This window comes from Lissotriton helveticus, chromosome 1_1 (genome assembly GCF_964261635.1).
Source record: "Lissotriton helveticus chromosome 1_1, aLisHel1.1, whole genome shotgun sequence".
Classification (NCBI taxonomy): domain Eukaryota; kingdom Metazoa; phylum Chordata; class Amphibia; order Caudata; family Salamandridae; genus Lissotriton; species Lissotriton helveticus.
Window position 1 is genome coordinate 145872822 of NC_136057.1, and position 287735 is coordinate 146160556.

The 287735-nt window shown below is 47.0% G+C and overlaps 1 protein-coding gene across 1 annotated transcript; it reads left to right on the top strand.

The window, feature by feature from the left end:
- Positions 1–54903: 54903 nt before the first annotated feature.
- TBC1D10C (TBC1 domain family member 10C) lies at positions 54904–240656 on the top strand. Its single transcript, XM_078659202.1, has 10 exons — positions 54904–55101; positions 74118–74340; positions 109397–109496; positions 132921–133028; positions 150528–150634; positions 173562–173676; positions 193079–193144; positions 199472–199661; positions 212113–212267; positions 239884–240656. The coding sequence occupies exons 2-10, from the start codon at positions 74153–74155 to the stop codon at positions 240352–240354; spliced, it is 1500 nt and encodes a 499-aa protein (XP_078515328.1). The 5' UTR covers positions 54904–55101; positions 74118–74152; the 3' UTR covers positions 240355–240656.
- Positions 240657–287735: the final 47079 nt, after the last annotated feature.

Consider the following 287735-nt stretch of genomic DNA (forward strand, 5'->3'; position numbering starts at 1 on the left):
GAGGTGAGTGTTTCTGTCTCTCCAGTGTGAGGTGAGTGTTTCTGTCTCTCCAGTGTGAGGTGAGTTTTTCTGTCTCTCCAGTGTGAGGTGAGTGTTTCTGTCTCACTAGCGTGAGGTGAGTGTTTCTGTCTCTCTAGTGTGAGGTGAGTGTTTCTGTCTCTCCAGTGTGGGGTGAGTGTTGATGTCTCTCCAGTGTGAGGTGAGTGTTGTCTCTAGTGTGTGGTCAGTGCTGCTGTCTCTCTAGCGTAAGGTGAGTGTTGCTGTCTTGTGTGAGGTGAGTGTTGCTGTCTCTCTAGTGTGTGGTGAGCCTTGCTGTCTCTCCAGTGTGAAGTGAGTGTTTCTGTCTCTCCAGTGTAAGGTGAGTGTTTCTGCCTCTCTAGTGTGAAGTGAGTGTTTCTGTCTCTCTAGTGTGAGGTGAGTGTTTCTGTCTCTCTAGTTTGAGGTGAGTGTTTCTGTCTCTCCAGTGTAAGGTGAGTGTTTCTGTCTCTCTAGTGTGAGGTGAGTGTTTCTGTCTCTCTAGTGTGAGGTGAGTGTTTCTGTCTCTCTAGTTTGAGGTGAGTGTTTCTGTCTCTCCAGTGTAAGGTGAGTGTTTCTGTCTCTCTAGTGTGAAGTGAGTGTTTCTGCCTCTCTAGTGTGAGGTGAGTGTTTCTGTCTCACTAGCGTGAGGTGAGTGTTTCTGCCTCTCTAGTGTGAAGTGAGTGTTTCTGCCTCTCTAGCGTGAGGTGAGTGTTTCTGTCTCTCTAGTGTGAAGTGAGTGTTTCTGTCTCTCTAGTGTGAGGTGAGTGTTTCTGTCTCTCTAGTGTGAGGTGAGTGTTTCTGTCTCTCTAGTGTGAGGTGAGTGCTGTCTCTAGTGTGAGGTGAGTGTTTCTGTCTCACTAGCGTGAGGTGAGTGTTTCTGCCTCTCTAGTGTGAAGTGAGTGTTTCTGCCTCTCTAGCGTGAGGTGAGTGTTTCTGTCTCTCTAGTGTGAGGTGAGTGTTTCTGTCTCTCTAGTGTGAGGTGAGTGTTTCTGTCTCTCCAGTGTGGGGTGAGTGTTTCTGTCTCTCTAGTGTGAGGTGAGTGTTTCTGTCTCTCCAGTGTGAGGTGAGTTTTTCTGTCTCTCCAGTGTGAGGTGCGTGTTTCTGTCTCTCCAGTGTGAGGTGAGTGTTGATGTTTCTCCAGTGTGAGGTGAGTGTTGTCTCTAGTGTGTGGTCAGTGCTGCTGTCTCTCTAGCGTAAGGTGAGTGTTGCTGTCTTGTGTGAGGTGAGTGTTGCTGTCTCTCTAGTGTGTGGTGAGCCTTGCTGTCTCTCCAGTGTGAAGTGAGTGTTTCTGTCTCTCTAGTGTGAGGTGAGTGTTTCTGTCTCTAGTGTGAGGTGAGTGTTTCTGTCTCTCTAGTGTGAGGTGAGTGTTTCTGTCTCTAGTGTGAGGTGAGTGTTTCTGTCTCTCTAGTGTGAGGTGAGTGTTTCTGTCTCTAGTGTGAGGTGAGTGTTTCTGTCTCTCCAGTGTGAGGTGAGTGTTTCTGTCTCTCTAGTGTGAGGTGAGTGCTGTCTCTAGCGTGAGGTGAGTGTTTCTGTCTCTCCAGTGTGAGGTGAGTGTTTCTGTCTCTCCAGTGTGAGGTGAGTGTTTCTGTCTCTCTAGTGTGAGGTGAGTGCTGTCTCTAGCGTGAGGTGAGTGTTTCTGTCTCACTAGCGTGAGGTGAGTGTTTCTGCCTCTCTAGTGTGAGGTGAGTGTTTCTGTCTCTCTAGTGTGAGGTGAGTGTTTCTGTCTCTCCAGTGTGAGGTGAGTGTTTCTGTCTCTCCAGTGTGAGGTGAGTGTTTCTGTCTCTCTAGTGTGAGGTGAGTGTTTCTGTCTCTCCAGTGTGAGGTGAGTGTTTCTGTCTACAGTGTGAGGTGAGTGTTTCTGTCTCTCTAGTGTGAGGTGAGTGTTTCTGTCTCTAGTGTGAGGCGAGTGTTTCTGTCTCTCTAGTGTGAGGTGAGTGTTTCTGTCTCTCCAGTGTGAGGTGAGTTTTTCTGTCTCTCCAGTGTGAGGTGCGTGTTTCTGTCTCTCCAGTGTGAGGTGAGTGTTGATGTCTCTCCAGTGTGAGGTGAGTGTTGTCTCTAGTGTGTGGTCAGTGCTGCTGTCTCTCTAGCGTAAGGTGAGTGTTGCTGTCTTGTGTGAGGTGAGTGTTGCTGTCTCTCTAGTGTGTGGTGAGCCTTGCTGTCTCTCCAGTGTGAAGTGAGTGTTTCTGTCTCTCCAGTGTAAGGTGAGTGTTTCTGCCTCTCTAGTGTGAGGTGAGTGTTTCTGTCTCTAGTGTGAGGTGAGTGTTTCTGTCTCTAGTGTGAGGTGAGTGTTTCTGTCTCTCCAGTGTGAGGTGAGTGTTTCTGTCTCTCCAGTGTGAGGTGAGTGTTTCTGTCTCTCCAGTGTGAGGTGAGTGTTTCTGTCTCACTAGTGTGAGGTGAGTGTTTCTGTCTCTCCAGTGTGAGGTGAGTGTTTCTGTCTCTAGTGTGAGGTGAGTGTTTCTGTCTCTCTAGTGTGAGGTGAGTGTTTCTGTCTCTAGTGTGAGGTGAGTGTTTCTGTCTCTCTAGTGTGAGGTGAGTGTTTCTGTCTCTAGTGTGAGGTGAGTGTTTCTGTCTCTCTAGTGTGAGGTGAGTGTTTCTGTCTCTAGTGTGAGGTGAGTGTTTCTGTCTCTCCAGTGTGAGGTGAGTGTTTCTGTCTCTCCAGTATGAGGTGAGTGTGTCTGTCTCTCCAGTGTGAGGTGAGTGTTTCTGTCTCTCTAGTGTGAGGTGAGTGCTGTCTCTAGCATGAGGTGAGTGTTTCTGTCTCTCCAGTGTGAGGTGAGTGTTTCTGTCTCTCCAGTGTGAGGTGAGTGTTTCTGTCTCTCTAGTGTGAGGTGAGTGTTTCTGTCTCTCCAGTGTGAGGTGAGTGTTTCTGTCTCTCCAGTGTGAGGTGAGTGTTTCTGTCTCTCTAGTGTGAGGTGAGTGTTTCTGTCTCTCCAGTGTGAGGTGAGTGTTTCTGTCTCTAGTGTGAGGTGAGTGTTTCTGTCTCTCTAGTGTGAGGTGAGTGTTTCTGTCTCCAGTGTGAGGTGAGTGTTTCTGTCTCTCTAGTGTGAGGTGAGTGTTTCTGTCTCTCCAGTGTGAGGTGAGTTTTTCTGTCTCTCCAGTGTGAGGTGAGTGTTTCTGTCTCTCCAGTGTGAGGTGAGTGTTTCTGTCTCACTAGCGTGAGGTGAGTGTTTCTGTCTCTCTAGTGTGAGGTGAGTGTTTCTGTCTCTCCAGTGTGGGGTGAGTGTTGATGTCTCTCCAGTGTGAGGTGAGTGTTGTCTCTAGTGTGTGGTCAGTGCTGCTGTCTCTCTAGCGTAAGGTGAGTGTTGTTGTCTTGTGTGAGGTGAGTGTTGCTGTCTCTCTAGTGTGTGGTGAGCCTTGCTGTCTCTCCAGTGTGAAGTGAGTGTTTCTGTCTCTCCAGTGTAAGGTGAGTGTTTCTGCCTCTCTAGTGTGAAGTGAGTGTTTCTGCCTCACTAGCGTGAGGTGAGTGTTTCTGTCTCTCTAGTGTGAGGTGAGTGTTTCTGTCTCTCTAGTGTGAGGTGAGTGTTTCTGTCTCTCTAGTTTGAGGTGAGTGTTTCTGTCTCTCCAGTGTAAGGTGAGTGTTTCTGTCTCTCTAGTGTGAGGTGAGTGTTTCTGTCTCTCCAGTGTGAGGTGAGTGTTTCTGTCTCTCTAGTTTGAGGTGAGTGTTTCTGTCTCTCCAGTGTAAGGTGAGTGTTTCTGTCTCTCTAGTGTGAAGTGAGTGTTTCTGCCTCTCTAGTGTGAGGTGAGTGTTTCTGTCTCACTAGCGTGAGGTGAGTGTTTCTGCCTCTCTAGTGTGAAGTGAGTGTTTCTGCCTCTCTAGCGTGAGGTGAGTGTTTCTGTCTCTCTAGTGTGAGGTGAGTGTTTCTGTCTCTCTAGTGTGAGGTGAGTGTTCCTGTCTCTCTAGTGTGAGGTGAGTGTTTCTGTCTCTCTAGTGTGAGGTGAGTGCTGTCTCTAGTGTGAGGTGAGTGTTTCTGTCTCACTAGCGTGAGGTGAGTGTTTCTGCCTCTCTAGTGTGAAGTGAGTGTTTCTGCCTCTCTAGCGTGAGGTGAGTGTTTCTGTCTCTCTAGTGTGAGGTGAGTGTTTCTGTCTCTCTAGTGTGAGGTGAGTGTTTCTGTCTCTCCAGTGTGAGGTGAGTGTTTCGGTCTCTCCAGTGTGAGGTGAGTGTTTCTGTCTCTAGTGTGAGGTGAGTGTTTCTGTCTCTCTAGTGTGAGGTGAGTGTTTCTGTCTCTCTAGTGTGAGGTGAGTGTTTCTGTCTCTCCAGTGTGAGGTGAGTGTTTCTGCCTCTCCAGTGTGAGGTGAGTGTTTCTGTCTCTCCAGTGTGAGGTGAGTGTTTATGTCTCCAGTGTGAGGTGAGTGTTTCTGTCTCTCCAGTGTGAGGTGAGTGTTTCTGTCTCTCCAGTGTGAGGTGAGTGTTGTCTCTAGCGTGAGGTGAGTGTTTCTGTCTCTCTAGTGTGAGGTGAGTGTTTCTGTCTCTCCAGCGTGAGGTGAGTGTTTCTGTCTCTCCAGTGTGAGGTGAGTGTTTCTGCCTCTCTAGTGTGAGGTGAGTGTTTCTGTCTCTAGTGTGAGGTGAGTGTTTCTATCTCTCCAGTGTGAGGTGAGTGTTTCTGTCTCTCTAGTGTGAGGTGAGTGTTTCTGTCTCTAGTGTGAGGTGAGTGTTTCTGTCTCTCTAGTGTGAGGTGAGTGTTTCTGTCTCTAGTGTGAGGTGAGTGTTTCTGTCTCTCTAGTGTGAGGTGAGTGTTTCTGTCTCTCTAGTGTGAGGTGAGTGCTGTCTCTAGTGTGAGGTGAGTGCTGTCTCTAGTGTGAGGTGAGTGTTTCTGTCTCTCCAGTGTGAGGTGAGTGTTTCTGTCTCTAGTGTGAGGTGAGTGTTTCTGTCTCTCTAGTGTGAGGTGAGTGTTTCTGTCTCTCTAGTGTGAGGTGAGTGTTTCTGTCTCTCTAGTGTGAGGTGAGTGTTTCTGTCTCTCTAGTGTGAGGTGAGTGTTTCTGTCTCTCCAGTGTGAGGTGAGTGTTTCTGTCTCTAGTGTGAGGTGAGTGTTTCTGTCTCTCTAGTGTGAGGTGAGTGTTTCTGTCTCTCTAGTGTGAGGTGAGTGTTTCTGTCTCTCTAGTGTGAGGTGAGTGTTTCTGTCTCTCTAGTGTGAGGTGAGTGTTTCTGTCTCCAGTGTGGGGTGAGTGTTTCTGTCTCTCCAGTGTGGGGTGAGTGTTTCTGTCTCTCCAGTGTGGGGTGAGTGTTTCTGTCTCTCTAGTGTGAGGTGAGTGTTTCTGTCTCTCTAGTGTGAGGTGAGTGTTTCTGTCTCTCTAGTGTGAGGTGAGTGTTTCTGTCTCACTAGCGTGAGGTGAGTGTTTCTGTCTCACTAGCGTGAGGTGAGTGTTTCTGTCTCTCCAGTGTGGGGTGAGTGTTTCTGTCTCTCTAGTGTGAGGTGAGTGCTGTCTCTAGTGTGAGGTGAGTGTTTCTGTCTCTCTAGTGTGAGGTGAGTGTTTCTGTCTCTCCAGTGTGAGGTGAGTGTTTCTGTCTCTCCAGTGCGGGGTGAGTGTTTCTGTCTCTCCAGTGTGGGGTGAGTGTTTCTGTCTCTCTAGTGTGAGGTGAGTGTTTCTGTCTCTCCAGTGTGAGGTGAGTGCTTCTGTCTCTCCAGTGTGGGGTGAGTGTTTCTGTCTCTCTAGTGTGAGGTGAGTGCAGTCTCTAGTGTGAGGTGAGTGTTTCTGTCTCTCTAGTGTGAGGTGAGTGTTTCTGTCTCTAGTGTGAGGTGAGTGTTTCTGTCTCTCTAGTGTGAGGTGAGAGTTTCTGTCTCTAGTGTGAGGTGAGTGTTTCTGTCTCTCTAGTGTGAGGTGAGTGTTTCTGTCTCTAGTGTGAGGTGAGTGTTTCTGTCTCTCTAGCGTGAGGTGAGTGTTTCTGCCTCTCTAGCGTGAGGTGAGTGTTTCTGCCTCTCTAGCGTGAGGTGAGTGTTTCTGTCTCTCTAGTGTGAGATGAGTGTTTCTGTCTCACTAGCATGAGGTGAGTGTTTCTGCCTCTCTAGCGTGAGGTGAGTGTTTCTGCCTCTCTAGCGTGAGGTGAGTGTTTCTGTCTCTCTAGTGTGAGGTGAGTGTTTCTGTCTCTCTACTGTGAGGTGAGTGTTTCTGTCTCACTAGCGTGAGGTGAGTGTTTCTGCCTCTCTAGCGTGAGGTGAGTGTTTCTGCCTCTCTAGCGTGAGGTGAGTGTCTCTGTCTCTCTAGTGTGAGGTGAGTGTTTCTGTCTCACTAGCGTGAGGTGAGTGTTTCTGCCTCTCTAGCGTGAGGTGAGTGTTTCTGCCTCTCTAGCGTGAGGTGAGTGTTTCTGTCTCTCTAGTGTGAGGTGAGTGTTTCTGTCTCTCCAGTGTGGGGTGAGTGTTTCTGTCTCTCCAGTGTGGGGTGAGTGTTTCTGTCTCTCTAGTGTGAGGTGAGTGCTGTCTCTAGTGTGAGGTGAGTGTTTCTGTCTCTCTAGTGTGAGGTGAGTGTTTCTGTCTCTCCAGTGTGAGGTGAGTGTTTCTGTCTCTCCAGTGTGAGGTGAGTGTTTCTGTCTCTCCAGTGTGAGGTGAGTGTTTCTGTCTATCCAGTGTGAGGTGAGTGTTTCTGTCTCTCCAGTGTGAGGTGAGTGTTTCTGTCTCTCCAGTGTGAGGTGAGTGTTTCTGTCTCTCCAGTGTGAGGTGAGTTTTTCTGTCTCTCCAGTGTGAGGTGCGTGTTTCTGTCTCTCCAGTGTGAGGTGAGTGTTGATGTCTCTCCAGTGTGAGGTGAGTGTTGTCTCTAGTGTGTGGTCAGTGCTGCTGTCTCTCTAGCGTAAGGTGAGTGTTGCTGTCTTGTGTGAGGTGAGTGTTGCTGTCTCTCTAGTGTGTGGTGAGCCTTGCTGTCTCTCCAGTGTGAAGTAAGTGTTTCTGTCTCTCCAGTGTAAGGTGAGTGTTTCTGTCTCTCCAGTGTGAGGTGAGTGTTTCTGTCTGTCCAGTGTGAGGTGAGTGTTTCTGTCTCTCCAGTGTGAGGTGAGTGTTTCTGTCTCTCCAGTGTGAGGTGAGTATTTCTGTCTCTCCAGTGTGAGGTGAGTGTATCTGTCTCTCCAGTGTGAGGTGAGTGTTGATGTCTCTCCAGTGTGAGATGAGTGTTGTCTCTAGTGTGAAGTGAGTGTTTCTGTCTCTCCAGTGTGAGATGAGTGTTTCTGTCTCTCCAGTGTGAGGTGAGTGTTTCTGTCTCTCCAGTGTGAGGTGAGTGTTTCTGTCTCTCCAGTGTGAGGTGAGTGTTTCTGTCTCACTAGCGTGAGGTGAGTGTTTCTGCTTCTCTAGTGTGAGGTGAGTGTTTCTGTCTCTCTAGTGTGAGGTGAGTGTTTCTGTCTCTCCAGTGTGAGATGAGTGTTTCTGTCTCTCCAGTGTGAGGTGAGTGTTTCTGTCTCTCTAGTGTGAGGGAGTGTTTCTGTCTCACTAGCGTGAGGTGAGTGTTTCTGCCTCTCTAGTGTGAGGTGAGTGTTTCTGTCTCTCTAGTGTGAGGTGAGTGTTTCTGTCTCTCCAGTGTGAGGTGAGTGTTTCTGTCTCTCCAGTGTGAGGTGAGTGTTTCTGTCTCTCCAGTGTGAGGTGAGTGTTTCTGTCTCACTAGCGTGAGGTAAGTGTTTCTGTCTCTCTAGTGTGAGGTGAGTGTTTCTGTCTCTCCAGTGTGAGGTGAGTGTTTCTGTCTCTCCAGTGTGAGGTGAGTGTTTCTGTCTCACTAGCGTGAGGTGAGTGTTTCTGTGTCTCTAGTGTGAGGTGAGTGTTTCTGTCTCTCCAGTGTGAGGTGAGTGTTTCTGTCTCTCCAGTGTGAGGTGAGTGTTTCTGTCTCTCCAGTGTGAGGTGAGTGTTTCTGTCTCTCCAGTGTGAGGTGAGTGTTTCTGTCTCTCCAGTGTGAGGTGAGTGTTTCTGTCTCACTAGCGTGAGGTGAGTGTTTCTGCCTCTCTAGTGTGAGGTGAGTGTTTCTGTCTCTCTAGTGTGAGGTGAGTGTTTCTGTCTCTCCAGTGTGAGGTGAGTGTTTCTGTCTCTCCAGTGTGCGGTGAGTGTTTCTGTCTCTCCAGTGTGAGGTGAGTGTTTCTGTCTCTCCAGTGTGAGGTGAGTGTTTCTGTCTCACTAGCGTGTGAGGTAAGTGTTTCTGTCTCTCTAGTGTGAGGTGAGTGTTTCTGTCTCTCCAGTGTGAGGTGAGTGTTTCTGTCTCTCCAGTGTGAGGTGAGTGTTTCTGTCTCACTAGCGTGAGGTGAGCGTTTCTGTCTCTCTAGTGTGAGGTGAGTGTTTCTGTCTCTCCAGTGTGAGGTGAGTGTTTCTGTCTCACTAGCGTGAGGTGAGTGTTTCTGCCTCTCTAGCGTGAGGTGAGTGTTTCTGCCTCTCTAGCGTGAGGTGAGTGTTTCTGTCTCTCTAGTGTGAGGTGAGTGTTTCTGTCTCTCCAGTGTGGGGTGAGTGTTGATGTCTCTCCAGTGTGAGGTGAGTGTTGTCTCTAGTGTGTGGTCAGTGCTGCTGTCTCTCTAGCTTAAGGTGAGTGTTGCTGTCTTGTGTGAGGTGAGTGTTGCTGTCTCTCTAGTGTGTGGTGAGCCTTGCTGTCTCTCCAGTGTGAAGTGAGTGTTTCTGTCTCTCCAGTGTAAGGTGAGTGTTTCTGTCTCTCCAGTGTGAGGTGAGTGTTTCTGTCTCTCTAGTGTGAGGTGAGTGTTTCTGTCTATCCAGTGTGAGGTGAGTGTTTCTGTCTCTCCGGTGTGAGGTGAGTGTTTCTGCCTCTCTAGCGTGAGGTGAGTGTTTCTGCCTCTCTAGCGTGAGGTGAGTGTTTCTGTCTCTCCAGTGTGAGGTGAGTGTTTCTGTCTCACTAGCGTGAGGTGAGTGTTTCTGCCTCTCTAGCGTGAGGTGAGTGTTTCTGCCTCTCTAGCGTGAGGTGAGTGTTTCTGTCTCTCTAGTGTGAGGTGAGTGTTTCTGTCTCTCCAGTGTGAGGTGAGTGTTTCTGTCTCACTAGCTTGAGGTGAGTGTTTCTGTCTCTCCAGTGTGAGGTGAGTGTTTCTGTCTCTCCAGTGTGAGGTGAGTGTTTCTGTCTCACTAGCGTGAGGTGAGTGTTTCTGCCTCTCCAGTGTGAGGTGCGTGTTTATTTATTTTTATTTATTTATTTATTTAGAGTTTTATATAGCGCGGACAAGACCCGTGGGTATCAGAGCGCCTAACATAGAAAAGATTACAAAATTACCGATTGACATTATAATAGCCATTATAACAACAAACATATATGAGGTAGTAGGCGATATGTTAACAGTGGTGCTTAGATAAGTATCTTCTTAAAGTCTGTAACGTAAGCCTTAAGAGGTGCAAAGATACGGCTAGAGTCATAGTCATATCCTCAGGCTCGGTGAGGTAGGTTACATAGTGTTATCAGTGCAATTCCATGGTTAAATAGCAATAAGAGTTGAATAGGGTTGGCATGTGGTAAGGATTAAATAGATAGCTAAGTAGGGTAGGTAATTATATCATTAAAGGTGTGAAATGTAGTGTAGAGATCACGTATAGTTGAGGTAGTCTTGGAGTGTATAGCCGCTGTTTGAACGGGACTCGGTCATTGTCTAGTTGATCTTCCTGTTATTCAAGATGAGTCCGACCTTCTTTGTCTTGAGTGTTCATACTAATGGTCGGTGGGGATCTCTATGTATGTTATTTACTCATCAAGTGGTTCTTCAGTTCTCGTTTGAATTTTACAAAATTTTGAATCATCCTGATGTTATGGGGGTGGGAATTCCAGACTCTGGGGGCGGCTCCGGAGAATGCACGGTCATAGGTCTTTTTCTTGTGGAAGAAGGCCGGTCGTAGTAGCAGCTCCCTCGCGCTTCTAGTTGGTCTGTTACCTCCTGATAGCTTAATTTTCTTGGCTAGATATATTGGCGTGTTGAGGTGAACCGCTTTGTGGGTAATACATGCCATCTTCATTTTAATTCTCGCTTCGTAAGATAGCCAGTTTAGTGCCTTTAAGTGGGGCGATATGTGATCGAATTTTCTCGTTCCTGTGATGAGTCTTGCCGCAGCGTTGAGGCAGGCTTTTAGTGGTGCAGTGGATGTCTTCGGTAGGCCAGCTAATGTGGTGCATCCGTATTCAATTCTCGAGATCACTAGTGATTGGATAGCCAGTTTTAGATCTGCTTCTGAGATAAAGGGTTTCAATTTTCTTAGATAATTCAGGTGGAAACGGGCGCTCTTGGCCATTGTGTTGATGTGGTCTTTCATGTCGAGGTTCTTATCTAACGTAATTCCTAGTGATTTAGCTGAATTGATTAGGGTCGGGGTACAGTTTAGAGCAGTCACCAGTTTAGTCCATTCTTTTACCTCTGGTTGACTCTTTGCAGGTGATATTAATAGGAATTCGGTTTTGTCGGCATTAAGTTTTAGATGATTGGCTGTTAGCCATTGTAGTGCTCCCTTTAGTGTTTCATTCATTAGGACAATGTCATCCCGACAGGTGATCTTCATATATATTTGCGTGTCGTCTGCGTACATGTGATAGGAGATCTGTGATTTTCCAAGAATCTCCGTGAGGGGTTCTACATACAAGTTGAATAGATCTGGGGATAACGTCGAGCCTTGTGGGACTCCTAATGTGTTAGGGCACGGGGATGAGCTTACTTGGTTGACCAGGAATAGTTGTGTCCTGTTCTGAAGGAAGGAGTTAAACCATTTCAATACGTTTCCGGATAAACCCATCCTGTCTCGTAGCCTGGTCAGCAATATTTCGTGATTTACAGTGTCAAATGCTGATGACAAGTCTAGTAGGATCAATAGGCACTCATGATTTTGGTCTAGGGCTTGTAAGGCATCGTCAACAATATGCAGGATCGCCGTTTCAGTACTATGTCCAGTTCTGAAGCCAGATTGGCAGTCATCTAGTAGTGAGTATTTAGCGATGTGTTGACTCAGTTGGCCCTGCACGCATTTCTCAATAAGCTTGGCAAGTAGAGGGATGTTGGTCACAGGTCGATAATTCTTCGGGTCTGTTGTATCCGCTGTCGGTTTTTTGATGATGGGAACTACCTGTCCAGTTTTTAGGCAGTCAGGGAGAGTTCCTTGAGCAAGTGAAGCATTTATTATCTCAGTCCAGATAGGAGTTAGGGTGTGGCTGATTTCTCTTACACACTTTGCCGGTAGAGGATCTTGATAGTGGTTGTTCGGTCTGAGTTCAGCTAGCGTTTTGGCGATCTTTCCCTGGTCAAATAGTTCAAATGTGTCCCAATTTGCCTTATTTTTTGTTTGAGGACCTTCAGATGCCGTCTTAGCCTCGTTTAGGGTCATGATGTTAGCTGCTGCACTTGTGAGCTCAACTTCTAGTAGTTTGTTTTTTTCTGTGAAAAATTAGGAGAATTCCTCGCAGCTTATGGGAGTTTTCGAGCTCTCTTGAGTCGTTTTGGTTAGTTTATTCGACTGTTGTTTTAAGATCTCGAAGAGTTTTCTTGGTCTATTTGTGGCGTTGTCGAGTTCAGCCCTTATAAATTCTTTTTTGGTGTTGATTATCTTTTTGTTATACTGTTTCCTAGTTTTTCTGAGGTCTTTCAGCTCAGGGGAGGAGGGATGTTGTCTCCATTTCCTTTCTGCCATTCTCAGTTTTCGCCTGTCTTCGTTCAATGCCTCGCTAAACCAAGGATTTTTTGGCTTTTCAGAGACGTTTTTCAGTTTTTGAGGCAGGGTGTCATTGACTATATTACCGATCGAGGCTAAGTAGTGATCCGTCAGCTCATTGACATTGACATTCTGCCTATTGTTACGAGGCTTCAAGTCTTTTTCACATCTTTCTACCAGTAATTCAATATTGGCTTCTTTTGTATCACGAATCAATTTTTTGCACTTGCGGGGTTGCACGGTCCTACCCTTTTTCATTGTGGGTATCGCGAATGTTATGGCGTGATGGTCAGACCAATCACACGGTTCTATAGCAAGGATTGAGATCTCTTTGTTTCTTGCAATAATCCAGTCTAGAGTCGCTCCTTGTGAGTGAGTGGGCTGGGTGCATGCTTGCGTGAGGTTTAGCTCATTTAGGAAGTCTTTAATCGCATTAACCATTTTGTCATTGCCATCGTCCCAATGGAGGTTAAAGTCCCCTAGGAATATGTTGTTGGCATCCGAGTTAGAGTTGGCCGTTATTATCTCTATTAGTTGCTCTGTGAACTTTGTGTTCTCTCCTGGTGGGTGGTAGAACGCGTGTAGGTTATAGCTTTGGTTATTTATTGATCTTATGTTAAGACCAAGATATTCACAGGATTCTATGGGGTCGGATTGGAATTGGTTGACCTTAATCTCGGCCCGGTGAATGCAAGCTATACCTCCTCCCACTTTCCTTGGTCGGTCTAACCTGACAATGTTATAATGAGGTGGTACTAGGAGATCAATGGTAGGAGATGATGATTCACTGAGCCATGTTTCCGTGAGGATGGCCAGGTCAATTCCCTTGTTTATGATGAGGGCAGCTATATCTGACGCATGTTTAGTTGCCGAACGACAGTTAAGAAGTAGACATTTCAGGGCTTTCTGTGAGTTAACGGGGTCTCCATTATCAGTGTCGGTTGTGATCACCTGAATATGTTGTAAGTTGTGGAGAATTGCTTTCCTGTCGTTCTTTCTGGACGCTCTATTAGAGTCAATGGGTACAGTTTCGATATACCCCTCCTTTCCCTGAGCCGGTTTTTCATAAGATCGGAGTAAGGCCAGGGCTTCTTCATTTGTTAAGGGATTAGTTCAGTTTGGTCTGTTGGGTCGGAGTACGAGATTCTGGATTTGTGCGACCTTTGTGTGCGTATTTAACGTAGTCTCCCAGATTTCCTCCATTGTCTTTGCGATATTCATCGATACTTGTGCCAGGTTGCCTATTAGTTTCTTGAGCTTATTGACTTCTTTCAGTGTTCGGGTTGATTTCTTGTGTGAGATTGGCCTGGCTGTCTGCGTTCTACGTATTCCCTCTCTCCGTGCAAGGACTGTCCTCATTCCCACTGATCTTTCCGTTGTATCCTTAGTTTTGTTATGATTCTCGATTTTATTCGGGGTGTCTCCATTGCTTCTTATGTTATTAGGTGCAGAGGGTGTTTTTGCGGGTACAGATCGATGGGACTCCGGACTCGCAGTAGGGGGAGGTTGGGGAAGGTCGATACCCTCTACCCTGTTCTTTTTGTAGTTATCTTCGTAGGCGGTCTCATTCGGAGCTGAGCCATCCTCTCCAGGCGTTGTGGCGTCATGTAGTATCGGTAACGGCATTTCTTTTGGTGCATGGTTCTTCTCATTGTTTCGAGGGTTCGGGGATACAGTTATCCTTTTAATCACCTTCTCCGGTATGGCCATCACAGTTTCAAGTAGATCACCGGCGTTAGGTATAAGATCGTTCTGGCCGCTCGTTTGGTCGGCTTCTCTGGTGACAGAGTTGGTTGTGTCAATTGTGATGTCTGGTGAGGTCATGTTTTGTTGCTGATTGGGTCTTTCTCCTTGGCGTGTTGGTTGAGGTGGATCTTGCAGATTTATGTTTGGTATGCCATCAGTATTGGAAGAACTGTTCTGTACTATATTGGCTACTTGTTGTGTTCGAGGTGTCTGGTGTCTTGAGTTTTCTACTTCTACTTTTAAGAATGAGAATATTTTGTCAAATTTTACTAGTTCTCTGTCAGCTGCTTGGATGAGTACAATTCCATTTTTGTATATAGTTATGTTTAGGATAGCACTGCACCATGCTGAAGGTTTGCTCCTAATTTTAGTGCCGTGTGGGATGTTGGTCGTATTTTCGATATTTAGCCTTTTTGTCACGACATTACGCCAGGTCGCCGTCCTTCTGGTGAAGAATATCAGGTCATTTATGATGATGCCCCTATCTGTGCTAAACGAGGGGTCCAAGAACAGATGTTCCGGATTGTTCTTCAGTAGGTTGTGTTTGGCCTTTTTTGCCGCGTTCTTAGAGATCTTGGGTGGGTATGTTATGACTTGCGCGTTCATGTCTTCCCGCTCTGTGTACCTGACCGCCATAATGGTTCTTAGTTCGTGTAGGTCTGTAAGTGTTTCACGGTTCTGTCCTATCAAATTTCACAAGTTTTCTTTCTTACATTCTAGCTGTCCTTACTTTCCTCTTTCCAGTGTCTTGCCTGACCTCATTCTTTCACTTTGTAAATTGCTACTCTCTTAGTCCTTTTTCTTTTTTCTCACACTTTGTCCTCTTTTTCTTTCCTTATTAACATATGAGTCTTGAGTGAGGGTGTTTTGTTGTTAACGCAAGTTGTTCACTGTTCCAAGATGGCCGTTTGTTTCTCTATCTAAGTGAGAGCTAAAGTCCCTTCTCACTTTCAATTGCTTGAGGCCCTTTCTCAGTTTCCTTTCTTTGTAGTGGTTCCAGTCAGAGTCCTTCTTCAATTTCCTTTCTATGTAGTGGTTGCAGTCAGAGTCCTTCTTCACTTTCCTCTCTGTGCCTTCTTCTGTTTTCCATTATGTCTGCTGTGTTTATTTAGGTGCAGTCATTGCTCCATGACTGAGGATGTCATAAACGGCCGCCATTTTAAGGTCAGGCAAGCCGGATTTATATTTTCCTCCTTTTATCTCATCGAATCCATTTCAACACATCCCTTTATGCGCTGCTAGGCTGGGGTTATCAGCTTCTGGTCCCTCGCGCTAAATCCGTGATTGCGGCCAGTGTGAGGTTTAAGGGTTATTAGTCCGTTTTCACCGCCATTGCTGAATCAGGCGGGACGGATCGGCTCAGACTATTCTCTGTTTTTCTCTGTGTTTCTGTCTCTCTAGTGTGAGGTGAGTGTTTCTGTCTCTCTAGTGTGAGGTGAGTGTTTCTGTCTCACTAGCGTGAGGTGAGTGTTTCTGCCTCTCTAGCGTGAGGTGAGTGTTTCTGCCTCTCTAGCGTGAGGTGAGTGTTTCTGTCTCTCTAGTGTGAGGTGAGTGTTTCTGTCTCTCTAGTGTGAGGTGAGTGTTTCTGTCTCACTAGCGTGAGGTGAGTGTTTCTGCCTCTCTAGCGTGAGGTGAGTGTTTCTGCCTCTCTAGCGTGAGGTGAGTGTTTCTGTCTCTCTAGTGTGAGGTGAGTGTTTCTGTCTCTCCAGTGTGGGGTGAGTGTTTCTGTCTCTCCAGTGTGGGGTGAGTGTTTCTGTCTCTCTAGTGTGAGGTGAGTGCTGTCTCTAGTGTGAGGTGAGTGTTTCTGTCTCTCTAGTGTGAGGTGAGTGTTTCTGTCTCTCCAGTGTGAGGTGAGTGTTTCTGTCTCTCCAGTGTGGGGTGAGTGTTTCTGTCTCTCCAGTGTGGGGTGAGTGTTTCTGTCTCTCTAGTGTGAGGTGAGTGTTTCTGTCTCTCCAGTGTGAGGTGAGTGCTTCTGTCTCTCCAGTGTGGGGTGAGTGTTTCTGTCTCTCTAGTGTGAGGCGAGTGCTGTCTCTAGTGTGAGGTGAGTGTTTCTGTCTCTCTAGTGTGAGGTGAGTGTTTCTGTCTCTAGTGTGAGGTGAGTGTTTCTGTCTCTCTAGTGTGAGGTGAGTGTTTCTGTCTCTAGTGTGAGGTGAGTGTTTCTGTCTCTCTAGTGTGAGGTGAGTGTTTCTGTCTCTAGTGTGAGGTGAGTGTTTCTGTCTCTCTAGTGTGAGGTGAGTGTTTCTGTCTCTAGTGTGAGGTGAGTGTTTCTGTCTCTCTAGTGTGAGGTGAGTGTTTCTGTCTCTAGTGTGAGGTGAGTGTTTCTGTCTCTCTAGTGTGAGGTGAGTGTTTCTGTCTCTCTAGTGTGAGGTGAGTGTTTCTGTCTCACTAGCGTGAGGTGAGTGTTTCTGTCTCACTAGCGTGAGGTGAGTGTTTCTGTCTCTCCAGTGTGGGGTGAGTGTTTCTGTCTCTCTAGTGTGAGGTGAGTGCTGTCTCTAGTGTGAGGTGAGTGTTTCTGTCTCTCTAGTGTGAGGTGAGTGTTTCTGTCTCTCCAGTGTGAGGTGAGTGTTTCTGTCTCTCCAGTGTGGGGTGAGTGTTTCTGTCTCTCCAGTGTGGGGTGAGTGTTTCTGTCTCTCTAGTGTGAGGTGAGTGTTTCTGTCTCTCCAGTGTGAGGTGAGTGGTTCTGTCTCTCCAGTGTGGGGTGAGTGTTTCTGTCTCTCTAGTGTGAGGTGAGTGCTGTCTCTAGTGTGAGGTGAGTGTTTCTGTCTCTCTAGTGTGAGGTGAGTGTTTCTGTCTCTAGTGTGAGGTGAGTGTTTCTGTCTCTCTAGTGTGAGGTGAGTGTTTCTGTCTCTAGTGTGAGGTGAGTGTTTCTGTCTCTCTAGTGTGAGGTGAGTGTTTCTGTCTCTAGTGTGAGGTGAGTGTTTCTGTCTCTCTAGTTTGAGGTGAGTGTTTCTGTCTCTAGTGTGAGGTGAGTGTTTCTGTCTCTCTAGTGTGAGGTGAGTGTTTCTGTCTCTAGTGTGAGGTGAGTGTTTCTGTCTCTCTAGTGTGAGGTGAGTGTTTCTGTCTCTAGTGTGAGGTGAGTGTTTCTGTCTCTCTAGTGTGAGGTGAGTGTTTCTGTCTCTCCAGTGTGAGGTGAGTGTTTCTGTCTCTCTAGTGTGAGGTGAGTGTTTCTGTCTCTCCAGTGTGAGATGAGTGTTTCTGTCTCTCCAGTGTGAGGTGAGTGTTTCTGTCTCTCTAGTGTGAGGTGAGTGTTTCTGTCTCACTAGCGTGAGGTGAGTGTTTCTGCCTCTCTAGTGTGAGGTGAGTGTTTCTGTCTCTCTAGTGTGAGGTGAGTGTTTCTGTCTCTCCAGTGTGAGGTGAGTGTTTCTGTCTCTCCAGTGTGAGGTGAGTGTTTCTGTCTCTCCAGTGTGAGGTGAGTGTTTCTGTCTCACTAGCGTGAGGTAAGTGTTTCTGTCTCTCCAGTGTGAGGTGAGTGTTTCTGTCTCTCCAGTGTGAGGTGAGTGTTTCTGTCTCACTAGCGTGAGGTGAGTGTTTCTGTGTCTCTAGTGTGAGGTGAGTGTTTCTGTCTCTCCAGTGTGAGGTGAGTGTTTCTGTCTCTCCAGTGTGAGGTGAGTGTTTCTGTCTCTCCAGTGTGAGGTGAGTGTTTCTGTCTCTCCAGTGTGAGGTGAGTGTTTCTGTCTCACTAGCGTGAGGTGAGTGTTTCTGCCTCTCTAGTGTGAGGTGAGTGTTTCTGTCTCTCTAGTGTGAGGTGAGTGTTTCTGTCTCTCCAGTGTGAGGTGAGTGTTTCTGTCTCTCTAGTGTGAGGTGAGTGTTTCTGTCTCTCCAGTGTGAGGTGAGTGTTTCTGTCTCACTAGCGTGTGAGGTAAGTGTTTCTGTCTCTCTAGTGTGAGGTGAGTGTTTCTGTCTCTCCAGTGTGAGGTGAGTGTTTCTGTCTCTCCAGTGTGAGGTGAGTGTTTCTGTCTCACTAGCGTGAGGTGAGTGTTTCTGTCTCTCTAGTGTGAGGTGAGTGTTTCTGTCTCTCCAGTGTGAGGTGAGTGTTTCTGTCTCACTAGCGTGAGGTGAGTGTTTCTGCCTCTCTAGCGTGAGGTGAGTGTTTCTGCCTCTCTAGCGTGAGGTGAGTGTTTCTGTCTCTCTAGTGTGAGGTGAGTGTTTCTGTCTCTCCAGTGTGGGGTGAGTGTTGATGTCTCTCCAGTGTGAGGTGAGTGTTGTCTCTAGTGTGTGGTCAGTGCTGCTGTCTCTCTAGCTTAAGGTGAGTGTTGCTGTCTTGTGTGAGGTGAGTGTTGCTGTCTCTCTAGTGTGTGGTGAGCCTTGCTGTCTCTCCAGTGTGAAGTGAGTGTTTCTGTCTCTCCAGTGTAAGGTGAGTGTTTCTGTCTTTCCAGTGTGAGGTGAGTGTTTCTGTCTCTCTAGTGTGAGGTGAGTGTTTCTGTCTATCCAGTGTGAGGTGAGTGTTTCTGTCTCTCCGGTGTGAGGTGAGTGTTTCTGCCTCTCTAGCGCGAGGTGAGGGTTTCTGCCTCTCTAGCGTGAGGTGAGTGTTTCTGTCTCTCCAGTGTGAGGTGAGTGTTTCTGTCTCACTAGCGTGAGGTGAGTGTTTCTGCCTCTCTAGCGTGAGGTGAGTGTTTCTGCCTCTCTAGCGTGAGGTGAGTGTTTCTGTCTCTCTAGTGTGAGGTGAGTGTTTCTGTCTCTCCAGTGTGAGGTGAGTGTTTCTGTCTCACTAGCTTGAGGTGAGTGTTTCTGTCTCTCCAGTGTGAGGTGAGTGTTTCTGTCTCTCCAGTGTGAGGTGAGTGTTTCTGTCTCACTAGCGTGAGGTGAGTGTTTCTGCCTCTCCAGTGTGAGGTGCATGTTTCTGTCTCTCCAGTGTGAGGTGAGTGTATCTGTCTCTCCAGTGTGAGGTGAGTGTTGATGTCTCTCCAGTGTGAGATGAGTGTTGTCTCTAGTGTGAAGTGAGTGTTTCTGTCTCTCCGGTGTGAGGTGAGTGTTTCTGCCTCTCTAGCGTGAGGTGAGTGTTTCTGCCTCTCTAGCGTGAGGTGAGTGTTTCTGTCTCTCTAGTGTGAGGTGAGTGTTTCTGTCTCACTAGCGTGAGGTGAGTGTTTCTGCCTCTCTAGCGTGAGGTGAGTGTTTCTGCCTCTCTAGCGTGAGGTGAGTGTTTCTGTCTCTCTAGTGTGAGGTGAGTGTTTCTGTCTCTCCAGTGTGGGGTGAGTGTTTCTGTCTCTCCAGTGTGGGGTGAGTGTTTCTGTCTCTCTAGTGTGAGGTGAGTGCTGTCTCTAGTGTGAGGTGAGTGTTTCTGTCTCTCCAGTGTGAGGTGAGTGTTTCTGTCTCTCCAGTGTGAGGTGAGTGTTTCTGTCTCTCCAGTGTGAGGTGAGTATTTCTGTCTCACTAGCGTGAGGTAAGTGTTTCTGTCTCTCTAGTGTGAAGTGAGTGTTTCTGTCTCTCCAGTGTGAGATGAGTGTTTCTGTCTCACTAGCGTGAGGTGAGTGTTTCTGCCTCTCTAGCGTGAGGTGAGTGTTTCTGCCTCTCTAGCGTGAGGTGAGTGTTTCTGTCTCTCTAGTGTGAGGTGAGTGTTTCTGTCTCTCTAGTGTGAGGTGAGTGTTTCTGTCTCACTAGCGTGAGGTGAGTGTTTCTGCCTCTCTAGCGTGAGGTGAGTGTTTCTGCCTCTCTAGCGTGAGGTGAGTGTTTCTGTCTCTCTAGTGTGAGGTGAGTGTTTCTGTCTCTCTAGTGTGAGGTGAGTGTTTCTGTCTCACTAGCGTGAGGTGAGTGTTTCTGCCTCTCTAGCGTGAGGTGAGTGTTTCTGCCTCTCTAGCGTGAGGTGAGTGTTTCTGTCTCTCTAGTGTGAGGTGAGTGTTTCTGTCTCTCCAGTGTGGGGTGAGTGTTTCTGTCTCTCCAGTGTGGGGTGAGTGTTTCTGTCTCTCTAGTGTGAGGTGAGTGCTGTCTCTAGTGTGAGGTGAGTGTTTCTGTCTCTCTAGTGTGAAGTGAGTGTTTCTGTCTCTCCAGTGTGAGGTGAGTGTTTCTGTCTCTCCAGTGTGGGGTGAGTGTTTCTGTCTCTCCAGTGTGGGGTGAGTGTTTCTGTCTCTCTAGTGTGAGGTGAGTGTTTCTGTCTCTCCAGTGTGAGGTGAGTGCTTCTGTCTCTCCAGTGTGGGGTGAGTGTTTCTGTCTCTCTAGTGTGAGGCGAGTGCTGTCTCTAGTGTGAGGTGAGTGTTTCTGTCTCTCTAGTGTGAGGTGAGTGTTTCTGTCTCTAGTGTGAGGTGAGTGTTTCTGTCTCTCTAGTGTGAGGTGAGTGTTTCTGTCTCTAGTGTGAGGTGAGTGTTTCTGTCTCTCTAGTGTGAGGTGAGTGTTTCTGTCTCTAGTGTGAGGTGAGTGTTTCTGTCTCTCTAGTGTGAGGTGAGTGTTTCTGTCTCTAGTGTGAGGTGAGTGTTTCTGTCTCTCTAGTGTGAGGTGAGTGTTTCTGTCTCTAGTGTGAGGTGAGTGTTTCTGTCTCTCTAGTGTGAGGTGAGTGTTTCTGTCTCTAGTGTGAGGTGAGTGTTTCTGTCTCTCTAGTGTGAGGTGAGTGTTTCTGTCTCTCTAGTGTGAGGTGAGTGTTTCTGTCTCACTAGCGTGAGGTGAGTGTTTCTGTCTCACTAGCGTGAGGTGAGTGTTTCTGTCTCTCCAGTGTGGGGTGAGTGTTTCTGTCTCTCTAGTGTGAGGTGAGTGCTGTCTCTAGTGTGAGGTGAGTGTTTCTGTCTCTCTAGTGTGAGGTGAGTGTTTCTGTCTCTCCAGTGTGAGGTGAGTGTTTCTGTCTCTCCAGTGTGGGGTGAGTGTTTCTGTCTCTCCAGTGTGGGGTGAGTGTTTCTGTCTCTCTAGTGTGAGGTGAGTGTTTCTGTCTCTCCAGTGTGGGGTGAGTGTTTCTGTCTCTCTAGTGTGAGGTGAGTGTTTCTGTCTCTAGTGTGAGGTGAGTGTTTCTGTCTCTCTAGTGTGAGGTGAGTGTTTCTGTCTCTAGTGTGAGGTGAGTGTTTCTGTCTCTCTAGTGTGAGGTGAGTGTTTCTGTCTCTAGTGTGAGGTGAGTGTTTCTGTCTCTCTAGTGTGAGGTGAGTGTTTCTGTCTCTAGTGTGAGGTGAGTGTTTCTGTCTCTCTAGTGTGAGGTGAGTGTTTCTGTCTCTAGTGTGAGGTGAGTGTTTCTGTCTCTCTAGTGTGAGGTGAGTGTTTCTGTCTCTAGTGTGAGGTGAGTGTTTCTGTCTCTCTAGTGTGAGGTGAGTGTTTCTGTCTCTAGTGTGAGGTGAGTGTTTCTGTCTCTCTAGTTTGAGGTGAGTGTTTCTGTCTCTAGTGTGAGGTGAGTGTTTCTGTCTCTCTAGTGTGAGGTGAGTGTTTCTGTCTCTAGTGTGAGGTGAGTGTTTCTGTCTCTCTAGTGTGAGGTGAGTGTTTCTGTCTCTAGTGTGAGGTGAGTGTTTCTGTCTCTCTAGTGTGAGGTGAGTGTTTCTGTCTCTCCAGTGTGAGGTGAGTGTTTCGGTCTCTCCAGTGTGAGGTGAGTGTTTCTGTCTCTCCAGTGTGAGGTGAGTGTTTCTGTCTCTCTAGTGTGAGGTGAGTGCTGTCTCTAGCGTGAGGTGAGTGTTTCTGTCTCACTAGCGTGAGGTGAGTGTTTCTGCCTCTCTAGTGTGAGGTGAGTGTTTCTGTCTCTCTAGTGTGAGGTGAGTGTTTCTGTCTCTCCAGTGTGAGGTGAGCGTTTCTGTCTCTCCAGTGTGAGGTGAGTGTTTCTGTCTCTCCAGTGTGAGGTGAGTGTTTCTGTCTCTCCAGTGTGAGGTGAGTGTTTCTGTCTCACTAGCGTGAGGTAAGTGTTTCTGTCTCTCCAGTGTGAGGTGAGTGTTTCTGTCTCTCCAGTGTGAGGTGAGTGTTTCTGTCTCACTAGCGTGAGGTGAGTGTTTCTGTGTCTCTAGTGTGAGGTGAGTGTTTCTGTCTCTCCAGTGTGAGGTGAGTGTTTCTGTCTCTCCAGTGTGAGGTGAGTGTTTCTGTCTCTCCAGTGTGAGGTGAGTGTTTCTGTCTCTCCAGTGTGAGGTGAGTGTTTCTGTCTCACTAGCGTGAGGTGAGTGTTTCTGCCTCTCTAGTGTGAGGTGAGTGTTTCTGTCTCTCTAGTGTGAGGTGAGTGTTTCTGTCTCTCCAGTGTGAGGTGAGTGTTTCTGTCTCTCTAGTGTGAGGTGAGTGTTTCTGTCTCTCCAGTGTGAGGTGAGTGTTTCTGTCTCACTAGCGTGTGAGGTAAGTGTTTCTGTCTCTCTAGTGTGAGGTGAGTGTTTCTGTCTCTCCAGTGTGAGGTGAGTGTTTCTGTCTCTCCAGTGTGAGGTGAGTGTTTCTGTCTCACTAGCGTGAGGTGAGTGTTTCTGTCTCTCTAGTGTGAGGTGAGTGTTTCTGTCTCTCCAGTGTGAGGTGAGTGTTTCTGTCTCACTAGCGTGAGGTGAGTGTTTCTGCCTCTCTAGCGTGAGGTGAGTGTTTCTGCCTCTCTAGCGTGAGGTGAGTGTTTCTGTCTCTCTAGTGTGAGGTGAGTGTTTCTGTCTCTCCAGTGTGGGGTGAGTGTTGATGTCTCTCCAGTGTGAGGTGAGTGTTGTCTCTAGTGTGTGGTCAGTGCTGCTGTCTCTCTAGCTTAAGGTGAGTGTTGCTGTCTTGTGTGAGGTGAGTGTTGCTGTCTCTCTAGTGTGTGGTGAGCCTTGCTGTCTCTCCAGTGTGAAGTGAGTGTTTCTGTCTCTCCAGTGTAAGGTGAGTGTTTCTGTCTTTCCAGTGTGAGGTGAGTGTTTCTGTCTCTCTAGTGTGAGGTGAGTGTTTCTGTCTATCCAGTGTGAGGTGAGTGTTTCTGTCTCTCCGGTGTGAGGTGAGTGTTTCTGCCTCTCTAGCGCGAGGTGAGGGTTTCTGCCTCTCTAGCGTGAGGTGAGTGTTTCTGTCTCTCCAGTGTGAGGTGAGTGTTTCTGTCTCACTAGCGTGAGGTGAGTGTTTCTGCCTCTCTAGCGTGAGGTGAGTGTTTCTGCCTCTCTAGCGTGAGGTGAGTGTTTCTGTCTCTCTAGTGTGAGGTGAGTGTTTCTGTCTCTCCAGTGTGAGGTGAGTGTTTCTGTCTCACTAGCTTGAGGTGAGTGTTTCTGTCTCTCCAGTGTGAGGTGAGTGTTTCTGTCTCTCCAGTGTGAGGTGAGTGTTTCTGTCTCACTAGCGTGAGGTGAGTGTTTCTGCCTCTCCAGTGTGAGGTGCATGTTTCTGTCTCTCCAGTGTGAGGTGAGTGTATCTGTCTCTCCAGTGTGAGGTGAGTGTTGATGTCTCTCCAGTGTGAGATGAGTGTTGTCTCTAGTGTGAAGTGAGTGTTTCTGTCTCTCCGGTGTGAGGTGAGTGTTTCTGCCTCTCTAGCGTGAGGTGAGTGTTTCTGCCTCTCTAGCGTGAGGTGAGTGTTTCTGTCTCTCTAGTGTGAGGTGAGTGTTTCTGTCTCACTAGCGTGAGGTGAGTGTTTCTGCCTCTCTAGCGTGAGGTGAGTGTTTCTGCCTCTCTAGCGTGAGGTGAGTGTTTCTGTCTCTCTAGTGTGAGGTGAGTGTTTCTGTCTCTCCAGTGTGGGGTGAGTGTTTCTGTCTCTCCAGTGTGGGGTGAGTGTTTCTGTCTCTCTAGTGTGAGGTGAGTGCTGTCTCTAGTGTGAGGTGAGTGTTTCTGTCTCTCCAGTGTGAGGTGAGTGTTTCTGTCTCTCCAGTGTGAGGTGAGTGTTTCTGTCTCTCCAGTGTGAGGTGAGTATTTCTGTCTCACTAGCGTGAGGTAAGTGTTTCTGTCTCTCTAGTGTGAAGTGAGTGTTTCTGTCTCTCCAGTGTGAGATGAGTGTTTCTGTCTCACTAGCGTGAGGTGAGTGTTTCTGCCTCTCTAGCGTGAGGTGAGTGTTTCTGCCTCTCTAGCGTGAGGTGAGTGTTTCTGTCTCTCTAGTGTGAGGTGAGTGTTTCTGTCTCTCTAGTGTGAGGTGAGTGTTTCTGTCTCACTAGCGTGAGGTGAGTGTTTCTGCCTCTCTAGCGTGAGGTGAGTGTTTCTGCCTCTCTAGCGTGAGGTGAGTGTTTCTGTCTCTCTAGTGTGAGGTGAGTGTTTCTGTCTCTCTAGTGTGAGGTGAGTGTTTCTGTCTCACTAGCGTGAGGTGAGTGTTTCTGCCTCTCTAGCGTGAGGTGAGTGTTTCTGCCTCTCTAGCGTGAGGTGAGTGTTTCTGTCTCTCTAGTGTGAGGTGAGTGTTTCTGTCTCTCCAGTGTGGGGTGAGTGTTTCTGTCTCTCCAGTGTGGGGTGAGTGTTTCTGTCTCTCTAGTGTGAGGTCGGTGCTGTCTCTAGTGTGAGGTGAGTGTTTCTGTCTCTCTAGTGTGAAGTGAGTGTTTCTGTCTCTCCAGTGTGAGGTGAGTGTTTCTGTCTCTCCAGTGTGGGGTGAGTGTTTCTGTCTCTCCAGTGTGGGGTGAGTGTTTCTGTCTCTCTAGTGTGAGGTGAGTGTTTCTGTCTCTCCAGTGTGAGGTGAGTGCTTCTGTCTCTCCAGTGTGGGGTGAGTGTTTCTGTCTCTCTAGTGTGAGGCGAGTGCTGTCTCTAGTGTGAGGTGAGTGTTTCTGTCTCTCTAGTGTGAGGTGAGTGTTTCTGTCTCTAGTGTGAGGTGAGTGTTTCTGTCTCTCTAGTGTGAGGTGAGTGTTTCTGTCTCTAGTGTGAGGTGAGTGTTTCTGTCTCTCTAGTGTGAGGTGAGTGTTTCTGTCTCTAGTGTGAGGTGAGTGTTTCTGTCTCTCTAGTGTGAGGTGAGTGTTTCTGTCTCTAGTGTGAGGTGAGTGTTTCTGTCTCTCTAGTGTGAGGTGAGTGTTTCTGTCTCTAGTGTGAGGTGAGTGTTTCTGTCTCTCTAGTGTGAGGTGAGTGTTTCTGTCTCTAGTGTGAGGTGAGTGTTTCTGTCTCTCTAGTGTGAGGTGAGTGTTTCTGTCTCTCTAGTGTGAGGTGAGTGTTTCTGTCTCACTAGCGTGAGGTGAGTGTTTCTGTCTCACTAGCGTGAGGTGAGTGTTTCTGTCTCTCCAGTGTGGGGTGAGTGTTTCTGTCTCTCTAGTGTGAGGTGAGTGCTGTCTCTAGTGTGAGGTGAGTGTTTCTGTCTCTCTAGTGTGAGGTGAGTGTTTCTGTCTCTCCAGTGTGAGGTGAGTGTTTCTGTCTCTCCAGTGTGGGGTGAGTGTTTCTGTCTCTCCAGTGTGGGGTGAGTGTTTCTGTCTCTCTAGTGTGAGGTGAGTGTTTCTGTCTCTCCAGTGTGGGGTGAGTGTTTCTGTCTCTCTAGTGTGAGGTGAGTGTTTCTGTCTCTAGTGTGAGGTGAGTGTTTCTGTCTCTCTAGTGTGAGGTGAGTGTTTCTGTCTCTAGTGTGAGGTGAGTGTTTCTGTCTCTCTAGTGTGAGGTGAGTGTTTCTGTCTCTAGTGTGAGGTGAGTGTTTCTGTCTCTCTAGTGTGAGGTGAGTGTTTCTGTCTCTAGTGTGAGGTGAGTGTTTCTGTCTCTCTAGTGTGAGGTGAGTGTTTCTGTCTCTAGTGTGAGGTGAGTGTTTCTGTCTCTCTAGTGTGAGGTGAGTGTTTCTGTCTCTAGTGTGAGGTGAGTGTTTCTGTCTCTCTAGTGTGAGGTGAGTGTTTCTGTCTCTAGTGTGAGGTGAGTGTTTCTGTCTCTCTAGTTTGAGGTGAGTGTTTCTGTCTCTAGTGTGAGGTGAGTGTTTCTGTCTCTCTAGTGTGAGGTGAGTGTTTCTGTCTCTAGTGTGAGGTGAGTGTTTCTGTCTCTCTAGTGTGAGGTGAGTGTTTCTGTCTCTAGTGTGAGGTGAGTGTTTCTGTCTCTCTAGTGTGAGGTGAGTGTTTCTGTCTCTCCAGTGTGAGGTGAGTGTTTCTGTCTCTCCAGTGTGAGGTGAGTGTTTCTGTCTCTCCAGTGTGAGGTGAGTGTTTCTGTCTCTCTAGTGTGAGGTGAGTGCTGTCTCTAGCGTGAGGTGAGTGTTTCTGTCTCACTAGCGTGAGGTGAGTGTTTCTGCCTCTCTAGTGTGAGGTGAGTGTTTCTGTCTCTCTAGTGTGAGGTGAGTGTTTCTGTCTCTCCAGTGTGAGGTGAGCGTTTCTGTCTCTCCAGTGTGAGGTGAGTGTTTCTGTCTCTCTAGTGTGAGGTGAGTGTTTCTGTCTCTCCAGTGTGAGGTGAGTGTTTCTGTCTCTAGTGTGAGGTGAGTGTTTCTGTCTCTCTAGTGTGAGGTGAGTGTTTCTGTCTCTAGTGTGAGGTGAGTGTTTCTGTCTCTCTAGTGTGAGGTGAGTGTTTCTGTCTCTCCAGTGTGAGGTGAGTGTTTCTGTCTCTCCAGTGTGAGGTGAGTGTTTCTGTCTCACTAGCGTGAGGTGAGTGTTTCTGTGTCTCTAGTGTGAGGTGAGTGTTTCTGTCTCTCCAGTGTGAGGTGAGTGTTTCTGTCTCTCCAGTGTGAGGTGAGTGTTTCTGTCTCTCCAGTGTGAGGTGAGTGTTTCTGTCTCTCCAGTGTGAGGTGAGTGTTTCTGTCTCTCCAGTGTGAGGTGAGTGTTTCTGTCTCACTAGCGTGAGGTGAGTGTTTCTGCCTCTCTAGTGTGAGGTGAGTGTTTCTGTCTCTCTAGTGTGAGGTGAGTGTTTCTGTCTCTCCAGTGTGAGGTGAGTGTTTCTGTCTCTCCAGTGTGCGGTGAGTGTTTCTGTCTCTCCAGTGTGAGGTGAGTGTTTCTGTCTCTCCAGTGTGAGGTGAGTGTTTCTGTCTCACTAGCGTGTGAGGTAAGTGTTTCTGTCTCTCTAGTGTGAGGTGAGTGTTTCTGTCTCTCCAGTGTGAGGTGAGTGTTTCTGTCTCTCCAGTGTGAGGTGAGTGTTTCTGTCTCACTAGCGTGAGGTGAGTGTTTCTGTCTCTCTAGTGTGAGGTGAGTGTTTCTGTCTCTCCAGTGTGAGGTGAGTGTTTCTGTCTCACTAGCGTGAGGTGAGTGTTTCTGCCTCTCTAGCGTGAGGTGAGTGTTTCTGCCTCTCTAGCGTGAGGTGAGTGTTTCTGTCTCTCTAGTGTGAGGTGAGTGTTTCTGTCTCTCCAGTGTGGGGTGAGTGTTGATGTCTCTCCAGTGTGAGGTGAGTGTTGTCTCTAGTGTGTGGTCAGTGCTGCTGTCTCTCTAGCTTAAGGTGAGTGTTGCTGTCTTGTGTGAGGTGAGTGTTGCTGTCTCTCTAGTGTGTGGTGAGCCTTGCTGTCTCTCCAGTGTGAAGTGAGTGTTTCTGTCTCTCCAGTGTAAGGTGAGTGTTTCTGTCTCTCCAGTGTGAGGTGAGTGTTTCTGTCTCACTAGCGTGAGGTGAGTGTTTCTGCCTCTCTAGCGTGAGGTGAGTGTTTCTGCCTCTCTAGCGTGAGGTGAGTGTTTCTGTCTCTCTAGTGTGAGGTGAGTGTTTCTGTCTCTCCAGTGTGGGGTGAGTGTTTCTGTCTCTCCAGTGTGGGGTGAGTGTTTCTGTCTCTCTAGTGTGAGGTGAGTGCTGTCTCTAGTGTGAGGTGAGTGTTTCTGTCTCTCCAGTGTGAGGTGAGTGTTTCTGTCTCTCCAGTGTGAGGTGAGTGTTTCTGTCTCTCCAGTGTGAGGTGAGTATTTCTGTCTCACTAGCGTGAGGTAAGTGTTTCTGTCTCTCTAGTGTGAAGTGAGTGTTTCTGTCTCTCCAGTGTAAGATGAGTGTTTCTGTCTCACTAGCGTGAGGTGAGTGTTTCTGCCTCTCTAGCGTGAGGTGAGTGTTTCTGCCTCTCTAGCGTGAGGTGAGTGTTTCTGTCTCTCTAGTGTGAGGTGAGTGTTTCTGTCTCTCTAGTGTGAGGTGAGTGTTTCTGTCTCACTAGCGTGAGGTGAGTGTTTCTGCCTCTCTAGCGTGAGGTGAGTGTTTCTGCCTCTCTAGCGTGAGGTGAGTGTTTCTGTCTCTCTAGTGTGAGGTGAGTGTTTCTGTCTCTCTAGTGTGAGGTGAGTGTTTCTGTCTCACTAGCGTGAGGTGAGTGTTTCTGCCTCTCTAGCGTGAGGTGAGTGTTTCTGCCTCTCTAGCGTGAGGTGAGTGTTTCTGTCTCTCTAGTGTGAGGTGAGTGTTTCTGTCTCTCCAGTGTGGGGTGAGTGTTTCTGTCTCTCCAGTGTGGGGTGAGTGTTTCTGTCTCTCTAGTGTGAGGTGAGTGCTGTCTCTAGTGTGAGGTGAGTGTTTCTGTCTCTCTAGTGTGAAGTGAGTGTTTCTGTCTCTCCAGTGTGAGGTGAGTGTTTCTGTCTCTCCAGTGTGGGGTGAGTGTTTCTGTCTCTCCAGTGTGGGGTGAGTGTTTCTGTCTCTCTAGTGTGAGGTGAGTGTTTCTGTCTCTCCAGTGTGAGGTGAGTGCTTCTGTCTCTCCAGTGTGGGGTGAGTGTTTCTGTCTCTCTAGTGTGAGGCGAGTGCTGTCTCTAGTGTGAGGTGAGTGTTTCTGTCTCTCTAGTGTGAGGTGAGTGTTTCTGTCTCTAGTGTGAGGTGAGTGTTTCTGTCTCTCTAGTGTGAGGTGAGTGTTTCTGTCTCTAGTGTGAGGTGAGTGTTTCTGTCTCTCTAGTGTGAGGTGAGTGTTTCTGTCTCTAGTGTGAGGTGAGTGTTTCTGTCTCTCTAGTGTGAGGTGAGTGTTTCTGTCTCTAGTGTGAGGTGAGTGTTTCTGTCTCTCTAGTGTGAGGTGAGTGTTTCTGTCTCTAGTGTGAGGTGAGTGTTTCTGTCTCTCTAGTGTGAGGTGAGTGTTTCTGTCTCTAGTGTGAGGTGAGTGTTTCTGTCTCTCTAGTGTGAGGTGAGTGTTTCTGTCTCTCTAGTGTGAGGTGAGTGTTTCTGTCTCACTAGCGTGAGGTGAGTGTTTCTGTCTCACTAGCGTGAGGTGAGTGTTTCTGTCTCTCCAGTGTGGGGTGAGTGTTTCTGTCTCTCTAGTGTGAGGTGAGTGCTGTCTCTAGTGTGAGGTGAGTGTTTCTGTCTCTCTAGTGTGAGGTGAGTGTTTCTGTCTCTCCAGTGTGAGGTGAGTGTTTCTGTCTCTCCAGTGTGGGGTGAGTGTTTCTGTCTCTCCAGTGTGGGGTGAGTGTTTCTGTCTCTCTAGTGTGAGGTGAGTGTTTCTGTCTCTCCAGTGTGGGGTGAGTGTTTCTGTCTCTCTAGTGTGAGGTGAGTGTTTCTGTCTCTAGTGTGAGGTGAGTGTTTCTGTCTCTCTAGTGTGAGGTGAGTGTTTCTGTCTCTAGTGTGAGGTGAGTGTTTCTGTCTCTCTAGTGTGAGGTGAGTGTTTCTGTCTCTAGTGTGAGGTGAGTGTTTCTGTCTCTCTAGTGTGAGGTGAGTGTTTCTGTCTCTAGTGTGAGGTGAGTGTTTCTGTCTCTCTAGTGTGAGGTGAGTGTTTCTGTCTCTAGTGTGAGGTGAGTGTTTCTGTCTCTCTAGTGTGAGGTGAGTGTTTCTGTCTCTAGTGTGAGGTGAGTGTTTCTGTCTCTCTAGTGTGAGGTGAGTGTTTCTGTCTCTAGTGTGAGGTGAGTGTTTCTGTCTCTCTAGTTTGAGGTGAGTGTTTCTGTCTCTAGTGTGAGGTGAGTGTTTCTGTCTCTCTAGTGTGAGGTGAGTGTTTCTGTCTCTAGTGTGAGGTGAGTGTTTCTGTCTCTCTAGTGTGAGGTGAGTGTTTCTGTCTCTAGTGTGAGGTGAGTGTTTCTGTCTCTCTAGTGTGAGGTGAGTGTTTCTGTCTCTCCAGTGTGAGGTGAGTGTTTCGGTCTCTCCAGTGTGAGGTGAGTGTTTCTGTCTCTCCAGTGTGAGGTGAGTGTTTCTGTCTCTCTAGTGTGAGGTGAGTGCTGTCTCTAGCGTGAGGTGAGTGTTTCTGTCTCACTAGCGTGAGGTGAGTGTTTCTGCCTCTCTAGTGTGAGGTGAGTGTTTCTGTCTCTCTAGTGTGAGGTGAGTGTTTCTGTCTCTCCAGTGTGAGGTGAGCGTTTCTGTCTCTCCAGTGTGAGGTGAGTGTTTCTGTCTCTCCAGTGTGAGGTGAGTGTTTCTGTCTCTCCAGTGTGAGGTGAGTGTTTCTGTCTCACTAGCGTGAGGTAAGTGTTTCTGTCTCTCCAGTGTGAGGTGAGTGTTTCTGTCTCTCCAGTGTGAGGTGAGTGTTTCTGTCTCACTAGCGTGAGGTGAGTGTTTCTGTGTCTCTAGTGTGAGGTGAGTGTTTCTGTCTCTCCAGTGTGAGGTGAGTGTTTCTGTCTCTCCAGTGTGAGGTGAGTGTTTCTGTCTCTCCAGTGTGAGGTGAGTGTTTCTGTCTCTCCAGTGTGAGGTGAGTGTTTCTGTCTCACTAGCGTGAGGTGAGTGTTTCTGCCTCTCTAGTGTGAGGTGAGTGTTTCTGTCTCTCTAGTGTGAGGTGAGTGTTTCTGTCTCTCCAGTGTGAGGTGAGTGTTTCTGTCTCTCTAGTGTGAGGTGAGTGTTTCTGTCTCTCCAGTGTGAGGTGAGTGTTTCTGTCTCACTAGCGTGTGAGGTAAGTGTTTCTGTCTCTCTAGTGTGAGGTGAGTGTTTCTGTCTCTCCAGTGTGAGGTGAGTGTTTCTGTCTCTCCAGTGTGAGGTGAGTGTTTCTGTCTCACTAGCGTGAGGTGAGTGTTTCTGTCTCTCTAGTGTGAGGTGAGTGTTTCTGTCTCTCCAGTGTGAGGTGAGTGTTTCTGTCTCACTAGCGTGAGGTGAGTGTTTCTGCCTCTCTAGCGTGAGGTGAGTGTTTCTGCCTCTCTAGCGTGAGGTGAGTGTTTCTGTCTCTCTAGTGTGAGGTGAGTGTTTCTGTCTCTCCAGTGTGGGGTGAGTGTTGATGTCTCTCCAGTGTGAGGTGAGTGTTGTCTCTAGTGTGTGGTCAGTGCTGCTGTCTCTCTAGCTTAAGGTGAGTGTTGCTGTCTTGTGTGAGGTGAGTGTTGCTGTCTCTCTAGTGTGTGGTGAGCCTTGCTGTCTCTCCAGTGTGAAGTGAGTGTTTCTGTCTCTCCAGTGTAAGGTGAGTGTTTCTGTCTTTCCAGTGTGAGGTGAGTGTTTCTGTCTCTCTAGTGTGAGGTGAGTGTTTCTGTCTATCCAGTGTGAGGTGAGTGTTTCTGTCTCTCCGGTGTGAGGTGAGTGTTTCTGCCTCTCTAGCGCGAGGTGAGGGTTTCTGCCTCTCTAGCGTGAGGTGAGTGTTTCTGTCTCTCCAGTGTGAGGTGAGTGTTTCTGTCTCACTAGCGTGAGGTGAGTGTTTCTGCCTCTCTAGCGTGAGGTGAGTGTTTCTGCCTCTCTAGCGTGAGGTGAGTGTTTCTGTCTCTCTAGTGTGAGGTGAGTGTTTCTGTCTCTCCAGTGTGAGGTGAGTGTTTCTGTCTCACTAGCTTGAGGTGAGTGTTTCTGTCTCTCCAGTGTGAGGTGAGTGTTTCTGTCTCTCGAGTGTGAGGTGAGTGTTTCTGTCTCACTAGCGTGAGGTGAGTGTTTCTGCCTCTCCAGTGTGAGGTGCATGTTTCTGTCTCTCCAGTGTGAGGTGAGTGTATCTGTCTCTCCAGTGTGAGGTGAGTGTTGATGTCTCTCCAGTGTGAGATGAGTGTTGTCTCTAGTGTGAAGTGAGTGTTTCTGTCTCTCCGGTGTGAGGTGAGTGTTTCTGCCTCTCTAGCGTGAGGTGAGTGTTTCTGCCTCTCTAGCGTGAGGTGAGTGTTTCTGTCTCTCTAGTGTGAGGTGAGTGTTTCTGTCTCACTAGCGTGAGGTGAGTGTTTCTGCCTCTCTAGCGTGAGGTGAGTGTTTCTGCCTCTCTAGCGTGAGGTGAGTGTTTCTGTCTCTCTAGTGTGAGGTGAGTGTTTCTGTCTCTCCAGTGTGGGGTGAGTGTTTCTGTCTCTCCAGTGTGGGGTGAGTGTTTCTGTCTCTCTAGTGTGAGGTGAGTGCTGTCTCTAGTGTGAGGTGAGTGTTTCTGTCTCTCCAGTGTGAGGTGAGTGTTTCTGTCTCTCCAGTGTGAGGTGAGTGTTTCTGTCTCTCCAGTGTGAGGTGAGTATTTCTGTCTCACTAGCGTGAGGTAAGTGTTTCTGTCTCTCTAGTGTGAAGTGAGTGTTTCTGTCTCTCCAGTGTGAGATGAGTGTTTCTGTCTCACTAGCGTGAGGTGAGTGTTTCTGCCTCTCTAGCGTGAGGTGAGTGTTTCTGCCTCTCTAGCGTGAGGTGAGTGTTTCTGTCTCTCTAGTGTGAGGTGAGTGTTTCTGTCTCTCTAGTGTGAGGTGAGTGTTTCTGTCTCACTAGCGTGAGGTGAGTGTTTCTGCCTCTCTAGCGTGAGGTGAGTGTTTCTGCCTCTCTAGCGTGAGGTGAGTGTTTCTGTCTCTCTAGTGTGAGGTGAGTGTTTCTGTCTCTCTAGTGTGAGGTGAGTGTTTCTGTCTCACTAGCGTGAGGTGAGTGTTTCTGCCTCTCTAGCGTGAGGTGAGTGTTTCTGCCTCTCTAGCGTGAGGTGAGTGTTTCTGTCTCTCTAGTGTGAGGTGAGTGTTTCTGTCTCTCCAGTGTGGGGTGAGTGTTTCTGTCTCTCCAGTGTGGGGTGAGTGTTTCTGTCTCTCTAGTGTGAGGTCGGTGCTGTCTCTAGTGTGAGGTGAGTGTTTCTGTCTCTCTAGTGTGAAGTGAGTGTTTCTGTCTCTCCAGTGTGAGGTGAGTGTTTCTGTCTCTCCAGTGTGGGGTGAGTGTTTCTGTCTCTCCAGTGTGGGGTGAGTGTTTCTGTCTCTCTAGTGTGAGGTGAGTGTTTCTGTCTCTCCAGTGTGAGGTGAGTGCTTCTGTCTCTCCAGTGTGGGGTGAGTGTTTCTGTCTCTCTAGTGTGAGGCGAGTGCTGTCTCTAGTGTGAGGTGAGTGTTTCTGTCTCTCTAGTGTGAGGTGAGTGTTTCTGTCTCTAGTGTGAGGTGAGTGTTTCTGTCTCTCTAGTGTGAGGTGAGTGTTTCTGTCTCTAGTGTGAGGTGAGTGTTTCTGTCTCTCTAGTGTGAGGTGAGTGTTTCTGTCTCTAGTGTGAGGTGAGTGTTTCTGTCTCTCTAGTGTGAGGTGAGTGTTTCTGTCTCTAGTGTGAGGTGAGTGTTTCTGTCTCTCTAGTGTGAGGTGAGTGTTTCTGTCTCTAGTGTGAGGTGAGTGTTTCTGTCTCTCTAGTGTGAGGTGAGTGTTTCTGTCTCTAGTGTGAGGTGAGTGTTTCTGTCTCTCTAGTGTGAGGTGAGTGTTTCTGTCTCTCTAGTGTGAGGTGAGTGTTTCTGTCTCACTAGCGTGAGGTGAGTGTTTCTGTCTCACTAGCGTGAGGTGAGTGTTTCTGTCTCTCCAGTGTGGGGTGAGTGTTTCTGTCTCTCTAGTGTGAGGTGAGTGCTGTCTCTAGTGTGAGGTGAGTGTTTCTGTCTCTCTAGTGTGAGGTGAGTGTTTCTGTCTCTCCAGTGTGAGGTGAGTGTTTCTGTCTCTCCAGTGTGGGGTGAGTGTTTCTGTCTCTCCAGTGTGGGGTGAGTGTTTCTGTCTCTCTAGTGTGAGGTGAGTGTTTCTGTCTCTCCAGTGTGGGGTGAGTGTTTCTGTCTCTCTAGTGTGAGGTGAGTGTTTCTGTCTCTAGTGTGAGGTGAGTGTTTCTGTCTCTCTAGTGTGAGGTGAGTGTTTCTGTCTCTAGTGTGAGGTGAGTGTTTCTGTCTCTCTAGTGTGAGGTGAGTGTTTCTGTCTCTAGTGTGAGGTGAGTGTTTCTGTCTCTCTAGTGTGAGGTGAGTGTTTCTGTCTCTAGTGTGAGGTGAGTGTTTCTGTCTCTCTAGTGTGAGGTGAGTGTTTCTGTCTCTAGTGTGAGGTGAGTGTTTCTGTCTCTCTAGTGTGAGGTGAGTGTTTCTGTCTCTAGTGTGAGGTGAGTGTTTCTGTCTCTCTAGTGTGAGGTGAGTGTTTCTGTCTCTAGTGTGAGGTGAGTGTTTCTGTCTCTCTAGTTTGAGGTGAGTGTTTCTGTCTCTAGTGTGAGGTGAGTGTTTCTGTCTCTCTAGTGTGAGGTGAGTGTTTCTGTCTCTAGTGTGAGGTGAGTGTTTCTGTCTCTCTAGTGTGAGGTGAGTGTTTCTGTCTCTAGTGTGAGGTGAGTGTTTCTGTCTCTCTAGTGTGAGGTGAGTGTTTCTGTCTCTCCAGTGTGAGGTGAGTGTTTCTGTCTCTCCAGTGTGAGGTGAGTGTTTCTGTCTCTCCAGTGTGAGGTGAGTGTTTCTGTCTCTCTAGTGTGAGGTGAGTGCTGTCTCTAGCGTGAGGTGAGTGTTTCTGTCTCACTAGCGTGAGGTGAGTGTTTCTGCCTCTCTAGTGTGAGGTGAGTGTTTCTGTCTCTCTAGTGTGAGGTGAGTGTTTCTGTCTCTCCAGTGTGAGGTGAGCGTTTCTGTCTCTCCAGTGTGAGGTGAGTGTTTCTGTCTCTCTAGTGTGAGGTGAGTGTTTCTGTCTCTCCAGTGTGAGGTGAGTGTTTCTGTCTCTAGTGTGAGGTGAGTGTTTCTGTCTCTCTAGTGTGAGGTGAGTGTTTCTGTCTCTAGTGTGAGGTGAGTGTTTCTGTCTCTCTAGTGTGAGGTGAGTGTTTCTGTCTCTCCAGTGTGAGGTGAGTGTTTCTGTCTCTCCAGTGTGAGGTGAGTGTTTCTGTCTCACTAGCGTGAGGTGAGTGTTTCTGTGTCTCTAGTGTGAGGTGAGTGTTTCTGTCTCTCCAGTGTGAGGTGAGTGTTTCTGTCTCTCCAGTGTGAGGTGAGTGTTTCTGTCTCTCCAGTGTGAGGTGAGTGTTTCTGTCTCTCCAGTGTGAGGTGAGTGTTTCTGTCTCTCCAGTGTGAGGTGAGTGTTTCTGTCTCACTAGCGTGAGGTGAGTGTTTCTGCCTCTCTAGTGTGAGGTGAGTGTTTCTGTCTCTCTAGTGTGAGGTGAGTGTTTCTGTCTCTCCAGTGTGAGGTGAGTGTTTCTGTCTCTCCAGTGTGCGGTGAGTGTTTCTGTCTCTCCAGTGTGAGGTGAGTGTTTCTGTCTCTCCAGTGTGAGGTGAGTGTTTCTGTCTCACTAGCGTGTGAGGTAAGTGTTTCTGTCTCTCTAGTGTGAGGTGAGTGTTTCTGTCTCTCCAGTGTGAGGTGAGTGTTTCTGTCTCTCCAGTGTGAGGTGAGTGTTTCTGTCTCACTAGCGTGAGGTGAGTGTTTCTGTCTCTCTAGTGTGAGGTGAGTGTTTCTGTCTCTCCAGTGTGAGGTGAGTGTTTCTGTCTCACTAGCGTGAGGTGAGTGTTTCTGCCTCTCTAGCGTGAGGTGAGTGTTTCTGCCTCTCTAGCGTGAGGTGAGTGTTTCTGTCTCTCTAGTGTGAGGTGAGTGTTTCTGTCTCTCCAGTGTGGGGTGAGTGTTGATGTCTCTCCAGTGTGAGGTGAGTGTTGTCTCTAGTGTGTGGTCAGTGCTGCTGTCTCTCTAGCTTAAGGTGAGTGTTGCTGTCTTGTGTGAGGTGAGTGTTGCTGTCTCTCTAGTGTGTGGTGAGCCTTGCTGTCTCTCCAGTGTGAAGTGAGTGTTTCTGTCTCTCCAGTGTAAGGTGAGTGTTTCTGTCTCTCCAGTGTGAGGTGAGTGTTTCTGTCTCTCTAGTGTGAGGTGAGTGTTTCTGTCTATCCAGTGTGAGGTGAGTGTTTCTGTCTCTCCGGTGTGAGGTGAGTGTTTCTGCCTCTCTAGCGTGAGGTGAGTGTTTCTGCCTCTCTAGCGTGAGGTGAGTGTTTCTGTCTCTCCAGTGTGAGGTGAGTGTTTCTGTCTCACTAGCGTGAGGTGAGTGTTTCTGCCTCTCTAGCGTGAGGTGAGTGTTTCTGCCTCTCTAGCGTGAGGTGAGTGTTTCTGTCTCTCTAGTGTGAGGTGAGTGTTTCTGTCTCTCCAGTGTGAGGTGAGTGTTTCTGTCTCACTAGCTTGAGGTGAGTGTTTCTGTCTCTCCAGTGTGAGGTGAGTGTTTCTGTCTCTCCAGTGTGAGGTGAGTGTTTCTGTCTCACTAGCGTGAGGTGAGTGTTTCTGCCTCTCCAGTGTGAGGTGCGTGTTTATTTATTTTTATTTATTTATTTATTTAGAGTTTTATATAGCGCGGACAAGACCCGTGGGTATCAGAGCGCCTAACATAGAAAAGATTACAAAATTACCGATTGACATTATAATAGCCATTATAACAACAAACATATATGAGGTAGTAGGCGATATGTTAACAGTGGTGCTTAGATAAGTATCTTCTTAAAGTCTGTAACGTAAGCCTTAAGAGGTGCAAAGATACGGCTAGAGTCATAGTCATATCCTCAGGCTCGGTGAGGTAGGTTACATAGTGTTATCAGTGCAATTCCATGGTTAAATAGCAATAAGAGTTGAATAGGGTTGGCATGTGGTAAGGATTAAATAGATAGCTAAGTAGGGTAGGTAATTATATCATTAAAGGTGTGAAATGTAGTGTAGAGATCACGTATAGTTGAGGTAGTCTTGGAGTGTATAGCCGCTGTTTGAACGGGACTCGGTCATTGTCTAGTTGATCTTCCTGTTATTCAAGATGAGTCCGACCTTCTTTGTCTTGAGTGTTCATACTAATGGTCGGTGGGGATCTCTATGTATGTTATTTACTCATCAAGTGGTTCTTCAGTTCTCGTTTGAATTTTACAAAATTTTGAATCATCCTGATGTTATGGGGGTGGGAATTCCAGACTCTGGGGGCGGCTCCGGAGAATGCACGGTCATAGGTCTTTTTCTTGTGGAAGAAGGCCGGTCGTAGTAGCAGCTCCCTCGCGCTTCTAGTTGGTCTGTTACCTCCTGATAGCTTAATTTTCTTGGCTAGATATATTGGCGTGTTGAGGTGAACCGCTTTGTGGGTAATACATGCCATCTTCATTTTAATTCTCGCTTCGTAAGATAGCCAGTTTAGTGCCTTTAAGTGGGGCGATATGTGATCGAATTTTCTCGTTCCTGTGATGAGTCTTGCCGCAGCGTTGAGGCAGGCTTTTAGTGGTGCAGTGGATGTCTTCGGTAGGCCAGCTAATGTGGTGCATCCGTATTCAATTCTCGAGATCACTAGTGATTGGATAGCCAGTTTTAGATCTGCTTCTGAGATAAAGGGTTTCAATTTTCTTAGATAATTCAGGTGGAAACGGGCGCTCTTGGCCATTGTGTTGATGTGGTCTTTCATGTCGAGGTTCTTATCTAACGTAATTCCTAGTGATTTAGCTGAATTGATTAGGGTCGGGGTACAGTTTAGAGCAGTCACCAGTTTAGTCCATTCTTTTACCTCTGGTTGACTCTTTGCAGGTGATATTAATAGGAATTCGGTTTTGTCGGCATTAAGTTTTAGATGATTGGCTGTTAGCCATTGTAGTGCTCCCTTTAGTGTTTCATTCATTAGGACAATGTCATCCCGACAGGTGATCTTCATATATATTTGCGTGTCGTCTGCGTACATGTGATAGGAGATCTGTGATTTTCCAAGAATCTCCGTGAGGGGTTCTACATACAAGTTGAATAGATCTGGGGATAACGTCGAGCCTTGTGGGACTCCTAATGTGTTAGGGCACGGGGATGAGCTTACTTGGTTGACCAGGAATAGTTGTGTCCTGTTCTGAAGGAAGGAGTTAAACCATTTCAATACGTTTCCGGATAAACCCATCCTGTCTCGTAGCCTGGTCAGCAATATTTCGTGATTTACAGTGTCAAATGCTGATGACAAGTCTAGTAGGATCAATAGGCACTCATGATTTTGGTCTAGGGCTTGTAAGGCATCGTCAACAATATGCAGGATCGCCGTTTCAGTACTATGTCCAGTTCTGAAGCCAGATTGGCAGTCATCTAGTAGTGAGTATTTAGCGATGTGTTGACTCAGTTGGCCCTGCACGCATTTCTCAATAAGCTTGGCAAGTAGAGGGATGTTGGTCACAGGTCGATAATTCTTCGGGTCTGTTGTATCCGCTGTCGGTTTTTTGATGATGGGAACTACCTGTCCAGTTTTTAGGCAGTCAGGGAGAGTTCCTTGAGCAAGTGAAGCATTTATTATCTCAGTCCAGATAGGAGTTAGGGTGTGGCTGATTTCTCTTACACACTTTGCCGGTAGAGGATCTTGATAGTGGTTGTTCGGTCTGAGTTCAGCTAGCGTTTTGGCGATCTTTCCCTGGTCAAATAGTTCAAATGTGTCCCAATTTGCCTTATTTTTTGTTTGAGGACCTTCAGATGCCGTCTTAGCCTCGTTTAGGGTCATGATGTTAGCTGCTGCACTTGTGAGCTCAACTTCTAGTAGTTTGTTTTTTTCTGTGAAAAATTAGGAGAATTCCTCGCAGCTTATGGGAGTTTTCGAGCTCTCTTGAGTCGTTTTGGTTAGTTTATTCGACTGTTGTTTTAAGATCTCGAAGAGTTTTCTTGGTCTATTTGTGGCGTTGTCGAGTTCAGCCCTTATAAATTCTTTTTTGGTGTTGATTATCTTTTTGTTATACTGTTTCCTAGTTTTTCTGAGTTCTTTCAGCTCAGGGGAGGAGGGATGTTGTCTCCATTTCCTTTCTGCCATTCTCAGTTTTCGCCTGTCTTCGTTCAATGCCTCGCTAAACCAAGGATTTTTTGGCTTTTCAGAGACGTTTTTCAGTTTTTGAGGCAGGGTGTCATTGACTATATTACCGATCGAGGCTAAGTAGTGATCCGTCAGCTCATTGACATTGACATTCTGCCTATTGTTACGAGGCTTCAAGTCTTTTTCACATCTTTCTACCAGTAATTCAATATTGGCTTCTTTTGTATCACGAATCAATTTTTTGCACTTGCGGGGTTGCACGGTCCTACCCTTTTTCATTGTGGGTATCGCGAATGTTATGGCGTGATGGTCAGACCAATCACACGGTTCTATAGCAAGGATTGAGATCTCTTTGTTTCTTGCAATAATCCAGTCTAGAGTCGCTCCTTGTGAGTGAGTGGGCTGGGTGCATGCTTGCGTGAGGTTTAGCTCATTTAGGAAGTCTTTAATCGCATTAACCATTTTGTCATTGCCATCGTCCCAATGGAGGTTAAAGTCCCCTAGGAATATGTTGTTGGCATCCGAGTTAGAGTTGGCCGTTATTATCTCTATTAGTTGCTCTGTGAACTTTGTGTTCTCTCCTGGTGGGTGGTAGAACGCGTGTAGGTTATAGCTTTGGTTATTTATTGATCTTATGTTAAGACCAAGATATTCACAGGATTCTATGGGGTCGGATTGGAATTGGTTGACCTTAATCTCGGCCCGGTGAATGCAAGCTATACCTCCTCCCACTTTCCTTGGTCGGTCTAACCTGACAATGTTATAATGAGGTGGTACTAGGAGATCAATGGTAGGAGATGATGATTCACTGAGCCATGTTTCCGTGAGGATGGCCAGGTCAATTCCCTTGTTTATGATGAGGGCAGCTATATCTGACGCATGTTTAGTTGCCGAACGACAGTTAAGAAGTAGACATTTCAGGGCTTTCTGTGAGTTAACGGGGTCTCCATTATCAGTGTCGGTTGTGATCACCTGAATATGTTGTAAGTTGTGGAGAATTGCTTTCCTGTCGTTCTTTCTGGACGCTCTATTAGAGTCAATGGGTACAGTTTCGATATACCCCTCCTTTCCCTGAGCCGGTTTTTCATAAGATCGGAGTAAGGCCAGGGCTTCTTCATTTGTTAAGGGATTAGTTCAGTTTGGTCTGTTGGGTCGGAGTACGAGATTCTGGATTTGTGCGACCTTTGTGTGCGTATTTAACGTAGTCTCCCAGATTTCCTCCATTGTCTTTGCGATATTCATCGATACTTGTGCCAGGTTGCCTATTAGTTTCTTGAGCTTATTGACTTCTTTCAGTGTTCGGGTTGATTTCTTGTGTGAGATTGGCCTGGCTGTCTGCGTTCTACGTATTCCCTCTCTCCGTGCAAGGACTGTCCTCATTCCCACTGATCTTTCCGTTGTATCCTTAGTTTTGTTATGATTCTCGATTTTATTCGGGGTGTCTCCATTGCTTCTTATGTTATTAGGTGCAGAGGGTGTTTTTGCGGGTACAGATCGATGGGACTCCGGACTCGCAGTAGGGGGAGGTTGGGGAAGGTCGATACCCTCTACCCTGTTCTTTTTGTAGTTATCTTCGTAGGCGGTCTCATTCGGAGCTGAGCCATCCTCTCCAGGCGTTGTGGCGTCATGTAGTATCGGTAACGGCATTTCTTTTGGTGCATGGTTCTTCTCATTGTTTCGAGGGTTCGGGGATACAGTTATCCTTTTAATCACCTTCTCCGGTATGGCCATCACAGTTTCAAGTAGATCACCGGCGTTAGGTATAAGATCGTTCTGGCCGCTCGTTTGGTCGGCTTCTCTGGTGACAGAGTTGGTTGTGTCAATTGTGATGTCTGGTGAGGTCATGTTTTGTTGCTGATTGGGTCTTTCTCCTTGGCGTGTTGGTTGAGGTGGATCTTGCAGATTTATGTTTGGTATGCCATCAGTATTGGAAGAACTGTTCTGTACTATATTGGCTACTTGTTGTGTTCGAGGTGTCTGGTGTCTTGAGTTTTCTACTTCTACTTTTAAGAATGAGAATACTTTGTCAAATTTTACTAGTTCTCTGTCAGCTGCTTGGATGAGTACAATTCCATTTTTGTATATAGTTATGTTTAGGATAGCACTGCACCATGCTGAAGGTTTGCTCCTAATTTTAGTGCCGTGTGGGATGTTGGTCGTATTTTCGATATTTAGCCTTTTTGTCACGACATTACGCCAGGTCGCCGTCCTTCTGGTGAAGAATATCAGGTCATTTATGATGATGCCCCTATCTGTGCTAAACGAGGGGTCCAAGAACAGATGTTCCGGATTGTTCTTCAGTAGGTTGTGTTTGGCCTTTTTTGCCGCGTTCTTAGAGATCTTGGGTGGGTATGTTATGACTTGCGCGTTCATGTCTTCCCGCTCTGTGTACCTGACCGCCATAATGGTTCTTAGTTCGTGTAGGTCTGTAAGTGTTTCACGGTTCTGTCCTATCAAATTTCACAAGTTTTCTTTCTTACATTCTAGCTGTCCTTACTTTCCTCTTTCCAGTGTCTTGCCTGACCTCATTCTTTCACTTTGTAAATTGCTACTCTCTTAGTCCTTTTTCTTTTTTCTCACACTTTGTCCTCTTTTTCTTTCCTTATTAACATATGAGTCTTGAGTGAGGGTGTTTTGTTGTTAACGCAAGTTGTTCACTGTTCCAAGATGGCCGTTTGTTTCTCTATCTAAGTGAGAGCTAAAGTCCCTTCTCACTTTCAATTGCTTGAGGCCCTTTCTCAGTTTCCTTTCTTTGTAGTGGTTCCAGTCAGAGTCCTTCTTCAATTTCCTTTCTATGTAGTGGTTGCAGTCAGAGTCCTTCTTCACTTTCCTCTCTGTGCCTTCTTCTGTTTTCCATTATGTCTGCTGTGTTTATTTAGGTGCAGTCATTGCTCCATGACTGAGGATGTCATAAACGGCCGCCATTTTAAGGTCAGGCAAGCCGGATTTATATTTTCCTCCTTTTATCTCATCGAATCCATTTCAACACATCCCTTTATGCGCTGCTAGGCTGGGGTTATCAGCTTCTGGTCCCTCGCGCTAAATCCGTGATTGCGGCCAGTGTGAGGTTTAAGGGTTATTAGTCCGTTTTCACCGCCATTGCTGAATCAGGCGGGACGGATCGGCTCAGACTATTCTCTGTTTTTCTCTGTGTTTCTGTCTCTCTAGTGTGAGGTGAGTGTTTCTGTCTCTCTAGTGTGAGGTGAGTGTTTCTGTCTCACTAGCGTGAGGTGAGTGTTTCTGCCTCTCTAGCGTGAGGTGAGTGTTTCTGCCTCTCTAGCGTGAGGTGAGTGTTTCTGTCTCTCTAGTGTGAGGTGAGTGTTTCTGTCTCTCTAGTGTGAGGTGAGTGTTTCTGTCTCACTAGCGTGAGGTGAGTGTTTCTGCCTCTCTAGCGTGAGGTGAGTGTTTCTGCCTCTCTAGCGTGAGGTGAGTGTTTCTGTCTCTCTAGTGTGAGGTGAGTGTTTCTGTCTCTCCAGTGTGGGGTGAGTGTTTCTGTCTCTCCAGTGTGGGGTGAGTGTTTCTGTCTCTCTAGTGTGAGGTGAGTGCTGTCTCTAGTGTGAGGTGAGTGTTTCTGTCTCTCTAGTGTGAGGTGAGTGTTTCTGTCTCTCCAGTGTGAGGTGAGTGTTTCTGTCTCTCCAGTGTGGGGTGAGTGTTTCTGTCTCTCCAGTGTGGGGTGAGTGTTTCTGTCTCTCTAGTGTGAGGTGAGTGTTTCTGTCTCTCCAGTGTGAGGTGAGTGCTTCTGTCTCTCCAGTGTGGGGTGAGTGTTTCTGTCTCTCTAGTGTGAGGCGAGTGCTGTCTCTAGTGTGAGGTGAGTGTTTCTGTCTCTCTAGTGTGAGGTGAGTGTTTCTGTCTCTAGTGTGAGGTGAGTGTTTCTGTCTCTCTAGTGTGAGGTGAGTGTTTCTGTCTCTAGTGTGAGGTGAGTGTTTCTGTCTCTCTAGTGTGAGGTGAGTGTTTCTGTCTCTAGTGTGAGGTGAGTGTTTCTGTCTCTCTAGTGTGAGGTGAGTGTTTCTGTCTCTAGTGTGAGGTGAGTGTTTCTGTCTCTCTAGTGTGAGGTGAGTGTTTCTGTCTCTAGTGTGAGGTGAGTGTTTCTGTCTCTCTAGTGTGAGGTGAGTGTTTCTGTCTCTCTAGTGTGAGGTGAGTGTTTCTGTCTCACTAGCGTGAGGTGAGTGTTTCTGTCTCACTAGCGTGAGGTGAGTGTTTCTGTCTCTCCAGTGTGGGGTGAGTGTTTCTGTCTCTCTAGTGTGAGGTGAGTGCTGTCTCTAGTGTGAGGTGAGTGTTTCTGTCTCTCTAGTGTGAGGTGAGTGTTTCTGTCTCTCCAGTGTGAGGTGAGTGTTTCTGTCTCTCCAGTGTGGGGTGAGTGTTTCTGTCTCTCCAGTGTGGGGTGAGTGTTTCTGTCTCTCTAGTGTGAGGTGAGTGTTTCTGTCTCTCCAGTGTGAGGTGAGTGGTTCTGTCTCTCCAGTGTGGGGTGAGTGTTTCTGTCTCTCTAGTGTGAGGCGAGTGCTGTCTCTAGTGTGAGGTGAGTGTTTCTGTCCCTCTAGTGTGAGGTGAGTGTTTCTGTCTCTAGTGTGAGGTGAGTGTTTCTGTCTCTCTAGTGTGAGGTGAGTGTTTCTGTCTCTAGTGTGAGGTGAGTGTTTCTGTCTCTCTAGTGTGAGGTGAGTGTTTCTGTCTCTAGTGTGAGGTGAGTGTTTCTGTCTCTCTAGTTTGAGGTGAGTGTTTCTGTCTCTAGTGTGAGGTGAGTGTTTCTGTCTCTCTAGTGTGAGGTGAGTGTTTCTGTCTCTAGTGTGAGGTGAGTGTTTCTGTCTCTCTAGTGTGAGGTGAGTGTTTCTGTCTCTCTAGTGTGAGGTGAGTGTTTCTGTCTCACTAGCGTGAGGTGAGTGTTTCTGTCTCACTAGCGTGAGGTGAGTGTTTCTGTCTCTCCAGTGTGGGGTGAGTGTTTCTGTCTCTCTAGTGTGAGGTGAGTGCTGTCTCTAGTGTGAGGTGAGTGTTTCTGTCTCTCTAGTGTGAGGTGAGTGTTTCTGTCTCTCCAGTGTGAGGTGAGTGTTTCTGTCTCTCCAGTGTGGGGTGAGTGTTTCTGTCTCTCCAGTGTGGGGTGAGTGTTTCTGTCTCTCTAGTGTGAGGTGAGTGTTTCTGTCTCTCCAGTGTGAGGTGAGTGGTTCTGTCTCTCCAGTGTGGGGTGAGTGTTTCTGTCTCTCTAGTGTGAGGTGAGTGCTGTCTCTAGTGTGAGGTGAGTGTTTCTGTCCCTCTAGTGTGAGGTGAGTGTTTCTGTCTCTAGTGTGAGGTGAGTGTTTCTGTCTCTCTAGTGTGAGGTGAGTGTTTCTGTCTCTAGTGTGAGGTGAGTGTTTCTGTCTCTCTAGTGTGAGGTGAGTGTTTCTGTCTCTAGTGTGAGGTGAGTGTTTCTGTCTCTCTAGTTTGAGGTGAGTGTTTCTGTCTCTAGTGTGAGGTGAGTGTTTCTGTCTCTCTAGTGTGAGGTGAGTGTTTCTGTCTCTAGTGTGAGGTGAGTGTTTCTGTCTCTCTAGTGTGAGGTGAGTGTTTCTGTCTCTAGTGTGAGGTGAGTGTTTCTGTCTCTCTAGTGTGAGGTGAGTGTTTCTGTCTCTCCAGTGTGAGGTGAGTGTTTCTGTCTCTCTAGTGTGAGGTGAGTGTTTCTGTCTCTCCAGTGTGAGATGAGTGTTTCTGTCTCTCCAGTGTGAGGTGAGTGTTTCTGTCTCTCTAGTGTGAGGTGAGTGTTTCTGTCTCATTAGCGTGAGGTGAGTGTTTCTGCCTCTCTAGTGTGAGGTGAGTGTTTCTGTCTCTCTAGTGTGAGGTGAGTGTTTCTGTCTCTCCAGTGTGAGGTGAGTGTTTCTGTCTCTCCAGTGTGAGGTGAGTGTTTCTGTCTCTCCAGTGTGAGGTGAGTGTTTCTGTCTCACTAGCGTGAGGTAAGTGTTTCTGTCTCTCCAGTGTGAGGTGAGTGTTTCTGTCTCTCCAGTGTGAGGTGAGTGTTTCTGTCTCACTAGCGTGAGGTGAGTGTTTCTGTGTCTCTAGTGTGAGGTGAGTGTTTCTGTCTCTCCAGTGTGAGGTGAGTGTTTCTGTCTCTCCAGTGTGAGGTGAGTGTTTCTGTCTCTCCAGTGTGAGGTGAGTGTTTCTGTCTCTCCAGTGTGAGGTGAGTGTTTCTGTCTCACTAGCGTGAGGTGAGTGTTTCTGCCTCTCTAGTGTGAGGTGAGTGTTTCTGTCTCTCTAGTGTGAGGTGAGTGTTTCTGTCTCTCCAGTGTGAGGTGAGTGTTTCTGTCTCTCCAGTGTGCGGTGAGTGTTTCTGTCTCTCCAGTGTGAGGTGAGTGTTTCTGTCTCTCCAGTGTGAGGTGAGTGTTTCTGTCTCACTAGCGTGTGAGGTAAGTGTTTCTGTCTCTCTAGTGTGAGGTGAGTGTTTCTGTCTCTCCAGTGTGAGGTGAGTGTTTCTGTCTCTCCAGTGTGAGGTGAGTGTTTCTGTCTCACTAGCGTGAGGTGAGTGTTTCTGTCTCTCTAGTGTGAGGTGAGTGTTTCTGTCTCTCCAGTGTGAGGTGAGTGTTTCTGTCTCACTAGCGTGAGGTGAGTGTTTCTGCCTCTCTAGCGTGAGGTGAGTGTTTCTGCCTCTCTAGCGTGAGGTGAGTGTTTCTGTCTCTCTAGTGTGAGGTGAGTGTTTCTGTCTCTCCAGTGTGGGGTGAGTGTTGATGTCTCTCCAGTGTGAGGTGAGTGTTGTCTCTAGTGTGTGGTCAGTGCTGCTGTCTCTCTAGCTTAAGGTGAGTGTTGCTGTCTTGTGTGAGGTGAGTGTTGCTGTCTCTCTAGTGTGTGGTGAGCCTTGCTGTCTCTCCAGTGTGGAGTGAGTGTTTCTGTCTCTCCAGTGTAAGGTGAGTGTTTCTGTCTTTCCAGTGTGAGGTGAGTGTTTCTGTCTCTCTAGTGTGAGGTGAGTGTTTCTGTCTATCCAGTGTGAGGTGAGTGTTTCTGTCTCTCCGGTGTGAGGTGAGTGTTTCTGCCTCTCTAGCGCGAGGTGAGGGTTTCTGCCTCTTTAGCGTGAGGTGAGTGTTTCTGTCTCTCCAGTGTGAGGTGAGTGTTTCTGTCTCACTAGCGTGAGGTGAGTGTTTCTGCCTCTCTAGCGTGAGGTGAGTGTTTCTGCCTCTCTAGCGTGAGGTGAGTGTTTCTGTCTCTCTAGTGTGAGGTGAGTGTTTCTGTCTCTCCAGTGTGAGGTGAGTGTTTCTGTCTCACTAGCTTGAGGTGAGTGTTTCTGTCTCTCCAGTGTGAGGTGAGTGTTTCTGTCTCTCCAGTGTGAGGTGAGTGTTTCTGTCTCACTAGCGTGAGGTGAGTGTTTCTGCCTCTCCAGTGTGAGGTGCATGTTTCTGTCTCTCCAGTGTGAGGTGAGTGTATCTGTCTCTCCAGTGTGAGGTGAGTGTTGATGTCTCTCCAGTGTGAGATGAGTGTTGTCTCTAGTGTGAAGTGAGTGTTTCTGTCTCTCCGGTGTGAGGTGAGTGTTTCTGCCTCTCTAGCGTGAGGTGAGTGTTTCTGCCTCTCTAGCGTGAGGTGAGTGTTTCTGTCTCTCTAGTGTGAGGTGAGTGTTTCTGTCTCACTAGCGTGAGGTGAGTGTTTCTGCCTCTCTAGCGTGAGGTGAGTGTTTCTGCCTCTCTAGCGTGAGGTGAGTGTTTCTGTCTCTCTAGTGTGAGGTGAGTGTTTCTGTCTCTCCAGTGTGGGGTGAGTGTTTCTGTCTCTCCAGTGTGGGGTGAGTGTTTCTGTCTCTCTAGTGTGAGGTGAGTGCTGTCTCTAGTGTGAGGTGAGTGTTTCTGTCTCTCCAGTGTGAGGTGAGTGTTTCTGTCTCTCCAGTGTGAGGTGAGTGTTTCTGTCTCTCCAGTGTGAGGTGAGTATTTCTGTCTCACTAGCGTGAGGTAAGTGTTTCTGTCTCTCTAGTGTGAAGTGAGTGTTTCTGTCTCTCCAGTGTGAGATGAGTGTTTCTGTCTCACTAGCGTGAGGTGAGTGTTTCTGCCTCTCTAGCGTGAGGTGAGTGTTTCTGCCTCTCTAGCGTGAGGTGAGTGTTTCTGTCTCTCTAGTGTGAGGTGAGTGTTTCTGTCTCTCTAGTGTGAGGTGAGTGTTTCTGTCTCACTAGCGTGAGGTGAGTGTTTCTGCCTCTCTAGCGTGAGGTGAGTGTTTCTGCCTCTCTAGCGTGAGGTGAGTGTTTCTGTCTCTCTAGTGTGAGGTGAGTGTTTCTGTCTCTCTAGTGTGAGGTGAGTGTTTCTGTCTCACTAGCGTGAGGTGAGTGTTTCTGCCTCTCTAGCGTGAGGTGAGTGTTTCTGCCTCTCTAGCGTGAGGTGAGTGTTTCTGTCTCTCTAGTGTGAGGTGAGTGTTTCTGTCTCTCCAGTGTGGGGTGAGTGTTTCTGTCTCTCCAGTGTGGGGTGAGTGTTTCTGTCTCTCTAGTGTGAGGTGAGTGCTGTCTCTAGTGTGAGGTGAGTGTTTCTGTCTCTCTAGTGTGAAGTGAGTGTTTCTGTCTCTCCAGTGTGAGGTGAGTGTTTCTGTCTCTCCAGTGTGGGGTGAGTGTTTCTGTCTCTCCAGTGTGGGGTGAGTGTTTCTGTCTCTCTAGTGTGAGGTGAGTGTTTCTGTCTCTCCAGTGTGAGGTGAGTGCTTCTGTCTCTCCAGTGTGGGGTGAGTGTTTCTGTCTCTCTAGTGTGAGGCGAGTGCTGTCTCTAGTGTGAGGTGAGTGTTTCTGTCTCTCTAGTGTGAGGTGAGTGTTTCTGTCTCTAGTGTGAGGTGAGTGTTTCTGTCTCTCTAGTGTGAGGTGAGTGTTTCTGTCTCTAGTGTGAGGTGAGTGTTTCTGTCTCTCTAGTGTGAGGTGAGTGTTTCTGTCTCTAGTGTGAGGTGAGTGTTTCTGTCTCTCTAGTGTGAGGTGAGTGTTTCTGTCTCTAGTGTGAGGTGAGTGTTTCTGTCTCTCTAGTGTGAGGTGAGTGTTTCTGTCTCTAGTGTGAGGTGAGTGTTTCTGTCTCTCTAGTGTGAGGTGAGTGTTTCTGTCTCTAGTGTGAGGTGAGTGTTTCTGTCTCTCTAGTGTGAGGTGAGTGTTTCTGTCTCTCTAGTGTGAGGTGAGTGTTTCTGTCTCACTAGCGTGAGGTGAGTGTTTCTGTCTCACTAGCGTGAGGTGAGTGTTTCTGTCTCTCCAGTGTGGGGTGAGTGTTTCTGTCTCTCTAGTGTGAGGTGAGTGCTGTCTCTAGTGTGAGGTGAGTGTTTCTGTCTCTCTAGTGTGAGGTGAGTGTTTCTGTCTCTCCAGTGTGAGGTGAGTGTTTCTGTCTCTCCAGTGTGGGGTGAGTGCTCCTGTCTCTCCAGTGTGGGGTGAGTGTTTCTGTCTCTCTAGTGTGAGGTGAGTGTTTCTGTCTCTCCAGTGTGGGGTGAGTGTTTCTGTCTCTCTAGTGTGAGGTGAGTGTTTCTGTCTCTAGTGTGAGGTGAGTGTTTCTGTCTCTCTAGTGTGAGGTGAGTGTTTCTGTCTCTAGTGTGAGGTGAGTGTTTCTGTCTCTCTAGTGTGAGGTGAGTGTTTCTGTCTCTAGTGTGAGGTGAGTGTTTCTGTCTCTCTAGTGTGAGGTGAGTGTTTCTGTCTCTAGTGTGAGGTGAGTGTTTCTGTCTCTCTAGTGTGAGGTGAGTGTTTCTGTCTCTAGTGTGAGGTGAGTGTTTCTGTCTCTCTAGTGTGAGGTGAGTGTTTCTGTCTCTAGTGTGAGGTGAGTGTTTCTGTCTCTCTAGTGTGAGGTGAGTGTTTCTGTCTCTCTAGTGTGAGGTGAGTGTTTCTGTCTCATTAGCGTGAGGTGAGTGTTTCTGCCTCTCTAGTGTGAGGTGAGTGTTTCTGTCTCTCTAGTGTGAGGTGAGTGTTTCTGTCTCTCCAGTGTGAGGTGAGTGTTTCTGTCTCTCCAGTGTGAGGTGAGTGTTTCTGTCTCTCCAGTGTGAGGTGAGTGTTTCTGTCTCACTAGCGTGAGGTAAGTGTTTCTGTCTCTCCAGTGTGAGGTGAGTGTTTCTGTCTCTCCAGTGTGAGGTGAGTGTTTCTGTCTCACTAGCGTGAGGTGAGTGTTTCTGTGTCTCTAGTGTGAGGTGAGTGTTTCTGTCTCTCCAGTGTGAGGTGAGTGTTTCTGTCTCTCCAGTGTGAGGTGAGTGTTTCTGTCTCTCCAGTGTGAGGTGAGTGTTTCTGTCTCTCCAGTGTGAGGTGAGTGTTTCTGTCTCACTAGCGTGAGGTGAGTGTTTCTGCCTCTCTAGTGTGAGGTGAGTGTTTCTGTCTCTCTAGTGTGAGGTGAGTGTTTCTGTCTCTCCAGTGTGAGGTGAGTGTTTCTGTCTCTCCAGTGTGCGGTGAGTGTTTCTGTCTCTCCAGTGTGAGGTGAGTGTTTCTGTCTCTCCAGTGTGAGGTGAGTGTTTCTGTCTCACTAGCGTGTGAGGTAAGTGTTTCTGTCTCTCTAGTGTGAGGTGAGTGTTTCTGTCTCTCCAGTGTGAGGTGAGTGTTTCTGTCTCTCCAGTGTGAGGTGAGTGTTTCTGTCTCACTAGCGTGAGGTGAGTGTTTCTGTCTCTCTAGTGTGAGGTGAGTGTTTCTGTCTCTCCAGTGTGAGGTGAGTGTTTCTGTCTCACTAGCGTGAGGTGAGTGTTTCTGCCTCTCTAGCGTGAGGTGAGTGTTTCTGCCTCTCTAGCGTGAGGTGAGTGTTTCTGTCTCTCTAGTGTGAGGTGAGTGTTTCTGTCTCTCCAGTGTGGGGTGAGTGTTGATGTCTCTCCAGTGTGAGGTGAGTGTTGTCTCTAGTGTGTGGTCAGTGCTGCTGTCTCTCTAGCTTAAGGTGAGTGTTGCTGTCTTGTGTGAGGTGAGTGTTGCTGTCTCTCTAGTGTGTGGTGAGCCTTGCTGTCTCTCCAGTGTGGAGTGAGTGTTTCTGTCTCTCCAGTGTAAGGTGAGTGTTTCTGTCTTTCCAGTGTGAGGTGAGTGTTTCTGTCTCTCTAGTGTGAGGTGAGTGTTTCTGTCTATCCAGTGTGAGGTGAGTGTTTCTGTCTCTCCGGTGTGAGGTGAGTGTTTCTGCCTCTCTAGCGCGAGGTGAGGGTTTCTGCCTCTCTAGCGTGAGGTGAGTGTTTCTGTCTCTCCAGTGTGAGGTGAGTGTTTCTGTCTCACTAGCGTGAGGTGAGTGTTTCTGCCTCTCTAGCGTGAGGTGAGTGTTTCTGCCTCTCTAGCGTGAGGTGAGTGTTTCTGTCTCTCTAGTGTGAGGTGAGTGTTTCTGTCTCTCCAGTGTGAGGTGAGTGTTTCTGTCTCACTAGCTTGAGGTGAGTGTTTCTGTCTCTCCAGTGTGAGGTGAGTGTTTCTGTCTCTCCAGTGTGAGGTGAGTGTTTCTGTCTCACTAGCGTGAGGTGAGTGTTTCTGCCTCTCCAGTGTGAGGTGCATGTTTCTGTCTCTCCAGTGTGAGGTGAGTGTATCTGTCTCTCCAGTGTGAGGTGAGTGTTGATGTCTCTCCAGTGTGAGATGAGTGTTGTCTCTAGTGTGAAGTGAGTGTTTCTGTCTCTCCGGTGTGAGGTGAGTGTTTCTGCCTCTCTAGCGTGAGGTGAGTGTTTCTGCCTCTCTAGCGTGAGGTGAGTGTTTCTGTCTCTCTAGTGTGAGGTGAGTGTTTCTGTCTCACTAGCGTGAGGTGAGTGTTTCTGCCTCTCTAGCGTGAGGTGAGTGTTTCTGCCTCTCTAGCGTGAGGTGAGTGTTTCTGTCTCTCTAGTGTGAGGTGAGTGTTTCTGTCTCTCCAGTGTGGGGTGAGTGTTTCTGTCTCTCCAGTGTGGGGTGAGTGTTTCTGTCTCTCTAGTGTGAGGTGAGTGCTGTCTCTAGTGTGAGGTGAGTGTTTCTGTCTCTCCAGTGTGAGGTGAGTGTTTCTGTCTCTCCAGTGTGAGGTGAGTGTTTCTGTCTCTCCAGTGTGAGGTGAGTATTTCTGTCTCACTAGCGTGAGGTAAGTGTTTCTGTCTCTCTAGTGTGAAGTGAGTGTTTCTGTCTCTCCAGTGTGAGATGAGTGTTTCTGTCTCACTAGCGTGAGGTGAGTGTTTCTGCCTCTCTAGCGTGAGGTGAGTGTTTCTGCCTCTCTAGCGTGAGGTGAGTGTTTCTGTCTCTCTAGTGTGAGGTGAGTGTTTCTGTCTCTCTAGTGTGAGGTGAGTGTTTCTGTCTCACTAGCGTGAGGTGAGTGTTTCTGCCTCTCTAGCGTGAGGTGAGTGTTTCTGCCTCTCTAGCGTGAGGTGAGTGTTTCTGTCTCTCTAGTGTGAGGTGAGTGTTTCTGTCTCTCTAGTGTGAGGTGAGTGTTTCTGTCTCACTAGCGTGAGGTGAGTGTTTCTGCCTCTCTAGCGTGAGGTGAGTGTTTCTGCCTCTCTAGCGTGAGGTGAGTGTTTCTGTCTCTCTAGTGTGAGGTGAGTGTTTCTGTCTCTCCAGTGTGGGGTGAGTGTTTCTGTCTCTCCAGTGTGGGGTGAGTGTTTCTGTCTCTCTAGTGTGAGGTGAGTGCTGTCTCTAGTGTGAGGTGAGTGTTTCTGTCTCTCTAGTGTGAAGTGAGTGTTTCTGTCTCTCCAGTGTGAGGTGAGTGTTTCTGTCTCTCCAGTGTGGGGTGAGTGTTTCTGTCTCTCCAGTGTGGGGTGAGTGTTTCTGTCTCTCTAGTGTGAGGTGAGTGTTTCTGTCTCTCCAGTGTGAGGTGAGTGCTTCTGTCTCTCCAGTGTGGGGTGAGTGTTTCTGTCTCTCTAGTGTGAGGCGAGTGCTGTCTCTAGTGTGAGGTGAGTGTTTCTGTCTCTCTAGTGTGAGGTGAGTGTTTCTGTCTCTAGTGTGAGGTGAGTGTTTCTGTCTCTCTAGTGTGAGGTGAGTGTTTCTGTCTCTAGTGTGAGGTGAGTGTTTCTGTCTCTCTAGTGTGAGGTGAGTGTTTCTGTCTCTAGTGTGAGGTGAGTGTTTCTGTCTCTCTAGTGTGAGGTGAGTGTTTCTGTCTCTAGTGTGAGGTGAGTGTTTCTGTCTCTCTAGTGTGAGGTGAGTGTTTCTGTCTCTAGTGTGAGGTGAGTGTTTCTGTCTCTCTAGTGTGAGGTGAGTGTTTCTGTCTCTAGTGTGAGGTGAGTGTTTCTGTCTCTCTAGTGTGAGGTGAGTGTTTCTGTCTCTCTAGTGTGAGGTGAGTGTTTCTGTCTCACTAGCGTGAGGTGAGTGTTTCTGTCTCACTAGCGTGAGGTGAGTGTTTCTGTCTCTCCAGTGTGGGGTGAGTGTTTCTGTCTCTCTAGTGTGAGGTGAGTGCTGTCTCTAGTGTGAGGTGAGTGTTTCTGTCTCTCTAGTGTGAGGTGAGTGTTTCTGTCTCTCCAGTGTGAGGTGAGTGTTTCTGTCTCTCCAGTGTGGGGTGAGTGTTTCTGTCTCTCCAGTGTGGGGTGAGTGTTTCTGTCTCTCTAGTGTGAGGTGAGTGTTTCTGTCTCTCCAGTGTGGGGTGAGTGTTTCTGTCTCTCTAGTGTGAGGTGAGTGTTTCTGTCTCTAGTGTGAGGTGAGTGTTTCTGTCTCTCTAGTGTGAGGTGAGTGTTTCTGTCTCTAGTGTGAGGTGAGTGTTTCTGTCTCTCTAGTGTGAGGTGAGTGTTTCTGTCTCTAGTGTGAGGTGAGTGTTTCTGTCTCTCTAGTGTGAGGTGAGTGTTTCTGTCTCTAGTGTGAGGTGAGTGTTTCTGTCTCTCTAGTGTGAGGTGAGTGTTTCTGTCTCTAGTGTGAGGTGAGTGTTTCTGTCTCTCTAGTGTGAGGTGAGTGTTTCTGTCTCTAGTGTGAGGTGAGTGTTTCTGTCTCTCTAGTGTGAGGTGAGTGTTTCTGTCTCTAGTGTGAGGTGAGTGTTTCTGTCTCTCTAGTTTGAGGTGAGTGTTTCTGTCTCTAGTGTGAGGTGAGTGTTTCTGTCTCTCTAGTGTGAGGTGAGTGTTTCTGTCTCTAGTGTGAGGTGAGTGTTTCTGTCTCTCTAGTGTGAGGTGAGTGTTTCTGTCTCTAGTGTGAGGTGAGTGTTTCTGTCTCTCTAGTGTGAGGTGAGTGTTTCTGTCTCTCCAGTGTGAGGTGAGTGTTTCTGTCTCTCCAGTGTGAGGTGAGTGTTTCTGTCTCTCCAGTGTGAGGTGAGTGTTTCTGTCTCTCTAGTGTGAGGTGAGTGCTGTCTCTAGCGTGAGGTGAGTGTTTCTGTCTCACTAGCGTGAGGTGAGTGTTTCTGCCTCTCTAGTGTGAGGTGAGTGTTTCTGTCTCTCTAGTGTGAGGTGAGTGTTTCTGTCTCTCCAGTGTGAGGTGAGCGTTTCTGTCTCTCCAGTGTGAGGTGAGTGTTTCTGTCTCTCTAGTGTGAGGTGAGTGTTTCTGTCTCTCCAGTGTGAGGTGAGTGTTTCTGTCTCTAGTGTGAGGTGAGTGTTTCTGTCTCTCTAGTGTGAGGTGAGTGTTTCTGTCTCTAGTGTGAGGTGAGTGTTTCTGTCTCTCTAGTGTGAGGTGAGTGTTTCTGTCTCTCCAGTGTGAGGTGAGTTTTTCTGTCTCTCCAGTGTGAGGTGCGTGTTTCTGTCTCTCCAGTGTGAGGTGAGTGTTGATGTCTCTCCAGTGTGAGGTGAGTGTTGTCTCTAGTGTGTGGTCAGTGCTGCTGTCTCTCTAGCGTAAGGTGAGTGTTGCTGTCTTGTGTGAGGTGAGTGTTGCTGTCTCTCTAGTGTGTGGTGAGCCTTTCTGTCTCTCCAGTGTGAAGTGAGTGTTTCTGTCTCTCTAGTGTGAGGTGAGTGTTTCTGTCTCTAGTGTGAGGTGAGTGTTTCTGTCTCTCTAGTGTGAGGTGAGTGTTTCTGTCTCTCTAGTGTGAGGTGAGTGTTTCTGTCTCTCTAGTGTGAGGTGAGTGTTTCTGTCTCTAGTGTGAGGTGAGTGTTTCTGTCTCTCCAGTGTGGGGTGAGTGTTTCTCTCTCTCTAGTGTGAGGTGAGTGTTTCTGTCTCTCTAGTGTGAGGTGAGTGTTTCTGTCTCTCTAGTGTGAGGTGAGTGTTTCTGTCTCTCTAGAGTGTTTCTGTCTCTCTAGTGTGAGGTGAGTGTTTCTGTCTCCAGTGTGGGGTGAGTGTTTCTGTCTCTCTAGTGTGAGGTGAGTGTTTCTGTCTCTCTAGTGTGAGGTGAGTGTTTCTGTCTCTCTAGTGTGAGGTGAGTGTTTCTGTCTCTCTAGAGTGTTTCTGTCTCTCTAGTGTGAGGTGAGTGTTTCTGTCTCTCTAGTGTGAGGTGAGCGTTTCTGTCTCTCCAGTGTGAGGTGAGTGTTTCTGTCTCTCTAGTGTGAGGTGAGTGTTTCTGTCTCTCCAGTGTGAGGTGAGTGTTTCTGTCTCTAGTGTGAGGTGAGTGTTTCTGTCTCTCTAGTGTGAGGTGAGTGTTTCTGTCTCTAGTGTGAGGTGAGTGTTTCTGTCTCTCTAGTGTGAGGTGAGTGTTTCTGTCTCTCCAGTGTGAGGTGAGTTTTTCTGTCTCTCCAGTGTGAGGTGCGTGTTTCTGTCTCTCCAGTGTGAGGTGAGTGTTGATGTCTCTCCAGTGTGAGGTGGGTGTTGTCTCTAGTGTGTGGTCAGTGCTGCTGTCTCTCTAGCGTAAGGTGAGTGTTGCTGTCTTGTGTGAGGTGAGTGTTGCTGTCTCTCTAGTGTGTGGTGAGCCTTGCTGTCTCTCCAGTGTGAAGTGAGTGTTTCTGTCTCTCTAGTGTGAGGTGAGTGTTTCTGTCTCTAGTGTGAGGTGAGTGTTTCTGTCTCTCTAGTGTGAGGTGAGTGTTTCTGTCTCTCTAGTGTGAGGTGAGTGTTTCTGCCTCTCTAGCGTGAGGTGAGTGTTTCTGTCTCTCTAGTGTGGGGTGAGTGTTTCTGTCTCTCCAGTGTGGGGTGAGTGTTTCTGTCTCACTAGCGTGAGGTGAGTGTTTCTGTCTCTCTAGTGTGAGGTGAGTGTTTCTGTCTCTAGTGTGAGGTGAGTGTTTCTGTCTCTCCAGTGTGGGGTGAGTGTTTCTGTCTCTCTAGTGTGAGGTGAGTGTTTCTGTCTCTCTAGTGTGAGGTGAGTGTTTCTGTCTCTCTAGTGTGAGGTGAGTGTTTCTGTCTCTCTAGAGTGTTTCTGTCTCTCTAGTGTGAGGTGAGTGTTTCTGTCTCCAGTGTGGGGTGAGTGTTTCTGTCTCTCTAGTGTGAGGTGAGTGTTTCTGTCTCTCTAGTGTGAGGTGAGTGTTTCTGTCTCTCTAGTGTGAGGTGAGTGTTTCTGTCTCTCTAGAGTGTTTCTGTCTCTCTAGTGTGAGGTGAGTGTTTCTGTCTCTAGTGTGGGGTGAGTGTTTCTGTCTCTCTAGTGTGAGGTGAGTGTTTCTGTCTCTCCAGTGTGAGGTGAGTGTTTCTGTCTCTCCAGTGTGAGGTGAGTGTTTCTGTCTCTCTAGTGTGAGGTGAGTGTTTCTGTCTCTCTAGAGTGTTTCTGTCTCTCTAGTGTGAGGTGAGTGTTTCTGTCTCCAGTGTGAGGTGAGTGTTTCTGTCTCTCCAGTGTGAGGTGAGTGTTTCTGTCTCACTAGTGTGAGGTGAGTGTTTCTGTCTCTCTAGTGTGAGGTGAGTGTTTCTGTCTCCAGTGTGAGGTGAGTGTTTCTGTCTCTCCAGTGTGAGGTGAGTGTTTCTGTCTCACTAGTGTGAGGTGAGTGTTTCTGTCTCTCTAGTGTGAGGTGAGTGTTTCTGTCTCCAGTGTGGGGTGAGTGTTTCTGTCTCTCTAGTGTGAGGTGAGTGTTTCTGTCTCTCTAGTGTGAGGTGAGTGTTTCTGTCTCCAGTGTGGGGTGAGTGTTTCTGTCTCTCTAGTGTGAGGTGAGTGTTTCTGTCTCTCTAGTGTGAGGTGAGTGTTTCTGTCTCTCTAGAGTGTTTCTGTCTCTCTAGTGTGAGGTGAGTGTTTCTGTCTCCAGTGTGGGGTGAGTGTTTCTGTCTCTCTAGTGTGAGGTGAGTGTTTCTGTCTCTCTAGTGTGAGGTGAGTGTTTCTGTCTCTCTAGAGTGTTTCTGTCTCTCTAGTGTGAGGTGAGTGTTTCTGTCTCCAGTGTGGGGTGAGTGTTTCTGTCTCCAGTGTGGGGTGAGTGTTTCTGTCTCTCCAGTGTGGGGTGAGTGTTTCTGTCTCTCTAGTGTGAGGTGAGTGTTTCTGTCTCTCTAGTGTGAGGTGAGTGTTTCTGTCTCTCTAGTGTGAGGTGAGTGCTGTCTCTAGTGTGAGGTGTGCGTTGCTGTCTCTCAGCAGCGAGGTGAGTGTGCAACCCCCAGCCCCCGCCCCCCAACCCCCGACAACTGTCACCTCAGCTCTCACTTCTGGTTCTGCAGCAGGAGAGGAAGTGACAGCGGTTTGGAGGCTCGGCTCTCTCCGCCCCCTCTCCCCCTCACTCTCTGAGCCTCACACCCTTCTTCATACCTAGAGGCAGAAGAGGTATGGAGGGCGGAGAGACGCCCAGCCCGAGGAGCTGCTGAGCCCCTGGACCGGAGAGTGAAGTGGGGGCACTACTGTCTGAGAGGTGAGAACATCTGGAGAGGTGAGGGGAGAGTGGACTTCAGGGCCAAAGATGGAGATGAGGGTGGGGGAGAAGAGAGGTGTAGATGGGGAGAGTAAAAGGTGACGTGGAAGCGTACAAAAGAGAGCGTAGAGAGATGAGAAGGTGGGGAGGCAAAAGGAGGAGACAGAAGAGGAAGGAACAAGAGAGGTATGGGCAGAGAGGTGGGGGGAGGAAGGAGAGAGGAGATGAAAATGAGAGCGGCTAAGGGGAGCTGGGCAAGGGAGAGAAAGTCCTTGAGAGGGCAAGGAAGAGACAGTCCTTGAGAGGGAAAGGAAGAGACAGTCCTTGAGAGGGAAAGGAAGAGACAGTCCTTGAGAGGGGACTGGAGAGGGTTAAGCAAAGGAAGGGAGAAGGGCTGAGAGGCCAGGAGAGAAGATGACGAGAGTGGATAAGAGAGAAGGGGCTGGGAAAAAGAAAGGATTAGGAAAATAGGAAGAGGTGAGAAGAAAATGTGAAAAAAGGGAGCGATAAGAAGAGGAGAAATGGAAAAGAAAAAAGGAGGAGCGATGCACCGGGACAGAGAGAGGAAGGGCGAGCTCAGAGTCCTCGGGCCCGATTCACAGAGCTAACTTAAGACAAAATCCTAAACTTACTACTTTTGATATTCACAGAAGTTAGAATTTTGTCTTAAGTTTGTCTTAAGTTTGTCTTAAAACAAACTTAAGACAAAATCCTAACTTCTGTGAATACCAAAAGTAGTAAGTTTAGGATTTTGTCAGTTCTGTGAATCATCCCCAATGATTGCTTCCAGACACTGGCTGCGCTCGCGCTATGAAGCCCATGGAGGAGCTCCAAGGAGACTGCCACAGCTGTGACTCTAAAACCGGCCATTGCCTCGACACTTGGCGGGTGACCGGGGACCTTCTCTTATCAGACGTGATCACTTCCTCTCCCTTGGAAGTCGGACTGCGTCGTCGTTTTATTCAACACCCCATGAACAGGTCTTGAATACACGCGCCTTAATTTGGGATAGTCTGAAAGAGAAATTGGCACTCGAAGTTCGGAGGAGTTTAGGAATGTAAATTTTTAGGAAAGAAGCAGCAGATCTCAGCCCCCCCCCCTTGTACCCCCCAAGGAAATGACAGCAAGACATGTGTATGTTTCCGGTTTCTTCCAGTTTGAGGGTCTGGTTGTATTTGCATATAGCGCTCACTACCCCTCACGACTCACGAGGCGGATGCTGAGGTCGTCTGAGAAAGAGCGGGACAAACACAGTGTGCTCTTGACACATGTTTCGCTGTAAGATTGCTAACTAAATCATACAATGCTATCTTCAATAAGATATTGGATGCGCCTTTGAAATGTAAAGTGTTTTATTATTGTGAGTGTTTACTAGTCAGGTGGAGCGCACTTGCCGTTTGGAAACCCCCTTCTGCCAGGTCACGGATGCCCCGGAAGTGTTTTCCAAAATTAACTCCCCTGCACAGGACAGTGAGTGCAAAAATTCAGCACAAAGGGTCAAAATTCGGGACAAAAATTCAGGACAGGAGGTCAAAACTCAAGTCTTACAGACACATCAGAGGAGGTTGCGCAATAGTATACGTAAATAGACACCCACTTAAGTACAAGTGAAAATAAGTTTATATTAGGCTAAAACAATTGTGCACGTCATGGTTTTTCGGTATGTGCGCAGCTTTATGCAAATGTGCAGGTCTTTTTGTGGTAACAAAACCGCCCCACCCCACTTTTCCAGCTCCCATGGAAACGCCTGCTGCCCCGTCCGGCCAGTCTGGCCTTGCTACCTATCCATCCGTACTCATCCATCCACTCTTCCACCCATCCATCCATTCACTCATCCATCCAGTCATTTACCAATCCAGCCATCCTTTCACTTATTCATTCATCCACCCAGTCACCCATTCCCCCGTTCAGTCATCCATCCACCATCCTCCCTTTCTCTGTCCATCCCCCTTTCACGTAGCCATCCATCCTTCCATCCACCCACCCATCCATCTACTCATCGATTCATGATTCCATCCATTGAAAATATCACTCATCCTTCCTTTCACTCATCCATCCATCCTTTCTCCCATCCATCCATCCTTTCACTCCTTCACTCATCTATCCATCCTTTTGTCCATCTATCCGCCCTTTCACTCACTCATCCAGCCTTACATCCACCCTTTCACTCATCCGTCCATCCACTCACTCTTTCACTTATCAATTCATAAATTCATCCATTTTACTCATCCATTCACTCGCCCCATCATCCACCCATTCACTCGCCCATCATCCACCCTTTTACTCATCCATCCACCCATCCATCCCTTTACTTACTTACTCACTCACTCACCTTTTCACATTAATTATGACCTGAGCTTTTGTCTGCAGAGTTGCAGACAGAAGAGACCCATCAAGAACTCCACCCTCGCTGTAGTTCCTAAAGTGTGGGGTGGGGGAGGGTTCACTATGCCCCTGCACATAGGCAATCTGAAAAAGTGGAAGGCATGAGTCATGCATGATGCACAGTGCCTAGATGAGGCGTCTGTGACATGGTGTTGTTTCTAGAGCTTTAAGTGGGATAAAAAACTAGGGCTGGGAGGGGTCTCTCCAAAAGGGGTGTTTGATGTAATTAAGGGCGTGGCTTAAAACACCTAAGCTAAAAATCTGTGTTTAGTATAATGTGCCGCCCGACTGGTATTTTTGTCGCTTCTGTCATTGCATCCAGATATATAATACAACAAGTAATGTTACACCTGCAACAAGCCAGAACTATTGGCTTTGTCAATGGTTGTTAGTTGCATAAAATAAAAAAGCAGCAATAAAAATTTTTTTGAAATAAAAGAAAGTTACTTTGAACTTCATTCACCAACTTCCTTTGATTAACTGGATTCTCAGGTAGCAGCAGCATGAGCCTTTTTGCACTTCAATGTGACAGAATGTCCTGCCCTAGAAGGAGGCAGGAGGAGGCCACCACATGCTATACCAGCCCATACAGACCCATTGCCATTCTGTATATGGCAATCAGCTGCATACAGCATGACAAAGGGCAGGATGGGGCTACTCCTGTTCTCCAAGTAGGAGTGTGGGTGGCCCATCAGGGAGCTGAGGCCTCTGACAGGTAACAGCCCAGAATTAAGGACAAAAGGCGTCCGTAAAAAGGATCCTCACGGACAACGGACATGAGGTCCAAATTACGGACGGTCTGTGAAATTTACGGACGGTTTGTCACCCTAGTACCGGTAATGACAGATTCTGAGTCCGCTTCCTGCCGGTACTGTGTAACTGCACTAGTGCCGAAATAGGCAACCCACCCACTGCACCCCCCGCTTGCAAAATTGGTCGGGCTGCACAAAATAACCAGTCCACCCAAATTTTGTTGGAAAGCAGTTTGCTGCAGGTTTATTTCATACAGACGTATGCCAACGTGGTGGGTTAACTAACGGGCAATCCAAGGGCAGGCAGCTGTGACTGATCTAAGCTGCCCTGCCTGCTTGATGAGCCAAACTGCACCATGGCCAACCCAATCAGTGCTACCTTTTATGTGGGGATTATCCCCCTTGAATACTATGGACCACCAGTCCATCACTTTACTCACACCTTTTCAGGGGAGGAGCGCTGCAAGGCAAGTCCCCGGTTGATCAGGCTTAGAACCACCAGAAGGACTAGCGAGGTGCCGACGTTTTCATCCAGGGTCCTGACGTAAAGACTCCTGGAGTTTGGCATGAAGCACCCCTCTGTGTTCCTGAAAGGGTACCCCTTTGTACCAATCAGCTTCCGGATCGCCCTGTAACTCTGCCTGCAACACAAATTCAATACGTTCAATTCCTTTGCAAGCCGGCACACAGGGTAAGCGGTTGGGAGGGTGACGGCGTGTCCAGCGCGGAACAAAGAGGATGGCCACAGGGAGGGGGCAGGTATAAGTACCTATCCCCAGCCCACTGTGCTCCCGAAATGACACCCCAGAGGCACGGACACAGGCGGGACTCCCGTGGGAATGGGTCCCGGCAGCTGGTGTGCAGGGATGTGCCTAATGCGGCACTAAGGGTGCCGCCTTCTTACAGGACCCACTGCGTGCGTCGCGGGCAGCCGCATTCTCGGCACTGCCGCAATATATTTAATGGGAGAGTCCCGGCACATCTCAGTAGCAGACGGGTGTAGGGCGTCCCTACTAATCTGAGACCACAAGAGAGGGACAACCAGCTGATCTGCGACCACAAGAGAGGACAGCTAGCTGATCTGAGACCACAAGAGAGGGGCAACCAGCTGATCTGAGACTAGAAGAGAGGGACAACCAGCTGATCTGAGACCAGAAGAGAGGGACAACCAGCTGATCTGAGACCACAAGAGAGGGACAGCCAGCTGATCTGAGACCACATGAGAGGGACAACCAGCTGATCTTAGACCACACAAGAGGGACAACCAGCTGATCTGAGACCACAAGAGAGGGACCTCCAGCTGATCTGAGACCACATGAGAGGGACAACCAGCTGATCTTAGACCACACAAGAGGGACAACCAGCTGATCTGAGACCACAAGAGAAGGACAACCAGCTGATCTGAGACTACAAGAGAGGGACAACCAGCTGTTCTGAGACCACAAGAGAGGTACAGCCGGCTGATCTGAGACCACATGAGAGGGACAATCAGCTGATCTTAGACCACACGAGAGGGACACCCAGCTGATCTGAGACCACAAAAGAAGGACAACTAGCTGATCTAAGACCACAAGAGATGGACACCCAGCTGATATGAGACCACAAAAGAAGGACAACCAGTTGATCTGAGACCACAAGGGAGGGACAACTAGCTGATCTGAGACTACAAGAGAGGGACAACCAGCTGATCTGAGACCGCAAGAGAGGGACACCCAGCTGATCTGAGACCGCAAAAGAAGGACAACCAGCTGATCTGAGACCAGAAGAGAGGGACAACCAGCTGATCCGAGACCACAAGAGAAGGACAACCAGCCGATCTGAGACCAGAAGAGAGGGACAACTAGCTGATCTGAGACCACACGAGAGGGACAACCAGCTGATCTGCGACCACAAGAGAGGACAGCTAGCTGATCTGAGACCACAAGAGAGGGGCAACCAGCTGATCTGAGACTAGAAGAGAAGGACAACCAGCTGATCTGAGACCAGAAGAGAGGGACAACCAGCTGATCTGAGACCACAAGAGAGGGACAGCCAGCTGATCTGAGACCACATGAGAGGGACAACCAGCTGATCTTAGACCACACAAGAGGGACAACTAGCTGATCTGAGACCACAAGAGAGGGACCTCCAGCTGATCTGAGACCACATGAGAGGGACAACCAGCTGATCTTAGACCACAAGAGAAGGACAACCAGCTGATCTGAGACTACAAGAGAGGGACAACCAGCTGTTCTGAGACCACAAGAGAGGTACAGCCGGCTGATCTGAGACCACATGAGAGGGACAATCAGCTGATCTTAGACCACACGAGAGGGACACCCAGCTGATCTGAGACCACAAAAGAAGGACAACCAGCTGATCTAAGACCACAAGAGATGGACACCCAGCTGATATGAGACCACAAAAGAAGGACAACCAGCTGATCTGAGACCACAAGAGAGGGACAACTAGCTGATCTGAGACTACAAGAGAGGGACAACCAGCTGATCTGAGACCGCAAGAGAGGGACACCCAGCTGATCTGAGACCGCAAAAGAAGGACAACCAGCTGATCTGAGACCAGAAGAGAGGGACAACCAGCTGATCTGAGACCACAAGAGAAGGACAACCAGCTGATCTGGGACCAGAAGAGAGGGAAAACTAGCTGATCTGAGACCACACGAGAGGGACAACCAGCTGATCTGCGACCACAAGAGAGGGACAACCATCTGATATGAGACCGCATGAGTGGGACAACCAGCTGATCTAAGACCACAAGAGAGGGACAACCAGCTGATCTGAGACTACAAGAGAGGGACACCCAGCTGATCTGAGACCACAAAAGAAGGACAACCAGCTGATCTGAGACTACAAGAGAGGGACACCCAGCTCATCTGAGACCACAAAAGAAGGACAACCAGCTGATCTAAGACCACACGAGAGGGACACCCAGCTGATCTGAGACCACTAAAGAAGGACAACCAGCTGATCTGAGACTACAAGAGAGGAACAACCAGCTGATTTGAGACCTCCAGAGAGGGACAACCAGCTGATCTGAGACCACAAGAGAGGGACAACCAGCTGATCTGCAACCGTAAGAGAGGGACAACCAACTGATCTGAGACTACAAGAGAGGAACAACCAGCTGATTTGAGACTACAAGAGAGGAACAACCAGCTTATCTGAGACCAAAAGAGAGGGGCAACCAGCTGATCTGAGACCACAAGAGAGGGGCAACCAGCTGATCTGAGATCACAAGAGAGGGACAACCAGCTGATCTGAGACCACACGAGAGGGACACCCAGCTGATCTGAGACCACAAAAGAAGGACAACCAGTTGATCTGAGACTACAAGAGAGGAACAACCAGCTGATCTGAGACCACAAAAGAAGGACAACCAGCTGATCTGAGACCTCCAGAGAGGGACACCCAGCTGATCTGAGACCACAAAAGAAGGACAACCTGCTGATCTGCAACCGTAAGAGAGGGACAACCAACTGATCTGAGACTACAAGAGAGGAACAACCAGCTGATCTGGGACCAAAAGAGAGGGGCAACCAGCTGATCTGAGACCACAAGAGAGGGACACCCAGCTGATCTGAGACCACAAAAGAAGGACAACCAGCTGATCTAAGACCACAAGAGAGGGACACCCAGCTGATCTGAGACCACAAAAGAAGGACAACCAGCTGATCTGAGTCTAAAAGAGAGGGACAACCAGCTGATCTGAGACTACAAGTGAGGAACAACCAGCTGATCTGAGGCCACAATAGAAGGACAACCAGCTGATCTGGGACCACAAGAGAGACAACCAGCTGATCTGCAACCGTAAGAGAGGGACAACCAACTGATCTGAGACTACAAGAAAGGAACAACCAGCTGATCTGAGACCACAAGAGAGGGGCAGTCAGCTGATCTGAGACCACAAGAGAGGAACAACCAGCTGATCTGAGACTACAAGAGAGGGACATCCAGATGATCTGAGACTACAAGAGAGGGACACCCAGCTGATCTGAGACCACAAAAAAAGGACAATTAGCTTATCTAAGACCACAAGAGAGGGACACCCAGCTGATCTGAGACCACAAAAGAAGGACAACCAGCTGATCTGAGACTACAAGAGAGGGACACTCAGCTCATCTGAGACCACAAAAGAAGGACAACCAGCTGATCTAAGACCACAGGAGAGGGACACCCAGCTGATCTGAGACCACTAAAGAAGGACAACCAGCTGATCTGAGACTACAAGAGAGGAACAACCAGCTGATCTGAGACCACAAGAGAAGGACAACCAGCTGATCTGAGACCTCCAGAGAGGGACAACCAGCTGATCTGAGACCACAAGAGAGGGACAACCAGCTGATCTGCAACCGTAAGAGAGGGACAACCAACTGATCTGAGACTACACGAGAGGAACAACCAGCTGATCTGAGACCAAAAGAGAGGGGCAACCAGCTGATCTGAGACCACAAGAGAGGGACACCCAGCTGATCTGAGACCACAAAAGAAGGACAACCAGCTGATCTAAGACCACAAGAGAGGGACACCCAGCTGATCTGAGACCACAAAAGAAGGACAACCAGCTGATCTGAGACTACAAGAGAGGGACAACCATCTGATCTGAGACCGCATGAGAGGGACAACCAGCTGATCTAAGACCACAAGAGAGGGACAACCAGCTGATCTGAGACTACAAGAGAGGGACACCCAGCTGATCTGTGACCACAAAAGAAGGACAACCAGCTGATCTGAGACTACAAGAGAGGGACACTCAGCTCATCTGAGACTACAAAAGAAGGACAACCAGCTGATCTAAGACCACACGAGAGGGACACCCAGCTGATCTGAGACCACTAAAGAAGGACAACCAGCTGATCTGAGACTACAAGAGAGGAACAACCAGCTGATCTGAGACCGTAAGAGAGGGACCACCAGCTGATCTGAGACCACTAGAGAGGAACAACCAGCTGATCTGAGACCACAAGAGAGTGGCAACCAGCTGATCTGATCTGAGCCCACAAGAGAGGGGCAACCAGCTGATCTGAGACCACAAGAGAGAGACAACCAGCTGATCTGAGACCACAAGAGAGGGACAACCAGCTGATCTCAGATGTGACACAGATTATAGGACTCACAGCTTTCAATCCATAGTGTGTTCAATGTTTTACTGCTTCTCTTACAATGCAGACCTGCCCCATGCTGTGGCCACAGGCATTCGTTGGAGGTTTAACTAAGGGAACCAAAACCCAGATGCCCACTATTGTGCTTGGGGTCCTGTGTAATCTAAGGTGGATACTTTCATATCAGCTAGTGTTCTTGTTGCACAGCTAGCACTTGCTGGGCGTGACCTGACAGAGGAGTACCACAGCAGAGACAAGGGTTGCAAGGTTAGGGTTTGACTTAATACAAGTCATCTGGGAATATGTGCAAGGTTTATGTTATTTTGTCACTTACTTTAGAATAGATTACTTTTTTTTATTTGGGGATGCTGGGGTGTTGTATGACGGAACAACGCTGTGAAATAGTCAGCATGTCTTTCCTAAGCATTTCTTACCCCACGTTGTTTTAGATCGCATATGCTTTTAAAACTTATGCCTTTACCATGCATTATTTATATATATATATTTATATATATATATATATATATATATAAAACATTTATTTGTGGGGGGAGACCCCATCCCCGAACTTAACCATAACCCCTTCTATGCGTCAGACACGCGGGAGCCGTCCGACGCATAAGTGCTCATGTGCATCAGACGGCTCCCGCGTGTCCGACGCCATGGCACGGGGATTCCCTCTAGTGCGGGCACCAGAGGGATTGCCTTTACCCCCCAACAGCCACGGGAGCTGGGGAAGAGCTTCCGCAGCTCCAGAGGCCCCCCTGGGTTCCCTGAAATGACGATCAGCACGCACGTCTCACTGACGTCATTTCAGTGAAACTGAAACTGAAATGAGCCAAGAGGCTCATTTCAGTTTCACTTTCTACGTGCTCAGAGTGCTATCTCAGCCCCCTGAGCAGGTAGAAAGACGGGAGAGGTAACGTTGGAAAGGACAGAAAGCCCACTAGGCACTAGCGATTACGCAAGCTTTTTTTATGCTTGGGGGTGGGGCTGCCCAGAATGGGCGTACCAATGCCCCAACCCCCCAAAAATAGCCACAGTCTTTCTGCCCCCAAGGAAACCCAGCAAACCTATACATTTTTGAAAACTAGATACAATGGGGAATCCAGGATGGGGTGACTTGTGTGCCTCTCACCAGGTTCTGTTACCCAGAATCCCTTGCAAACCTCAAACTTAGTTTAAAAACATTTCTGTGATGGAAAGTTTTGGAATCTGCTTGGATCCACAAAATTCCACCCATCCACATTCCCCAAATTCTTAAAAGAAATTTGGTACTTCACTTATGTGGGTAGGTCATGTGCCCGGAACAGGAAATGTCCCAAAATGCAACGTGGAGATACCACATTTTCAGAGTGAAAACGGACCCTTTTATTGCAAAGTGCCTAGCTGTAGATTTTGAACCCTAGCTCTGCCGGCACCTAGGGAAACCAGCAAACCTATACATTTTTGAAAACTAGACCCCCAGGGAAATACAGGATGGGGTGACTTGTCTGTCTCTCACCAGGTTCTGTTACCCAGAACCCCTTGCAAACCTTAACCTCATCGACGCTCATGACGAGCTGAGCTCGTCATGAGCACAGGGGTGCTGTACGCGCCCCCCAGCACAGCGGGGGAATCAGCCCCGCATGCAAGGGTTTAAACTTTGTAAAAAAACTACATTTTCCTCCCATTTTTGTGGTGGAAAGTTCTGGAACCTGCGTGGATCCACAAAATTCCACCCTCCTCGCATTCCCCAAAGTCTTCCAAGAAAAATGGTACCTCACTTGTGTGGGTAGGCCTAGTGCCCGCGACAGGAAACGGCCCAAAACGTAACATGGACACCACATTTTTACAATGAAAACGGAACCTTTTTTTATAAAGTGCCTAGCTGTAGATTTTGAACCCCAGCTCTGCCGGCACCTAGGGAAATGTAGCAAACTACACATTTTTTTAAAAAAGACACCCAGGGAAATCCAGGATGGGGTGACTTGCCTGGCTCTCACCAGGTTCTGTTACCAAGAATCCCTTGCAAACCTCAAAATTTATTAAAAAAACACATTTTCCGCACATATCTGTGATGGGAAGTTCGGGAATATATGTGTATCCACAAAATTCCACCCAGCCCACGGGGCCAAAAACCCAGGTGACCCCCTTTGCAAAACCAAGTTGTTTTGTGATAGGTATTTTTGATTTCTCCTCAATACGTTTTGGGGGCTTGCCTGTCGCGGGTACTTGACCCACCCTCACAAATGAGGTATAATTACTATCTGGAGACCTGGGGGAACGCTGGGTGGTAGGAAATTTGTGGATCCACTTAGATTCCAGAACTTTCCCACACAGAAATTTGAGAAAAAAATTATTTTTTCTGCTAAATTTGAGGTTTGCAGGGCATTCTGGGTAGGAAAACATTGAGGGATCCACCCAAGCCATACCTCCCTGTACTCCCCCGGGTCTCTAGTTTTCAGAAATGTGTGGGTTTGGTAGGTGTCCCTACATGGCCGCCAAGCCCGGGACCAAAAACTCATGTTACCCCCCTTGCAAAACCAGGTAATTTTCGGATACATAAGGGGCATCTGATCAAAGAAACAGCATTAACTACATTTCCCATGTACCACCAGGGAATATGTTTCCATAACAACTGTTGTCCAATCATGTAACAGTCCGTGGGTCACTCATGACCACTTCTCAGCCTTCCATACCAAATGAAGAGTCGGTCAGACAGTAGAGAATACATGTTTATTCAGATACACTTGAGCTGAGCCTGGTCTGCCCACTCTTAAGAGTGCTGCAGAGGGACTGACATCAGCAAACCTGGAGATACATTATGTACAATTCAGAGCCAATGAAGGCATACCCATGATGGAATTTTCCAGGCAGATGCAACTGAACAAAGAAGTACAGAAGAAGAAGTTTTGATCATGGTTCAAAATGGTGCTGCGAATGCTAACTTACATAGAATAATGCTTAAGCAAAGATAGCAAAAACATTTTCATTTCAACAGTGTGGGTATAACCTGCCATTCACTCCAAAGCATTTAAATAGGGTTTAAGTCCCAGAGTGCTGTAACGGCTGCCTCAACATGTTGTCCATGTTGTGGCCAGCCAAAAAAGGGGGGGTCCCATCGGGACCCCCCCACATGCCCTTTGGAGTCTGGGTATGCTCATTCTGATATAAATATATATATATATATATATATATATATATATATATATATATATATATATATATATATATATATATATATATATATATATATATATATATATATATATATATATATATATATATATATATATATGTGTGTGTGTGTGTGTGTGTGTGTGTGTGTGGGTGTGTGTGTGTGTGTGTGTGTGTGTGTGACGTCCCTTCCTGTTCCTCTTTCTTCACTACGCATCAGTTAAGTCATTGCCTTCTTAACTCTTGTCATGGCTGTGATACATGGTTAAAAGCCTCTAAGCATAACACGGGGCACCTAGAATGCTTCAATAGATTGTGCAAAGCCTTCTGTAAGAATGTGCACATGCTGGAGAATACACCCTACTGAGAGGAAGACTTTCCCAGGGAAAACCATAACATAATTGTACCACATTCTGTCCCTGATACTGGTCCCCTACAAAAGGGGGGGGGGTTGACTCAGAGGGGGCGTCACCTCAGACAAAGAACAAGACTTGGGCAGACCATTTCACCCAGCATCCAATGCCTCTGATTCCCTGGACAGTGAGTCTGGACATGCGGATATGTCGAACCCGATGAGATATATCATCCTCGATCCTCGGAGTAAACCCCAGATCAGAAGGTACTGCATTACATTGCCAGCAAGATCCGTCAGCCCCTAGAGAAGAAGCTTGGGCTCCTCTGAGGGCAGAGTGTCCCTGACCCTCATTAGGATGGAAGGTGGTATCCACGCTAGAGATAGATGGAAAATGTACACCTTTTTCGGTAAGTACATGAAAGACCCTAAAAAGGGCATTGAGCGCTCCTGAAGGGGGTGTCAGGACAAACTCATGGATATAGTGGGACCCCTCATGAAAATTATTGAGATGGCAGGCAGTCTAAATAAACAGATGTAGCCATGCCAACAGAGATAGTGGCAGGTGGGTCTGCACGCTGGTTGCCGAGAGGTGGCGGCCCCTCCTTATCATGGTTGATCCCAAGTTGGGGGAGCTCACTACCTTCGAAGCAGGGGCCATAGCTCAAGGGAATCTCTTTGGTGAGCCCTTACTTAAGAAGCAACCAAAATGTTGTGTGTTTTCTTGTTAAATGAGTTTTTTTTTTAATTTGCGGGGATGTCACGGTGATCGCGATCACATTGTGAAATCGCGAAACAAATTCACAAATTATAACCTTGGAAAATCCTTTCTAACTATTACAATACACACATCACTAACTTAAAGAACATGTTTGTACACATATATTTGTAGTAACTTTAAAAAAACTGTGTTTGTACCCTACTTCCTGTTTTCGCGATGACGCCGATAGTCACAATGACTACAGTAACCATGATGATTACGCCATTTTTTAATTGGTGTAAAACACATATATGCACACATTTTACTGTATTTTAGAAACTAGAGGTTTATTACTGCACTGTTTAGTTTAAAGTAATATTTTTGTAGGGAGTTCGTATAAAAAATCATTTACCGATTTTCCATTTTCGCAGTAACGTCGGGTGTCTTGATGAAATCGGTAGCCGCGATCGCTGCACATACGTCACGAAATGAAAAAACAAATACAGACATTCAATAGCCACCACTACAACCAAAACATATACGTGCAAACTGGATTATAACCAGCAGACTAAACAGATTACTACCTAAATTACTGTATAGTAGCACGTACAACTCCCTCAATATCTCAATAACACAGTGCATAACTTTTTCAGTGTAATCTCTAAGTATCACTGTATCAGTAAGTCTCCTATTCACTGTAAAACTATTTCAGTGAATCAGTAGCACAGTGCATCAGTCTATCAATGCTTCTGTAACAAACTGCATGACTGTCTCAGTGCATATATGAATGGGTAAATCAGTTTTTCAATGGGTCTGTGCTTCGGTGCACGTTTCTCAGTCAATCTGTGATTAGTCGCATGAGTGCCTTTGTGCACTTGTAAGTAAGTATATATAACTCTCTGACTTGATCTGTGAGTGGATCCATGAGTGTTTAGTGGGCTTCTGAGGGGGTCAGTGAGTGGGTGCATCAGTGTCTGAGTGGGTCTGTGACTAAGTACGTGTCTCTCAGTGGGTTGATGAATGGGAGTGTGTGTGTCTGAGTGGTTCTGTGAGTGGGTCCGGTGGTCTCTGAGTGGGACTGCGAGTGCATTGTGAGTCTCTGAGCATATGAGTGACTGGGTGCATACATCTCTGAGTGGGTCTGTGAGTGGGTTTATAGGTGTCTGAGTTACTCTGTGAGTAGGTGTACAAGGGTCTCAATGGGTCTGTAAGTAAGAGCATACATCTCTGAGAGGGTGAGTGAATGGATGCATGCATGAGTGTCTGAGTGGGTCTGACTGGGAGGGCGAGTGTCTAGGTGGGCCTGTGGGTGGATGCATGAGCCTTGAGTGGGTGAGTGAGTGGGTGCATGCATATATGATTGAGTGGGTATGTGACTTTCTGAGTGAATCAGTGAGTGACTGAGACCAAGACTAATGTTCATGATGACTTCACGATATTCGCAATGTCCCAGCAACGGTACATGGGGGGCTGGCAGTCATATCGTTGTCCCGAGTATCACATGCCATAAAAAAAAATCAATTTTAGACACTTAAGTGTGTCGCTAACAGACGTTTTCCTCAAACATGGAGTCAGAGTATGTCCACCCTGATCCCTTATGTTAGCTTTTACACAAATTTTCATCCCTGGGAACCGTTCCTGAACGATAAAATGGTGGCTGCAACTTTCTGTTCAGGTTGCGCCCAGCCAATCAGAGCATTTCAGTTGGCGTGCACATCTGTGATTAATCACAAAACCACTGCGAAATAATCATGGGCAGTTATATCTATAATTTTTGGCTTAAATTTCTCAAAAGCGACTGGGAGGATTTGCACCAAACAACAAAATGCACAATCTGCATAACAACATCTACCTTTCTGTCAAATTTGGTGCAATTCTGTCCAGCGGTTCGAGGTGTAGATTCGACAACGTTTTCCGTTGGGAATTAACATTACAAAAGCACCTTTGCTTTGTGCCCCAATTTCTCGGTCCCCACAGCACATATCACTCCCAAACTTTCCATGACACACAGAACCTACTTCTACAGCTTTTTGGGAACATTTTATTAAGATTGGTCAAAAGGCACCAAAGTAATAGGCATGTCAAAAAATGCTTTTCCTATGGAAACTAGGTCCTAACTATAGCTACTGGTAGGTAATATATATATCATCTGACCGCCATCTTAATAAAATTGAAGTGAAAAACTGAAAGCATTTTCTACTGAGAATACTTCAGTAAATGAGGTATTTAGGGAGATTCATAACCAAAAGATGGCCAACAGAGAAGAAAGAGCCCAAATGTAGCACAAATATCACCCAAATATAGCTCAATGACAGAAGCGTGCAAAACGCTTAATTGTTTATTTTTTTGCAATTTTATATAGCGCGGACATGACCCGAAGGCATTGGAGTGCTTCACATGAGCATCAGTTCCACAAACTTGAACTACACAAGGGCACATTCATTTTGGTTTTAGGCATGGGGAGATTATGTGTTTTGCGCAGAATCACAGAATGTTGAGCCGACACCAAAACTCGAACCTGGTTCCCTAACTGCAAAGTCAGCAGCTCTGGCTGTAACCCCACATCCTTTCCCTTAAGTGCAATAAATAATCAAGTGATCAGCTGGATAAAAACATAAATTAGCAAATAATTTAAAAACGCTTTGTCGCTATTTGAGAACTTAGAAAATGTGTCCTCATTTTAGTTTTTTAGTTTTTTAGCTTTCTAACCATAATGCCTATGGGAAAAAGACTCCTCATTTTTATAATTTCTATAGAAAATGCTTGAAGTATTACAGTTTTGATTGCATTATATGACTTCAGGAGTGCACACTTTTGTAATAAAAATAGAATGTTAGCAGTCTAGTTTTTCCGTACAGTAACTGTAACGTGTACTGTAGAGTAACTATAACTTGTGCCCTCACCATGCACTGCTTTTACCCTTGCATATTAAATGACTAATGACATATTCGCTGACTAAATTTATTACATCCCTAATCACATCTGAAATGCCATCATAGTTGATAATGCTGTGCATGGCGGGCGCGGGTTACAATTACTTGAGATAAGTATAACTGGTGAATTTCAGTGGTTTTATTAGCTTCGAAATGATATGTTTTATGTGACATTTTCACGATACTAAAAAAAATGTCATCTTTGTTTTTTTCAGTGAATATATATATTTATATATATATATATATATATATATACATATATATATATATATTCTTCCCACTCTCCTTACGAAGAAAGATTCGCACTCACGGGTACTTTTTTAGATGTTATCTTTTATTCCAACTTTTCCAAATTTGCACAACCTCAAATATAGTTATATATGTAATATTATTTTATTGTTACTTACTAAGGGCAACAAATCACCCTGACAGGGTCTCAAGGTGCTGCTACATATCTACAGGTTGGGAGCTTCAGATTAGGGTCTTTTAAGTTGTAAACTGAATTGGGTGGCTAAAACATACATGTTTTAATCTCTTTCTGATGCTGTCTATAGTCAGTGCTGATGCAAAGATGTATTGGAAGCTGGTTCCAGTATTGAGGAGCTAGGTACGAGAAGGATCTGCCCCCATTCCTGGTGGTACGGATGCGGTGAGGATGTAACAAAAGTTTCCTACCGGACCTAAGGCTACTAGTGGGGGCATACCATTTGAGTTTTTCTGTAGATATGTGGTGCATTCCCATAGATGGGTTTGTGGATAAAACAAAGAAGTTTAAACCATGATCACTTTTTATGGGCAGCCAGTGGAGGCTTCCAAGAATGGATTCCGAGGTCGGCTGAGGTGGAAGGTGACATACTAACCGTGCCGCTGTATTTTGGAGCATCTGAAGTTTTGCAAACAGTCCTTCATTCATAGAAGTCATTAGCACATTCCTATAGTCCAGGTGACTAATTATGAGGGCCTGGACTAGAGATTTTCCTGATTGGAATGAAAGCAAAAGAAATACTCTTTTCTTAGAGGGCGCATCATTCAAAAACATGAGTCCGTGATGTAGTTCACATGTTCCTTAATGGAAAGGTTCACATCCACCATAATTCCCAGGTATCTCACCACTCCCTTCGGAGTTGGAGCTATGTCTAACCTAGGACGAAACCAGTCAGTGGACCATACTGAGTGGGGCTTCCCAAACAGTACACTCTCTGTTTTGCTTGTGTTAAGTTGCAGACAATTCTGCTGCATCCACTTGGCAATATTATTCACGCAGTCTTGGAATCTTACTTTAGTGGACTCCAGATTTGGTCCTTTTGTGGTGACAAACTGAGTGTCATCTGCATACGAGATGACTTCACAACCATTTGACTTGATCACTTCTGCCAGTGGAGCCAGGTAGATGTTAAAGAGAGTGGGACTTAATGCAGATCCCTGTGGCACGCCCCTGTCCAAGGATACGGTTCAGGAGACAAAGGACTCTAACTGCACCGCATGAGTGCGATCAGTCAAAAATTCTTCAGCAGACCCAAAGCTTTTCCACTGACAGCAATCCCTTGCAGTGTTTTGATTAGGACTGCATGAGAGATGGTGTCATATGCTGCTGATATATATATATATATATATATATATATATATTATTTATAGTTACGGTTATCAAAGTAACTATAACTCATGCCCTAAGGTAACCATAACTCGCACCCCCGCCGTGCTCAGTTTCCTCATCAATAATTTAATTGCAAATGTTGCAGTGATATTATCAATGATGTCATAGAAGATGTCATTAGTGATTTAATATGTGGGGTAATTAGCAGTTCATGGCAAGGGCATGAGTTATAGTTACCTTATGTTCGAGTTATAGTTACTTGAGATAACTATAACTATAAATGGTGAATTCCTATGTTATTTTGAGTTTATAACCTTACATTGTTACTGGACATTTCACCTAACTATAATGTTACATTAACATTTGTTTTTTTGTGAATTTCATTTTTTTAAAGTAAAGTAATATTTTATTTCTATAAGGAAATCCAACAACCCCTGTGCATGGTCAAACGCCCCCCTCCCTGAACCTCATCAGTCCCTGGGGACACTTTAAAAAAAATTGCCACAGATCTGCAGATACTCTGTGAATTTATGGCAACTTTAAAAAAAAATGTTTGTAGCCCCAGGCGGCTTTCTCTTGGACAGCACCACCAGGCCTAGGGGGTTAGGGTCTCCCTACACTACCCCCATATGTTTTGTTTTGCAATTTTGTGTTAGGACTCAAGACCGAGTCCTGAGTCTTAAGATGATTGCCACCAAATCCTGGTTGAAGTGGGGACAGCCAATTGTACTTCAGTTTGAGATCTGTCATCTCTGCAGAGAATCCGACAGATCGGCTCCACAGAGGATACATATATTCAAAAAGTAGCACTTTTTTGTAAAGTTTAATGGCGATTCATCAAACGGGGTCAAAGTTATTAGCAACACATAAAAATGCATTTCCTATGGAAACACTATCCTAACTATAACTACACAGTGGCGACTGCCAGTAATATTCTATTGTAATGTACATCTGGGTGGTCACTACTTGTCCAGGAAGATGTGGTCACTCTTGTGATTGTGTTTAATGTGGTCACTACCATAACGATTGTTAAAGTCATTAGCAGGTGTTACTATAAGAACAGCACTCCTAATACTGACCAGTAGGGATAAGTCTATTAACAAAACTCCCTCTTCCCATCAGCAAGTATCACTGTAATAACAGCATTCACAGCACTTACCTGCATGAATTATTTCTCAAAGAGCAGCACTGCCTCTTCCTACCAGCAGGTGTCACTGTAAGAGCAGCACTCCTAATACTGACAAGCAGGGAAAATACTTAGAACAGGAATCCCTCTTCCCATCAGCAAGTGTCACTGTAATAAGAGCATTCACAGCACTTACCGACATAAATTATTGCTCAAAGAGCAGCACTGCCTCTTCCCACCAGCAGGTATCACTGTAAGAGCAGGACTCCTAATACTGAACATCAGGGATAAGACTAAGAACAGAACTCCCTCTTCCGATCAGCAAGTGTCACAGTAATAACCGCATTCTCAGCACTTACATGCATGAATTATTACTCTAAGAGCGGCACTCCCTCTTCCCACCAGTAGGGGTGACTGTAAGAGTAGCACTCCTTAGCCCAGACCGGCCGGTAACACTCCTGGCTCTGGACAGCAGGTGTCACTGTAGCAGTAGCACTGCCACCACAGGTCAGTCAGTATATTTGTAAGAACATCAAAGTCAGTGACCACCACTGTAGCAACAGCCCTTCCTGCTCCTGCCAGCACTGTTAAATGGAAAATCAACACTGCCAGCACCAACCAGAAGGTGTCACCCAGACAGCAGCACTTCCTCTTTCCACCAGCAGGTGTCACTGTGGCACCAGTACCACTGGCTTATTCTAGCAAGTCCACTTCTAAGAGCAGCGCTAACCAGCAGAGATTACTCAAAGACCAGCACTCCCTCTTCTCACCAGCAGGTAGGGTAAGAACAGCATTCCCTCTTTCTGCCAGCAGATGTTTCTGTAAAAGCAGTCATTGGTGTTCTTGCTGACCGTGCTTGACCTTTCCGTCCACTTGGTGTGATCACTGTCCTCACCTGATAATTTCTCTTGTTTCAGGGAAGGCTTCTCATGGTGTCCTCCAAACCTTCACTATGGCTGCCATGCCGGATGCCGTGAGCCTGACCAGCACTATAGATGGGATGTCAGACACCTTCGGCTCCTCTCTAGACCTGCGCGATGACTGTAGCTCGGTGGGGTCCGACTCGGAGTATGACGGAGCTGCGCCATATCGCAAGACAGACAGATATGGATTCATTGGCCAAGGAACCTCAGACAGAAGGTGAGCAGTTCTACTGACCATGCACTCCTTAATTCTGAAACATCTCACCGTACATGTATGTGTTCGGACTTGTGTAGCACTCTTATCTAAGGGGATCCACACACTTGTGGTTTGTGACTGCCATGTCCCTTGAATCCTGTTGATCTGGTGACAGTGGTGGTGCTGCCAGATCTGGGAAAGAGATGTCTTATAAGAAACTAGTCTAAGATAACATGGGTTGCTTTTGTAGCACCTGGGAAGGTGCCTATATGTCATCAGTGTTTAATGACCTGATTTACAATGTGGTGGTAATGGGAAATCTTCCAGTTTCTGGAAGATTGGATAAATCCACATGAAAATCCACCAGCTCAATTTGCGCAACTGGAAGAACCACCGGCATTATGTTCAGAAGAGTGAGGACTTTGCATTACCACCAAACTGTAAATCAGTCCTCAGACCTTCAGTCCTAATGGTGTGGGTTTCCACATCAGTAGTTTCACACGATTCCCACAGCTTAGGCCCACGTGTCAGCACTTTTCCCACTGCACATTTTTCTGGCTTTTTCTCGGCGAATCTCCATGGGGAAAGGGAAATAGGAAAGTGGTGTTGCTGCAACAGGCTTTAAACAAGTGTTTACCATCATGATTACAGTAAATCCCACAACAGAAACCTTAAAATTCACAAAGTACCCGTAACTAAGTGGCTCCAAACTCCAACCTATATGCACCACCAACCTGCCACCAGCCATCTCCTCCACCAGTTATAGGATCCCAAACTGATGTTTCCGCCTGTGTGCCTTGTGCTGCATCATGCTGTCCTGAGTCTAGATTCAGCTGACCCCACCCAGGGGCGGTCCTCTCCGCCATCTATTTATTTCAATCTCAGAGGCAAAACACAAAATGATGGGGCTCCACTGCAGAATGTGGAGAGGAACCCGAGTCTTACATAGCTTACAAATATTCAATGGCTTTGGATTGAATGGGTTCCCCTTTGAATGTCAAAGTTCCACTCCTTATCACACAATTCCACTCCACTCCCCACATAAATCCACTCCATTCCACACCACACAATTCCACACCCCACCACACAATTCACTCCACACCACACAATTCCACACCAATCCATGCCACACAATTCCACTCCACACTACACAATTCCACTCAACGCAATACTGTTCCACTTCAGAAAATTCCACTCCACTCCATGATACACAAGTCAGTGTCACACAATTGCACTCCAGACCACACAATTCCACTACTTGCCATGCAATTCTACTCCACTCCACACAATTCCACTCCACTCCATGCCACACAATGCCACTCAACACCTCACAATGACTTTCTACTGCACACAATGCCACTCCTCTCCACACAATGCTACTCCACTCCACTCAATACCACTCCATTCCATGCCACCCAATGCCACTTCACACCACATAATGCCAATCCACTGCAATCCACACAATGCCACTCCTCTCCACACAATGCCAGTCCACTCTACTGCAGTTCATACAATGCCACTCCATTCCATGCCACCCTATGCCACTCCACACGACAGAATGCCACTCCACTCCATGACATGCCACTTCACACCACACAATGCCAATCCACTGCAATCCACACAATGCCACTAAACTCCATGATAAACAGTGCTACTCAGTGCTACACAATGTACTCCACTCTACTCCACTCAACATCATTTCACTCCACTCGACTCAGTGCCACCTAACTTCATTTCTCTCAGTGCCACTCCACCCCACACAATTCTAATTGTAAGAATATAGCGCTCCACTCCATGTAATGCCAGTCCACTAATCTTTGTGGCACATAATGCCACTCCAGTCCACACTCTGCCACTCCACGCAATGACACTCTGCTGCATGCCACTTCTCGCCACTCTATGCCACACAATGCCTCTGTACTCCACTCAACACAAGTCCCGCCACTCCACACCACACAATGCCATTCTACTCCACTCAAAGCCACACAATGCCACTCCACACAGTGCCACTTCACTCTAAGTCACACACTCTATACCAGTCAACACCACTCCACTTCACTGAATGCCACTCAATGCCTCACAATGCAATGTCACTCAACTGAATACCCCACAATTCCACTCCACTCACACAATGTCACATATCTCCACTCTACACCTCACAGCGCACTTCATGCCACCCAATGCCACTCCACACCACAGAATATCACTCCACTACATGACATGCCACTTCAGATCACAGAATGCCGTTTTGTTTCACACCACACGATGCCAATCCACTGCACTCTACACAATGCCACTCCACTCTATTTGACTCAGTGTCACTCCACTCCTCTCAATTCTAATTGTATGAATATAGCGCTCCACCCCATTTAATGCCAGTCCACTCCGCTTCGTGACTTATAATGCCACTTCACTCCACTCTATGCCACACAATGCCTCTGTACTTCACTCAACACAAGCCCCTCCACTCCACACCACACACTGCCATTCTACTCCACTCAAAGCCACATAATGCCACACCACTCCACACAGTGCTACTCCACTCAAACTCACACACACTATACCAGTCAACTCCACTTCACTGAATGCCACTCCATGCCTCACAATGCGATTACACTCCACTGAATGCCCCACAATGCTACTTCACTCCACATCAAACAATGTCACACATCTCCACTTTACACCTCGCAGCGCACTTCACGCCACCCAATGCCACTCCACACCACAGAATGCCACTCCACTCCATGACATGCCACTTTAGACCACAGAATGCCTTGTTCCACACGACACAGTGCCAATCCGCTGCACTCCACACAATGCCATTCCACACCACACAATGTCACACATCTCCACTCCTCATCTCACAGCACACTTCACCCCACCCAATGCCACTTCACACAGTGGAGAAGTGTGGCTCAATGATTAGAGCGGTAGACCCTGATGCAGAGGTCTGGCCCGGACCAGGGTTCAATTCCCGCATCGGCGGGTCTTGGGCTTAATTTCCCCGGACCTGATAATTCTCGCCTCGGTGCCTATTCTAATCATGGGTCTCACTCTGCAACGCTTGCTTAATCTCCACAACGGCCCCAACAGCGCTAGGATGCCTGGCCTCACCTTGGGGGTGCCCAAGAGTGGGCACTTCACAGGGAAAGGCCAGGAAGGGTTCCACAGCAGTACGTGTACAGCGCCTTGAGACCCCTTCGGGGGTGATACGTGCACTATATAAGCCCTACTACATTTACACCACACCACAAAATGCCACTACATACCACACAATTCTCCTCCACTCCATGCCACACAATGCCACTCCACCCCAACAACGCCAATAGATCTCACATAGGCGAGACCTATTGCCTTTGCTAGTGCTTGTTTTAGATTGCAGATATTCCATGTAGCTTTAGACTCCATGTTTGTTCTTTGATGTTTTTAATTTGCTGGTACAATGACATGTTGACAGTTGATTTATACCTTTTTGGATGTCTTGGCCTATCTATAAGACACAGTGGTTAATTTGTTTCACTTGGCTGTCATGCACTTTGAACATGTTGAATTTACAGCAATTTTTTTTTACAAAATTAAGACTTGTGTTTGCTAAGACTATCAAAAATCGCAACTTAAATGCTGTGCCTTTCTCAAATGTGTACACTATAAAATGCTTAGCTTTGCCTTTTAAGTGCACACCACTACTTCTGAGTCCATTTCATAATACTCTTTTTGATGGCATAGCTTAACTCTACTAATGTAGTTTATCTAGGTAAGAGGCCACCCCTCCATCCCACTCAGGTTTCACATTGTTGTAGCCCATGGTGTTATTTCATTATGGGATTTTCTTTCTAGCACAGCTGGGGCAATACACACAAAGGTGCATGACAAATACGAAACAGCGCCATGGGCTTTGCCAATGCTTGTTTTAAAATATAAATATCTGAATCGATATTGGTTCCAATCACTCTAACCCCTCCACAGCACACATTGCCTGCTTGCCATTGGTAGATCAAAGGTTTTGGAAGAGTAACTTGGTTATCCAATCGGTGTGCACCAGTACTGTGTATGAAAGTACTCACTGCAAATACTGCCTAGTGCCCACGAAGTGGCCCAGGGCCCAGAAAGGGGGGCATTTGGCGCAGAATGTGTTAAAGAAGATTTAAAGTGTCTGAAGGGAGAAGCAGCATAAGCCGCTGAGGGAGGATTGTGTTCAATTAAAGATGGTTGAAATGTGTGTTTGTGGCAACCTCCAGGTATGTAGATGGCAAGTATGTTGGAAACGTTGACTAGTTGGATAATCTGAGAGTTTAGTGTGACTGTGGCAGAATGATACCTATGAAAGTATCTGCACAATATCAGCTGCCATGGAAAACTGTGACATCACACAGGACTCGGCACACCTGGCCCCTGTCTTTGTTCATTGTGAAGCCACATACGGTTTTGTACTTTCACACTTGGCATGCAGTGTCAGCCTATCAGATGCCACACATTGCCTTGTGGAATCCTTCTCTGTGACGTCATGTGATGTCATTGCTGCACTGTACTCTGCTCCTTCTGATGTCACACTTGGCATGTAGTGTCAGCCTATCAGATGCCACACATTGCCTAGTGGAATCCTTCTCTGTGACGTCATATGATGTGATTGCTGCACTGTACTCTGCTCCTTCTGATGTCACACTTGGCACGTAGTGTCAGCCTATCAGATGCCACACATTGCCTAGTGGAATCCTTCTCTGTGACGTCATATGATGTGATTGCTGCACTGTACTCTGCTCCTTCTGATGTCACACTTGGCATGCAGTGTCAGCCTATCAGATGCCACACACTGCCTTGTTGAATCCTTCTCTGTGACGTCATGGGATGTCATTGCTGCACTGTACTCTCCGCCTTCTGATGTCACACTTGGCATGCAGTGTCAGCCTATCAGATGCCACACACTGCCTTGTGGAATCCTTCTCTGTGACGTCATGGGATGTCATTGCTGCACTGTACTCTCCGCCTTCTGATGTCACACTTGGCATGCATGTTAAAACCTGATTCGGGTCGGGGACAATCGATATTTGCCCGGCGGTATTGCCTCTGTGACCCTCTAGTTATTTAATCAATGAAGAGGCAGGCGCTGGAGACTGGAAAGCAGGAAACAAGGTTTTTATTTTCTCCGGAGGAGAACACAACGAAACGGACAGAAGGTATCGTTCTGAGGTGCTCTAGATACATTTCTGAGGCCTGGCCTCTTATACACTGTTTTACGACTTTATTGTAGATTACACATTCATGTTAAAGCTTTGATGTATGGAAAAGATATTCCCGGAAATCCCCTTTGGGCCCGTTCCCACACACATTTACAGTTGAAGTCCCCACCCTAGTCACAACAGGTGATGAGTATCACGCAGCTGGATATTCCGCCGATTCACGGAATGTGGGGGGTTCGATCGGATCTCATGGAGTGGGGGCTTTGATCAACCCGGGGATCCTTTGATGGGGGAAGCTTTCTATTGTACGGGGAGGGGCAAGGAATGGTATCGGCAGAGCTGGGTGTCGGCCTGGGAACGGGGAAGACAAAACGGGCACACAGGGAAAAAAGGGGGTTTGCATCTAAGGACCGGAGATCATGAAAGGGAAGCAGGGAGGTGTCGCGCTGGGAACAGGATGAGGGCCTGGGGCAGAGCAGCGCCGAAGAGGGGTTTATGACTCAAGGCAGGTGCAAGCAGGGGGTGGTCAGCGTGCAGGCTTAGTGAAGGCGAAGGGCTATGTCAGGGGCCAGCAGCATGCAAAAGGGTTCGCTCTGATCGGGGCATCTTAAAAAAATGGCGGGCGCGCACGACAAAAGTGTGGCATCAGGGGAAGAGGCAAGATGGCGCAGATAATGTTCACCAAAACGTACTAATTTTCAACAGTCCTCCCTTTAACATATTCAAGACATCTTGCTGGTTCATTTTCTACTCGGTTCTATTGTGGTGGGCATGAGAAAGAAAACGGTAGGAACCCTAGAGGAAAAGAGTTGTAAACAATACATTTTAACGTTTCTAGTTTTTAGGAGGTGGGCCTATTTGATAAACTTTGATCAATTTGTTTAGCAGGAAAGTCATAGGAATGCAATACAAAAACGATTCTGTAGCGAGAGCAGCAAGCATATTTCATACTGGCAGGTTATTACATATATATCAGGTTCGGATTGGAGCATGATCAAAACGATGGCGGCTGGGAGAGAAATGAGGTCTAGCAGAAACGGCGATTGGAGATGTCAAATGTTCGAAGTTTAACGAGTTCTCATCATTCTTTGTTGCCTTTCGTTGGCGCTGTTGAGCACCGGCGGTGGAGCTACAAGTCCAGCTCTGTTCTAAGTTCTGCGTTGCAGGGCACGACCCTTTCCTCGCGTTTCTGGTCGAAAAGGTCCTTTTCGCCCTGTGTCCTTTGAGGTGTTTGTCAGAAAGTTCAGATGGAAGAAGAGCGTACAAAACAGTCCATAGGGTAGGTCAGAGGAAAAGGGGGATGGAGCAAGGCCAAATTAGGAACAAAACTAGGGAAACGAGAGACTTCAAATAGGCGGGCGTGTGACCGAATTCAGAGAGCGGGGACTTGTCGACAGACACTGGACATCGAGCAGGGGCATCAGGTCGACCCTTTCTTCTCATGTTGTCGAAAACAGTGCCTCGTCCTGCAGCTCTTTTCTGTCGTGGTCTCGCCTTGGCTAATGTCGCAGGTGTTCCTTAGTCTGTAGTCAGGCCTCGTGCTCCCACATCCGGTCCTTCTCTCCTCCAACAGCAGTACCCTTAAACAAGTTTGAAAAGACAGTCTTTAGAGAATTTGCAGATGAAGATAATCAAAAAGTCTATTTCTCTCCCAGCTCCAGGCAAAGAATGAAAAATGCCCGTTATATTAGCGTTCACAACTGGCATATGAATGACCGGTGACGGGCCTGTTGGGTTTACTATGACTTTCCTTTACAATTATTTATTACAGTCACGACAGTTCATCTGATGGTGACCCACCTCCGTGAGACGAACCTGGCAAAGATATGCCGTTCTCTAGAGTTTTACATTTACAAAGGGTACTGTGAGTCGTCAACATGGTACTACACAGGTATTTTGCTGAGAGACGAACATGACTAAACATTTCCTTTCTATCGATGCATCCTGCCTTTCAACTACTACGGGGTTCATTTCGATGATTTCTTTACCTTGGACTAGTCTGTTAACCTTGTAAAACATCACTCTGGATCCTACGTAACCTTTTACAGCCCGATTACTTAATTAGGAAGGACAGGGGTTTTATGGGGAACAACCAGGGACATAGGAAACTTGTGGTAAGGGCATAAATCGACCCATCTCTCACAACCGGAAATGAGGGGTAGTTTCATAATTCCAGTTTTTGGGCGGCTGATGCAGGGGAGGTAACAGGGGTGATCATTTTTCCGGTTTGGGTATTGCGACAATTCGGGGAGGGGAGGGTCGCGTATTCTGAGGTCCTTGTTTTATACCATAGGAGCCGTTGACAGGTAGTTCCCTTATTTCGGGTCAGATTAGGGAACCTCTGTCGTCTTACCTGTCCTTTCCCTTACGGCCCAACCTCGGTTCATTGACTTCTAGCGGAAAAGGAGAGGTAATGACGCGGCTTCAGGGTGATTGTATTAAAGACAAGTTTTTGTGCAAATACTGACGGTATTTGAAGCCAATTAGGTGGTGTGCTAGGGGTGGCAGTCTGCCAATTTCGGGGCTAATCACTCGGAAGAGTGGGAGTGCAAAAATAGAGGAGAGAGAGAGAGAGAGAGAGAGAGAGAGAGAGAGAGAGAGAGAGAGAGAGAGAGAGAGAGAGAGAGAGAGAGAGAGAGAGAGAGAGAGAGAGAGAGAGAGAGAGAGAGAGAGAGAGAGTGCAACGGCAGGCTAAATAGTACACGTGCAACAGAGAGGGTGGCGGTGTATTCAAGAAAGGCTATTTAGTGCATTACACAGTAAAGGGCATTCACGGGTCTGCGTTAGAATCTTGTAATCATGCAGTTTGAGCATTAGACAGGGTAGAGGGGACGTGCCTTGAGAAAAAGGAAAGAAGAAAGGAGGTACCATTTTGTCGCACTTCTCGCATTCTCGGTCCTTCGACCAGTTGGGTCGACGCCTCAGTCACACACACACATTCCCTCATAGTTTCGCATCATACGTGACATGGGTTCATTCGTCCGGTCTGGTTTAAGGGTGATCACTTTTTATCAGGTTGCGCTAATTTTTCGGGTTTGTTCGATACGTGAGTAGTTTGCAGGCGCGCTTAGACACCACCTTGCGGCGCTAGTCCGCTTCGTGTATTAGACATGGCAAGGCTTCAGATCTTCGCCACACCTCGGCTGTAATCTCTGATGTAACCTGCAGAGGGAGGGAAAAAAGGGGGGTGGGGGAGACAGCATTCGCGCATATTCAAATACATGGATTCATAAGTCCTTTACTTACCTCTTACTCGTCTTTCCTCCTCGGGGCAGGGTCCCCGGGGATATGGTTTCTGGAGTCGAGGGGGGGTAGTGTGTCCATATAGGTCGTGTGCGGGGAAACGTAAAAAGGAAACCAGAGGTGCTTAGTGCGAGGTATCTAGTCAAAGGATGTATCTCACTATCGGGATCCTTAAAACCTCGTTCAACGCTGTGGCGTTCTAAGGTTCTTCGGTTCTTGGGTCAGCTCCGTTCCCTGATACTTTGGAACGTTGTACTTTATAACATTTACATTATTTCATTTCACCCTCCTTTTACATTCCCTCATTTACACCGTTCGTTTTACCCATCCTTGGAAGTCAAGGTCTTCCTCTACGCGAGAGCTCATGGGTCAGTCGCGTACGTTGAAGGCGGAGTGTCGTGTTGTCGATCGGATCCGTCCTCCAGGGCTGGGCAACCATCTTCTTTTAACCTTAAAGAGAGAGCAGAGTAGGGTGCACAGAAAAGAACTTTCCCACCGATCCCACATTTTTTAAAAATAACGCATGCAATACCCGTCCATAGTTTCAAAAACTTTATTTTGCATAATCATGTCAGCATGAGGATTATGAGGGTGCGGTCGTATTTGGCCGGTCGTGGCAATGGCTAAAGTGCGTACGGTGGGGGGTGTCGTTTGCAGCAATAAAAACATCGGAAAGTTTTACTCATTCATTTGTGAGAGACTAAAACGTCTATTAATTGGCTGGGGGTTCGGGGGCATTTATTTTCATAATTTAGAAGCATAATCATAATAGTGGTAATCAGATTTCCTATATGCATACCGTACGTGTGCGTCGTAAATGAGGTTTACATCAGTTATAAAAATATAATACATTGTACATTTGTAATCAACATTTGTAACGGGGATCCTTTCATACTGTTCGTCGAGTGAGTTCTCCTTGTCTTTTCTAGCCAAGTGTACAAAGGATCATATAAAATCTCGGAACATCAAGTTTATATTAGTGCGAAGGAACACCACGAGGTGTTCGTAAGTTCCGATTGATACCAGCGCCATTTTGGGCGGGGCCGGCTCAGTCCGGAAGCAGCATCAGGGGGAAATGTTTCCCATTACTGGCAGTTTGGACCAGAGTCCTTTTCGGCAGTTCTAGAATTCATGCTAACAGAAGGAGTGGCAATGTCATGTTTGTTTCGTTGGCGATCAAGGCAGCCGTCCCTTACCGGAAGCCTGCAGAGGCCGAAGGTTCCGCCGGGGACCTTTGTAGGATCTTCAAGGCTGCGGAGATGCTGTCGGAGATGGGGGCTCGTGCTCCAGGGGGCAAATGTTCGAGTTATATTGCTGGTCAAAGTTACTCTAGTGGCCGGGGCCCGCCTTCCAGCGGACCCAGACGCCATTTTGAGGCCCTACAGGGGCCACTCTCGTCGAGTTTGCAAGAGTGGGAGAGATCCTTCGGAGTGAAAGGAAGAGGTCCCTGTTGTGTGAAAGCGGGACGTTCAGCTGGGGTGCAGCTGTGATGCCCCCACCTGGGGGGGGCGAGGGAGACTCGTCCGCATCGTCTCCTTCTCCCGGTGCACTCCATGCCGATCCTTTTCATCGCCCCGCATGAAGGTCTCTCCACATCCGGTGTTCCCCAAGTCCTGGGCTCAGTGCTGTGGGAGTATGGCCACCTGTGGCGCGCATTCGGCGCGGCACGAGTATCAGTGCAGTCATTGCAGGTTCGGTGTTCCGAAAATATGGCCACCATTGCACGTTCGGTGCTGCGCAAGTACTGGGGTGCCACCATGGTGTGTTCGGTGCCGTGGAAGTATTGGCACCATCGCCTGACTGGGGGTGTTCGGCGTCGGGCCGGGGGCTGGGGGACCTCCTATCGGTGGAGGTGGGAGAGGCTCGTCCGCGTCGCCTCTCCCTCCCAGCCCAACTTGGACAAATTGTGGTGGAGGTACGTGCAGGACATCCCGCCGTCCAGAGCTGCTGCGGCTGTTACGGAAGAGAAAAGGAAAAAAGGTGCCTCGTTCTCCTCTGGACATGTGGCGGGACTACTTAAGTCTATCCAGGCCCGTTGCGGCTGGCTGAGGAGACATGTGGCGGGACTACCTACAACTGCCCCGGCTGCTGGCTCCTGCCTCTCCTCCGGCTCCCCCATACGTTAAGATTTCCTGACCAAGAGTTGGCGGCCGGGCCCGCCTTATATGGGTTGCCGTTGGTTGGGCGTAGCCGTAACCCTGCCCTACTTTGGAAGGTTCCAGAATGGGGGGGGGGGCGAATGTTCTGTTTGACTTTCATTTTCTACAGTTTACCGTTATTATTCCTTGTTTGTTGTGCTAAATTAAAAGTTCTAGTTCATTAATGGTCTACGGATTTTGTTTTACCATTTCTTTCTTTCCAGGTTGCTTTTATGCTAAGTTTCTGCTAACAGAGGTTGAGTAACACGGAAACACGTGTAGAGGGATGACGCAGATTTGTACATTACATACACACAAACTCAGACGGGGGACAGTACAAGTACGACATACAAAGACCCAAGACGAATATAAAACAGTTATTGGTCATAATTATCTCTTTCCGTCTGTGAATTTGAAACGAGGCTGGGTTCCCGTCTTGACGTTGCCCGACCTAGGAAAACTTGAGCATGCCGCTGAAATTGTCCTGGCGAAATCTGTGCCATCGGGCATAATCAAACGTGGTGGTTCTGTCTGGCTGTCTATGTAAGTCGGGTTCTTCTTTGTCTCGTGCTTTTTCTCGTACTGCCGGCCTGTCGTTCCTGTCGGCCCTTTGCCTTTACTCACGCTCAGTAGAGTCGGGCATTGGGCTTTCCAGTGTCCGACATACCTACAAAAAGCGCATTGGTCTGGCCCTAAGTCTGGTCGTCTTTTGCATAGTGTCGGGGGATAAGTCGTGGGTAGCGATGTCCTGGGGTTGTCCTGTCGGTATATTTCTCTACTTGGTTTGTCCTCGTCTTTTCTCTGTCGTTGCATAGCCTCTCTGCGCCACATACCGAGACTGTCGAGCATAATTGGCGTTGTCTTATTATTTCGAAGGGCTATTTCTAACGTTTCTATTTTATCAAGGTCAAAGGATCCTGCCAGTGGCCACTGTTTGTCTTGACTCTCTTCGGTATACCTGTGCCACAATTTATTATAGGCTATGGTGACTAATCCATAGTTTATGAACATGTCCTTATTAGGGGTGCCTTCTAGTGGAGCTATATGGTCCACCTCTAATACACGGTCCGGGCTAAACAGGCTATTAATCAGTGGGGAGAAGACAGACATGACGGCTCGTAACGAGGGACTAAAAAGTCAGCACTGCCTATCTTATCACTAGGTGCAAAGACTGGACAGAATATTTCTATTCAACGTTGTTTGCAGGCAGTGAATACCTCATGGATCAAAAATAACAAAAAGACCAATAAATAACAATGGGGAGAATGAGTAGGTCCGCAAAGATCTGCGTTACCTACCCTTTTCACTATCTGCAAAAAGGGTGGTCTCTTCCCTGTTTGCAGACAGGGAATCTCCAGGAGACAATAGTTTTGCGAACAACAGTTCAGTTTCAAGTAATTATTGAGTGGGGGAGAAAAATAAGCACGGCTGCTGCCCTACCTATCCTCCACTGCTTGCAAAGAGAGAGCCCGTTGTTTCTCCGTTTGTAGACAGTGAATCTCCAAATAAATAAAGAGCAATACTAGTATTTTTAAACAATCAAACAATCAAGCAATAATTTCGCACTTGTCGTGATTACACGACCTTACCCGGACCATGTGGACAGTTTCTTGTCTTCCGAATCCAGCGCCCGATCGTCCTCTTTTTCTCGTATTTCTCACGGCACTCCTGATGGTCCCCAGTCAGGACCGTAGATCACTCGAGAGAGGTCTGTTCGGAACTAGTGAAGTTCGGATGATCGGCTGCCAGACGAGGGTCTATTGGGCAAGAGCTCTCCCGATCGTTGCAGTCGTTCACTCTGTCGTCGGGACCTCTCCCACTGGATCCACGAGTCGCTGATGGGCCCCACGCTTGGGACGCCAATTGTTAAAACCTGATTCGGGTCGGGGACAATCGATATTTGCCCGGCGGTATTGCCTCTGTGACCCTCTAGTTATTTAATCAATGAAGAGGCAGGCGCTGGAGACTGGAAAGCAGGAAACAAGGTTTTTATTTTCTCCGGAGGAGAACACAACGAAACGGACAGAAGGTATCGTTCTGAGGTGCTCTAGATACATTTCTGAGGCCTGGCCTCTTATACACTGTTTTACGACTTTATTGTAGATTACACATTCATGTTAAAGCTTTGATGTATGGAAAAGATATTCCCGGAAATCCCCTTTGGGCCCGTTCCCACACACATTTACAGTTGAAGTCCCCACCCTAGTCACAACAGGTGATGAGTATCACGCAGCTGGATATTCCGCCGATTCACGGAATGTGGGGGGTTCGATCGGATCTCATGGAGTGGGGGCTTTGATCAACCCGGGGATCCTTTGATGGGGGAAGCTTTCTATTGTACGGGGAGGGGCAAGGAATGGTATCGGCAGAGCTGGGTGTCGGCCTGGGAACGGGGAAGACAAAACGGGCACACAGGGAAAAAAGGGGGTTTGCATCTAAGGACCGGAGATCATGAAAGGGAAGCAGGGAGGTGTCGCGCTGGGAACAGGATGAGGGCCTGGGGCAGAGCAGCGCCGAAGAGGGGTTTATGACTCAAGGCAGGTGCAAGCAGGGGGTGGTCAGCGTGCAGGCTTAGTGAAGGCGAAGGGCTATGTCAGGGGCCAGCAGCATGCAAAAGGGTTCGCTCTGATCGGGGCATCTTAAAAAAATGGCGGGCGCGCACGACAAAAGTGTGGCATCAGGGGAAGAGGCAAGATGGCGCAGATAATGTTCACCAAAACGTACTAATTTTCAACATGCAGTTTCAGCCTATCAGATGCCACACATTGCCTAGTGGAATCCTTCTCTGTGACGTCATATGATGTGATTGCTGCACTGTACTCTGCTCCTTCTGATGTCACACTTGGCATGCAGTGTCAGCCTATCAGATGCCACACACTGCCTTGTTGAATCCTTCTCTGTGACGTCATGGGATGTCATTGCTGCACTGTACTCTCCGCCTTCTGATGTCACACTTGGCATGCAGTGTCAGCCTATCAGATGCCACACACTGCCTTGTGGAATCCTTCTCTGTGACGCCATGGGATGCCATTGCTGCACTGTACTCTCCTCCTTGTGATGTCACACTTGGCACGCAGTGTCAGCCTATCAGATGCCACACATTGCCTTGTGGAATCCTTCTCTGGCATGCCATATGGTGTCCTTCCTGCACTGCACTCTCCTCCTTCTGATGTCATACATGCGGCCTCAGCTATGGCTTTACTTGGGGCGGGTCTCTCCGTGTCCGAGAATCGACAATAGTTGAAAACGGAAATTGAAACGGGTTATTATCAGGCCCTACATTCTGTCTTTAACTTGACTGGGAAAAGCACTTTATCTGTTTCTGAAAAATGTCTGAACAAGCCGCTACGCCAACCCATTTTAGTTAGGTAGCTCCTGTTTAATTTTCACATGTTTAACTTTATTTATTTTCTCAAGAGTATTTGCTTTTTCCAGGATGTTGTCACACATGCCCATCGTGCGTCTGAACTGAACCCTGATTACTGTTGTGGCTTGGCTCTACCAATGTTTGCAGTTTTATTATGCCAATGAAAAGAAGGTGTGTACTATGTATATTAGTCATCCTAGCGCAGTTCTTTATGTCACAACTGGCTGGGCGCTCCAGTAACAGGCAAGGGTGATGACAGCGCCCGAGAGTGCTCATTCTGATTGGTTCTGAAAAGAAGGCGGCTTCCTGTTTCTGTAGAGACGACTGGCCACATCCTGCCTTCTGTCGTTATGGTAACACTCCTTCCTTTCAGTCAGTTAAATGGGAGCCCTGTGGTAGGTATCTGTACCAATACAATTCAACAAGCATTGGCAAAGCTAAAAAGTCTCGCCTATGCGAGAACTATTGGCTGCTCCAATATGTTTTAGCGATGTTGTACACCCATGTGGCTGCTGTTCAGCATGACTAAAATTTAGTAGCATAGATAAGAGTGGTGTTGAGTGGAGTGGAATGGCGAAGAGTGGAGTAGAATGTCGTCGAATGAAGCTTTGCAAAGTTGAGTGTCCTAGACATTGGGCCCGATTCACAAAACTAACTTAAGACAAAATCCTAAACTTACTACCATTTTTGTATTCACAGAAGGCACTTACTCATTTTGGTATTCACAGAAGACACTTACTCATTTCGGGATTCACAGAAGTTAGGAGTCCTAACTTTAAGACTCCTAAATGCCTTCTGTGAATACCGAAAGTCTTAAAGTTAGGATTTTTCTCAATTTAGTAGTAGTAAAATTAGGACTCCTAACTTTAGGACTCCTAAATGCCTTCTGTGAATACAGAAAGTCTTAAAATTAGGATTTTTCTCAGTCCTGAAAGAGCTCCGAACCGAACCACCTCCCTCAACACTGGAGAAAGGTTAGCCTCCGGTTCCCGGACATACAACAATGTGTCGTCCACGTAAGTTGAAATACAGATCTTGTATGTGGGGAAGCTAATACCTTCGTTCCGGTGGTATTCGCGGAGCGCGCATGCCAGCGGTTCTGCCACTAGAGCATACAGCAAGGGCGAGAGGGGGCAGCCCTGCCTGGTACCTCTGCCTATATCAAAGGGGTCTGTGACCCGGTCACCCATACGCAATCTGGCTCTGGGTTTGTAATACAGGGCACCTACCATCTGTAAGAAGGGTTCTCCCAGCCCTAGCTTTCGGAGCACTCTTATCATGAAGGGCCATTCCACCGAGTCGAAGGCCTTCTCCATATCAAGGAAAACCGCCAGCGCTTTGTTCTCCTGTCGTACGTGTTGCATGGTCCCTAATACAGTGCGGATGTTATATGTGAGGTTCCTACTGGGAATAAATCCAGCCTGTTCTGGAGCGACCAACTCCGGTGCAAGTAGAGCCAAGCGTGTTGCCAATACCTTAGCGTACAATTTGGCATCCACGTTTATTAGGGATAGTGGCCTGTAGGAGCCACATTCATTGGGGGCTTCCCGGGCTTCAGAAGTGTAATGAGTAGGGCCTCCCTCATGGAACCAGGCATACTTCCCTCTTCACATATGTCATTAAAGAGGGTGGAGAGAAGCGTCACTCCTTGAAAGCCTTATAGAAGCCTACTGTTAGCCCATCTGCGCCAGGGGCACTTCCGGACCGCATCTCCTCCAGAGCATCGGAGATCACTTCCTTCTGGATGGGCATCATAAGGAATTCCCTCTGGGAGTTTGACAGTAGAGGCATTTTAATGTAGCTTAAATAATCATCAATTTCCTCCTCAACCCGGGAGGATTGGGACTTGTAAAGGCCGGAATAGAAATTCCTGAATTCTATAAGTATCTCCGAGTCTTCTGTAAGTACCTCCCCGATTCCGACACCAGCTCACCTATCACCTGCGGGCGTCTCTCACTGCGTAGAATTCTAGCTAGAAGGGAGCCAGGCCGCTCCCCCTCGCCATAGGTGTGGGCAGTGGCATATTTACCCATGTGCTGCACCTCCCTGTCGGCCTCCTCATTGTATTCCGTAACTCGTAGTTTAATCTGCGCAGCAGTGTCCGCATCGTGCTCAGTTCGCTGCCGTGCCTCCAGGGCCAACAGTTGCGCTTCCAATTGTTGCAACCGCCGTCTTATGGACTTAAGGACACTAGAATCTTTGGACATAGCTATCCCGCGGATGAATACTTTAAATGCTTCCCACACTGTTTGAAAACTATCGACAGATCCGACAATGGTCTCAAAGAAATGATCAATTTCTTCTGCCAACTCCCCTCTGAAAACCTCATCCAGCAATGAATACGGGGGGAAGCGCCATGTAAATGGAGGAATCCTTTTAAAAGGTGTTTCCAGTATCAGAAGCAGCGGAGAGTGATCTGAGAGAGTGCGCGCTAGTATCATGCACTCCTTAATACTGTGAGCGAGCGCCTGAGAGGCCAGCCAATAGTCGATTCTGGTATGGATATCATGGTAGGCCGAGTAGTGGGTGTACCCGCCTCTCAGGGGATGACGGCTTCTCCAAACATCTAGAAGATCTAATTTAACAAGTTCCGCCTGCATGGACTGGGCGGCTGCCGATTGTTGTCGGGGCGGCCCGTTGATCTGTCCAACTCCGGATTGAGCACCAAGTTGAAATCACCCCCCCAAAGCATTCTAGAGTAATTGTGAGTCCTGCAGCGCTGGGCCAGCATGGCATAAAAGTCAGGGGAGTCATAGTTAGGACCATAGACATTTACTACTAGAAGGTCATGCCCCTTACCTACACATCTGGAAATTAAATAGCGACCCTCTGGGTCCTTCTCAAGCGCCGTCATTTGCAGTTTAGATTGTGGATTGACCCAGGTGACCACCCCCCTTGAGTGTGTTGTGAACCCTGCCGCTACACTGCAACCCTCCAACCCCTTAGCTGAAAGCATTTTGCTAGTGAGAGGGAGGTGAGTCTCCTGTAGTAGTGCAAGGTCAATGTGTTGTCTGCGTAGGTAGTTTACGACCTTTCTAAGCTACCGATAGTCGTTGAGACCCCTCACGTTCCATGTCAAAGTCCTTAGAAAGTCAGTGGCGTTTTCTGCCATCTGAGTAATTGTCTCAGCCATACCTGAAGTAATGGTTTGTATACCTCAATATGATTTGTGGCAGCCTCGGAAGGAAACATAGTGAGGTGCCTTGAGCACATCGGTAATCTGGGTTAGTTGGACCAACCGGAGCCGGCCACCGAGTGTGTAGTGTGGATGTCAGCAGAGTGGTAGACCCATACAGAGCAATATGGAGCATAAGACCAGCGCTGGCCCTGCTAGCAGGCAAACAATACATCAGTGCAACAACAACATTCCCAGACCCACAACCCCCCTCCCACAGCAGACCCACCCCAACTTGGCCTTGCCGGTCCCCATCCCACCCATCCCTCCCTGATGTCAAACCGTGAAACGAGTTGACTACAACTCCAACAGAGCGGTGCGCACGGGGGGGCAAGGTCGCCAGACAGTGTCAGCATCTCAACAGCCTCCGTTAGTGAAGTCTAGCCCCCCCCGCCACGCACCACTTATGTAACAAACAGAGCAGTGTCATATAATGCATTGTTCATCTCCTCAGGAGACCGCTTTCCCTCTCCCCATCCCTGAAATTGCAGCAAACCCCCATCCCAGAGGAGTGAGATGAGGGTACACAGTATTATAACTCTATCCAACTTGCTAACTAATAACACTACAGTTTGGCAGATACGAATCCCCAGAAACCCAGCTTCCACTTATCTGCAAAAGACCAGTCTGTTCGTGAAGTGGGTTGCCTAGTCCTCTCCATCTCCTTGGATCGGCAGGGGCTCCCTGCTGCGACCAGTATCCGCCGCTGAGCGACCCCATCGTAGAATGCCAAACACCAGATCACTCCTGCTCATCCAGTTGCCCGCCTGCTGGTCTGCGTTACCGTTCCTCTTCTCCTTGGACCAGCTCTTCAGTGCCTTCTGCAATTCTGTAGGGTCTGTAAAGATGTGCGAGTGGCCCTGTCTATTGACACGCAATTTGGCCGGGTACAGCATCGCCTAGTCTAGTCCCAGTTCCCTGAGGCGTTTCTTGTGGGGAGCAAAGTGTTTACGTGCTTCCTGCACTCTAGCCGTGAAATCCGGGACTATGGAAATCGCAGAGCCTTCATATTGTATATCCGCTTTGGCTCATGCCAGCCTGAGAGCCGTATCTCTGTCCCTGTAGTTGAGCAGTTTCGCTATAATTGGGCGAGGAGGCAGTCCCGGCTTTGGCTGTGGACCCAAGGATCGGTGTGCTCGCTCCACCACAAATATCGTCGAAAATACCCCCTCCCCCAGGAGTGCAGCCGCTCAACGAAGAGTTCCATCTTGCCAGTCTGAGTGGATTCCGGCAGGCCCGTAATGCGGAGATTACAACAACGTGAATGCGCCTCCAGGTCTTCAGTCTTGTCTTGGAGGGATCTCATCAGGTTCTCCACTCTCCTGTGGGTGGTATCCAACTCCCTCTGTGCTTCTTCAACCTCTGTAATTCTCCGTTCCGCCATGTCGTGCTTCTCCGCATGTTTGTCAAGTCGTTCAGCCATGCGGTCCATTCTGTAGGACATGGCGTCCATCTTGGAGCCCAGCGCAGAGATGCTGGATTGTAGACTCTGCTCCATGGACCGAAGCATAGATTTGAGGTCATTGTCCTCCGCGTGAGACTTCTCAGGGTGTGAGTCCCCTCCATGCTGTGACGGAGGGCTTTGCACCAGAACCCGCCGCTGCGAAAAGGGGAGTGTGCTCTGAGTCTTATCCCCCTTCCCCATGTTGCCGGGGTGGTCGGCGGCTGCGCACCTTAAAAGGAGAGTTATGCCTACTAGGGGGGGAGCAGGGGGCCCACCGGGCGTCGGAACGTGGACTCTGGAAGCCGGACTGCACTTGGCACAATGCTGCGTACTTCTCTATCCTCCCAACCCGGCAGTAAAAGGCAACACGATGGATGTCTGCACCAGCCTCGCTCAGTCTGCCCCGTTAGGGTATTGGAGGCCCTTTCTGCGCGCTGGGTCCGTCTCTGTAATTATCGCTGTCTGCTCTGGAGCGCTGACCCCATTCAATCACTGCATCCGCTCGGTTGTGTTTCCAATAACGCCCACTTCAGGGTAAGTCGTGGCCCGCGGGGGAGTTTGCCCCAGTGGATGTGAGCGTTTTCCTTCTGCAGGCTATTAGACGGAGGCCACAACAACAGGGTCGCCCCACGGCTTATTCGGTGTGAGCAGAGAACTAGCAATGCAGTTTGTCACCCTCCGCCGGTATATATGTCCTATGCCGGTACTCAGCAACTATCGGCAGCCACCGGAGCGTCTCGATTTCGCCACCCTGCTCCCAGCCTCACCGACTATGCGTCTCCATTGCAGCCGCGCTGGGGATCCAAAATGGTGCCTTCCTGAGACGTGAGATAATACCTCTGCCTCCCAGGGCCTCTTAGTCGCCCACCGTGTGTTCACCAACCTTGTTTGGGGGCCAACGAGGTAGCACCGATCCCGCGTCCACTTTGTGCACCGGAATATTCCCAACACCTGATCTGTCCTCCGGGACTCGGGGACGACCCGTCTCCCCCGGCCGCACGCACAGTGACGTCGCCCGGATCCAGGGACTGCTGGGGACCGCGGTCTGCGGCCTGCCACCGCCCGACCTTTCACCGAGCCGCTCGCGACTCACACGGCTCCGATTTTTCCTCCGGCGCTGGGCAGCTAGGACCTCGATCACCTCCGAAGATTAGCAGAGCGGGAGAGGAGTTAAAATCGCTACTCTGAATACAGATATTTTAAGGATAACTAGTGGTGCCGGCGGAGCTAGGGAATTAGGCGGCCATCGTCGCTGCCTGCAAGCTCCGCCCCCGGGTTGGTCCATTACTTACATGTCATTAGCCTGCTCTTGGCCCAATGTTAGATCCACATTCATAACATTCAGTAGGCCTTTCAAAGTAAAGCAGGTCTTAATTCCTGCATTTGTCTCATATAACGGAAAACTATTTTAAGGGAATTACACTAATTGTGGTGATGTGCTACTTGAAGTTAGTTGAATACATTTGGGATTTTCCAACAGTATCTGTCGACACCCACCTAAAGTGGGCAGGCTTTTGTAATGGTCATTTTGAAACTGACAGAGTAGTTTGGGAAGAAACTAGCTCTACCCTACTCATTGTTCACTCACACTCAGTTCTGTGATTTGAATGTTACATGTCTTTGTAGCAGGCACATTAACCCTTTGCTCTACTTTATGGTGAGCTGAAACTTCCACTAGACAAAACTCCGCTCGCTGTCCAGCATGAGCATTAATCACCAGGGTTATATTGGTACTTTTATTGTTGCATGACACTGCTAGACACCCAAGTTAATCTGTAGCACCTGCTATAAAACAAAAAGTTATTTTGAATACAGCACCACCCACCCCATGAGGTCAGTGCCAGGAATGACTGCACCAAGTGCTAAAGCCGCACAACAACAGAACAATACCATTAAGAATCTGACATATGCATCATAAGTCATCATTTGAAACAAACAAAAAAACATTTAAAAAAGCAGTAAAAACTGCATTATTTACCCAAATCAAAGTCTGATCCTAGAAACCCGGAGTTTCATTATTTAATTATAGCAACCTCGAACAGGGGCCGTTCCATACCTGAATGCATATCGGGTGTGGAAGATGGGGAGGGGGTCACAGAGAGAGAGAAAACATGGCCTGCACTATAAGGACCGACATGGTTAGAGTGCATGGCATAAAAATGCTAGTGCAAAGCAGTTCCGATTCTACAGTGCAAACAGCTGTAGTTTGATAATAAACAATAAATTATTGTTGCTTGTAACATGTACCTCAGGCGCACAACACCCATTAGGCTCAAAGGGCTTCAGACTTCACCCTGTCCCCTCCACCCCCCCCCCATCGTCGTGTGTGTCAGATCGGGCTGAGACAGCTTCCAGGGCACAAACAGAGCCGCACCCGAGTACTTCACAGGTATTTAAAACACCATTTACTTTTTAACGAGGCTTTGTTATTGTTTCACGACTTCTTAGAGGCCCTGTATCTCCACTCTGTATATTGCTAGAAGACCATGCTTTTCACGGCGTTCCCATTTAAAATGCCGTGGCTGGTGTATGTTTTAAATCTCTAGCTAAACAGAGACGTGTGCGCTTTGTAAGACTATCTGTGCGCGCCCGCGTGATTGCGTAGCTTAGTGGGAACAATGGTCCTAGAGTGCAGTGGTTTAGAGTGGCATAGAGTGTAGTGGCGTAGAGTAGAGTGGCGTAGAGTGCAGTGTCAATCAGTACAGTGATGCAGAATAGAGTGCAGTGGCGTGAGTGCAGCGGTGCAGAGTAGAGTGGCATATAGTGGAGTGGCGTAGAGTAGAGTAGAGTGGACTGGTGTGGAGTCCATTGGCAAAGAGTGTTGCAGAGTATAGTGGCATAAATTGCAGTAGCGTAGAGTGCAGTGGCATAGAATTCAGTGGCGTAGGATGAATTGTGTAGATTAGAGCAGTGCATAGTAGAGTGTCATGGTGCAGAGTTGAGTGGTATAGAGTACAGTTGGGAAGAGTACAGTGGCGAGGAGTGCAGTGGTGGAGAGTGGAGTAGAGTAACAGAGTAAAGTGGAAGAGAGTGCAATGATTTAGAGTGCTGCAGAGTGCAGTGGCATAGAGGGGAGTGATGCAGAATGGAGTGGTAGAGAGTGCAGTGCTGCAGACTAGAGGGCAGTGTTGATTTAGGGTGTAGAGTGCATTGGAGTAGAGAGAGTGGCATAGAGAGCAGTGGCATGGAGTACACTGGTGCGGAGTAGAGTGCAGTGGTGGAGAGGGCAGTTGTGTAGAGTGCATTGGTTTAGAGTGCCATGGTGTACAGGGCAGTGGTTTAGAATAGAGTGGCCTAGAGTGCAGTGGCATGGAGTAGAGTGCGGTAGAGTGCAGTGGCGTTGATTGCACTGGTGTACAGTGGTAGGTGTACACAGTGGTAAGAGTGGATTGGCAGAGAGGGCAGTGGCACAGTGGCATAGAGCATAGTGGCGTAGAATGCTGAGGCATACAGTGCACTGGCTTAAAGTGCATTGGTATAGAGTGCAGTACAGTGGTGTAGAGTGCAGTGGCATATAGCGTAGTGGTGTAGAGTGGAGTGGCATAAAGCGCATTGGCTTAGAGTGCATTGGCATAGAGTGCAGTAGAGTGGCGTAGAGTGAAGCAGAGTAGAGTGCAGTGGCATGGAGTACAGTGGCATAGAGAAGGGTGGCGCAGAGTACAGTGATGTAGAGTAGAGTGGGATAAAGTAGAGTGTTGCAGAGTATAGTGGCATAGAGTCCTGTGGTGCAAGTAGCTGGCATAAAGTGCATAAGTGTAGTGTCCATTGGTTTTGAGTAATGTGGTGTAGAGTGCATTGGTGTAGTGTGGAGCGGTTTAGATTACAGTGGCGTAGAGTAGAGTGGAAACACAAGGAGATGATGAATGGAGTGCTGAAACTTTTCAGACACTCACCCCCAGTCACAGATCTGGGTTGAATCCATCATCGCTCTTTAGCTTACTTCGCCACCCCAATTCAGACACAGCTATATGCAAATCAGTCTTGACCCTGTGCCTCATGGGAATAGTCCAGCTCGAACTGCTAAGCCAGTTCGGGCTGGATATGCCCGGGCCCCACGTCTGGGCATACCTTGCCAACTACAAGAATCAGTGGGGCAGATTTATGAAGGCCTTGCGCCGCCGGTGCGTCACTTTTTCTCATGTTAAAAATGACGCACCGGCGGCGCAAGGCCTTCATAAATCTGCCCCAAAGCCTTTAGTACTAGTGGCTGTGTTTTGGGCTCTTACATATTGGAGCTGCACACATCTTCTTTGCCGCCAACCGTAAAGGCAGTGGTTCTAGAAGGGGCCTTTCGCACATGAGAAAAAATATGATTGGTTGAATGTGTGAAATTGATCTCAGACACTGGTAATTTGTGTGGGCCACATTTCAGACTATCATATTGTGCTCATTGTGACAGAATAAACAGGGACCAACTCATGTATTCAAATCAGCCATGAAATTGCCCCAATAAGAACAGTGCAGTCAAAATCACTAGGACTCTTTCTCTCTGTATCTACATATTTGTTGTCAGACCCCATTCAGAGGGTCACAGGCAGACAGGGGCTAACTGTGCTGTTTGTGGTCATTTGCCACTGGTCCCCTTGAGTCAACTGCACTTTAGCTCTGAAAACAGCATCAAGTACAACCCTTTCACACTTGACTCTCAGGGAAGTGAGGTTAGAACTGAAAGGCTTCTCAGAGAGGTAGTGTGGGGGAGGGGAAGAGCTCAGGACTCGGTAAACAACAGCTTATATGCTCATGACGAGCCCAGCTCGTCATGAGTCACAGTGGAGCTGTGCTCATGACAAGCTGGGCTCGTCATAACGGCCTCGGCCCGCCCAAGCGCGATTGATTCCCCACCTGTGTGGGAGAATTAATCAGTGGGCGTGGTTGTGACGAGCCCAGCTCATCATGAGCACAGCTCCACTGTGACTCATGACGAGCTGGACTCGTCACGAGCACGGCGGACCCCTGCGGCGAAGGGGTTAATAAAAAGAAAGTATGTTAATAACACAGCAACATGTCATACTACAGAGTCCAGCGGGGCTTAGCTACAGGGTTGTGATGCCATCTACAATTACTAGGTAAGCGTTTACTCTCTCTAAGGCACCCTCTATAGGACCTTCTCTAGCGGCTACAGGACTTCTACACAAGCGTAGGCATAAGTGCACTTGACCAGATCTCTACTTGTGGAGTATTTCATAGTTCAATTCCCCAGTTAGTACCCAGAATGGGATTGCATAAGTAACAGTCAATGTTCCAGCTGAAGAACACAATCACCATATCTAGCTCAGTCATTTGTGTTCTCATTACCTGCTCTCATTAGTGTGGTTGTGCAGCACTATCAGGCGGTTTCGTGGCCGGTGCTTTCAGCATCGTCTCCGCTGACCCTGCTAGCGGCTTCACATGGGACTCGGTCACTCTGGACGAGTATAAAGGTGTCCATCTGGCATATGAGGCCTCCTGGTCAGGATCTGGCAGGAGCTCACTGTGGACAATGGTAGCCTTCAAAGGTGCAATCATAAAGATGGCTAATCTGGCAGGTGTGGCCTCCAGATAGCGATCAGGCCCCTGCGTTGACAGTGCCGGAAGCTTCACCGCTGGATTTGCTTGCAGTAGGGCACAAGTAGCACCAGGCCTTGAGGCATTGCAAGAGTATCGGACAACCCGTAGTTAATTCTGAGACTTAATTTCTGTACATAGTTTACTGCAGGAGCTGCAATGGAAGACTGGGATATCCCTCACCGCATAGGTTGGATCCGGATATGCTCCAAAGGAAAGTCAGCATCTCCTGGGTGTCCAGCATCTCAGGAACAGAGCTGGCTTCTCCTCCCGGACAGTCTCTCTTCCTGCATGACCAGAGACTCCACTTTCACTACTGAGAAGGCAGACAGGTATCTGGGCACCAGGTAGACTCTCAGATTTGGGAGCTAGTCGGCTTCTCTCCCTGACATAAACAGTGGCAGGACCAGTCTCTCAGCGTTTGGGCAGATAGCGTACAACAATGTGATGCTTGTCCTTGCAAAAGTCTTGGCAAAGTTCACACGAGAACCCCTGAAAATGACCAGAGGAACCCTCACAGCATGGATTGGTCTGGGTTCTGCTCACTGTAGTAATCCACTTTCTCTAGCTGCCCCCCTTGCCAGCAACAAGCTGTGCTTTTCCTCCTGGACACTCTCTCCTCTTTGCAGGCATACCCCTTTCTCTCTCAGCAGGCAGGCTTCCAGTGCCACCCTCTCCCCTGCATCTACCACAGGGCAGTGCTCTGGAAGAACTAATCAGCAGTTTTTTTTATATAACAAGCCATTCGAATTTCAGAAAGATATCTCTCTCTCTACCATCTAACTACAGGGATGTGGTCAATATTCTTCCACTGTCTGAGGAAGCTGTTTTCAGGTTTGAGGGCTGAGATGACCAAGGTTCTGGAGGAGAAAAGGGTCAGTACTAATTTCCATTAGGTGGGCCTCTCTCTAGAGTGACACAGTGGGTATAAAATGATGGATTGGAATGTTTCCCCAGGCGATTGCCACTGGTTGGAGTATTTGCAAGCATTCACATGCCTTCACATTTTGGGTGTTTGATTGCAAGTAGTGTGTCTGGAAACTTGAAACTAGCACAGCTTTATAAACCTACTAATAGCAATGTTTCTGAATTCTAGAAGTAGATAATTTGCACCCATTCAAAGAGCACTTCTAAGGGTGCAGATTTACTACTTTTTTGGTAAACTGGTCACTATATATATATTTAAGATCCCAATCCAAAAAATGAAGGAGTTCAAACGTATTAATGAAAAGGAACAATGAGTAAAAGGGACACAGGCATAGCCGAGCCAGCTTAGTTACCCTTGACTCAACTACCAAACCAAGAATGCATTTGAGGGGTGTCACACCCCAAACACCTCTGCTGAAGCTACGCCCCTCACTGTCCTACCTGGGCCTGGCATTTCTCCCTGGGAACTACTGACTACGGTCACATACAACACAATGGTCTGGACCTCTGCCCAGGGATCACTTATTTTAAATGTATTTTCAAAGCACACACTCTTTTTTGTCTCTGCTACAAGAAGCTTTGATAGTAAAGTTGTCAAACCTGTGCATGACGGCAGGGATTAATGCCTTGCCTTTTATAAATCATTTTATCAGGTCACTGAGTGCACAACAAACATAATGTAAAAATTCGATACAATTCCTCCCCCAAAATTCTAAATTGCATTTCTTTTGTATGCAGAAGCATTTCACCATAGTACATCAGATTATATTACTGCATAGAAGGATATTTATTATAAGTGATAGCTCTGAGAAACTACAATGTCATTAGTGAACTAAGAGGCGAGTCAGCAGTCATGCAAACCCTAAATGTGTCCTGGATTCTAATTATAGATGAAGTAACATTAAAGTCTATTTAAATTAAAAATAAGAGTCTCTTGTACAGAGCACATCCTGAACTCAATAATTTAAAAGTGCACTCATATGTCATAGTGAAGAAAAAGGAGGCTTTGTAAAATACAAAATGTACCCAGGATCCTGTCATTTGGAGTAGCAGGGAAGCAGGTGTTGATTCCAGGTTATCTGTTTTCACATTTAGAACTTCAGCCACCAGATGGGTCTCTGCCCCTCCCCCCCAGTTACACCAAAGTTCACTCTTTTGTCTTTCATTTTTGGCTCAGGACGCGAAAAGATGACACAAAAGTAGCAGACCCTACTCAGGGCCCCAAGCCCACCTACCGAGCTCAGAAGGCTTTTACTTGGGGGTGTGACACCCCAAACACCGCCCCTGAAGCGACACCCCCCGTCACTGGTGGGACATGGGCTCCTTGAAACTGCGCCCAGATGAAAAATCCAACAATGAGCTGGATAAGGTTCTGCAGGGTAGAGTCTTTGGATTCAAAACCCCTTCACCTGATGCCCCATGGTTATAGGGCAGTGATACAAATCTGCCACAAAGCGCCAAGAGGCCAAGAATGCGGCAGGACAGAAAAACCGCTACAATGAGGGAGACCTTATTCCAAGAGTTCCTGTTGTCAGGCTTCTGATAGTGCTCATTGTGTAGGTAACAACCAGGCCCTTAGATAAAATCACATTTTCAGCATAACATTATCGTATGTAAGTTTTTGAAATGCCATGCCATGTAAGCCTACAGTAGTAAACAGGCCTGGAGCACCCAGAGATAGTGAAAACTAATAATAACAGAAAAAACTGCAGATACAATCATAACAAATAAAAAAAAATTGTATAAGGCTGCTAAGCAGTTGCTCCTTTAAAAACTGCATATCAAGGGCAACCCTTTGCCTTTTCAACTGATTATCAATGCACATAATACTCATAATAATAATAAAATATGCACTATTATTAGTATTATCAGCAATAATATGTACCGTAGTAGAACAATTCACATCATTAGTGATTATATTATAACGATATCAATGACATTTCATGTTATTATAATTACTATTATTACTAACGATGGGGCATATTATCAATGGCCAGAGATAATTATCGCTGGCCGTGCTTAGCGATACAGTGTTTATCACAGGCAATCTCTGGAATTTATCGCCCTGGTAGCACGTAATTAAAAATGCGTTTCTCCAGGTCGATAAAAATTCCAGAGATAGCGGGGTTACCGCCGTTTTGCAGGGAACATTGCTGGTTTTCCAGCGATGTTCCCTGCAAAATGGCAATAACCACAGGGTCGTATCAGCATAATCCACCCCAATGTTAGGGATAGGTAAGTCTGCATTTCAGCAGACGTTAGTTTTTGGAGAAAACAGTGGTTTTCTCTAAAAACTAACTTCTGCTAAAATGTTGGGGCAGCCTTGTAAATATTGCGATGTGCACATCAGCGATATTTGCACGGTTGTACTGCGCAGTGATGCCCACTTTGCATCTCATTAGAGATACAAACCGAGGTGTCGGTAACAAGACTGCTAACATGCGCTAATGCATATTAGCACTGCCTTGTTAAAAGGGCGAAAACATTATCACCGCTTTTTTGGCTTTTAAAGCCAAAAACGCGGAGATAAGGCCCTTGATAATATGCCCCTATGTATGAAACAATAATATTGTCACAAAGTTACCCCATGTAGGGTGGTCGCTTCCAGTTTTCCATTTTCTTTGGGACTCACCTGCTGGTAATTTTGAACTCCAACACTGGGACACGGCTATCCAGTACACGATGTATGTGTTCAGACCCCTAGAAAAAAGTCAATATTGGCTTAAACCACATTCAGCATATTAAATTTACATTATTGCCCATAGTGTAGGGTGCTGAGTGGCTAGAGGGATATATGTCTAAAACAATGTTAGCATGTAACGACAGTGAATATATCAGAAGTCTATTTTTAGTGTACTGGGTTTAGCTGTTTCCATAGGAAATACTGGTAAAGCAGATTAAACCACTAATTCTGCACTATTCAGTAGGAAACAGCTGCAGAAAAAGTTTTTTTACTGGTTAGGAAATATGACTTTCAGAAACATTACATGTACTTGCCTGAGCCACTGTCGGCTAATTAGCCTTAGCCTGCAGCTGCTGGCTAGCCCTGCACGCCTGTCATGAGATATGAAACTCACTACTTAACAACTGCACTGCCTGAAATGAGGTGTTAGATTCCATACAAGAGCCACACAATAAACCCCTTTGTTGACCAGTCGACCTGAATGGGCAGGGATGCCTTAACTAAGCTCAGCAGAACATTTAGGGTGAGCGCTGCTGCCCCTCCTGTGGGCACAATCGTGTCAAATCCTGCATGGCAAGTCTGTCTGAGGCACATGTAAGACCTTAGCACTATTGACAGGCATCAAACAGGCCAGGTCACAATTCTTCTGCATCCCCTATCTGGTTGCAGAAGGATCCTGCTTTGTTCTGTTAGACCTCTGTCTCATTTTATGCGGTAGATCGAGGGCTTGCTTCAAATTTAGTGTTAGATGAGGAAGGACACTAGTAATTTCCATTATGGACACCCCCTACATACCTCCGGCTCTCTGAGCCCACGTTTAGTGTGGCTACAGATTGGGCCATCTTGGATTGGTCTTGACACATTGCATTTTGGGCCTGTTTGCAGTAAGGCAAACCTGAGCTACTGACAACGTAGGTAGGCCAGGGCCTGGGAGCATTTACTCCACTGGTCAGAGAGGGACTCGGGGTGTTTTAGGTTTTCTCCCCCCACATGGTGGTGAACCCTACAGAGCTAGATGCTCACCCAACTTCCCTCAGGACACTACTGGACTTGTGAAATGCTACCAGGCAGACAGAACATGCTGTGCTTGGTATATGTGACCAATGAGAAGGACCGGAAGAGGTTGGACCTCCTTCCACTTGAAGTCCAAGGACAGAAAGATCTCCAAGTATCATATGGATTATCCCCTTTGTGGCTCCAGGAGCATAAAAAAGCTGAAGAGCACATTGCAGTATCCCAGTGCACCAGTGGCAACTGAATAGGGGTGAATGTTGCTGTTCTCCTCTGCCTGACTCCCTGCGAGTCCCTAGATGCCTTCTTCTGCAGTCCTGGGGGCCTTAGAAGTGTTCTCCTGTAGTTATTTGGGCACCGGAGGACAATTTGGAAACTTTTAAGAACGTTTCCTCCAGATCTTCATAGCTTCATCACGATCCACCAGAAAATGTATCTGATCTGCAATTCCACAGCATTGGATTGGATGTCAGCTCCATCCCACACAGAGATCTCTGCACCTCTGAAAAAACGTAGTTCCATCCTGAGTCACAACGTAAAAAATGTTCATTGCAAATTCTCAAACGCTACAGAGAGCCAGCGGGGCCAACGTGCTTCAGGTGTGTGGCCTTTGGCTCCACAGCGGCAGCCACAGTTTCAGTGGCATCCCGCGCAGAGAGGATATTTTTTCTCAAAAAGTGACAAAGCCCTATCGTGCGTTAGAACTTAAAAGAAAATTCAAAGTTTTTCTTCAAATAAGTGACAAAGTCCCTTTCTGAAGTTGGTCTTAGAAATCTTAGAATTTTAGACATTTAGACTATCACTGGGGCTGATCCACTTGGTGTATTAGACCCGAGCTGCATCGTGCTCAGCCTGAAATTGCACCTTAGTTCTGGTCTGCCACAACTATTGAATTACATTGGGCGATTTTCTGTTTTTTCACTTTCTTTCTTTAAAATTCATATCTCTGGCACCCTTGTTAGATTTTTGTTGTTTTGGTCTTATTTTACTCATAAAACTCATCCCACTATGTTAAAATTAGTTGTGGTGCTTTATTGTACTTTTTATTGTACTTCATGTGACTTTTTCTACTGTTAATGCACTGCTTTACTTTACACATTGCCTTTGCTGTAAACATGACTGCTTTATGTCTCATCACCAGGGATTGAGCACAGGTATATTTTATTTAATTTGTGTGACATCTAGCAGGTGTCCAGCATCTGCCAGGTGTCTAGCATCTAGCAGGTGTCTAGCATCTAGCAGGTGTCCAGCATTTAGCAGGTGTCCAACATCTACCAGGTGTCTAGCATCTTGCAGGTGCGTAACTTCTAGCAGGTGTCCAGCATCTAGCAGGTAACCAGCATTTAGCAGGTGTCTAACATCTAGCAGTAGTCCAGCATCAAGCAGGTGTCCAGTATCTAGCAGGTGTCTAGCATCTTGCAGGTGCGTAACATCTAGCAGGTGTCCAGCATCTAGCAGGTAACCAGCATTTAGCAGGTGTCTAACATCTAGCAGGAGTCCAGCATCAAGCAGGTGTCCAGTATCTAGCAGGTGTCTAACATCTAGCAGGTGTCTAGCATCTAGCAGGTGTCCAGCATTTAGCAGGTGTCCAACATCTACCAGGTGTCTAGCATCTTGCAGGTGCGTAACATCTAGCAGGTGTCCAGCATCTAGCAGGTAACCAGCATTTAGCAGGTGTCTAACATCTAGCAGGAGTCCAGCATCAAGCAGGTGTCCAGTATCTAGCAGGTGTCTAACATCTAGCAGGTGTCCGGCATTTAGCAGGTGTCTAGCATCTAGCAGGTGTCTAATATCTAGCAGGTGTACGGCATCTAGCATGTGTCTAGCATCTAACAGGTGTCTAACCTCTAGCATGTGTCTAACATTTAGCAGGTGTCCAGCATCTAGCATGTGCCCGGCATCTAGCAGGTGTCTACCATGTATGAGGGGTCCAGCATCTAGCAGGTGTCTAACATCTGGCCGGTGTCTAATATCTAGCAGGTGTCTAGCATCTAGCAGGTATCTAACATCTAGCAAGTGTATAACATCTAGCAGATGTCCAGCATCTAGCAGGTGTCTAACATCTGGCCGGTGCCTAACATCTTGCATGTGTCCAGCATCTAGCAGGTGACTAGCATCTATCAGGTGTCTAACATCTAGCAGGTGTCTAACATCTAGCAGGTGTCTAGCATCTATCAGGTATCTAACATCTAGCAAGTGTCTAACATCTAGCAGGTGTCCAGCATCTAGCAGGTGTCTAACATCTAGCAGGTGTCCAGCATCTTGCAGGTGTCCAGCATTTAGCAGGTGTCTAGCATCTAGCATGTGTCCGGCATCTAGGAGGGGTCCAGCATCTAGCAGGTGTGAGAAGTTGGCCTGGCATATGCTGTCCACTATTCTAGTGGGCACCTTGCACCAGTCCAAACGACCCTTGTTGATGGTAGGTTAAAGACAACCTTTATAGAAAGCTTTCCTAGTGATGGCTGTGGAGAGCAGCCTTTAGGCTAAGGCTTGGAGGAATGTAAAGCAGCTTGTTTTACCAGTCTATAATCTCATGAATGACCAAATGAAAGGAGAATGACACCAGGTATATATATATAATATATGTATTTATTCTAAACACATCCCTCTAGTCCCTTTATGAGGCTAGAGGCAAAAGTACATTCAGTAAACTTAATAACACACAGTAAATTAGCACAATATATACGTTGAGCCCCGGGGCGTACCAAACCATATATTAAGAAAGTAGTATAAGAACCATGACTTGACTAGACACAAGGCCTAGAGCCTGTAGAATCGCAGGGGCCACAAGGAACCACCCAAGGTAGTGACACAGGGGACCCACGGGGGACGCATGCAGTGTGAGAGCACAGCCGCGAGACACCGTTAGCTTCTATGGGGAAAGTCACAGTTGGAAATTTAAAGATTAAGAACACTTAGGAGAGGACTTTGAGCAAACCTCTTTAGACTTAAGGGCTTCTAGGGCCAACACCCACGGGAGCACTGGAGTACTCGAGTTACCTCACCCAGGGAAGCCGGGTGCATAGGTGTCTATTGGTGTCGGGTTTCGTCGTCGTTTTCAATGGTTATCTGCTGCAAAGTGCTGCTGCCCTTCAGGTGGAAAGTGTCCGATGTGATCCAAGCCTGGATCGGAGATGAGAAGAACCTGAAAGCAGAGAGGACAGAGTCTGGGTCACTTGCCAGTGACCAGGAGCAAGATAATCGAATGCCCACCGATGTCGGGTGATTTCAGGTGAAGAAGGTGAAGCTTGACTCCACAGCCACGAGGACCAGGCGGCGTCGACGATAACCAGGATCTGGAATCGAACTGTCCTACAAAGGATTTCGAGTGCTGCGGTGTCGGTGCCTGGATTGGACCCAACAAGCCTTGGCAACAGCAACCCATGCAGGAATCAGAGAAATGCTTCGGTGCAGACCAGCAAGGTCTGAGGGACTCACCACGCAGTGGGGAGTCAGGGCACGTCTGGAGCAACTAGGGAAGCCCAAGGAAAATCAGAGTTACCTTCACAGGGATCCATCAGTCAATGTACCAGGGATTGTGTAGGAGCCTCGAGCGGAAATGCAAGGAACGGCTCACTGAACACTCATGGGGTTTAGGCCCACAATTTTTGGTGCAGATGGTGCTCGGGGTATTGGCTATTAGTAACCTAAAGCACAACTTCAAGGGATGTTGAGAAGTTAATTCACTAGCAAATGTGCATGGTGTCCATTGGTTCTGGTTCCACGTCACTCGTGAGGGCTGTGGGTCTCAGCTTTGCTGTGAACTCGGGTTGGCCTCTGAGAAGTCTGGAAATCCTCTTCCTGTGTTGCAAATACTTTGGAGTCCGGCGGGAGCTTCAGAAATTCCGACCAGCAAGATGATTCGTTGATGCCTGCCAAGCAGGGAAGTCACTCCTTGACCCCAAGGGAGATTCTTCTGTCATCTAGTTTTTAGTAGATCGTGGAAGTTCCAGGATTCCGTTTCAGAGTTTCATCCAGGTGTAATCTAAAGTCCAGGTGTAGTCTAGAGCCAAGGGGTTCCTTACTTATACTAAAGAAAGGGGTTGGACACACTCTGGGGACCCAACTATGGGAGGGTCTGGAAAGAGGGGTGGTGACACCCATTTCCTTTGTCCAGTTTCGCGCCAGAACAGGGGCGCAACTGGTTTGAACTGGGCTATGCACAGGGATACCAAATGTGACCCCAGTGCAGACTTTCAAAGCACTTATGGAGTGCACCCACCCAGCTCAATACACTAAAGCCTGTCTGGGAGGGGGTTACATCTCCCTGTGACAGGAAACCTATTGTCCAGGCTTCCCCTGCCAGAGTTTTGGGCAGCAGCAGGAGGCCAGACTCGTGTCTGTGGCTGCAGCATCCATTCATTTTGTGATGCCAGGCCTCTTTTAAACTATTACTGATTAGACCAGTGTGTATATGTCTCTCCCTCTAGAAGGGTGAATTCTACTCCCTGCAGCCAAGACTGGTGGGGGGGGGGGGGGGGGCGGTAGGATTCCAAGGTGTTTGACACCAAACACAGCATGTTTCCATGCAGCCATTCCGAAGTTAGCATTTACCGCGAGGTTATAATGCACTTAAGTGTATATGGTCTGGCTGCATCATAGAACAGCCTCAGAGAATAGGCTCTGAAAGCTGCAGAGGGGCCCAGCTCATGCATGGGCACCCTCTCACACAAAACCAAGCACTCTGCCTTCAGGATTGATAAGGCCTGCCATAGGAGTGACTGATAGGTTTATATGTGCAGTGATTTAAAGTAGATATAGGTAACCTATATCTTACTAAGGGGTGCATGCACCACCTAACCCAGGCTGCAGTAGCAGTCCTGTGGTGTCATTTTGGAAGGCTTCCCAGGGGTGGCATAATATATGCTTCAGCCCCTAGTAAGCCTCTGGGGTACCTATGCCCTTAGTACCTAGTGTACCGTATACTAGGGCCTCAAACTGGACTGTACCTATAGTACATGCAATCAATTTAGAGAGGAAGCAGTTAGGCTGGGGTCCTGGATAGCAGGACCCCAGCCAGACTAAAGTTGAAAAACAGTGAAACACCAGCAAAAAGTGGGGGTAACCATAGTAAGCAGATCCTACAGCAGGTGTCTAACATCTGGCAGGTGTCTAACATCTAGCACATGTCCAGCACCTAGCAGGTGTCTAGCAGGTTTCTAATATACAGCAGGTGTCCAGCATCTAGCAGGTGTCCAGATTCGAGCAGGTGTCCAGCATCTAGCAGGTGTCTAACATCTAGGAGGGGTCCAGCATCTAGCAGGTGTCTAACATCTGGCAGGTGTCTAACATCTAGCAGTGTCCAGCATCTAGCAGGTGTCCAGCATCTAGCATGGGTCCAGCATCTAGTATGTGTCCAGCATCTAGGAGGTGTCCAGCATCTAGCAGGTGTCTAACATCTGGCAGGTTTCTAACATCTAGCAGGTGTCCAGCATCTAGCAGGTGTCTAGCATCTAGCAGGTGTGTAACATCTAGCAGGTGTCTAACATCTAGCAGGTGTGTAACATCTAGCAGGTGTCTAACATCTAGCAGGTGAACAGCATCTATCAGGTGTCTAACATCTAGCAGGTGTCTAACATCTAGGAGGGGTCCAGCATCTAGCAGGTGTCTAACATCTGGCAGGTGTCTAACATCTAGCAGGTGTCCAGCATCTAGCAGGTGTCTAGCATCTAGCAGGTGTGTAACATCTAGCAGGTGTCTAACATCTAGCAGGTGACCAGCATCTATCAGGTGTCTAACATCTAGCAGGTGTCTATTATCTAGGAGGGGTCCAGCATCTAGCAGGTGTCTAACATCTGGCAGGTGTCTAACATCTAGCAGGTGTCCAGCATCTAGCAGGTGTCTAGCATCTAGCAGGTGACCAGCATCTATCAGGTGTCTAAAATCTAGCAGGTGTCTATTATCTAGGAGGGGTCCAGCATCTATCAGGTGTCTAACATCTAGCAGGTGTTTATTATCTAGGAGGGGTCCAGCATCTAGCAGTTGTCTAACATCTGGCAGGTGTCTAACATCTAGCAGGGGTCCAGCATCTTGCAGGTGTCCAGCATTTAGCAGGTATCCAGCATCTTGTCCCCCCAATAATAAACCACTTTCCTTCAAATATGCTATATTATTACAAATATTAAAGATAACAATACGGGAAGAGGCCTCTTGTATTAATGTGCTGTGCATAATGTCTGTTATATTAGCCCAGATTGTATTACATGATCCTAGAGTCCTGTTGATGGCCATTGGGACCGCGCAAAGGTTGTGCTGTCTCAAACGGGTTGAAAAGTCTCTCGGAGATGTCCTACAACTGGCAGTAGAATGTCAGGCAGTGCTCACGAAGACTTCTTTCTTTAATCTTGTTTCTCCTCATCTCTCCTAAGCTCTGGACAGCTGCCCCTGGAACTACTCCGCCGGCGGGAGATGAAATGGTTGGACATGACGGTGCACTGGGAGAAGACTATGTCTAGAAGATACAAGAAGGTGAGCACCGGAAACTGTGTGGGCAGATGTCCTCTAGGGGACTTCGGTGTTGTAGGGTTGATGTTGCCTTTCCATCTCTGATTCTGGATTCACCTGAGTTTTTGTTGCCAGTCACTTCCATCCACAAGCACACAGGAGGACTGACTTTACATTTCTCTTTACATCAGGGAACAACCAAAGTCTACCCCCTCTGCTGATCAAGGAGGGTGTCATTTATGACCGGATTATGGCGGACTGATAGAGAGTGGCACAGGACCCTGTTGTTAATCGATAAGCCGGTGGGAGTTCAGACACACATAATTATAACTGCAGGAGTGATAGATCAGTAGATCAGATAAGAATGGGAGAGTAAAGTTAGGAAACCTAACTTTACTACTACTAATGCCTTTAGTGAATACCGAAAGTCGTAAAGTTAGGATTTTGTCTCATATTATTATTATTATTATTTTTTTTTTTTGTAAACCTTTATTGGTATAGACAGGATATACAAATCTGGGCCTACAACCAAACTGGCCGGCCACAACACGTGAAAGCAGTCAAGAAGTCCAGAATGAAGTTACAGAATCAATCATAGAGGAACGTAAGCAATACAATCTTAAACAAGCATTTACAATGCAACGGTTTCGCCTTTGGAAAAGTTTGAGCTATTGGCATTGTAAATGACAAAATTTGTATTTATGTGTTGGTTTTGAAAACAGATAAATAAATGGCATTGTCCTTTACATTGCCAATAGCTCTAACTTTTCCAAAGGCGAAACCGTTGCATTGTAAATGCTTGTTCTTAACTGTGGCAGAGGGATCTCTTTCATTAAACCTGCTCATTACAGATACCCTCTAGCCACTTTTAACTCACCTATCACTTCACGAGCACTACCTTGTACTCATCATTATAGGAGTTAAATTAAAAAGATCTCTGCCAAAGTGACCCTTCGGGGGACCCATAGGGCATTGCAGCACCGGCCCTACAAGGAGCACAGCCTTATGATGAAGCAGGACATCCCACAGAATGTGTGAGGGCACCAAGTAAAAGTCACTTTGACTTTCCCTCTTATCTCTCTAAAACAACTCCCTCTGTCTTCCCTGAGGAACAGTGGCCCTTTTTTGATAGATGCAAAATTGTAACAACTCAGCTCGCCGTGTCTCCTGTGCGCAAGTGCCAGTTACGCTGCATTACAGTGCTTTAAATAGGCAGGTACTGAGTATTTGCGCTTCTTTAATTTGATAGGGAGAGCACCAGCATTTCTCAACACCAGTGCAATATTTTTAATACTAACAATTATCAGCAGCAAATAAGTACTCTGGGGTAGCGAGAACACACATCCATATTTCAAATACTGTCAAGCTTGCATATTGCTTCTCAGTCTCTTAGCAAAGTAGATCGATAATAATGTTTTCGTTGACAAACACGCAAAACTAAACGAAAGAATGTATTTAAATAATGTTATGGTGCGCTATGGTGCCTTGAGAAAACTGTCTGAGCCATCGTTTGTAACCATGTCGCTGAATTCCATATCCAAGCCCTGCCTGCGATCTCCCAAGAAACAGACCGTGACATTGAAAATGATAACATGACCCTTTAAGGCCATCTCACAATTCTAAGAACAGACACTCTCGCTTCTTCCCTACAAAAGTGGAAAAAAGACAGAAACAGACTTACGCCGAGAGAGACCGCGCGGGACACCTGAAAAAACCCTGCCTTCCACCGCGTCCGATTCAGCTTTCTCAACACCGCAGCGGCCGCCATGTCTGGAGCCGGTCAAGTAGACAGGTTGCCTGTGACGGAGGACACGAAGAAAAAAGTCTCAATAACCACAGTTCACAATTTACATCGATACATTGTTTATTCTGGAACATAAGGGAAGGTGAAAGGCAACTTCGAGTTACCTTGTCTAAGATTACTCTCTGTCAGGCAACTGTATGATCAGTCTTCAAAAATCTGGTCCCTTTTAGATTACAGTTTGGCTAACCCGGTGGCCATCTTGGTATGAAAAATGCGAATATTTTAAGGTATACCGAGATAAACAATGGTGGAAAAGCAGGAACACTAAGTTATGGTGTATAGAATATTCCTAAAAACGAACGATACTTTACAACAGATTAGTTTACAATAGATTTTAAATATTGGCCTTAGAACGTTCATTCTCTTTTTTCATGTAGTTCCTAAATTTTTTAGCACACCCTTATGCATGTTAAACGTGTTTATAGATAGTCTTAAACGCAATTGCCGTATAATAAAATAAAAGCCATTTAACTAGTAATGCCTCAACTCTTTCAAGATGGCGAACTTGCTCCTCTCTTTTAGCCATGTTCTTTGCTTCACCGCAGACAGAATAAACAATTTTCGTTTTGATGGAAATTAAATTACTCCTACCCAATATGTCCGCTAACCTCGATTTTAATCTTGTTCTGCCAGTTCCAGTGTTTGAGTGTGCATTAACATTAGTCCAGTTCCAAGATGGCCGCACCCGGATGTCCTAGAAGACGCCGCCGCCATATCAGAATGGGATTATTTTCGTTTTGCGCTACCGGTAGACGCTTGGACATTTTTCCCTCTTTAGATGGTCGGCGGTTCTAATCTGTAACAAGCTTCCACGGTGCGGATTGCGACCAGGAATAAGAATATTTAGACGTTTTACTCCTCATCTAGTGCAGAGCAATCATGCACGTCATTGTGGCACGTAGGCCAGTGGTTTATTTAAATGCACGGATCATTCCATATTCCCATGACCTCTTTACAAGATAAATCTACACAAACAATGCGGTAGGGCATTCCTCTGGGGAGCCCGGCCTGCCTCGGCCCTCTCGCGCCTGCACTGGACCCCCCTGGCATGACACTGCCACCCTCGTTACCTTGTAGACCCTGGCCGCCTCGCACACAGGGCGCACGCAGTGGGACCGGTGCTCCCGGCACCGCACGCACCCGGCGCAGACCAGCGCCCGGTCCTCCTCGCAGAAGAGCTGCAGCGGCTGCCCGTGCTGCTCGCAGCGGACCTCCTCGGACACACAGCGCCGCTTCACCATCTTCACGATGTTGCCCAGCTCCCAGTTGGGCCGCAGGTCCCTCTTGTAGGAGGCCCGCTGGCAGCGGGGGCAGGGCAGGCAGCCGCCGGGGCCCTGCTCGCAGACCTCCACGCAGGAGCGGCAGAAGTTGTGCCCGCAGTCCACGGACACCGGGTCCCGGAAGAAGTCCAGGCAGATGCAGCAGGTGACCTCGGCCTTCAGGTCCGAGAAGCCGTTGCACGCCATTGTGGAAGGCCCCGGACACTTCTGACAACAAGCACCTACGGGCACACGGGGAGGGGGGGCGGGTACGGACAGCGGGAGGGGGGCGGGAACGGCGCATGGATAGGGGGGGGGAACGGCGCATGGACAGCGGGGGGAGGGGGGGTGGCGGGCAAGGAACGGACAGCGGGAGGGGGGGGCGGGAAAGGAACGCACTCACCTGGACTTCTTCCGGCGGCCGTGGTCGGCATAATGACGGACACAAACACCCAAAAAAAAAAAACGAAACTCCGCCCACCGCCCGATGACTACAGAGAGGGAACGCCCAGGGAAAAAATCTCGGGAACGCCCCCGAATCTGGTCCGGCCTTGACGGACAGATCTCTGTTCCAATGGCTAGCCTCCATTTATGGAGCTAGCCAATGGAACAGAGGGCGTATTCCAAGAGTCCCTTACTGAAGACTAGAGATTTCTCTGGAGGCGGAGCTAAAAGCTCCGTGCTCCAGGGAAACCTAAAAAGGGGGGGGAGGAGAGAGGATCCAAACGGCCAGCAAACAGGAGCAATGAAGGTTATTTTTTATAATAGGGCAAGAAGGAGCATGACAGGCAGGGCGACAATATAAAAGAATCCGGATTCCCAAATCAAACTATTGGTAACAGAAGGGCTAAAGGGCAGCCATGCAGGAATGTCAGCACTGTATATATCAGAATAAAAAAACAGGGCCGTGAACACAAGTCAGTATATAAGTAAGAACGACTTTGTATCCCCACCACCCAGTAGCACTTCGGAAACAGAACAAAGGGGGCCGGAATAGCGACAACACCCAGACTAACCCGTCATACTAACCTTGGGAGAAAAGGAAAAAGGGAGGGAGGGGGGGGGGAAAGAGGAAGGAAGAGAGGGAAAGGAAAACACAGACTGAAAGAAAAGAATGCCGCGCCTAAACAAGCGTCCCGTAGCAAAGAACACATAAAAGAGCGATAATATCAACAACGAGGAGGGCATGGGAGTCGCAATGGAAAGCAGCAGAACTACAAAAAGAAGAACAGCGACATTACAGACCCCACCCCAAACATACCACGGAAGGCAAGGACAGACGCGGCACTCCAATAAAGAGATACAAAAGGGCCATAGAACTGAGGAAAATAAAACATCAAATAAGACCCAACCCACCCATCCCACCCAGCACCCCTGCAGAAGGCTATGGCCTACCCTCCAAACAGCGCGCCTGTCGCCCTAAACCAGAACCCGAAATGTAGTAGAGACAAGAGAAAAGAAGAATATAAAGACAGAAAAAGGACATCAAGACAAAAGAAATAAATGGGAGGGAGGAGCAAAAGAGCAAAAACAAATACGGTCGGCCACCGCCCTCCACCCAACCATACGAACATATTATATGTGAACCAGAACGACACAATCTCGAGCGCCAAAAAACGTACAGGGGGGTCTCCCACAGCACTAGAAATATGAGCAACTTCGCCACAGATCTGTACGTCAATAAACCACCGGGAGCCGTGCATCTCACCCCATCCCTTTTCTAACCACAGTTACCACCCACCACAGGACAGTGTGAAAGAAGCAACACGATGTGAGGCAAGCACACAATTGAAAGAGAATACGAGCAAAACGTAGGCCAGGGAGGGCAATCAATAAGCAAGTGGGCAAAAGTTCAAATAGGCAGTTCAAATGTCTCAGCAATAACAACAAGGGCAATAATAGACAGGAGTTCAGTCTTGCCGTCAGGAAAAGCGGGGGTTTCCCTGCAAAATAGAAACACGACCTCATCAAGGCAAAAACAGGCAGCGGTCCACCATTGTTCTCAGGCACCCGGGGAGGATCGGATCCCCGCACGACATCCAAGTCCCCAAACTCCAAACATCGAAGAGCAGGAGGTTCCAAATCCACCGGCCAGCAAATCCGTCGATGGATAGCGACAGTAACTCTCGTAGCGACCGGGGGAGGCGAGGCGGTGGCATCACTGAGACAAGAGGGGACCATGAAGGAGCGGTCACCCAAGATGGCGGTAGAACGACTCGAGTCTCCCGGAGCACCGGGGGCCAGGGCCGCGCGTAAGGATCGTAAGGCATCAAGAACGTCTCCAATCGTAGGCTCACGCACACACGTCCAGGCCCCCGTGCCGTCCAGCAACCCAAGCCCGTCATCACGAGGAGACCCACAGCACAGGTCGTCGGTAGCCATTTTGTGAATTCAGCCTCCTCACCACCCTCCGCGATGCTCGAAACAGTTCACAAATGCGGGCCTTTACAGATTTCCGGGGGGTCCCAGCAATGGCAGCCTCGGTGAAAAAAGGAGATTCGCCCAAGGCGAGGGGCCGTCTGCAATATCGCTGGTGCTCCACTCGAACAGAGTCCGAGGACGAGGGTCCAGGGTCGATGGACGGAGCAGCGGCGGGGGGACCCCTTCACACGATCAGTCCACGGAGCACCGCGGTCCGCACCAGCCTCACGGCCGTCAAGGCGGGCCCGGATCAGGGTCACCGGGATGTTCCCACAACGGCTCTCACCAGTGGCGCAGTCTCTCGGCCGGGGCCGACGGTCACCACAGCGCCAGGCCGGATCCGATAGGCGAGGTCCCGGTCTCAACACCACGAAGGCCCAGGTCCCTTCGGGGGGCACAACTTCGGAACCGCAGCACGCCGGAGTCTCCAGGCCAAACGGTGAGTTAGAGCGAAACGTTGCGTTGCTATTTCTTCGAAATTGTGTCGTCTCTGGGCAGGATATACAACAGGATATGCGAGTCAGGCCAGAGGGCTGACGGAGCCGAGCTACAAGGCGACCATTACGCTCGCAAGCTTGGCTCCTCCCTGTCTCATATTATTTTTGTGAATCGGGCCCTGTAACGAAGCTGGAGCTCTTGTACTCGATGTCTCGGATCTAGTTTTCAATATATAAAACTCTAAATATAAAAAAAAAAAAAAATATGAGATGCTCACTGTATCGAACGCCAAAAATGGCCCTTTTGAACCTTGTTGAACATGAACACATGTGAAAAAAGCCCTGAGAAAACTGAGTCTTGTAAATGCTATGTGAGATATAACTCAAACACTGGGGAAATCCTAGTCCCTGTAGTATTTGTAAATGGAAACATGTTATAGATATATTCAGTATATTAGAAAAACACATATATGAGGCATGCGGACGCCCACCTAAACATGAGTGTATATGGGACAATAGGAGGACATACAGGAAGGATCAGGTATGGTGTGTGGACACTTACAGACATTTAACCAGTTGTTTTCCACCCCTTGGTTCCTACACAGAGGACATATGGTAAAATGAAAACATTTATAAACAATGCACCTGTACAATTGGACAAGTTGCACCCATACAATATGAAACATCAGGAAGATAGTTGATTTTCCTTGTACCCTATGATGAAAATGTACAAATAAAGTACTTGGTTGTACCAAAAAACAGTGCCAAAGCCACTGGTCCACACTTTTGAAGGTCTGGACTGAACGGTTGACTTTCCTAAAGCTATTTTTGCATTGGCTTTTGTGCTCCATAGCACTTCATTTGTAATTTTTAATTCACTGATCTAAAATTCCGTCAGCTATGTTGGAATGTTAAATTACAATTTCAAAAAGGTCAGCAGCGCACCATAATGCAAGAGCACACACAGTGGCCATCTTTGAATTCCTTTTCAAATACTATTCCTAGTTGAGCTCACCACTTTGGCTTTTTAATTTACAGTTCCAATGCTGCCAATGACCATTTTAGAATTGTAAGTTAACATTTTTAAATATAAAATATAGGAGTGGCAATAAGAGAACTGAGTGACGTTGTAGCACTTTACAGCTGTCACGCCCTCTGAAGAAATAAAGCAAAGATGGAGAGGGGGACCAGAAAGGGCGGAGCAGCAATTGGGATCAATGGGACTAGCGTTGGGCGCCGGGAGTGAGGAGTGGGGGCAAGTTAGAAATGGAGAGGGGCCTTCAGAGAAAAATGTTATGTTAAAAAAGTGAAGAAATACTAAAAAAGCATGCAGTGTGTTTAAGGTACAATAGATGAGTGGAGGTGAAATTAGAAAGACAGAGGTCAGATTGAGGATTTAAGGAGGAACAAGCAGATGGGGGCAAATGCAAAAAAAACATGCTCTCCCATGGAGTGTTGCAAGAAAAAGGAGAAAAGACCCCTCAACTCAGCAGGGAAGGACACAACTCATCCATCAGAATCAGCATAAAGCAGCAGTGATCCACAAGTGTACGGAGGAAGCCATTGAATAAGGAACAGAGAACCGAGATAGAGAAGTATGCCATCCACTCGGTGGAAGGGGCTGACTGAGAATCAAACTCATGCCACACACATCAAACCACACCTGTAGGAGATCCATTGGTTCCCTATTCACAAATGAGCACAATTCAAACTCCTCACCCACACTTTCAAGGCGCCTTATAAGACTGGCCCAGCATATCTCAACAATCGCATCTGCTTTCACAAACCTTCCGGAAACCTCCACTGGTCCAGACTGCTACTTGCACAAATCCCATGCATGCGGAAGACCAGACCCGGGGGTTGGGCCATCTCCTGCATCACATCTAAAGCATGGAACAACTCTCTGCACATAAGAGCTTCCGCCTCATGTTTTGAGTTCTGAAAGAAGCTGCAGACTTGGCTTTTTGAGTAGTCCCACTAGGCCCTCGGTGTGCCTACTCATCTCCTCCCAGGTGATAGCGCGCTCTACAAATCTGCATAACATATCAGAGCACGTTCTATGTTGCACAAACATACACTTTTGCTAAGCATTTACATATGCATGATTGTCAATCTACTGCATTTCCTGATGTTTAAATTAACAGATGTTGTGAGTATTCTTGGAAAGCTGTGACTCTTACAGCTTCCAAGGAGAACCCCTGAAGATTTCTGTGAATCCACAAAAAAAAGTAGATCCAAGATTAACAATTTACATTTTTATTTTTCAACAACTGAGCCCTCTATGTTTCCATAACCTGGATTTGGGGTGCAGAATGTCAGGATCTAAACCCATTACTGTTTCTTTCACTGCCAGCTACCATAAGAGAAAACACGCCTTTCACCTTTATATCTTGTGCTGGTGTGGAAATAGGGGAAGTTTGTTAGGACCAATTGTTGCAAACCTGCCCAAATTGTACTGGAACTTTGCAAGTAATTTCTGTTCTTGTAAATGGTTCAGCATGCTTGTTACTTCCTGGTGGCTGTTGGGGATCCCCTCCTCTCCAGACCTCAAGACGTGGCAAACCTGAGAAGTCTGCCATGCTCATTATGGGTCTCTGCCTGCACCTCTGTTGTCTGTCAAGGTGGAGGAGGCTGTCATACCTGATAAACAGCCACGTGTCATGTGAAACACCTTTGGTTTTGGTTTCTTATCTCAATAGCAGTTTGCAGGCTTGAATTTCTGAGAACATACCAATAATATTAAAGACAAAAGTGCAAGTCCAAAAATACGAAGTGAAGATATTAAAAGCCAGTGCTTGCTGAAGGTGCAACTTAGGAGATACGTCACTTCTGAGACCTTCTGTGGAGTGTTAAAGTCTAGGCCAATCCTGGCTGACAACGCTGTAATGCAGCTTTTTTTAATCGCATCAGTCTCCCTGCCTTTCAGTTTTGAAATGTGCTCATCATGCCATTATTGGAGCTGGCTTAGATACTTTGCACACTCTCATGAGCAATTGTAATTCTTCCTATAGTCTATAGGCCCGATTCACAAAGGTAAACTTAGACTTTAGATCTAAAGTCTAACTTTGCAAGTTAGTTTGTTAACTTTTAGTCTAATTTAGGCTTTTGGTCTAAACTTACTACTAGTAAAGTTTTATTTTTGGTCTAAACGTAGAGAAAAGTCTAACTTTACTACTAGTAAAGTTAGACTTTAGGTCTAAGCTTAGACTTTGGGTCTAAACTTAGAAATGGGGTGTAGGTTTACCTTTGTGAATCGGGCCCATCAAGGGAGGTATAAGCCTATAAAATCACTATCCACACCAGAAATGTACCAGGAGGCACATAAGGCATTTACTTCCTGTCCTGTCCCTCCAGGTCTTGATTAGTTAAAAACACAGAGCTCCTAAAATTTGCCCTTAAAGATTGCCATGACCAACACCGTTGACTCTATATTTATATGTCCTCAATATCTATCACTTGGTCTCCTGTCACTATCTATCACTTGGTCTCTTGTCAAATGTCTATCACTTGGCCTCTGGTCAAGTGTCTAATCATCTGGTCCCTTGTCACACGTCTATCATCGGTTCTCCTGTCATCATCTATCTCTTGTTCTCCTAACACGTGCCAATCACCTGTCCTGCTAAACATCCCTCACCTTGCCTCTGGTCAAGTGTATATCACCTGGTTTTCTCTCACACATAAATCACCAGGCCTTCTATCGCATTTATCACCTGATGTCCTTTCAAGCACCTTTCATCTGGTCTCCTGCTGAATGTCTATCACCTGTCCCCTTGTCACACTTCTATCACCTCGTCTTCAGTCACCGCCTGTCACCTGGTCTCCTGGCACATGTCTGTCACATAGACTTTTGTCATGTGTTATCACCTGATGTCATGTGACACATTGATGACCTCTGATGCATCTATCACCTAGCATTCACTCATACGTCAATCAACTGGTGTTGTGTCACTCGTCTATCACCTTTGACCAGTCAAGTGTCTACCACCTATGTCCTGTCACCCTCTGTCATTTGGTTTCCTGTCACACGTCAATCACCTGGTCTGCTGCCAAACATGTATCACCTTGCATCTGGCCAAATGTATACCACAATGCGTCCTGTCACACGTCAATCACCTGATGTCCTGTCATGTGTTCTATTACCTGATTCTTGTCAAGAGTCTATCACCCGTGTCCTGTCGCACATCTATCACCTGTGTCCTGTAACACATCGATCACCTGATGTCATGTCACACATCTATCACCTGCGTCCTGTCACACATCTATCACCTGTGTCCTGACACACATCTATCACCTGTGTCCTGTAACACATCTATTACCTGTGTCCTGCCACACATTAATCACCTGATGTCATGTCACACATCTATCACCTGTGTCCTGTCACACATCTATCACCTGTGTCCTGTCACACATCTATTACCTGTGTCCTGTCACACATTAATCACCTGATGTCCTGTCACACATCTATCACCTGTGTCCTGTCACACATCTATCACCTGTGTCCTTTCACACATCTATTACCTGTGTCCTGTCACACATTAATCACCTGATGTCATGTCACACATCTATCATCTGTGTCCTGTCACACATTAATCACCTGATGTCATGTCACACATCTATCACCTGTGTCCTATCACACATCTATCACCTGTGTCCTATCACGCAACTATTACCTTTGAGCTTTTAAGCATCTATCACCTGTGTCCTGTCACACATCTATCACCTGTGTCCTGTCACACATCTACTACCTGTTTCCCGTCACACATTAATCACCTGATGTCATGTCACACATCTATCACCTGTGTCCTGTCACACACCTATCACCTGATGTCATGACACCCATCTATCACCTGTGTCTTGTCACACATCTATCACCTGTGTCCTGTCACACATCTATTACCTATGTCCTGTCTCACATTAATCACCTGATGCCATGTCACATATCTATCACCTGTGTCCTGTCACACATCTATCACATGTGTCCTGTCACACATCACTCACCTGTGTCCTGTCACACATCTATCGCTTGTGTCCGGTCACACATCTATCACCTGTGTCCTGTCACACATCTATCACCTGTGTCCTGTAACACATTTATTACCTGTGTCCTGTCACACATTAATCACCTGTTGTCATGTCACACATCTATCACCTGTGTCCTGTCACACATCTATCACCTGTGTCATGTCACACATCTATTACCTGTGCCCTGTCACACATTAATCACCTGATGTCCTGTCACACATCTATCACCTGTGTCCTGTCACACATCTATCACCTGTGTCCTTTCACACATCTATTTCCTGTGTCCTGTCACACATAAATCACCTGATGTCATGTCACACATCTATCACCTGTGTCCTGTCACACATTAATCACCTGATGTCATGTCACACATCTATCACCTGTGTCCTGTCACACATCTATCACCTGTATCCTATCACACATCTATTACCTTTGAGCTGTTAAGCATCTATCACCTGTGTCCTGTCACACATCTATCACCTGTGTCATGTCACACATCTACTACCTGTGTCCTGTCACACATTAATCACCTGATGTCATGTCACACATCTATCACCTGTGTCCTGTCACACTTCTATCACCTGATGTCATGACACACATCTATCACCTGATGTCATGACACACATCTATCACATGTGCCCTGTCACACACCTATCACCTGTGTCCCGTCACACATCTATTACCTTTGAGCTGTTAAGCATCTATCACCTGGTGTCCTGTCACACATCTATCACCTGTGTCCTGTCACACATCTATCACCTGTGTCCTGTCACACATCTATTACCTGTGTCCTGTCACACATCTATCACCTGTGTCCTGTCACACATCTATCACCTGTTTCCTGTCACACATCTATCACCTGTGTCCTGTCACACATCTATCACACGTGTACTGTCACACATCTATCACCTGTGTGCTGCCATACATCTATCACCCGTGTTCTGTCACACATCTATCACCTGTGTCCTGTCACACATCTATCACCTGTGTCCTGTCACACATCTATCACCCGTGTTCTGTCACACATCTATCACCTGTGTCCTGTCACACATCTATTACGAGTGTCCTGTCACACATTAATAACCTGATGTCATGTTACATATTGTTAGACCTGGCATCATTGGCATGAGTCTCTCCTCCATTTTTTCTGTTTGCCTCTTCTGTTTACGATGTTTTTGCTGGTATATGCTTTGGGCACTGTGCCACTGCTGATCAGTGCCACAGTGCAAGTGCTCCCTATGTGAAATTGCTGTATTGCTTTACTTCCATGTTTGGCTTATTTGGTTTACTATCAGTCCCTAGTCGAGTGCACCAGGAGTGCCAGGGCTTGTAAAGACAAATGCTGCTAGTGGGCTTGCAGCACATGTTGTGCCACCCACAAGAGCGGCCTAGTAAAAGTATGTCTGAAGGTCTGCCATTGCCAGACCACGTGCAGTCTGACTGTCACGAAGACTGCGCAAGTACACCTACTTGCCAGTCCCTAAACCTTCCCTTAACTTCATGTTAGTCACCCCTATGGTAGGCCCACGGGCAGGGTGCATTGTAAGCATAAGGTAGGACAAGCCTGACAAGGTTGGCATGTCCTAATAGTGAATTACATCCATAGTCGTTTTTCACTATTGTAAGGTAGCCTGCTCTCCATCAGTTAGAATGGGCTGCCAGGATTATTAATGCTATAATCCTAGCGGGCTCGGGGAGCATGGTGCAATGTCGAGTTTGGTATCCCTGAACTCAGGGTTTAATAACGCATCCGTTTGTGTGGATGGTTTTTGGACTCTGTGTTTGAAAATAGCACTTTTAGAAAGTAGCTATTTTCTTGTCTAACTGTCTACCGGTCTCTGCTGGTTCTGGTGTGTGTGTGACAGGAGCTGGGTGGCTCCAGAGAGTCTGAATGAGTCAGTGTGGGATGAGTGGGGCATTTGCATTGAGAGTAGGGGAGAGTAGCTCTTGATAGCCTGCCCTGCCTGATACAATGTTGGCTCCGCCCCCCTGCCAGGCGACTGATGACTCTGTGCTTGCCTGGGACTTTCCTGGCCCGCCTCCTGCCGGGCAGCTGATGGCCCTGCCCCTGCCAGTAACAATGCTGGCTCCGCTCCTGCTGAGCGGCTGAGGACTCTGCCCTGCCCAGTGAATAGGCCAGGTGCTCTGGCCTGGCAACACCCACAACAAACCCAGGATGGGGGGAAATTCCCCTGCATGGACAAAGGGATCAAAGCCAAAAAGGGGTATAAGAGAAGGACCCCTGAACCAAGAAATCAGATCACTTCTGACAAGGAAACCTGAACCAAGGACAAGAAGCCTGCTGATCTAAGGACTGCCTACCCCTTCTGCCAGAGTGCTGTTTGTTGGGGGAATCCTGCATTGCTTCTTTATTTTTGCCAAGGAACCAGGAGAGAGGAACTTTGTGTGTACTCTCACTCTTTGCTGAGAAAATCTCCAAGGGCTGGAAGAGTGCCAGTCTCCTGTTGAAGTCACAGGGCTAAAGGACTTCATCTGCTTAAAGTGCTATTTGCTGGGATTTGTGAATCCAGCACCTCTGAAAGAATCCAGCAATCTCGACGCCGACGGACGCCGCCGAATCCAGCTCGACATCGTGAGTAACAGCTCCAGTGTCCCGCTTCCTCGACGCCGGCCGCCGGGCCCGATCGACGCCAGCCGCAACGCCAGTGAGTAGTGAGTTCGGCTCCAGCTCCAAGTGACCCCGTGTCTGCACCGCCGCTGATCGCATCGACTTCGAGCCCTCTCGACGCCGTGAGCGCTGCTCACTCTTGCAACATCGACATCGACGACGCCGTATCCTGCTTCATCCCGTGAGCGCTGCTCCCGCCTGACTTCGGTCGACGCCGCTGCAGATCGCCCCGACTCCGAGGCCCGATCGACGCCGAAGACGCGACGCCGGACATCTCGACGCCGCTGATCATCGAGTGCTTCACTTTTTCCAAGGTACTGTGTTGTTGGGGTCTGTGCGACTCCGGGCTCGACGTAGCGCTCCTCGCGGTCGACGCCGAACCTTTGGATTAATTTTGCCTCGACGTCGTGTGACTCCCGTGTGGGTTACATTGTTGCCAAGAACTGTGTTTTAGAGAAGAAGAGTTGCTTTTGATACTAAAGACTTTGTGCTAAGAAGAAACCGTGCTTGAACTATTATTTTTCCTTCCAAGAGTATTTATTAAGACTGTGGTATATTTTTGTCGTTATTTGGTCTTGTGCTAAACCTTATATAAAAATACTTATTTTTATAATACTACTGTGTCGTGTCCATTTGTAGTGTATTCACTTTATTACTGTATGTGGTCATAAATGCTTAACGCACTGCCTCTGAGATAAGCCTGTCTGCTTTGCCAAGCTACCAAGGGGGTGAGCAGGGGTTATCTAAGTGTGTGATCTCCTTGCCCTGACTAGAAAAGGTGTGTCCCTATTTGTCAGAAGTGTATACCTCTGCCAACTAGAGACAGCCGCTTCTAACATTGGTGGGTCAGCGGTGGGATTTTGAACTTTGCATTTATGACCCATGTGCAGTGATTAGTGTGCGCTACATAGTGAAAGCAGACCATAGCGCAGCCACAATCTGTTTTGGTTGGATATTCTATTTTTGTTCTCCGCTTTTCCTGAAGCTTGATTTTTTGAACACTGCCAGTTTTGACCATGAGTGACGCCGGAGTCACTCCCCTTGTTGTTGTTGAGGAGGAATTTGATAGGAGTAAGATAAGTGATTATTCCTTAAGGGAGCTGAAATCCCTTTGCAAGCAATTTAAAGTTCCTACCACAGGCTGCAAAAACAAACCAGAATTTCGCAAAGCATTGGAAGCCTGGTTAGAGGCCAGGAATCCCTCTGCCCCGGTGGTGGTACCGACAGAGGAAGGGGAGGAGGAAGTGCCCGTGACTGGGCCTGTATCCCCTCCCGGCAGCAGTGTTTCCTCCAAAGGTCTTTCCCCTGAAGAAAGAGAAGAAAGGGCGAAGGAGCGAGCTTACAACATGGAAATGGCAAAACTTAAGATAAATGGGCAGTTGGAGATAGAGAATGCAAGAGGCAGGAGAGAAGCTGATTTGGAGATCAAAAGATTAGAGTTTGAAAGAGAGAAGTTAGCTTTTGAGCGTGATACCAAGTTGAGGGAGTTGGAGCTCCAAGCTAAAAAGTTAGAATTGAATCCCTCTGGTGGCAGCGTCCCATCTGTGCCTGCAGAAAGTAGGTTTTATTTTCCCAAAGATGTGATCAAAGATTTTCAGAAGAATGAGGATATTGGTCAGTGGTTTAAAGCATATGAGTTAGCATTGTTGGCCCACCGGGTCCCTGAGAAGGATTGGGGAGCGGGGTTGTGGGGTCGCTTTGTGAATGAGGGAAGAGATACCCTGTTAGACATGCCTGTTGAGAATAGGACGTCTTATGCTCATATGAAGGATGCTTTAATGTTAAGGTATGGCCTAACCCCAGAAAAGTACAGACAGGCCTTTAGAGAATGTAAGAAGTTGCCTGGTACCACGTGGGTGGAGTATGTGTCATATTTTTGCAGAGCCATGGATGGTTGGGTAAAGGGCAGCAAAGTGGAAAGTTATGATGCTCTTTATGATTTATTTGCTTGGGAGCACTTGTCTAATAACTGTTTTCCAGAGCTGCGCCAGCACCTTATTGATAGCAAGATATCTAACCCTAGAAAACTTGCTGAAGAGGCGGACCGCTGGGTCAGTACCCGGGTCCACAAGGGTCCAGTGGGAGACTCAGCCAAAGGTGGGCAGGGTCCCCAGCAGAAGAGTGGGGGGGACAAGGGTAAACAGAAGGAGTCCCAGAAAGGGCCCCAAAGTAATCCCCAAGGGAACCAAGGGAAAGGTTCCCAGCCTCCCCCTGTGAAGAAATCAGAGGCCCCGCCAGGTAAACCTGGTCATAGGGGCCCACTGACCTGCTTCGTTTGTAAGCAGGTAGGATACCGTTTTTATGACCCTCAGTGTCCCTTGAAGAAGTCTGGTGCACTACCCAGTGCACCACCCCGTCAGTTGGCTAGTGTAGCTCTGGGAGGGGAGGAGATGGTTGCCCATGGTGGGGAGGGTCCCGCGGAGATGTCCCTGGTCTCTCTAGGAGACATGGAATTGGTCCCTCCACCCCCTCTGCCTAGTAACACTAAGAAATATAGGCAGTGGGTGACCATTAATGGCCATAGAGTGGAAGCTCTCAGAGACACCGGAGCGAGTGTGACAGCTGTCAAGTGTCACTTGGTGTCCAGAGAGCAGGTTGTTCCCCACGCATTCTACCCTGTGATAGCTGCTGACAACTCCCAGAGAGAGTGTGAGGTAGCTCAAGTTTCCTTTGAATGGGGGGGAGTTTCGGGTACTCTTCAGGTTGCTGTGAGGCCCGCCATGCCTGTTGATTGTCTCCTGGGCAATGATTTGGAAGACTCCCCTTGGGCTAAGGTGGAGAGGGAGACACATTTGAAAATGTTGGGTGTGCCAGAGTGGGTGTGTGCAACCACTCGATCCATGACAGCAAGTAAGGGTGTTGATGGGGTTCTGGAGCCTGAAAGTATGGCCCAGGACCCAGCTGTGAAGAGAAGAGGCAGGGGGCGCGGGAAACCGTCCCCCGTAGTTCCCGTGGTCCAGGAGGAGGCAGACCTCGAGGGGGATGCCCTGGAACCCACAGGTGAACAAGTTGCCGAACTGGGAGACCTGCCCGAGCTGACCCATTGGCAGCAGGATGGTGGTCCCTCCAGGGAGGAATTCTGTGCAGAACAGAAAGTGTGCCCTTCTCTTGTGGGTATGAGGCAGCAGGCCTCAGCCCAAACCTCAGGTGATCAGTCAGGGTCACATTTTGTGTACTGGGAGAACGACCTCCTGTATAGCGAGCCTAAGGCTGCTGAGCCTGGGTCAGCCCGTGTGCTGGTGGTACCCCAGCGCTTCAGAGCCTTCCTACTGGGTTTGGCTCATGACGTTCCTTTAGCTGGACATCTGGGGCAGGACAAGACCTATGACAGGCTTGTCACCCATTTCTATTGGCCTCAGATGCGAAGGGACACAGATGTCCATTGCAAGACCTGTCAGACTTGCCAGGCAAGTGGGAAAAGCGGGCGGAAGCAGAAGGCTCCCCTCCAACCTTTTCCCGTGGTCAGTACCCCCTTTGACCGGGTGGGGATTGACATTGTTGGGCCACTGGACCCCAAGACAGCCCTGGGCAACAGGTTCATCCTGGTCTTGGTGGACCATGCCACACGGTACCCGGAAGCCATCCCTCTCAGAACAGTGACTGCCCCCGTGGTGGGACGGGCACTGATGGGTGTTTTCTCCCGAATGGGGTTCCCCAGAGAGGTGGTGTCAGACCGGGGCACCAACTTCATTTCCAACTATATGAAGTCTCTGTGGAAGGAGTGTGGGGTAACTTATAAGTTCACCACTCCGTACCACCCTCAAGGTAATGGGTTGGTTGAAAGATTCAACCGTACCCTTAAAGGCATGATTATGGGTCTTGAAGAACCAATGAGGCGTAAATGGGACGTCCTCTTACCATGCCTGTTGTTTGCTTACCGTGAGGTGCCACAGAAATCTCTAGGGTTCAGCCCCTTTGAGCTTTTGTATGGTCACCCGGTAAGAGGACCTTTAAGTCTGGTCAAAGAAGGCTGGGAGCAATCTCCCAGGAAACCTCCCCAGGATGTATACAGTTACATGCTGGCCTTTAGGAACCAGACTAGGCGCTTCAGGGATCTTGCTCAGGCAAATCTGGAGGCCAGCCAGGAGGAGATGAAGCGGTGGTACGACCAGAGGGCCACTCTGGTAGAGCTTCAGCCTGGACAGAAAGTTTGGGTCATGTCCCCTGTGGAACCTTGTGCGCTCAAGGACAGGTGGACTGGACCATTCGAGGTTGTGGAGAAGAAGAGCGATGTCACCTACCTGGTGGATTTAAAGTCTCCCAGGAACCCCTTGCGGGTCCTGCATGTCAACCGTTTGAAGCCCCACTTAGAAAGGTCCGAAGTGGGCATGCTCCTAGCTACAGATGCTGGAATGGAGGAGGAGAGTGAGCCTCTTCCTGACCTCCTGTATGCAAAAGAGCAAGATGGGTCAGTGGATGGTGTTGTCCTCTCTGACACACTGACCCCTGAACAGCAGCAGGATTGTCGCCATTTGTTGGGGCAATTCCCTGATCTGTTTTCCTTGATTCCTGGTGTTACTCAGTGGTGTGTCCATGATGTAGACACCGGGGACAGCACTCCTGTCAAGCACAAGGCTTACAGAGTGACTGACAAGGTCAGAGCATACATCAAGGAGGAGGTCTCCAAGATGTTTGCCCTAGGGGTGGTTGAGTCCTCTAGCAGTCCTTGGGCCAGCCCCGTGGTCTTGGTTCCAAAGGCTGCAGCGCCTGGTGCTTCACCGGAACTTCGGTTCTGTGTGGATTACCGAGGACTCAATTCAGTCACCAAGACTGACGCGCACCCCATCCCCAGAGCTGATGAGCTCATCGATCGGTTAGGGGCTGCCCAGTACCTTAGTACGTTCGATCTAACGTCTGGGTACTGGCAGATCGCCTTGACCGATGGGGCAAAAGAGAGGTCAGCATTCTCCACACCAGATGGGCACTACCAGTTCCGGGTTATGCCCTTTGGGATGAAGAATGCCCCTGCCACCTTCCAGAGGTTGGTCAACCAGGTCTTGGCTGGGCTGGAGGATTTCAGTGCCGCCTACCTGGACGACATCGCAGTGTTCAGCGCCAGCTGGGAAGAACACTTGTGCCACCTCCAGGAAGTGTTGTTGGCCCTGCGCAGAGCAGGCCTCACAATCAAAGCCAGTAAGTGCCAGATTGGGCAGGGTTCAGTGGTGTACTTGGGGCACCAAGTAGGGAGCGGCAAGGTGGCCCCCCTGCAACCCAAGATTGATACCATCCTGGCATGGGCACCGCCCAAAACCCAGACTCAGGTGAGAGCCTTCCTGGGTCTCACGGGTTACTACAGGAGGTTTGTCAAGGATTATGGTAACATTGTGCACCCCTTGACTTCGCTGACTTCCAGGAAGCAGCCACGACTTGTGAACTGGACTGACGCCTGTCAGACGGCCTTTGACACCCTGAAAACTGCAATGTGCACAGCACCCATACTCCAGGCACCCGACTTTTCTAAAGAATTTGTTGTTCAGACGGACGCTTCAGAGCATGGCGTGGGGGCTGTTCTAGCTCAGGTGAATGAAGAGGGCCGAGACTTACCTGTAGCCTTCATCAGCAGGAGGTTACTTCCCAGGGAACAGAGGTGGAGTGCGATAGAAAGAGAAGCATTTGCTGTGGTCTGGGCACTGAAAAAGCTGAGACCCTACCTGTTTGGGACTCACTTCCGAGTGCAGACAGACCACAGGCCCCTCAGATGGTTGATGCAGATGAGGGGTGAGAATCCAAAGCTGTTGAGGTGGTCCATTTCCCTACAGGGGATGGACTTCACGGTGGAGCACCGCCCTGGCACAGATCACGCCAATGCTGATGGTCTGTCCAGATTTTTCCGCCTTAGTGATGAGGACTCCCTAGGGTAAGGGTAGTTCTCCCCACATTTCAGCTGGAGGGGACACGTGTTAGACCTGGCATCATTGGCATGAGTCTCTCCTCCATTTTTTCTGTTTGCCTCTTCTGTTTACGATGTTTTTGCTGGTATATGCTTTGGGCACTGTGCCACTGCTGATCAGTGCCACAGTGCAAGTGCTCCCTATGTGAAATTGCTGTATTGCTTTACTTCCATGTTTGGCTTATTTGGTTTACTATCAGTCCCTAGTCGAGTGCACCAGGAGTGCCAGGGCTTGTAAAGACAAATGCTGCTAGTGGGCTTGCAGCACATGTTGTGCCACCCACAAGAGCGGCCTAGTAAAAGTATGTCTGAAGGTCTGCCATTGCCAGACCACGTGCAGTCTGACTGTCACGAAGACTGCGCAAGTACACCTACTTGCCAGTCCCTAAACCTTCCCTTAACTTCATGTTAGTCACCCCTATGGTAGGCCCACGGGCAGGGTGCATTGTAAGCATAAGGTAGGACAAGCCTGACAAGGTTGGCATGTCCTAATAGTGAATTACATCCATAGTCGTTTTTCACTATTGTAAGGTAGCCTGCTCTCCATCAGTTAGAATGGGCTGCCAGGATTATTAATGCTATAATCCTAGCGGGCTCGGGGAGCATGGTGCAATGTCGAGTTTGGTATCCCTGAACTCAGGGTTTAATAACGCATCCGTTTGTGTGGATGGTTTTTGGACTCTGTGTTTGAAAATAGCACTTTTAGAAAGTAGCTATTTTCTTGTCTAACTGTCTACCGGTCTCTGCTGGTTCTGGTGTGTGTGTGACAGGAGCTGGGTGGCTCCAGAGAGTCTGAATGAGTCAGTGTGGGATGAGTGGGGCATTTGCATTGAGAGTAGGGGAGAGTAGCTCTTGATAGCCTGCCCTGCCTGATACAATGTTGGCTCCGCCCCCCTGCCAGGCGACTGATGACTCTGTGCTTGCCTGGGACTTTCCTGGCCCGCCTCCTGCCGGGCAGCTGATGGCCCTGCCCCTGCCAGTAACAATGCTGGCTCCGCTCCTGCTGAGCGGCTGAGGACTCTGCCCTGCCCAGTGAATAGGCCAGGTGCTCTGGCCTGGCAACACCCACAACAAACCCAGGATGGGGGGAAATTCCCCTGCATGGACAAAGGGATCAAAGCCAAAAAGGGGTATAAGAGAAGGACCCCTGAACCAAGAAATCAGATCACTTCTGACAAGGAAACCTGAACCAAGGACAAGAAGCCTGCTGATCTAAGGACTGCCTACCCCTTCTGCCAGAGTGCTGTTTGTTGGGGGAATCCTGCATTGCTTCTTTATTTTTGCCAAGGAACCAGGAGAGAGGAACTTTGTGTGTACTCTCACTCTTTGCTGAGAAAATCTCCAAGGGCTGGAAGAGTGCCAGTCTCCTGTTGAAGTCACAGGGCTAAAGGACTTCATCTGCTTAAAGTGCTATTTGCTGGGATTTGTGAATCCAGCACCTCTGAAAGAATCCAGCAATCTCGACGCCGACGGACGCCGCCGAATCCAGCTCGACATCGTGAGTAACAGCTCCAGTGTCCCGCTTCCTCGACGCCGGCCGCCGGGCCCGATCGACGCCAGCCGCAACGCCAGTGAGTAGTGAGTTCGGCTCCAGCTCCAAGTGACCCCGTGTCTGCACCGCCGCTGATCGCATCGACTTCGAGCCCTCTCGACGCCGTGAGCGCTGCTCACTCTTGCAACATCGACATCGACGACGCCGTATCCTGCTTCATCCCGTGAGCGCTGCTCCCGCCTGACTTCGGTCGACGCCGCTGCAGATCGCCCCGACTCCGAGGCCCGATCGACGCCGAAGACGCGACGCCGGACATCTCGACGCCGCTGATCATCGAGTGCTTCACTTTTTCCAAGGTACTGTGTTGTTGGGGTCTGTGCGACTCCGGGCTCGACGTAGCGCTCCTCGCGGTCGACGCCGAACCTTTGGATTAATTTTGCCTCGACGTCGTGTGACTCCCGTGTGGGTTACATTGTTGCCAAGAACTGTGTTTTAGAGAAGAAGAGTTGCTTTTGATACTAAAGACTTTGTGCTAAGAAGAAACCGTGCTTGAACTATTATTTTTCCTTCCAAGAGTATTTATTAAGACTGTGGTATATTTTTGTCGTTATTTGGTCTTGTGCTAAACCTTATATAAAAATACTTATTTTTATAATACTACTGTGTCGTGTCCATTTGTAGTGTATTCACTTTATTACTGTATGTGGTCATAAATGCTTAACGCACTGCCTCTGAGATAAGCCTGTCTGCTTTGCCAAGCTACCAAGGGGGTGAGCAGGGGTTATCTAAGTGTGTGATCTCCTTGCCCTGACTAGAAAAGGTGTGTCCCTATTTGTCAGAAGTGTATACCTCTGCCAACTAGAGACAGCCGCTTCTAACACATATCTATCACCTGTGTCCTGTCACACATCTATCACCCGTGTCCTGTCACACATCTATTACGTGTGTCCAGTCACACATCTATTACCTTTGAGCTGTTAAGCATCTATCACCTGGTGTTTTGTCACACATTTATCACCTGTGTCCTGTCACACATCTATTACCTGTGTCCTGTCACACATCTATCACCTGTGTCCTGTCACATATCTATCAACCGTGTCCTGTCACACATCTATCACCTGTGTCCTGTCACACATCTATCACCCATGTCCTGTCACTCATCTATTACCTTTGAGCTGTTAAGCATCTATCACCTGGTGTCCTGTCATACGTCCATCTCCTAGCTTCCTGGTATGTGCCTATCACCTGGTCTCGTGTCACACATAAAAGGTCTCCTGTCAGGCGTCTGTCTCCTGCCCGCCTGTCAAGCGTCTTATCATTCGGTCCTCTGTCAAAGTCTACAGTTGCGCGTGTCACCCTCTTGTTCCTCCTGGATGGGATGAGGCCGTACTGTTCCCTTTCACAGAAGGCCAGGATGAGGGGGCAGCGGGTGTAACCTGGCAGGAGATTGGTAGGTGATAATGGAGGTGTTTGCCCAGTAATATGTGCCTTGCTTCCCCGCATTGCCTTTGTCATGTAACTACTAAACCCCCTGCATTTAAAGCACAGCCCCTCTGTTTGTTGTACACATAGTGAGCGTGGGGTGCACTAGTGTTTAAAAATAAAGTATTGGGAACCCTTCTTGTGGGTAGTAGCAATCCACCTACCCCCTCTCGAAGTGATCTGAACACTCAGCCGCACTGGCCTCTCAGCACGTAGATGGCCTGATTACTGGTTACTAGGACCTAGGGCCTGATTTAGATCTCAGTGGACGGGTTACTCTGTCACAGCGGTGATGGAGATCCCATTCACCAAAATATAAATCCCCAAGCATATTATGGGATTTAAATTTCTGACGACCAGATATTCATAACTCTTGTGACAGAGTAACCCATCGGCCAAGATCTCAACCAGGCCCCTAGTTCCAGCTCACATGTCCTATTCACATTTTTTTCTGAATCTCCAGTGGGGCCAGTAATGGGAATAACTGGCCCAACAGGGATTCCAGCATTTGCTGGAACTTTACTGACCCATAGATATTGCCCCAGAAAAGAAGACGAAATCTCCTTGGTGAAAAGCAGTGAGAATGTGGCCAGGTCATTTACGCCTCCCAGCGTGTTGGGGCGTGTCACGTGGTCCAAACTTCACTTTGTAAAGAGACGCTTGTGCACAATGGGAGATTCTAGATCAATCTTGTTCCAAGTCAACCTCTGCAGTCGAGGGGACATCACTCATTGAGTGCCCTTTCCAACCCTTCTGTGGAAGGGCCTAGATTGCCTTGAGACACAGGAAAGGACCTTTGTTCATCTTGTCCCTTTGAAGACTCCACTTGAAAATGTTGATGTCTGCTCTGACTTCCTAAACTCTCCAGTGGGAAGTGTGTCTGCCTCCAGAAGTTGCCAGCACCTGTGTCAGAAGATGCATGGTTGTTGAAAGTTAAAGGTTTTTGTTGTGGGTTTCTTTGAGTCGATGCTTCTACTCTGACTTATATTGATATATTTTCTCCTTCGATCAGGTGAAGCTTTTGTGCCGAAAAGGAATCCCTTCGTCCTGGAGAGCTCGCTGCTGGCCCCTGCTCTGCGGCGGCCAGGCGGCCATGGACAGAAATCCCCGCAAGTACCAGGTATGGACCCCTGCATGAGTCTGCCAACTCCGCCCCATGATAACATCACCCGCCCCTTCCTTCTGTACTCCTGTCAATCAACTCTGGACACACATGCTTTCCAATAGTTTGAAAAGGTGTCTTCATCAACAATCATGTGATGCCGCACTACCAGAGGGGCTTATCACAACACCTCATAACACATCGTAGCACAGAGTACAACATAAGATAACCGACACCAACCGCTGGGTTACGTTATGTTATATATCACACAACGTATCACAGTGCACCACAATAGAAAAGAAAGCACTGTAAACATCCTGCAACCGCTGGGCTATGTTATGTCATATCACACAATGTATCACAGTGTGTCATAATAGAAAGTAAAACACTGCAACATCCTGCAACTACTGGGTTACGTTATGTTATATAACACAAAGTATCACAATGCATCATAATATATCTAAAATAGTGTACTGCAACCGCTGTGTAATGTTATATCATATAACACAGGGGGGGACATCCAGGCTAACCCGTGGCCGGAGAACTCACCTGCCGGCCCGCTGAACCGGACAACTGCTCCTGGGCGCCATACGCTGTGGGTCTCGCCGCTGCTGTTCCTCGCCATCTCGCGGCTGGAGACTACAGCTCCCAGGGAGCTTTGCGGGCACTTCCTGCTTCCTGCCCACAGCGCGCCCGGAGGCACTATTAAAACGCAGACGTTCCTCCGCGTCGCGGGGCGCACGCGGGCGACGCCGAGCTAATCCCGGGCAAAGGGCGGGCCCTTTTAGGCCCTCAGAGGCCAGAGGAGGCCGGGCTGAGCCACGGACCTTGCTTTTCTTACAGGATTTTGAACCTCTAAGTGAGATATTAATTTTATTTTATTGTGTAAACCTTAAAGTGCTTTCGGGCTGTGTTGCATTATCCTTTCCATTGATGATGTCTAAAGCAAAGTCAGACAGGACCACAACTGGGTTAGGTACCATGGATAATTACCTGGTTAAAAAGGTTACACAGATTAATAGCGAGCGCAGGGCCTCACTAGGTCGCGGAAGTGATCGGCTGGCTAACGATGATATACCGCTATTAGTTCCTGACCTAGTTATAGTTGATGTACAAGAATTGAACAATGGGTCTGTTATAGCGGTTGAAGCGCAGGTTCATGCAGAATCACAAGATAATACTTCCAACACATCTATTGAGGCACCAGATCAGCCTTTGGCTTCCCCCTCCCCCTCCCCTAGACCAGTGTGATCATGTAGAAAACCACTGACTAAACGTGGGGGGAAGCATGGGAAGAAAAGAGCAGAAATAGTGAAACAGGTACCAATAACCATGTTGGTGAACAAGACTCGCATGAAGGTAATAATGTAGCTGGTATAAATATTAATCTGGAGCAGTTTGCCTTACTGATTAGCACACTCGAAGAAAAACTAGAGGCTAAGTTTGTAGAGTTAATGAGACCTCTGACAGCTAAGTTGGATAGTGTGGCCCTAGAAGTAAATAGACTAGGTGCATTGATATCAACGCACCTGTTATCCACCTCAGCCGTAAAACCCAAGGCTGTGGAGAAGGGCCATGGTAGAGATGGCCATGGTACTGGTAGAATTTCTGGTCAGCAGGAGAACAACCAGAAAATTGTTGTAATGGAATCCGTACCACTTAGCTCTACATCCACAATCGGTAAGGAAAAACAGGTTATATTTAATCCTGTGGGCAACCCTGGAAAGGAAAAACAGGTTACATTAAATCCTGAGGGCATCCCTGTTACTAGAAAAGTAAAGAAAAGCCGCTATATCAATCTGACTGCGCCCCTTATGTGGCTGTTTTAACAAATGTGCCGCCCATTGATTTTCATTCAGTTCAGCCATTTGAGGAATCTCATGCCTCATTAAAAAATAAAACGGTATCATGGCTGAATAGTAAATGTGGTTTTCCAATTGCATATTCTGATCAAATTTTGTCAACTCGAAGAGTGAACTGGATTGGCCCGTCTCTAAAAACATCTAGTGGGGATTGTGTGGTAGTTAACTTTAAACATCCACAACACGTGGCTACAGTTTTATTGAGAGCAGCCTCTTTAACTCAGACTGCAAATAGTGTGTGTGTACGCCCCCTTGGTTACTTTTATACCCACCTTATTCAAACCCCTTCTCACCGTGGGAAAATTGGTCCATTTATTCCTACTCAGCCTCCGGCCTCTGAAGCTGCTTTTCGGTACAATGTTGATAACTTTGGCATGAATGGGTTCAATGTTGTAACGCAGAATAGATTTGATTCACTCTCAGGCCTGGAGGCGTGCGATTGACATGAGGAATCTGATGGACAAGTAACAGAGACTCTGAATGAAATGGGACAAGAGGAAAGCACACGGGTAAAACTGAATGGGAACAATGTAATTTCTTGGAATATTTCCGGGCTGGGTGCTAAGATTGAGGACAGTAACTGGATTAGGTACATTAAGCAGTTTCAGGTTATTTGTCTGCAGGAGACCTGGTCGGTCAAATGTAACTATTTTCTGGAAGGTTATAAAGCATTTTATGTCCCTGCAACAGCCACAACTAGGGGAAGATCAAAGGGGGGAATGGTGACGTTCATCTCTGTTGCACTCTCGTGTAAAACTCGCAGAGCCATAACTAGTAACTCTGGCATTATCGGTCTAATTTTAACGGGAGAAAACTGTATGCTCGTTTTGGTCAATTTTTACAATGCTGTCAATTCATGCTCAGTTATCAGTCAGTTATCAGTACTAAATGTTTTTATTAGAAACTCTATTAGGGATTGTATCCATAATCTCATGATAATGGGAGATTTTAATGTTCACCTTTGTGGGGATGTTCTTTTGAAAAGTATTTCGGATTTGCATTGCCCGCGTTTAGAGGGTTTGCATCTGGAACATACGACAGAGGGGGAACTTTTTAATGATCTACTTAATAACTTAGATCTATCACTGACCATGGGACTGATGGACCCTACAAAGCGTTTTGAGATCCCATCCTTTAAGGGGCATGGCAGAGGAACTTTTATTGATTATGTATTAATAAATTTGCCAATGCAATCCTTTGTGGATTCCTTTGCCATTGAATATAGTGAATTCAGTGATCACAATCCACTCACTGTTCACCTGAGCGGTCCCTGGATAGCTAATGTAGATACAAGTCTAATTTCCGGTAGGGTAAGTACATCTGATGGGAGACGTCGTCTCAAATGGTCTAAAATTACCCCAGATCTGTTGTACAAAGATATTAAATCCCTTTGTGCAGATGAAATTTTGGTTTGCACACAAGAAGGCCCACAACCGAGGAAGGTTCTTGAAGCCTACCAAAGTTTGTCGGTTAAAGTGACAAAGTTATTGTCAGTCCCAGCAAAGAAGTCAGAATTTATGGGACCCAAGTGGTTCAATCGAGATTGCTCTAAAGCAGCCAGAAATTTAAGCTAAACCAAGAATAAAGGAGACAGTTCAATTGTGCCGTAAGCAATATAAATCTATCATTACTAAACACAAGGAAGGCCTTAGAGAGGATGCTTGGAGAGAGATTCTGGACCCTTCCACTTTGAGGTGTAGTTCTAGATTCAGGGCGTTAATGAAGAAACCTTTCCTGGTCCAGGTACCGGGTGATGGCCTGGAATGCTATATTCCAAAGGAGGAATGGGAATCTCACTTCAAGCAATTGTACTGTAGCCCGGTGGAAGAAAGGATCATTCCCGCCCCGAGTGACAATGTTAAGATGAATAGTTTCTCTAGGGTGGAGGTCATGGAGGGTATTGAGGGTCTAACAGCAGGGAAAGCTCCCGGTCCCGATGGGATTCCTCCAGATCTATTTAAATCTGAGCCAAGCTTCTGGGCACCTATTTTGGAGTCAGTCTTTAATGCGGCAGTAAAATATGGTTGCCCACAATCCTGGGGGTCTCCACGATTGTCCCGGTCTTTAAGAAAGGGGACAAAAGTAGCCCAAACTGTTACAGGCCCATTTCATTAAAAGACTCCATGGTCAAAATTATAGGTAGAATTCTACTGCAGAGACTTTCTGATTGGACGATGGAAAATAATATTATGTCCATCGTACAGTACGGGTTTTGCAGTGGACGATCAACTGTGACGCAGTGTCTTAACCTTTTTTTTATACTTAGCAAGTACACTGTGGCTCATAGGGGCATCATTCACCTCGCCTTCATGGACTTGTCCTCAGCCTTCGATTGTGTAAACAGGGGAAGGCTTTGGCAGTCCATGAGGGTGAAGGGTGTAGATAGTGGAATTGTCAATTTCCTGGCTGATTTACGTAGTAATACTAGAGCTAATGTGAGATACTCCCAAGATCTGAGCACAACAAAACATTTTGACAACAGAAAGGGTGTTCGTCAAGGTTGTATCTTGGCCCCCTTTCTTTTTAATTTTTATATTAACGACCTTGATAGTGTGTTGCAGAATGTACAGTCCGACTGCCCTAGAGTTGGTAGGCGGGGGATTCCTGTACTTTTATACGCAGATGATGCGGTTTTAATTTCCAGAACCGAGAGGGGCCTTCAAGCTTTATTAAATGCTTTTAAACTGTTCATGACGGACAGAGACCTTATGGTCAACAACTCAAAATCATTTGTCATGCAGGTTGGTCAACAACCAAAAAGGATCCTTTCATTTAAACTCGATGATGTAGTGATCCCTATAACAAAGAAATTTTCGTACCTTGGGGTCCTTTTCGACTCCAAGCTTAATTGGGGTCCTCATCTGGCAAAAAAGAAAGGGGAACTGGTCAGGGTTAATGCCTCCATCTTCAATTTCGCGTCGAAATTGGGTAAAAAACCTACCAGTGCCATGCTTAAACTTTATAATGCGAAATCAGTAGCAACCGCTACTTATGGCAGTGAAATTTGGGGGTACACTGACGGTGGGCAGTTGCAGATCGCTGAAAACTTTTTTCTGAAGCGCATTTTGTGTGTTCCAGCAGGCACTGCGAACTTTTCGGTACACGAAGAGCTAGGGATGCCATATTTAGGAGACACTTGATTTTGAGCGATTATTTGACCCAGGACAAGGCAATGGCTTCCCCTTGGATAAAATATGGGAAATCCTGCTTTGTTAAGCTTGGCCGTTTGGAATTATTCGAACAATCTAGCAAGATTGTAAAGGGGGATCTGGAGGTAATTAGACAGGACTTCCTTTTGGATAGGAAGACCCAGAGGGAAGAAGTTGAACTCCAGAAACAAAGTTTAAGAAAGTTTGGTATGCTGAAAACATGTGATACTGCAGAGCCATATCTGATGGGTACACTGACCACCCATGAAAAGTTCCTGTTAACAAGGTTCAGGTTAAATCTTTTTCATCATCTGCTGATCAGACCTAAAACTGACGTTTTTAACAAATTGGCAGCTCCCTGTGGCTGCGACGGAGAGTCTCCACAGGACATGCTGCATTTTATATATTTATGTAGATTTTATGAATACCCACGCAGGCGCTATCTGGTCTCTCTTTTAAAAAAACGTAATTTTACTCAGATCAGACCGGCCCTAATGTACTTACAGCTTTTGCATAATGACAGTATTCTCCATATCACTGAATTTTTTTAATTGACTGTTAGGTTAAGAAATTGTCTGGACATGTAATGGCCCTATGAGATGAATGCACTAGTCACTTTTCTCCCGCTGTAAAGCTGTTATTGCACTTTCTCACTTTGGCACTTTATCTGATATACGTTTACAATGAATGTGTTTTAAATTGTTTTTAATGTATATGTATATGTACTTTTATGGTTTGTGTAAAACCGAATAAAGTTTGTTGACCTGAACATATAACACAAAGTATCACAGTGAATCATAATAGACAGGAAAACATGGTAAAAACCTACTACCGCTGGGCTATGTTATGTTATATAAAACATGGTACTATCAGAGTGTATCACAATAGAAAGTAAAACACTGCAACATCATACAACCACTGGGTTATGTTATGACACATAACACAAAGTATCACAGCACATCATAATATAATAATCATAATATAATCTAAAACAGTGTAACATCCTGCAACCACCGGTCTAAATTATGTTATATAACACAAAGTATCACAGTGCATCATAATATAATCTAAAACAGTGCAACATCCTGCACCCGCTGGTCTAAATTATGTTATATAACACAAAGTATCACAGTGTGTCATAATAGAAAGTAAAATACTGCAACATCATGCAAACACTGGGTTATGTTGTGTTGCATAACACAAATTAAAATGGTGTTTCGTAATGTGATCTAAAACACTGCAACATCATGCAACCACTGGGTTATGTTATGTTATATAACACAAAGTAACCCAATGTATCATAATATCATCTAAAACAGTGTAACATCCTGCAACCTCTGGTCTAAGTTATGTTATATAACACAAAGTATCACAGTGTGTCATAATAGAAAGTAAAACACGGTAACATCATGTAACCGCTGTGTCATGTATTGTTAACAGCGGTTGCATGATAACAGTGTGTAAAACAACATAACATCAATGCATCCTGTGATACAAGTATCATATCGCAAAAAATCACATCCAATAAAGGCATGTGGTTAATTTTCTTTCTCCACACAAATTCTCTTGTCAGAACATGTGTAATGAAGAAAATGTTGCCACTTCTCACTGGCAGTCATGTATTACAGGTGTCTAGTGATCACAGCACCTCTGTAGGGAACTCGTCTACCCACTGTAAAACAGTTGAACCTTTATCTTCTGCATCCTGATTTGAGGACTGCAGTGACGTCTGAGGTCAACAGTTCTTCCCTAGCACATGAGTCTAGTCAGATGAGAAGCCTTCTGCTTTGCACACTGAGCACTGATAGCAATGACACAGCGGGTGTACATAGAGACTTCATTTTTGGGTCCCTAACTGACAGGTTTGGAAGGCTTACTTGTCTTTTCCATTTCCCTGCTCCTGAATCAATGGTCCTTAGTCCTTGCAGGGGGCAGTGGGTCTGCCCCTGCTCATGATTGGATGGCTTCCTTGTCCATTTAAATTCTCATTTCCTGATTCAATGGCTTCTTCCATATGCGTGCGTTTGTCACGCCTCTGGATCATCCCAGTCTCACCATGTTTTGATTGGCTGACTGTATCCTTCCACTGCTGATGTCATGGAGATACTTTTCCTTCCACATGTTTCTATAGAATGGCAGCACACATATGTCCTGGCTCTTTCCCCTCCCCCCTCTCTTTTGACCAGTCTCTCCCTCTTCAATTATTGAGACCCCCTCTCTCTCCAGTGTCCACCCTGCCTTGTTGCTTATTCCTAGTGGCTCCCTGTCACCCCTCGCTCTTTTATTTCTTTTTCTCATATGCCCCCCTCTGTGGCTCTGTTCCTGCCCCCCTCCAAGACCCCCTCTTATAGGGGTCACACTGCACTCAGGAGCCCCAGCTTGTAATGTTGGGGGCCCTGGGCCCTAATTGCTGGGAATGACTGACGCAGACACAGGCAGCTACTGGGTACAACTGGCCCAGAGCACATGGGCTCGGCCCCTTTTATTAAAGCTGTGTCACCTGACCAGTGACATCAGTGGTGGGTGGGTGTTTAGTGTAGGGCATACAAAACACTAGACTGCTGACGGACACTACATCCCTCCCAAACTTGGGGGAAAATGAAAACAAAAGAAAAGTCCAACCTGCGGAAGAAAAAGTGCAGTTTGCAAAACCCCACGACAAAGTTCAAACCTGTGGGAAAGAAAATGTACATACAATATAACACTGGACTCTATGAGTTGAAACGAGTCTCTTTGGCAGATTGCAGGTCGCAGATGGTGCAGTTGCTGCATCCCGGACTCATGAGTCACTGTGGCATGGTTTGCCGTTGTTCGGCGGGTCCTATCTTCTGTCTGCGCCGCCTGGACATTGTTCTCGGTCTTGCCTTTGCTTGGCACCACTGGTAACAGTTGGTAGTTGGAGAGAAGGGTGACGTGATCCGAGTATTGTTTGTCTTCTCGGTTCTCCTCTTCAGTCCTGGTCCTTGGTGATGTCTCTGGGCAGGCTTCAAAGTGTTTCTAGGCAGATGAAAGGAGTAGGTGCATACATCCCTCTCACTAGGATGTCCCTCTCGCCGGTGTTCTTCTCTCACAAGATGTCCGGGAGGACCTCTTTGCCAGGTTTCCACTGGACTGGTGTTTTCGGTCATGTTGCACCACCATAGCCTTCGGGCCGTGAGCGGGGCGCTCCACGATCTTCACCGTTGTGTCCTAGTTCCACCTGAAGGTTACGCTGTTGACTCTTTTCTTGCGCATGAAGCTTTCCTCTCCGTGGGTCTTGCAGACGCACCGTTGTGGACCTGTCTCTCTTGTGGGACTTGCTGCCACCAGAGTCCCTTGAGGCCTTTGCTTCTCGGGCTGCCACGGGTTGATGTGGAGTGGTCAGTTCCTCGAATGTCTGACATAATATCGACAGACAGAATATCTACATACAAAAATATCGACACAAAAATATCGAAATCAAAAATATCGGAGTCATATCTTCATAAAGGTAAGTACAAAAATATCGAAAAATTAATATCGTAGTACAAAAATATCGAAATTAAAAATATCGTTTTTTTAAATGTATAAATAATAATGTAAAAATAATTTTAAAATACATATAATTTTACAAATATTAAATAAAACATTAAAACATAATTAAAAAATTAAAACTAATACATATACATTTAAAATAAATTAAAAACGTAATAATTTAATGTAATTATTTTTTTTTATTTCATTTAATTGATTTAATTTAAATATACATTTTTTATTTTTACCCTGTACGCCTGTACCCCAAAAACCCAAAACTGACCCTGAACCCTAAAAATACCTTTACCCAAAAACCCAAAACTGACCCTGAACCCTAAAAATACCCTTTTACCCAAAAACCCAAAACTGACCCTGAACCCTAAAAATACCCCATTACCCAAAAAGCCAAAACTGACCCTGAACCCTAAAAATACCCCTTTACCCAAAAACTGAAAACCGACCCTGAACCCAAAAAATACCCATTTACCCAAGAACTAAAAACTGACCCTGAACCCTAAAAATACCCCTTTACCCAAAAACTGAAAACTGACCCTGAACCCTAAAAATACCCCTTTACCCAAAAACTGAAAACTGACCCTGAACCCTAAAAATACCCCTTTACCCAAAAACTGAAAACTGACCCTGAACCCAAAAAATACCCCTTTACCCAAAAACTGAAATCTGACCCTGAACCCTAAAAATACCCCTTTACCCAAAAACTGAAAACTGACCCTGAACCCAAAGAATACCCCTTTACCCAAGAACTGAAAACTGACCCTGAACCCTAAAAATACTCCTTTACCCAAAAACTGAAAACTGACCCTGAACCCTAAAAATACCCTTTTACCCAAAAACTGAAAACTGACCCTGAACACTAAAAATACCCTTTTACCCAAAAACTGAAAACTGACCCTGAACCCTAAAAATACCCCTTAAAAAAACTAAAACATATAAAATTTAAAATATTATTATATACTTACCTATACTTACATTGTAATGGTATGCGTTGTAAAGGTACCTGCGTTGTAAAAACATGCGTTGTAAACACATGCGTTGTAATGGTTTTTGCGTTGTAAAAATTTCGTTGTAATGGTAGTGCGTTGTAAAAGTTGCTTTGTAAAGGTTGTTTCCCCGGTGGATAGCGTAGGGGTAAAAATTACTATTCACACTCCAGAGGGTGCAACAGTAGGGAAAGCGTTGGATAGCATGGGGGTAAAAATTAATTCCCACACTACTCCCACTTTAACACACAACACACTACACATATAAAAAAGACAATTAATATAAATTTCAATTAATCAATTAATAACAATTAATATTACTAAATTGATGTAATTATAAATGAACTAAATAACACATATTAATTACTAATTAATTAACAATAAATACCAAAGAAAATTACAATCTCTTTAATTAATTACATTTAATTATATCACACCCTATCCCCCTATAAACACACAACCCACTACACAGAAATAAATCATATCATTTATTCACTTAATAATTATTAATTACCAATTAATTATTATTTAACAATAACAAAAAATTTAATATATTAGCACATTAACTCTAAATAATTTAAGTACATATTTAATATTATTTAATTACCAATTAATTATTAATTAACAATAACAACACATTAAATATATTAGCTCATTAACTCTAAATAATTTAATTACATAATTAATATTATTTAATTATCAATTAATTATTAATTAACAATAACAATAAAGTAAATATATTAGCACATTAGCTGTAAATAATTTAATTTACTAATTAATATTATTGTTTCCCAATTAATTAACAATAAAAAAAATTATATATATAAAAAAATTACTCTAATTAATGTAATTAACTAATTAATTACCAATTAATTATTAATTAAAAATATGTACAAAATTATATTAATTAATTAACTAATTAATATTAATTAATTACCAATTAAGTATTAATTAAAAATATTTACAAACATATATTAATTAATTAATTATTATTAAATTACTTCCCACCCTATTCCCCTATAAACCCACAACCCGCTCTGATACTAAAACGCAAAATGTAAACAAATTTACAAATTTTCAAACATACATTACAAAACATGTTTACAAACATATAAACAACACATTAAAATACATAACACTAAACAAAATTTCGATATTAGTAAAATTCGATATTAGTAACATACATACCTTAAAAAAACGATATTCTGTCTGTCGATATTTTGGACATCGATATTCTATACTATCGAAATTAAAACATCGATATTATTGTATATCGATATTTTAATTTCGATATTTTGTCTGTGTACCCAGTTCCTCAGCCGGATGTGTGAGCACTCTCGCCATTCAATCTTCCGCTCAACCCCAAAGGTAGAATTGTTGTCAACAGTCCAAACTTGCCCTCTTCTACGATCGCCACATGGATGGATGGCTTGTAGGTGGATATCTTTGACTTGTGCCGCCGGTGTTCATGCCAGGCCTTGTTCTCTGTTGCACTCTGGTGTTCTGGTGCATGTCACCATCTTCTTCTGATGGGTGTGTGAGTTGACTGGTCACACCTCTTCACTTCTTGTGATCTTCTAGTGGCACCGTGGCACTCACTACCCTTCTTCTCCTCCATTCCTTTCACGACATGGTCGGTCCCTTTTCTTTTCTTCAACCACCCAGGCCATCTCCGTGTCTCCCTGGTTGCGTCCTACCCTTAGGACACGCCTTCTCTTCTTCCGATGGCCAAACCAGGCATCGCCCCTTTCTTCCTTTCGCTCCTTCTTCTTTTCGGGTCGGTGTCATCAGACCTCTTCTGGGTCCCGTCCATGGACCTCTTCTTGATCTATTCAGTTACTATGCCTTTGATCTTCTGGCATGTCTTCGCAGTCGTGATCTTCTAACTGTCAGCTTCTCCTTTCTTTTTTTTTTGCCGGGCGACCATCTGACTGGTCATCTTCTCCTTTTCTTTCCGGGCGACCATCTGACTGGTCATCTTCTCCTTTTCTTTCCTGCGACCAACTGACTGGTCATCTTCTCCTTTTCTTTCCGGGTGACCAACTGACCGGTCATCTTCTCCTTTTCTTTCCGGGTGACCAACTGACTGGTCATCTTCTCCTTTTCTTTCCGGGTGACCAACTGCCTGGTCATCTTCTCCTTTTCTTTCTGGGTGACCAACTGCCTGGTCATCTTCTCCTTTTCTTTCCGGGTGACCAACTGACTGGTCATCTTCTCCTTTACTTTTCCGGGCGACCAATTGACTGGTCCGCATCTGGCAGTGACTTTTTGGCAAGTCATCTTCGCGGTGACCTACTGACAGGTCTCCGAGGACGCGATCCCTGCATCACTCAATCGTGGTGGTGTGGAGTTCCTTCACTCCTTGCGCGATCCTGCGCAATGCTGTGTTGTCCAGATGTGCAGAGTTCCTTCACTCCTTGCGCGGTCCTGCGCAATGCTGTTCGGTCCTGAGGTGTGGAGTTCCTTCACTCCTTGCGCGGTCCTGCGCAATGCTGTGCTGTCCTGATGTGTGGAGTTCCTTCACTCCTTGCGCGTTCCTGCGCAGTGCTGTTCTGTCCTGCGGTGTGGGGTTCCTTCACTCCTTGCGCGGTCCTGCGCAATGCTGTTCGGTCCTGAGGTGTGGAGTTCCTTCACTCCTTGCGCGTTCCGGCGTAATGCTATTCTGTGGCATTGGGGTTCCTTCACCCCTTGCGCTGTCCTGTGCAATGCTTTGCTCTGGCGCGTCCCGGCGCCGTCTCCTTGCGTGTTCCTGGAATTTCCGACGCATTCCTGCGCTGTCTCCTGGCGCGTTTCAGGGGTTTTCTGGCGCGGTCTCCTGAAGTGTTCCTTGTGCTTCTAGTGCGCCCCTGCTGTGCTGACCTTTGGTCCTTGCTGCTCTTTGAACGCTTTGCAGCCTGTTGTCCCCTGCTGGGAGTCTGCTGTCCTGTGGCCTAGGGCAAAGCTGCAGTGATCACTCGCCCTCTTGCAGACTTAACTGGGCTGTCTTTTCCTTTGAGGTGCGCTGTTGCACCATATCCACTGGGTGGCAGTGTTGCGTTTTCTCATAGCCCGGCAGTCTTCCTTTCTTGTGGGCTTTCTCTCTCCGTTCTGTCCCTGCTGCTCCTGGCTCTACGGGGGTGCTGGAGCCATGTTAACCCCAGAGATTAGGGGAGATCGGGCGCAGGACTACACCTCCCGGTGAGTTTTTATTCCCTTTTCAGGAGGCAGGCGGGCACAGGCATTTCCTTTGTGATGCCACACGGGGGAAAAGGCATTGCTGTGAGCGTGAAGGGGGCACTGTTGGCAGTCACTTTTTCTCCTGTGCCTGCCCCTCGCAGCAGGCAAAGTGTTCACGGGCTGCGGGGGAGGGGTCGCTCTGATCGGCCTCGCAGGGGGGGCTGGTGCCGATCCTTAATGCGGGTGAGCTCCGCTTTGATTTCCGAGTGCCCTGCAGATCCCCATACACTGCGGGCGCTCCGCAGTCGATCATTGTCCCTTCACTGTTGGGGCATATGGCGCTTCGCTGCGGGGCAAATGCGGGTGGACTCCGCTTACTTCAATTAGGAGCCCCGTAGCTCTCCTCACGCTGCTGGCTCCTTTCCCCACCGCCGTGGCAGGTTTGATCAGACGCTGCGCAGCTGGGCAGAGGTGGCTGCATGCAGGCCGCAGGTGGGCTCCGCGAGCCTTGCTTGATTACGGGGCAGTTGCGGCCGACGTCGCATCGCTGCAGGCAGGCCGCGGGTGGGCTCCGCGAGTCCTGCTTAATTACGGGCGATGCTGGCGCCGCTTACCACTGCTGGAGGCACCGTTCATGTCTATGGTTCATTGCGGGTGGGCTCTGCTTGATACACAGTCAGAAGGGGGGTCGCTTCAGGCACGCGCGACCCCCGAGGGCATTATTAGCGCCCTGGCTCACCTCCGGTCCGGTCGACCTCGCACGCCATGCGGGTGGGCTCCGCTTTTGGCGCTTTGCTTTCCGGGGATCACCTTGGTGTTCGACCGACGGTCCTTTTCACTTGATCCGCGGGTGGGCTCCGCTTCGGTCACCACACGGTGGGGCCTCACTGGCGGCCGACGCGGGTGGGCTCCAGTCGGTCCGCACACTCCCGGGCACTTCGGGCCGCGCCACCACGTGGCGCTCGGTTGCGGCCGGCACAGGTAGGCTCTGGACGGTCCGCTGCACTTTCTCGTCGCGCCGGAAGGCTCGCGCTGGGCATGGAGGTACGGGGTGGACTCCCGGTCACCTCCTCATGGATCTTCAGGCCCGGGGAACAGCACACGCCCCGCGGGCCTCTCGGCAGCCGGCGCCGCTCCCCCCAGGGGGTGCCCTGCACATGGGCAGTTCCCTTCTTCTTTCCCGGGGGTGTTCAGCTGCGGCACGCGTGGCTAGCGTCCGCCCTCCTCGTCGCCAATGTAATGTTGGGGGCCCTGGGCCCTCATTGCTGGGAATGACTGACACAGACACAGGCAGCTACTGGGTACAACTGGCCCAGAGCACATGTGCTCGGCCCCTTTTATTAAAGCTGTGTCACCTGACCAGTGACATCAGTGGTGGGTGGGTGTTTAGTGTAGGGCATACAAAACACTAGACTGCTGACTGACTCTGGGACACTACACAGCTCATCACAGGGCTTCCCCGTGTCTGTGGCCAGGCCTATGAGCTTCAGAGCCAGGGGATCTGCCCCCTGCCCCTTTCGCAGACAGCATCGCCGGCAGAGTATGGATTGCGGAAGCGCATCCCTGCAGTACAGGGAGGATCCCCGGGGACAGACACTGAACCCAGCCCTTGCTCCAGCCGTGCCCAAGCGCTCAGGTAGGGCTCCGAGCAAAGCCTGGCTGCTTCAACTACTTCAACCATGCCCCTACATGTGCGTGGCCTCTCAGCGCCCAGACTGCTAGGTGAAACACAGATGGGGACCCAGGGTCAGTCATCACCAGCCAGGTCTGTCGTGGGGTGCAGCAAGACTCTTTTGGGAGACACACCTATCGCATCATCTATGGATATGACCCTCATTGAAAGAATTATGGCCCACATTGAAATACATTTAACATTACATGTATTGAATTGATTATATGTATACTACCCATCGTCAAAGGAAGGTAACATGTTTAAAATAAATATGACTCATGCTTACATGAACATGACATGCAGTGAAATAAATATTGGCTGCATAGAAAGAGATATGAACTGTGTTAAAAATAATCTGACATGCCCTAAAATGATTATAACCTATACTGGAACAAAGATAACATCTGTTGAAACCAATATGGCATGAATTGAAATGATTATGACACATGTGTAAGTGAATATAACATATATTGAAATGAATATGACACATGTTGAAATGAATATGGCACCTGGTAAAATGAATGTGGCCTGTGTCAAAAAGAATAAGACACTCCTTTGAATATGAAATCCTCTGAGACAAATGTGGCAATGAAATGGGTAAGGTATATGTTTAAATAAATATGACCCATGTTTAAATGAATATGGTATGTGCTGGAAGGATGCTGGCACGCTTTTCAATAAATGTCACATATTGAATTTAGTATTTCCTGTGCTAAAACTAATATGACACACCATGAGATTAATATAACATGCACTGGAAAGAGAGAGAGAATCCGTTTAAAATGCATCTCATAAACATGGTGCATAAGGATTTTGTGGTACAAAGATATGTAGTATGAGGAGTCTGGGCACAAAAACAGAGAGAGAGACCATGACCCTAATGACTACTTATTATCACATAGTTTTTTGCAGTGATACCACTCAACCACGTTATAAGTAATACTGGATGCCATGTAAAAGTCCCATTAAAAGACACAGATAAAGCTGCCCAGCAGATGGAAATACTAAAAAAGTTTTACTTGCTCAGAGCTGGAGGTATATCAACTGACAAAAAGGTACCTGTGTAGGAAAATAGGATTTACTTCTATGGTTACCCCCACTTTTTGCCTGGTGATAAGCTGTATTATGACTAGTCTGAGTGGGATTCTGCTAATCAGGACCCCAGTCTATCTGCTTTCTGCCTAAATTGTTGTGTTGAGTACTTAGGTACACTCAAGATTGGATACTGGGATACCCTTATCGGTCTCTAGTATATGGTACTAAGGTAGCCATGGCATCCCATGGCCTGAAGCATGCATTATGCCACCCATGAGAGACCATGCTAAATGAAACTACAGGCCAGCCATTGCAGCCTGTGTAAGTTGGTGCTAGCACCACTTACTAAAGATATAGGTTCACTATATTTAAGGGTCACTGCACTTAAACCCTATAAGTCACCCCTATAGAAGGCATTTACAATAATGAAGGCAGGGTGCTTGGTTGTGATAGGTGATATGTGATAGGGTGTCCCTGCATGAGCAGGGCACCCCTGCAGCCTATGGAGTCCATTCACCAGGGTTGTCAATGAAGCAGCCATATACTATATAGAGGGGCACCGCGTAATCGTGCGATGACCATCTCGAAAACGGCTGCAATGAATCCTATCATGTTTGGTATCAAAGATGTTGGAATCATACCCCCACACCATAAACGGTGTAGTAGGTATGATTCCAAGCACTGGAAGAGCCTTCCGTTAGGCTCTCAGTGTTCCCGGTACCGGCCTTCTAGTTCCGGACAGCACAAAATGGTTGCTGCCGACCAGAGACACATTTCTGCACTCCTGAGCAGAAGAAGGTGGAACAATAGGCAGTACCGATCCCTTTCAAAGCATACTGTATTCATTTCCCTGCATTACATATTCATATCAGCATAAACCATATTTACTTTAAATCATGTCATAGTCCTTTTGCATATCATAATCAGTTCAATTCATATCATATTTATTTCAATGTCAGTCATATTTATTTTAGTCTGTGCCATATTCATTTAAACACATACCCTTTTGATTTTAGCAATTGTCATTAATTTTAAAGTATTCAATATAATTTCAGCACATCTCATTTGTATTTCAACACATGCCATACTAATTTTAAGGCATGTCATTTTCCTCTCAGTCAATTCCATATTTGTTTCAATGCATGTCACATTTATTTTAATGTAGGTCACATTTATTTGAACTCTGGTCACACTCATTTCAGTGAATCTTATATTTATTTGAACATGTGTCATATTAGTTTCAATGTGGCTTCCATTCATTTAAACATGTCTCGTATTAGTGCCCATGTATGTTATAATAATTTTACTGTGTGTCAAATTAACTTCAGTACAAGTAATATTCACTTCAATGTGGTCATACGTGTTATAGCCTTTTCAACTTGTATTACATTTATTTCGAAATATAATATATTTTAATTTGTCATATTCATTTCATTGAGGGTGATATTCATTTCAGTCCATGTTAGTCATTCAAAAATTTGTCATATTCCACTTAAATCATGTCAAACGAATGTCGTATTTTTTCAATGTAAGTAACATCAATTTTAATGCTTGTTCTATTCTTTTCGGTGACGGTCATATTAATTTCTGTATGATTGACGTGCATTTTAGTATATGTTTTATTCAATGTAGCACGTATTTAATTCATATCCTTCACTAAGTCATGCATTCATTTTGCTTTTTATCGAATTAGTTTTACTACATGGGTTATTGATTCTGCCATGTATTTTATTGGTTTTAAAACAAATTACATTCTTTCTGGTGTGTTATATTCTTTTTGATATGTGCCTTTCAAGATGTGACATTTGTAGAGCTATAGTTTGGGCATGAACACGTTCCCATATTTGCCCTGCTCCAATATAAACGCTTATGCCATAACTCTCAGGCAAAGTCCCTCCTCAGGAACTGGAACATAGTCGATGCCAGACAGGTTTCAGCCTTGTTGGGCCTCATTAGTGAGTGTAGCTTCAGGCCTCTGGCCCAGTGAGCATGGGAACCACCTGGCTTATGTCAATTCACTAAATGTAAAATAACTCAAGCCCCAGACTAGAGATGAATGTTCATAACTGCAAGTTCACCTCAACCATAGCAAGCAGCACAGGCTGGAATCCCTCCACCTGCCTTACCAGCCTTCTGTCTTTTGAACCCAGGAACTCGACCGGGCAGCGGGGGATCCGCAATGGATTGAAACCATTGAGAAGGACATTCATCGCCAGTTCCCATTTCATGAGATGTTCCTCTCACCAGAAGGTCCTGGGTAAGGAAGGTCAAAGCGCAGGTTCAGAGTTTCTTTTCTATGTGTCACTTGAGTAAACTTTCACTTCTTGTACTTGTTGGTCTTGGGGTTCTTGGGGTGTGTTTTTGGTGGAGTGAATACACTCTGTTCATGTTCCAGGCTTTCTTAGAACTCTGTTTTTTCTGTAAAGTATTTTGAGCTAGCCACCACAAGTAAACCAGTTTGGAAGATAGGCTAGCTGATGGGTAATAAAAATCTTAAATTCTGCAGCAAATACTACAGTATACTAATGCTTGCAAATGGTTTCTGTCATTTATGTGTAAGTAGATACGAGCCCAAAGTTGTTGAAGGCATGAAGATAGTTGTTAAGGTCCCCTTTTTTTCCATGTAACTGCACTGCACTGGAAAAGTGTTGTGGCTCAGTACCACTGATTACGAGTCAGAGTTTCCACCCTGCTAGTACTGTGCACTTGTAATGAGGATCTGTGCATCAAAATGTATATCGAGGTAATGCTGATTGATTTGCATGCACGCTGCTCTCTGGAGGAACAGCACAAACTGGTGCTAGTTTCTGTAATATAATCATGTTCACCAGCATATACTTTTGAACCAATTTCAATAAAGTCATTAAAAGCAACATATTTCTTTCTCTGAGCTCATATGTGCACATTAATCATCATCTGCTACATAAAATGCCACTTTCATAACATGCTTCTTTGCTCACAATCAAGTTTAAAAATGACAAACAACATACATGGAGTACATAACTGTGGCCTCTGACACTACAGAGATTACCTGCCCAATCTTCCCAGCTGAGGGTCTATTCAGATGCTAAAGAGGCATGAAGCTCTTCCGTTGTTCACAATGAAGATGTGTGTCATTAGTATCACTAAATACGTTCTTTGTGAATTTGTTGAGATATTTTTGGGTTGCTCAGGGGCATATTATCAAGACAGGAGATAGAATTATCGCCGTTTTATCGGCAGAAAACTGCTGATAAAGCGGCGATAATGGGCTTGATAATAGGCTCTATTGAATTCCAATCGAAGCCCATGTTAGATGTCATCAAATCTAACATGGGCTTCGATTGGAATTCCCTAGAGCATATTATCAAGCCCATTATCGCAGCTATATCGCCAGTTTTCTGCCGATAATACGGCGATAATTTACATCTCCTGTCTTGATAATATGCCCCTCAATCCTTAGTAAAACACCGACTTAAGACACTCACCCCACAAAAATAAACACATTTTGAAGAGTTTGAAGGGGAAAACAAATTTGTCATAATATGGTTGTCCATATTTACACAGTTTAACAAACTTTCAATGTTAATATATATATATATATTTTGTTCCACTTAAGAATCCAAAAGTTACAGGGACATTATAGTTTGGAAATAGAATTAAAAAACCCACAGAAATTCACAGAAAAAAACCAAAGGTTTGAGTGACGTTATAGTTAGGCTCAGATTTCACTTCAACCAAACCAATGAAATTCAGCTGTTATATATTTACCTGAGCTAAATATAACTTATGGCCCTGCAATGCACTGCTTATGACCTCACATATTACATAACTCATGACATGGTCAGTGACATCACTCATGGCATCACTGATGACATCTCAAAGTATATCATCCTCCGAACCACTCACACACCCACTCACACACCTATACAACCTCACATATACCCACTCCCACACAACCACTCACAGACCCATACAAGTACTCAAACACCCACACACTGATTCATTCAGCCACTCACACATCAAGTCAGTCATATGGCAACATCCGTTTGTTTAATTTGTGTCTAGAATTCAGTCATTTTCAGTCCAGACAGAACTAAAGGATTCTGAATTATTTTTTATTGGCAGTAGAATTCATGTTGCTTCCAACTTCATATTGGCAAATATAATACTGAGCTTTTTCCAGCAGAGGGCAGTATATGACAGTGTTCTTGTTTGAGGGAATTTAGTTTTCATCTGACATTAGACAGCAAATAACAGTGTATTTTTGTTCTTCTAGCAAAAAACACAATCTGTTCTTTTTATCTGACTATCACCATTTCCCACCAACGTTTAATTACTAATATCGTCACAATTCCAGATATCCCTGTTCACGTGGTGATAACATCAGACGTCACTGGTGTGGTGTGTGCAAACCGGCCGTAACATACAACGAGCACAGCTCGCCCAGAATTTGCGGACCCAGGCCAGGCAGGATCTTGTGTGTAGTACATAGCGTCTTAAAGTAGACTCTCTGGGGCATATTACCAACGATTAGCGATATTTATCGCTAACGAGGCTTAGCAACGAATTTTTTAACGCTAAGCATCGCCGGAAATTATAGCAGAGATAACTTGCTATTAGCAAGGTTTATCTCAGAAGTGATAAAAATCCTCACGCTAACTGCCAAATGAGAGATTATCGCTGGCAAAACCAACGATAATCTCTCGAAGTTTGGCGTTAGCTTGATGATAGGGGCTCACAAACTTAGCCATGATATCCACCTTCCATAGGATATCATGGCTAAGTCAGGAAAATACCAGGTGTAAAAAAAGCAGCGCTAACCGCTGCTTTTTTTTTATCACTAACAGGGTTACCGAAATCCTTGATAATAGGAGAAATGTCACTTAACAACATTTCTCCTATTATTTTTCTCTGGAACGCCTTGGATCTCATTAGAGATGCAAGGGGAAGCGTAGAGAAAAAGGGTGCTAACATGCGAATTTGCGTGTTAGCACCCTGTTGCTGATAGGGAGATAATTGTATCTCTGCTTTCTTGGCTTTTAAAGCCGAAAAAGCGGAGATAAATCCCTTGATAATATGACCCTCTGTTCTATAGACAACCAGTGTAGCCGGCGAAGCAGGTCTGAGGCATGGCAATACTTAGGTAGTGCAAAGAGCGTGCAGGCAGCTGCGTTCTGTGCCTGTTTAAGTCTTTTGGTCACAGCTTTATTAATGCCAAGTAGGAGCTAATTGCAGTAACCTAGTCGAGACAGCACAGTGGATTAGACGACCATCTGTCGGGTGGGTGAGTCAAAGAGTCCCGGAATGGGTTTCAGGCCTCGTAAAAGACGAAATCAAGTGCCCACCACTGTCTTAGGGTGCCCCTCAAACGAGAGGGCGCTGCCACCAGAACTCTCAGATTCTTAACCACAGTTTTCGTTGGGGGGTTCCAAGGCCCATATCTCGGCCCACCAGAAGCACTTTTGAATTGGTGGAATTCAGTTGCAAGTAGTTGTCGGCCATCCATTCAGAGATGGCCGTCTTGGAATTTCGCCTGACCTTGTTTAGCGTTGGTGGAAAATGTGAACACAAATTGGGTATAATCTGAATATGATACCATGGCAATGCTCCGGGCTTTAGCTGGAAGGGACAGGGGGCGACAAAAATATTAAATAAAGTGGGGCTCAGGGAATATACCTGTGGAACACCACAGCCGAGAGGATGGACACTGGAGGTATTAGGAGGGGCAGAGACTTAGAAATACCAATCGGTCAAGAAGGACAAGAACCAGGCCAGGGCCTTGCCATTGATCCCGATCTCCTCTAGCGGATGTAACAGGATCCTATGGGAGACAGTGTCGAAGGCCGCGCTAATATCCAACAGGATCAGTGCCGAGGTTCTGCCCTCATACAAGGCAGACCGTAGCTGCTCTGTAACTGCAAGTAGGGCAGATTGGGTGCTATGTCAAGGCCGGAGAAACAATAACAGGAGTAAACCGGTTAACCCAGGTGAGACTGGGTTGAGTTTGCAGCAAAACAACGTCTCAACTAGTCATTCGAGTATGGCAATTAGAATAATAGTATATCTCAAAGGAAGGAACAAAAGAAGGGAGACCACAACAGAATTGGTAAGGTGAAAAGTAATATTTGTAGGTAGTTGTAACAGCACTACAGTACGATTTTATAGACATTGACCACGAAAGGGTATGAACTAATAATAATGTGGTCAATAAGACAATGAAAATATATACAAGGTCAGTATTTTTGATTTGGGATAAATAGATTGGCCACAACAGCGCTAAAGTTCTGTGCTAGGCAGTCGACGGCGTTTCAACCGGATCAATTCCCGGTCATCATCAGGACAATGGTCACTACTTCCAAGGTAGTGCTGAGTACTGCAGAGAAAGGTCATGAGGAGCAGCCGTAGAGGTCCAGCAGAAAAGTGATCAATCTATCAAGTTGTCCAGCAGGAAAGGATCAATCAATCAAGTTAGGCAAGGCAGTGAATCATGGAGAATCCACTGTAAGAATTAAGCGGAAGGTCTTGCGTGAGGAAACAGGTTGGCAGGAGAAAAACAGGACAAGGTACTCCACTACCAGTTAATGGTTTACAAGAGCTGGGTTTTGGGATGATCTGTATATTGAGATGGAGATCCAAGCTCCGGGAGTCCTGGACGGGGACAGCTTCTGAACCGTGTGGTCAGGAACGTACCACAATTGAGGGGAGCCGGACGAATCAAGGAAGAGGAGGAAATTCCTCTGATTTGCAGGAGGGCGGGGGACGAGTAAAACAATGTACCTTGTGCGAGCTGCATTACTAACTAGGCGATGCAGCACGCGCAAGTTCATTTGTTTATTTAATTACTTACCGTAATCCTGTCTGTCGTGTGTCAGACTCCACTACCCCCCACCCTGCCCCTCTCCCGCCCCGCACCACTCCCTCGGCGAGTCGCCACTGTATTGCTACCTCTGATCACCGCACCACCTCCAACAGAACGGTGGTTGCCTGGCGGTGGTCCCAGGGTGGTCCAACCACCCAGCTCATAATGGGGCAGTCGGACCGCTGGTGTGGCAGTAGATGGACCGCCACTGCTGCACCCCTGTGAGTCTGCCAGTCCTCAGACCGCCAGACTCATAATCAGGCCTTAAATGGCTAAAGCAGGAAAATGCCAAGTTTCTAAAAGTGACAATTTCAGAATTACAATTTTAAATCCCACTTCACCATAAGTTAGGATTTTAAATTGTGATTCCAGAGCACCACCAAACATGAACTGGTTATCTATTCCCATTTGGAAATAACACTGATAGAATTTAATAATGTAACTCCAATGTTATACTATGGGAAAGGTAGGCATTGTAGTAGTGAAAAACAAATATAAGAGTTTTTCACTACCAGGTCATGTAAAACTTATAAGCACTTGATCAGCTTCTTAAATACATTCCACCCAGCCGTCAGGGTTGTCCTGGGCCTACCTTATGGGTGACTTATGTGTGTTAAAAAGGAAGGTTTGGGCCTGGGAAAGGTTTATTTTGCCGGGTCAAAATGGCAGTTTAAAACTGAACACTCACAGGCTGCAATAGGCAGGCCTGAGACAGGTTTAAAGGGTTACTTAAGTGGGAGGCAAACTCACTGCTGCAGACCCAGAAGTAGATTTTACAGGTCCTGGGTACATGGTATACACTTTACAAGGGTCTTACAAGAAAATTTAATATACCAATTGGGTATAAGCCAATTGCCGCATGTTTTAAGGGGACAGCACATGCACTTTAGCGCTAGTTAGCAGTGGTAAAATGCACAGAGTCCTAGGGCCAACAAAAATCAATTCAGCAAAAATAGAGGAGTGAAGGGAAAATGTTTGGGAGTAACCCTGCAGAAAGGGCTAAGTCCAACAGTCTCGGTTTTAACCAAGACCTTTTCAATTTACTAAAATTATATGTATATACATATAAAATATGCTTATATGGGCTTTCAGCCAGCCCTCGTCATCCATTGATCTGTTGTTATTCACATTTTTCTTTCATCCATTACAACCTACGACGTGGGGCAAAGGGTAAGGCCCACGTCAGTAATTGGCTAACTTCACTGTGTGTGACAGCATTCTGCTCTTTCGCAAAGTGCACATCTGCTCCTTTCAGTGCCAGAGACTACTTTGACATTCTGTGATTTTTCTAAACAAATGTATTCTTTTGCTATTAGCCAATGTTTCTTTTATATTTCATAGGACCAAGCAACTCCAACAACAATGATGTTTTACAAAAATGTAGCAAAACAAAAGCATTGACAAGGCCCAGGGCTGGACTGGCGAAGTTTAGCAAACTGCGCCCAGGCTATCTCAAACATATGCAACATCTGTCATTTTTTTTCAGGCAGAAATGGAAAGAAAAATGTCCTTTGTATTTTGCAGTCAATTGTTCGATTACCCATAGGGCCATTTTTAGGTCTAGCCTGGGAGCAGCTTCAGCTGTCTTGCTGTCCTAATGTTTTCAACACACTCCATAGTAAAAATACACACATATATATATACATAGAGGGGTTTTTGGTCAGCCCTCTTCATCAATCAGTCTGTTCAAGTGTCACTCACATTTAGCTTCCGCTTGCCACAGCATAGGCCAGTGAGTCAGCCCACTTCAGCCATTGTCTCTCTTTAATTTGAGTGGCAGCATTTTGCTTGTGTACATGTCCCCTTCTGTCTAAATGTTATCCACTTTACTCACTGGCAAGGTTGATAGGCCAATCGCTGCTTGTTGTTTTCATTTAATGTTTTTTTATATTTAGATGGCAGCGATTTTACATCTGTGCTTTCAATACCTATCAAATATGCTTGCAACAAAATGATTGCAGGGTTGCACAAACCAGACCTATTGGCTTTGCCAATGCTTGTTTTTGGTTTGTGTACTGAACTGAACTGCCAGGCTTTTATTGGAGGTGACAGGTAAAAAACCACACCTCAGACCGACCCTCATACAGGGTGATCAGTGATGCCCTCGCCTCCACGGATCACCGTCGTAGGAAAGCTGGTGGTCCTCCCATCTCTAAACAGCACGGGTGGACAGAGGGTGATGTGATGTTATTTGAATGCCCACCTTGATAGTGTTGGCTCCACTTCCTAGCTCCATTTCTTCTTATCCTTGCAGGTCATGTGTTGTCTGATTCTTTTTTTCAGCTCCCTGAAAGGATGGGTTCTTGTCCCTGAATCTTTCAGGGGATTCCTTTTTAGGTCTCGGCTAAGCGCGCGGAAGCGCGTTCTCGCCGAGAACCTATTGTCGCCGTGTCTGCTTTCCAGGAGACAATCCTGGCCGCGCGCATCGCCTTGGAGGCGATTTGAAACTGGCACGCGCCCGCGAACGCGCTCACTGTGGCCAGCTGCTGTCGCGCATTCACACAGACACACACGAGCGCCCATGCACGCACGCACATACAGACACCTCCCTCCTCACATACACACGCGCGCGCGCACACACACACGAGTGCTCCCCCTCCCCCCATCGCACACAGACACACACATTAAAAAAATATCAAAGAATGAACACCAAATAACATACTAGAAATGGAAGAAGGGCGGGTATCTCGTGAAAACATGCATTAGACGGTGTGAGTTAAACCCGGGATTAAAGGTGATGGTAATCGAGGCATGTCTCGGAGAGGGGGTGGGCTGAAATACGTGTCTGAAGAGAGATGGAGTCCTTGGTCTTACCCCATAGAAAATTAAATAAAATGAATGAAAGAGTTGCCGGGTATGGTTGCTCTACGTATAATAAGAGGAGTAGTGGGCGAGGTATGGACTGGATAGCGTGGTGGGGTGCGATGTCCAACAACCATGCCTTTAAATAATAATAAGTCCGCCTGCTGTAGCAGCTACAGTGGTTAGTAGGTGGGAACGAGGCACTCAGGCCCAGTGATGTGCCTTTATGGACGTCTGTGCTGCTCGACTGGGTGCCACAGCATGGCACTGTGCTAGGATGGCGTGGAAACTGTACCTCTCAGACTCACCTCCACTATCTTCTCGCACTGTGTGCCTTTGCCGGCACCGGGGCCGCCGAGGATGAACACCACCAAAGGCTTCATGACTGAGCTTAGGACACAGCGAAGACTGGGAGGAATGCGGGTCAGCGAGCCGAGGATACTGTACAACATGCAGAGGCTGGTGAAAGGCGGCGCAGGACACACCCGAGGCAGGGGCGGTACACCCGGCCTCCGAGGAGCCAGGAAACCAGAACAGAAACCGGGAGGGAGGAAGGAAGACTGCTAACATAGAAAAGAGACTATCACGGATATCCTGCTTCGAGCCTAACACCAGGAAGAAACTATGCAAAGTTAAAATAGTAAATCTGATGCGAATATGTTATATTTCCACCTCTTGTTACTATGTGTCACCACATATTTGTAACAATTAAATGTAATTAATTAAATTCAGAATTAAATCAGTCACTTGAAGATGGCCGCCGCCTTTCAAGTGTTCATTAAAGAACATTTCACGGCCTCCTTTGAGTCAGCCATGTTGAGAAGTGGCAATTTCTAAGTCATTCCAATAGAGCAATGTGTTGCAAGGGAATACTAGCATTTAGTCATAGCGAAGAGAACAATAATTTTACTGTAGAAATCGAACTGGGTTTCGTAATCATTATTAGAAAATACATATGAGATTTCCAGCTGTTTTTAATGTGGGCGATTGCTATGAAACGCTCTTAAGCTTGAAATAGAGCTCGATTTTACATCTTTAGTCAAATGATAATTGGAAAGGGACTCTTTCCCCAATGGAATTCGCTTTGCTAAATATAAAACAAATCAAATATATTGTTTTCATCTTTGACGCAGTCATAGCACCATCGGCCTGAGCCACGTGGAGAGACTAAGACGTCACCATGTTAAGCCGCGAAGTTCTAAATAAATAATAAGAAAATTATACAGCTAACTTTCTAATGTGAATGTGACGGCAGGGGCTTCAGTTTAGGATCAGATGTCTCTCCAAAGTAGGGTGACCAGATTCTCAAAACAAACAAGCATTTACAATGCAATGGTCTCGGCATTATTAAAGGTAGAGCTATTGGCATTGCTCATAACATTTTTTTTCATTTTCTTTTAAAACATACATAAATGGTATTGTCATTTACAATGGCAATAGGTGAGCATTAGACAGTAGTAGAGAATGTTCCCGGACATAGAGCCACACACACACACACACACACACGGACAGAGCCACACACAGACAGACGGCTCTGTCTGTGTGTGTTTGCGTGGCTCTGTCTGTGTGTGTGCGTGGCTCTGTCTGTGTTTGTGTGTGCGTGGCTCTGTCTGTGTGTGTCTGCGTGTGTGTGTGCTCGCGGCTCTGTCTGTGTGTCCGCGGCTCTGTGTCCGCGAATACTCTCTACTACTCTCTAATGTTCACCTATTGCTATTGTAACTGACAATACCATTTATTTATGTTTAAAAAAAAAAAATGTCATGAGCAATGCCAACAGCTCTACCTTTAATAATGCCGAGACCATTGCATTGTAAATGCTTGTTGAAGGTTGTCATGATTACTTGACTTTTTCCAATGCTCTTTTTGCGTTTTTATGTCTTCATGATACAAACGTTTTAATCCTTCTAATGCATGTTTCAAAAACCTAGGTTCTTCCTGCTAAATTTTAGACTCCCACAAACAGTTCTGCATGGCAGGTGACTTTCCAGAGTCCAAGCAAATCTAGCTATTGTCTATGTCTCCATCATAAAGGGCTTTAGGCAAATATTTTTAAACGAGGCCGTTGTAAGAGCATCTGAATGTACTCATAGGATGAAGAAAGACAAGTCACTTTATTTTCACAAACAACCCTCCGGTTCTTAAAAGCATTTTTTTGTCCTGATTAGGGCGTGAATACTTCTGTTCTGCATAAATGTGCCATCCCTGAAAATCCTATCTCCCAGACTCCTGCAAGGGTCCAGCCAGAGAAGCAAAGCCTCTTGTCTGAGAAGCCTTCAGACTCTAATAGGGCCACACAAAGAATCATCAGTAGGTTCAGATCCTCATATAAACCTCTTTACTAAGACTTTGAGTCAACCTCTGCAGACATTCGGTGTGTACGGTTGCTGTACTGCCCTGTGGCTCTGTACACCCGCCTCCATTGCAGCGATCTTCCTAGCTACATTCATCGTCTCTTCTTCACGAGGTGCCTCATGGAACACTGCATCCCAGATGAATACAGATGTGGCATGCAAAAAAAAGTATAATTGACTTACTGTTTAGGTTGGTGTAGCCATTCCTCTATCACAAACACCAAACTATATTAGGGATGTGTGAGGATATGGGTAGTTGGTTGACTGGGGTATGAGCCCTGGTCAAGCAACAGCCACAATCCCTTGCAAGGTGAACCACAAAAAGTCACCTGTGCTTAACCCTGGGTAGCTAAGCACAAAAAAAGCAGTTGGGCTTAACTTAGAGGCAATGTGTCAAGTATTTATGCAGCACACAAACAGCAATAAAATGACAACACAAGACAAGAACATTTCAAATCAATTTAGACCAATAGAGTACATTTTAATAAATTATTTGACCCCAAAATGACAAAAATCCAATCACTAGAACCGAAGCTATGATATTTTGAAGTTTTTAGTAAAAATGAGTACCTAAAAGAACAAAGTGCTTACCGTGGCCATTTAGTCGCGCAAGACGAGTGAAAGCCGAACACTATCTCTGACCCCGATGGAGCGCAGTTTGAAAACAAGAAGCGAATTGGAACTGGTCAGTGCTTATCTTCGGACAAACAAAAATCTGAGAACAATGTTCTGAAAATGTCAAGTTCAGCGGGGCAAAGCTACAGGAGGTGTCCGAGGAGGGAGCATTGTCGTTAGCTGACCTTGAATCTAAGGTGAGGTGAAGATTTCCACGTTCAGACTTAGTTGCTGAAATGGAAGTTGAAAATCTCCAGCGGTACAAGGCAGAGGGTTGTAGCTGAAGACAGTTCCACGAGTTTGAATACCCCTTTGGCAAAGCACCGTTGAAAAGGGTTTGCTGCTATGGAGAAGAATGCAGCGGGAGAAGCCGCAAAGTCAATCCGACTGGCGATCCACTTCGAGTAGATAAGCAAGCAGGTTGGTCCCGGTCTCATTCTGGTTCTCAGAGCAATTTTTAGCAAAAAAAAGTTTCCAAGTCCCCACTTTGGGATTTCGGCTATCAGGGCACCTTAGAACTACTGCCAAGGGTCACGGCTCACTCAGACTGGGTCTAGGTAAGGGTTCAAAATGGAGTAAGCCTTTTGTGTCCCTGTGGCTCTGAAGAGGAGGCCAGCAGACTAGCCCATGCAAGACACATTGAAGATCCTGGTATAGTTGAAGATTCAGTACTTGTACCCAGGCAGAAGGTAGCAGAGCAGCAGGACAACAGGACAGCAATCCAGCACAGCAGCAGTCCTTCAGAGCAATTGTCCAGGATAGTGGCATTCTTTCCAGCAGCACAGCAGTCCTTCTTTCAGGTAGAGTATCCACAGGTTCAGTAGTGTAGTGAAGGGTTGGTGTCTCAGGTCTCATTTTTAGGTTCCTCCTGCAAAGTGCTTGCATTGTGCTTGCAAAATCTCTTGTCAACAAAAAAATCTTTAAAAGGGGCTTTAAGCCCCCGCCTATTACTTACCATTTATTGCGTGCAACGTCCATCTCATTTCCTTGCCTCGCATTGGTCATAGCCATACAGGCACCTCCCAGTATCACTTTCTGTTGTGTGTTGGTCCATGCTGTGGAGCAAGGACCAAATACAGCTTCCGGTCCTTGGCCAATAGTCCTCCCACTGGCTGGGAATTTGTTGAGGTACTTTTCTTGTTCTTTCTAGGTAGCACTCCATAAGAGTGCATGTTTCCCATTTGTCTCCCCTTGTAGTGTCGTTGTTTGCCCTGCCCTCTTTTCACTTTGTTATTTTGATGACTCCTCCCCTGTTATTAGTTGTCCAGTCCTTGCTTGCCTATTTTTTATTTCACTTGCCCCATCTCCTGTTGCTTTTTCCCCATACGAAGCAGCCCACCCTCTCCCGTCCTTGGCTGGTTCTACACTCCCCGTTTCACCTGTGTGCATCTGAACACTTCACCATAGTCCACATTCTAGAAAAAATGCAGTAAGGAGGAGTGGGTCAACCCCCCTTGGATGCAAAAGGACAAAGGGTGATTTGTGGTAGGCCATGTCTGCTGCTGGGATCAGGGTCTTGGCTCTCTGCCGTTTTCTTGGCACTTGTTTCCCTTTTCCGGAGCAGAGTTATGGCATTTACCACAAGAAGGCAAATTACGACAGGCATCTTCATTAAGCAAGGAGCTCTGGGGTTGTTTAAATTACAGTCAGCCCGACACCTCCACCCCCTATCGTGGTATTCTTATCACCATGGAATCCTGTGCTGAGGCTACCCACCAGGAAATTATATATGCTCTTTAAACTTAGTGGAGGCCAGGGGTGAATATTTAAAATTGTTGTAACCACTAAAAGAAAATTCTAAATTGAATGCGCAATGCAGAAAAAAAGTATTGCTTTACTTGTGAGTTTTAACATCTATATTGTCTCTTAAAATGGTTTCTACCTAGGTGCTGATATGTTATATCACACATGCGAAGGGAGTCGAGATATCGGTGCAGGAGTCTTTGCTCATAAGGGCAGTCAAGTGCTCTCACAGCATATGTTCATATTTATACTGTCCCTCACTGTAGTGTCGGTATGCAAATATGTATATAGCGTTTGTCTAGCACACACATTCTAGCAAGGAGGCTCCCATGGTATTTGGTACATGTTTCAACTGTAGCTCGAGGGTGGGGCCTTCTGCTCCATGATAATCATGCATTTCGCAATGACCACCATTGCTAGGGACATGGGGAGAGCTAATTGAGGTAATATTATAGCATAGTACACATCGCTCTATATTGCCATTTGCCAAGTAGTTTGCACCTGCTGTTCCTGTTTAGAGTGTGTACCTTGTCTGGTGCTGACACTAGTACAGCTTTCATCCTCAGCCAGTTCTTGTATTTTGTATGTACAGTTTGGGGCCCTATCAAATTAATTTCATCAAACATGTTTACTGCACCTCCAACATAAATGTATTCAACACATATACTAGTCTTACCAAAAATCTGGCCTCAAGACATAAGGAAAGTAAAATTAAATAACACAATTGAATACAATTCGTTCCCTTTTATGCTTTCAGCATAAAACTCATGTTTATGGCCTATTACCATTGAATTATAAACAAACAATGTAACTCTTTTGAAAGGTATTGCGTAAATGAGTAGTACAGTAGTGAGTAGAGGAGTTCATCCTATCAGTTGCCATAAGCTCCCCATTCTACAAACAAAGCTATATTTAGAAATCAAATGATTATGCAAATGAAGAAGTAAAGAAAGATGCAAAAAAAACTAAACATACGATAGAAACATTCACAGAGCGCTTTGTTTTAGCTTCACAAGTCAAAGCATTTCTATTGGTTTTGTCAATGTGTTATAGATATATTGGACTACAGCATGGGGGGGCTATGCAACATGGCAGAAAGTAAAAACAAAATTATGTTTACTTCCAGCCATGTTGCTCAGTAGCCTGCAAAGTGGTGCAACATGTCTAAAAAATATTGACAAAGCCATTTGATCTCACAGAGGTGGAACCTATTGGCTTTGTGTTGGACTTGGCCCGCAGGGCTGGTTCACCCCTGAACTTTTTGCCTTATGTGTGACCCTGTGTCAGTGATTTTGGGTCTCTGCGCACTTTTCCCTGGGTCCCAGAGTGAAAGTGCGTGCGTGTAGCATGGCTGGCCTGCCCTCCCATAGGAATGCATGGGGAATGTGTGTGTCCCTGGTAGTTCCTGATGCGTGGGGAGTGCAGGCTCGAGTTTAGTATGTGTAAACTCGTGAGAGTGAATGCTGCGAGATGGTGTCTGCGACATGTATGTGTCTAGTTGGGAAGTGCTACTTCTGGACATTGAGATATGTGTGCGTGTGCTGTGAGGGTGCTGGAGCGTGATTGGCTGGAGCTGGCTGGCATGCCAGGCTCCAGGAAGTCTGGATGGGTCTGCCCGGTGGTGAGTGGGAGATTAGCATGAGTGATGTGTGGGAGGAGTGTACCTGTGTCCTGGATGGGCTGGGTTTTCCCCACACAATGCTGGCTCCGCCCCCCTGTGGTGTGTCTAACGACCCTAGCCTCCCCAGTGAATGAAATGGGTGGTTGGGCCATTAAGAGTGCTCCAGAGCCAGCTGAAACTGGTTTTCCCCCCACCCTGCACCTTGAAACAAAGGATTTGTTACTATAAGAAGGGGCTGTGTCCCCTTAGAAAATGTTCTGCTTTTGGATCCTGCCAGAGGGGGCTGTTGCTGCTGCTGGGGCCAGGAAGACCGCCACTTGGACTGTCTCCCTGCCTGGAGACCCAGTGTGCTGGCTCTGGCCCAGCCTTGCCCCCCTGCCTGCCTCCAGCCCCTGCTGGAGCCCTGTCCTGTCCTTCAGTGCTGGGGAGCACTGAGGACTTCGTTGCCTGCAGCCTGAGAGCGCTGCTCTCTGCCCTTCAGCGCTGGGAGCGCTGAGATCGCCTGCCTAGCGCTTGGAGAGCGCTGGATTGTGCCCGAGCGCTGTGAGCGCTACATTTTGCCCGCCCTGTGTGGTGGTTTGACGGCGCGGGTGCCACCCCGCTCATTGCCGTATTGTTTTGCCGGTTTTGGATCGATCTACGAGGGAGCCCACTCCTCGGATCATCTGGGAGCCCGCCTGCCTGCCTAAAGCGAGCCGCCGCGCTGCCCGCGGCGACCCGGAAGTAAAGGGGCGGCCGTCCAATCACAGCGCGGCCCAGGAAAGGCCGACCGGAAGTCCCGCCTCCCTCGCCGAGCCGCGAGAGAGCCTGCCGAGGCTCCCCGAGAGGAAAGGAGATCCCCGGGACCAGCGGGAGAGACCCGCCGTCGCTGGAGAGCCCAGCGCTAGACCGGTGAGTGCCGGTGCCTGCAGAGGAGGGGGGGGAGCGTCGGGACACATTGCCGGTGTCCGCCCCGCCCCCTCTCTGTAGCGCGACCTCGCGCCTGGGTGTTTTGAGCCTGAGGGCTCAGGGGGCATTTCCTTATTTCACGAGCCCTGAGAGGCTCTGAGCGCCCCACGTTCACGTCGAGTCCCCAGAGGGGGGACTCCCAAAGAGAAGCGCCCGTGTGTTTTGAGCCTGAGGGCTCAGGGAGCATCTCCACGTTTTGGAGCCACGAGGTGCCCCGGGGGCACCAGTTGATTTAGAGCCCAGCGTGGCTCTTGGCAAACATCATTGCTTTGGGTCCCCAGAGCGAGGGACCCCCCAGCCCAGCGAGGCTGCACCTGTTCATTGCTGGAGCCCTGAGAGGCTCAGCAGCCCCCCCCCTTTCTGGTGAGAGAGCCTAAGAGAGGCTCACCAGTGCCACAGTGGTGGTTCTTTGAGCCCAGAGAGGCTCCAACTTTGCCCTAACTTTCCCTGAACCAGTTGCCCAGCACTTTGTGGGCAACTGCCACGTTTAGGACCCTGACACTTGGGACACAGGGCGTCCTAGCCCCAACAAGGCCAGAGGGCCTAGGGACAGTCACAGGTGGTGACTTACGTGAGTTTGGCGCAATTGTACTTTCTATACACCTCTGAATGGGTAGTTTATTCATCATGTGTTCTCTTGTGCTGCACCTCTGAATGTGTTTTTATGCGTCATGTGCCTTTACACCTCTGAATGAATGTTATGCATTGCATCATGTGTTTTCCTCTTACACCCCTACAGGTATTGTAATACATAGGTGGTTGTTTTCTCCCTAGTACAGGTGGTGCTAGTGAGGTCCTGTTACCAGTGATTACTGGTTATGTGCTCTATTTTTATATTGTGTGATACACTGATTTTTCTTTCTACAAGTGCTAAGTTCTAAAAGTGCTGATACCCCTGACAGTGGTCCAAGTGGCCCTGTCCTGTGCAATATCCCTTGTAAATTCCGCCCGTGCCTGTTGGCACAGTGTAACAAGATGTGTGTTTTATCTGATGTATATTTATTATAATACAAAGGCTATTTTTACATAACCTTGTGTGGAGTTTCCTTTGTGGTGGGCCTTTGGTTGTTGTTGCTGGGGTGCGTGCGCAAATACTTAGCCTACATCGCCTCCAAGTTTAGCCTTGCTGCTCGCGCCACGTTACCTAGAGGGTGAGTAGGGGTTATCTTGGCGTGTAACTCCCTTGCCCTGACTTGGGTGTGGTGGTCTCTGACTGACTTTGGCGAAAGCCCTGGCCAGCCAGGGATCCCATTTCCAACATTGGCGGCAAGCGGTGGGATAAGGATTTGTGTTTGCGTTGTACCACAGTAGCGACTGGCCGCACTTCAAAGCTCTACATTTGTTAGATAACCACATTTTGGGGATTATTGTTTTTGGTAAAATTCCATTGTTTCTTCTCCTGAAGAGTGTCATTTTATAATTGTGTTCAGTACATTTGTCCCCCGCCCTGCTTCCAGAGTTTGGTACCTGTGTCACTTTTGGTCAGGTTGAGAAGTCAGGGGTGGTAGAAACTGCCTTACCGATCCGAGGGGAGGGTGTGTGTGGATGAATGGTGTGTTTCCCTGGACGCATGAGTGAGTTCTTTTTTTAAGGAGAGTGTGGAAGTTTTGGAATTGTATACTCCTACTTCAGATTGCTAGATCCCTTGTGTTGCACGTGTCTGTGAGCATCCTGTCAAGATGGAATCTCCTTTTAACCTTTGTGGCCTGTTTAAGTACAGTGTGCATGAGTTGGTACGGTTATGTAAGGAGAGAGACATCCCAGTGAGTGAGTCAGACACCCAGTCCAAGCTTAGGGATAACATGATCCTGTGGCAGAAGAGTGACTGGGAGCGTGAGCACAGTGAAAGGGAGAGGGCCCGGACCGCACACCATGAGGGTGGTGGGTCTGAGGGGAGCCCTGAAGAGTCTGATGGGGAGAGTGAGTGTGACAGTGGATGGGCGCCAGCAGAGAGTGAGTACCCCCTAGATAGGGAGTCCCTTGCTGGGTCCAGTGTCAGATGTAGCACCCCATCCCTTTCCCTGGCCCCAGAGGAGTGGGTGGATAGGAGAGAAGAGAGGGAGCACCAGCTGGCCATGGAGAAGCTCCGGTTAGAGTATGCCAGAGAGATGGCGCAGCTGGGTGTGAATGAGCGGACTGCAGAGGCTGAGAGGGCCTTGGCCAGGGAGAAGATAGCCCTAGAGTGTAGGTTATCCCCTGAGCGCAGTCTTAATTTTCTGGATCCCCCAGGGAGGGTTGGGTCCAGTGGTGGCAGCTATTTAAATCTAAGTCTAGAAAGTCCCAGTTCCCAGAGTATGGTTCCTGTTTCCCCAGAGGAGGAGAACAGGTTGAAGTTCAGGAACCATAGGAAACCGCCTCACCAGAAGTGGGGGTATTTTGTGGATGACTGTTCTGATGCAATGGAGGATTGGCTGGCGGCTAACCCGGACGATGAGAGGGACGGAGTAGTGAGTATGTTCCTCAAAGAGCAGTTGCTCAGTGTTGTGTGTCCAGAGTTGCGCCAGCACCTGCTGAAGTGGAAATGTTTTTGTCCTTGGGACCTTGCAGAGGAAGCAGACCGCTGGGAAAGGGCCAGAGGCTCTGTAGAGTCATTGGTGAGTGACTCCGAAAGTAGTGGGTCAGGGATCTTCCAGCCCAGCGTGGTGGAAGAGGCTCAGTGTAGCCCAGCTAGGTCCCAGTATAGTGAGAAGGGTGTAGGGGCTGACTGCCTGGCTCAGTGGAGCAGGAGTCAGTGGGTGGCTGAGAGCCCCCAGAGGCCCGAAGCCCTGTCTCAGAGCCTGGGTGGTTTCTTGAGGGAACACCAGGTTGGGGACCTAGGCTGTCCTGTTAGCCCATTTGAGGAGGATCTCCTAGTGAGTAGAGGACCTGGAGCGTCTGTAACCAGAGCTCCTGTGGTTCCAGAGGCTGGCAGTACCGCTCCGGTAGGGAGGGTACAGGAGTCCAGCGTGAGGAGTGATTGGGGGATGAGTTTCCCAGTGGATGCACCAGTGGACCAGAGACTAGCCAGGTGGGCTAGATCTTCTTGGAAGGACCCGGGTGGCACCACTTCTGGTCTGGGGGATCGTCACGCACTGTCAGGTGGACAGAGGGCGGGAGATCTGCGCCAGACAGACAGTCACACAACAGATGTGTCATTTGTTAGCCTCAGAGGGATTGTGTGTGAGTCCCAAGAAGTCCTGGAGTGCCAGGCAATTGTTCCACCAAAGGTTTTAGACCGGAGGTTGGATGGCCAGGTTCAGGATCAGCCTGACCTGAAGGGTAGGACGACTGTAACCAGTGTCCTGACCGGTTCTTCTTCCAGAGGAACTTCTCCAGGTGGGAGAGGGCAGACCTCTGGAAGGGGGTGCAGAGGGTGGGAGAGCCCAACTCTGACCCCGGTGCAACCTGAGGGGTTAAACCCTGGGTTGGCATGGCGTTCTAGGTGTCCCCCTCGCACGGGGAGGAGGAACCCTAAAAGAAGAGGTAAGGGGAGGAGAGCCTTCCCTGAGACTCCTGGTCCACCTGAGGTTGTAGACCCTAGGCTGGAGAACCAGTGGCAGTCTAGCCCTGTCTTGCAGACAGGAGGAGTGGAGAATGGCTACTATGTGCCCGGGGTTACTACCCCCCACTTCGTGAGTAGGCAGGAACCAGTGGCACCTGGGTGGCCTAGGGCCTGGTCCTGGCCGCGGACAGCTGAGGAGTACCAGTGGGGTAGCCCAGCTGGTCCTTACAGTAGCTTTAGAAGGAACCCTAGGGGTTCACCGTGGCATAGAACAGGAGGGTGTCCCGGCAGTGGCGGGCCTGCGTCCGTGTTCTATCGCCCCAAGCAGGGAAGTCCATCACGGTGGTGATTGTTCTCCCCTGCGTTTTGGCTGGAAGGGGGTTATGTTGGACTTGGCCCGCAGGGCTGGTTCACCCCTGAACTTTTTGCCTTATGTGTGACCCTGTGTCAGTGATTTTGGGTCTCTGCGCACTTTTCCCTGGGTCCCAGAGTGAAAGTGCGTGCGTGTAGCATGGCTGGCCTGCCCTCCCATAGGAATGCATGGGGAATGTGTGTGTCCCTGGTAGTTCCTGATGCGTGGGGAGTGCAGGCTCGAGTTTAGTATGTGTAAACTCGTGAGAGTGAATGCTGCGAGATGGTGTCTGCGACATGTATGTGTCTAGTTGGGAAGTGCTACTTCTGGACATTGAGATATGTGTGCGTGTGCTGTGAGGGTGCTGGAGCGTGATTGGCTGGAGCTGGCTGGCATGCCAGGCTCCAGGAAGTCTGGATGGGTCTGCCCGGTGGTGAGTGGGAGATTAGCATGAGTGATGTGTGGGAGGAGTGTACCTGTGTCCTGGATGGGCTGGGTTTTCCCCACACAATGCTGGCTCCGCCCCCCTGTGGTGTGTCTAACGACCCTAGCCTCCCCAGTGAATGAAATGGGTGGTTGGGCCATTAAGAGTGCTCCAGAGCCAGCTGAAACTGGTTTTCCCCCCACCCTGCACCTTGAAACAAAGGATTTGTTACTATAAGAAGGGGCTGTGTCCCCTTAGAAAATGTTCTGCTTTTGGATCCTGCCAGAGGGGGCTGTTGCTGCTGCTGGGGCCAGGAGGACCGCCACTTGGACTGTCTCCCTGCCTGGAGACCCAGTGTGCTGGCTCTGGCCCAGCCTTGCCCCCCTGCCTGCCTCCAGCCCCTGCTGGAGCCCTGTCCTGTCCTTCAGTGCTGGGGAGCACTGAGGACTTCGTTGCCTGCAGCCTGAGAGCGCTGCTCTCTGCCCTTCAGCGCTGGGAGCGCTGAGATCGCCTGCCTAGCGCTTGGAGAGCGCTGGATTGTGCCCGAGCGCTGTGAGCGCTACATTTTGCCCGCCCTGTGTGGTGGTTTGACGGCGCGGGTGCCACCCCGCTCATTGCCGTATTGTTTTGCCGGTTTTGGATCGATCTACGAGGGAGCCCACTCCTCGGATCATCTGGGAGCCCGCCTGCCTGCCTAAAGCGAGCCGCCGCGCTGCCCGCGGCGACCCGGAAGTAAAGGGGCGGCCGTCCAATCACAGCGCGGCCCAGGAAAGGCCGACCGGAAGTCCCGCCTCCCTCGCCGAGCCGCGAGAGAGCCTGCCGAGGCTCCCCGAGAGGAAAGGAGATCCCCGGGACCAGCGGGAGAGACCCGCCGTCGCTGGAGAGCCCAGCGCTAGACCGGTGAGTGCCGGTGCCTGCAGAGGAGGGGGGGGAGCGTCGGGACACATTGCCGGTGTCCGCCCCGCCCCCTCTCTGTAGCGCGACCTCGCGCCTGGGTGTTTTGAGCCTGAGGGCTCAGGGGGCATTTCCTTATTTCACGAGCCCTGAGAGGCTCTGAGCGCCCCACGTTCACGTCGAGTCCCCAGAGGGGGGACTCCCAAAGAGAAGCGCCCGTGTGTTTTGAGCCTGAGGGCTCAGGGAGCATCTCCACGTTTTGGAGCCACGAGGTGCCCCGGGGGCACCAGTTGATTTAGAGCCCAGCGTGGCTCTTGGCAAACATCATTGCTTTGGGTCCCCAGAGCGAGGGACCCCCCAGCCCAGCGAGGCTGCACCTGTTCATTGCTGGAGCCCTGAGAGGCTCAGCAGCCCCCCCCCTTTCTGGTGAGAGAGCCTAAGAGAGGCTCACCAGTGCCACAGTGGTGGTTCTTTGAGCCCAGAGAGGCTCCAACTTTGCCCTAACTTTCCCTGAACCAGTTGCCCAGCACTTTGTGGGCAACTGCCACGTTTAGGACCCTGACACTTGGGACACAGGGCGTCCTAGCCCCAACAAGGCCAGAGGGCCTAGGGACAGTCACAGGTGGTGACTTACGTGAGTTTGGCGCAATTGTACTTTCTATACACCTCTGAATGGGTAGTTTATTCATCATGTGTTCTCTTGTGCTGCACCTCTGAATGTGTTTTTATGCGTCATGTGCCTTTACACCTCTGAATGAATGTTATGCATTGCATCATGTGTTTTCCTCTTACACCCCTACAGGTATTGTAATACATAGGTGGTTGTTTTCTCCCTAGTACAGGTGGTGCTAGTGAGGTCCTGTTACCAGTGATTACTGGTTATGTGCTCTATTTTTATATTGTGTGATACACTGATTTTTCTTTCTACAAGTGCTAAGTTCTAAAAGTGCTGATACCCCTGACAGTGGTCCAAGTGGCCCTGTCCTGTGCAATATCCCTTGTAAATTCCGCCCGTGCCTGTTGGCACAGTGTAACAAGATGTGTGTTTTATCTGATGTATATTTATTATAATACAAAGGCTATTTTTACATAACCTTGTGTGGAGTTTCCTTTGTGGTGGGCCTTTGGTTGTTGTTGCTGGGGTGCGTGCGCAAATACTTAGCCTACATCGCCTCCAAGTTTAGCCTTGCTGCTCGCGCCACGTTACCTAGAGGGTGAGTAGGGGTTATCTTGGCGTGTAACTCCCTTGCCCTGACTTGGGTGTGGTGGTCTCTGACTGACTTTGGCGAAAGCCCTGGCCAGCCAGGGATCCCATTTCCAACACTTTGCCAATACTTGTTATACCCTCTTGTCCTGGTTCTGTAAAATAGCTTTGAAGTGCATGGAGTTTCCTGCCTCCCCTACCCTGGCTCCAAGCCCACTGCAGTGACAATGTGGGGTCATTTGGCCCTTTGTGTGAAGGTAGAGCACAGGCAAGTCATTTGCAAGTGGGGCTATGTTTAGCTCCGTCCCCATCCTTCCAGAAGATGGCCCATTCAAGCACACCCAATCACTCAATTGTGTGTTGGCTGTGAGGAATTCACAAAGCCTAACTGTCAGTTACACCCAGTCATGTGTCCCAGGCCGGACTTTAGGCACGAAAGGGTTAAGGGCAGAAAACAGCCAACTTTCTAAAAGTGGCATTTTTAAAATTGTTATTAAAAACCCGACTTTACCATTACGTAGGGTTTTTCAATACAATTCCAAAAAAACCAAACGCAATATAACTATCAACTCACATTTGGAAATTGCAGCTTATTAAAAGTAATGGGGAATCCCCGTGTTATCCTATGGGAGTAGGCCTCACAGTAGTGAAAAACATATTTAAGAGTTTTTTTACTATCTGTACAAGCCCAACCTTTTAATTACACAGCATCCTGTCCTGTAGCTTACGTACGGCCTACCTTAAGGATAATGTATATATATATATATATATATATAAACTGGAGTTTAAGGTTTGGCAAGGGGGTTTAATACCAAGTTAATATGTCAGTTTAAAACTGCATTCAGGCTGCAATGGCAGACCTGGGACATTTTTTAATGTGCTGCTTAAGTGGGTGGCACAGTAAGTTGTGCAGGTCAATTTCTAGCATTTAATCTGCATACCTGAGTAGATGGTATACCACTCTAAAAGGGACTTATCAGTAAATTAATTATGCATATTGGGCCCGATTCACAGAATGAACTTAAGACTCAGTCCTAAACTTACTACTATTTTGGTATTCACAGAATGCACTTACTACTTTTGGTATTCACAGAAGTTAGGATTTTGTCTTAAGTTCATTCTGTGAATCGGGCCCATTGAGTATAAGTCAATGCAACCATGTATTTGGGGAGTGAGCACAAGCATGTTAGCCCTGTTTAGCAGTGTTATAGTGCACAGAGTCCTAAGGTCAACTAAAATGAGTACAGCAAAAAATGGAGAAGGTGAGGCAAAAAGTCTAGAGGAAGACCACCTTAAGGCTGACAGGTTTAAAACAAAGGTATTTCCCAACACAGTTGTAAAATACTTCACAAAATGCTCCCCCATTTCAGGAGTGCTACAAGAGTTTGCACCTCTTTGAAAACTCTAAATCAGCTAAAACGAGAATTTCTAACCAGGCATTCATTGTATTTTATTCCAACAAGCTCTGGAATGCAGCACTACAGGATGATCAACTCTTACAAACCCTGACCCCTTACTGGGTACCACAAGGCTTTAATGATACATCCATTTACATAATTCTTGTTCAAATAATCGTATTCCGAATTTACTGACCTAACTCCTCCAGGCTCCTGCTGCTCCAGATGTAGCCAGAAATGATCTTTTCCACAAGTAAACAGCGAAGATAAATAGATGAAAATTGACTTTTCCTTTTTCTGGGGCGCATCCCATAGAGTTCCATACAGCCAAAACCTAGTTCCAAGGCCTTTTTCATAAGATCAAAGATCGTGTAAGCTTTTGGAAAGTTTATGGTTTTATCGGGGTTGCATGTGGGCTCATGCACGCTTGCTTTGAGGAAGGAATCCTTGATAGTGAGGGTATAGAACTCTGTATCATGTGGTTTAACCTGCTACTCTTTTTTCCCTTCAGGCAGCAGGGTCTACTGAGAGTGCTGAAGGCCTACACCATGTACAGGCCAGAGGAGGGATACTGTCAGGCCCAGGGCCCCATCGCCGCTATGCTCCTCATGCAGATGCCCGCTGAGGTACATCTCCTATCGTTTTTTTCCCTACTATCCTCCTTCAATTCTTATTGCTTCATTATGCCCTTTGTGCTTATCTTCTTAATTAATTTCTCATGATCATCTGCTCTTGTCTTTCTGTTGTGACCTGTTCTATTACAGGGTTCTATTCTCTTTTTACTTTCTATCATATTTTTTAATCTTTATCCTCATGTTCATTCTCATTCTCTTTTGTTTCTATTGTTTGACTACTTCTTTTCTGTCTCCCCAGGACATCATTCTTACTGGGTTTTTTCATTTTTGTGTTTTTTTCAATACTTTTGTGTTTACTTTTTTAAAAATGTGTGACCTAATTGGTTTTTAGGTCGAAGCACGACCTGCATTCAATGCGTAAGAATTGATTGCAGTATGCTTCGACAACTAATGTCACCCGTTTTTGGGAATGTGGACAGGAGAGGGTGCACGAGCGCAGATCTGCTCAGTTTTTACCTCGTGAGCGCGCACGGCGCCGTGCCCCTCTCCTGCCTCATTCCCTTGTTGTGGACGCGCTTTTGCTAGTGGCTGTTAAGTTTCGTTTTGACTAGTGTGAAATCAGTTTCGTTTACACCTGTTTTTTATGGAACACGCACGGCACGGCAATTTCCAATACAACAGGCACACACATACATACATAGAGAACGGCCCCCCCGCACACATGCACACACATCCCCTCCTTCTACACGCATGCATACATACATAGAGAACGCCCCCCCCCGCCGCCCACACACATGCACACACATCCCCTCCTTCTACCCCCACTCCCCCTCACTCACCGGGCTGTTTTTCCATGTCCCTCTCCCTCCTGCGGGTCACTCTCTGCGGCAGCAGGCTCTGATTTCTCCCTCCAGCGGGTCACTCTCGGCGGCAGCAGGCTCTGATTCAGGGTCGGAGCTCGGCGTGTCTTCTCCGCGATCCACATCCACAGCTTGCGCCGAGACAGCCGATGTGCACGCTCACTGCGGGCGACGGCGTCTCGTGCGCTCCCACCGCGGTTTCGCGCCCAGAGATCGTCTTCCTGAAGGAGAGGTGGTGCACTAGCTTTGAATTAATTTTGGGCACTTTACTTAATACATTTTTTTCGCCCTTGAGCTTAAAGGCTTTTTTTCATTCGCGGCCGATGAGAGGCGGGCCGCTTTGAACTACAAAATGACGTGACCAACGTAACGTTTGTAGTTCAACGCGGCCCATTCCTCAGTCGCGCCACAAAAAAAACCAGGGGTTACAACCTAATGCTTGTTTCAAAAAGACATCAGCGCCAATGAATCTCTAAGCGTCGGGTCTGCAACTACTTAAACCATTCCAAGCGGGTGATTATTTCATAAAGACATTTTTTTTTTGTGCAGAACGGAACGCAAAAAATGCATTATTTCCCATGGATACGCAAACACGGGCACCTCCGAAATCTCTGCACTTACCACACTGTTAGGTGGATTACATCATAAGCAAGGAATACAAAACAGGTTTCCTCTGTTGACCTTGACGGGGTTCCCCCTCCCCTCCCGGCCGTTTGTAGAGATTGAAAAGGCAGAGCAGGTTTCAGCTGCCAGCCTAAACTAACAATTGCCTCTGTCCCTTACAGCTGGCGCCGGGGGGACCTACGGCTCGGACCCCTCGGGGGCAGATGTTGCAATAAAGAGAATAAAAGCACCAAACGTTTGTATTGTCCGCACCCGGCTTAACCTTATATACACATACCAGTCTCGGAAGTATGAAAGTCTGAGTCAGTCCTCTCGAGAATCAAACTTACGGCTTGCATTGTACCACTCCACACCTGCACACCGTCTCTGCTGAGCGATTGTGTTTTCTGGTTCACTGTGGAAGTGCCACGCAACAATAAACCATATTGCACGTGGAGACATTTGGGCTTTAATTTTTCTCATTGAAAATCTCAAAACGGTCTGCACGTGAATGCTTTGAAAACATTGATATTTTTACCTCAATGGTATGTATGTAGTACGTTCTTACGAAAAGACCCATTCATTCAAAAGCAAGCATATGGCATTGTAACGAAACACACCTTAGCATTGTACACAAACTCCCAGGACAATTGGCTTCCATCAGTCCACTGCAACCGTGAGGAGTACTTACCCCCGATGATAAATATAAAATGTCCGACTACCAAACTGACTTTGGACCCTTTCAGTTTTTACACAGTGGATGACGAAACTACTGCAGTCCTATCACAAGAACAAGAGGCCCTGGGCATGAAGTGACAGACCGCATTACAAGCCGTTGCCTTACTTACTGTCCCCCATCACTTGTACTGCTGCGGAAAATTGCCTGTTTATAATCTCTTGGGCACTGTGACACAGCAGATAAATCAATACAAACCAAGAGAGAGCAGCAGCGTTTAACCACCGGCTACGAAAGGACTGTAGACTGTGGTACCAGCAGGGAACAAAGGAAGGCAACCTTTAGAGCACAGAGACGCGTGTGGGATCGACAACCCCAAAGACGACCTGGATATACCAGCAAAGGAACACACTCAATCAGAGCAGACATTCCTTCTGCGCCTATGCTGCAAAGACCAAGGAATCAGTGTTCTGTTCAGACAGAGAATAAACACAAAGGTTGGATAATGAAAAACAAATCTCGACAAGCAGACCAATCTGTTAGCATAAGCAACAGCTAACCATTCACAAACAATGTTTATATACCAATTGCAAATAAAAAAATTAATTAATGCAAAGCATTGTCATTTACAATGCCAGTAACTCAAACTTTTTTAACTATGATGTTGAGTGTGTCTTGTTGTGTACTCACACGAAACACATGAAAATAGAAACTAAGCTAAAATAAATAATTGTGGAAGAACGCGCTGCGAAAGATAATAACCTATAGGCTTTATGAAGCTGTGCAGGACTATTAATCAAGCCGCATAATAAAAGAGCACTGTTTTACAACTTTGTTTTTTAAACAGAACTTGTTTCACAGGCCTGGCCTCCCCCTAGCCCTAACAGTTTTTATGGCTGCTTCAGCAGAGTTGACATTTTGTTTCTTTTATGTTTGTGAACTCTTAGAGTGATTTATTATTCCGGGATGTCTTGGTAGTGATTTGTGTTCCTGCACACCCCAGAAAGTTCAGTCTCCCTTTTCAGGAAACCAACGATTTAAACAGATATTTCATTCCCTATAAAAGAAAGCAAACAGGGATTTTTACAGCAGCTTTTTTCTATATTTATGACCCTAAGTCTCTAAAGGTTGTGTGTGAATATTTGATATCGCTTAGTAGCATTGTTTTCTTAGCCAAGGAATGGTGACTGGGAATACATTCTGAATTAGCTGTTCTTATTTATTTGTCTGTGTTGAATTGTCGTCGTGTTCTTCTGTCATCTCCTAAGACTATCTGGAACTTTCAAGTCTGGAGCTCGGCAGGGGCGTCATACGATGACTCGGTGGTAATTGTAGTTAATTTCGCTCTGTTATGAAGCTTTGGCCATTTAAAATAGGGCGCTCGACATCGGGCACCAGTTCTTTACTTTCTCAGTCGTCCTCACCCCTGCACCAGACCAGGTGTCAGATTCATGAACTCCATGCAATGCACCACATAGTGTAACGGCGCATGGTCCAAATATCTGTACTTTGGAAACGATTTCTTCAGATGTTCTGACCCTTTTCACACCGTTTTAAGGAAAGGCGCTTCTTCTTATGATAGCACCTATCTGTTTTTTTAGGTCTCGGGACCGTCTCACTGCGGAGCAGTGGGCGGAGTCCCGAAGATTTTATGATTTTAAGTTAGGGGGGCTTGAACCCGCCTCTCTCCCCCATTGGCTGGCTTCCTAAACGGAGGCCAGCCATAGGAGGAGAGGGGCCTCACTCCATTAAAGCCCCATCTCTTTCGGATTCGGGGGCGTGTTTTTGGTGTTCTTTCGCCCTGTGACGTCATCCGTCACTCAGAACGCCAAAAACACGCCCTGATTCCGAAATTTTTGGACGTTTGCAGCCGCCATTGATGCCCGGAACAGCCTCGCTGCCACTCCAGGTACGTTTTCCTCTGCTCTTGTTTCTGTTGTCTCCTTGTTTGCATTTGAAACTGACCGTCGCTGCTGTTAGCGCCATTAAGCATAGGAGAGCTGTCTGAAACAGGTAGTAAATATGGGCCCAGGGATTAAAACCGAGCAACCCACTGTGCACAGTGATATCAACCCGGAGGACGTAAGGCTGAGTCAACGCCGCAAGCAGAGTTAAACCCACAGAGCTAGCTTTGCAGCATGGAGATGCGAGAGGATGGGCTTTGATGGGGGGAGGCCGTGATGTGATACTAGGGGTGATGGGGTAATAGCGAGAGAGAGATGAAGGGAAAGTGCTGGTCTCACATTGGGTGGCACTGAGCACGTGGAACAGCTGTGACGTGGACTCATGGACAATCTGTCAACTTTGGAACTCCGGAACCCGGTTCGAGTCTCGGCGCCAACTCAGCATCTTGTGATCGTGGGAAAACCGCTAAATCTCCACGTGCCCGAAAATGTAAACTGACCATGTGTGACGTAATTTGGTGCTGATATGAAGCGCTCAGATGCTCTATATAAAATTGCTAATATAAAACTTTTAAACAGGGGAAATTGCGGGTACAAATAAAGGAGAAACAGGCCCACCACCCCATTGACCTGGCAAGGGCAAAGTCGGGCACTAAGCCGAGGAGGAGACCGTAGAACACGGCAGAGCACTGGCAGATTTTACGGCCAGACACTTTATCCACTGGGTTTGTTACTTATTTTTCTATTTGTTAATTAAAATGCCGTCTCTCTCGCCTTCCTCGATAATCTCTCCCTTTCGATTTTTATTTCTCTCGATTTCAGTCTCTAAACCTCTCTGTATTTTTCTGTCTTCGAGCCTTTCTTTCCTCTGCCTAATTACAAGCTTCATGTTTCTTTCTCTCTCGCCTCATTTCCAATCGATTTCTGCCTCCCATTCTCTTTGCCCCTGTCTTTTCATTTCCCTTCCTCCACCCCCTCTCTCACCCCAGTGTACCCTCTCCCCGTCCTTTGTGCGCAGGTGGGGGATGGGGCACCAGGACAGGTGTCTGTAACGTGCCCCTGTGGGGGCGTGGATGAGAGGCAGATGGACAGACATCGCACCGCCCACCATCACCATAGCAACAGCCCCTCCCCTGAGCCAGGCTGGCTCCCTCTGTGGTGATGCTGACAGCATGGGTGGCACTGCCAGGGACCCTCATGCATGGCTTGGCACACTCAGTGAGGAGAGGGGCTATGCCAAAGGAGGGGGTGGCACCATCTGATTTGCTGCCTCAAGCGATCACAGTGAGTGATGGCATGGCACGCAGCGTGACGTCGCTCTCATTAGGAATGTGCCCCCCCCCCCCGGCACTGTCTACAGGGTTAAAGGACAGATGAAGGTGCCTGCTGTTTGCAAAAATTCTAAGGACAGTGCTTTTGGGTGGTTTTGTTAACTTGATTATCTGCAATAAAATCGTTTGAATGAATATATATTTTGTTCATTCGGGTGAATCGGTTTTCATGTACAATTATGATGTGTTTAAGGGACTTCGTGACGTTGGAAAAAGATGTGAGTCATTGGCTTGTTTTTCCAATTCAGTTGACCTGTCCAATAATAATTCATTTTAGACTGCCTGTTAGGCTGATCGTTATCTGCAGAGAACCCCATAAGTCCGTATATTGCCCTGGAACGTTGCCACTGCTTGTGATGGCCTGGTACCAGTCATGGCGACAAAAAGCTTGGTTTCTTCTGACCAGCTGGTACTCCCTGTGATGGCATGGCACCACTGAGGGCGCCACTCTAAAGAGCTTGACTTGCCCTGGCAGGTTGGCACTACCTGTGATGGCAAGACTTGAGTCACGGTAGCCTAGAACTTTGCGTTTTTTGGCAGGTTAGTACTGCGTGTGATGGCAAGGTATGAGGGAGGGTGGAATACAGCATGGCTTCCCCTGGGAGACTGGTACCACCTGTGATGGCAAGGTACACGCGAGGGTGGCATAGAACCTGTGATGGCAAGGTACGAGCGAGGACGGCATAGAGCATGGCTTCCCCAGGCAGGTTGGCACCACCTGTGATGGCATGGTACGAGTGAGGGTGGCATAGAGCCTGTGATGGCAAGGTGTGAGGGCGGCATAGAGCCTGTGATGGCAAAGTACGAGCAAGGATAGCATTGAGCATGGCTTTCCCTGGCAGGTTGGCACTGCCTGTGATGGCAAGGTACGAGCAAGGGTGACATACAGCATGGCTTCCCCAGGCAGGTTGGCACTGCCTGTGATGACATGATGCCAGGCATGGTGCACTGAGCTGAGTTTCCCCTGGTAGGTTGGCACTGCCTGTGATGGTGTGCTACTAATCAGGATGGCACAGAGCTCGGTTTATCCCAGGGGAGATGGCACTGCCTGTCATATACCCGTGAAGTGCCCAACGAGGAACCTAAGACCCCCTGCATTGAGGCTGGCAGGGCGCAGCTACTAGGGCTTGGCACGGTTTGTTGTGGACCTTCAGTTCTTATGCAGAGTATCTTGTTGCTCAGGGCGAAGGGACATTTCCCCTTTTATTGTGCGTTGACCTGTTTCCTCAAAAGACTTGCTGCAATTTGGGAAACGCAAATCACAAGTTCTTTTGGAGGAAAGCGAAGTTCTTTTGGGCCTGGCTTGGCAGTGCCGCTGTCTTTAGGACCTACTGTTATAATAGGTCTGACTTGACAGAGCAGCTCCCTGAAAGACCTATTAATACCCAATCTTTATAATATACATGTTGGACTTGGCTCCATCCAGATAAATAGGCCTGGCTCACATTATGCTAATGGCTGATTGGTGTATCATTTCACCTACTACATAGTGCTTTCAATACAGCCCATCAGGAACTATTTTACATCTCAAAAGTACCCTCAGTCCTCATAGTTTTTGTCATAATTGAATCATCACAAATGCACGTTATGCATAAAGCAATCCTTTTCACTGTAGCTGTTCTTTGATGCATGCTTTTCAGCCCTCGTTGTGTGAGCCTGTCCTTAACATGGCCTCCCCCCTGGCATATTAATTTGTAGATTGGCACAGGCTGACCTCTTGCTTATAAATCGAACTGCAAGCTAGACCTATTGCCTCTGCCAACGCTTGCACCAGCGGGCTCATTGCCTCCCCTCGCTCACCCCATAGATGCGATTGTTCCACGCTCGGTGGCTCATGCTGCCTCTCAGCCCCAGGGACACAGGGTCAGATTCCAATGCCTGTTCTCTGTTGCGTTAGCTTACTCTGAAATCACTTTTAAAGCGCTTGGCCTCTCTGGGACGAGATCCGATCTCGTCGCAGAGAGGTCAAAGAGTGAAGTCCAGCTGTTTGGCAGGGGGGACGGCGTCCACCCGGTAAAATAAGTGGAGGGACGCCGTCCACCTGCGTGGTACCCCGACTCGAGCCCTGGAGAGCTGTTCCATAAATGCAAGCCTTTGGGTTACGAGGCACAGCTACACAAAAAAGCCTAGTTAAAGAAACTGCCATCAACCGAGGGTTTATCTATCAAATCTAATAATGTTTTTTAGTGAGATAGATATATAAAGTGTGTATCTCATGGGCATTGGAGGTGAGGTGAAACCATCTGATGCTATTATACTGAAGTGCACATTGAAATGACTCGCGGCTCAGGGTTGCTGGGCCTGTATTTAGCCGACAGCTATGGTGACTAGAGCTCAAAAATTGTCATGGCCACTTCAGCGCTGGACTTAGTCAAGTGGAAAACAGCAACCAGCACTCTGACCGACACAAAAACATTCTATAAATGCATGGCTTGGCCTTAAGAAGGCTCCAACAGGCCAACAGGTGTTGAGAAGGGGATACCTGGGCTGTGAAGATATGTAGGAGTCGAGGAGTACTGTGGAGCCTGGAGCGAGGGACATTTAGCGAAAGAAAAAGAGATGGGGAAAAGGCATAAGGAATAAAATAAGGCACTTGTAGAAAGAATGGACAGACAGGTCAAGCTGCAGCCCCCCAAAAAGTAGAGCTTCGAGCAAGTAGCTCATGCACTACCAGTAGCTCTCCAGCTACCTGTAAGTACTTCTATGTGCAGTCCTGCCTACTAATATAGAGGCTTTGCTTGGTTGAATTAATATTTATATACCGAACTTAAAAAGTATGTATTTGAGACAAAAATGTGTGTATTTTCTAAGCATGAGCGGATTTTGCGTATTGGCAATCCGCGGATTTGCGGATTTGCGTATTGGCGTATTTCGAAAATACGCAAAATCCGCGGATCCTAGCGTATTTTTTTTGTTTTTGTGTTCGCACGGGTTTCTGCAAGTTCGCCAGGGTTTTATTGTACAAAACGCTTGCGAACGTGCAGAAACCCGTGCGAACACAATGTGCCTGGGTATTGCGCTCGTGAAAGTCAAGGATGCAAAGTCTATCCAGCATCACAGCTGACTTTCGACGGTAGATTTGGGAAGAAAACACATCTGCCCAGCCTTGACAACGCTTACGATTGTTTTTGGGCTGATGAATGAGTCACTGAATTTAAGCTTCAACTAGGGCACATGCTTTATTGATATCTTTATTGATATCTGTAAGTGCTTCCTGTTGAGGTTTTATTTTTGTGCCAGGACCATCGTGCCAGAATGAACCCTGCCCTTCATATTTATTCAAGAAGACGCCACCGTTTTGTGCCATACCTCTACTCAACTGGAGCTGCTGTTGTAATTTACAATGGCGCCAGCAAGCTGCCAGCGCCGTTGTAAAATAGTTACAAAGTTAGCTTGCACAGGAAGCACTTAGATAAAATAAAGCAGCACCTGCTTCGTTTTATCTAGTGGTTCCTGTGCAAGCTAACTTTGTATCTATTTTACAACGGCGCTGGCAGCTTGCTGGCGCCATTGTAAATTAGTTACATGAGTGGGGGTTCAACTTTTGAACCCGTTACGTCCACGCGGATTTTTTTTCTTTCGGATTTTGTGGGAAATCCGTAAAATACGCGTATTGCGGATTTCCCAAAAATCCGAAAAATCCGTGGGCGTAACGGATTTACCGCTCACGCTTAGTATTTTCAGAACTCAGAAAAACTGATGTACGGAGAAAGATGGTTACGTTTTAAAAATGACTTTAAAGCTATTATTTGAGTTGGAGAGATGTATTACTGTGGTGCCAGGGGGAATGCAGCTATGGTTGGTATGTATTACCCATGAAGGTGCATTCCAAAATGATAGTGCTGTTTCACTTTATGGCTGCAACCCTGCCTAACGCACTGATGTACTCACTGCTGACAACCTTAGATGGGGCGGTCACTATCACATCACTAACACCAGGAGCTCAGGACAGGGCCGGACTGGCCATAGCGGGCACCGGGCAATCCCCCGGTGCGCCACACGGGTGGGGGACGGTTTTGTTACAGGGCCGTTTTTGCAGCTTAGCAGCAAAATCGGTCCTGTACCAAACTCGCCCGAAAACCGGCCCCGGCAAAGAGCTCGGTGGCACCTCCAGCCCCCCGTGTGGGGAGGGGGGCGGCCAGTCCGGCCATGGCTCACAATGTTTTTCAATGAACATAAGTAGCTCTTATTACAGAAAGGTTGGAGACCCCTGCTCTAGAGCCAGATTACAGTTAATCTAACAAGAGGAGCTGTCCACTTGCATATCTCCAAATGCCTCGAAGTCTGAGGATGCACAAACACAGGCCCTGTGCATGGATCGGGCTAACAAAGGCTCTGGATGTGGCAAGAGGTGACCAGGGCAGGGAGAAGCAGTGGATGTGGTGGTCAGCAAATTTAGGTTATGAGGACATCCTAAAGTGTGGTATGGATCTGTCACTCACAGATATACGTTGGATAAACCAGTTGCATACAGACCTTAGATACGAGAAACTCCTGGCTCGCAGAGATACCTTGCAGCTTCCACACAAACATTAGGCAGGCCTCCCTCCCCACACCAAATCACACCACATTCAAACCACAAGAAATCAGGGAATAGGGTTGGGCCTTTCCTTTCTTGCTAAGAAATCAGGCACATTCCCTCTTACTGCCCTAGAGAAAGAAGGAACACACTTTCCACCAAACTTTCTGTACTTTTAGAGGCCACTTCACGTCAGGGGTTACCCTGAAAGTACAGGAAAGCGGTTACCATCAAAGTACAGGTAAGCGGTTACCATCAATCTACAGATAAGCGGTTACCATCAATCTACAGGTAAGCGGTTACCATCAAACTACAGGTAAGCAGTTACCATCAAGGTACAGGGTAGCGGTTGCCATCAAGGCACAGGAAAGCGGTTACAATCAAGGTACAGGGAAGCAGTTACCATCAAGGTACAGGGAAGCGGTTACCATCAACGTACAGGGAGGCGGTTACCATCAAGGTATAGGGAAGCGGTTACCATCAAGGTACAGGGAAGCGGTTACCATCAAGGGACAGGGAAGCGTTTACCATCAAGGTACACAGAGGCTGTTGCCATCAAGGCACAGGAAAGCGGTTACAATCAAGGTACAGAGAAGCTGTTACCATAAAGGTACAGGGAAGCGGTTACCATCAAGGTACAGAGAAGCTGTTACCATCAAGGTACAGGGAAGCGGTTACCATCAAGGTACAGGGAAGCGGTTACAATCAAGGTACAGGGAAGCGGTTACCATCAAGGTACACAGAGGCTGTTGCCATCAAGGCACAGGAAAGCGGTTACAATCAAGGTACAGAGAAGCTGTTACCATCAAGGTACAGGGAAGCGGTTACAATCAAGGTACAGGGAAGCTGTTACCATCAAGGTACAGGGAAGCGGTTACCATCAAGGTACAGGGAAGCGGTTACCATCAAGGTACAGGGAAGCGGTTACCATCAAGGTACAGGGAAGCGGTTACCATCAAGACACAGAAAAGGGGTTACCATCAAGACACAGAAATTACCGCTGGGCCGGCTATGATATCTAAATTGGTGATCTCTAAATTTGGCGATGGTGGTCCATTAGGGGGGCGGGCCTAATGTCCTATAGCACCTGATAGGCTGAGTACCATATATCAAACTTTAAATCTGGTCCTTAATGAGTAGGGCATACGCTTTTTCACAGGCCCACCACCAGGGCTACAGTAATAAAATTACAAATATTTACATTAAGTTAGCAAAACAACAATAACAAGAATTATCAGGGGGGCCCCAACCTAAAAAGCGCATGCCTTACGTGGCGCTCAGTGAGATTCCATGTGATGAAAGTCCTGTCTACCAGCATTAGTACATTGTAATAACGACCCACACTTAAATGACTATAGTGCTTGCATAAGCTTCTCACAATAAATGAGCCCTGCTGCATATCATAAACAGATCAGTGTTAATCATTAGCTTGTCGTAGATCCCTGTGGGGAGAGTAAGGGAGGTTCAACCTCAAGACTACCAGGAGAACATGATAGACACGTTTTCGTTAGACACGCGAGTGCAAACTACTCTGCCACTGAAGGAATGGGGCTCTGTGTGTGTGTGGGGGGGGGGCTCTGTGTGTGTGTGTGTGTGTGTGTGTGTGGCTCTGTTTGGGGGTGTGTGTGTGTGGGGCTCTGTGTGTGTGTGAGGGGCTCTGTGTGTGTGTGTGTGTGTGTGTGAGTGGGGCTCGCTGTGTGTGTGTGGGTGGTTGCTGTGTGTGTGGCTGTGTGTGTGTGGGGGGGCTCTGTGTGTGTGTGTGGCTCTGTGTGTGTGTGGCTCTGTGTGTGTGTGTGTGGCTCTCTGTGTGTGTGTGTGTGGCTTTCTGTGTGTGTGGCTCTGTGTCCGCGAATACTCTCTACTACTCTCTAATGCTCACCTATTGCCATTGTAAATGACAATACCATTTATTTATGTTTTCAATTAAAAAAAAGTCATGAGCAATGCCAATAGCTCTACCTTTAATAATGCTGAGACCATTGCATTGTAAATGCTTGTTTAATAAGTTCATTAACAGATTTGATTATTGCTATTCTTCCTTGCATATTTTCTTGTCTCCTTCAAGTCTATAATTTTTTACTACAACTTAATAGTTGACTGTTTTCCTCTTAAGTGAATTATCATTCTCCTTAAATTACTGTTTGTGACTAGTCTTTTGTTAGCTGATGCAATACTAGATTGCAGTAACAACAAATGACAAAGTGACCTAACCAAAGGTTTTTTAAATATTAACCAATTATAGAACGTTTCCTTTCTTAATCCTAAACCACAACCAAAAGTAAATCGGATTTACCATTGTAATAAGTTCAAATAAGATTGATCTGTCAAGAATAGGTCAATTATCCCTGCTAAAATCTTCAGTTTTACTCTTTAGATTCTACTTAGCAAAAGTTTACATCAGATTCATTTTTAACTCATTTATTATTCATAGTTTTTCATGACGTGGGTCTTAACGTCACTTACTTTAACTTTGTCTGTCATCATGAATGCTTTTAGTAAATATACTTCTGTGGATGATAGAAATATTTGGTATTGCTTGCAATGTTCATATGCAGCCACAGATGTAGACTTCCAGCTTTTCAGCATTAAAGTGGAATCTTATCGCTCCTTGCTGCCCCTATGGCCTCTACAGTATATTCATTGAGGAAAGATTTCGTTCTTAATTGTCTATGAATATGAAAACAATCCCACAAGTAATAGTAGCTTTGATGCAGAACCTTATATCACAAACTCAATCACACCCAGTTCTACTATAAGGACTTGCATTAATCTATTCATTGAGACCCACAGTGCCTGCTTTTCAAACTGCATTTGATAGTACATAAAGTGGTTCTATACTAGAACTACTTACTACAAATTGCTGTCCACAAACCTATGGGTGGAGATCTCTACCTCCATCACGTCTATATTTTCTACGTTTAGATCTCTGCACATGTAAGCATACTACTTATTAGTAAACGCCGTTGGACATAGGTGAGTGGTGGAGAAATGTGGGATAGCTACTGATTAATGAGAGGGGTTTAAAGAAATGTAAGGATGGGTTTATGGAGGGACATACTAATACACACACACACAAAGACAAATGAGTAAGGTCATTGCTATTCATGAACTGCCTTTGTTTATGTAACTACAGGCCTTAAAGTGTCAATACAGGCTCAAATGTACTATGTACTCCAGCCCAGCCCAGAAATAAGTAAAGCAACACACATAGCCAAGTGTTAGTACTGCAACACACTCCCAAAGAAAATGTTATATATCTCTAGAACTACTTATCTATAGCTATCTATCATGGAATAAGTAAAGCAGCAAAAATGGCCAAGCATTGGTACTGCAACACACTATATATGTGTATGTGTATATATATATATATATATATATATATATATATATATATATATATATATATATATATACATAGATATATATGTATAGAGAGAGAGATTTGTATATATTACCTATTGCCGGTCGCCAGTAGGTAGTTATAGTTAGGACCTCGTTTCTATTCAAAAAGCGTTTTTCTTTTGCCAATATCTTTGGCGCTGTTTGATGAATCTACGCGAAATATTCAAAACTAATGGATCACTCAGGTCAGCTCCTGTCTTGAAAGTTTTGGGGTGATTCGTCAAGTGGGGGCCGAGAAAAAAAGGGTCCCAAAACACGTTTTCTCCATGTTAATGTCTATAAGAAACTTTAGTCACGGCTACAGCTAGAACTGCTGAACGGAATTACACCAAATTTTGCAAAAAGGTGGCATTTGGTTCAGAAACCGTTCTTTTTATTTAATAGTGTAAATCAGTATTCATCAGTGATGTCATGAGTGATGTCACTGACCATGTCATGAGTGATGTAATATGTGACGTCATCAGCAGTGCATTGCGGGTGAGTTATAGTTTGCTCAACTAACTATAACGGCCAAATTTCTCTGGTTTTGTATGAGTGAAATGTCCAACTAACTATAACGTCCCTGAAACCTGTGTTTGTTTTCAGTGAATTTCTAAGATTTTTGAAATGCTAATTTCCTAACTATAACTTCCCTCACACCTATGGTTTTTTCAGTGAATATAAATAAATGTACTAACAAGCTTAAACTTTGATTAAAAAAATTAAACTAAGTTACATTTATTCACCTCTTAACTTTAAACAAATGTTACTACATATTAAAATACAAAAATGTTAGCGAGGGTGAGCAGTATTTTTTAATATATAAACCAAATTAATTATTTATTTAATACACACTTGATTTGATGAGTTACGGTGCAATAGCATTTTATTTTATTTTTTAATATTGAATGTTTAATATTTCATTTGAAAAAAAAGAATAATAAAGGTTAATCATTTCCCCTATAGTTTCCATCAAAGAGGTTGTGGCTTCGGTGATCTCCACCTACTTGTGAAAAGTTGCTAGTAATACCTTTGCACTTTTAACTCGTGTTGTAAGAGGCTCTTCTGACTGCCTTGAGTGGTTAAGTCTACACATAAGTGTAAATTTACACGCGGAAATAGTGATGCAAAATGTGTACATTTGCACCTAGGTGCAAGAGTACATTTACATGAGTAAAACTACAGCTGCTAATTTACATTTGTGAATCACACCCCATGTGTTGATTGCCAATAACTACTTTCCACTTCACTTACGCACCGTCTATTCGCTGACAGTTCCTCTATTTCTGTTTGTACAAAATTATTCATATTATGTTTGAATAGTACAATTACACAACCAAAATAAAATGCAGTTTGGGACCGTTTCCAGTGTGTGCTGCCAATGAAGTGCAGGATTATCCTGATCCATATAGAGCTAGGGTGATTGAAAAAATGGAGGTGCACGGGGTACCTTGTACATATACATATTGAGCTTCAGGTTGAATAGTGCAGTTAGTGTGAGGGAACCATTGGGATTGTTTTTGACTATCCAAAAGGTAATGGTTGTGGGTGTACTCGAGATTAGCAATGTCAACTCCTTTGGAACTCCTATGGGATATCCACATACCAGCACGAAAATCACACTATTTCGGGAAATTAGACCAAGTTGCAGATTTTCCATATTCCTTAGCGTCAATCACACCCACAAATACTTTCAAATCTTTAACCTGTTATTTGAGGGTGGATTTTAGGTAACTGTTCCTTTTTAATTTGTATGTTAAAATATCTTGCTTCCTAACTTTTTTGTTTTTCTTTCTTAAAGCAGTCAAATATGTTTTCCTTTTTGTGTTTACTTCATATTCTTTATTTCATTTTCCTTTCTACCTGCCTTAGTTTTTCTTTTTCAGCCTTATTTTTTTGCCCTCTTCATTTTACTTTTTTTCTTGCTTTCCCTTTAATTTATTTTCAAGACTTTGTGCTTCTCACCCCACTACTTCTGCAGAATTTCTAAATATGTGGTACTGTGAAGGAGAAGAGAGTAAAATACTTGGTTAGTGGAGACAATACAATATTAATAGTAGGTTACATGTCCGGGGCTGATATTAACGTGCATCAGACATTTCATAGATTGAAGTCATGGTCCGGCTAACCACTGCACCACCTTTTGGCATTTCATAGCACACTAATCACATAGGAGGGTACCTAGGTGCCTAGGCTAGTGCGTATGTGTGTAGTCCCCACGGTGCTTATATTAAGAGCCAGGTCTTCAGCTTCTCGTGAAACTCAAGAAGTGAGAAGGAGGCTCTAATGTATAGAGGGAGGTAGTTCCATGTCTTGGGTGCAATGTAGGAGAATGAGCAACCTCCATTATTGTTTTTGTGGATGTGGAGAGTGTGTGCGAGTGAGAGTGAGGCAGACATTAGGTGTATAGGGGGTTGGTGAAAGTGCATGCCCCTGTTCAGGTATTCTGGTCCTGTTTTGTGTAGGACTTTGAATGTGTGTGTGAGATGTGTGAATTGGCTGTGCTAGTGAATAGGGAGCCAGTGAAGCTTCCTGCGGTGTAGAGTAATGTGGGTGTGCCACGGGAAGTCCAGTATGAGTCTTGCGGTAATGTACTGGATGGTCTGGAGTCTGTGTAGGAGTTGTTTGGCAATTCCGGGTTAGAGAGTATTGCTGTAGTCCAACCTGCATGTGATAAGTGCAGGCTTGATAGTCCACTTGGTGTTCTGAGGCAACTATTGAAGATCTATCAAAGCAGGAGGAGCACAGTGAGTTGCCTTGAGTCACCATATTAAGCTTGACATCTAGTAAGATAATTAGATTTCTTGCGTGGTCTGTGGGTGTGTTTGTTGGTCTGAGCTTTGACGGCTACCAGTTGAAGTTCCATGTGGAGGACTTCTTGATGAAGACTGGTACTTCTGTTTTGTCAGAGTTGCGCATCCAGGGCCCGATTCACAGAACTAACTTAAGACAAAATCCTAAACTTACTACTTTTGGTATTCACAGAAGTTAGGATTTTGTCTTAAGTTTGTCTTAAGACAGACTTAAGACAAAATCCTAACTTAAGTCTGTCTTAAGTCTGTCTTAAGACAAACTTAAGACAAAATCCTAACTTCTGTGAATACCAAAAGTAGTAAGTTTAGGATTTTGTCTTAAGTTAGTTCTGTGAATCGGGCCCCCAGTCTGCTACCATGCTGATGCTGTTGGTCAAGTTGTTTCTGGTGGTGGTTGTCTTGTCCATCAGGGAGAGAATGATTCGGGTGCCATTGGCGTAGGAGATGATGGGGATGTCTTGTGATCGGATGATGTTGGTGAGCAGTGTCATGTATATTTTGAAAAGGGTGGGGCTGAGGGACAATCGCTGCGGGACTCCGCAAATCAGTTTCCTGGTCTCTGATGTGAAGGGTGCTAGCCTGACCCTTTGGGCTCTTCCTGTGAAGGAGGAACAGATCCTTTTCAGAGGGGATCCTTGAATGCCTATCTCGTGGAATCTTCTGATGAGGGTATTGAGGCGACAGCGTTGAAGGCCGCTGAGAGGTTGTCCAGGATGTGGGCTCCTGTTTCTCTTTGTTTCAGGATGATTCAAATGTAATCGGTGGCCGTAATGAGTGCTGTTTGGGTGCTGTGATTCATTCTGAATTCTGATTGAGAGTTGTCTAGAAAATGGTGAAGTTCAAGGTGGGTTGTGAGTTTGTTGTTGATGGTCTTCCCAATCTCTTTGGCTGGAAAGGAGAGCACTTGAAGTTGTTCACTTGATTCACTTTGACTGTGGGCTTCTTGAGGAAAGCATTGATTTCTACAAGTTTCCAATCACCTGGGAAAGTGGTGGACAGGATAGAGGGGTTGATGATGTGGGACAACGTCTTGCTGATTGGTGATGTACCCAGGTTGTAGATGAGGTGACCCTGAGTGGATTGCCAATGTGTTGTTTTTGGTGAGGGTTGTCGATTTGGTCAGGTGGCTGTCTTGGTTGATGGTGGGAAGGTTACCAATGAGGTCTCTGGGGTGGGGCTGGTGTGTGATTTTGCTCTGCAAGAAGTTATATTGGTTTTCACAGAGTTGTTGGGAGGCAGCAATGTTGTTGACAGTGGAAGAGGGCAAGGTGATATCCTTGACGATCTACAAGATCTTCTTGCAACTGTTTGAGTTTCCTTCAATGCAGTTCACAAGTGTTTTCTTCTGGTTTTTCATACTTGCTGGTGCTAACATCTGAATGCACCCTAGTAGGTAGTTCAGGTGGTGGTGTCGTGGCTGGCTCTCCATTTCCATTCTCGATGTTAGCAGTGTTGTTTGGTGTCTCAGAGGTCTTCTGTGTACTAGCTGGCCTGTGGGTTTGATCTACTATGCTTCTTGGGTTTGATGGGAGTAAGTGAGTCTGTGCAGTTCTTGATCCAATTGTTGAAGTCAAGGTTGTCTCTGGGGCTAGGTTGATCCGTGCTGAGGCAGCTGAGCCAGTCTACTTCTGTGCTTTTGTCCCACCTGCAGCTTGGAATGCTGAACCTGGTAGGGATGTTAACCTGAGGTGTGTTGATTTGGAAGTGGATGACTGAGTGTTCGGTCCATATGAGCTGTGTGGTGGAGTTGTATTTGATGTTGTAGCTTGTGGTGTAGATGGGGTCTAGTGTGTGTCCTGTGGTGTGTGTTGGTTCTGAGAAGAGCTGGGTGAGTCAGCTGTGGCTCAAGCTTTTGTAGGAGTGCTGTGGAGCAGTGGCCGTTTCGGTATTCCAGGTGAAAGTTGAGTTCACCCAGGAGAATGTAGGTTCTGGGACCGATGGTGAGCAGAGCAACAAAGTCAGTGATGAGGTTGTAAAGGTGGCTCAGGGTTCAGATAGACAGTAGGTGAAGATTCTGTTCAGGGTGAAATTTTCAGATACTTGCAGCTTGAAGTGCAGGTGTTTCATGAATGGAGTGCCATTCTCTGTGGGTGTTGTATTTTTGAAGGATTCCTTGTGGATGATATTGAGGCCTCCTCCAGGCTTGTGAAGGCGGTCATGTGAAGCTATCTTGTGCCATGGCAATGTTGGAAGCAGATGGCGGGTATGGCTTAGTCTCTACGAGGAAGAGGATGTCGGATGTGCAGGTGCAGGCCGTGCAGGTAAGATCTGTGAGGCCGAGTCCTAAAGAGTTGACAGACAATGACAAGGGAAAATTAAATAAATAATTAATTGCCCTCGGCATCGTCTGTCGACTCCCTTCCACCTGGCCCCACCGCGCTTACCTGCACGGGCCGCTCCTGGGGTGTGTCAATGCTCAGTAGATTTCACATTTCGGTTGTATGTTTGCTGAGTGATATTGTGTTGAGAAGCACGCAAGCAAGTGGGTCTTGACGTGTGGGTTTGCTGTGGCGTGTGGTGTAGGATGGGTGTGTCAGTGTTGTTGGTACTTGAGTGGCATGTGTATTGGGGGTTTGCATGGTGGTTATGGGTTGGTAGCTGCAGGAGAACTGGCAGTGGGTGCAGGTGAAGCTCCTACCGTTGTGAGGCATGGTGTGGCAGCAGCTGGGGATATGACCTCCGGGTTCGAGACACCTAAGGAGTGCTGCGGAGTACTGCTGGCCAGTGACCAGAATAGGGATCTTGTCACTGGGTGCAGTCCAGAAGGGCTTCCCTTTGGTACGCTTTTGGCATGCCAGCGGTGCGTCCACTGTACATCTGTGTTGCAGCTGCCATTAAGTAGTTCTTGGGAGGGGAAGGAGTGCAGGGTGCCGTGATGTTATTTCCTATGCTGATGGGTGATGGGAAATGAAGCCCGCTCACTTGGCTTCTTATTTTTTAGAAAGTCTTGGCGGCAAAACCACTAATTTTACTTCCCGTTCAGATAGATAATGAGAAATTCAGTGATATCACTTCCTGTTCAGGTGGATGATGAGAGATTCAGTGATGTCAATTCCTGTGCTGATGGGCGATGGGAAATTAAGTCTTCTTGCTTGGCTTTTTCTTTAAAAGTCATTTTAGTTTGAAAACCAGTAGTGTCACTTCCTTTCCAGATGGATGATGGCAAATAAAGTGATGTCACTTCCTGTGCAGGTGGATAATTCAATTGCAGTGACTTTGGTATTAATACCACCTGTTATTAACATCGCTATGCCACTGATAAAAAGTCTGCTGCTACAAGTATGTTAAAATATTATTACTGTTTGAAATGTCTGGTCACACTTTAATCTGTTTGAGGAAGCTAAACAAGGTTTTGTGTTTTTTCAGCAAGCTTTCTGGTGCCTGGTGCAAATATGTGAGAGATACCTGCCTGGATACTACAGCCCTGAAATGGTAACTGCCCTGATGCTGTTAACTGTTTTGGTTCTTTAGGGAGTTTATGAATATGCACCATTTACATAATCAATAACAATATGGCAAAGAAACCTCTACAGGGACTTGCACCTATCCTGCTATTCCCAAATAAATATTAACGAGGGAAATATCCCAAGTACATTTGTGTGCACACTGTTTAAGCACCCACTGTCAAGGTGCGGTCCTCAACCGGACGAAACAATTTTTTAATCAACGTCAAACGGTGCACCAGTGAATGCTTGCATATTAAACAATAATAAAAAACGTATAAAATTAGTGTCAAGAAAATGGGTTCTCCAAATCTTCTTTTTTATTATTCATAAATAGTTTAGACGTGACATGTAGTGAAGAACAAAAAACACAGTTGATGGACAGAATGTAGAACAATGTCATACATTCACCCCAGTACAAGTATCTGGGCCTAAATCCATCGTTTTTTTGCACTCCACACCACCCTGGGTTAGACACTGGCTATATGCAAATCAGCTCTGACCCTGTACCTCATGGGAACAGTCCAGTCCGAACTACCAAGCCATGTCTTTCCCAGACCGGAATCAAGCATCCAAGGACCGGTTTCTGGCTATCAGCCTTCATCAGCCTGGATAGCTTGACTCCAGTGGTGTGGAGAGCCTGGGACTCACGTCTGAGCATCCCCAGCCCACTCGGGGTGAAATTGCAAAAAACACAGTTGATGGACAGAATGTAGAACAATGTCATACATTCACCCCAGTACAAGGATCTGGGCCTAAATCCATCGTTTTTTTGCACTCCACACCACCCTGGGTTAGACACTGGCTATATGCAAATCAGCTCTGACCCTGTGCCTCATGGGAACAGTCCAGTCCGAACTACCAAGCCATGTCTTTCCCAGACCGGAATCAAGCATCCAAGGACCGGTTTCTGGCTATCAGCCTTCATTAGCCTGGATAGCTTGACTCCAGTGGTGTGGAGAGCCTGGGACTCACGTCTGAGCATCCCCAGCCCACTCGGGGTGAAATTGCAAAAAACACAGTTGATGGACAGAATGTAGAACAATGTCATACATTCACCCCAGTACAAGGATCTGGGCCTAAATCCATCGTTTTTTTGCACTCCACACCACCCTGGGTTAGACACTGGCTATATGCAAATCAGCTCTGACCCTGTGCCTCATGGGAACAGTCCAGTCCGAACTACCAAGCCATGTCTTTCCCAGACCGGAATCAAGCATCCAAGGACCGGTTTCTGGCTATCAGCCTTCATCAGCCTGGATAGCTTGACTCCAGTGGTGTGGAGAGCCTGGGACTCACGTCTGAGCATCCCCAGCCCACTCGGGGTGAAATTGCAAAAAACACAGTTGATGGACAGAATGTAGAACAATGTCATACATTCACCCCAGTACAAGGATCTGGGCCTAAATCCATCGTTCCATCGTTTTTTTGCACCCCGAGTGTGCTGGGTATGCTCAGATGTGAGTCCCAGGCTCTCCACACCACTGGAGTCAAGCTATCCAGGCTGATGAAGGCTGATAGCCAGAAAGCGGTCCTTGGATGCTTGATTCCGGTCTGAGAAAGACATGGCTTGGTAGTTCGGACTGGACTGTTCCCATGAGGCACAGGGTCAGAGCTGATTTGCATATAGCCAGTGTCTAACCCAGGGTGGTGTGGAGTGCAAAAAAACGATGGATTTAGGCCCAGATCCTTGTACTGGGGTGAATGTATGACATTGTTCTACATTCTGTCCATCAACTGTGTTTTTTGCAATTTTCACCCCGAGTGTGCTGGGTATGCTCAGACGTGAGTCCCAGGCTCTCCACACCACTGGAGTCAAGCTATCCAGGCTGATGAAGGCTGATAGCCAGAAACCGGTCCTTGGATGCTTGATTCCGGTCTGGGGAAGACATGGCTTGGTAGTTCGGACTGGACTGTTCCCATGAGGCACAGGGTCAGAGCTGATTTGCATATAGCCAGTGTCTAACCCAGGGTGGTGTAGAGTGCAAAAAAACGATGGATTTAGGCCCAGATCCTTGTACTGGGGTGAATGTATGACATTGTTCTACATTCTGTCCATCAACTGTGTTTTTTGCAATGTAGTGAAGAACAGCCAACGCGTTTTGTCCAGTAAAATGGACTTCTTTAGGGAAGAGGTGTGGCGCCGCGGCCAGGGCGACTGACTCCGGAATCTGGGGATCACGGTTCGATCCCCGGCACCGGCGGCAGATTAGCCCAGCACCATGTGACTCTGGGCAATAGCTTGCTTAATCTTCCCGACGGCCCCCAGCGCCTAGAGACCCTAACGGGTGATTGTGCGCTTTACAAATGTGGATATTATTATTATTATTATTACTATTAATAGACAATTGTGGAAAGCTTATTTAAGTTATAAGTATAGATACAATGCGATCCATCAACTTCAAACAATGTGCTTGCATACCGTTGGGAGATACTGGTTTGGAACCTTAGCATCAGCGCTTACTATGGTGTCGAGCAGATGGGTCAATGTGACCTGGGTCTCCTTATTTGTGTCTGACCTTGCCTATTGTTTATAGTTGATGGATCGCATCGTATCCATACTTATAACTTGAATAAGATTCCAAGATTGTTTATTCCTTGAGGAAGTCCATTGTACTGGACGAAACGCGTTGATTCTTCGTCACTACATGTTACGTCTGAACTATTTATGAAAAAGAAGATTTGGAGAACACAGTTTCTTGACCATGATTTTGTACCTTTTTCATTATTGTTTAATATGCAAACATTCAGTGGATAGTGTTCTGTGCAATCTACAGCACTGAACTTCTTTCTGTTCAATTCACTATCTTTACATCCATGTGCTACTACGTTTGTTAAAATACCTGTGTTCTCTGGCAATTCTGGTTATTAAGAAGTGCAGTTCGAAAACATTATTGCTCTGCAGATGACGTCCAAACATTATCCGCAAGATCTGATTAAGATATTATTTTTGCAAAAACACAAGGAATCTGGTGGTCAAAAGGGAATAGCAGAACTAAGATACAAGAGGAGATGCAACTACTGATCATGTGCCTTACTGACAAATGTGTTAAATCCAATAAAGTTTCTTCCAATAAATAAACTATTTCTAAACTAGCGAAGTGGCTGTTGGATTTCAATCGACTGCCCTTCGTGGCCAGTGTCATCAACTGGAATTCCAGCTTCCCTGTCACAGCACCCCTATAAACCAGGAGGTGACTCTGTGATCTAAGCATATTATACAGAGAGCCAAAAACCAGTAGGTCAATAATATGTACCAGAAAAGCCTACAGTACTAAATGCAAAGGCCAGGTCTATTGTGCATGTATTGAAAAGCAATTTGTACAATGTAGGCATGTATTATTCATACGATTTATTAGAGACAGTAATGTAATTCTTGGTCAGTGTTGATTCCGCATTCCACTGCCCGAAGCCTAAGGATCCACTTTGCCTCACTTTGTCTCAATTTTAATTCTTGATTACCACCCCTAGGATCTTTAATTACAGCCTCTATTCCATGAAACTGAAACCCTAGTTTATGCTTCTGTTCAGGGCAATTCAATGCATGGCAACCTATTGGGTATCTTTGATCTAGATTCTTCAGTACACGAAAGTGTTCTGTCATTCTTTCTTTCTTTCAATTGATGAATGGTGCTACCCACATAGATTTTACCGCAGTTACAGACTGTGACATACACCACATATTTTGTCATACAATCTATATGTTGGCAAATCTGAAAAGTCCGCGAGCTTTGTATTTGAATTCCTTGACTCCCTTCATTGTCATCCTACACATGCTGCAATTACCGCACATGAAGGAGCCAATATTCATGTTTCTCAGCCACATGTTCTTATTGTCAGGTTGTTATGGTAGCTAGGACTTATCATGCTCTGTATCGTCTTTCCCCTTCTACATGTTATACTAGGGGAAGTGAAGATATATTTTAAAAGTGTTTTATCTGCCGTGAGTAATGGCCAGTTCCTTTTCAATATCATAAAGAGGTTATGTGACCATGGGTGATAATTAGTCACCAAACGTACATTATTATTTCCGCTCTTTTGAGATTTATTTGATGCCTTTAGAGTATCCACACGTTTAATCTTGAAGGCTCTGCCTCTAGCTCTTTTTATCACATTTCCTGGGTAGCCCCTAGTATTGAATCTTTTTTCAATATCCTCCATATTCTTCATAAAATCCTTATCTAGACTACAATTCCGACGTGCCCTCAACATCTCCCCGTAGGGGATAGCGTTTATCTGGCTCTTTGGATGGGCACTATCTGCATGCAGTAAAGCATTGCATGCTGTTGTTTTCCTAAACATCCTACTGTGTATTCTACCTTCGGAGTGAAATAGTTCCAAGTCAAGGAAAACAATTTTGTTCAAGTCTGACGTCATTGTGAAGGTCATATTGTTAGAGTTGTTATTCATATGGGCAAAAAAGTCCAGTAGATCTTCATCTGTGCCCGTCCAAATCAAGAGGCAGTCATCTATATAACGGCCGTAATATAGAATATATTCCTGCCATTTTGCCCCCGATGGGCCACAGATATGCCCCGCCTCAAACCATCCCATAAAGAAACAGGCAAAAGACGGAGCAAATCTGGAACCCATCGCAGTCCCACAGATCTGTAGGTACCAATCATTGTTGAAAAGAAATGCGTTATTTTTTAAAATAAGTCTAGACATCTCAACAATCATTTCAGAATGTCTTCTGAATCTGAATTTTCTTCCTTCTCAAAGAACTGTTATTTGTTTGCTTTTGCTCGGGGGACAGTTTATGCTTTATCTTATACTCCTCATGTGGTCACAGAGGAGAACCTTTGGGAACGAAAGTGGCCGATTTCCCTTTGTTCCTTTGAGCAATTTATTGTGAAACCTACTTTCTTCAATTGGTCCTTTGTGCAAAACCTATCCAGCCACTCTGTATTGTGTAATCCTCTTGTATCTTAGTTCTGCTATTCCCTTTTGACCACCAGATTCCTTGTGTTTTTGCAACAATTAGGTTTTGGGGATTGAATCTGACGTGAGTCGGTAAACATGTTCCCTTGGACCCTTTTTCCCTTGTGTAATTAAGTGTAGTAGGATATTATTTTAACATTATGTTTATCCTCTTTTTCAAGATGGAGGCTGCAGTTCATGCTCCTCTCCAGGCCTTTGCACTTGCCAAGTCTAGGGTCAACCTTATTAAGGCTTGGCTTGCCTGTTTGTTTTTATGCTTAATCCTGAGTCAGTGGCGGCCTGCACTATTAACAAAGAAGTTGGCAGTTGGGGCACAAATGCACACATAAACATTCACTCACATTCATGCATTCACACATGCATGCACACACACACACACACACACACACACTCTTCTGTTCACAACATTCACTTTCATATATTCATGCATGCATGCACGCACCAAACATTAAAAATAAAATCATATTTACCTGCACAGCTCTGCCTCGGAGATCCCACAGGGCTGGGACTGTTGCCTTCCCAACTAGGGAAGGCAGCAGTCCCACCCTAGGAGGTCCCAGCAGAGTTGGGACTGCTGCCTTCCCTAATTGGAGGACCTTAGAGTGAGAAAAGGCCACAGTCCCTCACTCATCACAGAGTGGGATTGGGTCAGTGAGTCTGCTGACCCCACTCTGTAACAAGGTGTCAGTGATTGACATTCAGTCCTGCGCACTTCTGGGCTTAGAGCTGAAGCATACAGGTCTGAGGCAATTAGTGATGCTCCCCCTCATCACAAGAGGGAGGGTCTTGAGGTGCTTTGTCAGGTTGAAGATGTCACACCACTGGAGCTGTGACTTCTTCAGCCCGGCAAAGTTCAGCTCAAGCAGTCATAAGCTTGAGCATTTAGCACATGTCTAACTCCTGGCTGCCTGACCTCAAAATAAAGAGTGTCTACCAGGCTGACCTTTGTTCAGCCTCCCGACTTTATTTATAGTGGCCAAAAGGTGAGGGGGCAATAGGATGGGCCACGGCTCTCCTGAGTATCAACTTTGTGGCGGGTAAAATAAACTTTTACTGTGGCCAAGTTATAGCCTCTGATACTTGGCAAGAGGCGATTTTGCATTAGAAAAGAAGGCTCTTGAGGAGTCTGAATGACCAAATCTAATGCTTTAATCATGTACCTACATATTTTACCCTTAGACTAGTTGAATGGCCTATATGCTTCCCTGAATAAAAGTATGTTTTCAAGACTTCACACCTAACCCGTCGCCCAGCAGGTATCAATTTCTGTGCAGTAGTGTGACTTGCATGCATTGTGTGTGTTGCATAAGGAGGTTCACCTCTTGACAACAAAGCTCTATCCCAACCAGCCTAACCCCTTGCTGTATCTGCACAGGAGGCCGTACAGTTGGATGGTGAAGTCTTCGTGGCTCTACTGAAGAAGGTTTGTCCTGCGGTCTACAAGCATCTGAAGAAGCATGGCGTGGGCCCCCTGCTCTACATCACGGAGTGGTTTCTCTGCCTCTTCACCCGCACTCTGCCCTTTCCGACTGTGCTCCGTATCTGGGACGCCTTCTTCAGTGAAGGTGAGTGGCCTTGTCATTCCGGCAGAGGCTATGTAATGTAATGTTGCACACATGCACGTACACACACACGCACACACACAGATGCAGGTGTACACACACACACACACACTCTCTCTCTCTCTCTGACTGTTCTATTAGATGTACAAGGTCACATCCCCTGATAGCACGTTGCATGATGTCACCCTTGAATCTTCTCCATTGTGCTGTTCATTGCACACACACACACACACACACACACACACACACACACAAACTGCCAGTGACATCTGTAGAAGTGATTTGGGTGGGGCACACAAGGAGCTACTGATAAAAGCAATGAGGCAAAGTATAACAGGAAATTTGGAAAAAAAATTTATTAGTATACATGTGTGTACATACATACATATATACAAGAGCATGGATAAATAACTATAACCCAGATCTAATAGTGACTGGGTGTGAGTATCTGAAATGTTTCAGTGCTCCGTCCATCATCTCCTTGTGTTGGCTTTGTTCACCCTAAGTTGACAGGGTATGCCCAGGCGTGGGTCCCTTGCTCACTTTGCCACTGGACTCAAGCTAGCCTAGCTGATGAGGGGTGCTACCCCAAAACCGGTCCCAGGATGCGTGTTTACAGTCCAGGGAAGACCTGGCTTGGCAGTTCGGGCTGGACTGTTCCCATGAGGAACAGGGTCAAGACTGATTTGCATATGGCTGGGTCTAAACTGGGGTGGTGAAGTAAGCAAAAGAATGATGATGTGTGATGATGTGTGCAACCCAGATCTAATAGTGGCTGGGGGTGAGTGTCTGAAAAGTTTCAGTGCTCCGTCCATTATCTGATTGTGTTTGCTTTAAATAAATATATTATCACAGCTGCGTTACCTTTTTTGACACTATTCCTTGTCCCAGTCCTCACAGAAGGAACTTCACCTTTCCCTGGCACAGATTTCACCATATACATTGGATGCAACTGAACTTCCTCTTGCATGACCTTAAAAAAGAGGCTTTTACCCGAATACTTCCTGCTTTTTATCTCTGCATTCCATTGGATAAGTTTATGGTTTTTTTGTAGTAGTTAGCCTTATGTTTTATTCCTTCCTGCTTTCATTATTTTTCACTTTTAGGTATATGCGGCTTGGCTTACTTTTAAGGACAGTAGTACTGGTGGCACCCAGTGCGACAATCTTTTTGGCACCCTTCCCAATGACTTCCTTCTCCACAGATTCCCTCACTGCCACTCTCGAATGGTGCCCCTCATCTCTCCATAGCCCCTCCCTCACAAGCATTTCATCTGTTTTATAGCGCTACTCATACCTGTTTAGGGTGTCACAGCACTTTACATCATGCACAATTTATACAGCAATAATGAATCATACGTATGTAAATCAGCCTACATGAAATGTAATCCTCATTGTCATAAAACAATGAGGTATACAAGGTGTAGGTATAACATGTCCTCCCTAGTATAGCTTAAGAGTGTTTGGTCTGGAGAAGCACCAACTCAGGATTTAAAGCGTCCCACAGTGGTTGGGGTTGGCTTTAATAGTGAGTGTTAGAAACGGGATCTCTGGCTGGCCAAGGCTTGCGCCAAAGTCAGTCAGAGACCACCACTTCCACGTCAGGGCAAGGGAGTCACACACCAAGATAACCCCTGCTCACCCTCTAGGTAACGTGACGCGAGCAGCCAGGCTAAACTTGGAGGCTATGTAGGTGAAGTGTTTGCGCGCACACCCAGTAACATCACCCAAGGCCCACCACAAAGGAAACTCCACACAAGGTTATATAAAAATAGCCGTTGTATTATACCAAAACACATTAGATAAGAACATACATTTTACAATGTGCCAACAGGCACGGGCAGAATTTACAGGGGATATGTACAAGACAGGGCCACCTGGACCACTGTCAGGAATCATCACTTTTTAGGAATAGTAATTAGCACATAGAACACTTTTAGAACAAGTTAGCACACAACCAATAAAGAGTAAGTACCTCCTACGCACACCTAACCACCTTAGGAAAATATTGCGCAGGGAACCAAGACCTCACTAGCAACACCTGTACTAGGAGAAAAACAACCACCTAAGTATCACCAACATTTAGGGGTATAAGCATATGAACTTTACACATGATGTATTAACATTCAGCGGTGTAGGAAAGAAAAACACATGATGCATCAAAACACATTCAGAGGTGTAAGCAAGGAAAAACACATGATGCATCAAAACACATTCAGAGATGTATGCAAGGAAATACACATGATGCATCAAAACACATTCAGAGGTACAAGCACAAGCAATTGCGCAAAACTCACATGAGCCACAACCTGTGGCAGTCCCTGGGCCCTCTGGCCTTGTTGGGGCTAGGACGCCCTGTATCCCAGTGTCAGGGGCCTAAACGTGGCAGCTGTCCACTAAGTGCTGGACAGCTGAAAGCAAGGATGGGCCAACGTTGGAGCCTCGAGGGCTCGAGAGCAATGGTGGGGCGAAACCCAGCGTGGGTGCCTCGGGGCTCTGACCAACCAACTGCCCTGCAAGAGCCTCGCTGGGCTCTAAACAAACAATGGCGCCTCGAGCCTCTCTGGGCTCCCAAAACAAATATGGGCACTCAAGGGCCTCTCTCAGGGCTCTACAACAATAAGGTGGTGCCTGAAGCCTCTCGGGGCTCGAAAACAAATGGGGGCTGTGAGCCTCACTGGGCTCAAGAGCAAAGAACTGGCCCCAGAGCCTCTCGGGGCTCTGAACACACCAGATGCGGGCGGAGAGCCTCGTGGCTCTAAACAAAGAAATGCCCCTGAAGCCCTCTCTCGATAACTTGGGAGTTCCTTGCCTGGGCTCTCCTGACTTGCCCGGAGCTCTCCCTCGCCCGTTCCCTCTCACCGGCTCTACTGCGGTCGGCACTCCTACGCGGGTCACCACGGCTCTCTATCTTTCTCTGGAGCCTCGGCTGCTCCGTCTCTGCTGTGGCCGGTCCCTTTTCTGGTGCGGGGCTCTCCTCTCCTCACGGGAGCCCCGCGAGCACCTGCAGCCTTTCTCCTCTCCTCGCGCTGCGGCGCCGAGGGCGGGACTTCCGGTCCTTCTCCTGGGGGCCGCGTAGGGATTGGCCGGCCGGCCCAACACTTCCGGGTCGTTGTGGGCAGCGCGGCGGCCCGTTTCAGGCAGGCAGGCGGGATATCACTATCCGAGGGGTAGGCTCCCTCGTTAATTCAAATATGTAGCGAGGCAGGCACTCGTTATGCTCCGCAATTTCGGGCAAATGCCGGGTGGGCACCGGCTGGGCACACAAAGTGCTCCCAGCACTTGCAGCAGGAATGAAGTGCTCCCAAGCGCTAGAGGGCAAGAACCAGCGCTCCCAAGCGCTAGGCACACAAATAGCGCTTTCATGCACCAGGGGTCAATGGAAAGCGCTCCCAGGCGCTAGGGCAACAGCAAGTAGCAAGTCCTTCAGGGGTCCAGGGGCTGGGCAGGGCCCAGGGGGGCAAGCCTTCCCCTGGGCCCAAGCAGCAGCACGCCCCTGGTAGGATTCAAGTTGGGAACAAGAACACTTGACAAGAGGTCACAGCCTCCTTTTATACATTGAAAACCTTTGTCTAAAGGTGCAGGGTGGGGGAGAAACCAGTCGCAGCTGGTTTTGGGAGTACTTTGTTTTCCCCAGCCACCCTCCCATTCACTAGGCAGGACAGGGTCATCAGTCGCACTACAGGGGGCGGAGCCAGCATTGTGTGGGGAAAACCCTGCCCCATTCAGGACCCAGGTGCACTCCTCCCCTCACATCAGCATGCTAATCTCAACACTCACCACTGGGCAGACCCATCCAGACATCCTGGAGCCAGGCTCCAGCCAATCACGTGTCAGCACACTTACTACACACGCACACCCTTGTCTAGAAGTGGCACTTCCCCACAAGACACATTCAGGCCGCATACATCATTACGCAGCATTCAATCTCACGAGTTCGCACATACCAAACTCGACCCTGCACTCCCTACACATCAGGAACTACCATGGTCACACATATTCCCCATGCATTCCTATAGGAGGGCAGGTCACTCACCACACACAAACAGAGAGCTCACGCGCTTTACACTGTACCACAGTGAAAAAGTGCGCAGAGGCCTAAAGTCACCAACCCAGGTTACAGAAATAGGCTAGGCAAAAGCAAAAAGTTGCGGGGTGAACCTGCCAAAAGGGCCAGGTCCAACAGTGAGAATACATTTCTACCCAAATAAAACCTTTTTTTAGCAACAGTGGGATAATGAACGACTGGACAAAAACATAACTTTCTAACCTATACCATGCAGTTTACATGCAGCTCTTTGATGACAGTTCATAGGTCACTCTGCTATACTAGGATTGTAACTTCTGAATTACAAGTAACAGAAGGATCTCTGTGACAAAAGCTTTGCAGCAGGCACATTCACCGTCTTGCTCTATTTTATGAGCCAAAACTGTCACTGGACGAAACTCATCTCTCTCCAGCCTGCACATTATTCACCAGAGTTATTTTGATATGTTTATTGCTGTCTGAAAACTGCGGGACACACAAAGTACTCTACAGCAGAGACTTTTAAACCCATAATCTATTTCTAACACAGTGCCCACCGAGCTTAGCGCCGAGTGTGACTGCACCAGTCGCACTGCCCTAAAGCTGGCTGCTTCTGCATGCTGGTGTCTTTCACGGAGATGTCTGATCAGCGGTAATCTCTTGAAGGAAAGCTGTGCATACCTGGCACAACTGAGAGGCTACCTCCTCTGATAAGTGCTCAAGAGATAGTCAACGCCTAGCCTCGCCTTTCAGTACCATATGGGCCTGAAAAGAGTGGTTATATTTTCTTCAATTAAGTATTTGCAGGACCATGTAAACTGACTCTAACATGGTAGTGGTCCTGCAATATTTTATAAAGTATTGTGCCCAGTTGCTGGGCAAAGTGGGAAGTGTTCTATAGAGATGAAAATAAGAAATTTTTGATTCTGCTCTTGATGTGGTAGCACCTCAAAGGAGGTAACGCGCACAACTAAGCGCAAGCATCTCCCAGAAGAAAATCTGCTGATGAAGTGGCTGTGGACCCTGTTTTAGGCTTAGACATGGAGCTGCTGGAGGCCATGATGAATAAGGCTGTAGAGGCTGCCTCTGCAGGCTGGGAAGGGCAACCTTCATCCTTGGTTCCTAGGGTTTCTGCCCCGCAAGATATTGACTCTGACCATTTGGACAAAGGAGAACAGCGGTGCTGATATATTTAGGTGTCAGAATTAACAGAGCTGCTCAACCCCCTTAGTGAAAATTGATCCTTTCCTGAGGCGGTTGCACAGGTTGATGATCATAAAGCCACTAGGGGTCACTTGAACAGGGAATGAAAACATGTGGAGAAGACCAGTTTTCCCAGGTTCCTTCTCTGAAGGTATCCTGTTGAAAATGTTCAAGAAGAAATTCCAGCAATGATCAAAATGGACTCTCTCGTGGCTGGTCTAGTGTCAAGTGGTATAATCATTTCAGAGGATGCAGCTCCGGCCGACGCAGTAGACCGAAATGGAGAATGTGCGATAACGAGGGCTTTTTTCAATTTGAAACTTAACCCTGAGAGCAGGGAAATACGCCATTCATACAGTACATTCTCTTCTTCAGGGTTTTCTTGCTCTAGCAGAAGAATTACAACAATGTGATGATTGCACCACTAAGCTTTGCATAATGGAGCAACAGGTCAGATTTTTTATTCTTTGTCCTCTGCTGGTGCAGCTTCAGCCACTGCTGGAAGACGTCATATCTTGATACGCTCACGATGGGAGGAGAATTACCAAAAATCTTTGGTAGTCACCTTTCAGTCAAAGTCATCTGATACACAGTGAGGGGATTCAGTGAAGCAATCTGTCCAGGACCATAATCTGCTGACTCCAAGAGGAAGAGGTTTTTGATTTTGATTAGCCTTTGGGCCGCCATCTTCTTCTATGAGTTCCTGCCAGCCCTTTCATGGCAGGGAATGTGGCCGGGGTTATTCCTTCATCGAAAGACCCCAGCAACAACCTATCATGACTCCTACCCCTTCCCATACCCCCCCGAACCCACCCACACCCCTGGCCTGAATATCCCAGCAGAGTGAGGGGAAAATGTATGGGGTTTTCAAAGCCCAGAGATCAGGCATTTCAGACTTCGGGGTCCTTCATATTGTGAAGGAAGGCTGCAGACTAAACTTTTCAACATATCTCAAAGGCATCTTGTTCCCACACCAACCCCCAGAAACCAAGCCAAATGCCAAGGATTGTGTGGTAATGAAGTCCAACAGGCAAAATGTAGTTTAAGATGATTTATTGAAGTAAGTTACAGGTAGAATTCTAGTGTAGCAGCCCCAACAGGAGCTGCCTTCCTGCTGCTCAGCCCATTCTCCAGCTGTCCACTTCACCTCACAGGCACCCAACATTCCAATCCGCATCATCACTCCAACATTCCATGCAGCACACAGCACATTCACACTGGCTGAACAGGTAGAGATATAATGGCAGGACATTCACATGAACAGGATACCACATATCCCCCTTTCTTATATAACAGACGTATAAATGAGAGGAACACAAATGCAGCTGAAACCCTGGAAGAAGATTTAGCAATAAGAACCATGAAAAGGAATAACAGAGAGGAACACAAATGCAGCTGACTAGATGCAATGAAGTGAACAAAAAGGAGAGAGCAGAAAGATAGGTGGAATTAAATGAAGTGGAAGGAATACATAAATATACCCAGATGGATATAACCCATCCTCACCTTCTAATACATTCAAGTCAATGAGTGACATAAGAAGCAACAAGTAGCAGATTGAGGTAAAAGCACCAATGACTACCCCCAAACACACCCACTGGCCAGACAGGCATGGATGGAGGGAGGACATAGCACAACGCGAACTAAACACTTGACTTACACACAGACACACAAAGTAGTGAAGGAAGGATCTTCTCCAAAACATAGAAGAAAGAGACTCACACTACAATAAGGGAAAGAATAAGTATGGGAAGACTAACAAAGAAATGTAGTCCAGATTCCACGGATGAGAAGAAGATAACACAGAACAAGGAGAAATTGAACTAGCAAGAAAACAGAGAAGATCCAGCACTTTCCCTACTGTTGCACTCACTGGAGTGGGAATAGTCATTTTTACCCCTTCACTATCCAGCAATTTCCTTACTGTTGCACTCAATGGAGTGGGAATAGTAATTTTTATCCCTCCTCTATCCAATACTTTCCCTACTGTTGCACTCACTGGAGTGGGAATAGTCATGTTTACCTCTCCGCTATCCAACATTGTCTCTACTGTTGTATTTATTGTGATGCGAAATGTATGTTTTACTTCAATTTTAATAGTTTAATTTTCCAAATAAATAATTCAAAAGTTTAAAAATTAAATAAAGATAATAGTTAATGAATTAATTTAAAGTAAATTAATGTATAAATTATTATGGGGGGCCATTACGATGGCAGACGGACTTCCGTCTGTCCGCCATCGTGCCGGTGCTTAGGACCGTCTGCCTGGATTGCGGCGGTCCTGCACACAAGATCATGATGTGACCGCCACTGTGGCCATTGCATCGTGTATCTCCGACATTGCGGCGGGTGCCGCTGGCTGCAGCACCCCCCGCAATGTCAGAGATTCTGTGTTTGAATTTCCCTGCAGCATGTGCAAGCACCAAGCGGTGCCTAACTCCTGGTGCAGGGAAATGTAGGGGGGTACCTTGGATACCCCCCCCAGTGCATATCCATCTCCCCAAACACAAGGGGGGCCCGCTACCTGCCCCCAAATGCAATCCCAGCCAGCCTGTGAATGGAAGTTTCACTGCCATACACCGGCTGGTGGCGATGCAGCATTGTAATATGGCGGACGGTGCCTGCTAGGCACCGCCAGCATATTGTTGATGCCAGGTGGGTCCGCCGGGCAATAGTAATGATTGCCTGTGACGGACCCGTGGTGGACGGACTTTGACCGCCATTGTAATTTGGCAGGTGGAGAAGTGCTTGCGGTTTCACCGCTATCATAATCAGCCCCGATGTTTTAAAATTAAGTTTATTTTTAATATTTAGTTGAAATGTATATTAAATGTAATAAATTTTGTTAAAGATAATATTAATATTTTATATTTTTAATATATATAATGTAATTTTATTTTTATTTTCAAATCGACATTTTTTACATCTATATTTTTAACTTCGATATTTTTGATTCAATATTTTTGTAATTAACTATTTAAGGAAAGGGAGTCTATATTTTTACTATCTACATTTTTACTTCAATATTTTACTATCGATATTTTTACTATTGATATTCTATTAGTGAACCCTCTTATAAACATTGACTAAACTAAGTCAAAAGCATGTCTCTGTGAAGTACCTTTGAAAATGATAAGCTGTGTGCCTTTGTACACCCTTCATTCTATTTAAGTGCTAGGCTTCTTATTGGTCCCAGGCAGGATGCTCCAAGAGAAGGAGGTCTGGTAGCCCCTTACCTTCAAATTTGTTATGGGGCTGGAATCTGATAAGCCCCCTCCACGCCTGCACGTTACTGCTCAAAATGGAAGTAGACAACGCGCAGGTGCTGGTGAATGTGTCTCAATGTCTGAAAACTGCACCTGGGCACAATTAGCATATTTCTGAGGAACTCAACCTCTTGACAGTGGAGACTGCATTCAACCTGTGAAAAGAGTGGTTAGACACCATCTACCCGCATGTACCCTCGACTTGAGCCCTGCTAAGGGAGTATTTCTGAACCATTGTATTGAATGTGGCTGTTTGAACTGCAGCCATGTTTTGTAATGCAAAGCACTCCTGCACCCTGCACTAACTGGTTCCATTATGGTACCAAGCATTTTAGCTTTCCTCAGACCTCTGTATAGTAATTTCTGCCCTTGATCGTGGAGTTGTTTGGACTGTAGCTGAAATTTGTTAGCAAGCACAGCCCACCGGCCATGTTGACGTTGTATCAGCTTTTTCTAGGTAAAAGATTTTTTTCCCAAACAACTTAGGACCTATAAAGCATAGATGTTCAATTAGAAATAGGTTGCCAGCTTCAAGTTTCTAAGGCTGGATCCATAACGGGCATCTGCCTGCTATCGCTGCCCCTGTGGAGCAGGCTGCAGCCTGCAATGCGTGGAATGTGACATCAATACGAATGCCCCAAGAGTTCCATATGTACTTGGGCATACACATGGTCAGTTCCCTCTCGCAAACAATCACAGAGGGCCCGATTCACAGAACTAACTTAAGACAAAATCCTAAACTTACTACTTTTGGTATTCACAGAAGTTAGGATTTTGTCTTAAGTTTGTCTTAAGACAGACTTAAGACAGACTTAAGACAGACTTAAGTTAGGATTTTGTCTTAAGTCTGTCTTAAGTCTGTCTTAAGACAAACTTAAGACAAAATCCTAACTTCTGTGGATACCAAAAGTAGTAAGTTTAGGATTTTGTCTTAAGTTAGTTCTGTGAATCGGGCCCAGAGAGTCTGGAAATCCTTCAATAGTAGCTGCGTAGCAAATGCTGCATAAGAACTGGCACACAGGGAAAAACTTGAGGATGCATTAGCTCTATTAAGAGAGCCTCCCACCTTCCTGTCAACCACGTACAGAAGATTAGAGTCCTCTGACACCAGGGAAGAAGATGATGTACTTGAAGATAATTTGATATTAGGGCTTCTTCAAATCTCTAAAGTTTTCTATGCATGGTTAAAAACTCTGTCTGTGAGTCGGGGCTCCCATCATTTGTCTCTTTTCACTTTATTGAGACCCCTCGCTTAAACATCTGACCTCCCTCTCATTCAAGAGCCTTGACAGGTATGTGTATTATTGGCAGGTTGCTTCTAGCGATGTAAGCCTCCCAACACTTTGATGGGTGAGGGGACAGTGGTAGAGTTGAATGAGAGAGGAAAGAAAAATTGGATCATTTGCCATATTGTCTTAGAGATATAGGAATCATAAACAGCTATGGGCAGAATACATTCTTTTTGAAACACAGATAAATCAATGCCCCTGTCGCTCTATCCCACCACACCCTCATCAAAAGACTCTGCCACATCGTGATGCAGGGAGACGCCCTCAAATAGATCACATTCTTACTCACAGAACAAACCCAGAAGATCCGCCTATCACCCTTCACTTTGGAGCCCGAAAGCATAATCTGTGAAGTTCCTTAAGGCTCATCCCTTAGCCCCACCCTGTTCAACACGTGCATGACACCCTTGCCAATAGGGTCAGAACCCACTGCCTCAACATCTTATCCTACGCAGACGACACACAGCTCATCCTCTCGCTCTCAGAATACCACTCCTGGATGTATGACGTTACAACGCATGCTTTTACCACACATGCTGTTACAACGCGGTTTTTACAACGCAAACCCTTACAACGCATAGCGCTTTGGGGTGCTGGATAGTGAATAGTTTAATTTACTATTCCAACTCTAGTCCCCGTGGACACTAGGGAAGGTGTTGGATAGTAAATTAAATCTATTCCCTATCCTAGAGCGCCCCCCTGCGTAATGCGTTGTAATGGTTTTCGTTGTAAAACCTGCGTTGTAAAAGCACTGCGTTGTAAAAGTTTCGTTGTAAAGGATGTTTCCCCCACTCCACCACCAGGACCAACTTCCACAACTGCATGATGAATGTTGCCGACTGGATGAAGATCAACTGCCTGAAGCTCAACATAGACAGGACAGAAGTGCTGATTTTGGGGACCAACACTTCTCCGTGGAATGACACCCGGTGGGTGGCCCTCCGAACTCGGACCCACACCAACAGTCCACGTCCCCCACCATGGCATCTTCCTGGACAGCAAACTCACCATGAAATGCCAGATCAATGTAGTCTCCTTCGGCTGCTCCCACACCCTCCACATGCTCTGAAAGATCACCAGATTATACATCAACACCAGGAAAGCCATCGCTCAAGCTCTAGTCACCAACTGGCTGGACTTTAGCAACACGCTCTACGACGGACTCACCACCCAACTCCTGAAGAGACTTGAGATGATACAGGCTCAGCCTCCAGACTCATACTCGACCTCCCCTTACTGTCCCACCTCACCCCCACCTCAGGAACATCCACTGGCTCTCCATGCAGGAAAGATGCCATTTCAAGATGCTGACACATGCCTACAACGCCCTCCATGACCATGGACCAGTATACAAGAGTTACTGCTTGAACTTCAACAAACCCAGCAGACACCTGCTCTTTGCCTGCTGTGCCCTCGCTCACACTCCCCACATCTGCCGAAGCGACAGTTGAGGATGCTCCTTCTCCTACCTCATCGCCAACCTCTTCCTGCACCTCTGAACAGCATCCTCTCTCCCATGAACCCAGAAAAGGACTCAAGACCTGGCTCTTCGACTGATCCCAGCAAGAACCCAGTACCTGGATATACTCACGGGTGATTAGCCACGCTCTATAAATTCAAGTTGATTGATTGATTGACTACGCTTACTCACAGGGAATTGCAACATTGTGCTTTTGTTTCAGCCCACGACTAGTATGTCAGTCTCACTGAGGAAAATAATGGGAAAAATGGTGTCCAAGAGGGTTCGCCGAACAGGGTTACTGCTCCACTTTTGTGGTCTCGGTCTTCCATACTGTGACACCATTTTCAGGAATATAGTAGTGGTCTCTTCACCTTTGAATGAGTCGGGAAAACCACAAGGTGGGAAGTCAGGAAAGGCACAGAATTTTGGTACATTTTCAATGCCACCTTCTTCTAGACCTTTTGTTACCCCCATCTCCCGGTACCAGCTGCTTATGCTTCTTGTCTCTTTCTCTCGCTCTCTCTGGAGTGATACCCGCTGCTCCTGACTCTCTAGTCCCTCACCTACTGTCAACTACCATCAGTTTCTAATTGCTCGGTTCAGTACCATGTCTGATCCTTCTGTCTTTGCTGAAATTCCTACTCTTCATGTTTCTCTTGTGCTTCTCCTGTCTCTTCCTCCAGTTTCTGAGTGCTCAGTCCATACCTTGTCTGATTCCTCTCTCTCTGCAGATGGTTCCACTCTTCCTCCCTCTCTAGTGCTTCTCCAGTCTCTTCCAATCAATATCTGATTGCTCGGTTCCTACCCTGTCTGAAACGCCTCTCTCTGCAGTGGTTTCTGCTCTTCCTGTCTCTCTAGTGCCTCTACTGTCGATTCCCATCAGTTTATGATTGCTTGGTTCACACTCTGTCTGCTGCTTTTCTCGCTGCAAAAAATCCAGCTCTGCTCTCTCTGGTGCATCTCCCATCTATTCCCTCAGTTTCTTATTTCTCGGTTCATACCCTGTCGGACCCCTCTCTCTGTCGCTCTCTGTCTCTCTCCTTCCTCCCTCTCTCTCACACACTCTCTCTCTCTGTCTCTCTTGCTCTCTCTCTCTCTGTCTCTCTTTCTCTGCAGAAGTGCCTGCTCTGATTTTAATTCCCCACCTCCCACGTTTCTACTCTCTGGGTTAATTGCAGTTCCATTGTCCTTCCTCTTTTTCCCAATAGGTGTGAAGGTTCTGTTCAGGGTTGGTCTGGTTCTGGTCCGGTTGGCACTTGGGTCCTCGGAGAAGCTGAAGCAATGTGGTGGCGTCCTTGAAACCCTGGAGCAGATGCGAAGTATCCCCTCTCAGCTGCTGCAAGAGGATTTCTTCATGACAGAGGTGGGAAAAACTGTTCCTCAGAGATGTGGGTAAACCTCTTTAGTGTGTCGTGAATTTTGCCTGGTAGATGAGTGGGATTTGTGCCTGCCACAGAGTCTATGGGGGAGATTTACCAAGATTTTGCTTCGTGTTTGCATCACAAAATTGACACAAAACGGTGCAAAATCTTTTTTCCTAATTAACTTTGAAATGAGGTAAAGTAATGCAAAGCAGCGCATTGCTCTGCTTCACGTTACTTTGCGGTGTGGGAGCGTGCCAAGGGTTGTGCATGGGCGTTCCCATGCAACCACCGAGGTTTCTCACGCTAAACCCAATTTAGTATAAAAAGTAGATAGGGTTTAGCATGATAAACTGCGCCCTTTTCAACTAGACGCAAGGAAGGAGAAATGCTTTCATTTCTCCTTCCTTTTCTGACTTTGCATGCGTGCTGCACTGAAGTTTGAGAAAAGGTTTACCTACTTGTCAAATTTGGTGTTTGTGTTCAGTACTTTAATAAGCACAAAAGGTGATGGGTGGGCTACTCGTATTAATCTTAGCTATTAGGTATTACTCAGAGACTCATTCCAATCCAGTACTGTTTAGCTTGTCTATGGGAATGCCATTAAAGGATGTGACCGACGATGTGCCAAACGGTGCTAGCAGTCTAGGATGGACAGTTGCGGAGCAGCATCATGTTTGATTTGCATATTGTGGTTCCTGTCCAGTGTAGCATAGTCATCCAAAAAAAGAAAATTGACTGGAATGTGGTCCTCAAGTATTTAACAGATACAGAGATTAATTAAAACATTCCACCCTTCCATATTTTAGTTTTTCTGTGCGTACAATACCTTGCTGTCATGGGTGACCAACCACTCACATTATTTGTCAAAAGGAAGGACCACACATAAGTTATCCATAGATGCTGCATCCTTTACAAATAGCATTAGAAGTTAGTCCATGACTTCAACAATGGCAAATTGATTTAACTGTCATTATGGAGGTTTCCGTAGGTTCTTGTGCATCTCTGTGAAGATGTACATTAGAGGTGCCTATGGGTGTGGACTCCTAAAAAAAGCCCTATTTTGGCTACCGGCCCCTCCTGAACTGCTTCTTCAGTCAGTCGTTTGAAATTCATTTGAGTATCAAACTCTTCATTGGTAAACAAACACATTGCTTATTTACTAGAGTTTTCTCTTCTGAGGGTGGTACATTTCCACCCTGATCGACTGGTTTTATACTGTTGGAAAGTGGGTTATTGGTAGGGGCAAATGTAGGTCTGCCACTGGCAATAAGGCCACTAACACATGATAGGAATCAGCATAGGTCTTACAAAAGTATTCCTTTGCTCAACCCTTGGTAACGTGGCTGCGAGCAGACAGGCTTAACTTCAAAGACAGGTATGTAAAGCATTTAAAAACACCATTTCAGTAAATAATTAAGACACAGCACAAAATAAAAATCCAACACCAATTTATACAAATAGGTAATATTTTTATCTTTTAAATGACACCAAAACGAAAATAATCCACTGTAGGGAACCAGAGATATGAATTTTTAAAGATAAGTCACTTTCTAGTGCTTAGAAACCAACAGTGCCCCTTTAAGTCATTTCGTTTTCTCTGTCAGGGACACACCTTTACAAATTGCTCTGAAGAATTCTCACCACTGTAGTGGGCCGCCTTCTTCAGCAAGCGGGGTCCAGTTAGAACACCTTCCTGGAGTTCTGCTTGCAGGTCCCAAAGTATCCAACACACAATCCAAGGTTCTGGAATCTCCAAGAGGGTCCTTGAAAGTGTGAAACTTCAATGCCGCAATCCACTTGAACAAAACCCTTACAAATCCACTGGTACTCCAGGCTTTGAATTCTTTGTGGGGCTGTCCAGGTGAGCTCTGTTAACCTGTAGGTTGCAGGGAGTTTCCACTCTTGATTCTTTTGGCAGCAAGGTAATCCACAGGGCTGTAGTTTCAGATGGTGCAGTGTTCATAGGTCATGCTTTAGAGTTCCTTGCACACAGCAAAATCTTCAGCAGGTCACTTCTTGCTTCATTCAGTTTCAAGCAGCAGATCTGGAGGGCTCTGCCCCTCTCAGACACTTATTCAAAATTCTCTGGGTCAAGCACCAGGTCACTGCTGACCAATGAGAGCAGGGCAACTCCTCCTAGTTATGACCACATCCTGTGGAGTGTGTCATTAGTTTGTCCCAGAGTGCATCATCCTTCCAAATATCAATGGCTGATTTTCCAGCAAGGAGGTAAGAGCTGGCTAAACACACCCCCTGGGATATCTCATTTCCATGGACCATCCCAGTAACATCTGCAAATACCTTTCTTAAGCCTAGTCCTGACTCTGGGTCATGACTGTCACAGTGGACTAAAACCCAGGCCTCCCCTCTTGCCTTTGAAGAGCGTAGTTTACGACGCCACCTCCTGGCCTGGCATTCCTATAGAACAGATCACTGCCCTCCCAGCAGCCTGGCTAATCCACTTAACTCTGACCAATCAGGGAAGACCACTGAAAGGCTAAATTTGGACTTACAAACAAGAAAGTCTCATAACTTATTGTATGTACACTTTAGGAGAAATTCAACAATATAATAGTGTTGGATTTACTACCACCATTCTGGGAAGTCTTTGAATGGTCCGGCTAGTCCTCTCCTATCAATATTTATTAATCAATCACTTCCTACCATGTTAACCTATGGGCCATGTGGTTTGCAATGGGGAAAATGACTTGCGCCACTTTTGTAGCACCAGGGCTTATAAAACCATATTTTATAAGTATTTCCCTAATTACTACCGGACCCCCTGTGCCACTAGGGGAGACTTCAGGGGTTCTGAATCTGCAGAAATATTGCAGATCACCCTTACCCAATTCTTCCAGCATCAAAGTCGAATTTGAGCACCTCTTTAAGACAATGTGGGGAGTGAAATGTAAAATTTCACTTTACCCAGGCTTCTAAAAACTCATTTTATAAGGGCGCTCCTTATAGATAACTGACCCCCCACCCCTGGGATACCTAGGGGTGACCCTGGGGGTCCCTAATATGCAAAAACATGGTAGGTGTTTAATTTTTAAGGGCCCCTACCCCCAAAGTCGAGTTTGGGCACAATTTAAACTGACCTCAGGCTTCAGCACTGCACACATGCTGATGCAGAGAATCTGCTGGCCTCTAAACTGCAATGCCCCAGGATACTGGAGACTGCTAGGTAGTTTCAATCCCCTGCCCTATTACATACTAGGAGCTTAGGTGGTAGGTCATGCCAACTACAGGGGTACCCCACCATACTATAGTGTATCCTAGTGTATGTTGGGTGTCTTAACTGTGTTCTAATGTGTTCCTTTTAGCTTGGCACTGGCCCTGGGCCTGGTTAAACAGAGCCCAGGGTCAGTCAGAGTCAGTTACCACCAGTTCCAGTCAGCAAAAGGTTAGGGGGTGCCCAGGGCACAGGATGACTTTGCAACATAGCCCCCCCAAACAAAAGGTGATGGGTTACTAACCTACACCCTGGTAGTCCTCATCGGTTAAGTGGAAAAACCTGGAAAGTCCATCTGCATTGGCATGGGCAACCCCAGGTCTGTGTTCCACTGTAAAGTCCATTCCCTATAGGGAAATGGACCACCTTAACAGCTTGGGATTCTCCCCTCTCATCTGCATGAGCCACCTGAGGGGCCTGTGGTCAGTTTGAACACGAAAGTGAGTCCCAAACAAATATGGTCTCAACTTTTTCAGTGACCACACCACTGCAAACGCCTCTCTCTCAATGGCACTCCACCTCTGCTCTCGGGGAAGAAGCCTCCTGCTAATAAAGGCAACTGGCTGGTCAAGGCTCCCTTCATTCAGCTGTGACAAAACTGCACCAATCCCTTGCTCTGAAGCATCAGTCTGAACTACAAATTCCTTTGTGTAGTCAGGGGCCAGTAACACTGGTGCTGAACACATAGCAGCTTTCAGAGTGTCAAAAGCCTTCTGATACTCTGGGGTCCAAATCACCTTTTTGGGCCTCTATTTAGAGGTCAGTTCTGTTAGGGGCCCCACAATGGTCCCATAATTTTGAACAAACCTTCTATAGTACCCTGTCAGTCCAAGGAATGCCCTGACCTGAGTCTGGGTAACAGGAGCTGTCCAATCCAAAATAGTTTGTATTTTAGCTTGGAGAGGCTGTACATGGCCCCCACCTACCAGGTGGCCCAGGTACACCACAGAACTCTGCCCTATTTGGCACTTGCTTGCCTTAATAGTCAGGCCTGCCTGCTGCATGGCCTGAAGCACTTCCCTTAGGTGGTTTAAGTGATCCCCCCAGGTAGAACTGTATACAGCTATATCATCCAGGTAAGCTGCACTGAACTGTTCCAAACCAGATAAGACCCTGTTCACCAACCTTTGGAAGGTGGCAGGTGCATTCTTTAATCCAAAGGGCATTACCTTGAACTGATAATGTCCCTCTGGTGTGGAGAATGCTGACCTCTCCTTTGCTCCATCAGTGAGGGCAATCTGCCAGTAACCTGAAGTCAAATCAAAACTACTCAAGTACTTAGCAGCCCCTAACCTATCAATGAGCTCATCAGCTCTAGGTATAGGGTGAGCGTCCGTCTTTGTGACTGCATTCAAACCCCTGTAGTTCACACAGAACCGTAACTCCTTGGGTCCCCCCTGAGGGTTAGGTTTAGGTACCAGTACCACTGGACTGGCCCATGGACTCTCAGACGGTTCAATTACCCCCAGCTCCAGCATCTTAGCAACCTCCGCTTTAATGCTGGCTCTGACATGGTCAGACGACCTGTACAGTTTATTTTGGACAGGTCGGCTGTCACCAGTGTCAATGTGGTGCACACACCACTCAGTGATGCCGGGGGTCAGAGAGAACAGGCCAGCAAACTGCTCCAGCACCTGCTTACAGTCTCTGTGCTGCTGGTCTGTCAACTTGGGAGAGAGCACAACTCCCTCCACTGACCCATCTTGCACATTAGTGGAGAGGAGGTCGGGCAAAGGCTCAGTTTCCTCCTCCACACCCTCATCAGTGGCCAGTAACATGGTCATGTCTGCCCTGTCATGGTGTGGTTTCAATCTATTCACATGCAGGACCCTGTGAGGGTTCCTGGGGGTGCCAAGGTCAACCAAATAGGTAACCTCACCCTTCTTTTTTTTCTAAGATTGGATAGGGCCCACTCCACTTGTCATGGAGGGCCCTGGGAGCCACAGGCTCCAACACCCACACCAACTGTCCTGGAGTATACTCAGGCATAGTAGCTTTTTGATCATACCAGTGCTTCATTAGCTCCTGGCTGGCCTCCAGATTCCTGTTTGCCTTGTACATGTACTCTGCCATTCTAGATCTCAGGCCTAGCACGTAATCAAGCACATTGTCCTTAGCTTCTTTAAGGGGCTTCTTTAAAAACTCTCTTAGCAGGCTCAATGGCCCCCTCACAGGGTGTCCAAACACCAACTCAAAAGGACTGAAACCAACCCCTTTCTGTGGCACCTCCCTGTATGCAAACAGTAAGCATGGGAGGAGAACATCCCATCTCCTCCTGAGTTTCTCTGACAACCCATTTATCATGCCTTTAGGGTTTTGTTGAATCTCTCAACAAGACCATTTCCTTGTGGGTGATAGGGGGTGGTGAACTTGTAGTTGACACTACACTCATCCCACATAGCAGTCAGATAGCTGGACAGGAAGTTCGTGCCCCTATCTGACACCACCTCTTTTGGAAAACCCACTCTGGTGAACACACCAAGCAGTGCTCTAGCCACCGCAGGTGCATCAATGGTTCTAAGAGGTATGGCTTCAGGGTATCTAGTAGCATGGTCAACTACCACTAAGATATACCTATTCCCTGATGCAGTAGGTGGGTCTAGGGGACCAACAATGTCCATCCCCACCCTTTCAAAAGGAACCCCAACCACTGACAGTGGTATTAGGGGAGCCTTTGTCTTGCCCCCTGCCTTGCCACTGGCCTGACAGGTGACACAGGAGCTGCAAAACTCCTTTACCTTTTCAGACATATTGGGCCAGTAGAAATGGTTCACCAGCCGGTTCCATTTCTTTGTCCTTCCCAAATGTCCTGCCAAGGGGATATCGTGACTCAAAGTCAGGAAGAAATCTCTGTACTTCTGGGGCACCACCAATCTCCTGGTGGCCCCCTCCTTGAGGTTTCTGGACTCAGTATAAAGCAGTCCATCTTCCCAGTAGAGTTTGTGAAACCCACTGTCACCCCCCTCCTCTTGGTTAGAAGTAATCCGCCTCAAGCTCTCAAGGGTGGGACAGTCACGCTGTCCCTGACTGAACTCCTCTCTGGAGGGTCCACCTGCTCCTGTAAGTTCTGCAAAATCTGACAGCTCTGGCAGGGATGGAGTCCCTCCCTCAGAAGCCAGATCCTCCCCATCAGGGTTAGATTCTTCCTGCACCTCTGGAGTTCCCTGGGCTGGCTCACCAGGCCCAGTGCCCTTGTCCTTGGATGCTTGGCCCTTTGTTCGAGGGTCCAAGTGTCCAGCCCCTCCCTTCTGGCTAGTCTGTGACCTAGTCACAGCACATACCCACTTAGGGAGCTCCAATATTTTCATATGGAGTCCTCTCGCCACATCTGACCACGCAGAGGCTTCAAGATCATTGCCCAGTAAACACTGGACTGGGAGCACCTTTGACACAGCTACCTTCATAGGGCCTGTCACACCTCCCCATTCCAAATCCACCACAGCCATGGGATGGAGTTTGGTAGTGCTGTCTGCATATGTCACCTGGTGATATTCACCAGGTAACAACCTCTCTGGGGGCACCAGTTCATCCAGGACCAAGGTTACACTAGCCCCAGTGTCTCTGAAAGCCTCCATCTCAATCCCATTCACTTTAGGGCTCTGCCTGTACTTGTCCATGTTTGGAGGTAAGGCAGCAAGGGTGGCAATACTCAACCCACCCAGGGACACTAAGGTTGCTTCCACCACCTGCCTGTTTTGTACACCACCCTCCACCCCTACACTGACACTGCCAATCCCTGTGGATGGCCCCTTAGGGGGGAGCTTCTTGGCGCTGACAGCATCTCCCTGCTTATGCCCTGGCTGGTTACAGTCAAAGCACTTACCCACCTTTGAGGGATCAAAGAACCTACCAGGCTTTCCATGAAACCCCCTCCCTTTGAATTTGGGTTGGCTCGGGGCCCCCCTCCTTGTGCAGGTTTTTGTGGGTCTTTGGAGGACTCCTTAGGATTTTGACCTTCATTTCCCTGGGCTTTCCCCTGGGGAGGGACCTGTCCTCCTTTCTTCTGGTCACCCCCCTAATGCTGAATGGAAACCCGGGTTCTCACCCACTCATCAGCTGATTCCCCCAGCTCTCTGGGGTCAGTCAACTTAGAGTCCACTAGATAATGGCGTAACTTCTCTTCTGCACAATGAGTCAAAATGTGTTTCTTCAAAAACAAATTATACAATCCCTCATATGTGTCAACTTTGTTACCAACAATCTAGCCTTCCAGTGCCTTTACTGAAACGTCCACAAAGTCTACCCAAGACTTTGAACTCAATTTCTGCGTGCCTCTAAAGTTCACCCTGTACTGTTCTGGAGTCAGACCAAATCTCTTGACTAAGCATGCCTTCATCTGCTGGTATGATTCTGCATCCTCTCCCTTCAGGGTCAGGAGCCTATCCCTCCCAGCTACTGGAATCAACTCCCACAGGAGTGCACCACAATACCTAGAGTGAACCCTACTCATTTTAAGGGCCCTCTCAAAAGCTGCTAGCCACTTGTCAATGTCATCTCCCTCAGTGTACTTGGGTACTATGCCTTTGGGAAGTTTAGGTTCAAATCTACCACCCCTAGACATTTCAGCATCTTCTTCACTTTTGCTGCCACCATTCCTTTTCTCCTCCCTCTCCCATTTTCTCTTAGCCAATTCGAATTGCTCTTTCTCCAAGGCAATCAACTCTAATTGAGCCTGAAGCTGTCTCTCTGCAAGGGATAGTAGTGGTACATGAGTAAGGGACCCTTCCCCACTCCCACCACCACCTTGATTCACCTGGCTAACACTAGTCACAATGGGAAAGGTCTCATCCTCACCCCCTCTCGGGTGAGGTTGGGGGGAACATCTTCCCACCCCCTTGGGTTCTCCTCCGCTGTCCTGGCCCAGGCCTTTAGGGACTCAAGCAACCCTGCCTTCCTCGTTTTCTTTGCAGGACACAGTCCCCTAAGCCTACACTGTTCCCTAAGCTCCGCCATCTTAAACTTGGACAGTTTAGCCAGATCCAGCTCCATGGTTCCCTAGTTTGGGGTCACAAAAACTAGGCATAATAGACTTAGAACAATTTGGAAAAATCAAAACAATGGATTAAAAACAGTTTAGTCCAAATTCGAAAAATCAAACTCAAAAGTTTTGCTCTAAGGCAATTTAGAGGATTTTTATAATCTTAAATTATTCACTGAAAGGTGTACTTTTTAAACACAAGTCCTCATCCACACCGCTTAACACCAAATGTTGGAAAGTGGGTTAATGGTAGGGGCAAATGTAGGTCTGCCACTGGCAATAAGGCCACTAACACATGATAGGACTCAGCATAGGTCTTAGAAAAGTATTCCTTTGCTCAACCCTTGGTAACGTGGCTGCAAGCAGACAGGCTTAACTTCAAAGACAGGTATGTAAAGCATTTAAAAACACCATTTCAGTAAATAATTAAGACACAACACAAAATAAAAATCCAACACCAATTTATAAAAATAGGTAATATTTTTATCTTTTAAATGACACCAAAACGAAAATAATCCACTGTAGGGAACCAGAGATATGAATTTTTAAAGATTAGTCACTTTCTAGTGCTTAGAAACCAACAGTGCCCCTTTAAGTCATTTCGTTTTCTCTGTCAGGGACACACCTTTACAAATTGCTCTGAAGAATTCTCACCACTGTAGTGGACCGCCTTCTTCAGCAAGCGGGGTCCAGTTAGAACACCTTCCTGGCGTTCTGCTTGCAGGTCCCAAAGTATCCAACACACAATCCAAGGTTCTGGAATCTCCAAGAGGGTCCTTGAAAGTGTGAAATTTCAATGCCGCAATCCACTTGAACAAAACTGTAAAAGTCCAATAAATCCAGTTAAATTTGTAAAACAGGATTCAGTTTAATGAAGAGAAGCAGAGTACATCTGTCCAGGCTGAAATGAAGTTCTGTATGACCATAAGCACATTCTGACATGATGTCACACAACTGCAGAGTCAGTACCACAGATTAAAAGAATACACATTCTAGATTAAAAGGGCAATACAATAAAAAGGGAAATGAGGAGATAATATAACAAGATACAACACATTTCCTTCCTAAGAAAAATTAAGATAGAACATCTCTGCATTTGGAAACACGTCTAACATTCCAAACATGTCCATCTTGTGTCACAATACTATTGCGATTAACCTTGACAACTCTAACTGGCTTACCAAATGTATTATATCCTTTAAGAAGAATACCAGTTTTTTTAAACTCTAACCATATCCCCAACTCTAAAATCAGGAATTTTAACTTTCATGCGCAAATCATACAATTCTTACTCTTCTGTTGTTTCTTTTCAATATTTCGGGTTAACATCTCATTATCTACATCAGAAGAATAACACCTCACATTCTTCTTTAGCCACCAAGGGCATAGTTTAGAAATTGGATCCCGCCCCTTTAGTAGACGGAAAGGCGAAACTTCAGTTGTTGAGTGGGGAGTGATCCTGTACATCCACAATTTTTCCCTCAATTTATCTTTCCAATCAGCTCCAACACCTCTGGCCCACATAATGTCTTGCTTCAGGACCCTTTTAAATCTCTCCACCTTCCTCGTTGCCAATGTAAAAGTCCAATAAATCCAGTTAAATTTGTAAAACAGGATTCAGTTTAATGAAGAGAAGCACAGTACATCTGTCCAGGCTGAAATGAAGTTCTGTATGACCATAAGCACATTCTGACATGATGTCACACAACTGCAGAGTCAGTACCACAGATTAAAAGAATACACATTCTAGATTAACCCCTTCGCTGCTAGGCCTTTTCCCCTCCTGTGCTAAGCCTTTCTTAGAACCCGACGAACCCAGATCCAAAACCTGAGCAGCAACTTGCAATGATTTTGTTTTATTTACTGGGTATAGAGCACTTATTCTTGGAAAATGTATATGTGGAAAAATCGGTATGAAAGACACCTATGTATTTCTGAATTGGGTACAAATTATAGAGTTTAGAAACAGTATATAATTGCACATTTTCAAAATTGGGAATACTCATACTAGCATGAGAATTATTGGTCATTTTTGAAAAAGATTTTTTTTTTACACAATGTCTTTCATTGGGAAGGGAGAAATGCATGAAAACTCAATTGGTAATAACAGTTGATTTACAAATCTGAATTACCCTAAGTCTCCCGATAAAAACGGTACCTCACTTGTGTGGGTCGGCCTTGTGCCTGCGACAGGAAACGGCGCAAAATGCAACATGGTCACACCTCAATTTTGCAGTTAAAAATTGACCCTTTTATGGCAAAGTGCCTACCTGTAGTTTTTGCACCCTAGCTCTGCCGGCACCTAGGGAAACCTAGCAAACCTATACATTTCTGAAAACTAGACACCCAGGGAAATTCAGGATGGGGTGACTCGACTGCCTACCACCAGGTTTTGTTACCCAGAATCCCTTGCAAAACTAAGAATTTGACAAAACAAACACATTTTCCTCACATTTCTGTGGTGGAAAGTTCTGGAATCTGCGTGGATCAACAAATTTCCACCCACCCAGCGTTCCCCCAGGTCTCCCAAAAACAATGGTACCTCACTTGCGTGGGTAGGCATAGTGGCTGCAACATGAAACAGCGCAAAACGCAACGTGGTCGCACCTCAATTTCCCAGTGAAATCTTGCCCTTTTTGGACAAAGAGACTACCTTTTGTTTTTGAACCCTAGCTCTGCCAGCACCTAGGGAAACCTAGCAAACCTATACATTTTTGAAAACTAGACACCCAGGGAAATTCAGGATGGGGTGACTCGACTGCCTACCACCAGGTTTTGTTACCCAGAATCCCTTGCAAATCTAAGAATTTGACAAAAAAACACATTTTCCTCACATTTCTGTGGTGAAAAGGTCTGGAATCTGTGTGGATCAACAAATTTCTACCCACCCAGCGTTCCCCCGGGTCTCCCGAAAAAAATGGTACCTCACTTGCCTGGGTCTGCCTAGTGCCTGCGACAGAAAGCAGCGCAAAACGCAACGTGGTTGCACCTCAATTTCCCAGTGAAATCTTGCCCTTTTTGGACAAAGAGAATACCTTTTGTTTTTGAGCCCTAGCTATGCCAGCACCTTGGGAAACCTAGCAAACCTATACATTTCTGAAAACTAGACACCCAGGGGAATTCAGGATGGGGTGACTCGACTGCCTACCACCAGGTTTTGTTACCCAGAATCCCTTGCAAAGCTAAGAATTTGACAAAGTAAACACATTTTCCTCACATGTCTGTGGTGGAAAGTTCTGGAATCTGCGTGGATCAACAAATTTCTACCCACCCAGCGTTTTCCCAGGTCTCCCCAAAAAAATGGTACCTCACTTGCGTGGGTAGGCATAGCGGCTGCGACATGAAACAGGACAAAACGCAACGTGGTCGCACCTCAATTTCCCAGTGAAATCTTGCCATTTTTGGACAAAGAGACTACCTTTTGTTTTTTAGCCCTAGCTCTGCCAGCACCTAGGGAAACCTAGCAAACCTATACATTTTTGAAAACTAGACACCCAGGGGAATTCAGGATGGGGTGACTCGACTGCCTACCACCAGGTTTTGTTACCCAGAATCCCTTGCAAAGCTAAGAATTTGACAAAAAAAACACATTTTCCTCACATTTCTGTGGTGCAAAGTTCTGGAATCTGCGTGGATCAACACATTTCTACCCACCCAGCGTTCCCCCAGGTCTCCCACAAAAAATGGTACCTCACTTGCGTGGGTAGGCATAGTGACTGCGACATGAAACAGCGCAAAATGCAACGTGGTCGCACCTCAATTTCCCAGTGAACTCTTGCCCTTTTTGGACAAAGAGACTACCTTTTGTTTTTGAGCCCTAGCGCTGCCAGCACCTAGGGAAACCTAGCAAACCTATACATTTTTTAAAACTAGGCACCTAGGGGAATTCAAGATGGGGTGACTCGACTGCCTACCACCAGGTTTTGTTACCCAGAATCCCTTTCAAAGCTAAGAATTTGACAAAAAAAACACATTTTCCTCACATTTCTGTGGTGGAAAGTTCTGGAATCTGCGTGGATCAACAAATTTCCACCCACCCAGCGTTGCCCCGGGTCTCCCGAAAAAAATGGTACCTCACTTGCCTCGGTCTGCCTAGTGCCTGCGACAGGAAGCAGCGCAAAACGCAACGTGGTCGCACCTCAATTTCCCAGTGAAATCCTGACCTTTTTGGGCAACGAGACTACCTTTTGTTTTTGAACCCTAGCGCTGCCGGCACCTAGGGAAACCTAGCAAACCTATACATTTCTGAAAACTAGACACCCTGGGGAATTCAGGATGGGGTGACTCGACTGCCTACCACCAGGTTCTGTTACCCAGAATCCCTTGCAAAGCTAAACAAATTGTGAAGAAAATGTATTTTCCTCGCGTTTCTGTGGTGGAAAGTTCCGGAATCTGTGTGGATCAATACATTTCCACCCACCCAGCGTTTCCCCAGGTCTCCCGATAAAAATGGTACCTCACTTGCATGGGTAGGCATAGTGGCTGCAACAGGAAAAGGTCCAAATCGTACGGTGGAGAATTTAAAATACCCTGTAGCAAAACAACCTTGATTTTTGGGGGGGGGGCACCTGAATTTTTGGCCCGGGGTTCGGCGGCCATCTTTGGAAACTACCAAACCCAAACAGTTCTGAAAACTAGACACCCGGGGGAGTCCAGAAAGGTATGGCATGCGTGGGTCCCCCAATGTTTTCCTGCCCAGAATTCTTTGCAAACCTTAAAATTAGGCAAAAAAATCACTTTTCCAAACTTTTTTGCGTGGGATCTCCGTGCCGGCAAAAATGTCTTACCACCCAGCGTTCCCCTTGTTCTCCCGAGTAAAAAGATACTTTACTTGTGTGGGTGCCCCAAAGCAGAACAGGCTAAAAATGAAATTTAAAAAAATTTAGTATTTAGGTGTGACAAATTAAGCACCCCACCATAGTCACAGGCCTTTGGCCCACCCACACAAGTGAGGTATCATTTTACTCGGGAGATCAAGGGGAACACTGGGTGGTAGGACATTTGTGCCGGCAGGGAGATCCCACCCAAAAATGTATGGAAATGAGTTTTTTTAACCTAAATTTAAGGTTTGCAGGGATTTCTGGGTAGGGAAACATTGGGGGACCCACGCATGCCATACCTCCCTGGACTCCCCCGGGTGTCTAGTTTTCAGAACTGTTTGGGTTTGGTAGTTTCCAAAGATGCCCGCCAAGCCCCGGGCCAAAAGCTCAGGTGACCCCCTCAAAAAATAAGAACGTTTTGCTAATGGTAATTTTTAAGTCTCCACCGTACGAATTGGGCCTTTTCCTGTTGCAGCCACTATGCCGACCCACGCAAGTGAGGTACCATTTTTATCAGGAGACCTTGGGGAACGCTAGGTGGGAGGTAATTTGTGTGAGCCCAGTGATGCCACGCTTTCCCACACACAAAAAAGTGCGAAAAAAAAGATTTTTTCAGCTAGAATTGAGGTTTGCAAGGGATTCTGGGTAAAGGAACGTTGGAGGATCCACGCAAGCCATACCTCCTTGGAAGCCCCCAGGTGTCTACTAAGAGAAAAAAGACAAATATTACTGCACAGCCATCTAATCCGCAAGCACACACACATACTGGTTGGATTTGGCACGAGGGTGAGTGATGATTCAGTACATACAATTGTATTCGCAAGTAATTTCACAAAAATGAAATACACTGCGTATAATTGAAAGTATGATAAACTGAACCACTGACTCGTGAGCTGTAAAGCCACGTCAAGGCACCAACCTCTTTACAGGCCATTCATACACCTTTCGTACGTGTGACACATACAAAACATTCACACCGCCAGCCGCGGACCCTTCACATTTCAACACTCACACCAGCAGACAGTGCCATTCAAGGGCCCATCACTTTCACACGCCCACATTTCTGACACTGCAACTACACAAAATGATGGACTGCGTGGAGTGTCACTCAACTAGCAGTGTGTGTAGTGACCAACAGAAAGTAACTACTCCCACACCGCCAGCCGAGTGCCAGTCCACCCACACCACCATCCAAGCACCAGACCATGCACACCGCCAGCCAAACACCACTCAGCGCGCACCGACAGCCAAGTACCACTCCACACACACCACCAGCCAAGCACCACTCCACACACACCGCAAGCCAAGCGCCACTCCACACACACTGCCAGCCAAGCACCACTCCGTGCACAGACAGCCAAGTACCACTCCAGGCATACCATCCAGCCAAGCGCCACTCCACACACACCGCCAGCCAAGCACCACTCCGTGCACAGACAGCCAAGTACCACTCCACGCACACCATCCAGTCAAACGCCAGTCCACACACACCGCCAGCCAAGCACCAGTCAACGCACACTGCCAGCCAAGCACCAGTCAACGCACACCACCAGCCAAGCGCCAGTCAATGCATACTGCCAGCCAATCGCCAATCCACGCACACCGCAAGTCATGCATCAGTCCACGCACACCGCCTGCCAAGCACCAGTCCACGCACACCGTCTGCCAAGCACCAGCCCACGCACATCGCCAGCCAAGCGCCCGTCCACACACACCGCCAGCCAAGCACCAGTCCAGACACACCACCAGTCAAGTGCCAGTCCATGCACGCCGCCAGCCAAACACTAGTCCATGCACGCCGCCAGCCAAACACCAGTCCACGCACACCGCCAAATAATTTCTTTTTTTTAAAACAAAGAAAAAAATTACAAACTATTTGGAACCAGATGCAAAACTACAACTACAAACCACGGTAACTTAAAAACAAAATACTAATGCCACAGGTGCAACTGAATAACCAAAAAACATTACAGACCAGGCAGTAGACCATTAGACTCACGGTAGCCCCCAAAATTTCTTTTGAGTGTGATACATTCTGAAACATCTGGGCACACACAGCCCAGGATGAGAAGGACAATCGGCACAGTGCATACGAGTATCCTTCCGCACATCTCTTCGATAGCAGACTTTACATCTCTTCCAGGGATTGTTTTTTTGGGGCGTGGGAGGAATGTAATCAGGAAAGTGGCAATCTCGCAATTTAGCCACTTCCTCCACCACTCCGATTCTAGGAACATGTGCCTGATCCACAACAACAAGGCTGCCTATCACAGACTCCTGAAACTGAACATAAGTCAACTTTGATGCAGGAGAATACTCCTTGAACACAACAAAAGCATTAAAAGTTGCTATATTAAACAGATGGATGGCCAACTTCTTATACCAAATGTAAGACGAATAGCAGTGTAAGGTTCCAACCTCTGATCTACTCTGTCAACACCACCTATGTGCTTATTGTAGTCTACAATGCACACAGGTTTACGCACTTCAGCAACCTCACCCCAAACAGGCACAGATGTAGTACTTTCATCATGGATGGTAGTCAGCATCCTGTCGACAAATTTTACAGCTAGCAGTTTATCACTACGCAAGGCACTCCACTGTCCCCTCTGAAGCTTTTTGCAAACAAGCTCTTTCGGATAACCTTTACGGTTAGAGCGGATTGTGCCACAGGCAAAAGTGTCCACTTTCAACAACTCCTTAAACAATGGCAAAGCAGTGTAGAAGTTATCAAGGTACAAATGGTGGCCTCTGTAAAACAGTCCTCTAGCAAGATCCCAGACAATTTTCTCTGCCACTCCAAAAGTGGACGGACAACCAGGGGGGGTCAATAGTGGAATCCTTACCATATCCTGTCCTACTCTCAGCCAACATATACAGCTTAATTCCATAACCTGCCCTCTTGCTAGGAATGTACTGCTTAAAAAGTAAACGACCCTTGAACAAGACCAAAGACTCATCAATAGATATTTCTTTGCCTGGAGTATAGATCTCTGAAAATCGATCTACAAAATGATCAATAACAAGCCTAATTTTAAAAAGGCGGTCACAGTCAGGGTGATCTCGTGGTAACGCCAAAGCATTATCAACGAAATGCAGCATCCGAAGCAAAAGTAAATACCTATCACGACTCATAACTGCAGGAAATACAGACGTTGCCATCAAGGGACTGGAAGACCAAAATGAAGCCAGGGAAGGCTTCCTTATCAAGCCCATCAAAAAAGTCAAATCTAAAAACCTCTTCATCTCATCCAGATTTGTGGGAGTCCAACGGGTAGCTCTAGAGTGGGGCCCAAGTTTGGCACTGTTGTTCCTCAAAAACTGTTCCGCATACAAATTAGTCTGCTCAACAATCTCAGCCAAAAGGACATCATCCATGAACAACTTAAAACACTGTATAGGCAAGAAACTTTCACAATCCACTCTACACCCTGCATAACCAGTAAAGTCAGACAACACCGGCTGCACCATATTTGGATCAACCCAGAGTCCAGCACTTCCAATGGGAAGGCTTGCAGCACCAGGCTGCAAGCCAGATGTCTTTTGCACCATCGGCACATCAATCTCCTCCTCTAAATCAGGCACTTCGTCCTCACTGAGAGTGGATTCATCATCCGATGATTCCATGTGGAGAGAAAACTCACTGCCTGAATCATCCCCTCCCTCCTCTCCTTCCAGCTCAGAGGAAGATTCAAGAAGCAAACCAATCGACCCTGCCCGACCCTGGTCTATTGTACCACCCGTATTATCGAATTACGTAACTGTATACGCTCACTCTTTGTATTTTGTTATAATGTTTGACGCACCTGGTTGATATGTATATTATTATATTGTTGACGCACCTGGTTGACTTTGCACACTTTACCCTCTCCACCTCAACGTTCCTTACTTCCCTACTACTGTCGCACCTGTGGGACTATACACCGTGTTCACACCCACCTCAACTGTGCCCACCTTTAAACTCTAAATATTCTAAACACGCTTAAGCAAGTATATGCTCCTTATTATTGCACTTTATACTATTGACGCAATTGTTTGTCTATACACTGTGTACCGACACTACCTCACCTGTGACCTACCTCATGTCCTTTGACCCACCTATGTAACTAGCACCTTGTACCTAACTACCTCATATATTACTTTGTATATACGCTTTATTACTCTGTATTTTTTATCCCCATGCCCTTGTAAAGCGCTCTGATATCTGCAAAGATCTTGTTCGCGCTATATAAAACTTTCAAAATAAATAAATAAATAAATCACCTGCTGAGCAGTCATTCTACAGCTAGCCATAATGCTAACTAAAAAAGATTATTTGTCAAACACGTGAACAACAAATCCTTTGAAAAAAAAAAGAAATAAACACAATGTTGCTTTATCTCACACACCTATATACTCCAACACTATACCACTCACTTGACAGAAGCAGCTAGACTCAGCACCACCTACTCTGCACAGACACAGAAAGGATCAACAATATCCCACTAAAAAAGAAAAAGAAAAAAAAACAAATTACACATAAGACAACGCGAAACACATTGCAATTAATTTCATGCTCAGAACACAATCAGAAATACAGCCATTATGACAGCACTTACAAAAAAAGACATTTATGCATAACAATAATACTCATTTGAAGTAAACCGTACAAAAATGTTTTTCTAACCAAATGAATGCAAATACGCAAAACTGCAGAACAACCACTGCCGAAACCGCAAACAGGAATCACAAGCTTTACACTACAATAAAAAGGAGAAGAAAAAACATTACAATCACATATTCAAATAATGCACCAGTCAACACACAATACACCAAAAAAGCTAAGGGGTAAGTGGGCCTAAGAGTATAACTAAAATATTCACCCCTGTAAAAGCGGAGAAACCCTTGCCCTTGAGGCCACCCCCCTCACATGGCTTCATTACCAAAAATTCAATCTGCCAAAATAAATTGCACCCATTGGGGAGCAACCCTTGCCCAAGGGGCCGCTCCCCACACACATCCCTGGTGGTCTAGTGGGCCAAATGGATACTGACCCTTGCCCTAGGGGTCACTCTCCTTCTAAACATCCCTGGTGGCCTAGTGGGCCCTACAAAAAACAAAAATACCGGCTTGATCTGCCCCCCCAAGGGGGCAGACTGCCAGAAAACATGCCCCCAAGGGGAGTGACCCTTGCCCAAGGGGCCACTCCCCATGGACCGCAAAATCTGTGGTCCAGGCAGCCAGAAAAATACAAAATATATGGGGGCAGACACCGTAGACATATTTGCACCACTTGGGGAGTGAGCCTTGCCCAAAAGGGCCGCTCCCCACACACATCCCTGGTGGTCTAAAAGGCCAAAATGGAGAGTGACCCTTGTCCAAGGGGACACTCTCCTTATAACCATCCCTGGTGGCCTAGTGGGCTACAAAAAACATAAATCACCGCTTGATCTGCCCCCCCACGGGGGCAGACAGCCAAAAGCATGCCCCCAAGGGGAGTGACCCTTGCCCAAGGGGCCACTCCCCATACAGAGTGGTCCAGTGGGCTCAAAAATTCATAAATATATATCCAGCCCCCCCCCCGGGGGGGCAGACACTGTAAAATTATATGCCCCCTTGGGGAGCGACCCTTGCCCAAGGGGCCACTCCCCACTCTCCCCACACACATCCCTGGTGATCTAGTGGGGCCTAAATGGAGAGTGACCCTTGCTCAAGGGGTCACTCTCCTTATATGCATCCCTGGTGGCCTAGTGGGCTACAAAAAACAAAAAGCATGGCTTGATCTGCCCCCCCCCCCCCCCACGGGGGCAGACAGCCAAAAACATGCCCCCAAGGGGAGTGACCCTTGCCCAAGGGGCCACTCCCCATACAGCGTTACATTGGTGGTCCAGTGGGCTCCACAATTCATAAATATATGTCCTGCGCCCCCCGGGGGGGGGGGGCAGACACTGTAAAACATTATGCACCCCTGGGGGAGCGACCCTTGCTCAAGGGGCCGCTCCCCGAAACAGAAATCGACATAAAAAAAAAATCGGACTAATCTGCATTTCTGCTGCACGACCGAGCAGCAGGAATGCAGAAAAGAGGCACCGGGGGGGGGAAAGGCAAACCCTTTTCTGTCCCCCGGTGCCTCGAAAACACAAAAAAAAGCAAAGCGATCGCTCTCCTACCTGTTTCCCCACCGAGGCGCAGCTTGGAAATGGCGACCACCGGTGGGGAAACAGAAAGTAAACAAGTGCTGACGTCAGCGCAGCTCGCGCGCTGACGTCATCAGTGACGTGGGAGGGTGGGGGAGGCACGGGAAGGTCTTCCCCTGCCTCCCGATGCAAAAAAAAAGATCGAGGACACGCGGGGGGAGCACCAGCCCTCCGTCCGCAGGTAGACGCCATGACGGCCGGGAGCCGTCATCAGCACACGAGCACTGTGTGCCATGACGGCTCCCGGCCGTCATCAGCATCGAAGGGGTTAAAAGGGCAATACAATAAAAAGGGAAATGAGGAGATAATATAACAAGATACAACACAAACCCTTACAAATCCACTGGTACTCCAGGCTTTGAATTCTTTGTGGGGCTGTCCAGGTGAGCTCTGTTAACCTGTAGCTTGCAGGGAGTTTCCACTCTTGAGTCTTTTGGCTGCAAGGTAATCCACAGGGCTGTAGTTTCAGATGGTGCAGTCTTCATAGGTCATGCCTTAGAGTTCCTTGCACACAGCAAAATCTTCAGCAGGGCACTTCTTGCTTCATTCAGTTTCAAGCAGCAGATCATGAGGGCTCTGCCCCTCTCAGATACTTATTCAAAATTCTCTGGGTCAAGCACCAGGTCACTGCTGACCAATGAGAGCAGGGCAACTCCTCCTAGTTATGACCACATTGTGTGGAGTGTGTCATTAGTTTGTCCCAGAGTGCATCATCCTTCCAAATACATAATGGCTGATTTTCCAGCAAGGAGGTAAGAGCTGGCTAAACACACCCCCTGGGATATCTCATTTCCATGGACCATCCCAGTAACATCTGCAAATACCTTTCTTAAGCCTAGTCCTGACTCTGGGTCACAACTGTCATAGTGGACTAAAACCCAGGCCGCCCCTCTTGCCTTTGAAGCCACCTCCTAGCCTGGCATTCCTATAGAACAGATCACTGCCCTCCCAGCAGCCTGGCTAATCCACTTAACTCTGACCAATCAGGGCAGACCACTGAAAGGCTGAATTTGGACTTACAAACAAGAAAGTCTCATAACTTATTGTATGTACACTTTAGGAGAAATTCAACAATATAATATTGTTGGATTTACTACGACCATTCTGCGAAGTCTTTGAATGGTCCGGCTAGTCCTCTCCTATCAATATTTATTAATCAATCACTTCCTACCATGTTAACCTATGGGCCATGTGGTTTGCAATAGGGAAAATGACTTGCGTCATTTTTGTAGCACCAGGGCTTATAAAACCATATTTTTTAAGTATTTCCCTAATTTCTACCGGACCCCCTGTGCCACTAGGGGAGACTTCAGGGGTTCTGAATCTGCAGAAATATTGCAGATCACCCTTACCCAATTCTTCCAGCATCAAAGTCGAATTTGAGCACCTCTTTAAGACAATGTGGGGAGTGAAATGTAAAATTTCACTTTACCCAGGCTTCTAAAAACTCATTTTATAAGGGCGCTCCTTATAGATAACTGACCCCCCACCCCTGGGATACCTAGGGGTGACCCTGGGGGTCCTTAATATGCAAAAACATGGTAGGTGTTTAATTTTTAAGGGCACCTACCCCCAAAGTCGAGTTTGGGCACAATTTAAACTGACCTCAGGGTTCAGCACTGCACACATGCTGATGCAGAGAATCTGCTGGCATCTAAACTGCCATGCCCCAGGATACTGGAGACTTCTAGGTAGTTTCAATCCCCTGCCCTATTAAATACTAGGGGCTTAGGTGGTAGGTCATGCCAACTACAGGGGTACCCCACCATACTATAGTGTACCCTAGTGTTTGTTGGGTGTCTTAACTGTGTTCTAATGTGTTCTTTTTAGCTTGGCACTGGCCCTGGGCCTGGTTAAACAGAGCCCAGGGTCAGTCAGAGTCAGTTACCACCAGTTCCAGTCAGCAAAAAGTTGGGGGGGGCCCAGGGCACAGGATGACTTTGCAACATATACTGAAATTGGTATCAGGGATCCAAGTTTGTAGGAGTCACTGTCTTCATGTTTTCAATTGTTCAAACAGGTGTGACTCATCCTTTCCTGTCTTCCTGCCCTTTCATGATGACTCTTTCAATCAATCAATCAAGGATTTATAAAGCACAGCAAATCACGCTTGAGGGTCTGAAGGCGCTGGAGTTGCTAACTGCTAGGTGGTGATCTGCTCATTCGAATTGCCAGGTCTTGAGTCCTTTCCTGAATTGCTGGAACAATGAGGCAGTCCTGAGGTGCAGGGGCAGGTCGTTCCAAGTTTTGGCCGCTAGGTTATGCGTTTGCTAATGTATGTTTTTCCTTCCTTGTGCAGGGATTTGTATGCACAGATCAACATCTTGAACTTGCATCTCTTCTGGATCGGGCGCCAGGGTAGCTTCTTCAGGCGGGGTGTTATGTGGGTACGTCTCGGGAGATTGAGGATGAGACTCACCACTAAATTTTGTACCTTCTGTAGTCTCTTTAGGAGGTGTGTGGTGATTCCTATGCAGAGTGTGTTCCCTTAACCCAGTCTGCTGTGATTAGGGTCTGTTTGATGGTTCTTCTGGTGTTTACTGAGACCCACATGCATAGGGTGTGAAGGATAAGACTGCATTTATCTGATTCTTCATTGATAGCTTGCTGTTCACGATGATGCCGAGGTTGCGGGTGTGGTCTATAGCGGTAGTGAATGGGCCAAGTTCAGCAGGTCACCATGTGTTGTTCCATGGCGAGGTGTTGTTCCCCCAGATTAGGACTTCTGTCTTGTCTGTGTTGAGCTTGAGACAGCTGTCCTTCATCCAATCGTCGACACTCGTCGTACATCTTTGGAAGTTGGCTCTGGTGGTGGAGGGTTCTTCGGACCTCGTGAGGATGAATGGGGTTTCGTCTGCGTAGGAGATGCTGTTGGGTCAGTGCGATCTGACGGTATTGACCAAGGGGGTTCTGTACCTGGTAAAGAGGTTAGGGCTGAAGGAAAATCTTTGTGGGATGCCTCGGATGATCTTCTTGGGTTTTGAGGTGAACGGTGGGAGACGGATTATCTGGGTATGTCCGGTGAGGTGATCCATTTAAGGGTGTCTACCTTTATTCCGATGTGGTGAAGTCTGTTGATCAAGATGTGGTGAAAGACAGTATTGAATTCATCTGACAGGTCCAGGAGGATGAGGGCTGCTGCTTCACTACAGTCAAGGCAGGCCCTGTTTACGTCTGTGGCTGCGATCAGGTCTGTCTCAGTGCTATGGTAGGCATAGAATCTGGATTGAGAGGGGTCCAGGAGGCTGCTGTGTTTCAGATGTTCACTGAATTGCTGATTGAGTGTCTTCTCTAGAACCTTCACTGGAAAGGGGAGCATGGAGATGGGCCGGTAGTTCGTAGGTTCTGCTGGGTCAGCTGATTGTTTCTCCAGGAGGACGGTCACTTCCGCATGTTTTCAGTCCTCAGGGAAGGAGGACGGGGTGATGGAGGGGCCCAGAATTATTCTTTAGATTGTCGCCTATCGACTTCCTCCCAAAGTTGAAGATGTGGTGGGGAAAGGCGTCTGTGGGTGCTCCCGAGTACACGGAGTTCATGACAGAGACTGTGGCTTGAGTAGTAAGAGGGTCCTGGTGGATAAGCAGGTGTGTTTGTGGGTGTGAGCAGGCTGATGCTGTCATTGGATGGGTGTTGGGGTTTAAAGTTTTTGTAGGTGACTGAGATCTTGTTGTGGAAGAAGTCCTGCAGGGTGTCACATAGTAATTGAGAGGGGGTGATGTAGTTCTTGGTGGCTGCAGGGTTGGAGAACTCCTTCACAATGGTAAAGAACTCCTTGCTGCGGTTTGGGCTGGCTTCTGTGTGGTCTGCTAGGGCGTTCTTTGTTTCTTTCAGAAGGTTTTGGTACTATAGGTGTTATGGTCGCCTGTCTCTTTTCTGGTGTGTCACTTGCTTTCTAGTTGCTGGCAGTTGCATTTGGTGGATTTCAGATATGCAGTGAGCCAGATGGCTCTTCTGGTGAATCCTTTGGATTTGGATGGCTTGGTGGGGTGATTGTGTCGTCACATTCTGAGACCCACTGGGAGAAGTTCTTTGCAGCCTGGTGTGGGTTGGATGTTGTCTGGGAGGTGGGAGTTGACAGCATTTTTCGTCTGGTCTCTGATATCTTTTTCCAGTTCCTGCACGTGGGGCTAGGGGGCATGGTGACCATGTTGGTAGGCCGTGAGATGGTGAAGTGGATGTTGCAGAGGTCAATCCAGGTGAGCTGTGAGAAGTGGTTGTACTTAATTCTGTTGCTGGATGTGAGAATTGGGTCGAGAGTGTGTACTGCAATGTGGGTAGGGTTGGTGGCAAGTTTCTTGAGACTGATGTTGCTCATGCTTTCTAAGAGGTCAGTTGTGTTTGTGTTTGCTGGGGTCGTCCCGGTGGAAGTTAAAATGGCATAGGAATATGTAGTGCTTGGAATCAATGGCCATTATTGTGAAGAGGTCAGAGAAGGCATTGCAGAAGCTGGGGCGTTGTCCTGGTGGTCTCTAGGCAAGGGTGCCTGCATCTATGTGGATTTGGAGGTTGAGATGCTCCATTATCAGGGTTGAGTCGTCTGAGGAGATCATGACGTGGATAGTGTCCTTGTGGATGATGTCAATTCCACCTCTGTGTTTGTTGGGTGTGTTATCTTGTACCCTTCGGGGGTGGCGATGACGATGTCCGGTACAAATGAGGGGTTCTGCCAAGTCTCTGTGAGGAGGATGACGCCTGGGGTGAGGGAGGAAATTGTGTAGCAGATCTTCATGGTATGTTTGCAGAGTGATTGTGAGTTGAGTAGGATGTACTGGAGCTGTGCCGTGGCGGTCTCTGTTGGTGTGGTGGACGCGGTCATGTTTGAAGTGTCTCCACCATTATTATTGGTGTTGCATGCGAAGGAGCAGTGCTAGCAGGAGTATGATCCCCTGGTGGTGCGTGTCGATGTGAGGCAGCAGTTGTTGTTGTCGATGTGCTCGGGATCGAGGGCTCAGAGGTCTGCGGCGGTATAGCTGTGGGGGATGGGTCAACCAGAGCTCCTGGGCTGGGTGCGGTCTATGTGCAGACGGGCACAAATGAGCTTGCCTGTGGTGCGCTGGCTGCGTGGCTGCGCTGCGGCCTCCATTAAGTAGGTCCTGGAAGGAGGAAGGGTCATTGGGAGGTGGGAAACAGGAGGCACGGAAAACAGAGGGAATAGAGGCGGCAGCGGGGGAGCAGTTGTCAAAATAGGAGGCAGTAAGATGGAAGAAGGCAGAGCACAGAAAAGGTAGAGGCAGAAGGACAAATAAGGCAGAACAAAAATCCGGCAAGTAGACTGCAATGCCGCAGAACGGAGAGGCAGGAGCAATGTGCAGAGGGGGAGCTGTCTCGAGGTCTACCTCAAGGGTGTGCTCTTCTGCACACATGCTGACAAAAGTTGCCTTCACCACACATTGAGGGTAAATTCACTTTACATATCTGCATAGATTTAGCGACTTATGAACAAAATTCAATTTCAATCAAACTGCAAAACTAACACAACGTTTGAGGCATTGGTTGAATGTATCAGGCAAACCTGCAATCACAAACTTTGAAGTCAGCAGTAGTAGGAATATGTGTTCATATATAAGGCTGTCATATTAGCATGACTGCCTGTTTCAACAACTCCAGTCTGGGGCCTTCGGTAAATTCTCCAATTATCCCATGTATCCCCATTGCTGAAAAAGTATTAGCATTGGACCTGTGGCGTGTGTTCCTATTCTCTAAACGTAGAGGTCCTTACGCATACCCAGGGTGGGACTCGGTATCCAAATTGAAGCTGGTGGTATCCAGTGCTCTGCACTGGCACTTAATTGTCATCACCGGCACTTCCGACAGTGCACCACAAGGTGGTGGTGTTTGTCTAGTTTAGGAATGAGCGCTACACATTAAAATTACTGCCTGCCGCTCAAGCCATTCTTTTAGCTTTGGTGGACTGGAATGCCCTGAATTGTCACTTTGGAGGAGTGTGATGGGTAGTAGTTGTGTAGGTACTGCCATTGGCAGTGCTGGCAGGGGCAGTGGGTGGGGCATGCAGAAATCGCCTTCTGAAAAGGGCCCTGGCACTTAATATTTTACAAATTAACCACTGGAGGGGAAATGGATCTACTCTGGTAATAAATAAAAAGTAAAAAGAATTGTGTCACTGGATGTACAAATCATATTCCAGATAAGCAGACCCTGAACCCTCCCTGAGTCCCACAGATGAACCTGGGGCACAGGATTCATGCAACCAGAAAAAAAAGAAAAAAAAGAAAGTTTTATGAGCCATACTTGTGTGTTTGCCCACTGGCTACACATTGGCCACACATGGTAGGTGGAGGGAAAGGGGCAGGGTTTGTCCTTAGTCCACGTCCATGAAGCTCACACCCCCACAGCACATTCCCACCTATTGAGCGTTGGGTTTAGGGCCTGGGCCGAGGCAGGGTTCAGCAGCCAAACCCACTGTGCACCACCAAAGACCATATGCAGCAGTGGTTGGCCGCCCGCAGTGAGTTGGTGCAGGGGCTGCCCAAAGGCCAGACATGGCAGCCAACCTTGCGGCATATGGCTGAAGGATGTGCGAAGTGGTAGTTGGCTACATTGGAGGGTATGGCGTAGCACCTGGAGGCCAGGTCCTGTAGCCAAACCTGTGGTTGCTGCCCACATGCGTGTAGGGCCTATCTGGAGGCCAAGCTTTGCTGGTCATGGCCTTGGTTGCGGGTGTTGACCACACGCAGCGGGTTAGGCATAGGACCTGGCTGGAGACCAGGCCATGTGACAACTCTTGGATGTCGTATAGGATTACAAATAAAATTGCGGAAAAAATATAAAACTTTGAGTGAAGTTATGGCTAGCCTTAGTTATAACACAACAGCATATATTTATAAAATCTCAGAAATTCATCCAAAATACAAAGCTAACATGCAGTTATGGATCCTAATTAAAATCCAAAAATATTGGCATTTAGCACTCATGGTTAGGGGCATAGTCCATATATGCACAACAGCCGTACAAACCATAGCTCACACCCCAAATGCATTGCTTGTGATCTCACAATATGTTATACCACAGAAATACAACGCCTAAAAGTGAAATGTAAGTGCGCAACAACACTCAATCAAAACCATGGGCCTCATTTATGAGGCCGTGCGTCACTTTTACGACGCCGGTGCGTCACTTTTTGTGACGCACCAGCAGCGTAAAAAATGTGCCTTGTTGCACCATATTTACAAAGTGACGCATCTAGGTAGATGCGTCACTTTGTAAACCTCTGCGCTACATTATACCTACGCCAGGTATAATGTATGCAGGGGGGCGTTCTGACGCACGACAGGGTCATAAAAGTGACGCAGTGAAATCTATAAGATTTCACTGCATCACTTCTAGGACACAAATGCGTCAATTTCTTATGCCTGCCTCACAGCAGGCGTAAGACTGACGCATGCCTTTTCACATGGGGCTTGCCCCATTTGGAAGGACACATTGCTGGAGTTGCGTCACTTTTGTGACACACTCCAGCAATGCGTCACTTTTGCGCCATACAGATACGTCAGAAATACTGACGTATCTGTAACTCCTTGCGCCATGATGCGTCATACTGTAAATATGACGCATCATTGGTCTCACAAGGAGGGCGCAGTGAAAACTGACGCATCGCTGTTTTCACGCAGCGATGCGTCACTTTTCATAAATGAGGCCCCATGTATTTATCCTACATTCATAATCATCTCTGTGAAAGTGTCATGGGTAATGTGATATGTAATCTCACCTGTAAGATGACTCACAACATTTGATGTTGCATCTGTTTCATTAAGGGTGATTTCATGAGCATCTCCTTTGGGGTGTGAGTTTTGGCTTGCGTGGCTGTTTGTTCACTAAGAGGCGGTATGTACCCAGGTACCCAGTGCTAGATCTGTACAGCAGTTTTCTGGTCTTGGAAGTTGAGACACACACATGCACATGAAGGTGTACACACCTGCACGCTCACTGTGTTTCTTAGGGTCTGCACAAAGGCTGTTTTGTTTGGCTGTCACACCTTTCTTTCTCGAAACGCGCGTCGAAGATTACTGATTTCCTTGCCACAAGAAACGCTGTAATTAATTAGAAATGTTTTTATGAAATGTAATAGGAATTATTGATGTTTGTACACATGGTTATATGAGACAAAAATAACACTGGTTTTATGCTAGGTAATTTTTACTGTGTTTGTATTTTAATAAAATCATGTTTTTAACTTGAAAAAATTAGTTTTGATTGTCATACTTCAGTTGTTCTTCCATTTTATTGCATTTATAACAAGCATTGAGATATAAAGATCTATGACATATGTTTATTTGTAAGATTGCCTAGGGATATACTTTTGACTTGAATATCCCCATCCCTAGGAATTGCCCAATCAATTTTACAGGGGGTCCCAGTTATTTTTCAATACACCTTCCTTTCTCTCCTCAGGTTCACAACCTGGCTGTGTCCGACCGGGAGATCCAGAGGACCGGCCTTGCCCAGTTGGCCAAGATGAAGAAGTCGCGGCCTGGGTTCAAATACCACCCAGGCGCACGTCTCTACGGGGCCAAGGCGGTCTTTGATGACCAGCAGCTCAGACAGGTGCAATGGCATGACACTGACACGCTGCCGCCTTCTGGTTTTTCTATCCCCACCATCGTGGTGGAAGAGGTGACCACACAGAAGACCAAGGAGGAGCGCAAGCGCGAGAGGGAGGAGCTTAAAGAACAGAGCAAAAGAGAGGCAGCGCGTCAGCAGGAGAGCAAAAGGCGGGAGCTGGAGGAGAAGAAGGCCAGCAGGAAGCCGAACACGCGTGGCAAGACCTTCCACTTCCAGCGGAAGCCGCCGGCACCGGCGGCAGAGCACCAGGACCGGAAGGGGAGCGGCGGCAGCTTGAAGAGATACTCTGTTCCTTCCTGATGGACCTTTGACTTTTTATGAATAGGCACAGGGCCTTTTCATTGTAAATAATGTACAAAAAACAAGTAGCAAAAAAAATACTCTTTCAGCACAATGTAAATGTGTATGCACTTGTACAGCAGTAAAGAGTCAGAAAGAGTTGTTTCTTAGAAAATTGAGTCAAGCCCAACAGGGAACTAAGGGAGAATTCGCCCCAAGGGGACCTTATTGTTGGTATATTGAGTCCAGAATTAATCAAAAGTTTGTAGCTCCGAGATAGAGGGTCACCTGGGCAGCCAATAAACAGAGCAGGCACCAGAGGGGTTGTTAATCAGAGTCATTATTAGAATTGCACAGTGCGGTGTAAGACTGATAGTCATACACTTTTCGCAGATTACATAGAGTTGGCAGGAATGTTTAAAAAGCAGCTGACATGGTGGATCATAGCTATCCACAGGTAAGAGTAAAGAAAGACCAGCTCTGGATCACTGCAGCAGCTCCCGTCAACTCTGGAGACAGCCGCGCCCTCTCCTGCCCTCCAGCTTATCTTCTCCACACAACACAGAGGCAATCAATCATTAACAAGCGACCCGGCCTGGAGAAGTTTGCACAACTGTACAAACAACACACACAAGTAAAGTGCATTATTCAACAGCTCTTTTCATTTCCCTTTCAGTTTGAGGGCTGAACCTGAAGGTAATCGGTAGGAACCGCAGTCCCTGTATTGTTTCAGGGTCGTCTCCGGTCAGGCCCGGCTCTGGGATTCTTGCCCAGGGCGGGCCAGGAACAAGGATGGGTGGGCCATAGGATGAGTGGACAAACTATTGCAAAGATCTGATATCTTTTTGGGCTTCTGGAGAAGCGTGCTACTCGCTGAAAAGCGCTTCAACACCTCATCAGGGGTAGCAAGCGCTATAGGAATGCAAAGCCTTCCCTCTTCTATCCCTCCACTACCCTTTTCAATCCAAATAACAGACTAACATGTCCAACGCTCACATTAATTTCATATTTCACTAATCTACCACCAATCCTTTTTGGGTTCTGGAGTAGCGTGCTACTTGCTGAAAAAGCGCTACGAAACCTCCTCAGGGGTAGTAAGAGCTATATAAATGCAATTACAATTACAACCAACAAGTTACCAACTTCGCTTTCCCTTCTGCAATTCCGCCTTTTATGAAAGCGGGGGATGCTGCATGCAGATGGGCTGCAGCCTGCTCCTGGTCATGGGCAGAAACATTCCTGCTGTCACCTATCTCTTTGCAGCTTTTCATATACTTTTTTATTTAATGGTCAGCTTTGCAGTTTACAAAGCAATGAAGTTAAAAAATGCAGTGCTGTAAGCTGTCTGACAACTTTTCACACTCCTACTTAATAAAATAATGCACTTTACCATTATCCATCCTCCCTTTCTGTGCACATGTTCATTAAAAAATACAGTTAAAACTGAATTATGGTTTTGACAAACGTGCAAAAATAATTCAACTGGGCCTGGGTCTTTCTCGTATCTGTTTGGAGGCCATCCAGGTTTTTTCTGAGATGTTCCTTTTTGGCCCTTCAAGCCTTTAGCAGTCTTCCCTGTTGTGGTAACACTTCTTGCATTCACATCTCCCCCTTACTGGAAGAAGTAACAACATGCTTGAACAGCTAGCATTGAGTTCTACGGTTGTTTTGTTGCGTGTATTTCGTTTACGATGTGTAAACCATACGGCAGTGCCCTACACTAAACAAACATGCTCAGAATAGGCAACACTGCACTGTGCACTACAGACTCTGCTTGGCCACGTGTGTAATACAAAATACTTCCATAAGAGGTTAGAGTACAACTGGTGAGCACTATGAACCTTAAAACACCTTTCTTTAAGGCACAAATATACATCAGGTAAGGTGCTTTGAAGAAAAACATAGTGCTATGATGCAAAATGGATGAAATTGGAATCTTTTCACCTCATCTGTGCGAGTGAGTGAGAGTATTCAGGCTATCTATGCTGTTTATTTGTGCATACAGCAGCTACCCTCCCTGCTGACATCACGCTTGTCCCCAGGCCTGAAAGTAGCCTGTGTTCAAGGGTGAATCAAGAGGGCCAGAAATTGGCCCGGGCCCCCCAAAACAAGTGGCCCACTTCTTGTTTTTGCAGATCACAACCTTTCATGAAACATTGCTTTGTGAGTATCAATGAGCTTATTTTGGGAGACATTTGTGATGAATTAAAATTTTCAAATGTTCTATTAGCATTATCCAATGTTGGAAACACCATACTTTCTCTGCAGCTCACTCACACTTCTTCCAAGGAATATGCCCCTGAATCAGTTGCTCACTCTTAGATCCTCCAAGCTCGTACTCTCCCTCTGATCTCTGAATCCTCTTCAGGCAATCAAGTCCTAAAACTCCTTGTCATTCTTATGGCTCCTTGCTTGGCCCTCACCAACATGACCCAGGAAGCTCATGCGGATCCTCTTGTCTGTAGGATTCTGTTCACACTTAAGAATCCATGGTTGCTGCTCATCCTAAGGCCTTTTGACTCTTGCTCACCATCATTGGGCTTGGGTAAGGCTTAGATCTGTTAAAAAGTCTTTAAGTGCGTTGACCTGTTTGTCATTATTGTCGTCCCAGTGTAAATTAAAATCGCCTAGGAATATATTATTAGAGTGAATGTTAGAGTTAGCTGTGATGATCTCCATTAACTGGTCTATGAAATTAGCATTATTTTCTGGTTAGTGGTACAGCGTAAGCAGGTTGCACCTTTGATTATCTGCAGATCTAATACTGAGACCGAGGTATTCACAGGATTCGAGTGGGTCGGATTGTATTTGGCTGACCTCTATATCCAATCGGTGAATCCAGGCTATACCGCCTCCTGTCTTTTTTAGTCTGTCTAATCTCACAGTGTTATAATGAGGGGGCACCAGTAGATCCATGAAAGGCGAAGAGAATTCTGTAAGCCATGTTTCTGTTAGGATTGTCATGCCAATACCTGGCTAACGATGAGGCAGCGATGTCTGAGGCACCCTTTGCTGCGGACCGACAGTTGAGCAGTAGGCATATCAGTGGTTTCCCTGAGGTACTAGGGTTCAGCTCTTGAGAATTGGCAGTTAGCTGGACTTGTTGTAGGTTGTTAAGGTTGGGTTTCCTCTTCTTAGGCCAGGATGTTCTATTAGCATCGATCGGGACTGATCTAATTTCCTCACCTCTGCTGCTGTCTTTAGACTGATATGACTGGAGTAAGGTTAAGGTTTCATCTTCCGATAAGTATTTAAGATTTCTGTCTGGTCGATTATGCCTATATGATAATGGCATGGCTGTCTCACTACTCTTTTCTTGAGAATTATGCACTAACTTTTGGATGTGCTCGACTTTGGAGTGAGTGCTTACAGTGATTTCTAGTATTTTTCCATAGCTTGCAGTGCGCTTAGAATGCCCTGTGAAAACTTGCCCGCTTGTTTTTGAAGACCTTCGATTTCTCTCTGAGTCTGGGGGGACATTTTAGGAGTGCGTATCTGCCTATTTTGGGATTGGCTGTTTGTATCCCAGTTTTTTGGATCAGTGAATTTTCCCAAATTAATTTTTTTGTCATTAGTTCGGTTGTCTGTGCCTCCTCTATGTGCGATGTGAGATGCTCTCCCTGTGACCTGTGATCTTGATACCAAGCTGGGGGGATAGGAGTTCCGTAAGGTCATAGATGCAATTTGTGCTGTTTTAGAGGGGGGTATGGAATGGGTGATAGCCTCCATATCCTTTATTTCTGTATGGAGGTTCCCGTTGAATGGCCTACATGTGGGAGAGGTCAAATCCTGGGGGAGAGGCGTTGATTCTTCCCCCTGTAACGGCTTCGGAGCGGTATTAGCATATAACATAGATTTTTCTGTTGTCTCTGTATCCTTCCTGTCCAATGTGCCTCCTGTCAAGGTTGTGTCTCCTGGCAGCATTGTATGTTGTGGTTCTTGAGGGTCTCTAGGTATTATGATGTCTGTGGTGGTAGTGTTGGTGATGTAGAGGGTAGCTGCTTGTGTGGTCTAGTGTTGTTGAGACCTTGAGTTATCTACACACTCTTTTAAGGTTAAAAACAGATTGTCGAACTTTTCTAACTCATTGTTGGCTGCTTGTATAAGCACAATTCCGTTCTTGTAGATAGTTATGCATAGGTCTGCTCTTAGGCCCCATTAGGATGGCGGGCGGATTGCCCCCGCCGGGCCGGCGGTAGTCACCGGCGGTCCGGTGGGGCAATCCGCCCGCCATACCTGTTGAAAAGACCCCCGCCATATTACAATGGCTGGGGGGCCGCGGCAGACGGAAAGACCGTCCAAAGTTTTTCCGCCTGGTCGACATGTCATCCGGGCGGAAAAGGGTTCAATATGGTGACCGCCAGCCATATTAGAATGTGCATTTTTGAATGCCAATGCCGCCACTGAAAGGCATGCGGAGTCTGCCTGGGGGGCCCATTGCAGGCCCCCATGGACTCCGAGGGGGTGGGGGTGCACATGGCCTTTCAAAGAACAACGTGGCAGGCACCGCACAGTGCCTGTTACGTTGTGCTTTGAAAGCACAACATGCATTTTTAGCATTGCGGCGGGCGGTGCTTTCTGCAATGTTAAAAATGTTAAAAACTGAGAAAAATCCTAACTTTAAGACTTTCGGTATTCAAAGAAAGTTAGGACTCCTAACTTTTGTCAATACCGAAATGAGTAAGTGTCTTCTGTGAATACCAAAATGAGTAAGTGCCTTCTGTGAATACCAAAAATGGTAGTAAGTTTAGGATTTTGTCTTAAGTTAGTTCTGTGAATCGGGCCCGGTGTTCATTGTGAGATGGTTTCCATCTTTCCATGAGAAAGGGTTGGCACCTGGGCATTCCTTTTTAAACCAGGTACTACTGTCAATCTTGAAAGGGACTTTCATGGTCTTGTTCTGCACTAGCTCTATGCAGTGTTCTAACTACCTGCTGCCTGTGCTGCCCTGCGTGTTTAAAATGCAATATGCCTGCTACTGGAAAGGGGGTTATAGCTCTGAGAAATACCATAAACCCTTTTGCTCAAACTCTACATGGGAAAGCTAAATGAAAACTGTTTCTCTGACTGAACAGGCATCCACCATGAGAGGAAGTCCATCCCACTTACTGAGGGTGGCCCAGAAAGTGGGAATGACACTTGGCCCTAGATAAATTGCACAAGTCAAATCAATCAAATCAAACAAGATTTATAAAGCGCAACTAATCATCCCCCAGGGTATCCAAGTGCTAAGGGCCTTGCTGCTTTGAGAGTGTTCAGTTGAAAAGCAGGTCTTGAGGCCTTTCTGGCATTCTAGAAGGGAGGATGAGGTCTTCTGGGGAAGGGGGAGGTTATTCCAGGATTTTGCCGGTGAGAGAAGGCATGTCCTCCACTGTTAGTGCGATGGACGCAGGTGTGTTTGCGAGGGAGAGGGAGGCAGAGCGCAGAACTCTGGTGGGGGTGTTGGTGGACGTTCAGGCAGGTGTTGATGTAAGCTGGTCCCAGGGTGTGTAGGGCTTTGTAGGTGTGGATGAGCATCTTGAATTGACCTCTTCTGTATAGGAAGCCAGTGGAGCTTCTTGAGGTGAGGGTTATGTGGGTTTGTTTGGGGAGGTCGAGCATGAGTCTGGCTGCTGAGTTCTGTATCCTTTACAGTCTCTTCAGGAGGTGCATGGTGATATCGACGTAGCGTGCGTTGCTGTAGTCAAGCCGCATGGTGACTAGGGCTTGACTGACGGTTCGTCTGGTGTTGACTGGCAACCATTTGAAGATTATCCGGAGCACGCAGCGACGCGTGCGTTGCTGTAGTCAAGCCGCATGGTGACTAGGGCTTGACTGACGGTTCGTCTGGTGTTGACTGGCAACCATTTGAAGATTATCCGGAGCACGCAGCGAGTGAGGAAGCAGACAGAGGAGACTGCATTAATCAAGGAACACAGGATGTAACCGCATTTGAGGTGACAAATTGAGCCCCATGGATACACGATTGATCACTTTCTCAATGGTGTAGGGGCCTACGTAACGGGGCAGCAGTTTCCTGGAACCATGCACATTAAGGTTTTTTATGGACACCCATACCTTATCTCCTACTTTGTAGTTGGGTTTTGCATGTCTGTGTTTGCCAGTATTTTGTTGATAGGTTTCCTTGGCTTTGGCTAGCTCGAATCAGACTTGTTGTCAGAGGTCGTGAAGTAAGGTACGGTATTCCTGTACTGGGGGCTTGTGAATGGTCTGTGGTTCTTCCCAGGGTACTGTTTGTGGATGTCAATCTAGGAGACAGTAGAATGGTGACATTCCTATGGCAGTATGTTTATTGTTGTTGTAGGCATACTCCACTATCCATAGCACTTCTGACCATTCTTTTACCACGGACAGCAGCACACAACAGAGGTAATGCTCCAAGATTTGATTGGTTCTTTCTGCCTGCCCATCGGTTTGGGAGTGATACACCGAGGACAGCCGCAGTTCCATTTCCATAGAGTTGCATGCTTCGTTCCAAAACTTGGATATGAACTGGGAACCCCTGTCAGCGATCAACACAGAAGGCACTCTGTGCAACCGCACCACGTTGAACCTGAAGATCACAGCCAGTTCAGCCGCTGACAGTAGCTTCCTCAATGGAACGAAGTGTGCCATTTTGGTTAGGTGGTCCACAATGGTGAGGACGGTTATGTAACCTGTCTTGGTCCTGGGCAGTACGATGACGAAATCCACTGATATAATGTGCCAAGGATACAGAGGCACTCGGATAGGGTTCAATAACCCTACTGTAGGTTGGGACATGGTCTTTCCTTGGGCACAGATGGCACAACGAGCTATGTAGGTGTGAACGTCGGTGTCTATGCATGGCCACCAGAAGTGTCTCTGTAGTAGGTCCATGGTTTTATGGTGCCCGGGATGATTGAACAAGAGGTGGTCATGACACATGTATAGTGCCTGTTGTTGGTGGTCTGCCAAAGGGACAAAGTAATAGTCTCCTTTGTACAGGAATCCATCTTGTGCAGCAATTCGTTTGAGTTTACCGATCCAAACCACCGGATCTTTTTGTTTGATGTCATTGTGTGGCAGGGATAAGAATGTAGACAAAAGGATTAGCCCTTGAAAACAGTGTTTGGGAATGATGGAAACAGGTTCTGCTGTGGTTGTTTCTTCTTCGGTTTCTTCTAGTCGGGACAAGGCGTCTGCCTTAGTGTTCTCCCTTTCGGGTCGATATGTGATCAGGAAGTTGTATTCATTGAAAAACAAGGGCCATCGTAATTGCCTAGATGTGAGGGCCCTGGCTGAGTGGAGGAATTGCAGGTTTCTTTGGTCTGTGTAGATTCTCACTGGATGTTTTGCATCCTTTAGGTAGTGACGCCATTCTACAAAGGCTGCTTTAATGGCTAGGAGTTGTTACTCTGATATCTTGTGGTTGCGTTCTGCTGGCCGTAGTTTCCAGGAATAGAAAGCCATGGGATGTTCCAGGCCCGTCTTGGTGTCCCATTGTGACAACACACCCCCCAGGGCATTATGTGAAGCATCGGCCTTGACTATGTAAGGCTGTTGGGGTGTATCAGGATGGGGGCACTAGTGTACCTGGTTTTCAGTTTCTGAGAGGCCTTTTCAGCTTTGGGATCCCATAAGAACTTTAAGACCTTGTGTAGTAAACTCGTAATGGGAGTGAAAATCCTTGAGAAACCTGCGATGAAGCGACAATAGTAATTAGCGAATCCCAGGAATCTCCGGACTTGTTTCACAGAGCAAGGGGATGGCATTCACAATATGGTTTCAGCCTTTCTTGTGTCCATTTCCGTCCCTGCCGTGGTTAGGATATGACCCAGGAATTCAACCGTATTGGTGTGGAATACGCTTTTCTCTAGCTTGATGTACATGCCATGTTGTTGTGGTTGCTGAAGGATGGTACGAACATGTTGAATGTGTTCTGGGATGTCCTTAGAAAAATTCTGTATATTCTCTATGTAGACGATGCAGAGTAGATCGATGTATTCTCTTAGTATTTCATGGATTAAATACTGGAAGGCAGCAGGGGCATTACAAAGTCCGAAAGGCATGACCTGGTACTCGAACAGACCATATTTTGTTAGGAATGCGGTCTTCCACTCATCTCCCTTCCGTACCCTGACGAGATGGTAGGCCCCACGTAAATCCAGTTTGGAGTAGATGGCTGCGTCTTTTACCTGATCTAAAAGGTTGGATATCAGGGGTGAAGGGTATAGTTTTTTTATTGTTATGGCGTTTATAGCCCTATAGTCGATACACATTCTCAGGTCCCCCTTCTTTTTAGCCACGAAAAAGAGGGGAGATGAAACAGGTGACTTGGAATGGCGGATGAATCTGTTCTTCAGATACTCATCCAGGTAGGTGCGTAGGTGGTTGTTTTCTTTTTTTGCAAGGGAGTAGACACAGCTACATGGGAGTGTGGATCCCGGGAGTAGGTCTATCCTGCAATCAAAACAGCAATGAGGAGGTAGCGTGTTGGCTCCTTTTTTATCGAACACTGTGGCCAGATCAATATATGCCTCCGGTACATCCCCCTGTGTGACTGTACCCATCCCAGTCAGAGGTAGCGCATGAGCTTGTATTGGCTATCCACCGGAGATATCTTTCTGTGGATAACAGGAATCATTGCAGTGAGCGGAATTCAATGTCATAATCCTGGATACCCAATCAATGTGAGGGTAGTGTGTTACTATCCACGGGAGGCCTAAAATTAGTCTGAACTGTGGTGCATCAATAACATCAAAGTTGATGGACTCCGTATGCTCGTTTCTAAATGTCATCTTCATGACCTCAGTTTGAAAACGGATTTGTCCAGAAGTTGAATCCATGCTGTCCACTGCCTTTAAGGTTTCTAGCTTATCTTTAGTCGCTGTAGTCATACCAAAGCCCACCATGGACTGGGTATCTATTAAGTTCCCGGTGGCTCCTGAATCGAAGAGAGCTGTGACCTGCCATAACTGGCCTGTCTGTGACCACAATGTCACAGCTATACCCACAAGTTGGTTGCTGCCACAGAAGGCAGTGTTGTGTAGTCCCTATAAAATCTATACAGGAAATGTGCGTTCGGACAGCATACACTGCAGGATTGGTGTCAGACTGATTCTGAACACCCCCACCGAGTATGTTGGCCACTTGAACCAGCTAGCTCACAGTGCCACTATAATCTCCTCTTACCAAGGAGAGAATAGTTCTTGGCAACCATCGAACATGACAACCCTGATCCCTCAGGACCGTGGAAACAATATACCACTTTTTTCTCAGGCTCTCATGCTTACTTAGTCTGTCTTAGATAGATACATAGAATAAACAGGCTGGGCATTTTCAATGGATATTTATTGAACAGTCGTTATTCTGGTGTAAAATAGATGAGCTGCAACAACCGTTAGACAGTAAAAGATATAAATGATTAGCAATATTATAAAAGTAAATCGATGGTAAAGTTCTACCATCTTGCAGTAATCATGAATACATACAAGTATATAAAATACATGATAAAAAGATGCGTACTCCTACGATGCCTCCCTAACTAGATGTACCTAAGTGTACCTAGTATGTGTGTAGGTGTTAAGCCAAGAATCCCTCTAGGATAAAGTCAACCCCATTACCTGAAGTGAGAGACTGTGGGACCCCGTCCTGGTCTCGAGTTGGACACCCCGCGAAGGATGTTTAGACCACTGCGAGCTGAAGTGTCTCCCCAGGGGTCCTACCTCGCTGTATTACTGTATCGGACTTGGGGTGACGTCGGGCACGAACTTTATACATAGATATTATACAGAAGATGGTAGTCCTGCTGCGCTTCCAAGAATCCTCATGCATAACGTATGAGATTTCGAACTAGGGAAAACCCGTGTTCTGAATGCAGTGTCATATCTAGGTAAAAGGTAAGTCCCTGTAATCCGTTATAAGTGTAATGTAGGGAAGAATATAGGTAAAGGGTTACGATGTTACCTGGGCCTATATCAGGGTACCTATATGGAATATAACACCCACTCCTCTTCCAAATGGATGTCATAGTTAAATTCGAAATGTACTACTAGCCTGACTAGATACTGGTATGCAAATAGTTAACACATTAGTTTTTTGTTTTGCTAAAACAATGTTTAAAAATTTGAAAAAATCTTAAAAAAAAGGAAATTGTCACTCAAGCTATAGCTCTAATGTGTCCATAGGTATAGTTTGAACTACTACAAGCATTTGATAGCCATGCATGCCCAAAGAGAATGTTAATTTTGTTTTGGAGTTCCAATTCAAGTTTGCTTCTTTAAAAAATAAGCCAAAATTCTTCCAGCACACAGTGGGCTAAATGAGTCAAATGTTTATGTGTCCTGGCTGGTAGACGCAACATTTTCGTTGTCTGCCTCCGCAGACGACGGTCCCTGTAACACCTCGCAGATTATGTCAGTTAAGCACAGATGATCTTCTGTACTGTCCACAGCCGGTGCTGGGGCAGCCTGTGGGCTATCCAAGGCGTGGATGTCCGAGGAGAAGCCGATGTCAGAACCAATAGGAGCTGATACTACCTGTAGTGGTTCTAGGAATGCTGCCATCAACATTGGAATATGCTGGGGACACTGCAGAACATGGGCCATTATCAGATCAAGCATCAACGTCCAGCTGCGCACATGATGGGAGTGTCAGACAGAAATCCAACACGCATTCTTCTCTGCAACACAGGCATTGGAGGACAGGTAAGATGAAACCCATCCAGACTTGTCTAAATGACAAAAACCAAGACGCACTTAGTTCTATTAGGTGAGGTGCGCCCAGATGTTGTACCATGCGATCACAGTATTTTCGCTCCAGCAGTACTGTTTCCATCTTATTGGTGACTGGGACGTCCATTGCGTAGCAGAAAAATAACAATCAGGATACCTGCTATGAGAAACAGGATCAACGGCAGTCCTCCAAAAATGCTTGGTGTATAAAGTTTGCGGTTCAAAAGGGGGTGGTGATGGACGGAGCATCTGAATCAATCAAACACTCACACCCAGTCAAAATATCTGGGTTTAATCCATCACCGTTCTTTAGCCCACTCTGCCACCCCAGTTCAGACATGGTTATATGCAAATCAGTCTGACCCTGTGCCTCATGGGAACAGTCCAGCCCGAACTGCCAAGCCATGTCTTCCCTGGACCGGAAACAAGCTTCCGAGGACCGGTTTCTGGCATTCCAGCCGTCTTCAGCCCGGCTTGCTTGAATCTAGTGGCAAAGTGAGCAAGGGACTCACGTCTGAGCATACCCTGCCACACTTATGGTGGCCAAAAGCGGTACAAAAGGGGGTGTATAAAGTTTGGTATAAGTCTGAGGACTGTCCGAAAGGTGCTTAATAGTCCAATACCTATAGTCTGAAATAGGTGGACGATGCCTGTTGGGAATATTCAATGTTGTACCGCATACTTTCAGCCCGCATACCATTACTGACAACGAAATGCAATTGTTCCACGATACAATTACCCCGCAAACTTTCACTCCTCATATGACTTTACCACGCATGCCTTTACAATGCAAATGCAAGCGTGGTGAAGTCATAACCTGTGTAAAAGTGCTTTACCTTTTTTAATATATATATATATATATATATATATATATATATATATATATATATATATATATATATATATATATATATATATATATATATATATATATATATATATATTTACATATATAAACTGTGAGAAGTTGGCCTGATAGGTGATGTTTCCAATTCTGGAACCACCTATTATCAGACCAAACAATCCCTTATGGTGTCTGGTTGTAAGTCAACCTTATTAGACAAGCTATCCTAGGGGTAGCATGGACTAAGCAGCCTAAAGGCTTAACTTAAGAGGTCGTGTTAAGCGAGCTGTTTTACCACATACAATCCTGTAATATCAAATGAAAGGACACCACACAAGTATATATTATAAAAATATATGTGTTTATTACTAAAAACAATCCCCAGTATTCTTTATGAATAAAGGGGCACAAGCGTTAAATCAAAAGCACTGTTTAAACATACAAGTTGCACAATTATGGATGAGGGCGGGTGGCCACTCAAACCATATACTAAACAAGTGGTATAAGAGATGCCACTCGAGCAGTGGTTAGGCCTAGGGCCTAGGGAATCGCTGGGAGCAGTCAGGACAAGCAATGCTGAAGTCGGGAATGGCCCTCGGGATTCGGGAGATGTGCGGAAAGCGCACGCATGCACCAATGTTAACCAATGGTGCGTAAAAGTCATAAAGTTAAAGTTTAAGGACACTTCCGCTGGACCTAGAGGAACAAAACTTAACACACAGACCCTAGAGATGTGCACCAGTGTGGGAACACCGGCGGAGCAAAGTTACCTCACCCACAGGAAGTGGGTGCACAGGGTCGAAGTGGCGTCGGGTTTTGACACGCAGGCTCTTGGTGCTTGAAGCTGAAAGGGCTGCAGGCGGGTTGAAGATGAAGTGTCCGGTGGAGTCCAAGGGTGGACTCAAGTCGAGGGGTACCTGAAAGCAGAGGGGACAGAGTCTGGGTCACTCAGCAGTGACCAGGGTGGAACCAGGACGGAACCAGGCAATGTCGGGCGCAATCAGGTGGTCGTCGAGGAGCTTCTCTCCGCTGTCACGTGGGCTCTGGGGCATCTGCGACGTCCAGGAGCAGGTCACGATCTGTCCCACGCAGGCTCTCACCGTCGGTGCAGTCGGCTTCAAGTTTGGAGCAAACAACACTTGGCAAGAGCAATCCACGCGGGATCGGAAGATTGCTTCTCACTCGGACCAGGAAGGTCAGAGTCGGGGCTCCTTTTCAGGGGAGCTGGTGTGGATCTGGAGCAACCAGATTCACGAGTCTTCTTTGTAGTTTCGTCGGCACAGGGACCACTAGCCAGCGGGCAAGTGACCGGGCCAACGCGTTGAGCCAAATGGAGCAGAAGGGCCCCACGCAGCACTCGTCGAGTGTGGAGGGCTGAACTTCGGCTCAGGAGTAGCTCAGGGTGGGGGCTTCTCAAACCCCGGTGCACAGCTTCGAGGGTCACTCGTGGGCTGCACGGTCAGCGTCTCGTGGTCAATTCAAGATGGCGTGCCCCACGCTTCCGGTCACCTCCACGGGTCTCAGCTCTGCAGGGACTGTGGATCGGGCTGTTGGAAGGCAGGCAAGCTTGATCTCGTTGATCTCAGTCGCTCGAGTTCCGGCGGGAACTGCAACTAAGTAGACGTCGAGGGCTGGATGGTGCCTGCTGCTGCAGGGTGGTCACTCCTTGACCACAAGGGAGATTCTTCGGGCTTCCACGTTGAGATGGAGGTCCAAGGGTCCAGAGTTTCGTTTCTAATGTTTCTTCCAGGAAATCTGATGTGCATTGGCACTGCTCCCACTCTTATTCCAATCTGGGGGGCGTGATTACCTGCTAGGTCCCCCCCTATGGGTGGGACCCAGGAAGGGGGTGGATACACCCCTTTCCTTTGATCCAGGCCGCCCTGGCACGAGGGCTGGAGTGCCCCAGAACCGGTTTGGCCGGATTATGCAAGGGGCAGCCTTGTGCGCCCCAGGCAGTGTCTGGTTTCTTTCAGACCTCCCTGCTACAATCCACTATCTCCTGTCTGGAGGGCGGTGACACCCTCCTGTGACAGGAAACCCTTTGTCCAGGACCCATTTGGCCGAGTTTCGGTCAGCTGCAGGGGTCCAGACATTTGTCTGTGGCAGAGGCATCCATTTTGTGGATCTAAGGTCTTTGGAGAAATTAACCGCATTACAGTAAAGGAACATGTCTTACCCCTCTAGAGGGGTGGAATGCTATCCCCGTCGCCAGAACTGGCGAGGGGATAGTATTCCAAATCGTATGACACCTTACACGACATGTTTTGATAAAGCCAAACCAAAGTTGCTATTTAACCGCGAGGATTATAAGGCACTTAAGAGTATATGGTATGGCATTATCTTGAAACAGCTTAGGGAGTTGTTCCCGACAGCTGCAGACAGGCTCAGCTCATGCTAGAGCTCCATCTCACATAAAACCACGCACTCTGCCTCCAGGATTGATGAGGCCTTCCATAGGAGTGGCTCACAGGTTTACATGTGTCCAGATATAGGTTTAGATATAGGTATACTATATCTAAGCAAGGGGTGATTACACCACCTTACCCCAGCTGAGTGATCAGCCAGTTGTGTCAATTTAAGAACCAGCCAGGGGTGGCAAAAGATATGCTGCATTCCCTGGTAGGCCTTGGTGGCCCCTATGCCCTGGGCACCTATAGTGCATTATACAGGGGCTGACAAGGAGTCCATTTCCAATTGGTATGTGCCTATAGCACATGTGTCAGTAATTTAGTGAGAGAACAGCAGGCTGGGGGTCTGATCAGCAGGCCCACAGCCTCAGTAGCCGAAAACCAGTGAAGCAAAAAGCAAAAATTTGGGGTGACCATAGGATAGCAGACCCTACTCTCCTACACAACCCCCCCCCCAAACGCAGGGACATTAAACTAACCTTGACCAGATAAGTCTTCATGTTCTAAGTGGAAGTACCTGGAGAGACCATCTGCATTACCATGGTCAGTCCCTGGGCGGTGCTCCACTGTAAAGTCCATCCCCTGTAGGGAAATGGACCACCTGAGCAGTTTGGGATTTTCACCCTTCATCTGATTAAGCCACAAGAGGGGCTTGTGATCTGTCTGCACTAGGAAGTGAGTTCCAAACAAGTAGGACCTCAGCTTCTTTAGTGCCCAAACCACAGCAAAGGCCTCCCTCTCTATGGCTGACCAACGTTTCTCTCTAGGGGTCAGCCTCCTGCTAATGAAAGCAATAGGCTGGTCTTGACCATCTTGATTAAGTTGTGAGAGCACAGCTCCCACCCCCAACTCAGAAGCATCTGTCTGTACAATGAACTGTTTGGAGTAGTCAGGACTCTTCAGGATAGGTGCAGAGCACATGGCCTTCTTCAGGTCATCAAATGCCTTTTGACAGCTAACTGTCCACTGAACCTTTTTTGGCATCTTCTTGGATGTCAAGTCATTTAATGGTGTCACTATAGACCCATAGTTTTTCACAAACTTTCTGTAATACCCAGTCAGGCCCAAGAAGGCTCTGACTTGTGTCTGGGTAACTGGAGGAGCCCAGTCCTGTATGGCCTGGATTTTGCTCTCCAGTGGCTGAACCTGACCTTCACCTACTAGGTGGCCCAGGTATACAACCTTACTCTGCCCTATCTGGCACTTGGTGGCCTTGATAGTCAGGCCTGCCTTTTGCAGGGCCTCCAGAACTTTCTTCAGGTGGATCAGGTGATCCTCCCAGGTGGAGCTAAAGACAGCAATATCATCTAGATATGCTGCACAAAAGTCATCCAACCCAGTAAGGACTTGGTTCACCAACCTTTGGAAAGTGGCAGGTGCATTCTTCAAACCAAAGGGCATTACCACAAACTGATAATGTCCACTAGGGGTAGAGAATGCTGTTTTGGCTTTTGACTCCTCAGCTAATCTGATTTGCCAGTAGCCAGCTGTCAGATCAAATGTGCTCAGAAACTTGGCAGAAGCCAATCTGTCAATGAGCTCATCTGCTCTTGGAATGGGGTGAGCATCTGTCCTAGTGACAGCATTGAGACCCCTGTAGTCCACGCAAAATCTCATTTCTCTCTTTCCATCTTGGGTATGAGGTTTTGGCACCAGGACTACTGGGCTGGCCCATGGGCTCTCTGATGGCTCAATCACTCCAAGCTCCAACATCTTTTGCACCTCAGCCTTGATGCAATCCCTGACATGGTCAGGTTGCCTGTAGATCTTATTCTTCACAGGCAGACTGTCACCAGTGTCCACTACATGGGTACACCAGTCAGTCTGGCTGGGTGTGAGTGAAAACAAATGCCTGTGGGCCTGCAAAACTTGTCTCCAGTCCATCTGTTGCTGGTCAGTGAGGCTGCCTGCCAAGGCTACTCCATCAACTGAACCATCATCAGGGTTCTGGGAAAGCAGGTCTGGGAGAGGGTCACTCTCTTCCTCCTGATCCCCATCTGTGGCCATGAGCAAGCTCATGTCCTCCCTGTCCACAAATGCTTTCAAACGATTCACATGGATTACCCTGTGAGGGCTCCTGGGTGTTCCAAAGTCCACCAAGTAGGTGACTTCTCCCTTCTTTTCAATGATAGGATAGGGTCCACTCCATTTGTCCTGGAGTGCTGCTGGAGCCACTGGCTCCAGTACCCACACCTTCTGTCCTGGTTGGAACTCTACCAGTACAGCCTTTTGGTCATGCCAAGCTTTCTGCAATTCTTGGCTGGCCTCCAGGTTTTTGGATGCTCTTTCCATGTATTCAGCCATCCTGGAGCGGAGACCAAGTACATAGTCCACTATGTCTAGTTTGGGCTTTTTGAGAGGTAACTCCCATCCTTCCTTCACCAAACACAATGGACCTCTCACAGGGTGGCCAAACAAAAGTTCAAAAGGGCTGTAGCCAACCCCCTTCTGTGGGACCTCTCTGTAAGCAAAGAGCAGGCAGGGTAAAAGAATGTCCCATTTCCGCCTGAGCTTCTCTGGTAATCCTTTTATCATGCCTTTAAGGGTCTTGTTAAATCTCTCCACAAGCCCATTGCATTGTGGATGGTAGGGGGTGGTAAACTTGTAGTTTACTCCACACTCCTTCCACATTGCTTTCAGATAGCTGGACATAAAATTGGTGCCCCTATCTGATAACACCTCCTTTGGGAAGCCCACTCTTGAGAAAACTGCAATGAGGGCTTTTGCCACCACAGGTGCTGTGGTGGTCCTCAGGGGAATAGCCTCTGGATACCTGGTGGCATGATCCACTACCACCAGTATAAACCTGTTCCCAGATGCTGTTTGGGGGTCCATTGGACCCACAATATCAATTCCAACTCTTTCAAAGGGAACCCCCACCACAGGTAGTGGTATTAGGGGGGCCTTTGTTGTGTCACCTGACTTACCACTGGCTTGGCAAGTGACACAGGAGCGACAAAACTCCTTGACATCCTCTGACATGTGAGGCCAGTGAAAGTGTGAAACAAGCCTGTCCCACGTCTTGTTCTGGCCTAAGTGTCCTGCAAGGGGAATATCATGGGCCAAGGTAAGAAGAAACCCCCTAAACTGCAGAGGTATAACTAACCTCCTGGTCATGCCAGGCTTGGGGTCTCTAGCCTCTGAGTAAAGGAGTCCATCATCCCAATACACAGTATGGGTACCTTGGGCATCCCCAGCAGCCTCAGCAGCAGCCTGCTGTCTGAGGGGTTCAAGGGAAGGGCAATCTAATTGAGCTTGCCTCAGGTCTGCCCTTGAGGGTCCCCCTGTCCCCAGAAACTCAACCTGGTCAGGTTCAAGTTCCTCAGAGACAGTCTCCTCTTGGACTGCAGAATCAGTTTCCTCTGAAACTTGATCCTCAACCTGGGGCAAGGTGGAAGGCTCAGCCTTTCCTCTCTTGCTCCTTCTCTTGGGTTGTGGTTGGTCTATTGTTCCAAGATTCACCACTGGTTCAGGAAGGCACTTCTTAGCCTGAGCCCTTGTCATGGCAAGGACATGCTCTGAAATCCCTAGCATTTCTGCATGAGTCCTGTACTCCACTTCTGACCATGCTGAGCTTTCAAGGTCATTGCCTAACAGACAGTCTACTGGTAGGTCTGCACTCACCACAACTTTCTTTAGGCCATCAACCCCTCCCCAGGAGAAGTTCACAACTGCCACACTATGGGAAGTAGTGGAGTTGCTTGCATTGGTCACTAGGTAGCTCTCACCTAGTACAATCTGTCCAGGGTCCACAAAGTCAGGTGTCACCATTGTGACACTGGCACATGTGTCCCTGTAGGCTTGAGCCAGTTTCTCATTAATTAAGGGAGTCTGCCTGTATTTGCCCAGGTTACTGGGGCTTACTGCAGTGGGCAACTCAATGTCCACATCATACAGGAGAACTGCCTGTGTAGGGATTCTGACTAGGCCAGATCCTACTTCAATACCCAGGGTCAACCCAGCTACACCCTTGGACTGTGTTCCACCACTGCTTACTGTACTTGGGGTTGCAGTTGCTTTAGGAGCTGGAGTGGTGGAGACTGGATATGCCTTGGTGCACTCACTGCCCCAGTGTGAAACTGATTTGCAGGTATTACACCAAGGTGTCTTTGGACCTTTGTTCTTCTTCTTCTTGTTTCCATTTTGGGAACCACCCTCCTTATTATTAGTTTGGGGGCCTGAAGACTTCTGGTCTTTTTCTTTATCCTTCTGATTACCACCCTTCTGGTCTGTTTTCTTCTGGTCACCACCTTGGTTCTGGGGTTTCTGCTTAATCCTTGTTCTGACCCATTTGTCTGCCTTCTTTCCCAATTCTTGGGGAGAGGTCAGATCAGAGTCAATAAGGTATTGATGCAACAGCTGGTTTGTACAGTTATTAAGGATCTGTTCTCTCATCATAAGATTGTACAATCCTGTATAGTCTGAAACTTTACTTCCCTGCAACCAACCCTCCAAAGCCTTAGTGGCACACTCAACGAAATCAGTCCAGTCTTGAGTCTGTGCTTTTCGGGTGTCTCTGAACAACAACCTGTATTGCTCAGTGGTTAGGCCAAACCCTTCAATAAGAGCACTCTTCAAGACAGTGTAGTTTTTGGCATCCTCAGGTCTAACTGTGAGGAGCCTGTCCCTCCCTTTCTCAGAAAAGGAGTACCATAAAATTGCAGCCCACTGATCCTCAGGAACCTGCTGTACCATGCAGGCTCTCTCAAGAGCAGTCATCCATTTGTGGATGTCATCCCCTTCTTTAAAGGGGGGCACAATTTTTGTCAGGTTTCTATTGTCATAGCCCCTGTCTTTTTCTCTTGGAAATTTGCTGCCACCAGTGGCATCTAAGCCACTTAATTTCTGCTCTCTTGCCAAGGCAAGTCTAGCTTGAGCCAAGGCTACCTCCTCCCTCTCTATCTGGAGTTTGACAGCCCTCATTCTGGCCCTATGCTCTAGCTTTTGAGAAGCAGTCATGCCTCTCTGTGATTCTCTGGAGGCACTAGAAATATGAGAGTCCCCTGAGGGAGATCTCACTCTTCTGTTGCCTGGGAGAATAACATGATGGGATCTGGGGAGGTGCTGGCCCTCTCCATTCCCCAGTAGGTCTAAGTTGGCCTGGCTAAGCCTGGCAACTGGGACCTGGCTACCCCTCTGATCCTGATCTTCTAAGTCCTCAACTTCTGAGTCCTCCTCCTCCTCTTCTTCTTCCTCATCTTCCTCCTGAGGGGGGTCAGTTACAGGGGGGTTCCCTCCATTTCCTGTTTCTAGGGAAGCTTCCTTTGCCCTTTCTAGGTTATCCTGTTCTAGCATGGCTACCAGGATTTGGCAGGTGGGGCTTCTGCCCCTTTTTAACCCTCTTGATTTGCACAAGGCAACCAAGTCTTTTCGGGTTAGTTTGTCATAACTGAAAGTTGCCTGGGTAAGGTCAACTGTCACAGGAGTAGACCCTGAGGCTTTTCCTGTGTCAGACATGACTCTAGTGTGGTGTAAGTGATGCACCTACCTACACTAAGTGTTTCCCTACTGTACCTTACTAGTGAGTTGTAGTCAGGGTGTGCTAATCCCTTTAATCTACAACTACTAAGTCCAGTAGAACTTAATATGCTAAGCTTTTGATTTATATGTACCTAGAGGTACTTGATGTGATCTTTCAATTTGATATAAAGATTGCAATGGTAAAACAACAGCAAGCTCAAATCCGCACCGCTGCTCACCAATGTGAGAAGTTGGCCTGATAGGTGATGTTTCCAATTCTGGAACCACCTATTATCAGACCAAACAATCCCTTATGGTGTCTGGTTGTAAGTCAACCTTATTAGACAAGCTATCCTAGGGGTAGCATGGACTAAGCAGCCTAAAGGCTTAACTTAAGAGGTCGTGTTAAGCGAGCTGTTTTACCACATACAATCCTGTAATATCAAATGAAAGGACACCACACAAGTATATATTATAAAAATATATGTGTTTATTACTAAAAACAATCCCCAGTATTCTTTATGAATAAAGGGGCACAAGCGTTAAATCAAAAGCACTGTTTAAACATACAAGTTGCACAATTATGGATGAGGGCGGGTGGCCACTCAAACCATATACTAAACAAGTGGTATAAGAGATGTCACTCGAGCAGTGGTTAGGCCTAGGGCCTAGGGAATCGCTGGGAGCAGTCAGGACAAGCAATGCTGAAGTCGGGAATGGCCCTCGGGATTCGGGAGATGTGCGGAAAGCGCACGCATGCACCAATGTTAACCAATGGTGCGTAAAAGTCATAAAGTTAAAGTTTAAGGACACTTCCGCTGGACCTAGAGGAACAAAACTTAACACACAGACCCTAGAGATGTGCACCAGTGTGGGAACACCGGCGGAGCAAAGTTACCTCACCCACAGGAAGTGGGTGCACAGGGTCGAAGTGGCGTCGGGTTTTGACACGCAGGCTCTTGGTGCTTGAAGCTGAAAGGGCTGCAGGCGGGTTGAAGATGAAGTGTCCGGTGGAGTCCAAGGGTGGACTCAAGTCGAGGGGTACCTGAAAGCAGAGGGGACAGAGTCTGGGTCACTCAGCAGTGACCAGGGTGGAACCAGGACGGAACCAGGCAATGTCGGGCGCAATCAGGTGGTCGTCGAGGAGCTTCTCTCCGCTGTCACGTGGGCTCTGGGGCATCTGCGACGTCCAGGAGCAGGTCACGATCTGTCCCACGCAGGCTCTCACCGTCGGTGCAGTCGGCTTCAAGTTTGGAGCAAACAACACTTGGCAAGAGCAATCCACGCGGGATCGGAAGATTGCTTCTCACTCGGACCAGGAAGGTCAGAGTCAGGGCTCCTTTTCAGGGGAGCTGGTGTGGATCTGGAGCAACCAGATTCACGAGTCTTCTTTGTAGTTTCGTCGGCACAGGGACCACTAGCCAGCGGTCAAGTGACCGGGCCAACGCGTTGAGCCAAATGGAGCAGAAGGGCCCCACGCAGCACTCGTCGAGTGTGGAGGGCTGAACTTCGGCTCAGGAGTAGCTCAGGGTGGGGGCTTCTCAAACCCCGGTGCACAGCTTCGAGGGTCACTCGTGGGCTGCACGGTCAGCGTCTCATGGTCAATTCAAGATGGCTTGCCCCACGCTTCCGGTCGCCTCCACGGGTCTCAGCTCTGCAGGGACTGTGGATCGGGCTGTTGGAAGGCAGGCAAGCTTAATCTCGTCGATCTCAGTCGCTCGAGTTCCGGCGGGAACTGCAACTAAGTAGACGTCGAGGGCTGGATGGTGCCTGCTGCTGCAGGGTGGTCACTCCTTGACCACAAGGGAGATTCTTCGGGCTTCCACGTTGAGATGGAGGTCCAAGGGTCCAGAGTTTCGTTTCTAATGTTTCTTCCAGGAAATCTGATGTGCATTGGCACTGCTCCCACTCTTATTCCAATCTGGGGGGCGTGATTACCTGCTAGGTCCCCCCCTATGGGTGGGACCCAGGAAGGGGGTGGATACACCCCTTTCCTTTGATCCAGGCTGCCCTGGCACGAGGGCTGGAGTGCCCCAGAACCGGTTTGGCCGGATTATGCAAGGGGCAGCCTTGTGCGCCCCAGGCAGTGTCTGGTTTCTTTCAGACCTCCCTGCTACAATCCACTATCTCCTGTCTGGAGGGCGGTGACACCCTCCTGTGACAGGAAACCCTTTGTCCAGGACCCATTTGGCCGAGTTTCGGTCAGCTGCAGGGGTCCAGACATTTGTCTGTGGCAGAGGCATCCATTTTGTGGATCTAAGGTCTTTGGAGAAATTAACCGCATTACAGTAAAGGAACATGTCTTACCCCTCTAGAGGGGTGGAATGCTATCCCCGTCGCCAGAACTGGCGAGGGGATAGTATTCCAAATCGTATGACACCTTACACAACATGTTTTGATAAAGCCAAACCAAAGTTGCTATTTAACCGCGAGGATTATAAGGCACTTAAGAGTATATGGTATGGCATTATCCTGAAACAGCTTAGGGAGTTGTTCCCGACAGCTGCAGACAGGCTCAGCTCATGCTAGAGCTCCATCTCACATAAAACCACGCACTCTGCCTCCAGGATTGATGAGGCCTTCCATAGGAGTGGCTCACAGGTTTACATGTGTCCAGATATAGGTTTAGATATAGGTATACTATATCTAAGCAAGGGGTGATTACACCACCTTACCCCAGCTGAGTGATCAGCCAGTTGTGTCAATTTAAGAACCAGCCAGGGGTGGCAAAAGATATGCTGCAGCCCCTGGTAGGCCTTGGTGGCCCCTATGCCCTGGGCACCTATAGTGCATTATACAGGGGCTGACAAGGAGTCCATTTCCAATTGGTATGTGCCTATAGCACATGTGTCAGTAATTTAGTGAGAGAACAGCAGGCTGGGGGTCTGATCAGCAGGCCCACAGCCTCAGTAGCCGAAAACCAGTGAAGCAAAAAGCAGAAATTTGGGGTGACCATAGGATAGCAGACCCTACTCTCCTACATAAACCAAATGCCTGAAGCTTTGAAGAGGCACACAACAACGTGCCCACTTTGCAGTGTACTGGTTCAAGTTGCCTCGCCATCATCGGTAAGTGTCATGAATTCCCATTGGGGGCCGCCAGTCTATTTAAATAACAGCACTGAAATCATGCGAGGAAACGTCATTGCACCATTGCCAAGCACAACGCCTGGCCTCAAAACGTGTTGAGAATTCATGACACTTACCGATGATGGCGAGGCAATTTGAACCAGTACACTGCAAAGCTTCAGGCATTTGGTTAATAAAATAAGGACACAGCATTTCTGACGTGGGAGAGAGCACCATCTTGCAACTAAAGGAGGCTTAAATGAGGGCTGATGTTTCGCTGTTGTCTATTTGGCTCCTGATGTCGTCTGTGGCTGCGATGAGGGCTGTCTTGGTGCTGTGGTTTCATCTGAATCCGGACTGGGACGGGTCCAAGATGTTGTTGTCTTCCAGGTGGCGGGGCCATTGTCTGTTGACGATTTTCTCGATGACCTTTGCCGGGAACGGGAGCAGGGAGATGGGCCGGAAGTTCTTGATATCCTTGGGGTCCGCCTTGGGCTTCTTGATGAGGGCGTTGATTTCGACGTGATTCCGCTTTCCGGGAATGTCGCTGTTTATAAGGAGATGTTGATGACCTTCAATAGTTGTGGTGCGATGGCTGCGTCTGCTTTGTTGAATATGTGGTGTGGGCATGGGTCTGACGGAGATCCTGAGTGGATGGAGTTTATGACCTTGCTTGTCTCGTTGTCGTTGACGTTGGACCAGGCGGTCAGACGGATGACGCTGGTGGTGTTCACAGGGGAGGGGGAGTCTGGCATAGCAGGGACGGTCGTGGTGTTAAAGCTGTCGTGGATGTCAGCGATCTTGCGGAGGAAGAAAATGGCTAGTGAGTCGCACAGTTCTTGTGAGGGTGGGATGTCGCTGGCATTGGAGCTGGGGTTGGAGAGTTCCTTTACGATGCTGAAGAGCTCTTTGCAGTTGTGTATGTTGTTATCCAAGCGGTCTTTGAAGGAGGATCTCTTGGCTAATCTGATGAGGTAGTGATGTCTGCCGGTGGCGTCCTTGTGGACTGCGTGGTTGTCCGTTGTGCGTTTGTGGAGCCATATTTTCTCCAGTTTCCGGCATGCACGTTTGGAGGTCTGGAGTTCGTCGGTGAACCAGGTGGCTCTCTTGCTGGCGTGGTTGTTGGAGGGTTTCTTGAGCGGGACGAGGGTGGTGGTGCAGTCATTGATCCACTGTCTGAGATTGCGGGCTGCGGCGTCTGGGTTGGTGAAGTCGGTGGGTGGGTTCTGGGCGAGGGTGGTGATCAGCCGGTCTTCGGTGACTTTGCTCCAGCAGCAGCGAGGCAGCTGTTGGGTGCGGTGGTGCGTGGTTGGTTTCTTGAAGGTGAAATGGATGCAGCGGTGGTCGGTCCAGTGGAGTTCGGTGGTGTGGTCGAAGGTGACGTGGGTGCCTGTGGAGAAGATGGGGTCGAGCGTGTGGCCGGCGGCATGGGTGGGTGTGGTGATGAGTTGTCTGAGGCCGAGGTTGGCAAGGTTGTCGATCAGGGTGGCGGAGTTGGCGTCGTTGTTGTTCTTGAGGTGGAAGTTCAGGTCACCTAGGAGGATGTAGTCCATGGAGGCGAGTGGGTGGGTTCCGGCGAAGTCGGCAATGGAGTAGCTGAACTGGGCCCAGGGTCCGGGGGGTCTGTAGATGAGTGTTCCTCTGAGGGTGGTGTTGGGGTCGGTGTGGATACGGAAGTGCAGGTGTTCGGCGGTGTTGAGGGTGTCGTCTGCGTGGGTGGCAACCTTGAGGGTGGATTTGTGGACGATGGCTAATCCTCCTCCGGTTAAGTTGCCGTGATCCCTGCGGGTGACCTTGTAGCCGTCCGGGATGGCTATGGCGATGTCGGGCTCCGAGGAGTCGTTCCACCAGGTCTCGGTCAGGAAGACCACGTCTGGGGCGGAGGTATCGAGCAGATCCCAGAGCTCGGCGGCGTGTTTGCGTGCGAAGCGGGTGTTGAGGAGTATGCAGCAGAGGTGGTTGGGTCCCGTCCTTGGAGGTTTGGTGGTTCTGTCGCAGGTGAAGCTGCAGGTGCGGCAGGAGAAGGGTCCGTGGGTCAGTTTCCGGGTGGCCTGGAAGCAGATGTTGTTTCGGCTGGCGTTGAGTGCGTGGAGGTTGCTGGCGTCGTAGAGGAGTCTGGTGTCGTGGCGTTCGCGGGGTCCAGGGTTCAAGTGCTGGGTGCGGTCCAGGCACGGACGGGTGCAGACGGGCTTGCCTTAGGCGCGCGCTAGCGGCGCACCCTGCCGCCAGTTTAAGGGGATCTGGGAGGGAGGAGCAGCTGGGAGGTGGGAGGTGGGAGGCAGAGGATGGCGAATGGGCACGGGGGCAGAATCCCGCAACGGCACCCAGGAATGGTCAGCAGAACCAAGGGTGCAGGGCACAAGCGCTGGAGGAGCTGCAGCGGGGGGGAGCGACCTACCTGGTAAGGTCAAGGGTCGCTCTCCTCACCGCGCGCTGACACCAGTTAAAGGGGATCTGGGAGGGAGGAGCAGCTGGGAGGTGGGAGCCAGGGGTTGGCGAATGTGTGCGGGGGGCAGAATCCCGCAGGGGCAGCAGCGGCGGGAACAACGAGCAGTGGGCGGGAGGGCGAGGGAAAATGGCGAGGAAAAGTGGCGCCCAGGAATGGGCAGCGGAACCAAGGGTGCAGGGCACAAGTGCTGGAGGATCTGCGGTGGAGGGGGGAGCGACCTACCTGGTAAGGTCAAGGGTTGCTCTCCTCCCCGCGCGCTGCCACCAGTTAAAGGGGATCTGGGAGGGAGGAGCAGCTGGGAGGCAGGAGGCAGGGGTTGGCGAATGGGCGTGGGGACGGGGCCGCAGGGGCGGCGGGAACAGCGAGCAGTGGGCGAGGGAAAATGGCGAGGAAAAACGGCGCCCAGGAATGGGCAGTGGAACCAAGGGTGCACGGCACAATCGCGGGAGGAGCTGCAGCGGTGGGGGAGCGACCTACCTGGTAAGGTCAAGGGTCGCTCTACTCACCGCGCGCTGACACCAGTTAAAGGGGATCTGGGAGGGAGGAGCAGCTGGGAGGCAGGAGGCAGGGGTTGGCGAATGGACGTGAGGGCGGGGCTGCAGGGGCGGCGGGAACAGCGAGCAGTGGGCGAGGGAAAATGGAGAGGAAAAACGGCGCCCAGGAATGGGCAGCGGAACCAAGGGTGCAGGGCACAATCGCGGGAGGAGCTGCAGTGGTGGGGGGGAGCGACCTACCTGGTAAGGTCAAGGGTATACAAATCAACCTAACATAACATATTACTGTTTTCCCTGTTTCTATATTTGCTTGTATTTAAAGCATCCTTCTTCACATCTGACATTATTGATGAAGTTAGCTTTGTATTCTTGAACTCGTGATTCAGATAAACTGTGCTGCGCTAAAACCTCTATCAACGAAACTCTCCCTTTCACAGCATCCTTCCAAGCTCCCTGCCTGTCGCTGCCAGTCATGGTTGCTCTACTTTCTTTTTTTATTACAGTTCCACCTCTGCAGAGATGGCTCCTTCATTAATAAGAGACAATAAAGGAACCGCAATACATTTGATTTGTACATTTATCATAGCAAATAAACAACAACACACGGGAATACCCTTCACTTTGATAGCTGATTTGGAACTGGATCTCAGACCATCCTTCCAGAGGTCCTTCCATCTGTAAAATGACCGTAAAATTGTCCACTTGATTATTGACCATTGTGGAAAGGTGCAGTTTCATAGGTACCCTGGGGAAGTCACTGACGGTCCTGATCCCACATATGCTGCTTGATCAATATCTTCTTTAAGTCTTCTACAAACAAGAGATATACGTGCATTCTTAGAAATTAAATGCATATTTCTTTAACTGATTGTCATCTGGAAGGACGCTGCCTTGAATCATACAATGAATGCTCAATATACAGCAAACGGATTCCTACCAGTGGCTTCTGGGGAAGCACTGTGTATTATGCAAACATGTTCGGTGGAAGTGGCCTTCACACAAGATAATTGCTAGATGTTATTTTACCGCTATTATCACCTGAAGGCTGTTGGGCACACTCAGATCTCAGGTTCAACAAAACAGGCCGAGCTTGACTCTCCCTCAGACAACCAAGGGACAGATCACGTGCGCTTCTGCAGGGCAGTCTTAAAAACAAACCTTTGCAAAACCAATAGGTCTTGCCCTTGGGACCTATTGGCTTTGTCAATGGCTTTTAGGTATGCTGTACAGCATGCCCAATAGTGTGCAGCATGCCTAAATAAGAGGAAAATGCCTACAACCTGGCCAGTTGCTTCATTTTGTAGGCACACGCAGCACATACACAAGTGCCTTCAAAATGATACAGACACTTTTTTTCTTTTGATTGGCTAATCTGAGGTTGATTAGGAAAGGAAAAGAAAAAAATACCACGAAAGTAGGGGGAAGCAATACAGGGAGGTGGAAGCAACCGGGATGGAGGCAACACAGGAAGAAGGCGCAAGTGGGGAGATGCAACACTACTTTTGGGCTGTGTAAAAAACGCCTGAAAACATGGTTGTTTAGTCACTAATTCAGCTTCTTTTTCCATTTCTGCCTATGACTTTGTGGCACCAAGAGATTCCTGTGGGGATGATTCGTCCTGCGCTTAACAAATGTTTCAATAAAATAAACACTGAGGTACACAGGTGGGGGAAGGAAGGAACCTGAAAAGAGCATAACATGGAGCATGGGGAATAGGGAGAAAAGCAAATAGGGGAGAGAGCAACATGGAACTGGGGGAGAAGCCGATGCCATGTTCCTTAAGAAAATGTTGCATTTCCAAAAGACACTAATTGGGTTCCATTATCTGTCACCAGCTCCTCAGGAAAACCCTCCCTGAGAAAACTGATGACCGACAAAGAATTAACACACTCTCCAAATTTAATTTCAGGCCATTTAGACATGTAGTCCACCAAGACCAGAGCATACAGAGGAGAACCACCAGAGATCCCAAATGGACCGACAACCTCAAAAGCTAGTTTGCGCCAGGGTAAATTTTTGATGATCACAGGATCAATGGGAGATGGATGAGTAACCTGAGTCTCATCGCTGAAGATAGATGCACAACAATCCCTGACAAAATGCTCAATAGACCTATCCACACCAGGCCACCAAAAGTCCTCACGGATTCTGCGTTTCATAGCATGAATCCCCTGGTGACCTTTGTGGGCAAGATCTAAAACTTTCTTCTGCATACATGTGGGAACCACTAGAAGACCACCTCTATGTAAAATTCCATCCACCAAAAATAACTCATTGCAAATTCTTTTGAAGGCAATTAACTCAGGAGATAAATCCTTGTTCACAGGCCACCCCTGAACCAAAAAGTCCACAGCCATCTTGATCTCTTTGTCCTCAGATAAAGCTTGCAACCATTCCTGTTCAGAAAGTGCACCCTTCACCATGTCAACAACAGTGCCAACGGCACATACAATATCAAGGTCATCCTCAGCAGATGTACTGACGTCTTTGGCAAGAGGTAAACGAGAAAGAAAATCAGCAATGTTGTTTGTTACCCCAGGCACATATTCCAGACGATAATTGAATTCTTGTAATCTTTATTGCCACTTGGCAATAGGTGGAGTGGCACGACCACCACCTTTGGTGGTGAAAAGATCAACCGAAAGTTTTTGTGATCGGTCCTGAGGATGAATTCGTTACCTCAGAGAAAGTTTCGAAAGTACTGGATACCCCACCATAAAGCCAGTGCCTCTTTCTCAATGGTGGAGTAAGAAATCTCAGAACCACGAAATGTCCTAGAAGCAAACGCAATAACATCCTCACGGCCGTCACTCCTTTTTTGCATTAGAACAGTGCCCAAACCAACATTGCTGGCATCAGAGGAAACAATAGACTTGTCATTGATGTTGAATAACTATAAAGGGCGAGCTTGCACAATTTTATTTTTTAGAGTATTACATTGATTGACACATTTTACGCACCACAAAAATTTGACATTCTTCTTAAGTAATTCACACAAACAGGAAGTTTTATCTGCGAAATTTCTTATAAATTTAGCATAATATTCTACAAGTCCTAAAAAGGAGTGCAATTGATCCTTATTGGTAGGTGAAGGTGCCTTTTGAATGGCATTTAAAATTTTATTTTAGGTTCAATCCCTTTGCAAGAAATGTGATGACCCAAATAATCAACACCCTCCTGAAAAAATTTACACTTGTCCTTCCTTAAGGTTAGCCCATGAATTTTCACAGTATCTAATACATGTTTAACTCTGCTATCATGCTCAACCTCAGTTTGTGCATACACAAGAATATTGCCCTGAAAGAACACGACTCCCGCTGGGTCCTTGAATAAATTTCCCATGAGGCGTTGAAACACAGCGGAAGCCGATGCCAGACCAAAAGGTGTACGTTTGTAACGGAAAGCTCCTTCCGGTGTAATGAAAGAGGTACCTGGACCTCTTGCTTAACTCAACTTGGTGATAAGCAGAGGAAATGTCAAATGACGAAAAATACTTTGCTCTGTCAAGCGTTGCCAGCATTTTGTTGATGTTAGGTAACGGTTGGCGGTCGATCCAAATGTTGGTATTCAGTTCGCGTAAGTCAACACGCATCCTAAGGGACTTATCAGCCTTGTGTGCTACAACTATGGGGGCCAACCATTCCGATCCTTCGATGGCTTCAATCACATCCATACGACATAAGCGCTCAAGCTCTTCCTTTAACTCCACACGCAAACTCATGGGTTACTTGCGCACCTTGTGTGCAACTGCTTTAGCACCACTTTTCAGGATGATGCGATGTTGGAAACCTTTCAGCTTCCCGAGCTTGTCACTAAAAACTTCAGGATACTTTTGGATCCACTCATTGCCTGACAAGTGTTTCACCACCAGACTATCAGAAGATTCAGAACATGAAGGAAGAGTGTACAATTTGCCAGCTTCCCGCCTAGACAAAACCATGTCAGGATGATTAGGATCGAGAATGATCCCGAGTTCACCTTGCTCTTCCCATTCTAACAAATTTGCACCATCCTTGACAATGAATACGGGTCCAGTGGCTAGATCCCAAAGGAATTCCAAATTTTCTTTAAATTTACCTAGAACTTCCTCTCTTTTACCCCCATAGGCAAAACATTTAATATCAGACTGATGCAACTGAATGTCTTCTAACACCCCAAAATCCTTGATATTGACAAGCGTAAAAGGTGAACCGGAATCAGCCAGAAAATTCACATTCTTCCCATTCACACGGATAATACATGCAGGAGACTTCCTTTTACGTAAACCACCCATGGATGCATTTTCAACAACACCCTCAGATTGTGAAGGTGACAAGGACAGCATTAACAGCATATTATCATTCCCTTCACTAGAGTCAACAAAGTCCTCTACAATAGACTTGACTACTTGAGTGTTTTCCTTATTGGACACCATAGGTTTGCAAAAACGAGACAAATTATCTTTTCTCCCGCATTTAAAACAAGTTTGGTTCAAATATTAACAGTACTTGGCATTGTCTAAATGATTTCTGCTCCGGCAGCAAAAACAATAGAGTTGTACTTACTCAGCTTTGGCCTTGTTTAGGGTACAGAAGATTAAATCTGTGCTGTGTTCTCAACGGGAACTTTGGTGGACTTAACATTATGCTTTGATGACAGTAGTTTGACTTTGGAGGGTTGAGAAGAATTGCTCATTTCCTTCATGCGGAATTGTGAATGTTCAATGCTTTTAGCAAGCGTGATGGCAGTCTCAAGATCAGGGTCGTCAGAAGACAAATGTTTCTCTTGGATTTTCTTGTTGCAAGTGCGTTCGATTAGTTGATCACATGTGATTTCATCCCTGAATTCTCTGTAATTGCATGTGACAGATAAGGTGCTGAGAGCAGAAACATAATCATCAATAGATTCACCAGAAATCTGGGCATGTTGCAAAAACTTGTGGCGTTCAAGAACAACATTCTTTTTCGGGTCGTACCTTTTGTCTAAGGTTTTGATCAAAGATGCATAGTCATCAACGAGCCATCATTACCATCGCTCACACGAGTGCTGACAATCTCAAGGGTTAAAGTTTTCACAATGCTTCTACCCTCAGCACCCAAATTATACATCAGAAGTGCCTTTTTCTTTTTAGTAGTGAACGTGTCACCATCGATGGCTTCCAAATAACTTTCAAAAGTATCCTTCCACTGTTTCCATTACATGGGAGGAGTACCTGAAGATTGTAGTTTGGGTGGCGGAGCTACAACGTGATCCATAACTAAACTGTGCGTGGGTCAGTTACTGCCCACACAATTGTGAATGTTACAGAAATATAATAATGCTCTTGTGAATATGTGACAATTCCAGCAGTTAACAAGGAAGAAAAAAAATGCAGTGCATGTCAGCAGTTATTTCATAAGTGCACACATATGACTAACATTAGAAAGCTGTGCGGTGTGCACATAAAATGAGTACCAGGAAGCTGTGCATGTCAGCGGTGGAAATAATGTACAGATTGAAGAGTTGAAGTGCAGCACGATGTGATTAAAATGAAGAAGCTGTATGTATCAGCTATAGAAGCAATACATTAATTGCTAAGTTGAAGTGCTGCACACACAATGAATGCCAAGAGAAACGCTGTTGAAGGAAATTCAGAATCCGAAGAAACAGCTGTGCGCATCAGCTTGAAGACAACATAATGGTTGCCAAGGTTACGCACAACTCAGAAGATTTGCAGAAAATGGTGGCACGCAACGTGAAAATGTCACGAGAAGAACATCAGGCAAGTCAGGTAGGGGCACCTAGAACGTTGATGCCGGCGCAACGTCACCGGGGTGAAAGAAGCAATGGCAATTTGCGATGTTGGCGCTGCGGGCGATTAAAATACCCAAAAAGTACTTTGTAATGACTAGGAGTAGCCAAAATTACATCACAGTTGCAGCCGGATCACAGCAAGAATCCCCAAAGATGGTGAAACAGGAAGAAACACCGTGGAGCAGGAAAACACCAGACGGGTTCCAAACGTCGGCTGGACACACACACGAAGAAGGGAGTCCGAAGACAGGACTCAATCGTCGCCAATGAAAGGAAGTAAACATGAAGGTCCGTAAGTACTTCTTTATGAGGACCTATCTTGGCAACTCCCAGGCAGCAACTGCCAAACTCCCCACGTTCTGTGTTCCACGCAGGGAACATGACCCAGGGGAGATTCCAGCTAAGAATATAAAGGAGGTCACAACATTAACGAAAAAGAAGCAAGCGCATGAGTGACAACAAAACCAACCAATGGATAAGCAGTAGGTGGGTTCTGAGCCCACTGTAAACTGAAAATTAGTCTCACACACACTCAAAAAGTGAGCTGTCTAATCGGCAAGACCTAACAATGATGACAGGTCTGCCGCTCTCGAACACCTTGGTCTAGTCACTCTGGGGGAAAGTCAGCTACATGAAGCAGGGCCATCATAGATTGTGCTTTTGCGAATGATTGACTGCTCTGCCCAGGTTTGGGGTTTGGGTAAAGCAGGTAAACTGCATGGCACATGCTGAGCAACCACATAAAGCCAGAATTTGTTCAACTGGCCAGGAGAGTTTTATCCAGCACAAAAGAAAATAATATTGCTTGTTTGTGTGAGAAATAGTCAAATGGGGATACACAAGAGTTCAGCAAGGAAGGCCTTCCCAAGACAAGCATTGATTAGGTGTCCAGAGAGGATTACAGCATTCTTTATGTTCTTAAATGAAGAACCAGGAGCAGCTGAAACTATTCTCATGACATGGAAACATGACTCCTAATCCTAAACCTATATATCAGCAGCTACTTCAGTGCAGCAATTTATGTTGCACAACTTTCCTAACACAGCTACTAACACCAACAGCGGGAAGCTCTATCTTAAGTGGCGGTAAAACCTCCGTATGCGCATGGTTTCTTCTCAAGGAAAAACAAGCATTGGCACAGATCTAGCAATGCTAGTTCAGCCTTTTTTTCTTTGTCAATGCTTGTTTTCCCCCCAAGGCTGGGGCCTTGCAAATAAAATAAAAATGGCTAAAATCAATATTTTTGGGACTCACAAAGCACACATTTTAATAGTTTTGTCCACTGAAAGCAAAATGTGCAGATGTGCCCCTTATGAAAGACCAGAATGCAATCCTTCACAGTGAAGTTACCCAGTGGGTGAAGTGGGTTGACCCATTGCCCTATGCTGTAGGTTGCAGTGTGTGAAAGAAAAGTGTGAATGGCACAAAAACATACCAGTGGATGAGGAGGGCTTGCTGAAATATAAGTATAGCTATATAATGTTGGTGCTTCGACAAAATATTCAGTTAAAAATATTGGAAAATAGAAATACCGAAAAAAATATTGTGAGTCAAAAATAACATTGTATAGAATATTGTTGCCAAAAATATCATATTTCTCAGAAATAATATCAGTTTTAAGAATATCATTTGAAATATACCTTTTAGTAATATAGTTGTAAAACAATTATTATTTTAATATGTTTTAGTAAATATATTAATGTTATGTGCTAGCATTGTTGGTATAAAAGTTATAAATGTTTCAAGAGAAAGTTTGCAAACTAAGGGCTCGATTAGGATCGCGGTGAATCCGCATCTTCCGGGCCGGCGGAAGCCACCGCCGGCCCAGAGGATGCGGATTCACCGCTGTGGACACAGAAAAGATCCCCCGCCAGATTAGGATGGCTGGGGGGGTCATGTTTCCGTCCGCCGCTTTTCCGCTGCGGTCGCCTTCCGACCGCGGCGGAAAAGCTCTAATATGTCTATCAGACACCGCCAGCCATATTAGGATGCCGGCGGAGACATGCTTTTCCACTGCGGATTTTCCGCCGTAGAAAAGCATGTGGACATTGGTGTTTGAGGGCCCGTTGCGGGACCCCAGGGGTGTTGGGGGGTGCACATGGGGGGTACCTATGGTACCCCAGAACATTTACATGCACAAAGCGGCAGGCACCGCGCGGTGCCTGCCGCTTTGTGCATGTAAATGTAAAAACATGCAGTTTTAACATTGCGGCGGGTGCTGCTTCAAGCAGCACCCGCCGCAATGTTAAACATACAGGATGTGACCGCCAGGGTGGCGGTCACATCCTAATTTGCACGGAGGGACCACCGCTGCCCCTGCGGACGGTCCCTCCACCTCTGTGATTTAGGGCCTGATTATGAGTTTGGCGGTCCATGGGACCGCCAAACCTGCAGTGGAGGTGCAGTGATGGTCGGGAACCGCGGTATTGGCGGTCCGACCACTGTATTACAACTACGGTAGTCGGACTGCCATAGGACCGCTGCAACTGCCAGGGATGCGCGATCCCTGGTGGTAGCGTTGTGGTCTGAGGCTGCAATATGCCTGGTGGTGTCACTGCGGCACCGTCAAGCATATTACCAGTTTTCTGACTGTCATACTTTTCATGGCGCAGGGCCCGCCATGAAAATTATGGCGGTGAGGAAATATAAGGGCCCTACAGGGCCCCCTGTTGCCTCCGGGCCATGAGTTGCAACAAGAACCTGGAATTGGAGCGGAAGCCTGGGTAGAACATGTGCGATACATGTACAGTAGTACGGAACTAGGGTCCATTGAAGGGTCTCGAGGGCCATCTTCGGAACTGGAAGAAAGGAAAACAAAATCCAAGCAGGATAACTTGGATTTGCAAAACCCACAACAAGAGAAAGATGGCAATGATCAAAATACCCTTACCACCACCAAACAACTTCGAGGTATAGTACAAAAGCTTAAGACAGAAGGAGCAGCAGGACCGAATGGCCTACCCAATGCGCTTTTCAAGAATGACCCAGATTTCTGGTCGGATAACTTAACTCCGCTCTTCAACTATATTTTTACACACAGCGACATCCCCGATTCGTGGAAAGGGACCATAATCCATCCTATATTTAAACAGGGAGATCGTCGTAATCTAGGGAATTACAGGCTGATATCTCTAATCGATGTTGAGGCCAAGCTCTATGCCTCTTGCCTCCTTGTTCAGCTGCAAGAGTGGATGGATGATAATAACATAATTCCCAATTTCCAAACAGGTTTTAGATAAGGGATGGGTACAATACTAAACTTGGCAATCCTGGCAATCTTAACTGAAAAGGCACAAAAAAGGAGAACACGACTGTATGCATGTTTTATTTATATAAAATCCGCCTTCGATCGAGTGAACAGAAGGCGACATCTGGGCAAGAGTAAAACTGGGCGAAGAATGCAGTACGACCTCATCGACACGCAGCAAGGATTAAAACAAGGATGCGTGTTAGCACTAAGCCTATCCTCTCAGATCTTAGCAAAAACATGGAAGCAGCCGATTGCCACCCGCCGAATATGGCCAACAAGCAGATCCCCGTTTTCCAGTACACGGATGATATCATACTGTTAAGCCAAACCTCCATCGGTCTACAAAGAGCGATAAATAATCTAGCAACCTATTTGGACCAGGAAAATTTGGAACTTAACAAAGGAAAAACAAAGGTCGTCCGTCTAGTGGATCCGCACAAAATTAAGTTCAAATGGACAGTAAAAGGGACGAAGGTTGAAGAGCAAGGGTCATATAAATACCTTGGTATTACAATAGGGTAGGTGGTATTACAATGGGGCAGGGTACAACACACAAGGAGCACAAATTGGTCACAAAAGCTAAAGCCCAATCGTTATTCTTTGCTTATCGACAACTAAAAACAAAATTGGATTGCCCAAACTATAACCATCTCTTAAAAGTGCTGTGAGCATAAATTATGCCCACTCTATCATATGGCTTAGTCACTTGGTGTAGCAAGGAGGCGGAGTTACTAAATGATCTCCAGATAAAGATTTACAAAGCCGTTTTTAATCTGCCAAAGTCTGCCTCTCCATCGCAAGTCCGGCTTGAATTCGGCCTTCAAAACCAAAGATTTCGGGGCATGAGTGGTTTTGTAAAACTTTGTCATAAATTCCGCTCCGCAGAACCAGATTCAATGGACAGCCTATGCTGGGAAGAAATCAAGCTTCAGATGGGCCAAGAATCATCAAGCTTATGGGGAAGCTTTTTGAGAACTTGTTTGGCTGACCAGGAAATACAAGCAGACTGGGAAAATAGGGTAGACAAAGCAAGCCTTAGTAAAATGACTAATGAAGCAGCAAAAAAGAAATCCTATAACTTCTAAACGTAGGCACGGGTGGACGGTCATCTCTTCTTATAAATTATTAAAACCGCAAGTATACTTAACATCACATTTTAGCCGGCATTTAAAAAAGACTTACACAGACTACAGGTTGGGCTTGCACGATTCGAAAGACCTACAGCCGTCCTGGAAACAACCTAAACAAACATCACAGTGTCGCCTGTGTGGCTATCAGTCAAAAAACAGCTTTATTTGGTTTGTCACAACCATAAAGTACACAATAAAAAAGAAATTTGCAACGGTCAGGATTAAAAGAAAAACATATTCTCAATCATGCTTTAAAATATTTAAGGTTTCTATAAAATTCCCTTTCCAGCCCCAAGCTGGAAAGGGAATTTCCACTTTTTCCACTTTCGACTTAAACTTAATCTGGACAAGACGGAGTTGGTCCTGACTGGCCCTATCACCTCCCCTTGGTCTGCCGCCTTTTGGCCCTCCACCTTTGGCCCCCCGCCCACACCAGCGGCCTCTGCAAAGACCTTGGTCATTAAAGTTAGTCGGGACCTCTCCATGCATGCCCAGATTAGTTCAGGTGTCTCCTCCTGCTTCCTTTCCCTCCGGATTATTCGGAAAGTGTCCCTTTTTTTCTTCCGACGCTCTTAAACTTATTATTTCGGCTATGATTCTTTCTCGTCTTGACTACGGGAATAGCCTCTACGTGGGCATTCCGGCCTACGAACTACGCCGTCTTCAGGCTATCCAGAATCAGGCCGCCCGTCTTATCCTTCACCTTCCTAAGTCCCTCCACATCACTCCTGTTCTGAAATCCCTTCACTGGCTTCCCATTTGCCAGAGAACCCTTTTCAAGATGGGCTGCCTGGCCTTCATGGCTCGTGCCCGCACTGCTCCTGCTTTCATTAACTCCCTTATCAGTCCCTACACCCCCAACCACGCCCTCCGTTCCTCCAATCAGGTGCTTCTCAATGTTCCACGCTTCCACAGATCCAAAACTGGAGGCACTAGATTCTCTGTATCAGCCCCTCGCTTCTGGAACAGTCTCCCACTGATCCATTCCAGTTTACCTACAATTCCGCGAGGCCCTTAAGACCTTCCTGCTCTCTCAAGCGTACTCCTGCTGATCTCCTTTCGGTAGAATTCCATCCATCTCTGCCCTCAACTTTAGCGCCAGGAAGCCGCTCGGTCACAGTGCGCTCTATCAAGAACTTTTAACTTCAACTTCAACTTCGCAAGTAGGTTATCTACAAATGCCATAAATTTTACCTCACGGCATATTAAAATGTTTGATGCGGCACCCATCCAACTTGTTACCGCATGTCTGCAAGTATGAATATTTAAGTTGTTTAAGGCTTTTTTCAACAACTTCCTTCTTTCTTCTTTTACGGACTCACAGACGCACATTAGGTGGCATAAAGTTTCTGTATGCTACCCACATAGACGGCATGTCTTTGTTTGCTGTTTACTTTTCCAAGTTGGCACCAGGTCCTTCGAGCCGTAGTCACCTAGTCTGTATGCCATGAACCTCCTTTTTAGTGATAGAAGGAAGTGAGCTGCTAAGTAGGGTTGTGGTTTTAGTCTTGTATATGAATTTATTACCACCCATGCATGACGGCGTTTGGACAATCTTCTTTTATCTTCTACGAAGGATAGTAACTTAGGCCTGGTTTTACACACTTTATTGAATGATTTTCGTTCCAAGTTGCTGTTCCAAGCTTCCTCAATCTCTAATGCCTCCAGGGCAATACGCAGATAGTCACCCCAAGTATTTGAGTTTCTTTGATCTAATTGTGATTTTATTTCCATCCAGTATAGGTTGTTCAGCGTTCCCATTTCCGATGCTCTAAATTTCCAGCATAGTTTTACAAAAATTGCTTTCCTTTGATATTCTTGGTTCTGGAGGCCAAATTCCAAGCGTATTTGTGCTGGAGATGAACCTTTAAAGAGGTTAAAGGCTGCTTTATACACTTTAATCTGTAGTTTGTTTGAAGTGTTATTTTCTTGGCCATGCCATATTTCCAGTCCATAGGATAAAGTTGGGAGTAATTGTGCTGCCATTATTTTTAGAAGGTGCCCATGTGAAGGGCATTTCAGTTTTTTGTAAAGCTGTTTGTAGGCGAAGATTAGTGATTGGGCTTTAGCTGTAATATCCCTTTTTGATGATCCTCCAAGGACATGTTTCTGCCCACTTTAATACCCAAATATTTATATGAGCTTGTTTCCTCAATTTGTGAATTCTTTGCATACCATTTAAATTTTCCTGGCATAGGGCCCGCTAGTCTCACCACCTTAGTTTTTGTTTTGTTTAATTCCAGGCCTAGCAGATCGTAATAGTCGATTAATTTATTTATGACCCATTGCAGCCCTATTGGAGTTTGGCTCACCATCACAATGTCATCCGCATATTGCAGGAACTGAATTGGCTCATTTGCCAATTTTGGCGGATGACCATTTACTTGTAGTAGGTGATTATTTAGGTCAGCTAAGTATAAATTAAATAAACATGGTGGGTCCGATTCACAGAATGAACTTAAGACTCAATCCTAAACTTACTACTATTTTGGTTTTCACAGAATGCACTTACTACTTTTGGCATTCACAGAATGAACTTGCTACTTTTGGTATTCACAGAAGTTAGGATTTTGTCATTAAGTTTGTCTTAAGACAAACTTAAGACAGACTTAAGACAAAATCCTAACTTCTGTGAATACCAAAAGTTGTAAGTTCTTTTTGTGAAAACCAAAAGTAGTAAGTGCATTCTGTGTATACCAAAATAGTAGTAAGTTTAGGATTGAGTCTTAAGTTCATTCTGTGAATCTGGCCCGGTGAGAGCACACAGCCTTGTTTTAATCCATTGGTTATGTTTTTTTTTACAATGTTCTTCTTCCGTCTCCAAGTTTTACTGTGGCCAATGTTTCACTGTATAAAGATGTTATTGTGTCTATCAGTGTCTGGGAGAATCCCCATGCTTCCAATTTCTTCCACAGATAATCGCGTTGCACTCTATCAAAAGCTGACTTCAGGTCGATGTAACATGCCAGTAATCCTACCTTCTTCTTTTCTGCTTTTTCAATCAAGATCGTCAGTGCTGAGAGGTTTGTGATGGTTCCCATGCCTTGTCTGAAGCCTGTTTTAAATGTTGGGATTATTTTATTTTCCTCTGTCCACTCCTGTAAGTGACGTAAGATGCAGGAAGCAAAATGTTTTGCCTCTACATCAATGAGGGCAATCAGCCTGTAGTTACCAGGTTCTGTTCTGCTACCGTTTTTATAGATTGGATGGAAAAGATTTCCACTCCAAGACCGTGGCATCTTGTTTTCACAAAACAATTGGTTAAAAAGGGGTGTGAGATAGTTGGCCCAAAATTCAGGGTCTTGTTTTAAAAGGGCGTTTGGCAGCCCATTTGGTTCTGCGGCACCTTCGCCTTTCATTTTGTTCATTTTACTCTTGTCAATAGAATTAGGTCTTCCGATTCCCTGCTGGTTAGATCTTCTTTCGGTTCATCTTTTTTAAGACCGATTGCCTATAGTTCCGGGTCTTTTCCTTTTACTTTGTCTATATTTGCTTCTTCCCACATGTGTGGCCCTGTTTGGATGTTGTACAGTTTGTCAATATATTGCAGTCAAGTTGTTTCGCTTATTCCTACATTCTGTTGGGTTCCTGTTCCCTTAGTTAGTTTGTTGATTAGGCCCCAAAATTTGCTGCTATTTGGTAATTTACTTGCCCACAGCAATTCTTCCCATAGTTTTTCTGTGTGTGTCCTTTTTGTATCTCTACACTCTTCCTTGTATTCTTTTCTCATTTTTAGAATCTTGCTATTATCTCTTTCTATTCCCGTTCTATTTGCTACAGCCTTTAGTCTTACCACCTTTGCGATGTTTCTTTTTTGATCTCTCAGCTGTATGGTATACCATGGCTCCTTGTTGGCTCTATACGTACATTTGCCTACTGATTTTGCTGGAAATTTGTCTAGCAAAGACGTATGCAAATTCTCCCAATCTTTTGCCAATAAATGTACTTCCAGAGCCCCGGTATTCTCTACATGCTTATTCACTGTGTCCATTATCTCTTTGATAATTGTTCCTCTCCATTTAAGTTTCCTTAAGTTGTATACTTCAGGTATTGCGACTAAGGATGCTGTACTCTCTTTTTGCTGTAAGTTTAGGAGTAATACTGTTTCTTGAGGGAAGTGATCGCTCTCCGGCCGTGTTATAATGCGGAAATGTTCGACCAAATGTGCAAGATCCTTGCTGATTATTGTATAGTTTATGGTGGATTGTTTATTTCCACAAGAAAAGGTAGTTCCTGCTGGTTGGTCTCCCATCTTATTTCCGTTTAAAGTAACAAGTCCCAGAGATTCCAGGTCATTCCATATTTTTTGTGTTCTATTCTTATTGTCATTGCCCCCTGTCAAATTACAATTGAAATCGCCTGAGACAATCATCTCATAATTTTGATGTGTTACTTGTAATGTTTTTATTATGTTTGCCAAGTTTGACAGTTGTTTTATTTTCTTTGTCTTTTCGGGATGAATGTATATGTTTAAAACCAGTAACTTCCGCCCAACTCCGTTTGAGGGATGTTTGCATTCCAGTTTTATAACTTGTATCCAGTTTTCTCCGGGATCCATTTCCTCTATCTTCCAATCATATTCAACAGTTATGTGTATGGACAAACCCCCCCTTGGGTGTCCATACTTAGCAATTTTTTCTGCCACTACATGAAATTCTTCATATCCTGCTAGGTGTCTATGTGTTACGTTCCATGTTTCTTGTAGAAGAAATATCTTAAATTTACTCAAAAAGGAGATGGTCTCTTGGTCTTGTTCCATTTCTTTAAATCCATGGACATTCCAGGAGCATATTCTTATTCTCTTCTCCTTTTGCTTAAATTCCTTATTGCTTTGCTCCCTACTATCTGTGGTGTTTTCATCAGGATCGGTGTGAGTTCAACGTATGAGGTATCCAGGACAAATCTTGAGTTCCCTCAGGCTGATGGTTCGACTGTGCGGGGTTTGTACTGTCTGACCATGGGTCCCTACTTATTTGTTGGATTGTAGTTGTGCTTCTTGCGCCCTTTAAAACGGAAGTTGTCTTTCCATTTGTGTTTATTAATTGAGGTGCCACATTGTTTAATAACGGGTATGGGTACTTTATGCGCATTGGGTATGCTAGCGTTATACCCCAAGCTGCAAACACCGCTCTTGTAGAGAAAATCAAATCAGTTATCTCTTTTGATGCCCATGTTGTACTACTTACTTCCAATTCTGTCTCTTTGTTCATTTGGACAAATTGTACCGCCAAAAGTTCCGCCGATGTTATTTCCCTTAATTTAGGAATCTCTCTAAATAGTCGCAATATATTTCCCCTATTTAGAGTATCCATTTTTCCTTTTGTTGGATATTCTGGCCTAAATATTAATTTACAGCCTGGCTCTACTGAATCCATTTGTTGTTTCTGATTTTGATTTAATTTATTTTTTTCCCTGGCGGATTCCCGGGGGTTATTTTGACTCATGAACTCTACGATGGACCTTTCTTTTAAGGCAGGCTTTGATGTTGTGGCTACATCGTCAATTTGCCCTGTTTCAATCTCTACTGTTCTATAACTTATGACTGACATGGCGTTATCCTTGTATATAATTTCAAACGCTGCGTTACATTTCCTGCCTTTTTTATCCAAAGTAATTAGTAATTGGGTGTCAGTAATAATGAAACTTTCAGCTCGTGGATCAAGACTTTTTTCCCTTTTTGACAGGTCTGATGTCTTTTCATCTGTTCTCCTTGTGGTTGGATTTACATGGTCCAAGTTTATTAATCCGTGGCAGTTTCCGGGAGGGTTACCACGCCGGCTGAGCCCACCTTTTGCTCCGCTGAGGCATGCTGTCTGTCCTTCGTGGCTGTGGGGCGGCCGGGCTTTGCTCCGCCGCAGTCCATCTTCCTGCACTTCCGACTGGCCGGGCTTGGCTCCGCCGGTCGGGAAAACAAGTGAACTACAGCCCCCAGCAGCCTTCACGCCAGGACGCCTCCCCTATCATCTTGCAACGCCAGGAGGCGCATAAAGCTACGGCCACTGCCGAGGACCTGGTGGCAGTTTCCGGGAGGGTTACCACGCCGGCCGAGCCCACCTTTTGCTCCGCTGAGGCGTGCTGTCTGTCCTTCGTGGCTGTGGTGCGGCCGGGCTTTGCTCCGCCACAGTCCATCTTCCTGCACTTCCGACTGGCCTGGCTTGGCTCCGCCGGTCGGGAAAACAAGTGAACTACAGCCCCCAGCAGCCTTCACGCCAGGACGCCTCCCCCATCATCTTGCAGCGCCAGGAGGCGCATAAAGCTACGCCCACTTCCTCATCCCGCGGGGACGCGTGCGGGACGCGCCGGGCGAAGCCCGGGCTAAGGGCAGGCCCTCTACGGCCCTCCGAGGCCAGAGGGGGCTGGGCCACTTTCCTAACTCCCCTCCTGCACCGTAGAAGGTACTTATATAATCTCACAAATATCTTGTGCCCTGAGTCCCCCCTACTGATATTGAGTGGTTTACCTCCAGTGTAATTGAAGAATAGATAATTACCAAGTGTTAATTACACAATTTTTAGACCTGTGCAGTATGAGGAAGGTAACTAAAACCACCAGGATGCCCACCCTAAGATCTAATTCCAAACAGAAGGTGGACACCCCTCAACCAGTTCCCACACTTACAGCGATAGACATAATGTTGAAACAGACTATAGGGGCAGTATCTACCGCAATAGCGAACACAGAAAGGAGGTTGTCCTTACCACCGATGACAATCCCTCAAGACCCACAAGATGTAGTAGACGATTCTTTAGTAGTCACTATTGATGTAACAGACGATTTAGATTTAAGTCTTGGTGTTACTTCCTCTTTTCCCGTGTGCCCAGGCCCCCATTGAGACATCAGGGGATATAGAAAATATTCAGCCCAATTTAAGCACCGCGGGGGGTAGAGAGAAGGTGAACTCAAACAATATAGAGTCAAAAAGAGCTAGTGAAGCCCGCGTACACAAGAAAAAAAAGGGGCAAAATAACACACTAAACCATAACTTAGTGGCTCCAATCACCAATTCTACATCAGGAATACCTTGCTGGGTGGCAAACATGGTAGCCGACCTTAACCCCTTCCATGCTCATGACGGAACGGTTCCGTCATGAGCGTCGGTGCTCCGGTGCTCATGACGGAACATTTCCGTCATGAGTCAATGTGATTTATGACCCTTCAGCACTGCAGCGAAATTCGCGCAGCACTGAAGGGGTTAAGGCAGACCTTGAAGACACGATCATTGCCCACATTAAACCGCTTATGTCAAAAATCGACAGGCTAACATCCCTAATAAATAATAAAGGGATCGGCCCCATTAGTCAAGTGAGAAACGATGGCACACTAACTAAAGGGGGGGTCAAAAGGGGGAACCCCTAACAACACACTTAAAGATAAGGTAGCACCAGTTAACCAACCCATAGCTAATAGACCAAAGGAAGTTACGCAAAATAATATCCCGATTGTGAAGAAAGCCCCTGTATCCCTGAACCCCAGTGCACTCAGTACCACCCCACAGGTTCAATCGAAGCAAGGAAATGGAAATCTCTTACCGCCTGATTCATCAAGCAAAATTGCGCTCGCAATAGCTGCGAAAATGCTATTGCGGGCGCAATTTCCCCAATCGGCATTCACCACGACAATAGCGAAGTCGCAAACACATAATAGCGAATCCGCAAATAGATTCGCAGAATCCCGGCAGGAGAGCATTAGCGAATCGGAAAATTCGACAAACCACGGATACTGCGAAAAAAATTGCGAATTCGCTATACAATCGCAATCGGTAATCATGAAAATTCGCAAATAGCGAAAAACCCCAAAATCGCTGTTTGTGAGGCGCAAATTAAGGACAACCCAAAGCAGGTGGTAACCATAAAAGCCATTGAATTTTTTTTTTGAAAAACCGTTGGCCAATCAGTAACAGGTGCAGGCCTGACCAAACACACATAAGGAGAATCAGCAGCAGCATTTGGAGTCTCACAATGCCAGGAATGTACATGGTGGTCAGGCGGCGAAGGCTACAGCGAGCAGCACGGAGGAGACGCAGAATCCAGGACAGGATATTCCGCCAGCGGGTCACCCTGCTGGGCCAAACCAGAGAGCAAATATATGCAAAGTACCGCCTGAATGGGGAAATGATAATCCAGCTAATACAGGACCTTGACCCCCTGATGCAGCACCCAACAAGGCGGACCAATGCCGTGCCTACACATGTCCAGGTATTGTGTAGCCTGCACCTCCTGGCCTCTGGGAGCTTCCAGGGGATAGTAGCGGTTGCTGGGGGGATATCCCAGCCCACCATGTCCCGCTGCCTAAGGAGTTTCCTTGACGCAATGCTGACCCAGCTACACCAACACATCACATTTCCCACCAGCCAACAGGATTTGGATTCGACCAAGCTACAATTCTACAATGTTGCCCATTTCCCACATGTGATAGGATGCATTGACTGTACCCACATTGCCATCTGCCCACCAGCTGCAACGGAGTACATATACCGCAATCGCAAGTCCTACCACTCCCTCAACATCCAGATGGTCTGCAATGCTAAGACATACATCACGGACATAGTGGCACAGTACCCAGGGAGTACCCATGACTCATTCATATTCCGGCACAGCGGCCTCCACACACGACTGGCCAGGGGAGACTTTGGGGAAGGACACCTACTTGGTAAGTACACTTTGTCCACAATGTCACATTGCGATGAAGTAGCTGCGCTGCACAGGCACTCACCCTCTGCTCCTCTCATTCAGGTGACAGTGGCTACGCCCTCCGTGAATACCTCCTCACCCATACCTCAACCCTGCTACACCACAGCAACGGCGTTACAATGTTGCACACATACGGACAAGGAATTGCATTGAAAGGACTTTTGGGCTACTGAAGAGCAGATTCCGCATACTGCACAAGACAGGTGGGGCCATGTACTACAGTCCTGATGTGTGCTGCCGCATTGTGGCTGTCTGTGCAATACTACACAACATTGCTACCAAGCGCAGGATACCTGTAGACATCTCTGGCAGTGAGTCGGAAGGGGACGACCGGCCACCTGCACATGGGCGTCATGCACGCGGGGAGAACCCAGCTGAAGGCCACAGACGCCGCAACCACATCACAATGAACAGTTTCTAGTGCACCCACTCCCCTCACCCAACAAATCACAATTGCATGCAAATGGAAATAATGACAGGACGCCAATGTATGATGCAAGAATAAATATTATTGTTTGATTCACAATAATAGTGCAAGTTGCCATCCTTCCTATGCAATCAGTATTGCCCCATACTGCTGCGTCCAAAACACAGGGCAGGCTTATAGTGTCAGCCTGTGCCTGTAAAAGTACATGTTAGTCGGTGCGTCTCCGGCGCGAATCACCCAAGTGCCTCTCCGGCTCCTCCTCTGCCACTGCACGTGACCCTGCAGTGGACCTGGTGCTACGTCGTAACACTGCTACCTGTGAGGCAGACTGGCTGCTCACACTTGAGGTGCCCTCGCTGGCATCGTCCCCCCCCCGACATTGCCAGGCACAGGGGGGTGGAGTGCCATAACGGCAGTGGTGAGGTGCTCTAATACTCTGGCCACATCCTCGCAGCATTGGATTAGCTGCTGCTGCTGCGCCAGGGACCGTCGCGATAGCTGGGATGTCGCATTGCCGATCACGTAGTTAGACCTGGTGTATAACGACAGCCGCGTCAGTAGCTGCCGGTGGTGGCGGCGCCCGGTGTTGCGCTGTGATATTAGCGCAGCAGTGTTGGCCTCCATGGCTGCCGTCATGCGGTCCATCCTCTCCCTCACACCTGCCATGGCTGCCGTCATGCGGTCCATCCTCTCCCCCACACCTGCCACATTGCGGCCAATATTATGCAGCTGCATCTGTATGGCCCCTTGATGGCGTGCCTGCATCTGGTGAATGCGTAGCATTCTACGCTCTATGCTCATGCTCGGCAATCGCACTTCCATCCCCCTCCTGCCGCTGCGTGCATTGTTCTGCAGGCGAGCCCTGCCATGCCTGCTCTGCTGGCTGCCCACAGTGGGTGGGCGCTGTGTCACCGCTGTCGCTGGAGCAGATGTGGAGGCTCCAGCTGCTGCGGGCCTGGCTGCAGGGGTTGGTGCAGCGCCTGTTGGTGCTGGCGCTGATGCTGTGGGCCTGGCTGCAGGGGTTGGTGCAGCGCCTGTTGGTGCTGGCGCTGATGCTGTGGGCCTGGCTGCAGGGGTAGGTGCGTGCTGCGCCTGTTGGTGCTGGCGCTGATGCTGTGGGCCTGGCTGCAGGGGTAGGTGCAGCGCCTGTTGGTGCTGGCGCTGATGCTGTGGGCCTGGCTGCAGGGGTAGGTGCAGCGCCTGTTGGTGCTGGATGTGTTTGTGACGGCACCTCCTCCGCATCCTGTGGTTGCTCATCGATGAGCAGCCTGTCACTGTCGCTGCTGTCTGCGCCACCTGTGAGGGGAAGTGGACGTCCATTAGTTGCATGTATCTGTCACACGTGCAGTTGCTACATGCATGCTGGATGACATTCCCTGACTGGCTGTGGCATTGCGTACTTTGGAACCTGTCTGGCTGCATTGGGGTACTTGTACATTGTGGCCACAGTACATGTCCCACAATGCTTTGGGGCATTACCTAATGTGCACCGATGGCATGACTTTGGAACATTATGGGAGGCTATAGGGTAATGGCCATTCATAGGGGACAGGGTCGCAGTCGCATGCCACTTACCTTGGCTCTCTTGGGTGGGGTGGGATGAGTCCAATCTGATGACCCCAATGCACGCCTCGGACTCCAACGTGTCCTCGACGCGGTCCTCCATGGCGGTGTTTGGAGGGACTGTAGGTCCTCCCCCTCCAGTGGCCAGGGACTCTCCCAGCCTCTAGGCAACCCTCTCCTTGGCACGACCTCGGAGGTCGTACCACCTCTTCTTTAGTTCATCAAGTGACCTGTCTGCCACGCCCACGGAGTCCACTGTGGCCGCTATCCCGACCCATATTCTCCGCTTCTCCTGCTCAGGCACCCTCCTTGACTCTTTCCCAAACAGTTTAGAGTGGTTCTCTACCACCCCTTCAATGAGGTGCTCCAACTCCTGTTCGGAGAACTTCAGTTTTCTCTTGCGCCCGGTGTTGCTGGGCCCTGGCACAGCCTCCTCTGCCATTGCTGCAGTGAGATTGGGTGTGGTATTCCAAGTTTGCAGGTGTCCTTGCAGGAGCTGACTCAGTTGCTGCCTCGAGGTCTGCCTCACTGTGGTGAATGGGGGTGGGAACTGGCTGCTTCCTGGTTGTGATGTCATCACTGTGCTCGTAAAGCGACTTCCCGTTTTCCCGATCCCGCGTATTTGCGATTTCGCAATTAGCGATATCGCTATTTGCGATATCGCAATTCCTACACGGATGTTGCCGAAAATAGCGATTAATCTGCGATTTTCGACACTCGCTAACGCTTTTTGCGGCCGCGTGCGAATCGCATTTTTTAATCGGAAAAAATCATGAATACCGATCTGCGATTTCTAAATTGCGATTCGCAGTTAATCGCAATTGGGAAATCGCAGATTCCGGTTTTCATGAATCAGGCTGTTAGTCTCAAACGACAAAACGGGCCAAAAACCTAAAGAGAGTATAAGTACAAATACCACTCTACTAAAAAATCAAGCGGAAAAAGTAAGATTGGCTCGCTTCCAGACTATTAATCTTCCGCCGGAAGCTTTGCCCTTAGTGGTTGTACTGACAGGAGTGCCACCCCTGAAAGAGGGAAAAAAAGAAACACAACTTGAACTAAAAAATAAATGTGTGCAATGGCTAAAGCTAAATAGACCCCTACCTCCAAATTTCTTTGGGGAAATACTCACGGTTAGAAGAGGGGAATG

What these genes read in the sequence shown, in the direction of transcription:
- TBC1D10C (XM_078659202.1), top strand. Translation starts at nt 74,153, where the DNA reads ATGGCTGCCATGCCGGATGCCGTGAGCCTGACCAGCACTATAGATGGG. An exon ending in TGTCTAGAAGATACAAGAAG is followed by an intron (nt 109,497 to 132,920) that starts GTGAGCACCGGA and finishes TCCTTCGATCAG; the next exon opens with GTGAAGCTTTTGTGCCGAAA. An exon ending in GATACTACAGCCCTGAAATG is followed by an intron (nt 193,145 to 199,471) that starts GTAACTGCCCTG and finishes GTATCTGCACAG; the next exon opens with GAGGCCGTACAGTTGGATGG.